Source organism: Equus asinus, chromosome 17 (genome assembly GCF_041296235.1).
Source record: "Equus asinus isolate D_3611 breed Donkey chromosome 17, EquAss-T2T_v2, whole genome shotgun sequence".
Taxonomy (NCBI): Eukaryota; Metazoa; Chordata; class Mammalia; order Perissodactyla; family Equidae; genus Equus; species Equus asinus.
This window is the reverse complement of record NC_091806.1, coordinates 18,676,001-18,949,582: the sequence shown is the minus strand read 5'-3', so window position 1 is coordinate 18,949,582 and position 273,582 is coordinate 18,676,001. Positions and strand designations below refer to the sequence as shown.

Below are 273,582 nucleotides of genomic sequence, written 5' to 3'. Positions count from 1 at the left end.
ACATCCAGAAATTGGCTCAGGTGCCTCAGTTCTCTTTGATTCTCCAGTGGCATAGATTGGGCTCTATCACACCAAGTTGGTTCAGGGCAGTGTTTGTTTCATGAAAGCTAGATCTTCAAGGCCTCTCAAGCCACAATGCAGGAATTGTATATTACTTTTCACCACATTCTACTTATGTGGTTAAAAGGTTACATATGTCATGTGTCACAAGGTTAGCCCAGATAAAAGTATAGAGAGATAGATTCCACTTTTTGATGGAAGAATTTGCAAAGTAGTTGTGACCATTGTGTACACTGGATTGTACAGGATACTTTCTAATTCTTCTCAACAGTCTGTTTAGCATAATGGTATCAATATAGTGGCTCATTTTTGCACAATGTTCACAAGATTATATTCCCTGGGATTCTAATATGAAAAAAAAGACAAGAGATAACATGGTTCTCAGGCAAGAGTCTATCATCCTTGTCATGTGAGGTGAGTTCATTTTATTCTACTATCTCATTTGGTTGGAGAAGAGCTACAAATCAAGTGCTGGAGGCTCTGATACTTTAATAAAGTTAACATGGCGCACTGAATCTTCAACTGGGTATACCACCTAAGTGATATCACAGTAGTACATAGTCAGATGAGTCATATGCTGCAATCCATCAGCTTTTTGCATGCATCATATCAATTAATTAAATGGTGATATTATAGGGAACTTGAATTTTTCAAATCTTTTGCGGTTAATTTTATCTCTGAAATTCCTTCCATCATAAGGTTTTGCTTCTGATTTTCTGCTTTGATTAGCGATTAGTGATGTTGACCGTCTGTTCAATATCAGTGGGCAATTTTCATGTGTTCGTTGGAGAAATGTCTATTCAACTATTTTGTCCATGTATTAATTGAGTTATTATTTGTTACTGAGGTGTAGGAATTCCTTGTATATTCTGGATATATCAAGTATATATTTGCAAGAATTTCTTCCTAACCAACGGGTTGCCTTTTCTCTCTGTTTATTGTGTCCTTTAATGCATAGAAATTTTTACTTTCAATGTAGCTCAATTGATCTATTTTTTCTTCTGTGGTCTGTGTTTTTGGTGTCATATGCTAAAAATTGTCACCTAAAGTAATATACTGAAGCTATTCTCTCTACTTTTTCTATAATTTCATACTTTTAGATCTTCTGTTTAGGTCTTTAACCTATTTTGAGTTTATTGTATATACTGTATAGGTTAAGGGTCTACCTTCATTCTTTTACATGCTGATATCTAGTTCTGCCAATATCATTTGTTGAAAAAACTGTCTTTTCTTCATTGAATGGTCCTGGTACCTTTGTAGAATGCCATTTGACCATTCATGTGATGGTTTCTTCCTGGACTCTATTCTATTCCATTGGTCTATGTGCCTGTCTTTTTGCCAGCACCACAATGTTTTCCCTACTGGAGCTTTACATTAAGCTTTGAAATCAGGGAGTTGGAGACCTCCGACTTTGTTTTTCTTTTCAAGAGTTTCTTTCCTTCGGGGTCCCTTAAGATTCTATATTAATTTTTCAGATATTTTTTCTATATCTGCAAAAATGTCATTGGAGTTTTGATAGCAATTGTATTGAATTGGTATAATTTTAAGTATTATTGACATATTCACAATATTAAGTTTTCCAATCCACAAAAATGTAATATCGTTCAGAATTAATACCACATATACATGCATGTACTGCATAATGATATTTTGGTCTATGAGGAACTACATATATGATGGTGGTCCCACAAGATTACTACTATATATCACAGTGGTGCCTAATGAGCAGGGCTAGATCCTCACCTGGGATCCGAACCTGCAAACCCTGGGTGGCTGAAGTGGAGTGAGTGAACTTAACCACTAACCTGCAGGGCTGACCACCTGCTGCAGCCTTTCTTAACTCCCCCAGTTACAACATTAAATGTGGAATCTCTGCTGCCTGAACCCATATCAATAAGTTCAGCCTGATCAAACTTTATGATTCTTCTGTAATTATCCCATACTTGTAATACCTATTCCCATATATATTTCCCAGATTTCTGTCTGAATAAATTAGAAAACTCAAGCAGTTATTTTGAAGTGTAGTGCACCTCCTCATGTGTCACACTTTGTACCTTAACTTTAGGGGCCTACTAGGACTTGTGTCTAGTTACAGGTCTGGAAACAAGGAGGGAGAAGAGGTGAGTCCTGAGAAAAATCAGCATTGTCTTTCACGGCAACTGCCTGAAGGGAAGCCATAACAGTTTCCTCAGGTAATGCAGGATTAATCCTTCAGAAATAGGGGGAGAAGCCAGTGTCACTGAAAGTGGAGAGGCCTCTTCCGTTAACAAAGAATATTTGTCTTCTTTCTGTTCCATCTTCATTGTTTCCTCATCCATCCAGTGATCTAAGCCAGAACCTGGGTTTTGTTTATTATTCGTCTTTGGAAAATCTTCATTCTATATCAAGTTCTTTTTTTTGTAACTCCTAAATGTTTCTTGAACCATTCTCTATCTCTCCATGTTAGTTTGAGTTTCCTAGATGCATACCCTGAGGTGGGGATTTTTATGAAAGTGATATATAAGGAGAAAGGTTGAGGGAAGCTCACTACGGTGGAAAAGAAAGGATGTGGTCTCAACTGGAATCTAGCTTCAAGCTGGATCCATGGGAGCTCTGGAGTATACATTGTACTACAGAAGTGATTCCACCCTGAGGCAAAGGGACCAACATTTGTTACCCTTGCTCCAGTCATCCATTGGCCATTTTTGGGCCCTGGGATGGTGGGCATAATCACACAGGTGAAACAGCTTCAATTTTCTCTGATGCCGTTGTTGAGAGACAATGAGGCTGTAAGCTATTAGCAGCCCAAACACATAGCAGCTGGGTCCTAGGAACACTGGCAGTGCTGGATGCAGCAGTGTCCAACACACACTGCATCCTCACGGCAACATCAGAGTTTAGGCATTCATCTTTTCACACCCAAATTATTGCAAAACATCCTAACTGCTCTCCTGCTGCCTCTCCTGACCCCTCCAATTCATTTCCCATACCATACCTAGAGCTGTCATTTTAAAATTCAAATCTAACTGCATCATTCACTAGCTTAAAAGACCTTAAAATATTTCCTCCGTGGTATTTAGCATTAAGCCTTCATTTGAGTATGAGACCCCTCTTGATCTTCCCTGTTCCTGTGTCTCCAGCTTCACATCTTGCTATTACCCATTATTAAGTTGGTCCCCAGCATGTTGCTTGGCACACACTGGGCATTCAAGAAATAATAGTTGAATGAATAGATGAACTAATGACCACAGCTATATTGAATGGATTAGGTTTCCTGAATACTCATTTTAACCTTCCGGGCTTTGTTATGTATTCTTTCTCCTAGGAAGGCTCTCACACTGACTGATGCCTATTCAGTCTGCTGACTCTTTTTCTTCCTTCAGATCCCATTTTTTTCTATGTCTTTTATTCTTGGAATCTTTCCTGAACCCCCAGGTCTTCATTGTGTGTTCCTCATGCATGCTTTCATACCACCCTGTGCTGTCACTATCTTAACATTTATAACAATATTGTAATTTTAAGCTCTCTTCTGGGTGTCTCTCAGTGGATCTTAGGCTCTGTGAAGGCAAGACTCGGTTTCCTCTTTAATCATCACTGAAGTATCAGCCAGTATCAGTGTGCCTGAAACAATCCTTGTGTTCAAAATATTTGTTGGTTAGTGAATGAAGGATGGAAGAAATAAATGGAATATATTTACCATGAAATTGTTTTTTATGTAGACAGAGCTACACATTTTTAAAAGGAGCTTTTCATAATGAAATGTTACCAGAAAGTATACCAATTTACAAAGAATTATAACAAAAACAGCCCACATTTATAAGATGATGAAATCTTGCTCAGCAGAGAGAATATCAAGGTGAAGCATTTCTTTATTCACTGAAAATTTCAGTTTCAATTTTTTCCCCATGACATAGTTGAAGTATGAGTAAAAAAAAATTTTGATGTCCCTCATAGATCTACCCTGAATTCTCCTATCAGGCTGAATCACATGAAGGTAGTAAAAAAAATTCCCTAGTTAGCAGTATCATGATTTGCTCTATATTTTGTTGACTTTATTCATCATCACTTATACTTCTACTTATTCATTCAATATTTATCATATACCAGATGTTATTCTTCTTATAGAAACTATTGTTAGTTAGCAGTAAAGTACTTACGGAGTACGACTGTATATTCAATAAATGGAAATTCTTCTCTGACATTAAGATATTCTTTTATTTGTCATCACTTTTTCTGATGGGACATAAGCATACGATGGTGACATGAGCAATACAAAATGATTCTGAACCCTACATGGAAATTTGGAAACATAATGTAATATTTGTCACTTAACTTTTAGAGGTTAAATGGCACATTGATTTTAGATTCCTAAAGTATTTATATGCCAAAATATTGCAGTAAGCGTATTACCATCAACTGTGATATATAAAAAAGCAGAGTTATTAATAAAAGTATTGCAGTTTGTTGTATGTGTTTAATGCATACTATATTATGTTATAATATATGCATATTATAATATTTATTATATATTATACATACATATATTGTGTCTATCAGCTCAGTCCCTAGGTCAATAGATGGTAACTGTTACAATTATCATACTTTTCTATCATCATTGCCCGGCAATGTATCATAGCAGTTAAGAGCATGTCTGAGAAATCAGTTAGATTCTGGTTAGTGGCTCTTCCATGTATCTTTTTCCATACTTCGTCTTTCTGGCTGTCTCCTCTCCTGTAAAATGGGGATAATAGCAGCACATACCTCTTTGGATTGTTATAGAGGTTACTGCTCAATATCAATATATTTTATTAAGTCTTTTATTTTATTTTTATTAGAATGAAAGATTATGAATCCATATACATGGATGAACTAGTAAAACTAAGCCTCATTTTGGTAGAATTTTCCAAATATGCAAAGAGCGGTGCTGGGTTAGATCTTTCTCCCTTTTCTTGCAATCTTTCTGCTCCTTTCATTGTAGAATCCATGATTCAAAGCAGTCCATTCTTTTTCTTTATCTCATAGATATTCTTTGCTGAGACCACCTAAGATATCCTTTTGACCATTACCTCAGTTGAATCAGTGTCAGGATCCAAAGATATTTATTTTTCACCTGAAAGAGCTTTCCTACTACACAATATCCCAATGGCATTTTTCATCTGGGTATTTCTTAAGGTATAGATTAAGCGATTTAACATGGGGGTTATCATTGTATAGAATACAACAACTGCTTTATCAATTGATAAAGTAGCTGAAGGTCTCATATACACAAATATGCAGGGCACAAAGAATAAGACAACCACTGTGATGTGGGAGACACAGGTGGAGAGGGCTTTGCACCTCGCCTCCATGCTGTGGGTTCTAAGAGAGCGCAGGATGACCACATAAGAGACCAACAAGAGGAGGAAGTTTAACACACAGATGAATCCACTGTTAGCAGCAATGAAGAGGCCTAGAGTGTGAGCATCCATGCAGGCAAGACTGAGCAAAGGATTCAGATCCCTCATAAAGTGATCTATGATATTAGGGCCACAGAAGGGCAATTGGAAGATGAATAGGATCTGCATGGTTGCATGAAGAAATCCTCCCACCCACACTACTACGATTAGCAGGCCACACACCCACCGATTCATGATGATTCTATAGTGCAAGGGCTTGCAGATGGCTACATAATGGTCATAGGCCATCACGGTAAGCAGGATGACATCGGCACCTCCAAAGAAATGTTCCCCAAAGATTTGGGTCATACATCCATTAAATAGGATGATTTTCTTTTTATGGAGTGAATCTATGATCAGTTTGGGGGTACTGACAGAAGAATAGCAGGCATCAATAAAGGAGAGATAAGCCAGAAAAAAGTACATGGGGGACTCCAGTAATGGGCTGACAATGATGGTGACTACAATGAGCACATTTCCAACGATAGAAATAATGTAGACAACAAAAAACACAAAAAATATGATTTTCTGCATCTTTGGATTCTCTATGAGCCCCAGTTGAACAAATTCTGTCACGTTCTTATTCTCCATGGGTTTTGTTTTGGGTAATCTTATTACCTGAAAAAGATCAGTTTTTATTATGCAATCTTGAATTTATTAAACCTCTCCATCTAATAAATAATAAATTCCTAGATTTTATTGAGTTGTGAATATTATGAGATTTTTTGACATAGAAAAATGTTCTGAGTTATTGAACCTTACTCAGATTATCTTCTGGATAAAGATTCTGTTAAGGGTATAGACGTGAGGAAATGTAGAAGCATAGAAGCAGGAGAATATCTATGTGTGCTTAATCAATCACCTGAGGTGACTAAGAGCTGAACCTGAAGTAGATTGCACACATAGCGGCAGCTAAGCTTGAAAATGGAGTTAGAACATGGATGTAACTGCTATGAATGCAAAGCTAAAGAATTTTCCCTTTAGTTTTAGGAAATGGGTAACCATGGAAGGCAATTGAGAATTGAGTGGAAGGATGAAAAAGAATTTGAGGAAAGAGGAATCGTGGATATAACTATAGGAAAGATCTTTGTGTGTCTTGGATGAAGTCGACTGAGGTTTAGTAAGAGGATGGAAGCCAGAGAGAGGAACCCGAATATCATGCTATTTGTAATAGTTAACATTAATTATAAGAGGGCATTGGTGAAAGAATGTCATGAAAAGATACAGGCGTTACTGTAAAATAATTGATAATGCATATTGTCTAAATTGAATAATAGCTAATAAATACATTTTTTAATTACAGATTGCTATGTGCATGCTATGGTAGCGACCTGTGTGGTTGGTATTATTTCATCCACATTGTAAATGCGGAAACAATCTTAGAAACTAATGTTAATAATAATACTACTGATAATATTATCTAAAATGTACTGAATGCCTTCTGTGCTCTAGGTATTTTTGCAAACATTTGGTTATTTAATCCTCACTATAAACCTATGAGAAGATTACTACTCTGGTTTTTATACTTATTTTACACATTAGGAAATAAAAGCATAGAGAAATTATGGATTCTGCCCAAGTTCGATCATATAATAAAGGACAAAGAGAGGATTAGTTCAGATTATACTTGTTAACTTTCCTTCCTCCAAATTCTTAATTCATGCCCTACATTACCATATTAGGATAAACAATGCTGAACTAGCGATCTCCTTTTGATATGACCCTAATAATTATAATTGAATTAATACTACTCAGAGACAAGTGTATATGAAGCAATTTCATCAACACATACAACGAGTAACATAATGGAATCCCCAAATATTAATAAAAATGTGATACTGATTTCAGTGAAGCTCCCTTTTAACTTTGCCTCTCCCTCAGCCTCATTTCCTTCCTTCCCAATCCCCCTTCACAGTGTGCACCCCCAGAATTTTCTGCAAAATGTTGAAAATAACTACCACACTGGTTAAGTGTGTTAGTTTTAGAATCAGAAAGACCAGGCTGGAGTTTTGTCTTTTCTGCTTGCTACTCCTTTTAACTGGGGAAGGTTACCTTGGCCCCTTCCATCCTTATTTCCTCATCCATAAAGTGAGAATAATGCTAACTACTTCACAGGTTGTTATGAGAGCTGATTGAAGAAATATATATGAACATACTCTCCACACTGCTATAGACACATAAGGATGTCCATCTATTATTGTGATTGTATATGCACCTAGGAAATGGGAAGAATTGACATTTTGAAGATAGTACAGAGAAACATTTAGCAATGCAATAAATTCAGGAAGATTCATCTCCAACTTTACTTTTTTTAAGTAAATTTATTGGAATTATAACAGTTTAAAAGATTATGTAATTTCAGGTGTACACTACTGTTCTCAATTCCTGAATATACTTCATCATGTTCACACCTAGTAGTCTAATTTTTATCCATCACCATACATAAGTTCCCCTTTGTCCCTTTCACCAACACTCAACACCCTTCCCCTCTGATAACTAGTAATCTGTTCTCTTTATCCATGTATTTGTTATCTTCCATATATGAGTGAAATCATGCAGTATTTGTCCTTCTGTCTCTGGCTTATTTTACTTAGCATCACACCATCAAGGTCCATCCATGTTGTTTCAAATGGGACAATTTTGTCCATTTTTATGGCTAAATAATATTCCATTATATATATGTGTGTGTGTTATATATATATATATATACACCACATCTTCTTTATCCATTCATCTGTAGAAGGGCACTTGGATTGTTTTGACATCCTGGCTATTGTGAATTGTGATGCAATGAACATAGGGGTTCATAAATCTCTTTGGATAATTGATTTCAAGTTATTTGGTTAAATACCTAGTAGCGGGATAGCTGGACCATATGATATTTCTATTTTTAAAAGGAAAGACAACCCCAAAACTAGGAAAAAATATTTGAAAATTATTTATCAGACAAAGGGTTGATATCCAAAATATATAAACAACTCAACAAAATAAAATGAAGCAACATAATAAAAAATGAGCAGAGGAAATGAACAGACATTTTTACAAGGAAGATATACAGATGGCCAACAGACACATGAAAAGAGGCTCAACATCCCTAATTATTAGGGAAATACAAATCAAAACTACAATGAGATATCACCTTACACCAGTCAGAATGCCTATAATTACCAAGAAAAAACAGCAACAAATTTTGGAGAGGATGTGGAGAAAAAAGAACACTCATACACTGCTGGTGGGAATGCAAACTGTACAGCCACTATGGAGATCAGTAGGAGATTTCTCAAAAAATTAAAAATAGAAATACCACATGATCCAGCTATTCCACTACTAAGTATTTATCTAAAGAATTTGAAATCAACTTTACTTTTAAAGAAGACACAGAGACTTATTTTATCCATAGCAATTTATCCCAGGATGGGTGCTACATGTTTGTGCTTGGATTAAATATCTTATGATTTATGTCATTTAAAATTCATGTTTATGTATTTTCCGTGTGTGAAGTGTAATTGAATTCTATTTAATTCTTATGATTAGTCTTGATTATTAAAGGAGGAGTCTCATGGCAAAAGTAAGCTGTCTGATGTCAGAGAGCTGGGCCCTACAATTCGCTTAATCTCTATGAGCCTCAAATTTTTCATCTGTAATATTAGGTAATGATATTTGCCAAGTAAATTTGAGGAATTGGGATGAGAATGAAATGCTCTATTGCTAAATTTGAAAAGTGTTGAAACATAATGATTACTATATATGAGAAGTTACAATCTTTAAGATGCATTAGCATTATTGAAAACTTACTTTACAGTCTTAGATGGTCTTGATGTTTCTGGATGTTCAGAAATAATTCCATCTTCAAACTGACCTCCTCTTGGGATAAGAAACTTTCAATATGAAAGACATGACACATGAGGAAAGAGACGTTTCAGGTACTTCAATATCAAATCAATAGTTGTTCAGAAAGTGTTTTTCTAAGTCTAAATCTTCCCTTCTAGACTAAAGCCTGAAAAAGTTTTCACAGAAAACCTGCATTTGAATTTAGAATGGATTCATTTGAAACTATGTAGAAAAGGTCTTCTATGGATGGCTCTCTTCCCATAGGTAAAAGGCAGAAATTGTGGAGGGAGCACCTTCAAATGGTTTATTACATCCATGATGTCTGAATCTTGCTCTGGAAATATAAACAACCAAAAGATATTTTCACCTTGCAATGCATGGATATTTAAAGAGGTTTCCATAAAGGCTGAAGGACCTAGTCTTGTAGTTGTTGCTTTGTGTCTCAGGAGTTAATTATCTGTCTTGATGGAAGGGCTTTGTCTTAGGAGCGGGTATTCTGGAGAGACACATTTGAGGAATACCCAATTTTGAATGGAGAATTGTATCCCCTGCAATTGGAACCTAAACATGTGAGAATCCCCTTTCTCTTTCTGAACCTGGTTTTCTAAGAAAGCTAAATGTTATGTGAATAGCAAGACAGCATTAATTTCAGTGTGGAGGCTTGTTATGTAGTTAACCTGAAGGCTCATGTCACAGAGAGAACTTGTTATCTCATTTCCCTGCTTACTCCTGTGTATACCAACCTGCAGGTTCCCTTATCTCACCATCCTCCTTTCTACAAGCAGCTTCACAAGGCCAAACACAGGCTAGTGGGGAAGCACCAACCAGCAAGGCCACAGTCTCCCCCTCCCTATAAGAAGCCACAACCCTTTCAACATTTAAAAACCCTTGCCTCTCATCTTTTGGGGAGATGATATGAATTTGAGGGTTCACTTTCGTTGCCTGGCTGACATCAACTGAAATAAAAACCCTTTCCTTGCCATAAGCCTGTCATCCCAGTTTTCATTTGGCCCCTCTTGTGTGGTTGATAAAGAGCCTGTGTTTGTGGCTGGAAAGAATTCGTTTACTGTAAAATGAGCTATAGTATGAATTGGATCCACTTCAAGGAAAATTGAACTAATGGCTGTTTTCTTCAACCCTCTTTTTGCAAGGCCCTTGGAATATATTATAGGAGAATGACAGGTTTTTCTTAACTTCATGCTCGCACATTTTAATCCAGCTCATGTATTAGGTCTGCAGAGATTAAATACATTCTCACATGTGGATATTCAAGTGGTCCTGACAGGATGTGATGGGCAAGGATGTGGTGTAGTAGCCAGGATTTTAAAGTCTGGAATCAGAAAAACCTATTAATGAGAGGATAGTTGTGTGACCTTGATTAATCCACATGAAGCACCTCACACAATTTTTGGCATGAGGTAAGTATTCCGTATGTGATTGTAGATGCTCATCTTGTGACTAGAGATGCATTTAGGATCTCAGAGGATTTACATCTTCTCCCCAGAGAAGTTAAATAGTGTGGCTAGTATGAGATTGTATCCAGGCTCTCTGACTTTGGATTTCAAGTTTTTAACTACAGTACAGATTACTTCCCCAGTATCATCAACAGTAGTTCTACTCATCAGAGAAATTAGTAAAAGATGCTCAAGTGTTTGGTTCCTTCAGCATCTCAAGCCATCTTTTGATGAGAAGAGGGAGATAAAGATGTTAGTGATTTTCAGCCTGACCTTACCTAGAACTGGACTGGAATTTCCTTCAGATGATGAAGGTGATGTTCTGACTTCATTTTTTCCTCAAAAGGAGGAAGAAGCTTGAAACATCTTTAAAGGTCCTGCCTAGTGGTCTGGCACTTTTCTCTAAATATCCCAGAGGTCTGTCAGTGGTACTGCTATTTTGGATACATACATCCTTTGTGATTGAAATCCCAAGCACTTATACCACTGTATTTCCCAAGCATTCTTAATATTTTTTAAAATTTTGTTTTCATTAGTTAGTTATTTTCACCATCCCCAATGTTGTAATGTTTTGATAACTTTGAGATAATAGATGCTTTCACTGTGCAATTACACTTAAGGCATAAGATTGTGCAGACACAGTTGTTTTACTAAAATTTATTTCTTCCTTCACATTGCAAAAGATTTGTTACTGTACTAAGACATTCATGAGGGCTCCTTTACATAGAACTTATTTTCTTCCCAGCTGCTCCTTTTCCCTGTGCAAATATACTTTCCTCATACTCTCCCTTCAGTTCTTTCAAATAATCAAGCTATAATTTAATTCAGGTCTGGATTTATTTTTTTGATTTTTGATTTTTTTGGTGAGGAAGATTGTCCCTGAGCTAACATCTGTGCCCATTTTCCTCCATTTTACATGTAGAATTCTGCCACAGCATGGCTTGGGAGCAGTGTGTAGGGCAATGCCCAGGATCCAAATCCATGAACCCCGGGCTGTGAAGCAGAGCACACAAACTCAACCATTGTGCCACCAGCCAGCCAGGGTCTGGATTTATTTTGAGAGATTTTCACATTAAAATCTTTAGGCCCATTGCAGATAGGATTCAGGACTTTCAGACTTTCTGTAATACTGAACTTGTCCAGTGTGCTGACATTTATCTTCCATGGATCTCATCCAAATGATTACATGTTGGTAGGAAGACTGGCCTTATAGTTTCTGGTTTCTGACACTGAAATGGGTATATAAGCTCACTAAAGTAGAAGGATAATTTATTTCTCCCTGTTTGAGCCTAATTTGCTCATCTGTTCTCTGAAATTTATGGCAAACAAGATCAGGTATTCAAGCTCATTCTACTTAATCTTCCTTCTAAGATCATATATGGTTCTGTATCTACCCTTCAAATTGATGACGTATTAGAGCGAATCACTCAAATATATGGAATGGTAGATAAAAACATAGAAATAAATTTTTAGGTCATAGGTCATGGCCACCTTAGTAGATATTGTCAAAAAGCGTTTTAAAGTGTTTGTACAAATTTACACTATTACCAGCACTATATAAGATTCCCATTTCTAATATTAGCAATCTGGTTTTTTTTCCCCTCTCTTTTCTCTTAATTGATCTTGCCAGAGTTCTTTGACTTTTATTAATCCTTTCAACAAAACTAATGGCTTTGGCACTGTTTTCTATTTAGGATTGTTAATTATGTCATTGATTCTTTTCTTTATATTTTTATATCTTTATTGTTTGGATTTATTTTGTTATTTTCTCAGGTTTTGATACATAAGATGCTCAGCTCATTTATAACCAAAATATTTTGTTTCTCATGATAGAAGTGATATTGCTACACTTTCTACAGATTTTAAAAGGACAATAAAAGAATATTATGAACATATTAAGGCCAATAAACTCAATAACTTATATAGAATACACAAATTTCTTGCACCATATATACTAACAAAACTCATTAAAAATAAGGAACATGGGCCAGCCCTGTAGTATAGCAGTTAAGTTCACATGCTCCACTTTGGTGGCCCAGGGTTCACTGGTTCAGATCCTGGGCTTGGACCTAAGCACCACTTATCAAGCCATGCTGTGGCAGGCGTCCCACATATAAAATAGAGGAAGATAGGCACAGATATTAGCTAGGGTCAATCTTCTTCAGCAAAAAGAAGAGAATTGGTGGCAGATGTTAGTTGAGGGCTAATCTTCCCCAATAAATAAATAAATAACAGATAATCTCAATAGTGCTATGTCTCAAAGAAATTGCACTTCTATCTAGAGGTGGGAAACTGGCTGCCATAAACTGCACTCTCCAATGCAGTGAGGACAACTCCTCCACTGGGCCTCTTTACTTGGCAACCATCCAGTTCACAACCAGCAAAACAATTTTCTTGCTCAGTGACGTCAGCAGCATGGCTGAGTAAGTTGTTCTCTTCATTTCTCTCATTTTGAACTACAACTAAATGGGCACTCACTGACTAGCAGTGGAAGCCCACAGAGCACAACAGGATGCCTGAGAGACACATGCAGCTATACATCTGAGGGTGAATGAACTGAGCCCCCAGGAAGTGGCAGAGATAGGTGAGCACACCTTGCTCTCCCCCTGTATCCCTGTGCTTGCACACAAACACTTTCCAACGTGTTACAAGTGCCCAGAAAGTGGGAACACACAATGGGGTGACTGTAAGAGGAACAGGTGGTTAACCTTAGGCTGACCTCTTCGTCATTCTCTTGGTGGAGAGAGGGAGCCCACCATGTCCCTGTGCCATAAAGGAGCAGCCATAGCCTGGGTTTAAGCAGGGAAGCCCCACCAGCCAAGCTCAGTGGCCCCATGGACTGCAGATAATAAACAGGGACCTCAGCAGATTTCCACGCTGAGACAAAAACTCCCCAGGCACGTGTGAATGCTCACAGTGCAGCTGCAATCACAAAGTGGGAACATGTCTGGGTAGCTGTGGGAATAGGTGCGGCAGTTTTGAACACATGTGCTCTTACTTTCCTGGCTGGGAAGGTGAGCCCACTGTGCCCCTGTGCCATAAAGGAGCAGTTATAGTTTGGGTCCTAGTAGAGAAGACCCACAGGGCAAGCTCAGCAGTCCCTGGACTGCAGATCATAAAAAGGGACCTCAGCAGATTTCTGCACTGGGGCAAACACTTCCCAAGCACATGCAAACACTCACAGTGCAGCTGCAGCCCCAAAGAAGGAACGTGTGTGGGCAGCTGTGGGAATAAGCGTGGCAGTTTTGAACACACTCATGCTTACTTTCCTGGCAGGGAGGGGGAGCCCATCATGCCCCTGTGCTGTAAAGGAGCAGCCATAGCTTGGGTCACAGCAGGGTAGCCCCACCAGCCAAGCTCAGTGGCCCCACATAATGTGGATCATAAACAGGGACTACAGCAGATTTCCGCACTGAGGCAAATGCTTCCCAGGTGAGCAGGAACACTCACAATGCAGCTGCACTACCAAAGAGGGAACATGTCCTGAGGGCAGCCTCAGGAACAGGCGTGGCAGCTTTGAGCCCACTAGTGATCACTTTCTGGCAGGGAGGCAGATCTCAGAGAACCCCTGAGGTGCCAAAGAGTGGCCCTAGCCTGGCGAGGAAGCCCCGCCAGACCAGGACAGTCCACACAAGTGCCTGAATGCATCCCACGCTGCGTCAATCACCCATAATATTCCCACAGCTTCCAGCAGATGGGGTGGGGCCTGAAACACTGCTCCTGCTCCCTCATAGTGGTAACAAGGGAAATCTGCATCCTAGGAATACTACAAATGCCCCAACAAAAGATTTGTTAATCAAACACCATGCAGTTAATCAAACACCGCAGCAGCAATTCAGACCAGAAGGAAAATGACAACTCTCCAGGAGCCAACACTGAAGACACAGAAATATAACAGCCTAAATGACAGGGAATTTAAAATAGGCCTCATGAGGAAACTCAATAACTTACAAGAAAACACAGAAAGACAATTCAAGGAGCTCGGCAATAAAATGAAACTCTTCACCAAAGAGATTGAAACTATATAAAAAATGAAGCAAAAATTCTAGATATGAAAAACGCAATGAAATAGATACTAATATAGAATCATTAAGAAGTAGAATTGATCTTATGGAGGAAAGAATTAGTCTTGTTAAGGATGCAAATGTAGAAATTTTACAGGTGGAGGAGAAGACAGATCTAAGATTTAAAAAAACAAAGGAATTCTTTGAGAAATATCCAACTCGATTAGGAAAAGCAGCATAAGGATTTTATAGGTATCACAGAGCGAGAAGAGATGGAGAAAGGAGCAGAGAGCCTGTTCAAAGAAATACTTGCTGCGAACTTCCCAAACATGGAGATGGTTTCAGATTTACAGGTAAACGAAGTTAATAAAACACCCAACATTATCGATGTGAGAAGACCCTCTCCAAGGCATATAATAGTAAAAAATGGCAAAAGTTTGGGGTAAAGAAAGCATATTAGGAGCAGCAAGGAAGAACAAAATAACCTACAAAGGAAATCCTATCAGGCTTTCAGCAGATGTCTGGGCAGAAACCCTACAGACTAGGAAAAAATGGAATGATATATTCAAAATACTGAAAGGCAAAATCTTTCAGCTAAGAATACTCTGTCCAGCAAAATTTTCCTTCAGATATGATGAAGAAGTAAAAGCTTTCCCAGATAAATAAATGCTGAGGGAGTTCATTGCCACTAGACCTCGTCTACAAGAAATAATTAAAGATGCCCTCACACCAGCAACAAAACGGCAAAGGTCTACAAAGCTGTGAGCAAGGAGATAGACAGACATGAGCAGAAACCTGTAGCTGTCTACAAGAAGAGGGAGGCAAAGGCTCAATTTCAACTTAAAAGAAAAAGGGGAAAAAGCATCAAAAGTAATGATAAACACTTAAACTTAGTCGTAATCTCACAAAATTAAAAACAGAAAAATATGTAACAGCAATTACTCAGAATGGGAGAGGAAAGGGAAGGAACCTGCGTTCCTTCCCTTATGGGGATAAGAGGCTATGAGGAAATGGTCTACTTCATTACCCATATCTTTCATACAATCCTCATGGTATCCACTAAACGAAAAATCAGAGCACAGCCACAATTCACAAAAAGAGAGAGAACTGAGAACTCCCTCTCAGAAAACCAGCAAAATGAAATGTCGGTCGCAAATACAAAGGAAGAGAAACAATGGAAACATAGAGCAACCAGAAAACAGGAGATAAAATAGCAGCATTAACCCCTCATATAAGAATAATCTTTGCAAGTGTAAATGGACTGAACTCTCTAATCAAAGGACACAGAGTAGCTGGATGGATTAAAAAACAAGAGTCAACAGTATACTGCCTCCAGGAAAGCCTCCTCAGCTGCAGAGACAAACATAGGCTTAGACTGAAGGGATGGAAGACAATGCTTTGCTTTGATTCATTCTCTTGATGAGTCACTTTTATAGGAAATTACAAGTTTTGATGTATTGAGTGATACTCAGTTTGAGTTATTTACAAACACACTTATGTAAGTTAATTTTAAATCAATTTGTTTAATGTAAAGAAATCTATCTGTAAAATAAGATGTACGCCATCTCCTATACAAGGAATGAGCATTAGCTATAAGGTAAGGAGAAAATCAATCAATAATCCAAAAGCTTATTACTCTCTATTTAAGTAGTGTGAGCTGTTGAACACTATGAGCCTGATAATTATAGCTTTGTTAACAAAATAAAATAGAAGTTAGGAAGCCTTATAGCAATACTAAAGTCATAGCAGGAACAAATTAAATTTTTCTCTTTGATGAAATTAGAGTTGAATGATCATTTGAATTGAATTGCTTTCTCACGATATAGACCATTTTTTAATGCTGTTCCAATTACTTATTCACGATTCAAAATGATCTTAAAGATACAGGCTTGAATTCAATATTTGCTGGATTTGATAGCTTTTAAATAACTTTGCTGCAAAAGTATTCTGTGTTTTTAAGTCTCCCAGAGAGCCCAGATATGGTGGCCACATTGACTCAGACTATGGTCGAAAGTGTGCCACAGTGTTTGCATCCCCTTTGGGTGTCAGTTAATTCCTTAACACTTAGAAAACAGCTCTCAGAGTTAATTTTCCCTATTCTACATTCTATTTCCTCTAAATTATGTCCCAAGATTGTACAAAGTTTGCAAATTTGTGAATTGCTCATCAATTCATTAATGCAACAGATTATCACTGAGTGCTAAAAGAAAATTCTCTTAGAGCTCCATTCTATATCATCTTCTTTTATTGACTTTTATTAGCTAGATTGCATATAAAAATGACATTTCTAGGAAAAGGCACAGAATATGAATAAATCAAATGTGCTTGAGAAGTTTCATTTTATCTTTCCTTTACCATTTGCGATCATACATTTAGTGTAGTTTTAAATAAAAAATTATGCTAGTGTGTAAAATGTAAGTAGGGGAAATTAACAAATTTATTGATTATTTTTCACAACTTCAGTCAGTTGACAGACTATGTTTTGCTGCATGCTTTTCAACCATTAATTCTTTCTTAATATGCCTAAAAACATTAGTTTTAAATGTCCAATTGCTGGTGTTAGTTCACGTGTCAAGGAAGATCATCCTTTACACAAATTAAGCAATTCAAATTGATGTGTTTTAAATAAATCGGCACTTCTGAGGATACCCTCCCAGATAATTCTGGGAATTTTTCTAGATCATCCTAGAAGTAAAGAAGTGAAAAAATAGAAGCAGTAAATTGACCCTATGGATAAGGCACAATTTTTTAAAATGTTAACAAAATGTGTTTTTCTTAATTATGTAAATTAAACTTTTATTGCTATCTAAATGATAATATTTTTAGAAAACACCTGATAATTGTAGACAGATTCATGAACTGGCTGTGCATTCTTAGCCTTCCTTTACTTAGAGAGTTAATTTTATCTAACATCCTTAATATGCCTGAGAGGGGATAGGAAGGTATTTCAGGAATTTTTAATCTCATATATATATAATTTTGTTTGAGAAAATTCAAAGGAACAAAAATTGTTTTAAGAATTATTCAGGCTTGTAGTATATATTCAACATTATAATTGTGTTCAAATTAAAAAGCCTTTCTTTCTTATTGGCAATTTATTACTGTAGTCTGATTTTGGGAATCTTCAGAAGCTACTTCTCAATAATTGGTCTGTAAATTAATTCAACTTTTTAAAATTCAACCATGGAAATGAATGCCTTTGTTTTAACATTCCAGCTCTATTACAATGTGATTATTTGTTGTGTGGGTGACAATGTTAACTTAATCAGTAATAGGGCAATTTGAAGAAGAAATTTAAGTAGGAATTCATGGAGAAGACAGGTATGTGGTTAGGGCAGAAATTGTATAATATGACAATTTAGACGTTTGGAAGACATCTGGTCTGGGTTTATCCTAAAAATTTTGACTTAAAATTTATAAAGAATTTTATGGAACACATTCTTAGTCATTCAGTGTCATCTTTTCAGAAGCATCAACACTCTAACAACTTAACACCTGGTTGTGTCACCATCTACTGCAATGGTTCTGATTTATTAATCAAATCCTGTTGGCTTGTTATCCTTTGTGATGATTTTGGAGGAGGTTCACACTATTTATACACATATACTTTCCCTTACCTTTAAGTTAAGAAATACATAGACCTGAAAAACAGAAGGGTAAAAGAAATTTGACTTGCCAAGTGTAATATACAGAGTTGAGGGCAAAACTTTAATATAGCACTGCCTTCTACTCAGCCTTTTAATGACTGTATCTGCAGGTTTATTTGGTGCCTCATTAAAGTGTGCTGTTTTCATTGAATTAATCATAAGACTAAACATCCTTATGTTTTAAAATATTGGCACATAAATTTCACTAAACCACTAAAAACAGATAAAGAAGAAAGGAAATAATATCAAAATATTTACACCAGCCTCTTGAAGAGGAAGCTCTCCATTTTAAAACATTTGTCTATAAATTCACTTACTTTTTATTTTTATGCCTCCTCATTCAGAAATGGATTTAATATAATGTATATTCCACTAATAAGAACAGCTTAAACTTCACATTTTCATGTACACGATTAAGCAATAATTTCACTATGTGACTTCTCTTGATTCTTTAATAACTTTGGAGTCAAAGAGAGTAAGAATGATATCCTTTGCAAGGAATTATTGCATATATTACATTAGCCTTTGCAAATAGGTATTACATGAATTTTCTTTTTTCTTTTTTTCTTTTGAAGATTGGCACCTGAGCTAACAACTGTTGCCAATCTTTTTTTTTTTCTGCTTTATCTCCCCAAATCCCCTCTGGTACATAGTTGTATATCTTAGTTGCAGGTTCTTCTGGTTGTGGCATGTGGGATGCCGCCTCAACGTTGCCTGATGAGTGGTGACATGTACTTGCCCAGGATCCGAACCAACAAAACCCTGGGCCGCCGCAGCGGAGCACATGAACTTCACTACTCTGCCATGGGGACAGCCCCGGAATTTTAATATTTAATATTGTTGATTAGTCAAAGGAATTCATGTCTACTGAGGCAGACATTGATCACAATTTGCTGGAGAGTTAATGTAAATCAGCTAGCAGAAGCATGTTCACACAGTCTTATTAGAGAGTCATTCTAATTGTTCATCTGATTTTTATTCTTTGAAACACTTGGATGAGGTCAATAAAACCTAGTTTCTTGAATAGAATCTGACCATCATTCTTCTCAGTAAACACTTTTAAATATGGGCTTATGAATTACATCAGTTCAGGTGATTGATGTATTCTATCTACACTGGACCACAGAAAAAAAGCAGTAATGTCTCTGCAATTATTCTCTTGGTACTTTCCCAAAACAACAGCATTGACATCCTCTGCTTTGCATTATTTTTATTTTGCCAAATTATTATTTGGATAAGAAACTTGTTCCTAATGATTTCTATCACATGCAGTCAGCTAATTGAGCAACTCATGTATTTCTTCCTTAAATCTGTCACTTGTTATTAAGTTGTATAGCTCTTCATAAATTTTCAATATTAACCCCCAATTAGATACATGATTTTCAAATATTTTCTCCCATTTCATAGTTTGACCTTTCATTTTGTTGATTATTTCTTTTGTAGTGCAGAAGCTTTCTTTTCATTTTTTAAAATAGATATAGATATATATTTATATATGAAATAGTTTCTTGTTGTAGAGAAGCTTTTAAAGTTGATGTAATCCCAATTGTCCTGAAGGGTTTTTTCTATGTTATCTTCTGGGAGTTTTAAAGTTTCAGGGCTTATGTTTAAGTCTTTAATCCGTTTTGAGTTCATCTTTTGTGTCTGGTGTGATAGAAGAGTCCAATTTCTTTCTTTTACGTGTGAATATTCAGTTTTCCTAACATCATATATTGGAAAGATTTACTTTCTCCATTATTTAATCTTAGCATCCTTGCCAACTTTCTATTCACTGCCTATGAGTGGGTTTATATCTAGTCTGTCTATTCTGTTCCATTGGTCTATGTCTGTTTTTATGCTACTACCATGTTTCTATGCTACTGTAATTAAACCAGTGGCTTTGTAATTTAGTTTGAAATCAGAAAACCTAATGCCTTTAGCTTTATTTTTCTTGCTCAAAATTGCCTTGTCTATTCATGGACTTTTGTGGTTCTATGTGAATTTTAGGATTGTTTCTTCTATTTCTGTGAAAAAATTCCTTTGGGATATTTATGGATATTTCATTGTATCTATCAACCACTTTGGGTAGCATAAACATTTTAACCATATTTAAGTATCCCAATTCGTGAATGCAGAATGTCTTTCCATTTGTTTGTGTGCCCTTTAATTTTTTTCATCAGTGTTTTACAGTTTAAGTGTACAAGTATTTCATCTCTTTGGTTAAGTTTACTCCTAAAAAGGTGTTTTATGTTACTATAAATGGGATTGTTTTCATCATTTCCTTTTCAGAAAATGCAATGTTACTATAAACAAAACCAACTGATTTTTGTATGTTGATTTTTTTTTAAAGATTTTATTGTTTTCCATTTTTCTCCCCAAAGACCCCCCGGTACATAGTTGTATTATATTCTTCATTATGGGTCCTTCTAGTTGTGGTGTGTGGGACGCTGCCTCAGCATGGTTTGATGAGCAGTGCCACGTCCGCGCCCAGGATTCAAACCAACAAAATACTGGGCCGCCTGCAGCAAAGTGCGCGAACTTAACCCCTCGGCCATGGAGCCAGCCCCTGTTGATTTCTTATCCTGCAAGTTTTCTGAATTAGTTGATTAGTTCTAACAGTATTTTTGTGGAGTCTGTGGGGTTTTCTAGACATAAGATTATGTCCTCTGTAAACACTGATACTTGTACTTCTTCTTATGTGGTTGGGTGCCATTTATTTATTTTTCTTGCCTAATTACTCTCGCTTGGACTTTGAGTACTATTTTGAACAGAAGTAGAGAGAGGGGGGTTCTTTGTCTTGTTCTGTTTTTTAGAGTAAAGCTTTCAATTTTTCACAACTGAATATGATGTTAGCTGTGGGCTTTTCATATATGATCTATATTATGGTGAAGTAAGGTTTTTTATAACTAATTTTTTGAGAGTTTTTATTATAAAAGGGTACTAAATTTTGGAAAAGTTTCCTGCATCTACTGAGATGACAATGTGCTTTTTATTCTTCACTCTGCTAATATAGTGTATCACATTGATTGATTTGCATATATTGAACCGATCATGCATCCCAGGGATTAGTCCCACTTTGTCATGGTGTATGATCCTTTTAATTTGCTATTGAATTCAATTTTCTAGTAATTTTTTTAGGATTTTGCATCTATGTTAACCAAGGATATTGGCCTTCTGTTTTCTTTTCTTGTGGGTCTTTGTCTGGTTTTGTCGTCAGAGTGATGAGGAAATATTGGAGGTGTTCATCTTCTATTTAAGAAAGATTGATGTTGTCTTTGTTTAAATATTTGATCGAATTCACTTGTAAAACTGTGTGGTCCTGGGCTTTTCTTTGGTGGAAGATTTAGGTTAGTGATTGTAAATACTGTCAGTTGTTGGTCTGTTAAGGATTTATATTTCTTCTTGATTCAGTCTTGGTAGGTTGTATGCTTCCAGGGATTTATAATTTCTTCTAGTTTAACTAATTTTTGACATATACTTATTCATAATATTCCCTTATGATATTTCTTATATGTGGCATTAGCTGCAATGTCTCATCTTCCAATTTTATTTAATCTTTTGAATCTTTTCTCTTTTTTTCTTTGTTAGTCTCCCTAACCATTTGCTGACTTTATTTATCTTTTAAAAGCACCAACTCTTATTTTCATCAATTTTTTATATTGTTTTACTATCCTCTACTTATTTCTTTCTGCTTTAATCTCTGTTATTTCCTTCCTTCTGTTAACTTCAAGGTAAGTTTGTTCTGTTTCTGATTCCTTGAGGTATAATGTTAGGTTGTTTACTTGAAATATTTCTTCTTCTTAAATTTAATGCTAATCACTATAAATTCCCTTGTTAATAATACTTTTTGCACATTCCATAATTCTTGGTATGCTGTGTTTTCATTTTCATTTCTTAGATATTTTCTAATTCCTTTAGACTGCTTCTTTTGCCTAATGGTAGCTCAAGAGTGTGTTATTTAATTTCCATGTATTTGTATTTTCTTTCTATTTCTTTTGCTATTTATTTCTAGTTTAACTACACTGTGTTCAGAAGTGATACTTGGAATAATATCAGTCTTCTTAAATTTGTTAAGGCTTGTTTTGTGCTATAACATATAGTTTATCCTGGAGAAAATTCGATGTGCCCTTGAAAAGAATATGTGTGTTACTCTTATTGGTGGAATGTTCTGGATGTGCCCGTTAGGAACATTTCACCAACAGTGTTGCTCTAGTCTGTTCTTCCCTTATTGATTTTCTTTCTAGATGATCTGTCTGCTCTTGTAGGTGAGAGGTCAATATCTATGACTAATATTGTATTCCCATATATTCATTCCTTCAGATCCATCAATATAGACTTTTTGTATTTTGATGCCCTGATGTTGAATGCATATATATTTGTTATGATTTCCTATGGAAATGACCCTTTGTCATTTGTAATGACCTTGTTTGTCTCTTTTGTCTATTTTTTGCCTGACATTAGTTCAGCCATCTTGCCCTCTATGGGTTACATTTTGCATGGAATGTCTTTTTCCTTCCCTTCACTTTCAGTCTAAGTGTGGTTTACACTTAAAATGGGCCTCATTTAGACAGTGTATAGTTAGACTTTTTAAAATATTTTTTACAGCCATAGTTTCTTCAAAAACTTAAAAATAGAACTACCATATGATCCAGCCATTCCACTTCTGGTATTCATCCAAAAGACCCAAAAATACTAATTGAAAAGATATATGCACTCCCATGTTCATTGCAGCATTACTTACAATAGCCAAGATACAGAAACAGCCTAAGTGAATGAGTGCAGAAAGAAGATATGCCGTATATATATATATATACACACACACACACAAAGGAATACTATTTTGCAATAAAAAGAATGAAATCTTGCCACTTGCAACAATATGGATGGACCTTGAGGGCATTATGCTAAATAAAATAAGTCAGACAGAGAAATACTTGTATTATATGATCTCACTTATATGTGGAATTTAACACAAATAAAACAAAACAAGCAAAGCTCATAGATACACAGAATATACTGGTGGTTGCCAGAGGTGAGGAGAGGCAGAGTGGGCAAAATGGCTGAAGGGGTTCAGAAAAAAATCATGTATTTTGCTATTACTGGAGAAAAACTATTTAAAAAAATCATTTTCACTTAGATGTGTATAGATATGAGTGTGTCCATGAAAGTTGTATGTTAAAAAGAGAAATAAAATAATAAAGTAGGAGAAAAACACATTTTAAATATGTAAATATGCAGTATTAAAGACTATCATGTGGAATATAGCTAAAGTCTTTTAAAGAAATTTTTCATGATTGATAACATCATTTAAATTAATGCTTGCAAGTTTATAATAATATCTAAATTGAAAATCCTTTTCAGACAGAAAAAGACAATCTTCTTTTTTCATTAATGATACCAGTATAGCTACAAGAGTAAACTTGAAGATATCAATATGTGGCTTACTAATAGATATACTTGTATTATATAATGAATTAGTATAAAAATAGAATATTTTTAACCATGGTAGTAAGACAATAAGCTTTCTCTTGTGAATATAACTTTTAAAAATAAACTTTATTTTTCAGAATGGTTTTAGGTTTACAGAAAAATTATGGAAAAAGTAAGGTGAGTTACCACATATCTGCTCTGTCCCTCCGCAGTTTCCCCATTTACTGACATATTGCATTAATTTCGTTCATTCATTACACTGATGAACCAAAATTATTACATTTGCATTAAAGTCCATTATGTTACATTAAAGTTTACATTATGGCATGCACTGGGTATTGTAGTTTTATGGATTTTGGCTTATGCATTATGTCATGTATCTATCATTGCAGTATCATAAATAATATTTCCTTTCCCTAAAAATGACCTGTATTCTGCATATTCGTCTATTCTTTTCTCTCCCTGAACCCCTGGCAACCGCTGAATTTTTACTGTTTCCACAGTTTTGCTTTTCCAGAAAGGAAATTTGTAATTCATAACAGTTATATAAATATTGCTGTTTTAAAACCTAAATATCCTCCTCAGTTTATCTCATTCATTGTTTTATTCTATTAGTATTTTAAAATTCAGTAACATTGATGGATTACTCTCTCTACTTCTTGACTACATAAATATACCACCCCTCATTTGGGCCTTCTATGGTAGAATTAATGTATATGATTCAAAAGAATCTTTAATACCACTCCCCTCAAGTTAGAAGGATTCAAGTTAGGAGCATAAAGTAGATTTTGCCAAAAGAATACAATTCTGAGAATAAACCCAATAGACAAAGTCTTCTTACGATCAAAGACTTAGCTCAGAATGGTGAATTTCCTCATTGTTTTTACTGTTTGAGAAAGATCTAGGTAAACACATGGTTTATATTTGGAGCAAATGCTCAAGAATAGGAAGGGAGATTACTAGATTTTTTATTAGCCCTTACCAAATGAACTTTCTACAATTATTTTAATGTGGTATATTCTGCCAAGTCAGGAGGACAAGTAAGTTGAAGATCCATGATCAAACATGATGAGACAGAAGTGTCTAATAAATGAAAAACTTTGGAAGAGGTAAAAACAGCTAGGCTGTGGATATAAGCATAAGGGGAGGAGGTAAATCTAGAAGTAGGAAAAAACATAATTCAACATGATGAAGAGCAGGAAAAACATTAACTCAAAACTGGAAGTGATACTACTGAGGCCAGAGGCAGAGACACAACGGTGAGTGGTAAATAAGGCAATGGTCCTCACATACCAGTTAGTACATAGTGCTGTCTCTTCCTCTTCATAAATTTGACTCAAAACTGGCCAATTTCTGTGTTTACTTATTTTCCTGAAGGAACTAATTCTCATGCCCCAAGTTAGGATTGTAATAATTCCATTGTGGGAAGTTCTTATCCTCTATGAATTTCTAGGTCAATCCAAACTGTTAAGAAAAATTTGAAACTTCCATTCACCTTTTGTCATCTGAAATCAACTTCTTGCTCGATAACTTCCTCATGGCATTTTTTACTTCTGCATTCCTCAGTGTATAAATCAGAGGGTTTAACAAAGGTATTCCAATTGTATGAAACACAGCTATCATCTTATCCATGGGGAAGGTGATTGCAGGACGTGTGTATATAAATATGCAAGGACCAAAGAACAAGATGACCACGGTGATGTGGGAAATGCAGGTGGAGAGGGCTTTTCTCCTCCCTTCAGCACTGTGGTTTCTCAGAGAATGCAAGATGATAACATAGGAGAACATCAGCATGACAAAACTCACCATAAAAATGGCCCCACTATTGGACACCAAGAGTAGATTGACCACATAGGTGTCTGTACAGGCAAGTTTCAATAGAGGCTGCAAGTCACAGAAATAGTGATCAATCACATTGGGACCACAGAAAGTTAAACTCAAGGTCAGATAAATTTGAGCAGAAGAATGCACACAGGACCCCATCCAGGCCACACCCACTGATGCACCACAGACCTGTCTGCTCATGATGGTCATGTAGTGCAGGGGCTTACAGATGGCCACATAGCGGTCAACAGCCATAAGAATTAGGATAAAGACCTCTAGGCTACCAAAGTAATGCAATGAAAAGACTTGTATTATGCACTCACTGAAAGAGATAGTGCTCTTCGTAGAAAGAGCATCCATAATCATTCTAGGGGCTGTAGAAGTAGAGAAGCAGGTATCAGATAAGGATAAGTAAAAAAGGAAGAAGTACATTGGACTCCCAAGTGCCTGGTTGGTCTTGATGGTAATAATAATCAACAGGTTACCCAGCAATGTCCCCAAATAGAAAATCAAGAATGTGACAAACACTATTTTCTTCCTAACAGGATCCTGGGTCAACCCAAGCAGAATGAACTCAGTCACATTATTGTTCAGCAGCATGATTTCATGAATGAGGAGAAGGGATCAGTGTGAAATATATTATCTGCAAAAAAAAGATCGAATTAATTCACAATGTGTTATGAGATATTATAGAATATTTTAAGCAAATTAATTTATGATACCATGTGGTATTATGGAATATTTTAAGCAAATACTCTTCATCAGGTGCATTCTAACTGTGATTTCTCTTTCTTTTGAAATTTTTTTTGGGGAAGATTAGCCCTGAGCTAACATGTGCCACCAATCCTCCTCTTTTTGCTGGGGAAGGGTGCCCCTGATCTAACATCTGTGTCCATCTCCCTCTATTTTATATGTGGGATGCCTGCCCCAGCGTGGCTTGTTAAGTGGTGCCTATGCCTGAGCCCGGGATCTGAACCCGTGTACCCCAGCCCGCTGAGGCACAGCATGTATACTTAACATATACACCACTGGGGCAGCCCCTGATTGTGATTTCTTAATGTCTCTTCATTATCTTATTCCTCAGATTTTATTGACTCATTCGTTGGGTGTATTGAGCCTCAAATAAACTTGTGAATGTGATATTTTCCTACATCTCCCTTCAAATACAACCCTTTGTTAACATTGATATCATTCTAATTAATATTGTCAATTCAATAACTACAAAATTGAGATATTTCTTGTTTTCTTATTTCCTTAATTTTGTTCATTTTAATAAATCTTGAAGCCCACATATTGCATGATGTATTACTTGGCATTTAGGATATACATGACTGCCCTTGTATATCATGTATAATATTGAACAACTCACATACCACTCCCAACAAGATAAATAATGTATTCTTTATACATTATCCATTCATATATTACATATCGTTATACACATTTATATGAATATATATTATTTAGAAATATACTCTGCACTTTCTCTCCCAGATATTCCATTTTGAAAGGACAGGAAGCTCTGATGGCCTTTAAATAATCTGCTGCAAACTTCAAGCAAGGTTGTGATATTAGTTCTTGACAAGTACTGATGAGCAGAAATGAATGCTGTTTGATAGTTGCTAATATCTTAAGTACAACATTTCTATTTGAGTTTCTTCAATTTCTGAAAAACACCCTTTAGAGATCCTAAAATTACATATACAATTTAAAGGGGATATATTACCTATAGTTCGTTTTCATAATTCAAGTTTTTAGCTTAAGCATTATAGCTCCAAAGTGGTTGTCTGTTGGGGTGGCACCAGGCAGATGGTGTAACCAGATCATGATTGCGATCCCCCAACCCCATGTTCATGAAACAGAGCAGACGAGCATGTGGTTTTAGAAAGAGGCATAACGGATAGTCAGTAACTGACTTCTTTATTATTTTTCCTTTCTGTCTTAGTAAATTCAATGATCATTGAACTTTGGAATGTAAACTCTTTCAGTGAAGATTTCCTTTTTCAAATTCAAAAAGAAATATTGTGACCCTTATTTCCAAGAGAAAAATATTTTCTATAGATATTTATTGCCAAGTTGATGTTGGAAGTGACACTACGTGCGAGCAAAAATCTAAACTGAAATCTAATATATTTAAATAAAATCTGGAAGACTTACTTATCATATTGTCTTCCTCCCCAAACTTTGCCATACCTCCAACACATTGTCTTGGAAGTTGTGAGTTGACCAAAGCTCAGTCGAGGATGGACTAAATAAACACAGAATTACCCTTAGATAATTTTTGCCTCCTTTAGTAGATTTTCCTCTCAATACACTTGAAATTTACTTAGTCTTTCTTCAAATCAAAAACAACTCTTGGGAAAATATCTGATGAAGTTATTAACTTTGGAGTGCCAAGGATAAAAAAATCTTTTTGAGCTTTGTGATCAAGGACAAAGATCTGAAAATATAAGATAAGTGAGTCTTGGTATCTCAAGCATTACAATTAGGTTATCCTTTCCTTTATTCACTTAAGTGAGTGCTGTATCATATAATGTTAGCATTTTAAAATATGGAAGGCAGTGGAAGCAAGGTGATGGGGAAGTCTCGGTCTATTTAGTCAATGACTTTGATCACTGTCTTGAGTGTGTAGTTTTTGATTTGGATATTACTGATTCTATTAGCCTGTTCAATTCTAGGGCAAATATTTCTGTTTTACATTTGGATGTATATATATATACTTAAAAATTAATAATAATACGTATATAGTTTAGTTAACAATAATAGCTGTGGGTCTTCATCAAATATTTAATCAATAGTTTCATAATGACATTAAAAGTCTGTACTGCAATCTGCATTTGTAAAACTCATTTCTATCCATTTATGTTTCAAACAATCCAGACTACTTTAGTCATATGTTTATTAATTTCTTTGAAAAATAGTCTCTGTGGCCTCAAGTACATTACAAGGATCTCTTTCTGTGGAAACAAAAAGATTTTTAACCTATTTTATAATCTAATAACCTATGATCTAGAAAAGGGAGAATAGAATTCTCAAATAAGCACATATTTATTGAAATCTGTGTATAAACAGGGTATGTTCACAATGTAATTGAAACATACAAAGACTAGTAAATATATCAGGTGGAATTTCTGTAATGGAAGTAATGTATTAGCCAAGGATTAAAAAAAAAATAGTTGTAGCAGATCCAAACTCCTCGTACCTTCTCTTTTCTTACTGTAATGCCTTTCCACTTCTAGCTGCTTGAATCTCTGTGAGAAGGGAGATTCATTCTCCTGCCCCTTAAAGGCTTTCTTTACAGTGTTTCTTGGAATATTAGATATTGTTGCTTATAACACAAGAATAAATGTGCTTATTTTAGCTTCCTTCCAGGATTTAGAATATTGGAAAACTATTCATCCTTAGGATTTTATTCTCCACAATTCCAACCTGATGTCTTCTGCTTTGGAGGTACTCAGTGAGACCTCTTAAATTGAATATTATCCACTACCCCTTAAAATATTTTTCTTCTTGTTGTTGTACTATACTGATTACAAAACAGATTCGTGACATAAATTTACTACAACCTTCCATCTATCGTGTATGGTAGAGAGACAAATAAGCCTCCAATTTATAAAGCCATAAAAAGGAAAAAAAGAACTGACATCAATTATAACTAACTTTTGAATTGCTGTACAACATGGAGTAGAAGATGTACTACAAACAGCATCGCATGGTATGTAAGACATTGAATCTCTGAAACCCATAAAAATGATCATTTTAAAGCATTTTTTGAAAGAATCCTAGGACCTTAGGGGTACAAAGACAAGACATTATTCATAGTCTCATAATATGGATTTCTGCTTTTGAGTGTAGTATGTTTATGTCCACATGTCCATTTTTTTATTCTCTGGAGTAGTGTTAACACACTCTGAGTGTTAACACACTCAAAAGCAGTTTATAATGATCCATCGACAAAACAGCATCAGTAGCATAGCACATCTTCTTACAACTACTATACTCATTTCAACTCTTCAAACATGATAAGCAAACTTTAAAGTGGCTAAATTTAGCAAACCAATAATAAGAAAACTTATTGGTTTGAAAATGGGTGGGTAACAAAGAACTACTGAAAGAAAATCAAACAGGAAAAGGTGGAATATACAGTGTGAGGTGGCTTCTTCTGTGTTTCTTTGTTTTATTGCAGATGCTACAGTGAAAAGCATTGCTTTCCTTAGGCACTGTCTCTTAAACTACCCACATCAGCCTAATCAAGTTACATTAGACTTCTATCTTGGGAAGAATACTACACTCACCTTTTTCTTCACAGAATTTACCTCTTTCTGTCAGAATATTAACAAGTTGCCCTGAGATTCTTTACCTCTCAATGTTCAAATAGAAGCATAATACAATCTACTTTCCTTGAACTCCTCACTCTGTGTAACTGAATCAAATAAATCCTGCTTATCTGTTCAGAAGATGCCCTGGAAAACAGCATATCTGAAAAGCAAAAAATTGTCATGAAACTTAATACCCATTATTCTTTGTTGCTATATCTGGTGGCCCAAAATGACATGATATTAATATTTCATCTTTTCCTCTTTCCAAATCCTACTAAAGACAGCAGAAGCCTTAGAGAGGGGCAAAGGTAGGTAAGATCACATGTGCAAGAACATTGGACAGGGACAAAGATTGCTGAAAAGGGTAGATATTTACTCAAAATATTTTCAGGAATTCCCTTCCCATACATAAGACATGTTATCTTTTACCTTCACATATGGTATGCTATCTTTCAGTTTTTAGCCTCTTCACTGTCATGTTTCCTCTGAGCTCTCTCTGAGAAGTAGTTATTTTACTTTTATTTTTTTAATTTTTATTTTTTTCGTATGTGCATCATATTTCGAATTCTGTATACATTACACCATGTTCACCACCCGAACACTAATTATAGTGCATCCCCTCACATGTGAGCCTTATCAATTACATCTCAGAAGTGTGTCAATTGAAAATTATAGATTTATGATATTTTAGAAGCATACATGGAGTAATGACTTTATAATTTGATATAGAAATTCTATTCATGGATGTCTCTTGGAGAGGGAAAAGCTGTCATTCTCCAGAAGCTGTATGAAAGTCACTACCTCCACTGAGGTTGTGTGTAACTTCTAACCAGATGCAATTATTTTTAACTTTCTGGAACCCATAGGTCTTAGTGAGGGCTTATCACATCACACTACCTTACATCAAAATCTTTTGTGAACACTTCTACACTCTGCCATCTCTAGAAAATTTAATAAACCTTAATAGATGTAATACCTTCCACTATTTCTACACGGCAATGATGGCTTTTCAGGTACCTGATGCTTATAAAATATTTATTGTGTTCAAAAGATGTTTGCTCCCCAACATTTGTATGTTTTCTATTTATTTATTACATTAACATTAAGGCTCAAAAAACGTTGGATTGTTCTTTTTTATTGCTTTATCAGAATATGTGGAAATACTATAATCAAAATTAATCTGGTAATATGTTAGAAAATTATTTTGGATTATTTTGTAATTAATGATGTCTCTCTGCATAAAAAGATGGAGATAATCTGTCACTTACCTGTCAGGAGACTCTCTGAATTAGTGTCAAGTCTGACCATCCTTTTTTTGTGGGCAGCCTTATTACAGAAAACTTAAAAAAATGTTCTTGTCTGCATTCCAGGGGGAATATTTTAAGAAATAATGATGTAAGTTCTTAGCATCCTAGAGAGTATTATTCCCTAAAGGTTTCCTCACTTTGCTAGTCAGAACCATCTTACCTGTAATAAATTTAACTTTTGATTTGTCTATTCAGCCTCCAAGTATAGCAAGTTAATCCTTCGTATGCTCATTACACACATAAAAACAAGGATTCAGAGCTGTTAGGTGCTTCAAACTGATGAATAGTATGAGGGAAAAATAAAAATCAAACAAATGAATGCTGGAGAGAGTGGTAAAGAGCAGACAGAAAAAAAATAGTGTCATTCCTAAGAAAGAAATGGATCACCCAGAAACAATTCTTCTCCCAATCAGATTCCTAGCTTAGCTTTTCCCTGCATTTATCAGTAAAACCCTTGCAGAAGAGAAGAGTGTGAGATAATATATTCAATGTGTTGAATGAAAAAAAATTGTCAACCAAGAATTCACTACCCAGAAAAGTGTCTTTGAAAATACAAATGACATATATTTCCACACAAACAAAAGCTTAGGGAGTTCAACGTCACCAGACTTGTCTTGCAATAGAGGCTACAGGAGCTATTCCACTAAAACAAAGGGCAGTAAACAACAACCAGAACATATATGAAAGTATAAACCTCATTTTATGTAGCTATTTATGAAGACAAATACAGAGTACTTTACTGCTTTAATGGTGTTATATAAATATCTCTTAATTTTAGTGTAAACAAAAAGGACAAAAGTTTTATGAATAACTATAACTACAAAAGTCATTTAATGAAGACATAGTATAAACAAATATATGTTGTAGTATCCATAACATAAAGTTATTATAAAGTGTGAGGGAAGAAGTATAAGTGTAGATATGATTGATGTTAAGATGTTATCACTGAAATGCACAATTATCACAATGAGATGCTTTATGTAAGTATTACGGTAGCCACACATAAAAATATTTATAGATGACATAAAAGAGAAAAGTGGTGGCCAGCCTGGTGGCATAATGGTTGAGGTCACGTGCTCTGCTTCAGTGGCCTGGGGTTCATGGCTTCAGTTCCCTGGCATGGACCTACACACCCCTCATCAAGACCTGCTTTGGTGGCATCCCATATACAAGATTGAGGAAGATTGGCACAGATGTTAGCTCAGGGACAATCTACCTCACCAAAAAATTTTTAAAAAGTGAAAAATGGAAAGAATCAAAGAATATAACTGCAAAAAATCAACAAAATACAGAGGAAAACTGCAAGAGAGAAACAGAGATACAAATAATAATACAAGACACACAGAAAATAAGTTATAAAATGGCAATAAAAAGTCATTCTCTGTTGATAATTAGTTTTAAATGTATTTAGATTAATCTCTCCAATCAGAAGGTATAAAGCAGCTGAACGGATTAAAAACAAAAAGCAAGACTCTATTATATGTTGTCTATAATAAAACCAACTTTAGTTTAGGGACATGCATAGTTTGAAAATGAAGCTATGGGAAAAGTTATCCCATGCTGATAATAAGTAAAAGGGAGCAAATGTGGCTATGCTTATGTCAGACTAAATATTCTTTAGTCAAAAATGGTCAGAAGAGACAAAGGATATTATGTAATGATAAAAGGATCGATTCAAGAGAGCATAAAATTATAAGTATATGCGTACCCAATATCAGAGCCATGGGTCAAAGTGGAATTCTCTAGGGAAATTGTAAAAACAATTATTTAACACTAAATGAACATGCATCATATTAAAATTAGTGGGATGCAGTTAAAGCAGTGCTTAGAGAAAATTTAAGTACTAGAAGTAAGCATTTAAAAAAATCTAAAGTCAATAGCCTAAGTTTCCATCTTAGAAAATTAGAAAAAGAAAAGCAAATAAATCCCAAACCTTGCTGATGGAAGAGAATAATAAATATTAAAAAGGAAATCAGCTAAATTGTAAACAAAAAAGTAATACAGAAAATCAACAAAGTCAAAACCTGGTTCTTTGAAAATAACAATAAAATTGACAAACCTCTCCCCAGGCTAATCAAGAAAAAAGAGAGATGACACATTGCCAACATCAAGAATGAGAGAGGGGGACATCAGCTCTCATCCTACAGACATGAGAAGCATATTTGAACAACTTCATGACATACACTTGACAACTTATTGAAACAGACAAATTCCTTGAAAGACATACACTACTAAAACTCACTAAAGAAGAAATATATAACCTGAGTAGCTTTACATCTATTAAAGAAATTGAATTTGTAGTTAAAACCTCCATCCAAAAAAGGAAACTCCTGGCCCAGATGGCTTCAGTGTTGAATTCTACTAAACATTTAAAGAAGCAAAACTTCTGATTCTACACATTCTGTTTAAGTGAAAAAGGAAATTTCTCAACACGTTTTATGAGATCAGCATTCTGCCAGTAGCAAAACCAGACAAAAATGCTGCAAGAAATGAGCACTGAAGATCATTATTGTCATGAACATAGACGTAAAAATCTTTAACAAAACATTAGTAAATCAAACCCAGCAATAAAAACCAATATATCACAACAAAATAAAGCTCTGATTGTCTTTTATTCCCAAATTCTTTCTTCCCACCCTAATACTATTAAAATGAGAATGTCTACTCCTCGTGTATTAATTTAATTCAAGACAATTTTGAGCGTTTATTTAACTCTCTTTCTCCATTAATGAGAATAGCACACATGCTCAAGCATACCCAGGAAGAGTCAATTCTTCCACCAGGGAACATTCTCCTTTTCCTCAGTATCTCTGGGCGCTTCTCTCCTGAAAGGCATCTCAACCTGCCCTGTATCATGGTTTTTAGGGGTAGTGCTAGCTTTGTTTTTGTCATTTTACTGAGCTTCTGGAGGGCAGGGCCTTTTGTTTTTGGCTTTGTTTTCTCAGAAGCTCTTAGCATGGAGTCTCGCCCATAGACAGACCTCAGTAAATGGCTATTGCCTTGAACTGGCCCATCTCTGATTTTGCTTTGCATTTCCTTTCCAGCTAGTGGTCTTATCACTTCAAAACAGCTTGGCAACAATTATTTTTAATAAAAAAAATTTACACCTTGGTGGATTTTCATTTTTGCTCATATTTCCTGCTTATTGCCAGCCTGGTTCATCTTGTGACTCCTCAGTCCTTTTCTCCAATTTATCTGTTTTATTTCAGTCACTCATTATATATCATCTACCTTTCCCTCCACTAGCTTTCACTCGTCTTTCAAATATCTGTGTCCTCCAGAGCCAGCTTACACTTTTCTTAAAGAGATTTGGAATTCATCTAATCTCTCTAACTCTTTGATTGTGTATTCACCTTCCTTAGCCTAAGTGTTTATGCATTCTTTTCTTGTCCTGCCCGTTTGCTTACTTAGGGAAGACACTATGTTGTAATTACTTCTTGATTAATAATTGCCACATTAGGAAAGTTTGAACAGTTTTTATCATCTCTGCTGGCAGAAATAGCTTAATAGATGTTCACAATATATCTATAAGCCTAGGCATAAATGAGTTCATCTCAGGTTGTGAAAAACAGTTTACTAACGTCAGAAACAAATCAAAACAGATATAAGGTTTAGAGGTCATTAATTTTCATTAAACTTCCAAGGACACCTGTAAACAAGCTAAAAATACCTTCAGGGAATTATATGAAATGCCATCTTCAGTGATGTGCAATGTGGTAGTGGGAACGTATGAAGCTAAATACTAACTTATTTTTCCTAATCTGCTGGCCTCTCTGAATGAAAATGTAGATAATGCATTGCTTGGAATTATTAATAGAGGAGACACAAGAAGTTTTCTGCATAAATTCTACCTTAATATCTTGTCAAGGTCCACTTATGGTAGAGCCAAACAGAGCCTCGATTAAATAACTATCATTAGATATATTTTGAAAAATAATATAATACTGTTGGAGGTTTACTATGATATTGGTTTTTACATGAGAATGAAAAAGGCGAATTAGGGGAAATATAAAACTATTTGATGAGAGAAGCAGGATGTATAAGACATTAAAAACAGAGATTAGATTTTCTTCTCAAAGTTGATGTTTATCCATAAGACATTCCTTGAGCAAATGTGTCTTGTGTGCTTAACGCCAAGCACTGGTGTCAGCATCATGAAACTCATTCTCTTGGAAGATGAGCATTCTTGCAGAAGAAAGACTGATGCACAAAATCAGATGGAAATCTCATAAAGGTGGTACAAGAATATCTGTAATAATTGAAAGAAAATATTATTTTGGCTAAGAGGTATGGAAAGTCCTGGTGGAGGGAGAATGTTTGAGATCAGCTTTGAAAATGGGGTACATTTTAAATAGAAGAGCATTCCTAGTGGAGAGAAGCCACAGACAAGGATGAAAAGAGAAGAACTACGAAACTTGAATAGTAAACAGTGAGTTCAGTTTGGTTGGGGTTCAGGGAACAATGCTGGGAGACAGGCTAAAAACACAGCTGTGACTGCATATGGGGTTTGAATAATATTGGGGATAGCAACAATAATATAATAATAATAACTTCCTTCCAGGGTCATTGTAAGCATTGGGAATAAGAAGGAAATGTCCTTGTACAGTACTTGTTACTGAGTATGCACTCTGTAATATTTACTATGACTGGTCTTAGGAGGGCAGTAGGTTGTTCCCTGTGTTTGAGAAGAGATGTGACACAGTCATGATCCTTGGAAGGTTGGAGCATGTGCCTGATGGAATGGAGTGGGGAGACACTTGAGGCAACTGGGAAATAATGAGAGAAAACAGGGTATGATCTGTGCCTGACTTCTATAACCCATTTCTGTATATAGCCTCTCTCTTGGTTGGAAGTCAGAGACAGATGATGATAAGAGAGGAGATGAGAGGATTTACTGTAGAGGGAAGAAGTAATGAAGGATAGAAGAGGCAGGAAACCTCACACGTCTTTACCTTTTATGAGAAATTCGGTTATTTTCTCATTATGTTCTATCCACATTTTACACATTCCACTTCAGAATCTAAAAATGCCCTGCACAGTGCCAGAACAAGTGATGATGAATCTGAGCCATTGAGATAAATAAGCAGCCCATTTACCTAGTGGAAGAATGAAGAGAACCCAGGTATCTTGGATGAGTCTTCTCTCCGTAAATGGTTGCTTCAGCGTTTTTTCCTCATATTTGTGTAAATTTATCAAGGTTATGCAAACCTTGATAAGTGAAATAACTGGAATCTGTATCAAGAACTTTGTTCAGCAATTTACAAGAATATCTCATCCTTATTTGAAAGATAAGAAGACTGATTTTGGGAGATCAAGAAATTAAGACAACAGCTACTCACCAGTATGCAATGAAGCTAAGATTCATTCAAGTCTCATCATTAGTCAGCTAGAACTCTTAACTGTGATGCTATATTACCTCTATTCATTCAATAATAATAATAAAAGAGGAAAGTTTGCTATGATAGGATGCTTAATAAAATGTTATTTCTTTCGTAAATGAAGAAAAGAGTATTGGTCAGGTGTCTATTATGGTTAGCCTAGCAGATATTGGTGGCTTGCTCTAGTGCTACATACTGTGTAATGCATGTGATAATTTTTTCTTGTTGTGCCCTCTTGGCAACTTTAAGACGTAGGTATAATTATCTCCATTTTACAGAGTTAAAATCTGACAGTGACTTCCTCAGGTTCACCCATACTTTGTGGCAGAGGTGGGCTGTGTACCTAGGTCTTACTCATCTCTAGTCTTTCCACTGTACCATGCTGTGAAGAAGTAGCAGGTTAATAAAAACAGCACTCAGTGTTCAACTTTTTCATTAAAAAATACAAACAGAATGTGTAATATATCCCCTTGTTAAAAGCGTGGCTCATTACTTATGAAAATATTACAAGAAAATAAAATGAAAGACAATTATTGCCCAGGAATATAAACATGATAATCTTTAACAATTAGTAAATCTGATCCAGTAATAAAAACCAATAAATCACACCCAAGCCGTGTTCAGCCAAGTAATAAAAGTCTTGTTCATTTGAAAAACAATCAATGTAACTCACTGCATTAATAGACTAATAAGAAAAAGTATATGATTGTATCAATAGACGCATAAATAGTTTTCAACAACGTTCAACAACCCTCAGAAATCTAGGAACAAAATCAATTTTCTTAGCCTAATAAAAATATCTATAATTAACCAATAGCAAACTTAATACTTAATGGTGAGAGACTAACTTACTTTCCTGCATGATCTAAAACAAGGCAAGGGTGTCCTTTTTCACCACTTATTATCCAACATTCTTCCAGACGTCCTAGCTAGTGTAAGAGGCAAGAAAAATAAATAAAAGGCATATAAAGTAGAAGGATAAATAAAACTCTTCTTATTTCTAGGCAACAAGGCTGCATATGTTAAAATCTCAAAGAATCTAAAAAATATATTGGAACTAATAAGTGAGTTTATCAAGTTCATAGGATACATTGTCCACATACAAAATCAATTTCATTCCTATATACCAGCAATGGAAAATAAAATGTAAAATTAAAAACATTTACAATAAAACCTATTTGCAAAGAACTTTCATGAAATATTTGCAAAATCAATTTGCAGAAAACTACAAAACAATAATGAAATATAGCAAAGAAAGTTTAAGTAAATTTAGAGCTACACATTGCCTTTCCATTAGAATATTCACTATTGTTAGGGTGTCAATTTTTGCAATCTGTTGTTTAGATGCAATACAATCACACTCAAATTCCACGCAAGCTTTTTTTGCAAATATCAACAAGCTGATTCTCAAACTCATCTGAAAAGGTAAAGCAACTAGAATAGCCAAAATCATTCTAAAAGAGAAAAACAATGTTGGAGGACTCTTATTATCCCATTTCAAGATTTACTATAAAGTTACAGCAATGACACTGTGGTATTGGTGGATAAGGTGTATACACTAGGATCAATGGAACAGAATAGAGAGCCCATAAATATACCCATCCAAATACAGTCAACTGATTTTTGACAAAAAGGAAAAGGTAATTTGATGGAGAAAATATAAAGTTTTAAAGAAACAGTGCAAGAACAACTAGACATGCATACGCAGAAAATAAACCTAGACCCATGACTCGCAATTTACAAAAAAATGTAGCTCAAAATGCATCATAGATATAAAAGTATTTTTTCAAGTTGATTTTAAAGGACCCAGGAGTATATATGTAGATCCTTTTTGCTAAGGGAGAAGGTAATCCACAGAGTAGAAGAGATTTTTGAGTAAACAAGTATAGGTAGAAAGAATGGGAAATTGATGCCAAAAGTATGTAGGAAAAGAGAACAGGAACATGGAGGATCCCCTGGAAAAAATTCAGACATCTAAAGGAAATGTAAAATCATGAATTAAATCAAGATTGAGGGAGACAGCTAACAGGCAAAGCACAAAAGATTAAAAAAATGTAAATGAATTGTAGGAAACAGATCATAAGTAGATCTCCCAGAAACCTTTGGCAATTTGCACTTTACAGGCAAAGTAAATATACAGTTTGTGTTAATTTTCAGTACCTTGGGCTATGACCTTTCGTTATTTTTATACTTTTATTATTTTAACCTTTTAACCATTAGATAAGATAACCAGGAAAATTTTAACGTACAGAATAATGGATGATTATAACGTAAGCTCTCATATAACTCTTAGGACAAGAAAACAGTGTCACTATCCCTTCACAGTAATACATTCTTTCCCCCTGTAAATGTGACCTCTATCTCATGACAATGACTTATTTGCACTGTAACTCTTCTATGCCCCAGTTTCTTCTGTGAAATGGGCTTCATAATAGTATGTATTGCATAAGATTTTTGTAAGGCAAAATAAGCTAAATTCCATCAGTCAGTTCATGTCTGACATAGAGTACATGTTCACTAAATAAAACTGCTATGATTAGTGGAGCTCAGAAAGCAAAGCGGAAGCAAGTGTTAGTTTTGAATATATATGTAAAAAGAGGAAAGGCTATTGAAAATGATGTAAAACTGGAGCAAAATCACAGAATATTCATCTCCACTATTGACAATTTATTTCAATGTGCATTTTGTAACTCCAAAAGACATGAAAGAAGGTCAATAAATCTGTAACTTTCCAGAAATTCACCTTAAATGGAAATACATTAAAGAACACATGCATCTCTTTTTTTTCCCCAGAGAAATGATGAAAACACTATGTAGGGATGGATGGAAATAATTTCTTAACATAAGGACCAGAATGAGAGGTTTCCCCTCAGATTTTAACAAAAGGAAAAAGAAACTCAAATTGCATAAAAAGCAGATCTCAGTCACCAAGGAGTTTTTAATAAATGGGAGTTACCATTTTTACTAAGCATTTATAATCCAGTTGCAGAGTTGCCCTGGAAACTTGGATCTAAAAGGGTGCTTACTAGTGAATTGATTACTTGGGGATGTAAAATAATTAACCTGAGCTAAGTAAGCAACACCTTGGGAGAAATCAAATGCACTTTTAGGATATAAACTTGACCTAAAATTTTACTTAGCATTTGAGCCTTAAAACCCTCAGGAATAATGTGATGATACACACGTAGAGTCTATGTAAACCATGATTTGACTTGTATGGAAAACAAAGTTACCTTCCTGTCTTCAAGCTTTTTTCTGTGGGGTGACTTGACATTATTTATTTGATTTGATAGTATGGAAGGTGACTGTAGTTACTGAAATGGTATAAATTTTGTAATTTTTATGTATAAATTGAGTGAAATTGGAAAGTGAAACTCATCAGTAGCACTCACTGTGCTGAGAAAAGTTCAAGTCTGAGAGTTGCAAAGAAATCATCTAAAAGTTAAAGGATGGCTGGAATTTCAATGAATAGAGAACAGAAAAGACTATGAAAGAAGAATAGATTCAAAATAAGTGCATAGAAAAATGTGAGTAAATTCTTTCTTTCTCCCTTACCATTATCTTGCATAAATGTGATATTTGTTGAAAATATATATTTTAACTACTAGGTTAAGACAACATTGATTAGCAGCTAGTTTAAAAAATGGGCTTTACTATTCTATAGTCTAAGACATTTTTCGATTAAGAAAGCACTAAATTCAAGGAGGATCTGGTGGTCCAATGAGGGGAGATGACATGTTCTGGAAAAATAAGATCAAAGTCATATAAGAATACTGCCTATTTTATTAGATGACTGCAGATAGAAAAGGACAGACTATTACAACTCCAAGGAGATGATCATTAAAACATTCACTAGGGGCTGGCCCCGTGGCCGAGTGGTTAAGTTCGCGCGCTCCGCTGCAGGCGGCCCAGTGTTTCGTCGGTTCAAATCCTGGGCGCGGACATGGCACTGCTCGTCAGACCACGCTGAGGCAGCGTCCCACATGCCACAACTAGAGGAACCCACAACGAAGAATACACAACTATGTACCGGGGGGCTTTGGGGAGAAAAAGGAAAAAATAAAATCTTTAAAAAAAAAAAACAAAACATTCACTAAGAAGAAAGTAATTTTAATTCTGAAAAAGACGTCATGATCAGAAGGAGTATTGAAAGTAATTGAGGCTTGTGCACTCATTCTACAGATCTGAGACTTTTGAGCCACAAGTATACAAGGTCACAAATATAAGAAGTGGTAATTTTAGGGTATGCACTCACATATTTTTCCTCCTACCTATTTTTCTTACCTGGTCAGTAGCTGGATGCAATATCACAACTCATGCTTGAGAGAATAAGAAATATATTGCTTCTTATTGAGAGAATAAGAAATATATAGAAGTATGAAAACTGTACATTTGTTACTTTCTAGAGTTGGCTTCAGAATCCTGAACTGACTCAGTTTGTGGTTTTTCACAGAGACTTTAGCCTAAATTATAGCTCTATGTTTCCACTTACACATTTCCATTTAAATTTGAATGGCTAAGATGAAACAATGATCTATTCGAAAGGTAGCCTGGTTTTTTCTATAAGGTTCAGAAATGAATGCCAACCTCAGAGTTGGGACAGCCAAAGTTAATGTTAAGTTTATCTTGTTTCTTCACTTTTTCCATTTTGAGAGGAAGTATAGTGGAATGGCTATAAACACAGGCACTAGAGTCAGAAAACTCAGTTTATAAATCCTAGTATGCTAAGCACTCGTTGTGTTACTATGTACAAGTTCCCTAACATCTATAAACCTAAAGTAATTTGAAGTTAATTTGTTTTGTGAGCATTAATTTTAATACAATAATACTGTCACATGTACAGAGTTTTTTTTAAAGGTCTTTCTCTGGCCAGTCGCAGTGGCCTAGTGTTAAAGTTTGGCACATTCTGCTTTGGTGGCCCAGGCTCAGTTTCCAGGCACAGACTTACACCACTTATCTGTTAGTGGCCGTGCTGTGGCAGCGGCTCACATACAAAAAGAAGAAGATTGACCGTGGATATTAGCTCAGGGCAAATCTTTTTCAGAAAAAAAAACCTCTCTCATCTATGATCAAAATTGAGTCTAAGAACCAATCTGAATTACATAGATAAAAATATATTTCCCTAGGTTTCAAATGAAGAAAAAACTTTTTGAAAGAAGTTAGTTAATTTTCAAAGATCATATCTGATGTTAGGGGCTGAATTAAGACATATAATCAATGATGGCCTCAAAACTACAATGAAAGATTAGCTTGGACTCAGAGTTTTTTAAAAATGTGAAAAGATGTGGCAGTTAATCATGATAGTCCTATGTCTGTGAGGAAGTTCAATCAAGGAGGATTGCCAGGTAGAAGATTAAGCATAACAGTGGCCTTCTGAACCAAGACAACTGGAGATTCAAATAAGAATTTTAGCAAGCTCTTAATAAATGCAGACATTTGATGAACTGGTTTTGCCTGAGAGCATTCCCGGCTTTCATGTACTTAGAGACTTAAAATATGTAAAAGCCTTAATACACTTGAGGGGGAATAAGGAATATATTTCAGGTATGTTTACTGAATAAGTCAAGCCCATGGTATATTCAGCATTATTATTTTATTCAAATTAAAATAAACAGCCTTTCTTATGCATTGACTAATATTACCGTAGTCGGATTTTGGAAATCATCAGAAGCTATTTCTCAATAATTTGTCTTTAAACTAATTTAAATTCCTAAAATTCCACTATGGAAATAAATGTATTCGTTTTAGAATTCTATCTCTACTATAATGTGATTATTCATTGTATGGGTGACAATACGAACTTAGTAATGAGGAGAGTTGAAGAGGAAATTTAAGTAAGAATTTATTGAGAAGCCAGATATGAGGTTAGGGCTGAAAATATATGCTATGAAAGTGTAGACATTATGAATACATCAGGTAAGGATTGATCCTAATTTCTTTTAATTTGAGATTATAAAAATATCTGATGGAACACATTGCTAGTCCATTAGTGTTGTCTTCTCAGCAGCATCCAAGACTCTACTGTGGATTGATCAAAAGCATTCATGTTGACTAAGGCGGACACTGATCACAATTTGCTGCAAGATTTAATGGAAATCATTAGTATATGTTCACAGTGAGAGTCATTAGAGTCATTGTAATTGAATACCTGATTACTGTTCTCTGAGAGACTTGAATGAGGCATACCAAACCAAGTTAGTTCCTTGAATATAATTTTTTGGTCACTCTTCTCAATAAACATTTCTAAATATAAGCTCATGAATTATATCATTTCAGGTTATTTATGTATCCTATATACACTGGACCATGGAAAAAAGCAGTAATGTCAATGTATTTATTTTCTCAGGACTTTCCAAAAACAGGAATATTGAAATCCTCTGCTTTGTATTATTTTTATTTTGCTACATTGCTATTTGGATAGGAAACTTGCTCATAATGATTTCTATCACATGCAGTCAACTAATTGGCCAACCCATGTATTTCTTCCTTAATTACCTCTCACTCTCTGACCTTTGCTACATGCCCACTGTGACACCCAAATTAATATTGACTTATTGGCAAAAAAGAAGACCATTTCTTATAGTAACTGCATGACACAGCTGTTTACCACCCATTTCTTTGGAGGCATTGAGATCTATGTCCTCACAAGGATGGCCTATGACCGCCATGCAACCATCTGCAAGCCCCTGCACTACACCATCATCATGAGCAGACAAAGGTGTAATGCCATCATCACAGCCTGTTTCACTGGGGGATTTATACACTCTGCCAGTCAATTTCTTCTCACCATCTTCTTACCATTCTGTGAGCCCAATGAGATAGATCACTACTTCTGCGATGTGTATCCTTTGCTGAAATTGGCCTGTTCTAACACACACATCATACGTCTCTTAGTCATCGCTAACTCTGGTCTAATTGCTTTGGTGAGCTTTGTTGTCTTGATGTTGTTTTATTTTTTTATATTGTACAACATCAGGGCATATTCTTTGGAAACTCGCAGCAAAGCTCTTTCTACTTGCAGTTCTCATGTAGCAGTTGTAGTCTTGTTTTTTGCACTAGCATTATTCATTCACATTAGACTAGCCACAACTTTCCCAAAAGATAAAGCATTGGCTCTTTTTTATACCATCATTGCCTCCATGTGAAACCCTCTGATCTATATGCTGAGAAACATGGAGATGAAGAATGCTTTGAGGAAAGTTTTGTGTCATCATAAACTCTTGGAAGAAAAGTAACTTTTCAGAGGATTTTCTGCATTTCATGCCATGGTTCCATGAAACCATGACTATAAATAAGATTCATCGTCACCATCTTCCTGGCCTTACTGCTTGGCGAGCTAAGGGAACAAAGAGGAAGCATATAACCTCTGGAGATGTATGCTTCTACACTGAAACCTCATGAACAAATTGAACATTATTTTTACTCATACTTTTCTCCCTCTGACTTATCATTAAGAATTGTGCTCACATAATATGAATTAACCAGAGGATATTATAAATATAAAAATTGTATCACCTATTTGTCATTGTATTGAAAAAATATAAAACAGATCATGTATTTTTCACATCTTAAAATGCTGAAAAGCTGAAAAAACCTTACTTTCAATTTTTAAACTTTTACTCAACTAAAAATACAGAAAATTGCACATAATCATGCATGTACAATTCATTAATTATCATAAACTGAGCAATATTCTACAATCAGTAACCATATTGAGTTAGAAATTAACAGTATACCTGAAGTCCTCCTCATTTATCTTTCTAATTAACACCTCCCAAAGGTAATTAATATCTTCATCTCTAAATTGCTTAGTTTTACACATTGTCATATTTGTAGAAAAATAACGATACAGATTGTACTCTTCAGTGTCTATCTTCTCTTTATTATGTTTATGAGATTCAATCCTTATGCTTTATGCATTTTCTGAGTGTTTTCAGTGATTTACAGTATCTCATGGTTACATTAATATGTAACAAATAATTTATCCATTCACTTGCTGCTAAACATTTTGTGGTTTCCCATTAAAGGCCATTATGAGTAGCACTGTTTTGAACATTTTGGAACATATCTTTTGGTGAATTATGTGTTCTATTATTTCCTTAACATGCTTTATATTGTAATTAAGACAAAATTTTAAGATAGCGGTCGTACAGTTGTGTTAATACTCTCCCCTAACATATTCCTGACATAAAGTATATTAAGTAAAAAATAATTATCAATAAAGAAACACTAGTGTGACTTCAATAGATGGTTTAGAAATATGTAAAACTTCTGGTGCTTCTACGATCCATATGATGGGCATGTTATGTAATGATTAATGCAAATCAACTTGTCAATAATAGATAAAAAGAAGAAAGCTCTGATAAAGTATATACAATGAAACTGAGAAAAAATCCCAGGAATACAGCGTTGTATTACGTTAGAAAGGTTAAGATATCAGTAATCAGAACTGGGAAATTTTAAAAATAGGATATTCAGTGGAACTTGTGAAGTTGATTGACACAATAAGCAAAACTGAGAAAATTCTTTATTTATGTCTCCAAAGGAAAAAAATATATTTTGGTGGGCTACAAAGAAGGACAGTGGTTCCAGATAAAGAAGGTATACTATAAGTAGATGCTAAGGCTGGATTGCCACACAAACACAAACACATGTACACATATATATGCACAAATGTAGTATAGAAAATAAGGTCTTCCAAAGGCTTCTATTTCTCTCATAATTGGAATAAGCATCCTTGAATAGAAAATGAAAAAAGATGGAGAAAATATTAAATTTTTGTGAAAAAGTATATGATCACACAGCAAAAATTGCTGACATAGGAGGAAATTATGTTGGAAACAACTGTTACAGAGTATGTCATTCAATGATTACCTTTATTGCAGTTAGAAGACAAAATACAATACGAATATATCTATTATATTAGAATAAAAATTAATTTTAAAAGCATGATTTAAGAAGATGAATCTCAAAATTGTCCATGGTGTTAAAAAATAAATAATTTAAGAAATAAAAAAGAATATTTTAATTAGAGATTCAATGGATAAAACAGAATAGCTATATCTTAAGAAAGATCCAGCAAGTGGAAATTATATAATAACAAATTAGCAGAACACAGAATTAGAGAGACAAGAACATGGAAACAATTAAAGATATATTAAGAGATTATAAATGAAGTAAAAGAGAGTGACATATGAATATCAGACTCCAGGATTTGGGTAATAGTGAGATAGAATACCTCAAGAAATAATAATGTATAATTTTCCAGAATTGAAGAAAATAAACCTTAGAAAATAATCACGGGAAAGAAAAAGAGTTGCTCTCAAAAAGAATCATAGATACGTGACTACTAATTAATAATAATTTGCTTTGGTAAGAGTAGAAGACAGAAGAAATAAATTACCACATTAAAATACTAAAAGAAAAAATGTCACCCCTGACATTCACGTTTTTTGAAAAACGAGAGTAAAACAAAGAGTTTTCAGTACAACAAAACAACAATAAAAAGCAGAGAGTTTACTACAAACCTGCTCTCACTAAAAGAATTGTATAGAATGTTTCATAACACAAGAAGATGGCTAAGAATGAAGATAGGACATTTCAGAAGAAATGGGGAATGAGGAAAATGGAAGTTTTATATGTAAATGTAGAAATTGTGTTAAAAGTAAAAATCTTGTCTAATTTGTGAGATAAAATACAGAAAAAAGAACAAAAATTCTGGTTTACAACATCATGCAAATTCGAAAAGAATGATCAGAAAAGAATGTTCCAAGAACCTTATAGTGTTCAGTAGCGGGGTAAATGTTGATCAAATTCAGACTTGTTAATGCTCATGTGCAGACATGATTTCTTATAGATAGAATAGTAGGAAAAAGATAGCAGGTAGAAAGGTGGATAGATGGATGAGATAGATAGATAGATCTATAGATGACAGATAAACAGATTAAATGTATTGAAGGAATGAAAGGAGATCAATCCATTTAAAAAGCAAGAAAAGAAGGAGGGAATAAACAAATTGGGGAAAGTAGAAAGCAAGAATAAAAAATCATAGAAGTCAATTCAAATATATAAGTTAAACACAATCAACACAATGGACTAAATCCTCTAGTGGGAAAACAAAGATCATCATTAATGATTAAAATACAATCAGATGCTTTTACAAAAGATGCATGTAAACTATGAGGCATGAAAAAAATAAACTTAAAGCATGAGAAAGAGCAGGCAAACGTGATAGCATTTGAAGCAGTGGTGCACATACAGATACACACACACGCACACAAGCAAACGTGACAAAGTAGGCAAGTCATTAGCAATTCTTAAAATTATTTAATATTGGTAGAATTTGCAACATGGAAACATTTACAAATCCTAAATTTGTATGGGTATAGAAGGGCATAGAGGATATGATCCAAAATAATATGTAGCATTGATGGTGAGTACATGTGGATTATCTAAAAAATTTGTCTTGTTTTTTGCCACATATTAATGCTCAACAAGTGTCAAAGAATCTGCACCACACAGACAGATGATCTAATGACAATTCAATTAAAGTAGAAATCAAGCACAGAAAGGTAACTGTTACTCATACATATATGGTAATTTTTAAACAATTTTTTATAAAACTACTAAGCCAAGAAAGAAATCATAATAGAAATCAGAATATGTTTAAAGATAAAATTAATAAAACTAGTATATATCAAAAAAGTATGTAATGCCTAGTGGGAAATTTCTAGCTTTAAAATTCTCAAAACTGTTAAAGGAGAAACATACTTTGCCATCTTAATAGATGATTTGTTATAATTTAACTGCAAATGGAATCCAAAAAATATTACCTATAAAATTTTACATCAAACATTGTGTTGAAGGGTGAAATACTAGAAGTTATTCCTTAGCATTCAGGAACAAGAAGTGAAGCTTATCGTCACCAGTTCCAATAAATACTACTCAGTATTGTACTGAAGGTCCTAGCCAACATAAGATAAGCAAACAAGAAAAAGAAAGTTTTAAGTATTGAACCAGAAATGAATGGGATACTATTTCTATAGATCTTGCAGATATTAGTAGTCGAAAGAGAATATTATGAACAACTCTGTGGCAAAATTGAAAGAGGCGAAGTTGTGGAGAAACTGGAACTCTCATACTCTGCTGGTGGAAATGCAGCATAACCACTTCTGAAAATATTTTGGCAGTTTCTTAAAAAGTTAACATACTCTTACTACATGACCCAGCAATTTCACTCTTAGGTATCTGGCCAAGAGAGATGAAAACATATGCCCACACCAAAACTTGTACTTGAATGTTTATAGTAGCAGTATTAATTATGACCATCAACTGGAAACAATTCAAATGCCCACCAACTGGGGAATGAATATACGAATGAACTGGTATATCCACATAATGGAATCCTATTCAGTAATAAATATGAGTAAACTACCAATAACGCAAAACAACATGAACTTATAAAACACTGTTGTGAAGGAAAAAGGTAGGCAAATTTATATTTGGCTCCTGCAAAGCAAATTTCCTCCAAGCATAGGCATAAAAGAGATGACTCCTAGGATTCATTTATGCACATGCCTTTACCAGCTGTTTAAAAATATTTCTTGTTTACTCTTGAGTCATATCAGGTAAAGAAATTGTACGTACAATCAAAAGACCAGACAACATCCCTGTGGAATGAATACATGCTTTTCTGTGAATTCAAGATAGATATCTAACTCTTGATTCCCCTTGCAAAACAATAGGATTTCTTCCAGAAAAGCAATCCTGAAGATAACTTCAGAGATTTCATCTGGCTTTATTTTGAATCACTGGTTTATAGTCTTTCATTCCATCTCAGATTTATATTCCAGAGAAGAGTTAGCACATGGAGCACCAAAGGTGGAAAATATGCAAAGCAGATATTTCCCTGACGAGCCGAAAACTAACCTGATGTCAACTCAGTGGGACTCACTTTGATAGTTTCTGTTTTAGGCTCATTACATACTGTTTGTCATTTGTTCTTTTTAATTCTTACTGTAAGTCTATAAATTTAACTGTGGTATAAAGATTTGAGTAAGAGTAGCATGTTTTAGTGATGTTTACTTATAATTACATGTTGCAAACTGAATTGGAGCAGGAAATAAAAATAGCATTAAAGTTTTGAAGTGTTCAAGTTACCAGTGACTTTTGAGCATCCAATCTATAGAAAACTTCTACCTGTCAAATGATAATCCTCCTAAATAAATTAGGTTTACCAGAATCAACCAAGGTAAGTTAATAGAATGGAAAGGAAACCTGTTTTGTGGTTATGTACCAGGTACCATTCTAAGGAACTTCACATCATTATCTCATGTATCCCTCATTATTTTCTCTAATAACATATCAATATCAGAGTGTTATATATGTAGATTCAGAGGTTTAGATAGATTAAACGTCTTTCCCGAAGGATTTTGGAGAAAGTAAAAACAGTTCACATTGTTCTTTATTAAAAGTTCTTACTAAAACTTTACAGAAAGTAAAATGTTTAAAACGATTATTTGGAGTAAAGTTTGGCAACTGTCTAAACTTATGCTGGATGATAGATTTTTATCTCCTACTAATCCAGAAAGAAATTTTTGACTTGATGGCAGCTTCTATGTAAACCCAAATATTAAAAATGCACCCTAAAAATTAGCCCGGCATAGGGATTTATTCTTCTACCTAATGGCAATTGTATGCAGGTTGGAAACATCTACGGACTGATGATCTGTCTTGTTGGATGTTCACTGTTATATGGACAGAGTTTGAATCAATGTAGTTTGTTCTCCGCTTTATTTTACACTACTCAGCTTCTCTAATTCTTTCTATATCGCCTTTATAAAAAAACGCTTACACATTCATTATATATGCCTTTAATGTTTTGAAAGTTTTCCATTAGTCAATGTAAGGTCAATTTCTTCCTTTACTATAATTCCACCTCTTCAGTTTACTCATGAGATTGATTACATTATTGTCAGTACCTGTCGCAACATCTAATTAGTAGTTAACCTTTAATTTTCTTAAGAATATTTAATTAATTAACAGTAAATAATTCCTCAACTGTACTGGCTGGGATAGTAAAAACTATTATGGTCAAATTGGAGGCAAAAATGCTCCAAAATAATTTGAAATCATAGAAGTGCTTATCTAAACCTTCGTGTTTATAAATGTGAAGGTAGATTTTCACAGTGATTTGGCAATATCATTTTTTGTGCTGTAAGTAATATGAAATATAGATTCAAATAATTCCAACCACTGCTGTCCCCCTGATTACTTGTCTCCTCTGCTTTCATCTAAAGGAGGCAGCGCTGGACTGGATAAAAATCAGACCCAGTTTCTATGAGCTACCATTTGTTAGTTCTCTGATTTGGGAAATTGACTCAGTTAATTTTGATCAAATTCTCTTCTATTATTTAAGTCTTTCTAATAACTATCCTCCTTATTTAATAATTCTCTTTAAATCAACTCACTTTTATACAAATTTGTTTAAATGGAAGTTACATATTTTATATGACAGATATGACTTTTAACTCTGTGACAATAGATTTTTAATTAGACAAAATTAATATATTTTATTTAGGTACCATTATCTGTGGATAATCTGAGAATGAGACTGTTGTCTTTTTGTTAAAAATGGAGATTAACAAGTCTTACATATTAAAGATATGGTATACCCAAATCAAAACCTTATCCCTCATGCAGTTATATATTCTAGTCATTTGGCTTTCACAATAAGATTAGTTCTCAGGTAGATAAGGTTGTTTCTTTCCCTTGTGGCAAAGGAATTTACCCAGTTTGCAAATTAATCATGCACTCAAGAAGTTCAAAAGTCAGGCAAATACATCATAAGTTTATTGGTATTCCTTGCTCGTGTGCACACAGAGAAAACAAGGAGGTATTTCCCTTTCTGTTTGAGAAAGAAACATGACCTAAAATGAAAACTTCACTATGAATAAAAAATACAAATTTAAAATAGCCATATATCACATACCCAGAAATAAGTAAATAAGTGATTATTTTCCTCTAAATGTTATGATTAATAGTAATAGAATTTTCTCAATTAGGAAATAGTAATATGTTAATCATTAAAATTTAAAACTGGAGAACACTGAATAAAATACACATTTCATTTCATCAATATAACAGAGCACTTGAGTAAAAATGAAAACTGTAAGGGAGATAAATTAGCAATAATTCCAAAGAAGAAATATAACCAATATTAACAATTGATGAATTAGTTTCCATGATTTGTTGATAGTTTTTATATGATTGTAATTTCACTGCAAATGTTTTCATCCAAATACATTTTTTTTCTTTCAGATAGTAAACTATTTGTGCATAACAACAATAAACTCACCATATAGGAAATCAAGAAAATATCAGTATTCATTCTTATAGGCCTTCCCTCTGACCAGAACATACAAATATTTTACTTTATACTCTTCTTGTTTTGTTATCTTGTCATCTGGTGGGAAACCTTGTAATCCTTATCCCTATTCGACACAGTGCCCTTTTTTTCACAAACCAGTGTACTATTTCCTCAGCCCCTTGTCCTCTATGGACATCTGCTATACCTTCTGTCTGACACCCAACTGATCAGTGACCTGTTACTGGGAAGAAAAAACATCTCCAATTATAATGGCATGTTTCAGGTTTTTCCACACACTTCTTTGGCATCATCGAGGTCTTCATCCTTACAGTCATGGCAGTTGATCCCTATGTGGCATCTGCAAACCTTTCCGTTACATGCTTATCATGAATAGCAAAAGATGCAATCTTCTAGTCTCAGCTACTAGGGCTGCTGGGGCTGTCTATTCCTTTTCTCGGTTTTCAATGATGATCCATTTGCCCTTCTGTGGCCCCAGCAAAATTGATCACTACTATTCTGAAATTTTCCCTTTGCTGAAAGTCATGTTTAATGATGCCTACACCACTGATGTCCTTGTGTTTGCCATTTCAGGAATGGTCACCTTGGAAACCTTTGTTCTCTTATTTGAGTCTTACACTATATTATTCACCTTAAGAAATCACTGAGCAGAGAGAAGGCACAAAGCCCTCTCTACCTCTGGATCTCATACCTCTGTGGTTGTTTTATTTTGAGGGATTTCAATTTTGCCTACCTCAGACTCCCTACCACTTACCCTGAGGCCAAAATATTTGCTGTAGTTTACACCATCATGGCTCTTTTTGTTCACTCCCTCATTCTTTACGTTGAGAAATACAGAGACGAAACAGGCCATGAGAAAAGTTTGGTGTGAAAAGATCTTTTCAGATGAGATACACAATTGAATTTTTTCCTATTCAATTATTAAGGAGTAAAAGTGGACTCGGAATCAGAGAGCCCTATTAGCTTTCAGATCACTGTTGTTCACTTTATAAAAATCAGAGATGATGAGCTGAAGAATTATAAGTAAAGTGACAATTTCACTAGTGGCTTTGAGATTGGGTAGGAGCATACATGCATCAAAAATATTTTAGACTAATGTAACGATGATAATGTCAAATAGAGTAGGCAATTCTGAGGCTGAACTTGAATTTTAATCATTTGCATATGAAATTTATACTTGGAGACTAGGCAACTTTTTGGCATTCTGTGGAAATGAAGTATATTGAAAGTGTGATTTGGAAATTTAAAAAAATAATATTTTTTTATTATTGGGCTTTATTTCCTCACAAGATGTTCAAATAAATCTTGATATGATGGCACTGTGAAATAAATTATGTAATGGAAAAGTTCACAGAAATCATTCAGTTTAAAGAGTGAAGGGAAAGGGGTGATCAGATCCATTCTCGGGGAGTTACAGCATCCTCTCCTCATCTCTCTTAAAGTGTCCTAGGCAGGCACAAAGGGAATGATGACAACTTATTTTTCTACTATAGTGTTTATTACATCACATATACTCAGAATGTGGAAAGACAGGTTGAGAAATTTAATAGATCTTATCCCTTTCCAGTAAAGTTCAATTATCTAAGTGACTACAAGACTGCATTTGGGAAGAAACTGCACATACCAGCTTGTCCTGATACATAGACATTAGAAATGAATTCAATCTCCATCCTCGTGGACAAGCAATATGCCCAAGTGAAATTCTTTAAAAATAAATTTTCTTTTACCATAATTCTTTTTGTATATATTTTAATTCCTCTTAAGATGAGAGAAAAATATAAACAGAAAAATACAACAGTTGTTGATATTAAAAAACATTCTACCCTTGTACATGGATAAAACAGTATTATTAAATGTTGTGAAGAGTTGATTTCTAAGACAGATTTCCCAAGGGAGCCAGAAAAAAGATAAGAAAATATTTTTGTGGATTTCTATGAAAAAGAACAGACAATCATAAGAAGGTGGATAACAGTTTAATATTAAAGATAGAGTTATTTGAAAAACATGAAAATTATTTGAAAACTTAAAATGCAATAGAATTTGAAAAAATAATTTCAATAATAATGCAAAATCAATGGGAAGGGAAATGAGAGAAAATTATATGACAGACAAATTGTAATGGATTTAAATTAGAGAAGATTATATAAATTACAATTCAGACAAGTTGCTAACACTTACGTTGTTATAATATTCCTTTCAGTAAGATTTTTGCTTAAAAACTTGATCGCAAAGAACATGTGGGCAGTAAGCCAAGCAAATGTGAAGGTGTCTTTCACTTTCCTGCAAGAGTGAAAGACAATAGAACTAAGAATAATGTTTATCATTCTCAATCTTTTTCTTTCAAGACCTGTAAACTGCCACATTGCTGTTTAATACTTGTTATAGGGAAGTGGTCTAATCCAGCACAATATTCATTTCTTTATTAGTAACTTATCCAAATTGTAACTCATATAACAGAGCCCCAAGGATGTCTGCAAGAACAGAGAAGGGGAAGCACAGAGAGAATATCATGAAAGTTCTATGTTAAGAATAGGATGAGGCCGGTCCAGTGGAGCAGTGGTTAAGTTCGCACATTCCACTTCGGCGGCCCGGGGTTCACCGGTTCGGATCCCAGGTGTGGACGTGGCACTGCTTGGCATGCCATGCTGTGGTAGGCGTCCCACTTATAAAGTAGAGGAAGATGGGCACGGATATTAGCTCAGGGCCAGTATTCCTCAGCAAAAAGAGGAGGATTGGCAGCGGGTAGCTCCGGGTTTGTCTTCCTAAAAAAAAAAAAAATAAAGAATAGGAATATGGTACAAATGTTCAGTTATAAGAAGAATAAACTTCTGACGATCTAATGTACAGCATGATGACTATAGTTAATGATACAGTTTTGTATACTTGAAAGTTACTGAGAGTGGATCTTAAGCATTCTCACCACACAAAACGAGTTAAATACGTGAGTGGTAGATGCGTTAATTATATTAGTCTTGGTAATTTTTCTAAAATGTTGTAATGTATATGTATGTAAAATCATCACATTGTGCACTTAAATTACTATAATTACATTTGTTAATTATTCCTCAATAAAGCTAAAATAAAAACCAGGTTTCCTTAGGAATGTAGGAAATGGATTATATAAAAATAAAGTACTTAGACTTCCTTTCAAATTAATTCTTTGGAGGCCAATCAAACTTCACTCTGTTCTAGGCAGTTTTGATGTATCTGATGTGGTTTTTAGGGTTATCTTACATGTTTTTCACATATTTAAATTTTGACACAGGATAGAAAAAGAAGTTTGCAAAACAGAGAGAAGGCTACATTGGAAAAATCCCTTTAATGTCCACATGAATCAAGACATAAAACACTGTCATCATCATCTCCAATGTCAATGATAGGTCACTTCCTCTCTTTACTCCTTCCATTCCTTTGGAATTAGCCATCCTACTGACTTTTGGTAATCACTTCCTTGCCTAGCAACTTTGGGCAAATCATATGTCTTATGTGTTATATCTTATCTGTTGACAGAGTTTTCTCCTGTGTAAGAAAGGACACTCATAGTGCCCATCTCACTGAGTCCTTTTGAAGATTAAATGAGAACCCTTAGCATATGATCCACAGTAAATCATCAATATGTACTTGTTATTTATTCTGCTCACAAAACACATTGGAAGTCAGCTCAATCTTTGTTTATAGATGTATTCATCAGCGACGTACTTATCTATCAATGATATGATGATCTGAGAAAAAATCAGCACATACCAAATATCATACAGATCAGGGAGATGTGGCTAAGACTCAAAATTAAATTTGTGCTAGCACTTCTTAATATTTCAAGGCAGAATGTAAGAGTCTCTCTGTCCTCAAGAAACTTAGGACCATGCAATTAAGCATGTATGCAGTTTACTTTGGCATAGATTAAAATTGAAATGTCAGAGTCAGTGAAACCCTCTGTTTTAAGAAATGATATTGTGAAATAATTACTGAGTATACTGTGTATCAGGAATTGTGCTAAGTGTATAACATTTTGCTAAGTATATGGCTAAGTGAATACATGTTGTTTTAGATTTTGATTCTATATTACTTATTAGGTTTATAATGAACCCAGAAGAGGAAACTGAGTCAGAGAGGAATTAAATAATTAATAATATTAATTAGTAAGTAAATTAATTAGTAAGTAAATATTAATAGTATTTAATAGAGTTATTGCGAGGATTAAACAAGATTATACCTATAAAGTGTTTAGAAGAATGTTAGGTACACGGGAATGCTAAAATTGGAAACTAATAAAAGAATGATTAGATCTATTGATCGCCAATGTGATTAAGCAACATACTGATGTCATATGCTTATTCATAGCAAAGCCACAGTATCAACCCAAGCAATTTCAATTCATCATGTTTAAGGTTTCCCAAACTTTAACTTTAACAATGGTAGAAAACCCAAAAGTTATGCAAAATCTTAACTGAAATGTATTTTATAAATCACTAAAACTTGATTCATCATTTTACAGATGGGGACCCTAGAACCATGAATACAAATTCCTAAATTGAGTGAAGAGCTATTCTGGAGAATGAATTAATCTCTTTTTTTCCTATCCATTGTTCCTGCATAGGCACTCTTTGTGGCTGTGATAGCATTGTTCATGTTTGAGAGAATGAAGAGATTTAGTGGATTTTCTCACATATATAGCTTTCTTACCCTTTATAAATGACCTACATATGTAGGAGGGAGGGACTGATTGAGCTTGTACTTTTTGTTTATCATCTATATTTTCATATATAGAGAGGGTTTGGCTTAATTTATTATCTCCTTTGGTATATGTATATCGAAATATTCTGATTCAAGAACAATAACTTTGAAGGTTTTGAGTTTTGCATAAAATAATTAGTTAACTGTGATAAAGTAGGGTTTTTAACACTACATTTATTATGTTGCTTTGACTCTACATCTTTTATGTGTTAACTCAGGCTCTAGACTTAGAAAACACTGATTGCAAGTTCTGGTTTGCTAAACACTAGTTAAGTGTTCTATGTATACTTTATCAGGAAAGCCTCAACTAATTTTTAACGTATCTAAGATATTATTACTCTTGTATCTGCATCAGACTGAACTGAAACTGCATTCAGTTGCATAATGTTTTATTTTTTTTCAAAGATCTTATTCATCTATTTTTAAATTTGAAACTCAAACTTTCCAATTTATTTAGGAGAGAAATGATGTTTCTACATTTTAGATAAGGAAAAGTCAGAAGGAAATGAACTTAGGAGTTTACACTTAAAATTGATGACTGAATCAAGATTAGAGACTAGAGCTCTTCTCCCACTCTAAAATTGAGAAAGCAGAAATATAGGAGGTGGTTTATATGTGGGAAACTGCAAGTGTATGGGGAAGTGGAAATGGAAAGAGATTACCAAGAAGGAAAATAAAACGTCATCTATGGCCTTGAAGAGTGGAGAAATTGAAGATTCAAATATGTATTTGGCAAAGTTATTTGGTTAGAAGTTGAGAGAACATTTAATTAGCAGGGAAATTAATTTTGTAACAAATGAAGACAGAATGATTGGCTTTGCTTGAATATTCTAACGGCCTTAGTTGCTTTGGAGGCTTAATTTTGTGTATAAATCAAAATTTTCTTGTTCAGCTTTGGGGAGGGTAAAAAACTTGTCTTTTTCTTTTATCTCCATGCATATGATTAAAATAATGTTATTGTTTATGTCCATTCAAATGAATAAGTGACTACATTAAGAGTTGATGAAACCAGTATTTTAAATATTATTTTAAAAATAGTCTTTATTTATTTACAGGTAAGGAAATCTTTTCATTATATAATTGGAAAAATAAAGTATTACTTTTCAAAGACTTCTCTATAAGCTATTTCTAAATCTTAAAATTGCAACATAGAAATAAGTTCATTTGTTTTAAAGCTCCATGACAAAGGAATTTTTTGTTTGGAAGGTGACACAATTAACTTGATCTGTAAAAGAGAGCTATGGGGAGAGCATTTGAAAATTAATTGACAAGAAAATGTAGCTACAAGATTAGAGGAGAAGATACATTACAAAATTGAAAGAAAAGTTTCAAATGTTAATGATGCATTTTGAAGTCAAAATTTGTAGTAAACACAATTAGTCCATGTGGTTATCAGTTCTATGTAATTTTTTCAATAGCGATGAGGTTCAAATTAAGTTAGCAGAAGCTATGATCAACCTAAGCTGAATTGTCTGTACTTTTGTATATCAAATTCTCTCGATTTAATATAATTGCTAAATGAGAAAGAGATTCAAACTACCGTTATTCATTCTATATATTTTCTATATACTTTTAATTACAATTATTCTATATAAAACTAGGCAATTTGATTAGTATCTCAACGTTTTCTACTTGTTCAAAATAATTTTATCACTTTAAAATATCATTTTCTATAATGGAGTCATATTTACTGGACTTTATTATTGTCAGCTTTAGATTACTGATTTGTAACAGTAACATTGAGAAAATAAAATTAGCAATTAATATTTCTATGTTAATGAAGCAATGACCATTTATCGATTTGAGGTTCACAACTGTTTTGTGACAAAGTGCAGAAAAAGGTTTCCTCGTTTTTCACATGAGATACCTTAAATTCAAAGAAATTAGCCAAATTCACACTCTGATAATTAATAGTAAAACTGGGTGCCAAATGTTTATCTTTACATAAATTTGTACTGTAAACTTTTCTAAGAATTATGCAGTATCAAGATTCTTTATGGGTTTGGGCAAAAGGCACAAATTGGACAAATAGAGAATATAAACTCATTCTCTCATTCAAACCACTGAGAAGAAATTAATTTGCAAAATATAACATACTGAGTCAAGAGCAAAACCATGAAGATAAAACTGCCTTCTCCCTCTCTTATTTAGTTTTAACTAATGCTTTATTTTCTGGTTCATTTATATACACGGTTTTTATTGATGTGCCTATAGAAATCAATATACTCCTAATATAAAATATCAGCATTTTACTGCCACAAATAACTAAGAAAAAGATAAAGAAGCTTTCAAAAGATTGTTCAAACCAATTGCAGAGACCTCTTGCAGAGTTTCTATTTTCCACTTTGCAAATATATATGTATCATCACAGAAATATTTTATTTTATTTTCTACCTCATTTTAAAATTATTATGAGGAGCATATATTGCAATAGTGACCACTGTTAAGCTTTACATTTGCTTGTATATTATTAAACAAAACTTTGTATGACTCATAATTGCATCTTTAACAAATTTGAATTTTTAAGGATCCAGAGTAATGTCCTTTCCAAGGACTTAGTTGTATAGTCCTTTAGAATAGGAAAATATTTAGCAACTTATAGTAATTTTTAGAGATTTTGTGTGTATTTGAGGAAGATGTCCCTGAGCTAACATCTGTGCCAATCTTCTTCTGTCTTATGTGGGATGCCACCACATCATGGCTTGAGGAGCGATGCTAGGTCCATGCCTGGGATCCCACTCTGTGAACCCCCAGCCACCGAAGTGGAGTATGTGAACCTAACCACTAAGCCACCATGCTGGCCCCTATACATTTATAAATACTTGATTGAATGTATTTTATTAATGTCAAGATTGAACATAGTGTCCTGAAAGATTGACCTAAGAAAATCATCATGAGAGTAACCAGAAAAAAATTATTAAATATCAGATTTTTATTTTCTGAAACACTGTGATCGTGTCCCTTAAACATAGTTTAATGAAGTTAGTTATTGTCAATTTTCTGCATGAGCATTTCTGATATTGACTTATGCATTATGTCTTTTCAGGGGACAGGTAGGCATTTTTACTGCACTGGACCACAGAAAATAGGCGTAATATCACTGTGTTTATTCTATTGGGACTATCTCAAAACAAGAACATTGAGATCCTCTGCTTTATATTATTTTTATTTTCCCACATTGTTATTTGGATGGGAAATTTGCTCATCATTTTTTCTATGACATACAGTCAGCTAACTGACTACCCTATATATTTCTCCCTTAATTGCCTCTCTCTCTCCAACCTTTGCTACACATCACAGTGACCCTCAAATTAATGACTGATTTACTGGCAGAAAGGAAGACTATTCCTATAATAACTGCATTATACAGCTCTTTATCCTTCACTTTTTGGGGGGCATTGAGATCTTTATCCTCTCAGGGCTGGCTTATGACAATTATGTAGCCATCTGCAAGCCCCTGCACTACACCATCGTGAGCAGACGAAGGTGTAATGGAATCACCGTAGCCTGTTGTCCTGAGGGATTTATACACTCTGCCAGTTAGTTTCTTCTCACCATCTTCTTACCATTCTGTGGGCCCAATGAGATAGATCACTATTTCTGTGATATGTCTCCTTTGTAGAAAATAGCTTGCACCAATATCTACAGAATTGGTCTCTTGGTAATTGTTAATTCAGGTCTCATTGCTTTGATGACTTTCATGATTTTGATGGTGTCTTATTTTCTGATATTATACATCATCAAGGCTTACCCTGCAGAGAGCCACACCAAAGCCCTTTCCACTTGTAGTTCCCACATCATAGTTGAGGTTCTGTTCTTTGTGCCTGTTTTCCTCATTTACATTGATCAGCCACAATTTTTCCAGAGGGCATGATGTTCGCTCTTTTCCACACCATCATTGCCCCAATATTCAACCCCCTCATCTACATGTTGAGAAACTTGGAGATGAAGAATGCCTTGAGGAAAATGTGGTATCATCCATTGTTTTTGGAAGAGAAGTAACTTACACAGTCATTGTAACTATAAATTTTTCGCACTTAGTAACAGCAGAGGCCAGATGAACCTTTGTGAAGGAAAGTACATATTGTTCAGACCTTGCAATAACCTTCATCTCTACCGCCATAGCTACTTTATATTTAGATCAATGAGTAAGAACTTGGGTGGCTGGGAAAAAAGGTTGACTGAGAGCTCCAAAACATATAATCTGGTCTACCATCATTGATAATTTCCTCTGCAGTGTACATCATATAGTGAGCATTTATAGGACTCAGATATTTTCATATTTTGTCCATGAAGTCTGTTCATATGTCTCTTTTTCACACCTTTCATCCTATGCTTTCTAAATCCCTAGGCCTCCAGTGAAAATATCAGCAATTACCATGAACTGGAATAGAGCTATACCTCTAGTTATCTCTTGGTCTATACCAAGGCAACAACTAACTGTACTGGTTGAGGTTTAGCTAACTGAGAAGATTTTCCTTAATCCATGTCTTTTTAGGGACATTTATATTTGGGGATGTAATGCTACCACATCCCATTTCCATTCGCCCCAAATTTTCATGTAAAACTAAATATAAACAGATACAATCATATTTCCTTCTCAGCCAACTGCTCATAAGGCCACAACTAGTGACAGAGGAAGGAAGACAATTTGGCAAGAGTCTCATGAACGTTTCTTGAGCCTACCAGACCTTAAGAAAATAAGCATAATTTTGCAGGAAAATAGCTCAGGTGAGGTTATTATATGATCTTCAGGCAATGAGAATCTGTTCTCCTCTGGAAACGAGGAGGGAGCTGATTTTGTTTGTCTAGAGGTTTCAGGGAATTTGGGCCATCAAAATTCTCATGTTCACCCCAAATGTCACTGTCTTAGATTGCTGAGTCCCATGTTTTTTCAGGCCTTGTTGTTAACATAAGAGATTGTAGAACCCGTCCTTTCAGTCTCACGTCCAGCAGTGCCATACTCACAGTCAAATCCTAGGCCTCATTTTCATTTTAAAGGTCTTTGTTTTGGCTTCTGGAGAGCAGAGCTGCACCACAAGATTTCATGTCTTACAGTACTCCTTAAGTTTCAGGGGGCCAAGTATAACTATCCTATTGTTTATATTAGGGTTCTGCTCCCAACATCGGAAGTCAGACCACTTCACAATCCTTATAATTATGTTATACTCATACACCATTCAAGCTCCACAGTCATTGCAGTACTCAGTACATCAACACTGTTTATGGGAAATAAGTAAAATGAAATTTTGTGGAAAAAATAAAAATTTCTTTATAAAAAATATGAGGCAGCCACTTGTGATTTGTTGTTCAGATCCTGGGTGCAGACCTACACACCGCTTGACAAACCACACTGTGGCAGGCGTCCCACATATGAAGTACAGGAAGACGGACATGGATTTTAGCTCAGAGCCAGTCTTCTTTAGCACAAAGAAGAGGATTGGTGGCAGATGTTAGCTCAGGGCTAATATTCCTCAATTTAAATAAATAAATAAATAAATAAATATAAGGTTAAAATTGTTATAGCAGAAGCACTATATAGTTTTCTCTCAAAATACTAACTTATATGTTCTTCTAATTAACAAATCATTATTTTTCCCACAGAAAAGAATGACCAACATGGTTTTCAAAGTTATTCCAACTATGGATGCCCTGAGACAACCAAATTCCTCACTTCTCTCCTAAATAAGTCACTTTACTCTCCTTATCCAGTCCCAACCATCACCTATGCATCATTTTGAGGTATGCTCAATTCTATCCCAATTCCTTGCTCATATTGTTCACCCCAGCAAGAAAGTCCCTAAGTTATATCTTGCATAATCACAGCCTGTGTGCAACTCAAGCTTCACTTCAGTTATGAAATACTTTCTAGATATTTTTAACCATCTGTTATCTATTGTATATCTTTTTTTAATTGATTTCCCAAATTACAAAAAAATCTTATTTCTTTTAGAGGAAAGTTTTCTAAATTTTACTTAACACAAATTCTTATCATACTATTTGTAAGAGGAAGGCCTATAAACATTCACCTGGTCTGAGAGTTAAATCTGTCAAAATTTTTATTTGCAGGTTGCTACTGCAGGGCCTGGAGGAAGGGGTGGGCCACTCAGATGTGAAGTGGCACAGGAGAAATATTCTACCCATTGTTCAGTCAGTTTATTCTGCAGTACAGCAAACTTCAAAACCTGATTCCCATCTCTCTGACCTTAGGCTTCTTTTTCATTTTCTAGTTTTACTTCTGTTCAGACCTTATTCCTTACTGTTTTCTCAGAATTTGTTTCAACATAAAGGAAATGGCCTATCAAGAATGAGTGTAGTTCTCGTCAAGATGGCACTGTGAGCAGACGTTGAACTCACCTCCTCCCATGATCACAATCAGGTTACAACAATTTTGGGAAGAATCACCCTGGATTGAAAACTGAAAACTGGATAAAAAGAACCCCCACGACAAGGGACAGTCCTGACAAAAGCAGAAGAGGCAGTAACTCCGGCCAGAGAGGAAAAAAGCCACCTTTGAGAGCAGCGGAGCTTCTCAGCTGGCCAGGCGGGAGACAACCTAAGGTACACAGCCCTCCCTGGAGGAGTGAGGTCCACAGCGGGGGCAATACTGCTATAATCATCCTTCAGAGTCAACCCAACTGAGAGGGGGGTCTTACTGTCTGGCTTTGCTGGCTATTAACTGCAGTGAGGACACTCCAGAAAAGCTATTGGCTGAAAGCCAAAATGATCCAGGTCTTAAAGGGCCCACACACAAACTCACTCATTGCAGCAACCTAAAATCACCAGAGAGAAGGCTGACTGTCCTTTGGTGAAACAAGACTCACCTGGTGGGCTCTGGGGGCATCTTGGTGAGAGGAGGATCCTCTCCTGAGACTGAGACATTGGTGGGGGCCATTGTTCTGAGCTAGTCCAGGCTTGCTGATAAGGACACTGGTAGGAGCCATTGAGGTGCCTCCCTTGGGCTGTTAGCCCAGGGGTCTGCCACACCAACTAGAGCACAGATTTAATCCAGTTCAGCCAGGGCAGGCAACGCACCCTAGGGACTGGCCCCACCTAACAGCAAGCCCTCAGGCTACTTTTCAGCCTGCATTGACTGAGTGCCTTGATCCTCTACAGGCAGGCAAGAGTGTCTGCCTCTGTGGGGCAGGGCCTGTGTGAGGACCAGGTGAACTGTGGGGGGCATTGGGGCAGAGGTGGGGGCCTCTGCAGTGTGGTGGCGGGGTATGCTCCAGGGGGTTGAGAAGAGTGCACAGACCAGGACTGTGTTGACAGTGTATGTGGTCCAGAGGGGGTGAGGCTTATCAGCCACAGAAGACTTGTGCTTCACAAATGGCCATAAAAACGAGCAGCCCCACCTTCCAAAGCCTGAAACAACTGAGTGCCTCCATGCCAAGGGCTAGCCCCACTCAGGTGCACTCCTAAAAGAACTGACATTAGCTTTGTTGGCCTCAGGCCTATCACAACTGTACGCCCCTGAGCCTAGCAACCAGCTACACTGGGTACCAACCCAATTAAGAGGACACTTGCAATAAGAGTGTGCTAATAGACTTTGTAGTCAACAGTGCTGAGGCCCGTCCAAACCAGATTTATAAACAGCTGGCCAGGGAAGGAAAGATCAGACTCCCTGTGTACCTGCAGTGGGAGAAAACCTGCCACAGCAGAAGAACACAAGTAGCCAACAAAGGGGTCACTCCTGGTTCTTATGGTCTGGTGACGAGAGGGAAGCACACTGTTGGGCCTCATAAGGCATCTCTTACATAAGGCCACTTCTCCAAGATCAGGAGACATAGCTGACTCACCTAGTACGAAGAAAATAGCACAGAGAAAGAGGCATAATGGGGAGGCAAAGGAATACTTTCCAAGCAAGGGAACACTACAAAACACCTGAAAAAGAACTAAGTGAAACAAAAACTAGCTACCTCCTTGATAAGGAATTCAAACACAATATAATGAGGATGCTCACAGATATGCAGAGAAGAATGGATGAACACAGTGAGCACATCAGCAAAGAATTGGAAGATATAAAAAAGAACCAATCAGAAATGAAGAATACAATACTTGAAATGAGAAATTCACTAGAGGGACTCAGTAGCAGAGTAGAGGAAGCAGAAGAACGGATCAGTGAGCTAGACAAAAGATTAGAGGAAATCACCCAAGCAGAACAGAAAAGAGAAAAAAGAATTAGAATGAGAACAGTGTAAGGGAACTCTGGGACAATATCAAGTGTGCTAACATTTGGATTATAGGGGTCCCAGAAGGAGAAGAGAGAGACAAAGAGGCAGAAAATTTATTTGTCAAAATAATAGAGGAAAATTTTCCTCACCTGAGGAAGGAAACAGACATCCAAGTTCAGGAAGCACAGAGAGCTCCAAACAAGAGAAGCCCAAAGAGGCCCACACCAAGATATATTATAATCAAAATGTCTAAAATAAAAGACAAAGACAGAATCCTAAAAGCAGCAAGAGAAAGGCCACAGGTGACATATAAAGGGAAGCCCATCAGGCTGTCAGTGGACTTCTCAGCCAAGACCCTACAGGCGAGAAGAGAATGGCATGACATATTTGAAGTGATAAAAGGAAAAAACCTACAACCAAGAATATTCTATCCATCAAGGCTGTCATTCAGAATAGAAGGAGAGATAAAGAGCTTCCCAGACAAGCAAAAATTAAAGGAGTTTATCACCAAGAAACCAGTTCCACAAGAAATGCTGAAGGGACTTATTTAAGTGGGACAGTAATGACCACAAATAGAGATAAAAGAAAAAAATTATTAAAAAAACCCAAAACAACAGCAAGAAAAAACAGGCAATAAAATCACTTGTAAGGTAAAAGTATAGTAAAGGCAGCAGATCAACTACCTGTGAAGGTAATATGAAGGTTAAAAGACAAATGTACTAAAATTACCTATTTCAATGATGAGAGGGTAATGGATATACACACACTAAACAAAAGACTATATATGATGTGAAAAACATATAATGTGGGAGGAGGGGAGTGAAAAAGTAAAGCTTTTAGAAAGATGTCAAGCTAAAGAGTCTATCTACTCAATATAGACTGTTACATGCATAGTATATTAAATAGGATCCTCATGGTAACCACAAACCAGAAACCTATAAGAAGCAGGAAAAAAAGTAAGACAAAAGAAATCAAACATATTACTAAAGATAGCCATCAAACCGCAAGTGAAGAGAGCAAGAGAAAAAGAAAGGAACTGAGAAGAACTACTAAAACTCTCAAGAAAAAGAAAAAGTGACAAAATGGCAATAAATACATATTTATCAATAGCTACTTTAAATGTCAATGGATTAAATGCTCCAATCAAATGCCATAGAGTGGCGAACTGGATTAAAAAAACAAGATCCATGTATATGCTGCATACAAGAGACACACATCAGACCTACAGACACTCACAAACTGAAAGTGAAAGGATGGAAAAAGATATTCCATGCAAATGGCAAAGAAAAGAAAGCAGGGGTAGCAATACTTATATCAGACAAAATAGACTTTAAATAAAAAACTGTAATAAGAGACAAAGATGGGCACTACATATGATAAAGGGAACAATCCAACAAGAAAATATAACACTTGTAAATATCTATGCACCCAACGTAGGAGCACCTAAATATATAAAGCAATTATTAACAGACATAAGGGGAGAAATAGACAGTAACACAATAATAGAAAGGGACTTTAACACTCCACTTACACCAGTAGATAGATCATCCAAACAGAAGATCAATAAGGAAACACTAGCCTTAAAGGACACATTAGACCAGGTGGACTTAGTGGATATATACAGAACATTCCATCCAAAAACCACAGAATACGCATTCTTTTCAAATTCCCATGGAACATTCTCCAGGACTGATCACGTATTAGGCCACAAAACAAGTGTCAATAAATTTAAGAAGATCGAAATAATACCATGCATCTTTTCTGACCACAAAGGTATGAAACTGGAAATCATCTACAGAAAGAAAACCAGAAAAGCCACAAAAATGTGGAGATTGAACAAAATGCTACTGAACAATGATTGGGTCAATGAAGAAATCAAAGAAGAAATCTAAAAATTCCTGGAGACAAATGAAAATGAAAACACGACATGCCAAAATCTGTGGGATACAGCAAAAGTGGTTCTATGAGGGAAGTTTATAGCAATTCAGGCCTACCTCAACAAAGAAGAAAAATCCCAAATAGACAATCTAAAAGTGCACCTAAAGGTACTGGAAAAAGAACAACAAACAAAGCCCAAAATCAGCAGAAGGAAGGAAATAATCAAAATCAGAGCAGAAATAAGCAAAATAAAAAAGCAATAGAAAAAATTAATGAAACCAAGAGCTGGTTCTTCAAAAAGATAAACAAAATTGACAAACCTTTAGCTAGACTCACCAAGAAAAAAAGAGAGAAGGCTCAAATAAATAAAATCAGATGAAAGAGGAGAGATTACAATGGACACCTCAGAAATACAAAAGATAATAAGAGAATATTATGAAAAGCTATACTCCAACAAATTGGGTAATCTAGAAGAAATGGATAAATTCTTAGAAACATACAACCTTCCAAAACTGGACCAAGAAGATGTAGAAAATTTGAACAGACCAATCACCAGTAAGGAGATCGAAACAGCAATTAAAAACCTCCCAAATAATAAAAGTCCAGGCCCAGATGGCTTCCCTGGTGAATTCTATCAAACATTCAAAGAAGACTTACTACCTATCCTTCTCAAACTCTCCCAAAAAATTGAAGAGGAGGGGAGGCTTCCTAACTCCTTCTACAAAGCAAACGTTATCCTGCTATCAAAACCAGACAAGGACAACACAAAAAAAGAAAATTACAGGCCAATATCACTGATGAACATCGATGCAAAAATCCTCAGCAAAATACTAGCAAATTGAATACAACAATACATTAAAAAGATCATACATCATGATCAAGTCGGTTTCATTCTGGGGATGCAGGGATGGTTCAACATCTGAAAATCTATCAACGTGATACACCACATTAACAAAATGAAGAATATAAATCAGATGATCATCTCAATAGATGCAGAGAAAGCATTTGACATGATACAGCATCCATTTATGATAAAAACTCTAAATAAATTGGGTATAGAAGGAAAATACCTCAACATAGTAAAGGCCGTATATGACAAACCCACAGCAAATCTCATTCCCAGTGGAGAAAAACTGAAATCTATCCCTCTAAGAACAGGAAACAAACAAGGATGCGCACTGTCACCACTCTTATTTAACATAGTATTGGAAGTCCTAGCCAGAGCTATCAGGCAAGAAAAAGAAATAAATGGGATCCACATTGGAAAAGAAGAAGTGAAACTGTCACTCTTTGGAGATGACACGATTTTATATCTAGAAAACGCTAAAGACTCCACTAAAAAACTTTTAGAAATAATAAAGGAATACAGTCAAGCTGCGGGATACAAAATCAATGTACAAAAATCCGTTGCGTCTCTATACACTAACAGCGAAGTAGCTGAAAGAGAAATCAAGAATACAATCCCATTTATAACTGCAACAAAAAGAAGAAAATACCTAGGAATAAACTTAACGGAAGAGGTGAAAGATCTGTACACTGAAAACAATAAAACATTGTTGAAAGAAATCGAAGAAGACACAAAGAAATGGAAAGATATTCCGTGCTCTTGCATTGGAAGAATTAACATTGTTAAAATGTCCATACTTCCTAAAGCAATCTATAGATTCAACGCAATCCCTATCAAAGTTCCAACAACATTTTTTACAGAAATAGAACAAAGAATCCTGAAATTTATATGGAACAACAAAAGACCCCGAATAGCATAAGGATTCCTGAGAAGAAAGAACAAAGCTGGAGGTATCACACTCCCCGAATTCAAATTATACTACAAAGCCATAGTAACCAAAACAGCATGGTACTGGCACAAAAACAGACACACAGATTAATGGAACAAAGTTGAGAGCCCAGAAGTAAACCCACACGTTTATGGACAGCTAATATTCGACAAGGGAGCCAAGAGAATACAATGGAGAAAGGAGAGTCTCTTCAATAAATGGTGTTGGGAAAACTGGACAGCCACATGCAAAAGAATGAAAGTAGACCATTCCCTTACACCATGCACAAAAATCAAGTCAAAATGGATTAAAGACTTGAATGTAAGACCTGAAACCATGAGACTTCTAGAAGAAAACATAGGCAGTACGCTCTTTGACATTGGTCTGAGCAGCATATTTTCAAGTCCCATGTCTGACCGGGCAAGGGAAACAAAAGAAAAAATGAACAAATGGGACTGCATCAAACTAAAAAGTTTCTGCACAGCAAAGGAAACCATCAACAAAATGAAAAGACAACCTAACAATTGGAATAAGATATTTGCAAACCACATATCAGATAAGGGGTTAATATCCAAAATATACAAAGAACTGATACAGCTCAACAACAAAAAAACCCAATAATCCAATTAGAAAATAGGCAAAAGATCTGAACAGAGATTTCTCCAAAGAAGATATACAGCGGGCCAACAGGCATATGAAAAGATGCTCAACATCATTAGCTATCAAGGAAATGCAAATCAAAACTACAATGAGGTATCACCTCACTCCTGTCAGAATGGCTATAATTAACAAGGCAGGAAACAACAAATGTTGGAGAGGGTATGGAGAGAAGGGAACCCTTGTTCACTGTTGGTGGCAGTGCAAACTGATGCAGCCACTATGGAAAGCAGTTTGGAGTCTCCTCAGAAAATTAAGGATAGATCTACCATATGATCCAGCTATTCCACTGCTGGGTATTTATCCAAAAAACTTCAAAACACAACGGCATAAAGATCCTTGCACCCCTATGTTCATTGCAGCATTATACACAGTAGCCAAGACTTGGAAGCAACCTAGGTGCCCATCAAGGGACGAATGGATAAAGAAGATGTGGTATTTATACACGATGAACTACTACTCAGCCATAAGAAATGACGAAATCCGGCCATTTGTGACAACATGGATGGACCTTGAGGGTTATTATGCTGAATGAAATAAGTCAGAGGGAGAAAGTCAAATGCCATATGATCTCACTCATAAGTAGAAGATAAAAACAACAACAGCAAAAAACCACATGGCATTGGAGATTGGACTGGTGATTACCATTGGGGAAGGGGAAGGGGGGAGTGCAAAAGGGGTGATTAGGGTCACATGTGAAGGGATGCACTATAATTAGCGTTCGGGTGGTGAACATGATGTAATGTATCCAGAATTTGAAATATGATGTACATCCAAAAAAAATAAAAATTATAAAAAAAAGTAAAGAATGTGTGAAAGTGGACTCTTGGTTTGTGATCAAATTCCTTGAAATATAAAGGATTATTAACCATGGCATAACTCTTTTTTAATGACTTGAGAGGAATGAAGCCACTTTCAGCTGTACATTGGACAACTTTTCTTTTGGGAATTGTCTCATCCCATAAACAAGTGAGAGGGAGGATTGGGGTTAGAAACTCTCAGGTCATCTATTTAAATGTCACTTGGATATTAAGTAGAAATTTTAATAGGTACATTTCCACTCCTGAAACCACAGTGGAGACACAACTTTTTTGTAGAAAAGAGCACTTTTCAACTTCAATGCTGGTGATGATTTTATTTACTTCTATTTTCAAAAATGTGGAAAGAATGCCTCTCTCTATAAAGAAAACAGGAAAATCCTACAACAAGGATTTGCATGGGCTGATTGCATGGTGAAATTCATTAATCTTTAGAAATGGAATTAAGCATTTATTCTGACTGCATTAAAAATACTGAATGCCACATTTACTCAGGGATATAGGAAGTCATCTAATGAGATAATCACCCGGTAAGTAAAAATTCAAAAACCTATAATAAATAAATATTAACTTTCAAATACATATATATAACACAACAATTTCATCTATTAAGAGACTTATTTTATTTGTGCATTTCTCTCTTTCCTTCAAGTTCTGCAGACATTTTGTATAGTAACTTTCCATTACTTAAGTACAATGCAAACAATGCAAAGAATAATTTGTGACACATGCCACAGCAGATGTCAAAATGAAGCAGACTTTATATAAAGATTTTTGGAAATCCATGAAAGAAATTAATGATAGCATTTGTGTCATATATGGATGTATGAGAGAAAAGTAAAAGTAATTGGCTAAATCAAGTGAGTGGCTCTCATTTTACAGAGAAGAGAAAAAAGTAAAGAGAAAAGAGGTACAAATTAAAAGAAGTTGAGAGAATGCAGTAGAGTGGAGATTCATCATTCTCCTTCTACCTCCTTTGCTAGTCTGTATAACAAGACACATGCAGTGAGTAATTATGAGCATGAAATGTTACAATTCAGAAAAAATTAATATCAGAGGACCCTGCACATCAATACGGAACAAGTTTGATGAAGAAGAATGAGAATAGTGTGAAAAGTAAGAAAGAACGGAGAAACAATTAGTTCAGCTAAGACTTGGTGCTGGTGATAGGATAAAACTTTGAAACTGTTGGCAAAAATTCAGTACAACCTAGACTTCTTAGGTGAGACCACTTGGTTGCAGAAATAAATAACAAAAACAGATAAAATATCCCTAGAATAATTCTAAAATTGGTTTGAACCTGACAACAAAATTATCAGTATCCAGATAGTGAGAAAATAATAAAAAACATGCCTAAAAATAGTCTTTAGAATCTATCAATATTTATCTAAACTGTATAGAATACTTGGTTTCCTTTTTCCAAAACAGATAATAAAAAGATCATTGGGCTTGTGTTAGTATTAATGATCCAATACATGTAAAATGTTTAGAACTGCATCTAGGTTATGGTAAGCATTAAATAAATATTAGATATTAATATTATTTATCTTTTGTATCTGTGCAAGACCTCTAATAATAACAATCAAGTTGACAGGAATTATTATAGCTTTCATTTTTCTCTTAACATTTTGGTGTACTTTTGTTTATGCTTTTTTCCATTATTGGGTACCCAATCTCTACATAATGATGTGAGGAAAAGCAAAGCGATAGAGAAGATAATTTGTGCCTATCATATGCTATGTACCTGGTAATTCAACCCACACAACCATGGAACATTCATATTACAAATGCCCAAATTAAAAAGGGAGAAAATGTTTATCAGACAGCTTAATTTTCTTACTCTAGATCCCATGACCAGATCTCTAGTCTGGTCTTTTTCCTGTATCCAAAGTTGATGCATTGACTGTGATGGCAAATTATCAAGGACAAGAATACAAAGCATTGTCACTGCCTGACTGTCTGAAGAACTACCTTGGAGGAATTAAATAAGAATTAATTTCTTGGACGTTCATTATTATTTCAATAATGGGATAAGTGGAAGTATTTTAAAGAGGGTTAAGGGGATAAAAATTTATATAGGTTTAAAGAGCCAAGGAAACTTTCCAGACATATATGAACAAGGAGTGGATTTTGAGCATGGATCTGAAGGGAGGAACCAAGATATTAGTGTATAATCTAGCATGATATGTCAAGTGAATTACAAGGAATAAGAAGCTATTAAAATAGAGGAAGAATACCTCTCTCATACTGAAGGAGGCTAGCCTGGGTGGTTATGTGATACGTCACCATCAGGAACAAGATGTGACTCAGAGCAGGAGGGAGCCTGAATTATAACCCCCAAAAGGTGCTTTAAATTATCTATTAGGTGCAAAAGGATGAGGAAAACAGTTTGTTAGTCCATACATCCTGAAAAATTATTATTATATTTTTAAATCAAGGAATGGATCTTTCACAGAACTTAAGCGCTCTTGAAAAAGATTGGTACAATCCTTACATTTTAAGAAATAGGAAACAGTGTCTGGGAAAGACTGGACTCCATGGCATATGACTTAATATAGCAAAGACAGTTTAAACAAAAAAAAAAATCTCAGCCTCTAATGTAGTTCTTTGACTAGATGTAAAATTAGGATCAAAATATCATTGCCCCATTTGAGATATTCTACTGGGGCTAATTCTTCCTACCATATGCATGTAAGCTGTACCTTCCAGGATTTTCACAGGTTTTGCAGAGTTAAGGAAGATGAGATGACTGAATCAATTAAGAAGTGCCAGTTTTAGTTTTTCTATTTCTGTTTCATATATTTATTGTATGAATGTTTGTAAAAGCAGAGCATGTTTATGCAATGTTTCCATCTTTGAAACTAAATCTAAATAATGAAGTTCCATTTTCTTTCTGAAATTTAGTTTGCTTTTCTAAATTTAATCACCATGAATGTCAAGTATTAAGTTGGAGGGCTGTCAACGGGAAACATTCAACTAAGGGAAAAAGGGAAGCAGCATATCATTTAATTATTTGCCCATTTTGTCAGTTTAGGATATAGTTAACATGAGAGAGAGATAGCTAGAGAGACAGAGTGAGACACAGGCAGAGACAGAGAGAGAGAGAGGGACAAAGAGAGTTTCAAACTATCATGCCAATTAATGAAATTTTTCTAATTGTATTTTTTTCCCAAAAGAATCATGTTTATCTTCAAGGACTGTATGAGCAAAGCATTAATGTCACCTTAAATCTTGGGAAAGGACTAAATGTATGCTTATAACTATAGAAGCATATTGGCAAATTAATTGGAAGTGAGCATACCCACAGTCTAAACTAAAGCTATTTTTACAAATAGATTTATATATTGTTTTCTGATTATGGGCATACTAAGAATATATGTAATATTATGAATAATATGTCTTGGGATGCACTATTAATGAAATTGTTATTTATAAAGGAAGTAATTCAGATACCTTTAAAAAATAAGAAGAGAAAGTAATGAAATAATTTATTTATCAACTCATGTAACCCTCAATTTATCCAAAATCAATTGAAGCCCAATGCATGTCAAGCAAGTGCTATTCTCACCTGTATGCATTACTCTAGCTTAACTTGTAGGCAGTCTTTATTTCTCAATTTTACACATTTAAGTAATATTATTTTTCCATCTATTTAAATCAGAGGAAATGTCACAGCCACTTAGGTTCCACCTAGTGTCACGTTTTCTTTACTGCTCTCTATAACGTTGGTAAATATATAATGGGTTCAACTCAGCATCAGGAGTATGATGAGGCAAATGAGATACTCACCTTGTGGGGAAACAACTCAATAATCCAGATAATAATATTTGAATGAAATATTTTAAAATGCAAATTACACAATAAAAATATCAAAATTTTAAATAAAGACAGGATACTATATGGGAATTGTACAATTCACCTCATTCACTTCACTTTAAGTCTGGCTGTTTCAACCTATCAAGCAAATCAGTTACTCCTGAAAAAGAAACGCATCCTCCCTAAGCTCAACCTTGCATCTCATACATAAGATGATTGTGCATCTTTGTTTATGACTTGAACAATTGTAACTATTAGTACTATTCCCTTTCAGTGTAGACAATAACCTACCTGTTAACTTATATGGTAAGCCTATCCATACAAAGTTCAGAATTAATTACTTTCAAACATAGTATAGAAAGCTGATTAAATAAATGAATTTATTTCTACAGCACTCTGAGTTACAGCATGCTTAGCCAATATTTTTCAGGCAGACCTGTTTAGTCTTAACTACATTAGACCATGGAAAATACCAACAATGTCACTGAATTTGTTCTTTTGGGTCTTTCCCAGAATAAGAAAATTAAAAGCTTGTGCTTTCTACTATTCTTACTTTGTTACATAGCTATTTGGATGGGAAACTTGATCATAATGATTTCTATTACATGTAGTCAGCTAATTGAACAACCCATGCATTTCTTCCTTAATTACTTTGCTGTCTCAGATCTATGTTACACCTCAACAGTGACACCTAAGCTAATCATTGACTTACTGACAGAAAGTAATGCGATTTCTTATTCTAGCTGCATGGCACAGCTTTGTGCCATGCACTTCTTTGGAGGCATTGAGGTCTTTATCCTCACAGTTATGGCCTTTGACCACTCTGTGACCATCTGCAAGCCCCGGCACTATACTCTTATCATGAGTAAGCATAGGTGCTATGCTATGGTCACGGCTTGCTGTAATGGAACATTCCTGCATTCCTGTGTCCAATTTGTCCTCACCGTCAACTTACCTTTCTGTGGCGCCAATGAAATAGATCACTATTTCTGTGATGTGTATCCTTGGCCTGCATGGACACATACAATGTTGGGATCCTGGTGGTTGCCAATTCGGGCATGATGGGTTTGGTGACATTTGTGGTCTTGATGCTGTCTTACTTTTTGATATTATATACCATCAGGGGTTACCCTGAAGAGAGCCACACCAAAGCTCTTTCCACTTGCGGTTCACACATCACAATTGTGGTTCTGTTCTTTGTGCCTGTTCTCTTCATTTACATTAGACCAGCCACAACTCTCCCAGAAGACAAAGTGTTTGCTCTTTTCTACACCATCATTGCTCCCACGTTCAACCCTCTGATCTACACACTGAGAAACACGGAGATGAAGAATTCCTTGAGGAAAGTGTGGTGCCAGAAATCATTTTTGAGTGGAAGGCAAATTGTCTGAAGGCATGTTCTCGCCTCACTACATTCCTTATTGAAGGGATATTTGGTTCCACTTAACTTTATTAAGCCATGAACTTTGCTCTAAAAAAAAACAAGCACAGATACAGGTGTCAGTTCATTAACACTATAATTCACTTTGAAGTACTTCTTTATTGATTTATGTTTCTTATTTATATCTTACCCTAGCTATTTGAGTCATCCTTTTCTTGTTCAAGATCTGTTACACTTATTTTTCATATATTTTTCCTGTAGATTTTATCTGTTAGTTACTACCTGGAGGACACTTTTCTAATCCTCCTATACTTCGGTTCCATGAATAACTCTCCAAATGTACCCAAGCTAACAAATATCGATCATCCCAGACCTAAAGGGTCCATATGACCTGGTTATTTCCATATCCTCCTTGCATTTCTAATCGAAAAGGAGCATTAGAAATTTAGAATCATATTTTCCACTTAGTTCATGACTTTCCATATTTGTTGGAACAATTTAAATAACAGAAAATATTTGTGTAGGTTTAAAGAATAAAAATATTATTTATGTAAGAAATAAGGGTTATAGAAAAGTTGGAAGAGTTTTTGTAAGATGATTTTAATGAGATCATATTAAAAAATCATAAAACATTAGTAGTTGCAGAAATATTTGCTATAAATATCCCATTTATATAGTAATGAGAAGATGGTATTGATAATAAGTAAGGTAGCTATGTAATTTATTATTCAAAATGAGCCACATTTGAGTGTAAAAGAGGGGTCTACTAATAATTATGCTGAAGTAATAGACATAAAATGAGATTGTGTCAGAAAAGTAGGATGTCTGGCTACTTTTAAATGTCTGAGAAGTATGGACAGCCTAGTGAAAAGGTTTGTGGCAGTGATATTATGGAATGTCCATATAATATTACTTGGAGCCAATGGAACTGTGAAAACAAATGTAAATGCTCGTACTGAAACTACTTTATCTAGATTATGCTGCAATTTGGTTTTTTCCATGACCATCAAAATGAAAACTACAATTTCCAATTTCTACAGAAATTCTGTACACATGTATATGCACAGATACCTATGGAATTTAAAAAGTTTTTCAAATACTTGAATTAAATAATTACATTTCCTTTAACTATTCAGTAAAATAGGGACTCGTTGAATATCATGAAAATAACTTTATGGAGTGGAGTAAGGCATTATATTGCTTTGGTTAGGGAGAATATAACAAACATAGATTGAATATATAAAAAGAAAGGCAAAATAATGCCATAGCACGGTGGATGATGAAAACTTTGAGAGCAGTGCAAATGGATAAATTAGAGAGTTGTCCTTAAAAGGGGCACAATTGTACAGGTATTAAAAAATGAAGAGAATTGTTACTAGGGCAATTGATAACCTTATTCAATCTTCAATGAAATTACTATGCTGTCTACATCATGATATATGCCAGTTTGTCCTAGTTGATTAAAGTAACTCTTGAAGCAATGAGAAAATTATTAACAAATGTTTTGGTTTTAATACTTTATTTTGGATTAAACTCAAATTTATTGTCTAAAAAATGATTTTTGATTATAAATTATTGAGTTATTGAAAAGATAAACTTATAACCGAGATTATAATTATGATTCAAGTAATTTCTTATCATGCTCAAAATAAAAAATATGAAGTTAGGAGCAGCTGACAACTAAGCATGCAGATGAATAATATCTTCCTAGTTAAGGGACCCTGGAGAGGTAATTATACTTTCCTTCTTTTCCTTCTTCTTCCATAAAATAGAGATAATAGTATCTATCTCATGAAGTATTTGTGAGGATGAAAGTAAATGAGTATTGTTCTTAGAAAAGAAACTGCTCAAAAGTACTTTGTTACTGTTGGTATTATCTCTAATATCTCTAAATTAATTGTGAAACATTTGAATTGCGGTTTATCATAGACATTTCATTTTATACTTTAAAAATTTTCATAATATTAGAATTATAAGCATAAGGATTTTGTGTCTTATGTCCATACTTGTTTCAGCAGCATTATAATAAAATTTCATTTCAATGAACACAAGGTATATGTGAGAATTTTTTTCTTAAATAGTTCTATAAACTTTAGTTTTGAAATAATGATCTAATTATCTGCTTTATTTTACACATCAGTAAAATGAATCTCAGAGGATTAAAATTTTTCTAAGCATCATATTGAAACGTAGAGAGGCAGTTAAATAGTCAGGTAAAGAAAAAATCTCATATAAATTGATAGCAACTGTCAACATTTTGTCAAGCTTGTCAGCAAGGGGAAAGTCTTCATAAAAGCCAGATCAAGATTTCAGCGGTGGTCCTGACATGTATAGGAGAAAAAGTAGAAGATAGAGTTGGATGAGATTTTTAGACTAGATATAATGAAGGAATGTCTGGTTAAAATTTTTAAGCAAAATATATAGCTGGATGAGTGAATTCAACTTCTCCAAAGATGCTTTTAATTGCACTAAATTTCATCAGAGAATTATTCAAATATTTTCCTCCCCAGAAGTTCTCTGAAGATTGTCAGATATCCTTCCCGAAATATGAGAAAATGTTTCTTCTTTGGAAACTTCTTTGATTGATGCAATCTTGAAAGATTTTTCACCAAGAAAACAGTTTTCTCATATTGTGATTTTGTAGTAAATCATTATTTGGATATGCTACTTAGACATTTTTAGATTTGCAGTTGGATCTTTTAGGTTTGCACTTGAGCTTGATATATATTCCAAACGCAAGCCCTGGGAGTAATATCACTATTCTACTCTCTCTCTCTATCTCCCTTTATACATATATATATACGGATGTATTCCAAAGTATGTTAGGGATGATATTTTGCAAACAGATCCCATAGTAACTTGCTTTTCAGAGCAAGATGCCATATAGACTGTGGGACTAGGATTTACAGATATATGATGTTCAGATTAGATCTGTGTGTTCTTTTTAATTGGGTACAATAATAGAGGCTCACAAATAGACAAAGACCCTCTAATATTTGGTGAAACATCTAGAGCTATAGGATACAAGGCCAGGTAATTCATTTCAGAGTAGAGTTTACAAATGTTATTGTTTCTATTTTCCTATGATCATTTTTTAATGACATTATTATCATTTATAACTTGAGGCCAAGTAATGAGGGCTTGGTGACTCTACCTGGTTTAGCCTTTCAGTACCTGCTGGATCACTCTTCTTTCAACACTTTTCAATGTGTTAAAGTTATTGACTTGCTGTTGAAGAAGTAAAATTCTTGACTACCTCAGGCTGGTACTCAGTGAACTCTAATTTTCCTGAAAGGATTTGTAGACATTCTTTTCATAAGTGAAGTGTTGTCTTTAATCTTCAGTCTTAGGCTTGTCATATCTAATTAAGTAAAATTTACCTTTAAATGAGGGGGCACTGACATAGTCAAAAATAAAAGCTTGATTTCTCCAATTATGTCCTGGCAGGAAGGACAGTGACTGACTTTGAGCCTACACAAATACCTATTTTGCCATCCAAACTAAGTGAACTTATCATATTACCTATAGAATCAAGACAGATTCAATCATTAATCCTACTACTTTCAAATATGATTTCATTGTTTACAGATGCATTGCATTTAAATGGAAAATTTAATGCAAATTCACTTATCAAAAGGTAGTTGTGACTTTTTAAACCTTAACCTATTGTAAAAATATTCCTCCTAGTTCTTCTATTTAAAGAATGTTCTTAAAGCTCCCTTAATGATTAAAAAATTGGCTTGGGTTACCTAGAAAACAAAATCGGAGGCAAAATTTGTGTGCTAACTCTCTATTCAGAAACATAATTCAGAGAAATAGATGTGAGGGAAAATGACAGTGAAACAGATGGAAGGAGATCCAATACAAAGGAAGGTGTTATAGAGCTAGTTACAAGTTCACATCAACCACAGCTTGTTGATTGGGTCTCAAAAGGTAGGTAAAAACAATTCTGCACATTGAAACCATTTATGGCAGCATTAAAGTGAAATGGAATTTATCTGCCTGTGTTTCTCCTGCATCTTGGAATTCCTTACTCAATATTCACCCCACACAGATAACTCCCATGGGTTTCTGGGTTGCATCATTTGGTTCTTTGAATGAGTCTCAGACTGAAGACCTCAGATCCCATAGCCTCATGGATTACCCAACTTTAGAAGTGGTGGGAGGACCCCTCAAAACTCCAGGCATGATCAGCTTTGCATACAGTGCCAAGTTTGTATTCTTGGAATTTCACCAGCAGACAGTGCACAGATTTGTGGAACAATGGCTCATAGTCAGTGGACTGATATGTGCTAGCTGGACATGCTAAAGTAGGTACTGTTACACCTTCTCGGGGCAAGAGCAAAACTCAATTACATGTTAATAAAATGCTGATTTTTCAAAGACAATCATAGATTTCCCAGGAAGCTTGAATGAAAAAGGGACATCATGAAATAAGCCAAAAAAACAATGTGGTAATGAAAGAGTTTCTTACATTCGGAGAGGGAAGAGGTGATTCATTGGCAAGGGAATAAACTAGTTTTAAGAGAGAAAAAAGAGACAAACATTATAAGAACATAAAACACTTTGACAATGAAGAAAGCTACTCATTAAAGCCAGTAAGAAGTACAGGAGGAAGATTTCCAGAAGATAATGAAACCCTATGTTTCTTAGTGGCTAACCTTTAAAAAATGTATGGGATTCAGCTGCTGTAAAATATATAGTGTAAAACAGCAATTGCATTGGCAAAAAAACTGATAAATTTACAATTTGTTAATAAAAGTTATGATCATCAACGTTGATGAAAATTAATTAATATAACATTATAATAATCCCCTTTGTAAAAGAACAGCTTTTTTTGAGGACATGGACAGGGCTAATCAAGCCACAGCATGGCTTGATAAGCAATGCATAGGTCCACGCCTAGTATCCAAACCTGTGAACCCTGGGCAGCCAAAGCAGAGTGCACAAACATAACTGCTATGCCACCAGGCTGGCCCCAAGAATACGTTCTTAGTTGTTAAATCTTCTCAATTTCCTCTCTATGAGAATGTGTAACTCAGAGACTTCCATCACTAAACCTATGTTTTCTGTCAAATATTATTTTAGGATTATTTTAAACCTGAATTTAAATAGTAAGTGAAAAATATATTTGACTTTGAAAAAAGTAATTTATTTTGAGAGATTTATATTTTCATTAATTTTGTAGCAAAGCTAGTCGTGGTTTACTCCTTGATCATATATAGCTAATGTGAAACAAGTTACACTATAATAAGTCCAGCCTCCATTACTTATCAAGTAGGACAATAGAGTCATCTCAGAGGCATGTTGAACTTGTGAGGAATCAAATATATATCTTGAGGAAAATAGTGGATAAAGAAGATAAAGGAAGAAATAATTTAAAACTTAGGGAAGGTTGTGCACTGACCAACATTACAACCAATATTAGAGTGTGCATAGGATGTGAGATGCTATTTTCTTACCTTTTTATGATGAGATACCTCTAATGGTACATGTATCTTGCAGAGATGAGTGGTTGAATATGACCTTTATTATTTACTAGTTGTGTGATATTGGATAACTTTAACCACACTCAATGTTCATCTCATATATTGACTTTGGAACCCAATGCATATAAGACGCAACTTTACATTTTAATAATGACAATATATGAAAAATACACAAATATATATAAAGATAAATATCTGAAAGTTCCTAGATTTTCTACATACTAAGTGTAACTAGTCAGGATGAGAAAACATAATGGAAACATACATTCTGAATAACAAAATAAATGAAATATCTAGGAATAGCAAGCTATACAAGAAGATTTCAATAAATTGATCCATAACATGCTTTTGGATGAGAGAACTGTTATAAAGATGTCAATTCCTACCAAATTAATTTACATGTATTACTGCAATCAAAATCCCAATAGAGTTATTTTTGGAATATGAATAAAACATTCTAAAGTACATCTGGAAAACAAACAAGCAATCATAAGTAATATATTTTTAGGGGGAAAAAAGAGTGGATTAGCTTTGCCAGAAAGTAAAACACAACAGAAAATAACAATAATATTGTTAATTTGTTTCTACTGCTAGTGTAGTTTAGTAGAAAAAATAGATATGCCAGAGATAACATAGAGAATATAAAATATGATGCTGATAAAGATGGCATTACAAAACCAGAAAGAATGGAAAAATTTTCCAATAATTGGTGCTAGATATTGGTGTTGGGTAGGAGAGGACTGAAGGAGGGAATAGAGAGAAACTGTTTTCCCGAGTGTATTTTTCTACATACAGGGGCTGCAATTAGAGTCACAGTATGGGCTTCTCTCTCAAGCCCTCAGATTCTCCCTCCCAGAGTAGGAGAAAGGAGATACTTGATCAACTAGTTTAGAAGAAATAAAGTGCAGGTGGCTCAGGGGTCTCCTCCCCGTTTTGGATGTGCCTGCCTGCAGAGAGGCTGAGTGCAGTTTTGCTCTCTGTTCTGTGGTCCTTTAAAGAGGCAGTTCTTAGGGGATGCCCTTAGGGGATTCAGTGAGGGTCCAGCATGGCCCAAAATTGTGTATGTGAGACAGCTAAACCTAGGGGTGAAATATACTAGCAGAAAATTTGGCTGTTTATCTAAAATTACATGTTCTAATCAGCTTGAGTTAGAAATAAAGAAGACAATACCTGCTCGCCTCTCAAACAAGTTACTTTACTATAAAAACTATCTGTATTGTAAAAATAATGCTAAATAAAAAATAGATATAGTTACAAAATGTTGACCAATTTCAAGTTCCTAGAGCTATAAAGAGAAATCCTGGAGTTAGGAAAAAATCACTGGTCTATAATTCACAAATAAAAAAATGAGTTCCTTTTATTACCTGCTATCCAATATTTTTGAATACCTTTGTTTTATATAAAATAATTTAAAGATTTATGTTATGAAATAATTATAAAATGGGTTGACATAGGAGGTTTTAAAATAAAGATTTTAAAGTACAAAGGCATATACACTGTCAGTGTCTTTTGCCAACATACAACCTTTTTCAGCACTACAAAAACCAAGGGAAAAAAAGAGAATTTCAATAAGACATCTTAATTCGGAGAGCTTGTTTGTGATTTGAATATTTTTATATAAATCAGCTATTTATTTATAAGAACAGACTTTATGAATAACAAATTTAGCACATATTGAAGCTCTGTTAGAAAATTGGAAAATGAGTATGTGAATAAGCCTAAAATAATTGACCCAGTACTGTACTATGTTTTGTGATTTCTGGGTGTCTCAGCTGGCTAATTGGACCCAGAGTGGAATTTATTCTTGTCCACAGTCATAGCTATATTAAGGCAAAATATATTGAAGTAGAGAAATAATTTAAAAGTAATATGTATCAGCAAAATGGTAGCATTTAACGTTCAAGTGGGTCACTCAACCATGAGAGTGACTCCTATAAGTGATGAGAAGCAAAGCTATATTAAAAGATATTCATATATTAATTCATTAAATATTTATTGAGCTGCTAATACATGCTTTTGGATGAGAGATCACTTTGCCTATTACTAGGAAATTAGCAGTGAAATAAATATGACAAGACACCTACTTCCTTGGAACTTAAAATTTACTGAGGAATGAGAACAAGGCAAACACATAAGGAAAGTAGTATGAAAGAGGAAAACCGTTAAATGGAAGCTGTTAGGCTTGGCTTTTACAAGTTCTGACTGATTCTCCCATTGGCAGGAGGGAATCAAAGAAAGGAAGTGTGATGTAAAGATGTCAATTCACATCAAAAGATGAATAGCCTTCAAATCATTGATTTTCCTTTTCATTGCACCAAACTTTCCTTATTATATTTTTCATCTCCATGTTTCTAAGGGTGTAGATAAGAAAATTGAGCATGGGGACGATAACTGTGTAGAAGAGTGTAAACACTTTATCTTCTGGTAAGGTTGTGGCAAGTCTAATGTAAATAAAGATGTTGGGTGCAAAAAACTGGATTACAGCTGTGACATGGGAACTGCAAGTGTAAAGTGCTTTGTGGAGAGTTTCTGCAGAAGATTATTTCACATTATATAAGATCATAAAGTAGGAGGCCATCAAAACCGAGAAGATCAGCCACATCAGACTGGAAATGGCAATGACTAAGAAACCGATCTTGTGTGTATCAGTGCAAGACAGTTTTGATAAAGGATATATGTCACAGAAATAGTGATCTATTTCATTGTGGCCACAGAAAGGTAAAAAAATACTAAGAAGAAACAAGCCAAGGAAATCCAGTAACCTCCCCACAAATGATGCAATGAGATTGAGATACACCTTTGCCTATTTATGATGATGGCATAGTCAAGTGGTTTTCAGATGGCGGTATAATGGTCATAGGCCATTCCTGTCATAATGATGACCTCGACCCACCCCCCCAAAGAATTGTGTGGTAAAAAACTGTTATGCAATTTTTGTAGGATATGACGTTCCTTTCTGCCAGTAAATTGGTCATGATTTGGGTGTCAAAGTGGAGATGTAGAAGAGGTCTGAGAGTGCAAGGTAATTAAGAAAGAAGTACACGGGTTCATTAATTAGCTGACTGCATGTAATATAAATTGTGATGACCAAATTTATGAGCCAAATCACTAGGTAACAAAGCCAGAAAAATAGAAAGCAGAGGATCCATACTTTCTTTTCTTACATAGACCCAAGAGAATAAAATCAGTAACATTATTCCTAATTTCCGTGGTCTGATGCTCAAGAAAGTTATCTAAAATTACAAAAGTAAAGAAAAAAATCATTGATGAGAAAATGAAAATCTAATATGTAAAGTGACACTGATGCATTTTTTTAAGACCTCAGCCATTTTGAGATCCATTGACTCACTCATTCATTTAACAAAATACTTTTGAATATCTAGTCCCAATATTCTTCTAAGAACTGAGGATACAGTGATAAATTAGACAAAGTTCCAACTTTTGTGTAATTTAAATTCTTTTATGAGAAAGCAATAAAGTATACTCATCAAGAATAAAACATTGTAATTCAATTAGTGTTAAGTAGGGTGAACACACAATGTGTCATTTTAGGGTATAAAATGGAGATTACCATAGACATTACCTGAGGGATTGGGTCAAAGTGGTAGCACAGGCAAATGCTGAACTCACCTCCTCCTACAAACACAACCAAGTTACAACTCTTTTTGGAATAATTACCCCTGAGAGAGAACTGAAAAGTGGATAAAAAAACCCTCACAACCAGGAACAGTTCTGACTGAGGGAGAAATTCCTTTCTTGAGAGAAAAAAGTCACCTTTGTGAGCCATGGTGCTTCACAGTTGGCTGACCAGGAGCAATCCTAAGATATGCAGTCTTCCCAAGGAGGAGTGGGGGACCTGAGCAGGTGAGTATTTCCACTATGAAGCACTCAACACAACTGAGGCAAATCTCATAATATCTGGCTTTTCTGGCTATTACCTACAACAGGGAATAGCCCCAGAAAACCTATCAGACATAAGCAGAAAAAAGCAAGGTCTTAAATGGCCCATGCACAAATACACGCATTTCAGAAAACAATGGAAAATCACCATAAAGAAAGGTGGACAGTCCTTTGCTGAAAAGAGCCTCACCTGATAGGCTCTAGTTGCATCTTGGTGAGAGGCAAGACTTCTCCAGGGACTGAGACATTGGTGGCAGCCATTGTTGTAACCTAGTACACGTGGACTGACACACATCCTGACAGATGCCATTAGATTTCGTCCCCCAGCATGTTAGCCCAGGGTCTGCCACACCCACTAGAGTGCTGATATAATCCAGCTCAACCAGGGAAGGCAGCCCACACTAGGGACTGGCCCCACCCAACAGCAAGCCCTTGGGAAAATTTCTGGCCTGCATAGACTGAGTGCCTGGATCCTCTGCAGGCAGGTGAAGAATTCTGTCTCTGTGTGGCAGGGCATGTGTGAGAAGCAAGTGGAGATTGTGGGGCATCGGTGGAGTGTGTGGGTGTCTCTTCAGTAGGGTGATTGGGTCTGCTCCAGGGGGTTAGGAAATGTGCATGGGCTTGGATTATGTTGAAGATGAGTGTGGACCTGCAGGTCATGGGGCTTATCAGTGACAGAAGATCCGCGTTTCTAAAACAGCCACATAGGGGATCAGTTCCACCTTCCAAAGACTGAAACAATTGGGTACCCCCCTGCCTGAGGCCAGTCCCCTTCAACTACAATCCTGAGAGCTGACAATCATCTTGCAGACTTGAGGTCTACAGAAATTAAAAGCCCATGAGCCTTGCAACCAGCCCAGCTGGGGGCCTGTTCATTTAACAACAACAAAAAAAAAAAAACTGCAACAGGAATGTGCTATTAGACCTCACAGCTAATAGTGCTGGGGCTCCCCCCCAAACCTGACAAACTGATTCAAGTTTTCATAGAAGCCACATAGACCTGAGCCTACAACCAGCCAGTCAGGGGGACAGGCTAGACTCCATGGGCACCTGCATTAAGTGCAACCCTTCCACAACAGAAAGACACATGTAGCCCACACAGGGACCACTCATGAAACATTTGGAACTGGTGACAAGAGGGAAGCACACTACTGGGCCTCAAAAAGTGTCTCCTACATAAGGTCACTTCTGCAAGATCAAGAAATGTAGTGGAACCACATAATACATAGATATAATCACAGAGAAAGAAGCAAAATTAGGAAGCACAGGAATACATTCCGAACAAGGCAACAGGACAAAACTCCAGAAAAATAATTAAATGAAAGAGAAATAAACAATCTCTCTGGCAAAGAGTTAAAAAAAAGTGATAAGGATGCTCCCTGATCTTGGGAGAAGAATGGGTGAGCACAGTGAGAACATGAACAAAGTATTGGAAAATATAAAAAAAAAAAAATCAGAAGTAAAGAATGCAATACTGGAAATGAAAAATTCACTAGAGGGACTCAATAGCAGAGTAGATGATACAGGATAAGGGACCAGTGAGCTTGAAGAAAGATTAGAGGAAATCATCCAAGTTGAACAGATAAAATTAAAAAAGAATTCAAAAGAATGAGAAGACTCTAAGGGAACTCTGCGACAACATCAGGCACACTAACATTCATATTATAGGTGTCCCAAAAGGAGAAGAGAGAGAAAAATGGTCAGAGAATCTATTTGAAGAAATAATAGTTGACAATTTTCTTAACCTAAGGAAGGACAGAGACATCCAAGTAAAGGAAGCACAGAGAGCACCAAAGAAGATAAAACCAAAGAGGTCCAAATCAATAAAGATTATGATTAAAATATCCAAAATTAAAATCAAGAGAGAATCCTAAATGCTACATGAGAAAGGCAACAATTGACATACAAAGAAAACCCCATAAGAATATCAGCTGACTTCTTCACAGAAAATTTGTAGACTAGAGGAAGTGGCACAATATATTTAAAGTGCTGAAGGGAAAAAGCCTGCAGACATGAACAATCTACCAAGCAAGGTTATCATTCAGAATGGAAGTTGAGATAAACAGTTTGCCAGACAAGCAAAAATTAAAGGAGTTCATCACCAGGAAACAAGTTTTACCAGAAACTAAAGGGATATATTTAAGTGGGAAAGAGAACACCACAAATAGGAACAAGGAAATCATCAAAAAAGGGAATAAAAATCACTGGTAAAGGCAAAAAATCCCCAGTAAGTTAGAAGATAAACCACCTATGAAGATACTACAAAGCTCAAAAGACAAAAGTACATAAAATTACCTATTGTCAATGATAAGAGGGTAATGGATACACACACAAAATAAGAGGTTAGATATGATATAAAAACATAACATCCGGGAGGAGGGGACTTATAGTGTAGAACTTTTACAAAAGAGCTCAAACTAAAGAGATCATCAACTCAATATAGATTGCTATATAGGTAGATTATTTATATATGAAACCCATGGTGATCACAAACCAGAAACCTATAATATATGCACAAATAATTAAGAGAAAGGAAGCCAAATACAATACTAAAGAAAACCATCAAACACCTAGGGAAGAGAGTAAGACAATAAGAAAGGAACAGAGAAGAACTAGTAAAACACACAGAAGAATGTACCAAAATGGCAATAAGTTCATATTTATCAATAGCTACTTTAAATGTCAATGAACTAAGGGCTCCAATCAAAAGGCATAGGGTGAACAATTGGATAAAAAAAACAAGGCCCACATCTATGCTTCATGCAAGAGACACGCTTTGGACCTAAAGACACTCACAAACTGAAAGTGTAGGGATAGAAAAAGATACTCCATGCAAATAGCAAAGAAAATAAAGCTGAAGTAGCAATAGGTATATCAGAAAAAATGGGCTTTAAAACAAAAACTATAACAAGAGAAAAAGAGGGGCACTACATAATGGTGAAGGAAACAATCCAAAAAAGAGGATATAACACTTGTAAATATCTATAAACCTAACATAGGAGCAACTAAATATATAAAGCAGTTATTTTTTTATTTATTCTTTTGAGGAAGATTAGCCCTGAGCTAACACCTGCTGCCCATTCTCTTTTTTGCTGAGGAAGACTGGCCCTGAGCTAACATCTGTGCCCCTCTTCCTCTACGTTATACATGAGACACTACTACAACATGAATTGACAAGTGGTGCATAGGCCTGCACTCAGATAATGAACAGGCAAATCCTGGGCTGCTGAAGTGTAATGTGTAAACTGCTGTACCACCAGGCTGGGCCCTAGAGCAATTATTAAAAGACATAAAAGAAAAATAGACAGTAGCACAATAATAGTAGGGTACATTATCACTAGACTTACACCAAGGGATAGAACACTCAAACAAAAATCAATAAAGAAACATTGGCTTTAAATGACACATTAGACCAGATGAGCATAGTAGATATATATAGAACATTCCTAAAACCACAGAATACACATTCTTTTCAAATGCACATGGAACATTTTCTGGTATTGTTCAATATTGGGCCACAAAAAATGTCTCAATAAATTTAAGACTGAAAAGACACCAACCATCTTCTCTGACCACAAACGTATGAAACTAGAATCATCTACAGGAAGAAAATCAGAAAAGCCACAAATATGTGGAGATTAAACAAAATGATATTTAACAATGATTGCCTCAATGAAGAAATCAAAGGAGAAATCAAAAGATGCCTAGACACAAATGAAATTACAACATGACAAAATCTATGGGATATGGCAAGAGGAGTTCTAAGAGAAATGTTTATAGCAAGACAGGCCGACTTCAACAGACAAAAAAAATTCCAAGTAAACAATCTAACAGTGCACCCAAAGGAACTGGAAAAAGAAGAAGAAATAAAGCCCAAAATCAATAGAAGGAAGGAAATAAAAATCAGAGCAGAAATAAATGAAATAATGACTAAAAAAAAAAGAAAAAACCCAGGAAAACAATCAATGAAACCAAGAGCTGGTTCTTTGAAAGATAAACAAAATTGACAAATCTTTAACTAGACTCAGCATGAAAAAAAGAGAGAAGGATCAAATAAATAAAATCAGAAAAGGAAGAGGAGAAATTAAAACAGACATGTCAGAAATACAAAAGATTATGAGAATACTTTAAAAAGCTATATGCCAACAAATTGGATAATCTAGATGAAATGTATACGTTCTTAGAATCATAAAATCTTCCAAAACTGAAACAAGAAGAAATAGAGAATTTGAATAGATCAACTACCAGTAAGGAGATTGAAACAATGCTCAAAAACTTTGCCAAAACTAAAAGTGCATGACCATCAGCTTCCCTGGTGAATTCTACCAAACATTCAAAGAAGATGCAATACCTATCTTTCTCAAACTCTTCCAAAAAACAGAAGAGGAGGAGAGGCTTTCTACCTCATTCTATGAAGGCAACATTACCCTGATACCAAAAGCAGACAAGGACAACACACACACACAAAAACTACAGGCCAATATCACTGATGAATATTGATGCAAAAATCTTCAAGAAAATACTAGCAAATTGAATACAACAATACATTAAAAGGACCAAACAGCATGACCAAGTGGGATTTATTCCAGGGATGCAAGGATGATTCAGCACCTGCAAATCAATCAATGTGATACACCATATTAAAAAATGAGGAATAAAAATCACATGATCTTCTCAATAGACACTGAAAAAGAAGTGACAAGATACAGCATCCATTTAAGATAAAACTCTCAATAAAATAGGTGTAGAAGGAGTGTGCCTCAACATAATAAAGGCCATATATAAAAAACTCACAGCTAATAGCATTCTCAATGGAGAAAAATTGAAATCTATCCCTCTATGAACAGGAGGCAGACAAGGAGGCCCCTTTTCACCATTTTCATTTAACAAAGCATTGGAAGTCCTAGCCAGAGCAATCGGGAAAGAAAAAAAAAATAAGAGGGATCTAAATTGGAAAGGAAGAAGATAAACTGTTACTGTTTGCAGAGAGCATGATTTTATATATAGAAAACCCTAACGAATCCACTAAAAAACTTCCAGAAATAATAAATGAATATGGTCAAGTTGCAGGATACAACATCAACATACAAAAATCAGTTGTGTTTATATACACTAACAACAAAGTAGCAAAAAGAGAAATTAAGAATATAATCCCATTTACAATTGCAACAAAAAAATAAAATACCTAGGAAAAAACTTAAGCAAAGAGGTAAAGGATCTGTACAGCGAAAACTATAAAATGTTGTCAAAAGAAATTGAAGCATACACAAAGAAATGGAAAGATATTCCATGCTCTTGGATTGGAAGTATTAACACAGTTAAAATGTCCATACTTCCTAAAGCAATCTATAGATTCAACACAATCTCTATCAAAGTTCTGACAATCTTTTTCAGAGAAATAGAATAACAAATCTTAAAATGTATATGGAACAAGAAAAGACCCGGATTAGCCAAAGGAATCCTCAGACAAAAGAACAAAGCTGGAGGTTTCACACTCTCTGGTTTCAAAAATATGCTATAGTAAGTAAAGCTATAGGAAACAAAACAGCATGCTACTGGCAGAAAAACAAGCACTGATCGATGGGACAGAATCAAGAACCCAGAAATAAGGCCAAACATCTATGGACAGCCAAATTTTGACAAGGTATACAAGAACATACAATGGAGAAGGAAAGTCATCAATAAATAGTGTTGGGAAAACTGGACAGCCACATGCAGAAGAATGAGTGAAGACCACCATCTTATCCCATACACAAAAATTAACTTAAAATGGATTAAAGATTTGAATGTAAGACCTGAAACTATTAAAATTCTAAGAGAATACATATGAAGTCTGTTCTTTCACATTGGTCTTAGCAGCATACTTTTAAGTATTATGTCTCACCGTGCAAGGGAAAAATAGAATAAATAAACAAATGGGGCTACACCAAACTAAAAAGATTCTGCACAGCAAAGGAAACCATCAACAAATCAAAACGACAACCTAACAATTGGGAGAAGATATTTGCAAATCTTATATCTGATAATCATATATCATACGAGAGATGATACATTTGGCATATGAGATCATACATCTCAATGCCAAAAATCCAACAACCCAGTTAAAAAATGGGCAAAAGACCTGAACAGACATTTCTCCAAAGAAGATATACAGATGGCCAACAGGCACATGAAAAGATGCCTGTTAATGATGTTGACATCATTAACCATCGAGGAAATGCAAATCAAAACTACAATGAGATATCACCTCACTCCCATCAGAATGACTATAATTAACAATACAGGAAACAATAAGCGTTGGAGAGGATGTGGAGAGAAGGGAACACTCATACACTGCTGGTAGGAGTACAAACGGGTGCCGTCACTATGGAAAACTGTGTGGAGATTCCTCAGAAAATTAAAAATAGATCTACCATGCTATCCAGGTATTCCACTGCTGGGTATTTATCCAAAGAACCTGAAAACACAAATGCATAAATACATATGCACCCCTATGTTCATTGCAGCATTATTCACAATAGCCAAGACTTGGAAGCAACATAAGTGCCCATCAATGGATGAATGGATAAAGAAGATGTGGTACATATACACAATGGTATACTACTCAGCCATAAGAAATGAAGAAATCCTGCTATTTTTGACAACATGGATGGACCTTGAAGGTATTACGCTAAGTGAAATAAGTCAGAGGGAGAAAGTCAAATACCACATGATCTCACTCATAAGTAGAAAATATAAACAACAACAAACAAACACATAGAAAGAGAGATTGGATTGGTGCTTACCAGAGAGTAAGGGCGGAGGCATGAGAATGAAAGGGGTGATTAGGCACATGTGTTTGGTGATGGGTTCTAATCAGTCTTTGGATTGTGAACATGTTGTAATCTACACAGAAACGGAAATATATAACAATGCACACCTGAAATGTATATAACGTTATAAACCACCATTACTATAGTAAAAAGAATTTTAAAAAAGAATACGTTTAGCCTGAGATGACACAAAAATATAACAGAAAATGTTTTAAATTAGAAGGGAGTTCATCAATCTTATGCAACAAGAAGTCAGGGGGCAGGCAGTCCAAAGTAGGTATGACGGCTCAGTGATACCATGGCCAACCCAGATTCTTTCCTTTTGCTCCGCCCTGTCATTATCCACAGGTGGCTTTTGAATTCATGTTTACTAGCTCATGGTAAAATGGCTGCTCCGCCTCTAGCCTCATGACTGTGTGACAGGCAGTAAGAAAGGTTAAGGGTAAAGGGACGCAATGGTCAGCCCCTCCAAAGACTTTCATTTACATCTCAGTAGAAATATGTCATCCCATTCCTAGCTACAGAGTAGGCTGAGGAATTTTGAGTATTTTACGTTTCCTGCCTCTCTGATAAACAAAGCTAAGGGAAAGTAGCCAGTTCACAGTGTCTGTCATAGATCTATTGATGGCTTTGGAGTAGAGGAATGATAGAATCGAATCTGTGCTTCTTGACAATTAATTTGGCCACGATATATAACTGGACTTGGAGATAATGGGTGGAAAAGAAAGATGAGAATTCTAAGTCACAGAGAGATTAAGTGATGGATTCATAATCATATATTAGTAAATGGTAGAACTGGAATTTGTACCCAGGCTTGTGGCTACAAAGCTCTTTCAAGCCATCTCCTAAAGCCGACTCTAAGGATTTTATCTTCATGATTGAGAAGGGCCCTTAACAGAACTCTCTCTTACGTAGAGTCATGTGCACAAGCACCAAAATTAATAAGCTAATCATTCATTTATTCATCCAAACCTGGTTTAATTACAACTATTGGTGTTTCACAAAGAATCCTGAGAGAGTCTTTAATGAAGTGGAAATGATTAGAGTTCAGAGAAAGATGGAGATGGGTTCAAAGCCCAAGTGTTCCTCTTTCCAGTGCTATGATTTTGGGTTCACCATATAAATTCTTTGACCTTGATTATCCTTAAATATAAAATGAGAAGGATAATAACAATGACAGAGACATGTAAAAGAAGATAATGTGGGTATGGCAAAAATACAGCCTCATGGGTTACTTGGCCCAACCAACCTGTATTCTCAAATTTCTTCTCCAAGAAATTCCAACCAGGGTTGTTGTATGTTACCATTCTGGCTAATCAGACACAAGTGAAGTTGTCTATATTTTTAAGAACGTTTTTACATTTCTTATACAGATTCCCTCCTGTTTTCTTTCTTCCTGATGGTGGGTATGATAGTTGGAGCTGATGAAGCCATCCTGCCACAACTAGGAAAATGCCATAAGAATATTAGAGCTTCATCATGGATAACAATGAACAATTGGACCAGTATTAGCAGTTGTCAAGCCCTAGACCTCTCATTATGTGACAAAAATAAACTCCCTGACAAAAAAAAAAAAAACTTACTAAAGTAGAGGGTTCCTAATGACAGCAGAAAAGGGGTGGTGGGTGTGTGGGTGATTTATACAGTGCTCAGCATATAGTCAATGTGAAATAAATATTAACTAAAGAAAAATTTGAGAAGTAAACAATGTGCTATAATCTTGAAGGAATAATATGTCACTAGAAGAAACCTATCATCCATTATGCAAGTAGTTCATGAAGAATCTGAACAAAAAATAATTTTTCTGAATTGACGTGTAGTCTTTCTGGACTTCTAAGAAGAAATTATATAGAAATTATTCCATGAAAAGTTATATTTATTAAAATGTCTGCTCTGATTTTTGTTACTTCTGTCCTTCTGCTGATTTTCCAATTTGTTTGTTCTTCTTTTTAGAGTACCTTTAGATGCACTGTTAGATTGTTTATTTGGGATTTTATGTCTTTTTGGGGGTAAGCCTGAATTGCTATAAATTTCCCTCTTAGAACTGCTTTTGCTGTATCCCATAGATTTTGGCATGGCATATTTTCATTTTCACTTGTCTCCAGGAATTTTTTATTTCTCCTTTGATTTCTTCATTGACCCCATCATTATTCAGTAGCATTTTGTTTAATCTCCACATTTTTTGGCTTTTCTGGTTTTCTTCCTGTAGTTGATTTCTAGTTTCATACCTTTGTGATCAGAAAAGATGCATGTATTGTTTTGATCTTCTTCAGTTTGTAGACACTTGTTTTGTGGCCTAATATGTGATCAATCCTGCAGAATGTCCCATGTTCATTTGAAAAGAATGTGCATTCTGTGTTTTTTCAATGGAATATTCTATATATATCAACTAAGTCCATCTGGTCAAATGTGTCATTTAAGGCCAGTGTTTCATTATTGATTTTCTGTTTGGATGATGTATCCATTGGTGTAAGTGGAGTGTTAAAACCCCTACTATTATTGTGTCACTGTCTATTTCTCCCCTTATGTCTGTTAATAATTGGTTTATATATTTAGGTGCTCCTATGTTGGGTGCATAGATATTTACAAGTGTTATATTTTCTTGTTGAATTGTTCTCTTTATCATTGTGTACTGTCCTTCTTTGTCTCTTGTTACAGTGTTTGTTTTAGTCTATTATGTCTGATATATGTATTTCTACTGCCACTTTCTTTTTTTGCCATTTGTATAGAATATCTTTTTCCATCCTTCCACTTTCAGTTTGCGAGTGTCTTTAGGTCTGAAGTGTGTCTCTTGTAGGCAGCATATAAATGGGTCTTGGTTTTTTATCCAATCAGCCATCTTATGCCTTTTAATTGGAGCATTTAGTTCATTGACATTTAATGTAGCTATTGATAAATATGTATTTATTGCCATTTTGTTACTTTGTTTTTTTCTCGGTGTTCTGTAGTTCTTCTCTGTTCCTTCCTTGTTTTCTTGCTCTCTTCCCTTGTGGTTTGATGGCTTTCTTTAATAATATGTTTGATTTCTTTTGTCTTACTTATTTTTTACTTATTACAGTTTCCTGATTTGTGATTATCATGAAGATCCTATATAATATTCTGTGTATATCAGTCTATGTCATGTTGATAGACTCTTTTGCTTGATCTCTTTCTAAAAGCTCTACTATTCACTCCCTTCCTCCCACATTTTATGTTTTTGAAATCATATCTAATCTTTTCTTTTGTGTGTCTATCCATTACCCTCTTCTCCTTGAAATAAGTAATTTTAGTACTTTTGTATTTTAACCTTCATCTAATCTTCACAGGTGGTTGATCTGCTACCTTTACTATATTTTTACCTTTACCAATGATTTTATTGTCAGTTTTTTTAGGGTTTTTTTGGATAATATTTTATCACTATTTGTGGTCATTACTTTCCTGCTTAAATAAGTCCCTTCAGCATTCCTTGTAGAACCTGTTTCTTCGTGATAAATTCCTGTAATTTTTGCTTGTCTTGGAAGCTCCTTATCTCTCCTTCAATTCTGAATGACAACCTTGATGGATAGAGTATTCTCGGCTGTATATTTTTTTCCTTTTAGCCTTTAATTACATAATGCCATTCTCTTCTTGCCTCTAGGGTCTCAGCTGAGAAATCAGCCGATAGTCTTATGGACTTTCCTTTGTATGCCACTTGCTGCTTTTCTCTTGCTGCTTTTAGGATTCTTTACATTTAATTTTGGAAATTTTAATTATAATGTGTCTTGCTGTGGGCCTCTTTGGGCTTATCTTGTTTGGAGCTCTCTGTGCTTCCTGTGCTTTGATGTCTGTTTCCTTCCATAGGTTAGGAAAATTTTTATCTATTATTTCTTCAAATAAATTTTCTGCCCCTTTGTCTCTCTCTTCTCCTTCCAGGAAACCTATTATACAAATGTTAGTGCACTTGCTATTGTCCCAGAATTCCTTTAGACTTTTCTCATTCTGTCTAATTCTTTTTTTTTTTTTCTCTTCAGCTTGGATGATTTCCTCTAGTCTTTCATCTAGCTCATTAATCCTTTATTCTGTATCCTCTACTCTGCTATTGAGTCCATCTAGTGACTTTTTCATTTCCAGTATTGTATTCTTCATTTCTGATTGGTTCTTTTTTTATATTTTCCAGTTCTTTGTTGGTGAGTTCACTGTGTTCATCCAGTCTTCTCCCAATATCTGTGAGCACCCTTATGAGATTTTGTTTGAACTCTTTGTCAGGTAGATTGCTAATTTCTGTTTCATTTAGTCCTTTTTCTGGGATTTTGCCCTGTTCCCTTGTTTGGAATGTATTCCTTTGTCTCTTCATTATGCCTCTATCTCTGTGCTTATTTCTATGTATTAGGTGAGTTGGCTACGTCTCCTGATCTTCGAGAAGTGGCCTTATGTAACAGATGCATTACCCCTCATCACCAGTCCAAAAGACCCAGGAGTGACCCCTTTGTGGGCTACTTGTGTCCTTCTGCTGTGGCAACATTGCCTTTAAGGCAGATACCCAGGGAGTCTAGTCTTTGCTTCCATGGCCAGCTGTTTGTAAATCTAGTTTGGGGAGCCTCAGTACTGTTGGCTACAAGGTCTAAAAACACACTCCTGCTGCAGTTATCCTACTAATTGGGTAGGTACCCAGTGTAGCTGGTTGGTTGGCTCAGGGGTTTACACTTGCTATAGGCCTCAGGCCTATTAGGCTGTTTTCAGATCTCTCAGGAGTGCAGTTGAGTGGGGCTGGTCCTAGGCATAGGAGCACTTAATTTGTTCAGGCTTTAGATGGTGGGACTGATCCTTTTTATGGCTATTTGTGAAGCACAGGTCTTTGGCCACTGATAAGCCTCACCCATCATAGGACTTCACACACCATCAATACTGTCCTGGTCTGTGCACACTTTCCAATACCCTGGAGTGTACTCTGGTGCCCCACTGCAGAGGCCACTACCTCTCCACCAATGCCCCCCACAGTTTACCTGGTCGTCATACAGGCCCTGCCCCACAGAAGCAGACACATTGCCTGCCTGTAGAGGATCAAGGAACCCCATCAATGCAGGCTGACAAGTAGCCAAAGGGCTTACTTTTGGGCAGGGCCTGTCCCTAGGGCCGGCTGACTGCCCTGGCTAAACTGGATTAAATCTGATCTCTAGTGGGTTTGGCAGACCCCTGGGCTAACATGCCAGGGGAAGAACCTCAATGGCATCCACTGGTGTCTGTGTGAGCACAGCTGGACCAGGTCAGAACAATGACCCCCACCAATGTCTCAGTCTCCAGAGAGGTTCCTCCTCTCACCAAGATGCCCACACAGCCCACCAGGTGATTCTATTTTCACCAAAGGACTGTCAGCCCTCTCTCTGGTGATTTTAGGTTGCCAAGATGGGTGAGTTTGTGCATGGGCCCTTTAAGACTTGGCTCATTTTGGCTTTCATCAAATAGCTTTTCTGCGAGTAACCCCACTGCAGTTAATAGCCAGTGACAGCAGATGGTAAGGCTGTCATCTCAGTTGTGCTGAGTCTGAAGGATGCTTATAGCAGTATCAAACCCTGGTCTGGAATTCACTCCTCCAGGCAGGACTGTAGACCTTAGGGTGGCTCCCAACTGGATAGCTGAAAACAACGCTGCTCCCAAAGGTGGCTTTATTTCTCTCCAGCAGGAAATTCTGCCTCTCCCACCTTAGTCAAGACTGTCACTTGTGGGGAATCTTTTTATCCAGTTTTTCAGTTTTCTATCCATGGTAATTTTTCCAAAAATAGTTGTAACCTGGTCATGCTCATGGGAGGAAATGAGTTCACAGTCTGCTTACACTGACATCTTGATGAGATCTGATTACTCTAGCTTTATACTAAGTTTTGAACTTAAGTGTGAGTCCTCAAACTTTGATTTATTTTTCAGGAAGGTTAACTCTGAGGTAACATCTGTGCATGTTGATAGCTTTTTAAATTTTTTTGTTTCTGTTTTTTACTTCTCAGGTATTACAAATACTGGCATTATGAAGAATTTTGCTATATTGTTTGGTGAACATAAATACTTCTGTGAGGTATAGACCTGGGTAAATTTCGGGGTAGTAAGTTATGCTTGTGCTCATCTATTTTAAATATTACAAAACTAGGTACAAATCTAAATATCTTTAAAGAAAGTTCATTCAGCTATAATAATATGACAGTATATTTTAGTAAAATAAAATTACTAAAGATAAAGATGATTATTTCATAATGATATAGAATGCTACTAAGAAGAGATTACAATTCAAATATCCATACACTTGATAATAGACATTCAAAGTAGGTAAAGGAAAAATCCAGAGCTATAAGAAACAATAGATAAGTTCTTTATCACCATGTAAGACTTTGACATACTTCTCCAATTGATTAATAAGCAAGTATTGTAATGTCTAAGGACATAGAAGTCCTGAATGACATGATTGACGTATTTGACCTAATTAACTTTTACAGAAAATTAGCAACAAAAACAGCATGTACATGTTTTTTAGTACACATAAAAAATTTACCACAATTGATCATTTGCTGAATCATAAAGCAAATCACAGCAAAGGTCAAAGGATTCAAATCATTCAGAATATTTTCTGTGACAATGGAATTAATTTAGGAATCACTAACTTATTCTTTGACTTGACTGAATCTCTTTGCTTATGAATTCCTCATGTATATAGAACCGTGTTGAATTTAGCTTTTTCATTAAATCTGCTAATATAATCAATATGTTCTGTTTCGGTTCTGCAATATTTGATCATGTATATGATATTTTAAAGCATACATGTGTGCATATGCATGTGAATATGTGATACTCACATGTCTATATATAACTAGATAAATGACGTTTCACCATTTAGTTTGTCTTCTTGCTCTGCTTTTAGGAAGGTTTGTATTTTTGTAAGGATGTTCATCTTTATACTAATATCTGTATATATTATTAATCCCCTTTTTATTTGTGTATTTACTTATTATAAACGTATTGAAATGAACTGTTAATGCTCTTTATTACTCAAACTGTGTGATCATGTAAGTTACCAAGGGCCAACACAGTACTCTCAGTTTAACACTAATAAATGGGAAAACAAGATAAAAATAAAAGAGTTGATGCTTGAACTGGGTCAATAATTTGTCACCTTTGCAGATGTATTACGTTATCCCTGGAGGGAATGGGGGAGGAATAAATGATCTTCAATGTATATTCACACTATGAACATCTTACTTTCTATTTCTTTCTCTGTTACTGTCTGCAAAGCAATTAAGACTGAAATTCTACTGTCTTGATTTAAAATATGATGTCAGTCTGCCATCTAGTGGTTACCCTATTTGTATCACTTGTAAGGGAAAGACAACTTCATGCTCTGCTACCATTTTCCAGAGGGTTTTGTACTACTGAAACTTATGAAAAAAATTCTACCAATTCCTATGTAATTTGGTTGAGAGTGAGACCACAAATAGATGAGAGCTGAATTGGAAGTGTTGGGGGCAGGTAAAACCAATATGTCTTTTGCGTTATGTCAAATTAGAATAAACTTGAAAAAAATTGCCTCTTATGTAATAAGAAATAATACTAAAATGAGATGTAAGAGATTTATTATCAGGTTTACATTAACTCTTTAATATTTTCTGAAATACGTGCCAGATTTGAGACTCAGCTTACATCAAAGAAATATGAAGACAGTTGCCTATAATCACCTTAATTGTGAGTTATCCCAGACACAGAGCACTGCTCACGGGCATATACTTTATACTTTGCATTCTCAAAGGTATATATATATATATCTATATATCTATCTACATCTATACCCATATCTATATCTATATCTATATCTATAACTATATATCTCTTTCTCCAGCTATATATGTATGTATCATACTGGATTTTGGAGGCTATTTAGAATTGAATTTCTCACTTCTTATTGTATGGTATCCTTATGTACTTATATATGCTTGCATGAACGGTCTTCTCAGTTACAGGCAAGAATTAATAAATCTTACATTGAACCAAATGCTTATTAGTTAGGAAGGTTAGAGTATGCTACTTAATCACTATAATAGTTTTCATTGAGAGGGTAGTTAAACCAATCTGTTAGATAGGTATAACTTCTCAGATTTGAGAAAGATAGAAATAATTTAAAAACAAGGGGTATTTTGAGAACATGAAAAATGAAGTGATCTTAGAGCTCTCTACTAATATAAGGATTAGTCGCAGAATATGGGAAATGCAGAGAGACATCGTGGAGTTTTAGTGTTTTGTCTACATTTCTCCTCAAGAGCCACCTCTTTCCTTTTACTTACATCAAAGTTTTTATCTTTATAGCCCCTTCTTATATCCTATAAGTGAAATTGAGCAACACAGGGATGCTAAAAGTCATTCATACTATTCTATTTTTGGACACTATGGAGAGAAAGTTTTGTTTTTAATTCTGAAATTGGTTTTCCTTTGGATTTTAATCTAGTGGAATTAATTCTCTCAAGAAGACACAGAAAACAAGGCCAGCCATTCTTTCACATTTTAGCTTTGAAATATTTGAAGACATTGGTCAGAGTCTCCTTTGTTGTTGTTATGTATTCCAGATATCTTCAGGACCTTAAGTGACTAATTAGATGCTCTAGTTACATATATACTTCTTGCTGTTAATTACTTGATATTGCAGGGTACCTATACAACTATTAATAGTTATTGGGAACCACTGGCTTACACAATGAGATGCTGTCCAAAACATAATGTTCCCTTCCAAAATAAATGAAAGTGGGACTTACCTCTTTCTGTTTACATAATCTATTTATGCAGTCAAATTGACTTCCTTGATTATAATATTAAAACTGAATCAATTTCTTTCACAATACCTATGGCTTTCTATACCCACAAACTCTTCATTATTCCATCCTTGTCCTGTTGCCAAAAGCCCTATTACAGTGTTCAACAACATACACTGATCCCAACTACCTTTTGTACACAATTTGGCTCCTTGATCTTCCAGGCTTATCTCATACTACTACCTGCATAAACTCTACTTCTAATTGATAGGAACATAAACATCCAAATTTCTACAATGGCGCAGACTATCTTCTGCTTAAAAAGTCTTTTGTTTTTCTTTCTTGTCCCTACAATCCCATCTTAATTTATAGTTCAGCCCAAAGTTCAAAACCTTATTGTGATTCTGCCAATCAGAAAAAATCTTGGATGTTATTCAATTGTCTGAAGAGCAACCTTAATATACCTGACAAAAGTTTAAAGTAAAAAAAAAAGTTAGTAAAACAAAGACCCTTTGTGCATAAGGCCCATGCAAAAAGTGCAGTATATTTCAAAACAAATTATTACTTTTTACACTATAGTATAATTACCTTAAAATAATCACATTACTATAAATCACAATTTGGAAAGAGGCCAGGTCCATGTATCACTACTCAGAGGGCATCTTCCCACTAATCTGGAAATAATTTTGGACCTTGCACAATCAAGAAATAAATTTCTATTGCATGGGATGAGAAACTATGGCTCACAAACCAAATCTGGCCCACTGCCTTTTTATAAATAAAATATACAAAATATAAATATAAAATATATATTTTATTGGAACAAGCCTATTGATTTATGTATTCCTATGGCTGCATCTGTGCTACAACATGTAGAACTGAATAGTTGGGATTGAGACTATATGACCCATAAAGCCTAAGACACTTACTATGTGGCTCTTTACAGAAAAAGTTTGCTGACATATGTTCTATTAAATCAAGTCACTGAGATTGAGATGTTTAAATCTTAAGATGTGGCAGCTTCTTAAATAATGCATTATCCTTCCTATAAATGCATTTTATAAACTGAAAAATAAAATATCCACTTTTTAAAAATTCTAACAGTTAATATAAGAATTGAATAGCATTTTTATCATATTTGGAAGAGTAATGCAAATTGTATTATCTTAAGAAAATTAATGGTTTTTATAGAAAATTAAGCTTATAACACAACGTTAAAGAAATGATAATACATAATTTATCTATAATATGATACTTAGAATATGTTTTACATCCAGATACACACTGATAAATATATATCAATATATAGAGAGAAAACCAGAAATGCAAAAATGATTAAGAATAGTTGTCCCTGGACTGTTGCTCAATAGCTGATTTTTCTTCTGTGCATTTATGTACTTTATTGGTGTTTAAAGACAAAATATTTTTTTCTAGTTCAACATTTTTAATAGATCAATGGATTAAAGTTCATAATGAAATTGTTCCCTGAGATTTAGAAGTAATTATATGCAAAGAAAATATGACATGGTTCACTACCTCATCTAATTGCTGTATCTCTGGTCTCCAAGGCAAGATTTCAGTGAGGTTCTCCAGGGTTAACATCCCTAAGGTCCTGGTGGCGTACATGTGTGACACAGTTTGATGTTAAGATTCAGCTTTCTGGTCTCCTTTTCACTCTGAGATCTCTGAATTTATTTGGGATAGATTAGAGGAAAATTCATTTCCCTGAAACATTCATTGTAATATACTGTCGACTTCTGTTACTAGTTTTTTCATGTTTGTTATTCTATTAAATAAAATTGAATTCTCATCCAGAACATTCCTGGATACCATTAATCTTAGTAAAGATGCATTACTAAATGAATAAGTCAAATTATTTGGTATACTTGTGAGTTAATTCAATTCTTATTTTATTTAGCTTTAAAGGAAAATAATGTGTTCAAATAACATTTGGAGGAGGCAAACATATGTGTAAATCTAACTTCCATGATAGCCTGTTAGTTCAGCCACCTAGAAGTAGTATCTGATTCCTTGAGTCTTTGCAGGACTCAAGATGTATCTCAGTGCATTGTGAGTTTACAGTGTGATGCTGATATTACAGGAAAGTCTAACTTCCTTAGTACTATTATGAACTTTTGCTACAATACATGTATGTTATATGCCTAGAGTTCACTCATTGATGTACTCATATATTCATTTCATAAATGTTACAGAGTACTTACTCTGTTCTAGTGGCCCATCTTTTCTTTCATGAACTTTATTTTACTGTGGAACACACAACGTTAAAATATTAAATGATAAAAAATAAGTACAATAGGTATCATGTTACAGATGTGGATAAAATTGGCATTTTTGATGTTTTATAATTATTGATAAAGGATAGTTAAAAGTATGACCATGGTAAATGAGACAAGTGGAGGTAAAATTATTGGAAGGTCAAGGAACTAAGAAAACAGTGCATTGAAAGGATTACCTTTATGTCTATTGAAACCAATTCAGTGAAAGAAAATCCCTAACCAAATAAAAACAAAATATTATAACTCAGAAGCAGCGGCCATCTTTGGAGGTGGTGACATACACTACAATCACCTTCGAGTGATGATAGTATAGAAAAAGCCTCCAAGGTAATAAAAATAGTCTGGACATATTATAATTAAGCTTATTTCTACCACAAATCTCTCTAAACACCTGATATTACAATACACCAAGAAAGGATAACAGATTTTTACAATTTTTAATAACTAGGTAAATGTGGTTGATCAAGTGCTTTATTCTTCCACAGAAAATACTTAAAACATAGGGGGAGAAATGTGTGACTGAGTATTGGGAGGTTACTGGAAAGGGAAACACAGAAATACTTATAGCTACAATAGTAGAAAAAGTTGTAATGACTATTTTGCTGGGACATTACTTATTTTTTGAATTCTCAGTTCTCATAGTTAAACGAGTTAGGGAGGGAAAAAAATTGCAGAAACTTATGATATGTATTTCTCCCAAGAGAAGAATTTTAACTAAACTCAGATTCATGCAAAAACTAGACCAGTCTTCTCATGAAGACACTGAGTCCGATCACTTGAAATATAACAAGGCCAACTCTATTCTTGTTCTTCCTCTCTCAGCTTCATTCTTTTATTATTGCATTTGCACAGATTTAATAACCACTCTATAATTGTGATATTACTAAATTCTAGCTTTTGAAATAATGTAACAGTTAAAACTAAGTATTTTCAAGAACCTTATTTACAGATAATCACTAAGTCTCTCAACATTTCCTCATTTTACCCTGCCATATCCAAATTTTGTTTCTCATTTCTGTGAATCAACTTTCCTATTTTGTCCAAGGAACCCAGAAAACTACAGTGCAAAAGTCACTTTCATTCTCTCAGTTTCTTTAGAATATCCAGAACTCCACGTGCCCTGTTCCTGTTATTCTTAACCATCCAAAGTCACTGTGCTGGGGAACCTGGGCATGATCATGGTTATCAAGACCAATCCCAAACTCCACAACCCCACGTACCTTTTTCTCAGCCACTTATCCTTTGTTGATTTCTGTTACTCCACCATGGTTACACCCAAACTACTAGAAAACTTGGTTGTGGAAGACAGAACCATCTCCTTCACAGGATGCATCATGCAGTTCTTCTTTGCATGCATATTGTGGTAACAGAAACATTCGTGTTGGCAGTGATGGCATACGACCGATTTGTGGCAGTTTGTAACCCTCTTCTCTACACAGTTGTAATGTCCCAGGAACTTTCTTTTTTGTTGGTGGCTGCATCATATTCTTGAGGTACAGTCTTTTCCCTGATCCTTACCAGCTTTCTATCAGAATTATCATTCATAGCAACTAATACCATAAATAACTTTGTGAGTATGCTGCCTTTGCCTCTGAGTCTTACTCTGACCCTTACATTAGTCAAAAGATTATTTAGTCTCTAACATATTTAACGAAATAAGCAGCCTGATGATCATTCTTTCTTCCTAAGTGTTAATTTTTATCACTGTCAGGAAGATGTCTTCAACTTAGGGCCACCACAAAGCCTTCTCCACATGTGCCTCCTACCTGACTGCTATTACTTTTTTCCATGGGAACATCCTATTCTCTACTATGTTCCTAATTCCAAAAGTTCACAGCTCATGGTCAAGGTGCCTTCTGTCTTTTACATGGCATTCACCATCATGCTGAATCCACTGATCTACTGCCTCAGGAAAAAATACATGAAGGAGATTGTCAGGAGGTTAATTAATACCAAATTATAATGGCATTAATATAAGATGGTAACATTTACTTCTTCATTTTCAAGAGTGTTGTGGAAAATTGTCCAAGTGGTGTCACGTTTTCCTACTTCAAGTTCCTTTTTTTCAAAAAGCAAAGCAAAAGGGTGTGCTGTCAGCATCATGGCAGAGTGAGTTCGCCAGGGACTCTCTCCCCTCCAAAATACAACCAAAAGGAACAACCACATTCTAACAAAAAATCCTAATAGCACAGAAATCGACAGAGACCCATAGCAGCCAAATGACAGAGGGCAGAAAGGCTGGAGCTCCCCTTGGAGGAGCTGGAATGGAGTAAGAGAGATCTTCACTCCAACCCCTAGAGACTGCGATGGCTGCTGCAGTAGGCTCCGTGAGGGAACGAGTGGGGGAGGGGCCGTGTGTCTGGCAGATTGTCCAGGACTCCCACAGGTCTGTGCAGCCCAGACAGAAAGCCTCTAATGGGGGAAAGCTTTCACCTGAGGGGAATCCATCAAACTAAGGCCCCAGGAAACCAGAGAGCGAGAGCTGATTGGAATCCTGGTAGTGTGCAAGAGAAAGTGCCCCTCCTACCCCAACCCACACTGTGCACTGCCATCTTGGATGAAGGAGGAGATGTCAGAACACATAGCTCTCGACCCCCATCTAGTGGCAACAGGCTGTAACTGCAACCAAATAATAGCATTATGTGTAAAAACTGTTCCTCTAACATCCAGCAATTTATAAAAGCTCCAGACAAGAAGGAAAACAACAAAAACACAGAATTATGTCCAGTAGACTTGGAAAGAGGCAAACTAAGAGAAAATGAATTCAGAATAGCTATCATTAATAAACTGAATGAGGTAAAGGGAAATATAGAGAAACAAGTCAAGTTCCAGAGTTACTTCACAAAAGAGATTGAAACTATAAAGAATCAATCAGAAATACTAGAGGTGAAAATACAATGGATCAGATAAAACAGAATACAGATTCCCTGAATGCCCATGTAGACACCATAGAGGAGCAAATTAGCATAATTGAAGATAGTCAGGTTGAATGGCTCCAGACAGTGGAAGAAAGAGAACTAAGAACAAAGAAAACTGAAAAAAATCTCTAAGAAATAGCCAACTCAATGAGAAAGGCAAATTAAGAATCATCAGAATTTCTGAGGGCGTGGAAAAGGAAAATGGAGCAGAAAGTTGCTCAATGAAATAATAGCAGAGAAATTCCCAAATCCACAGATTGAAAGAGAAATGCATGTGGAGGAAGCTTTCAGAGCTCCTAGATTTGTCAGTGTAAAAAGACCTACTGCAAGGCATATAGTAGTAAAAATGGCAAAAGCGAAGGACAAAGAAAGAATACTCAGGGTAGCAAGGCAGAAGAACATAACCTACAAAGGAACCCCTATCAGACTTTCAGCAGATTTCTCTACAGAAACTTTACAAGCTAGGAGAGATTGGAATAACACATTCAAAACTTTAAACGATAGAAATCTTCAGCCAAGAATACTCTATCCATCAAAAATAGCCTTCAGATATGAGGGAGTAATTACATCTTTTCCAGACAAACAAAACCTAAGGGACATCATAGCCACGAGACTCCCCCAAATGAAATCCTCAAGAAGGCCCTCATATTAGAAAAAAGAAAAAAAGGGAGAAAGGATTCACAAAACTCACAGTAGGGAGCCAAATATATAGAATCAGGATAGGATAGCAAATATTCAACTATAGCATTAGGATAAAGGGAAGGAAATCACCAAAAACAAAGACAGTCTTATCAATCTAAACACAAACTCACAACACAAGAGATGAAAATAATAACTTAGGAAGGGAGGAGGAAATGGACTGAATCAGTTTAGGCTAAGGAAGTAAGAAGCCACCAGAAAATGGACTATGTTATGCATGAGAATCTGAATACAAACTTCAGGGTAGCCACTAAACTAAAAAACAGAACAGAGCCACAAAATATAAATAAGGAAAAAGCTAAGAAACCCAGCATAAGAAATTGCAGAAATCAATGGGTAGACTAAAACACACAGGACGAGAAACAAAGGTAACACAGGAAAACCGGATAACAAGTGACAGAATGACAGGATTAAGCCCTCATGCATCAATAATCACCCTCCATGTAAATGGATTAGACTCTCCAATAAAAAGACACAGATTGGCAAGATGGATTAAAGAGCAAGATCCAAAAATTTGTTGCCTCCTGTAAACACACCTCAGCTCCAGGGACAAACACAGGCTAGAGTGAAGGGGTGGAAGACAATACTCCAAGCTAATTGCAAACAAAAGAAAGTAGGTGTTGCAATGCTTATATCACACAAAACAGATTTCAAGATAAGGCAGGTAAAGAGAGACATAGAGGGGCAATATATAATGATCAAAGTGACACTTCATCAAGAAGCAATAACACTTATAAATATCTATGCACCCAACAGAGGAGCACCAAAGTTCATAAAGCAACTATTAAAAAAAACTAAAAGAAGATATCAAAAATAATACAATAATAGTAGGCAGCCTCAACACCCCACTCCTATCATTGGACAGATCATCCAGACAGAAAATAAACAAGGAAACAGTGGAAGTAAATGAAAAGCTAAAACAGTTGGACTTAATAGACATATATAGAACACTCCATACCAAAACAGCAGAATACACATTCTTCTCAAGCATTCATGGAACATTCTCAAGGATAGACTATATGTTAGGAAACAAGGCAAGTCTCTACAAATTTAAAAAAATTGAAATAATAACAAGCATCTTCTCTAATCATAGTGTTATAAAGCTAGAAATTAATTACGAGAAAAAAGCTGAGAAAGGCACAAAGACGTGGAGACTAAACAATATGCTATTGAGAAAGCAATGGATCATTGATCAAATTAAAGAAGAATTTAAAATATATCTTGAGAAAAATTAAAAGGATAACATGCCATACCAACCCATATGGGATACAGCAAAAGCTGTATTGAGAGGGAAATTCATTGCAATATAGGCATATGTTAACAAACAAGAAAAATCCCAAAAAAGCAATCTTAAACTACACCTAACTGAATTAGAGAAAGAAGAACAAACAAAGCCCAAAGTCAGCAGAAGGAGAGAAATAATAAAAATCAGAGCATAACTAAATGCTATTGAAACAAAAAAAGGCAGTAGAAAGGATCAATGAAACAAAGAGCTGGTTTTTTGAGAAGATAAATAAAATTGACAAACCCCCAGCCAGTCTTAAAATGAAAAAAAGAGAGAAATCTCAAATAAACAAAATCAGAAATGAAAGAGGAGAAATAACAAGACTCTCCAGAAATACAATGGATTATAAGAGAATACGACGAAGAATTATATGCCAACCAAATGGATAACCTAGAGGAAATGGATAAATTCTTGGACTCCTACAACCTTCCAAAGCTCATTCAAGAAGAAGCAGACAATTTGAACAGACCAATCACAAGGAAAGAGGTTGAAACAGCAATCAAAAGCATCCCAAAGAATAAAACCCCAGGACCAGATGGCTTTCCTGGGGAATTCTACCAAACTTTCAGAGAGGATTTAATGCCTATCCTTTCCAGCTATTCCAAAAAATTAGAAAGGATGGAACACTTCCTAACACATTCTATGAGGCCAATATCCCACTGATACCAAAGCCTGACAAGGAAAACACGAAAAAGGAGAACTAAAGGCCAATATCGCTGATGAACATAGATGCAAAAATTCTCAACAAAATTTGGGCAACCCGAATTCAACAATTCATCAAAAGGATCCTACATCATGATCAAGTGGGATTCATACCAGGGACACAGGGATGGTTCAACAGCCACAAATTAATCAACATGATACACCACATCAACAAATTGCAGTATAAAAACCACATGATCATCTCAATAGATGTAGAGAAAGCATTTGACAAGATCCAACAGCCATTTATTATAAAAACTCTGAACAAAATGGGGATAGAAGGGAACTACCTCAACATAATAAAGGCCATATATTACAAATCCACAGCCAACATCACACTCAACTAGCAAAAACTGAGTGCCTTCCCCCTGAAAACAGGAGCAAGACAACGATGCCCTCTATTGTCACTCTTATTTAACATAGTACTGGAGGTTTTGGCCAGAGCAATTATGCAATAAAAAGGCATAAAAGGAATCCAAATAGGGAGGCAAGAAATGAAACTCTGTTTCCAGGCAACATGTTCTTGTATATAGACAACCCCAAAGAATCCATTGGAAAACTTTTAGAAACAATCAACAACTACAGCGAAGTTCCAGGGTATAGAATCAATTTACATAAATCAGTAGCATTTCTATACTCTAATAATGAACTAACAGAAAAAGAACTCAAGAACACAATACCCTTCACAATGGAAACAAAAAGAATAAAATACCTTGGGGTGAATTTAACTAAGGAAGTGAAAGACCTATACACGAAAACTACAAGTCTTTTCTAAAAGAAGTAGATGATGACATAAAGAGATATAAAGACATTCCATATACATGGAGTGGAAGAATAAATATAGTTAAAATGCCCATTCCATCTAACGCAATCTACAAATTCAACGCAATCCCAATTAGAATCCCAATGATATTCTTTACAAAGAATCCTAAACTTCCTATGGGGCAACAAAAGACCCCGAATTGCTAAAGCAATCCTGAGGAACAAAAATAAAGCTGGAAGCGTCACAATCCCTGACTTCAAAATATACTACAAAGCTACAGTAATCAAAACAGCATGGTACCAGTACAAAAACAGGTGCACAGATCAATGGAAGAGAATTAAAACCCAGAAATAAAAACACACATCTATGGACAGCTAATCTTCAACAAAGGAGCTGAGGGCCTACAATGGAGAAAAGAAAGTCTTTTCAACAAATGGTTCTGGGGAAACTGCAAAGCCACATGTAAAAGAATTGAAATTGACCATTCTTTTTCACCATTCATGAAAATAAACTCTAAATGGGTCAAAGACCTAAAGGTAAGACCTGAAACCATAAGGCTTCTAGAAGACAACGTAGGCAGTACCCTCTTTGACATCAGTATTAAAAGAATCTTTTCGGACACCATGTGTTCTCAGACAAGGGAAACAATAGAAAGAATAAATAAATGGGACTTCATCAGACTAAAGAGCTTCTTCAAGGCAAATGAAAACAGGATTGAAACAAAAAAACTACCCACTAACTGGGAACAAAATATTTGCAAGTCAAACATCCGACAAATGGTTAATAGCCATAATATATAAAGAACTCACACCACTCAACAACAAAATAAATCAAACAACCTGATCAAAATATGGGCAGGAGACATGAACAGACATTTCTCCAAAGAAGATATACAGATGGCCAATAGGCACATGAAAAGATGTTCATCATCACTGATCGTCAGGGAAATGCAAATCAAAACTACACTAACATATCACCTTACACCCATTAGAATGACAAAAATAACCAAAACAACTAGCAACAAATGTTGGCGAGGTTGTGGAGAAAAAGGAACCCTCATATGCTTCTGGTGGGAAAGCAAACAATAAGGAGATTCTTCAAAAAATTAAAAATAGAAATACCATATGACCCAGCCATCCCGCTACTGGGTATCTATCCAAAGAGCTTGAAGTCAGCAATTCCAAAAGTCCCATGAATCCCAATGTTCACTGCAGCATTATTTACAATAACCAAGACTTGGAAGCAGCCTAAGTATGCATCAACTGATGGTTGGATAAAGAGGATATGGTATATATATACAATGGAATACTACTCAGCTGTAAAAAAGAATAAAATTGTCCCATTTGCAGCATCATGGATGGACCTTGAGGGAATTATGTTAAGTGAAAATAAGCCAGATAGAGAAGGACAATCTCTGTATGAATCAACTCACATGGGGAATTTAAAAATGTAGACAAAGAGAACAGATTAACGGCAACCAGGGGAAAGGTGGGGTGTGCGATGGGCAGAAAGGGTTAAGGGGTGCAGCTACAATGCAACTGACAAACAATAACGTACAACCGAAATTTCACAAGATTGTAAAGTATCATTAACTCAATAAAAATTAACTTAATTTAAAAAAGCAAAGCAAAACATATGTTTAATGTAACTTCTTGGGAGACAGATCATTCAACCTCTGTTCAATTTAAACTTTAGTAAATTAGCCATAAAATGATAAGTAAAGTTCTGAGAACTTAAATGAAGTCTCTACACACGGAGTTTGTCATGTAAAGATTTCTGAGTTAGTACACATTACCATTTGGCTGCCCACTAAATCTTTCGTTCTTTTTCTAAGTCATCACAGAATGGGTTTATAAAGTTGTTCTAAAAATTTATAGCTTACCATCAGGGAGGATACATCAAATGCAATACAGTAAACTAAGAGTTATTCCACACTCAGACATTAAATTTAAAAGAAATATATATATATATATATATATATTTAAATCCACATATGAAGCATTGGTACATTACAAGTACAAAGAAAGCATATCTCTGCCCTGACACCATCCAGAATATTGTTTGCTTAAACTGTATTTGTTAACATAAATTTTATTTGCGCTTTGTATACAAAACATCAAAAACTAAAAATTAAAAACCGCACACTTCAGAAGTAGTTATTGCTTAATCTAAAATTGTCAGTCTTGCCAATCTTGAGTTGTGTATAATATAATTATTGATGCATTATAATGAACGAAGTTAATTGATATGTAACATTAGGCAATTTTTATTTTTTATTGGGGGATTTATTGGAGCAGCCCTGCTAATATCAGCTACAGCATCTTGGTTAACCTGTTAAAGTCTTTCCTAACTAGCAAAGTCACCTCTATCCTGTAGATCTGTGTGGTGATTGAATAGCTCTGCTCTGTGTACCAATGGGCTAGAGTATTTTCTTGCATTGTCAATGGCTGAGTCACAAGACAAAATGTGCTATAACAAAAGCTAGTTCAAGCTCCCATTTGTGTCGTCTTTTAACATTCTATTAGCCAATGCAAATCATATAGCTGAACACAAAGCCAATGGGTGAGAAAGTATATCTTCCTTGTAGAACTGCAAACTTATAGGACAATGAGCTTAGATACAGAGAGGAATGAAGAACTGGGCCCGATATTTCAATATACCTAAAGTTTATGCTCAATTTTACTGAATGGAAAATATTCTTCTTGTATATTTCAGATAAAAACTGTGCTGTAGTTTGACAGAATTTTCCATAAATTGATGGGCCATTAGATTAGCTTCACTAGGTGACTATCTTTGCTAATTGTTTCTGATCATGTTTGACATCTCTCAGGACAGACAAAGTTTTGGTAACTTTCCAGGTATCATGGTTTCAGTCCAACTGCAGACTATGAATGATGTTACTGGCTTAACCCAAATCATGAGTATTTTATCTCCAAATAAGAAATTCCAGGGGCTGGCCTGGTGGTGTAGTGGTTAAGTTTGCACACTCTCCTTCAGTGGCCCCAGGTTCGTGGTTTCAGATACCAGGTGTGTATGTACGCACTGCTCATCAATCCATGCTGTAGCAATGTCCCACATACAAAATAGGGGAAGATTTGCACAGATTTTAGCTCAGGGCCAGTATTCCTCACACACACACACACACACACACACACACACAAAATTCTAATTTCTATTACAATGAAGATTGCTGTCAAACTTTGTAACCTAACCTATTTGCTTGATTGTTTAGCAATACATAATATTTTCAACAATTTGTGATATACAATTATAGAGTTGCATAATTTAACTTCTAATTCTCTGTCAACCAGATGTCATACACACTCAACTAAGTCAACAAGTCTTTTAATAGTCTGTGTGTATGTTAATAAAAATACGCATATTTTTGATTTGTACCTCAGCTAACATCCATTGCTAATCGACTTTTTTTTGTCCTTCTTCTCCCCAGAGCCCCCTAGTACATAGTTGTATGCACTCCTAGTTGTACCATGTGAGATGCTACCCCAGCATGGCTCCATGAGTGGTGCCACGTCTGCGCAGAAGATCCGAACCAGGGAAACTCCAGGCCACTGAAGCGGAGTGTATAAACCGATGCACTTGGCCATGGGGTCAACCCCTAATAAAAATATTTTAATGAATAAAAAAGTATTTATAGGGTGTGAACACAGTGTAGAGTGAACTATATTTGACATATACTATAGACACATGCATTTAAGAAGCTAACCTTTAAAAGAAAACATAGATTATATAAATTAGGTAAATTATAATTTTGAAACTATGATTAGGTTTCTGTTTTATAGGCGAAAACAAAACAAATTATATATTTTAAAAAACTTCTAAATAGCTGCAAACTCCTTTAGAATATATTGTTAGTTACTGTGTAAAATGCTTTTGAATAGATATTTATGTACACAAATATAATTCAGATATTCTCCAGAATTTCAAAATTATAATTTCAATCTGAATGCACACATTTTAAATGATGAAATGAGTGTATGTCTGTTAATAGAAATGATTTCATTAAGTGTTCTACAAAGTACTCATGATGGGATTTTCATTTCTCAGTATGAATTTTACTCTTCTTACTTTAAATTCTTAGTGGTTTGGATAGGTGCAGCTCTTTTGTTTCATTTCTGAAGAGCTGTGTGAAGTTTTTTGATGAAGGTGTTCACAAGATTATAGGAAGAATTTACAGAATTAATAGTCACTTAATGGTGAAAATGTTCTAAGTTGAATGTAGACTACAGTGTGTAAATATTAATTTTCATATAAGATTTAGTAATAATCAAGACTTAAGGAAATTTGCAATGCTGGAACATTTTCCTATGAGCATTCCAGGGGTAGTTCTTAGGTGATATTCTTGCTGCATGGCTGATCTTCCCTACTATTCGTCATTTTAGAAAAAGATTGACCCTGAAAGAGGAAAAGGAAATTTAGATGGACAGCTAGGGGAAGGATTGTGGAACACCTAGATAAATGCTCTTTCTTGAATATTACTGCCTAAACACATAGTTGATTCTAGTTCAAGGACAACCTTATTGATGAAAAAAGTTGCGTTCTAAGCACAAAGATAAAACCCAATAGAAAGTATATGAAACTAGTTATGAACTTGTGCATCTGAGAAAAGCAATACATAGGAGTGATTTTCTAGTTATAATTGGTGTTTATTTCCCTACTACTATCATCAAAATTCCAGGAAAGCCTTATAAAAAGTTATAGCCTTATCCCCATGGCTGGCCTGGCAGTGCAGTGGTTAAGTGTGCACGTTCCACTTCTTGGTGTCCCGGGGTTCACCGGTTCAAATCCTGGGTATGGACACGGCACCACTTGGCACGCCATGCTGTGGTAGGCGTCCCACATATAAAAGTAGAGGAAGATGGGCATGGATGTTAGCTCAGGGCTAGGCTTCCTCAGCTAAAAGAGGGGGACTGACAGTAGTTAGCTCAGGGCTGAACTTCCTAAAAAAAAAAGTTATAGCCTTATCCCCAATGTAGATGGCACATTAGAGAAGATGTAATTCCAATCTTACATAAACTTACACAAAAAACAGAATAAGTAGAGAACACTTTCCCATTCATTTTATGATGCCAGCATCACTAGATAGGTAAGTTACAGAACAACATATCATAAATATATACTGACAAATAGTTAAAATATCAAATCAATTCATCAAGATATAAAATAGATAGTCCATCACATTCAAGAGGGATTTAATCTAACATTTCAAGTTTGGTATATCATTTCTAATCCATCAATGTGATTCATCACATTAACAAAATAAAATAGAAGAACATATAGTCACCTCAACATGTGTGAAGAATAGTTAATAAAATTAAGCAACTATTCATGATAAAATACTCAGCAAACTAGGAACACAAGGGACAGAGTGTTATAACAAAAAATTCATTTACTTCCTTCTTTCTGGAAAATAAATTATCAATAGTATGGAAAATTGAAGCAATGGAATTCCAGTTAAGGGAAGGACAAGATTTTTGCCTTTGACAAATTTGACTCAATTACTGCAGAGACTGAGGCTGAGGAAAAATATAGGATCAAATCTCATTCCCTTTTCATAGCTGTCTTTTTTATTGAAATGAAATTCTCACAATATTAATAATTTTAAAGTAAAAAAAAATTAATCACGTTAAAATACCCACCATATTGTGCAACCACACCTCTAACTAGTTCCAAAATATTTTCATCATCGCAAAAAATATCATACCCATTAAACATTTTTTCCCAATTTTCCCCTCCTCCCAGGTCCTAATAATGAGCAATCTACTTTCTGTCGCTATGTATTTGCCCATCCTATTCATTTCATATAAAGAGGATCATGCAATATGTGATCTTTGTGCCTGGCTTATTTCGTTTGGCATGCTGTTTCAATATACATCCACATTATCATATCTATCAGCACTTTATTTCTTTTTATGGTTAAATAATATTCCATCACCTATAAATACTACATTTAGGGTATCCATCAATTTATTGAAGGACATTTGGTCTGCTTGACCTTTCGTCTAATGTGAATAGTGCTGTGGGGAACATTCATGTGTGAGTGTTTGTGTGCCTGTTGTCAATTCTATTTGATATATAGCTAAGAATGGAATTGCTGGGTACCTAGAGTTAGCCAAACTGTGAGGTTTGAGGGCACAATGTCCAGTAGTGCACTCAATTCTGACACAAAATGAAACCCTGAGGAATTCCCAAAACCACTCTTAGGTATGCTAATTTCCAAGATATTTCAAACAACTAACTGAAAACTATGCTCAGAGTTATAGTTTATCACAAGCTATGGATACAGATCAATAACACATGGGGAGAGACATATTGGACAGAGTCTAGGAAGAGTCCACAAGAGAAATTCCCATAGTGCTCAGGATATGTTATCATCCCAGCATTAACATTGTACAATAAACATGAGTTATTCCCAACCAGGGAGGTTCACATGAGCCTCAGTGTTCGGTTTTTATTAGGACTCTATCACATGGGCTTGATGGGTTGATTGTCCAAATGGTTGATCTCAGCCTCCAGGTTGATTGATAACCCATATCTAAAGGCCTCTGCCCTAAATTATGTGGTTAATCTTTCTGGTATGAGCAATCTCTACCTTAAGATTGTCTAATATGACCAGCTCCACCCTGATATCAGGGGTGGCCAGATGCCCTCCCTAAACAGACACTACTATTAGGTAAGAGATAGATTTCCTCCCAGAAATTGAGGGCAAAGGCCAACTTCTCTTTGTCCAAGGCAAAAATTTTTACTATGCATTGGATTTAATAGTAATTCTATGTTTGTCTATGTGAGGAACCAGCAGACTGAATTCCACAGTGTCTGAGCCGTTTTGGATTCCCATGAACATTGTATGACAGTTCAAGTTGCTCCAAATCCTTGCCAACACTTGCTAATATATGTTTGTTTTTTAGTCATCCCAGTGGATGTGAAGTGCCATCTCATTATAATATTGATTTGCATTTTCCTAAAACCTAAAGATCTTGAGCATCTTTTCATGTGCTATTTTGACATTTGTAAACCTTGTTATATATCTTATTTGACTTTTTGTTACTGAGTTGTAAGAGTGCTATAGAAATTCTGGATACTAGACTGCTATCAGATATTTGATTTGTAAAGCTTTTGTCTTATTTTGTAGGCTTTTTATTCACCTTATTAATAATTTATCTGAAGAAGGAGATTATCCCTGAGCTAATATCCATGCCCATCTTTTTATAATTTATATGTGGGACACTGCCACAGCATGACTTAATAAGTGGTGTGTAGGCCCCTACCCAGGATTTGAAGTAGCTAACCCCAGGCCACCAAAGCAGAGCGTTGAACTTATTAACTGCTGTGCCACTGAGCAGGCCGCTTGATAATGTTTTGTGATGTGTAAATATTTTAAATTTCAAGGAGTCCAATTTATCTATTTTTTCCTTGTGTGGCTTATACTTTTGTTCTCATATCTAGGAATCCATTACCAAATCCAAGGCCATGAAAATGTACCCCTGTTTTTCTTCTAAGTGTTTTATAGTTTTTGCTCTTGCATGTAGGGATTTGTTCCGTCAATGTAGTTTAGCAATTACCATTGTAAAGATAGAAGAGATAACTTGAGATTTTCTTTGAGCCAAGCTGATGATTATAACCTGGGAAGGCAGTTTCCACACAGGAAGAAAGTATTCCAGAGAAGCATTGTTTTCAGTACAGTTTTATACCTTTTTAGAACTAAGAACACACATTAAACATGCCCAGGATACATATTCATCAAAGTTTCAAGGAGGTATTCAGTTGCAAATTAGCAGGACAACATGACCTTGATGTACAGGAAAAGGAATATATCCTGAGTAGTACTGATACAGGTGTTACCCATACTGGTGTTGTAGGAGGGGAAGCATGTATTCTTATCTTCAAAGAGTGCATTCTTTTACTTTCATTATTAAAGCAGATGTACAATGTGTATTTGATAGGTCATAAGTCAAGCTTCTATACTTCAAGCTGAATCAGTTTTAAATGAGAATAACTACCTCATATACTTCAATACGTGAAAATTTCTGGTCCATTCAATTTTGAGTCAATTGTTCTGTGTGGTATGTAGGTGTACAACCTCATTATTATTATTTTTTTTTTGAGGAAGATTAACCCTGAGCTAACATCTGCCACCAATCCTCCTCTTTTTGCTGAGAAAGATTGGCCCTGAGCTATAAAATCCATTCCCGTCTTCCTCTGTTTTATACGTGGGACACCTGCCATAGCATGGTTTGATAAGCAGCATGTAGGTCCACACCTGAGATCCGAACCAGTGAACTCTGGGTTGCCAATGCTGAACATGCAAACTTAACTGCTGCGCCACTGGGCTGGACCCCAACCTCATTATCTTACATGTGAATTTCCAGTTGTCTTGGCACCGCTTATTAAAGAAACTATTCTTTCCCCATTGAATGTCCTAGGAAGCCTGTTGAAAATCAATGTTCCATAGATATGTGGGTTTATTTCTGGATTCTCAATCCTATTCCTGTACTTTGAATATTTATCCTTTTCCTCGTACTATGCTGTAGTTTTGTGGTTAAGTTGTAAAATCAGGAATTGTGAATCCCCCAAATTTGTTGTCTTTCAAGTTTGCTTTAGCTATTCAGTCCCTTAGATTTCCTTATGAATTTGCGGATCAGTTTCTATTTCCACAAAATTCCCTTGGGAATTTTGATAAGGATTGCATACCACAAATTGTGGTAGTATTTCCAGTTTAACAATATTAAGTCTTCCAAGCTATTGTAGAGGACGGAAACTTTACCTCTACCCATTTTAATTTTTCAGTTTGAGCTTTTTAACAAAAAGACATGTTAACGAGAAAAACAGTTAATTAATGCATACAATGCACATCACATAGGAGAAAACTCAACATAGAGAAACTCAAAGGGACACATTAGAACTGTGGCTTAGGTAGCATCTTCAAGAAGGAACAATAAATTTAGAGAGAAATGACAAGACAAAGGAAAGCTGTTTTTGGCTTTGTAAGGCAGCAAAATCTTGGAAGGTAAGTAAATGGATGGAAAGCGATTGAGTAAGGTTTGTTTACAAATGCCTTTGGTGCCTTTGAGCTGGTAAGAGTCTGTCTCCAGTAAAAGAAGAATTAATATCTTGCCTTTTAGGAGAAAAAGGGAGACTAGAGAGAGCTTTTCCTGCATTTGCTGCCTCCTACTTGCCTCCATCTCAAAATAATTTTTATGTAAAAGGCATATTTTAGGATAATATAATCTGGTTTCCTTCACTATGAACACACAATACCTTTTCATTTATTTAGCTGTTCTTTCATTTGTTTCAGTAGTGGTTTTTAGTTTTCAGTGTACAAGTCTTTCACCTCCTTGTTAAGTTTTCTAGGTATTTCATTCTGTTAGGTGCTACTTAAGTGGAATTATTTTCTTAATTTCTGTGAAGATTGCTCATCTCTGCCTTATAGAAGCACAACTGATTTTTTCCCGCTTATTTTGTACCATGTAACTTTGCTGAATTTGTTTATTGGTTCTATTAGTTTTTTGTTGTCATTAATTCTTTGGGAGATATAAATATATATATATAGATATAGATGTATCCTATGAATAGACATAGTTTAACTTGTTTCAAACTTGGATGCCTTTCGTTTCTATTTTTAGCCTAAGTACACTGGCTAGAACTTCCAGTACAAAAAGGCCAGGAGTGGTGAAAGTTGCATCCTTGTCTTCTTCCTCATCTTAGTAGAAAGCTTTCAGTCTTCAACCATTTCTTATGCTACTGGTGGAATTTCATGAACAGCTTTTATTAGTTTCGTAATAGGCTTTATTAGCTTGATAAAGTTCCCTACTAGTCATAGTTTTCTGAGCGCTTTTATCGTGAGAGAGTGCCTGAATATGTCTAATGCTTTCCCTGTGTCAATTGAGGTGATCACGTGGTTTTATTCCTCTGTTCTCTTAATGTTACAGTGCACTGATTGGTTGTTTATGTTGAACCAGACTTAACTTCCTGGAACAATCTCACCAGATCATGTTATATAATCCTTTCAGTATGCTATTGGATTCAGTTTGCTAGTCTTTTGTTGAGGATTCTACCAAACATTTAAGGAATCATTGATATCAGTCCTTCTTAAAGTCTTCCAAAAAGTAGAGGGAAAACTTCCAAACTAATTTTCTGAGCCCAACATTACACTGATACCAAAGCTATACAAAGATACCACAATAAAAGCATAGGCCAATATCTCTGATGAACATAGATAAATATTTATAGATGCAGTTCCTCAGGTGTAGTGTTTCTGAGACTGCTGAGTGTCGCTTGTCCTTGATTTTCCTCTGTGCTGTGTGAGGTCAGCTTCAATGAGATCAAGCTTTTCTAAAGAAGTATTTACAGGGTTGTTCTATGATTGCCTCTTCTTCATTTACAAAAGAGAACCATAACCTCAGAAGCACCATAATGATGGTGAGCCACAGATAGGGAGAAACCTGAGCCCCTATAATATTATAAGGAGCAGAGCCATGAATGTTCAGGAATGCATTTTTGGTCTTGCTTTAGTGAGAAATAATCATCTACTTCATCAAGTCACTGGTAAATTTGATTTGTCTTTAAAAGCACTGTTGAAAGTGTTACCAAAATTAGTGATCATCTTTTTCATAAACTGATATTTTTAGAAAACATATGATCCAAAATTTTTTTCAAGGTTCAATAGTAAATATGAACATCTGAGAGCACTCTACTTACATTTAAAAGGCCAATGCAAATTGTTTTCTATTAATAAAATCAATAGAAATGAATAGTGTGAATAGAAAATCACTTTTACAATATATTACTAATTAACAAAGAAAAAATAAACAATGTGGCTTATTGTGTAGGCAGCTCTATATTTAGAAACACGGGAAGATAAAAATACCTTCATAAGAAAATAGAAAAATAAATTAAACATGAATTAATAATTGCTCTCTCTAGCTATTGTTTTATAGACACTTTTTCCCTTGCCCATTTCTGTTTTCTACATCCATGTAAAGTTAAGATATATAAAATCTTGTTTATTTTTCTTAAGATTAATTGAGCAAACTTGATAATACAAATGCCCCAGGAGAACTTTGGGAAAATAATATACATCGAAGATGTCACACCGGACAATGTTATGTCTAATTACTAGAATTGCAGTCTTCAACACAATCCTTCAATGATATTCTCTAGTCTTTACATCCCTAAGGTCTTGATTTATATATTTGCAACACAGTTTGCTGCTAGAATTTAGTTTTCAGATGTGATCTTATATCTGATATCTCTGAGTTTTCCTAATATGTTGGAAAAAACGTAACTTATAGGAAACATTTAATGAAATATTCTTGGGACTCCTACTACTGTTTTCAGATCTGTTTCTATTAATCAAATACCAAGCAGGAACAGTCCTGGATTTCCTTAACATTAGCAGAGAATTCTTCAGTAAATGACTCACTCAAGTGCTTCTGTATTTAGGTGAGTTGATTTAGTCTTCTTTTATTTACTTTAGAAGGGATATAGAGGCTCCCAGGAATCATTGCAGTAGATAAATACATGTTTGGAACAGTGTCCACAAATCCACTTAGTTTGACTAGGAGAGGGCTTATGGTGTTATATTCTGATTCCTTTTTTCTTTCAAATGATATTCATCCTGGTTTTCTCATTGGGGGGCCACAATGTAGCCTGCAATGAAATAAACATTTTGGAAAATAGACAATAATAAAAAAAAAATGGGCCTTGTATTCACGCTTCTTATGATCTCTAAGGAAAAAAAGTGACAATAACCATGTTTGGAAATGACAAGATACAGCATATGGAATTGTGAGTTATAAATATTAAGTATGTATGTGTACAAAACAGAAGAAACAATGAGAATGTTTATAATAGTAGGTTATAAAATAAAACATTATAAGTGTGAGAATAAAATGGGACAATAAACTATAAACAAATGAGCATGTGCTATGTAGCTGAACTTGCCAAATCCGCCATGACTAAAAAAGAATGTGTTAAATGTTAATGAGGTTGAATTTATAGATACAAGAATTTTTGGAAAAGCAAGGATGAACAATGTAAATTTCATGTATTAATTAATAAAAAGTATTTGGCATCTTAAAATTCATTGGTTCTCAGCTAAATTAATCATGGAAAATTGTTCTGGCAATGTTGCATAGAACATTTTAAATTGAAGGAATGTGATAGGGAAATATGTCCATAATCTATCTTTCCAGTGGCTAGATTTATATTAAGCATTTTTAGAGAGGAAGGATCTGCCATGGGAGTGATTTTTGGAAAATAACTTTCCTATGGGCCAAAGCATGTGGGAATCAGAGAAAACTATAGTGTAATGAAAAAATCTGTAGGAGAATGGGGAATACTTATTATGCATCTTAGATGAAGTGCCCAAAGAAATCCTACATTGTTTGTGTTGTGTGGATTCTCTAGGAAAGAATTTCTACATTGTATTCCCAAATGACCCCACCTGTTGACAGGTGTCCATGCTTGGGCCTGATTTTCACAACCAAGTAAGGTTTTTGAAATCATATCAACTACGCATAAATCCAATAAATAAGAAAGCTGGATATCTGCTGTGAATCACATCACATCTTACAGCTTTTAATTTCATTATCAAAATACCTATTTCCTTTCTAGTAACTTAGATTTTGTATTATTACCATGCTCATTTTACTGTTGAATAAATACCTACTGGCATCAGGTAATATTCAAGAAATATTATGGTGCACTATTTGAGGTGGGTCTGTATCCTGACACTGGTCCTTGGAAAAGATTTAAACTTAATTTTTCCTGCAACTTGAAACTTACATGCATCATCCAGTATTTTCATAGTTCTATTATTTGTCACTTACCCAACTTACAAAATTTACCACATTGGAAAATGAAGATCTTTTTGTTCAATATTGTTTCAACTATTATCACTGAAGACACAGCACATATTTTGTTGTGAACACCTCCTGAAGAATAATGCAATACGCCATCAATAATAACATTTAACTATTTTAAAAATTAGTTCAACATGAGTGAAAAGATTAGAATACTTCTACAGCACAGGACCAGAATGTATTGAGACCATTGTGTTACTAAGAGTCAGAAGGGCACTGAAAAGAACGTAGTACAAGTAAGAAAGTATTAAATTGATCATTTTGTAAGAATGTTACCATTTTAAAAAATTTTTAAGAGATGTAAGTTAATTATCTCACAGCTTAAGAGGTGAGGCAGGGAAGAAATTGTAGAAACTCATAATATACATTTCCTCCAATACAACTATTTTTACTAAGCCGAGATTGAACCACATTAGATTGCCCCTTCTCATTATGTCAGCTGCCTATGATGAAAAAGTATTGTTATTTGAAATATATTGGGATCTACTCTCATTTTTATTCTTCCTGTCTTAACTTTGTTTTTGATTATTCCACTCACACAAAATCCTTATTCACTGTGTAATAATCACATAAGAAAAGACGACCTTTTGAAATAATGTAACAGTGGAATGTAGCATTTTTAGCATCACCCTTAATAGAGATCCATTGAGCCTCTCAACTTCTTCTATTCTTCTTTTCTCTTTTCTTCTATTCTCTTCTATTCTCTTACCAATTTCAAATTTTGGTTCTTACTTCTCTGGGTCAACTTTCATCTTTTATCCACAGGAACCAAGAAAATCAGAGTGGTGGAGTCACCTTTGTTCTTTTGGGCTTCTCAGAATACCCAAAACTCCAGTTGCCTCTGTTTCTGGTATTCCTGACCATCTACACAGTCACTGTGCTGGGAAACCTGGGCATGATTGTGATTATCAAGATCAATCCCAAACTCCACACCCCCATGTACTTTTTCCTCAGCCACTTATCCTTTGTTGATTTCTGTTACTCTACCATAGTCACACCCAAACTATTAGAAAACTTGGTTGTGGAAGACAGAACCATCTCCTTCACAGGATGCATCATGCAATTCTTCTTTGGATGTATTTTTGTGGTGACAGAAACATTCATGTTGGCAGCAATGGCATATGACCGATTTGTGGCAGTTTGTAACCCTCTTCTCTACACAGTTGTAATGTCTCAGAAGCTTTGTTTTTTGTTGGTGTCTGCATCCTACTCTTGGGGTATAGCCTGTTCTTTAATATTCACATGCTTTTTGTTGACCTTATCCTTTTGTGGTAATAACTTCATAAATAACTTTGGCTGTGAGCATGCTGCCATAGTTGCTGTCTCCTGCTCAGATCCATACATTAACCAGAAGATCATGATAGTCTCTGCCACATTCAATGAAATAAGCAGCTTAATAATCATCCTTACTTCATATGTTTTCATTTTTATCACTGTCATGAAGATGCCTTCAACTGAGGGACGCCAAAAAGCCTTCTCCACATGTGCCTCCCACCTGACCACCATTACCATTTTCCATGGGAGCATCCTTTTTCTCTACTGTGTTCCTAACTCCAGAAGTTCATGGCTCATGGTCAAAGTAGCCTCTGTCTTTTACACAGTGGTCATCCCAATGCTGAATCCCCTGATCTACAGCCTCAGGAACAAAGATGTGAAAGATACAGCCCACAAGTTAGTCAATACTAAATTGTTGTGTGATGAATTATAAAAATAGAAATGTTCTTTGTTTCTTTTGAGAGTAGTGGATAGAGTTGTTCTATAGCAAAGCAGTACACAAATCTACGATAACCTTGTAGTTGACGGTCCAATATCTATTTGTTCTAATGTTTAGTAAAATAACATTACAAATAATACTAGGTATAAAACCATAGACTACTTAAACTAAGTCTTTGATTCAAAAATTGGAATATAAAGGGTTCTGTATGGTGTGTATCACAGTATGATTGCTCAGGACAGATTTCAGTTCAATTTAAGTCATTTGGGATTTTTGAGAAGATATGAGGGATTATTGGCTACAATGAGGAAGTATACTTCTTAATATAAAAGTGGTACATTAAGAGCTGTTCAATGTAAAACCCTAAATATCTAAAAAAATTATATTTAGTTCCATAAGAAACATCTTAGCACTGGAAGAGTCACAGACAAGCATAAATAAATAAGGAATATATTACCCTATAAAAAGTTCCAAATATGATGTAAATTATAATTGGTAGTATAATCAAATATATAATATTTTATTTCCATGCACTAGCACAAGAAAATGGTACATGTGTTGGAAATATGGCCCATCACTCTAGTTTTTCCATTTATGTCAAGGTGGTTGTATATTTCATTGATTGATTTATTTGTTTATTGAAATTTTATTGAGGTAATTTTAATTTATTTGTTACAATAAATAATATAGAGAGATCTTGATGTGCTTTACCCAGTTTCTCTGATGACAGTACAATACAGCAACCAGGATATTGATAATAAAATGCATCAATCTTATTCAGGGACCAGTGATTTACTTACAAAAACCAAACAGTCTTGAACTCCATTGGGATGCAGCAATAACAATCCTTTTGAATCAGTGACTTGACAGAGGTCGCTCTGCTGATACCAACTGGGTCACTTTAGTGTCAACACTGAGCTCACCAGATGAACTAACCTTCAATCTACAGGCCTGCTTGTATACCATCTTTATTGGACCATTTAGCTACTGGTCTGTGTTGAATGCTGAATCACAGTAATGTATGCCCAACAAAAGAACATATTTCAAGCTCCTGTTTGAGTCTCACCTGCTATTATTTTATGAATCAAAGGAAAACACATGGCTAGGCCCGAAGTCAAAGTGTGAGAATGTTACCTACCTCTTGGAGAACTGTAAAGTTACAAGTCAATGGTCAGGGTTATATGGAGAAGTGTAGAGTTTGGTTCAAACTCTAGCAAAGACTGATTAAAACATTTATCTCAAGGAACACATTCTTTCTCGATAAGGCCAGATAACTCTATGGCAGATAACACATAACTCATGACTTGGACATATTTTACCAAAGCTTTCTAATAATTGATAGGTCATTGGGTTGCTTTAAGCAAATGACTGGTTTAGATCAAATATAAGAACTTGCCTTTTCTACTTGTGTCTTGCTAATCATGATTAAACTTTACAAGCAGAGAATAGAGTGATATCCATGTGTTGTGGTTCTAATTCAACCCATTAAATGTTACTTGTTTCTCTCCATGATTTAGAGTTTTATATTCATATAGAAATTGAATGCTCTTTTCCAGAATGCTTTACATCAAATCATGTGTCTTATGTAACTTACTCTTTACGGATATACTGCAACATTCTCGATACTCAGTGAATTGCAATGGTAACAAAGAATTTACTGTAATTTTTAATTCTTTTTCAACCAGGGGATGTAAGTAAATGTTCATATCAGGTACTACGAAAACCTGTGTGTGTGTGTGTGTGTGTATCTGTGTGTTTGTATGAGTGTGCATAGTTTAGTAAATATCTTTAAAAAAGCAAAAAGTATTTAGGAGGTTTGAGCATGCATCATGGAATATTTGGTATATTCAGTAAGGTTTATAGGGTAAATATTAGAATATATTATTCTTAAATATTGATTTTGAAGTTATACTTGTAATTGTATACTTGTAATTTGAAGTTATAACTTGTAATTGGGTACTCCGGTTTTCTGTCTTGTAATGGAAAGTAAAACAAAAGCATGAAGCTGGCGCCCCACAATGTAGTGGTTAATTTCGGTGTGCTCCATTTTGGCTGCCTGGGTTCACAGACGGATCCGGGGCATGGACCTATGCTATTCGTCAGCCATGCTGTGAAGGTGACCCATATATAAAATAGAGGAAGGTTGTCACGGATGTTAGCTCAGGGTGACTCTTGCTCAGCAAAACAAAAACAAAAAAATAGTAAACAGTTGCAAAATCCTTTTAGAACAGGATGTTCTTTTATTTTTGTAAACACTCTTGAATGAGAAGTTAATTTACACAAATGTAATGTAAAATTCTTTTCAAAAACTCTTAGGTTATGCTTTCAGCCTAAAAGTAGACATTTTAAGTCTACAGCTAAATGTATGTTACATAATGTGTTAGTTCACTAATGGTTCTAGTAAATGTTGGTTTTAGTTTACTATTTTTCCTACTAATGAATTTATATGATGCTCTTCTTTTGAAATTTTGGATGTAGTATGTATGAATGTGGCTGTTTTTCCTTGAAGTCCTGTGTCAAGACAGGTCAATAATTAGGACTATTTTCTTTCCTAACTAATTTGTGTCCTAGAGGAATAGGTACAAGAATCACATAGATGGATTTAAAACATCAGGACTATGGTCTCTATGGCTGAACTGAAGAATACAGCTAGATCTATAGACAAGATGGGGGTAAATAGCATATAGCCCCTCTCCCAACTCCCAGCTGAAGAAATGCATATTCAGGCTATAACAAACAATAAGCCTAAATGGTTGAATGTAAAAATATGTACAATAATGTTAAATGTGTTTCCATAAAAATACATGTGCCAAAACTTAAGCAAAATAAAGAGATTAAAGAGCATATCATATCAACTATAATGAAGTTGGAGTCATTGGAGTAGATGTGACTGTCATTTTTTCATGATTTTAAGAAGTATCGCCTCTATACAAAGGTAAATTATTTTTAAGACATAAAGATCCACATGTTAATGATTGAGAAGAAATTATATTCTAAGTTGCAGAAGAGGAAGTTTCTTCTAATTATTTTGTTTGTAGTTCATGACAAAAGACTCTGTCAGGATTCTCCAAGGCCTATGTCCCCAAGGTCAGGTACTTAGACATAAAACAAACACCCTGATCATGGAGTATAGGATCCAGGTCTGTCTATTCCTCAAGGACATGTCTATGCTTCCTCCAAAATTTCTTGACAGTTGCAAAAATTATGTTTCTTGGTATCTTTATTAAGTAATGTTTTGCAAGAACCATCAACTGTCTAACTAAACGATTGGGAAAATCTAGAAAAAATCAATTTTGAGTCAATATTTTATTCAGTTTATTAACACTAGCAAGGAAGCCTTCAAGAAAAAAAAAAGATACATCAGGAATATCTGACTTTTGGTGAGTTGATTCTACCTAGGATCCTCTTTTCATTCTGAAGTGAGGGATACAGGAATCTAGCAAATTTTTGACAAGAGAAACCTACATGAGCTAAGAGCAATATCTACTTAGTTCATGGTTATAATCAACAGGTTAAATTCTACATTCATTGTTCCCAGGACCATTGTCCTGAACTCGAAATATGTCTATTTTAAGCACATTCAGTGTCATGGAAGAAATGTTAATAAGTCTTATTCTAAAGAAATTATATTCTTCAGGGAAAAGGCTAACACACAGACATACACACACACCCACATGCACACAAACACATACCCGTAAAAATAGCAAAATATGTGAGCCATTGTACAAACGTTGTGATGATATGAGTGGGAAAATAATAGAGTAAGAGAAAAGACATGTAGATTACCCAGCGATGTTTTCTTGGGAGAGTTACGTAGTAACTCATGAATGATGGCACAGTGTAAAAGGACAAGTGTAGAAGTGCCATTTCAGAAGCATAGACAGTGGAAGATTAGAAGATACAAATGGCTTGTTTTTGTACAATAAAGTTTTTAAATACTGTTGTGAATGAAGCAGTATGGTAGTGACAAAGGGATGTGATTATATATATATATTCCTGGAGATACTATAGAAATCCAGGCTGAAGATTTTCAATTTGATTTGTTTAGTATAAAATATCTTCACAAACCCCTACCCTATTGCATTCCAGGCTGAGTGAGAGTAAACAGAACTTAATCTTACAGATTGGACAGTAGTTTAGCAGCATAGTTGGGAATCTTATATCCAGATGAGTGGATAGTTGGTAACAGTGGAAATGAAGAGGAAGGACATTTTGACTATTTCTCTTTTTTTCATTTTTCCAAGATTGCCTTTTCCACAGTCAAAGACATAAGCTGGCACAAAGAAAGTCAGGGAGGACAAGATGGGATTAGGAAAGCAAGGGAAAAATGAAGATTATATATAAGTGGATTAAAAATGGATACAATTGTGAGTCCCAGATTGAGTGAAATATCTGAAATTAGAAGGAGTCCAGGATATGAGAGTCTTTTAAAAATAGCTTCCCAAATTTGCTCTGCAAACTTTTTCAAGACTTGGAACTGATGCTGTTTTCTTGGAGATCAACAGCATTAAAGAATCAAGATGGAAGGGACCTGATATTTGTGGAGGCTTTAGCTAAGTGTGGGATTTATTCTCAGATATTTTAAAGTCAAACCTCATTTAAGATGTTCACTCTAAATATTAAATGATCTAGCATGGTTTTGTTACCCACATTTTGTAGATGATAAAATTGAGGCTCATAAAATTAAACAACTTGTTAAAACTACATAAGTAATGAATGACAGAGGGTGAATCTGAACTAATGGGATCTGCTTCCAAAGTCCATGTTCTTTACAAAATGGCATGATGTGATGGCGCTTTTTCTCCATCCATTCAAATCTCATCTCTGAATGAGGAGAAAAAAATGGTTGATATTAGAATTTTATAAGAAAGTTTCAGATAAGAAAAAATAAATGGGATGCTTATTTTCTTTTTTCTGTGCTGTTAACAAAGAAGTAGTTTATTCATTCAAACTCAATTATACCCTCAGGTACCAAGCTAAGTTAGTTAAACACAATACTCTAACTACTTTGATAAAATTATCGCCATAACATTATCTTAACAATTATTATCTTATTAATTCATTTTTAGTACCTGTTTTACTTGTAAACTAATAAATAAACAACGTGAGCCTGGCTCTCAAATGATTGTGAGATGGGTGAGGAAGTGTTACATTCATTATCAGTGATCTTTAACTCTTCCGGATTGTTAAGACTCCTTGTGATTATTCGACTTAAAGTTGGTGTTGAGTACAACATGTTGAACAGAACCTGCATAGTGTTTAAAAGTGGAGGTAAAAGAACATTTAACAAAAATTTAACAAATAGCCCAAATAGCAAGGAGAATGGAATGGGCAATGATAATTGGTAATACTGAAGGAAGCTGAAGAAATGGCAAAGGCAATTGAGGTAGACAGAGCGGCCTGAGTAAAAACAAGAAACAACGTGGTCAGCAGTCAAGCTGCCTAGAATGGAAGATCATGCAAGGAGCAAGAGGAGAATAAAAGAATGAAACAATGCATGAGATTTAATAATAAATGCACAATCCTCAACTTTGTCTGAAAACTTCAATTGCATATGCATGGGATTTGTTACTGGTAAATCATAGACAAAGTTTGGCGAGGCAGTAAATTGACCTAACACTGTTCAAATATTTGACTGCAAATGCTCAGTTAGACATTAATATTAGAAAGGTAGTGAATAACAGCAGATTGCTGAGTTCCATGTTGCTTGGCCTGAAAGGAAATTCCTGAGAAGATATGTTTAGTTCTAGTTTCAGTATCAGCTCAGAAGGGTCAGCGCTATACCCAAAACATTGAGTAGATCCTCTGGAATATTTAGAAACCAGTGTGAGGAAGAAAATGGAAAACACACACATACATGAAACCAACAGTAAAAATATTTACCTAGAAAGAAAGAGCAAGAGATTAATTTTAAGTATCTTCAAATATTTGAATGTCTATAACATAAAAGGGTGTTAGATTTAATTTCTGTGAACTCCAGAGATAGATTTAGACCCATTTGGATCTGGAAAGCACCAGAAAATACATTAAGAAGAATACTGGTTAACAGAAATTTTCAACATAGAATTGACTATGATGGTCTCTGCTTTGCTAAGTTTCACTTACAGTTTGAAAAAGGATCATTAGCTGGAAGGATGGAGCCTTAATGTAAGGAGGAGCAGCAGAAGTATTGCTAATGAAGACTGAACACAAGGTGAATGAGAATATTCAGGAATGATATGCTTTTTAACTGTGCCAAGTCTTGTCTTAATCTTGGTTTAGAATCTTTCAAGAAGATCTTAGTTTCTAACATGATCTAACAATTCCAGGGATTCTTTCCAATCTAAGTTCCAGAATCTTTGCTGATAGAATGCATTCATCTAGTTTTCTTTCTTTCCTACTTTCTGGTAGCAGATTGTAGCTCAAAATTTTTAACTTGCAGAGATGTGATCCAATGAAAGCAATCTAAGTTACCAAAATAGAGAAGCCTTTTTTATCTACACATGTGACTAAATACATGCAGTTCACAAAAGGTCAACCCACTCTTCCATGTAATGGAAAATGTGGTTGCACAGCTGATGGTTTTTGCCTGGGGTTAGTGGTAGATTTGATTGCAGGCTGTTGCTTGTTGCAAACAAAGCCAAAATCGGTGCCACTTCATAGATGGGTTTAAGACAGCACTGTTATACTTGTTACAGCTCCACATTCATTTCCAGAGTCAGGGTTTCTTAGGTTTAATCATGTGAAATTCCTAATATTTAAATTCTTTTTGGTTTACAAAAGTGAAATATTTATATTTTTGAAGCTTACACATTTTTTCATTCCTCATTGGCCACCACACCTAAGTTTGTCACTTCAAAAAAGATTTTTGTGTATTGTTGTAAGAGATATTGTTTTAGTACTACTTGTTTGTTTTATAATCGCTAACAAATAAGCATATTTTTTTCTTTTTAATACAGTATGCAATATAAACAGACTGCATAACCAACAAAAGATATTCAATGTGAAACTTTCAAGAAGATCTCTAAAACTCTTCCTCAGAAGACAGTTTTAAATCATTGAGCATTTTGAGCCTTTAGTGAACATACAGTGGGTATGTAATTGAGAAAACTTAATTATCAGTGGAACTTTTGTCCAGACTACTTAAAGATCATTCCAAGTAGATATTCTATGAGTCCTTGATAATGGGATATACCTGGAATACACAAACATTCAATCTATCAATACAGAATTGTGAATGTCTGATGATACATTTTTCCCCAAAGAAATTTACTATTTTTTTAATGTAAAAGTGTTTCATTTCCCAAGGCCACTTCTGCCATGATCATATGACTACTATGATCTATTTGACATTTTTCTGATTTCACTCCATGTTTACTTTGTTCTCGTATAGTTATATTTTATCATAGGATATTCAATGCTCTAAATAGCACACACATTTATAGATCGCTTATAAAATAATACTATTGATGAGTACTAGTTTTTTCTTGTTTTCCAGATGAGGAAACTAAAGTACTGAAGGACAAAGCTAACTGTCCATAATCAAAAACTAAGTTTTCAAGCAAGACTCCAAAGTAGAGCAGAACACTCACAAATGCACAGTGACTGCATTGCATTCAACAGTTTACGTGGAACTTTGCTGAGTTCCTCTTACCCTACCTTCTCAAGTTAAGCTGATCAGGTTTTTTTTTTTTCCCCTTTCTTTTTTCCTTTTTTTTTAAATCGGAGCCATGGTACTAGATGAGGGAAATCAGATCTCTGTGGCCATTTTCGTCCTCCTGTGCTTCTCAGAATACCTACACCTTTGATCACCCCTCTTCCTAGTGTTCTTGACCATCTACACAGTCACTCTGGTGGGGAACCTGGGCATAATTGTGTTCATAAGGATCAATCCCTAACTCCACACACTCATGTACTTTTTTCTTAGCCATTTATCTTTTTAGGGAATTTGTTATTCCAGTGTATTCATACTCAAACTGCTAGAAATCTTGGTCGTGGAAGACAGAACTATCTCCTTCAAAGGATGCATAGTGCAACTTTTCATTGGCTGCACATCTGTGATTACAGAAATGTTCATGTTGGCAGTGATGACCTATGACCAGTTTGTGAATGTTACTAATCCTCTTCTCTACACAGTCACTGTGTCTTAGAAACTCTGTACTCTCTAGGTAGCTGGGACCTACACATGTGGTGGAATATATTCCATGATAATCACATATTCTCTTTTGGAATTATCCTTTGTGGTTCTAATACCATAAGTCACTTCAGCTGTGAGTATTCTGCCATCCTCTCTTTATCCTGTTATGACCCCTACTTTAGTCAGACGACATGTTTAGTTATTTCTATATTCAGTGAGGCTTGTAGCCACCTGATTATCTTCTTCTCCTATCTTGTCATGATTGTCACAATCATCCAGATGCCTTCTACTGGTGGACTCCGAAAACCCTTCTCCACCTGTGCTTCCCAGCGGGCTTCCATCATCATTGTCCATGAGATCATCCTTCTTCTCTACTGTGTGCCCAACGCCAAAAGCTCCTGGCTCCTGGTCAAAGTGGGCATTGTGTTTTTTACACTCATCATCCCCATGCTGGACCCCCTTATCTACAGCCTTAGAAATGAAAATGTGAGAGTGATGGCCAGGAGTTTAATCAACTCCAAACTGCTTTCTCATTCAATATAACTCACGTGAATATATTTATTTATGTTGTACTTACATCCAACAATTTTTCATATATATTTTTGATGCTTTATTTTAAGTAAGTATACGATTATGTTTTAAATCAATTAAATATTGCACTTTCCGTGTTTTTGGTGGTCAGGACACTCTGAATTAATGTAGAAATAATCCATTCTAACACACTTAATCTCAGCTGGTTTCAGAAAAGAAAACGTATTTCAAAATCTTCCGGTTAGACATTATGAGAGTCAGAATGACAAAGAAGGGATATATATTTAGAGACTCATTACTTATGCTATAGTTTAAGTTGTGCTTTATAAAAGTGCTGCAAAAACACAGACAATAACTGCCTTTACTGGATCTGCACTCAGGTTCTCATAACCAATTCTTTTGACCCAGAAAGTTCTATAAAACAGAACTTTTTGTTCCTCTTACTACTTTACTGCATTCCAAGTGAAGTGAGGACCTGGGAGTTTGCATTATGAGAAATATTATCTGACTTTGAGCACATTCTGAAAATATTAACTACTGTCCATATGTACCACTTATTTTTGAGTATCAATGTAATATTTTATTCATTAGAACGTTTTGAAAATAATACTGAATAATAAGGAAAAGTTTAACTTATTTCTAAGAAGACATATCCATTTCTCAGAGATAAAAAGACTGATATTAATAAAATATAATTTTCAATCATCCATTCTCAACAGTAAACTCTTCCCACCTATAATTTTCTTTGTATCAGTACATGACATCCACAACTACTCAGTTGCTTAAACAAGAAAAGGAGAAGGCATTATTTATTTTGATTTACTATTCTGTAGACTCTCTCAAGGTTCTGTCAGTCTGTTGTATTGTTTCTGTCCCCAAAATGGAAATATGTGTTCATGTTTTCTGAGTTATCATTGTCATTAAGGGAGTTTTTAGTAGTTAATACCAAATTAATATACTTCCCACATTTCTTAACCTTATATAAGGCAGGAATCTCAGATAATCTGTAGTGATTTTTTAAAAATATAAAACCATTTATTTTACTTATCAGCTTAGAATTGTACAATAGTTTTTATTACATTTATTATTTTAATCTAACTCTTTGCAAAATGTAGGATCTGCTTAATTCTCTGGCTTCATCATTTTAGATTTAAACCTTCTGAAACATATTTTTCAAACAAACATCCATGTAACTCTCAAGTAGATCAATACATAGAACACGAGTATCCCAGAGTCAATTATTGGCCCTTTCCTCCCTCTCTCAGCAAGTCAAAGGGATGGATTTTATCCAAATGATGCAGTGGCTTTTCTATATAGATTTGATATCTACCTACGCCTCTCAAAACTACAAATTAATATTCCTTCTTTGCAAACTTTATGTAAAGGAAATCATGCGTTCTGTATCTTGTGTATCTGACTTTTATGAATGAATGTTATGTTTTATAAATCATGTTGCATGTATTTATAGTTTATTCAATTTTGCTTCTATTATATATTTTATATTATAAATATTTCTGATTTTTCTTTATTCCATTTGGGGTGTTTCAATTTGGGGGCATGTATACCACTACACTGCACATAATTACTCTTTAGAATGAGATTTATACCCAGAAGTATTATGTATTTATTTAGATCTTAATTATTCAATATGATTTTATCAATTTAGACTCCTAAAAGGAATGTTTGAAAGTTCTAAAGTTATAATTCACTTCCTTGGCAGTGTTTAGTATTATTAGATGTTATGATTTTTACCCATTTATTTGATTTAGAATATTTCATGTGTGGTTTTAATTTGAATATTTATGATCATTGAAGTAAGGCACATTTTAACATATTTGTGGATTTTTTTTCTTTTCACAGTGACTTCTTAGGGCGGTTACCAGTTTTCATTTAAATTATTATGCCATTGTTATTATTTATTCAAAAATTTATTTCATATTATGAAAATAATCTTGGCCATTAAGTACCTTGAAAGTATTTTTGCATTTTGGCTTTACTTTTCACTCAGCTAACGTCCTCAAATAAAGAGCAAGTTTTAATTTTAACTTAGTCAAATGTATTACTTTGTAATGTTTTTCTAATTGTTGAAGATTATATTTATCTACCCTTGAGGTGTAGGAGACATTTGTCTATATCATATTCAAGGATATTTGTTGTTCTTCATATTGCTCTAGGAGTCTCCTGAAATTCACTTTTGTGGTGGTATGAGGTTTGGGTATATAGTAGATTGTTTTACTTGTTCAACATTGTTTGTTCTTTCTTCGTCTTCGTCATGCTTTTCTGTAGGCAAAGAGAGAACAATTCTAATGTGGCTTGCTTGGGACAATGGAAAGTGAATGTGTCATAAGTTCCATAATAGAAGAAGCTTTAAATGCCCCTACATGGTTTGAATCTTTCCTCCTTGAGCTTATGCATTCAACTTTGAGAAGAGCATACCACAAAATAGTGCATGTTCCTTCAGCCTGGTCCTGGAATGAGAAAACAAGGGAATTGAGCCAAACTTAACCAAACACAGCATAGCAGAGCTATGGTCAATCACCACCATTCATGGTACTACTTCGTTTTTAAGCAGATGGATATATCATTGCCACATGCTGTTTACTGAAAAAAATCCATTCTCTCCTTGTTACTCTGTAATACAATCTTGTCATAAATGAAGTGCCCATATGTGTGTTTATCAGTATAATTGTTAGCTGTTGCCACAATAACTCTGATAAAAAAAAAACAGCAAGCAACCAATAGCTTAAAAGTACAATTATTTATTTTCAAACATCAGGAGGTCATCTGAAGTCGCTCTACCCTAGGCTATGAGACTAGGAATGTTTTGCTTCGCACCGCAGTTCTGTGAATGTAGATTGCTCCATATGTCTTTTATCATTTTTAGAATATTTGGCTATTTGTCTTGTGGAAATGTCAGAAAAGCAGTAGAACAAGTGAAAACATTCTAGATCTCTTAAAGCCTAGGCTTAGAACTGCCATACTTTCTTCTCTGCCAGCAGATCATTAAACATGTCACAGGACTGGACTCATAATCCAAAGATGAAGAAATACACTCCATCGATAATAAAGTATGTAGACTTTACAGATGCAAGGAGATGGTGGGTAACTGGACCCAATCATTCAATCTACTTCAGGCAGCTTTTTAACTCTCTATTGCATTTCATTGAAGTATTTGTCATTACTACATATTCTTAATTATTTTAGTTTGAAATAAATCAATTAGAAAATTTTTTTCATCATTTGCACTTTCATACAAACTTCAAGATTTACTTTGGTCATTTATTACATACTTTTGAAGCCTGAGCCCGCTGTGGGCTCTAACTATTATACTTATTCTTTAGATCTCCACTTTAATGCATTCTTAGCTGTAGCTATGCCTTCTCTGCTTCATTAATCTATACTCCTCCATCCTCTTTACGTCTTTCTGAAATATGAGCTGGTTTTTATTTTAAACGCTGTCTTTATTAGTGTGACTTTGTTATTTGATTTATTCCTTCATTATCATTACTCTCTTTGATCAAGTTTATGATGGAGGGGAGAGGCAACAAAGATATATAGATTTTAATATATTAAAAAATCCACACTTTCTTTATCACTTCATAGGTGGATGATGGATAGATAGATAAACCTATAAGTTTATTTACTGGTAGACATGCACAAAGTTTGAAAAGTTTAAAAAATAAAAATTAATATTATCTTTGTTGTTGGCTTATCAATTCTTTTGTTATTTCTCACTATAATATCAGCTCAGTACTGAAAAGGCAACAACAGAATGGGAGAAAATATTTGCAAACTATATATCTGATAAAAGATTTATATCCAATACCTATATAAAGAACTCATACAACTCAATAGCAAAAAAAATCATAATCCAATTAAAAAGTTGACTAAGCACTTGATTTAGACATTTCTTCTAAGAAAATGTGCCGATGGCCATAGACATATGAAAAAAATGTGTGATACCACACCAATCATAAGGGAATAACAAATGACATTCATAATTAAATATCATCCCACAAATGTCTGGGTGACTACTATTAAAAAATCAAAAGACAAGTGTCGGCTAGGATATGGAGGAATTGGAAGACTTGTGCATTGTTGGTGGGAATGCAAAATGGTGCAGATGCTATGGAAAACTGTATGGAGGTTCTTCACAAAATTAAAAATTGAAATACTATATAAAATAGTAATCCAGCTTCTGGGCATTTATGCAAAATAATTGAAGTCAAGATTTCAAAAAGATATTAACATCCCCACATTCACTGTAGAATTGTACAAAATATTCAAGATGTAGAAACAGCCTAAGTGTCCATGGATAGATAAATGGATAAAGAAAATGGGGTAAATATATACAATAGAATAAAATTTAGCCTTAAAAAAGAAGGGAATTCTGCAATATGTGACCACTTGGATGAAGTTTGAGGACATTATGCTAAGCGAAATAAGTCAGTCACAGAAAGATAAATACTGCATGACTCCACTTACATGAGGCATCCAAAATAATCAAATTCATAGAATTAAAGAGTGAAATGATAGTGGCAGGGGGCTGGGAGAGGGAGAAATAGAGAATTACAAAACAAGGGACATACATAAAATTTCAATTAAGCAAGATGAATGAGCTCTGGAGATCTGCTGTACAAAATTGTGTCTGTAGTCAACAATATCGTATTGTATAATTAAGGATCTCTTAAGAGGATAGTGCTCATGTTAAGTGTTCTTACCACAAGAAAATGAAATTAAAGAAAGAAACATTAGTACATTATGATCACTAAAATCCAAACTTTATTTGGGTTCCATCAGTTTTTCCCATTATTTCACTTTTCTCTTCTGGGATCCAACCCAGGGTATTACTTTCCATTTAGTTGTCATGTCTCCCAAGTCTCCTCTGGTGTGTGACAATTTCTCATTCTTTTCTTGTTTTTCTCGACTTTGACAGGCCTCAGGCATACTGGCTAGTTAGCCTGTAGGAGGCTTCCAAATTTGGATTTGTCTGATGTCTTTCTGATATTAAACTGGGATTACGGATTTTAGGGGAAGAATATCACGGATGTGAAGTCTTTTGCATCACATCATATCAGGGCATAAATGATATCCACACTGTATCACTGATGAAGGCCACATTTATTCTTTGTTTAAGGTAGCATTGGACAAGTTTCTCCACTCTAAACTTGAATGTGGAATTTGAAGCTCAGTTGAGTTAATAGCAGCTATTTCTGAATTTTCCTTTTTTTTCTCATTTAAAACTCAACAGTTTACATTATCTTTAATCAATATGTATTATTTCAATAATTTAATATCTACAAGAAATTAATGGAATAGACTCGGTGATGTAATTATTCCTAATGATTCAGAAGAAAATGCATCTACCACAATGACACAAGGGATATTGTTTCTACTAATTGTATGTTTCATCACCCACTGAGTAATACTTCAATTATGATTCTCTGTAGTTTATATCTCCACAGTCATACAGGCAGATATAAGATGCAGAGCTTTGCAGAGTTTAGACTGTGGTTTCAGCTTTTAGCTTTTTCCTTATATTCTCTGATATTTCTTACGTCTTGGAAGTATAACGCCATTTTACTGGTATACACATTGAAATATATTGCCACTTGTGTTACAAACGTCAAGCCTTGCTGTCTTAAAGAATGTTTGACTACAGAGAAGGAATATGCCTGAAGTTCATTAACTGTCAAAAGAAATGCTCAGTAAAATAATCAAGATCTTCTGGCTTCAGGTCATTTCATGTCTCTTTTGTTAAATTTCTCTTTAGGCGGAAAACATGGAGCTACAGCTCATATAGATTATTCCAAAAATTATAGATGATCCTTTTTATGGTGAGAGACTTTTTGTGTGTGAGGAAGATTGGTTCTGAGCTAACATCTGTTGAGAATCTTCCTCTTTTTGCCTGAGGAAGATTGCCTCTGAGTTAACATGTGTGCCAATCTTCCTCTATGTTGTATGTGGGATGCCACCACAGCATGCCTTAATGAGTGGTGTGTAGGTCTACACCCAGGATCTGAACCCACAAACCCTGGGCCACCCAAGGAGAGTGTGCAAACCTAATCACTACATCAGTGGACTGGCCTTATGGTCAGAGATATTTTAATTGTCACTAACAGGCACGAAGTGTTTCTGACAGTTAAATTTTGTATTACAGAAACTAGCAGAAGTTAGCAATGGGTAAGTCATAGAAAATTTATGTGATATATGGTGATTTTTGAAATTTTATAGGCCTAGTTTAAATTTGGGTACAAAACTAATCCTAATCTTTGATTTTCATGAAAACTATTTGAAATCATTTCAGGGATAAAATTCTGTAACGAATTCTCAAGCATTAGGTGAAAGGCACAAACTAGTTACATTTTAAGATTCATTCCAACAGATAAATTCTGTGGGCATTTAATTCTGCATTATGTCTAGAAATGGTCAAAATATAAAATAATTAATACTAAAATTTATGTGGCACCACTTGCAATGCCAAGTTATCTCCTTGATAGTGTGATTCTTAGAACCGTAACAACGTACCCTGTGCTTCTATTCTGGCTCTTCTGTGTTTTTACAGTTTCTTTCATTCTGGAAATTCATGTTTCAGTACTACATTAAAAATCCTAACAAGAGCTGAATTTTAAACAATAGGCTCATTACTACATATTTTCTATATCAGTGGTTCTCATAATTTAGCATGCAACAAAATCACCTGGAGGTCTGGTTAAATCACAAATTGTGGGCCCCATACCAGAGTTTTTGATTCGGGAAATTTTTGATGTGACTAGAGAATTTGCACCCCTAACAAATTTTCAGGTGCTTCTGCTGCTGCTGCTTGGGAAGCATACTTTGAGAATCACTGTTCTATACCAACTTCAGAGAGAAATATGAAGCCTCTTTCTTTTCTGTTTCTCCTTTCTATTCATTTATATTTTTAGGAATAACTATTAGTTCTTTATTCAATAGGAATCATGATGTTATCTAAAGGAAATCAAAGTACCATACCTATTTTTATTATCCATTGTTTTTCAGACTATCCAGAACTCCAGGGGCTGGCCTGGTGGCGCAGCGGTTAAGTTTGCACGTTCCGCTTCTTGGTGGTCTGGGGTTTGCCAGTTCAGATCCCGGGTGCGGACATGGCACCGCTTGGCACACCATGCTGTGGTAGGCGTCCCACACATAAAAAGTAGAGGAAAATGGGCATGGATGTTAGCTCAGGGCCAGGCTTCCTCAGCAAAGAAGGGAAGGACTGGCAGTAGTTAGCTCATGGCTAATCTTCCTCAAAAAAAAAAGAACATCCAGAATTCCAGATTCCACTCTTCCTGGTTTTCTTGTCTACCTACACAGTCACTATAGTGGGAATTTAGGCATGATAATAATCATCAAGATCAATACAAATCTCCATACGATCATACACTTTTTTCTTAGTCACTTATTCTTTATAGACTTCTGTTATTCTATTGTAGTTACACCTAAACTGTTGGAGAACTCAATTGTGGAAGACAGAACCATCTCTTTCTCTGGTTGCATTCTACAATTTTGTTTTGCTTGCATATTTGTAGTAACAGAAACTTTCATGTTAGCAGCGATGGCCTATCACCCATCTTCTGGCAGTTTATAACTCCTTGCTCTATCCCACTACTATGTCTCAGAAGCTTTGTGTGCTGCTGATGTCCGAGTCTTACTCATGGGATATAGTGTGTTCCCTGACACTCACATATTTTCTTCTTGTACTATCCTATTGTAGGTCTAGCATCGTATATAATTTTATCTGTTACCACTCTGTAATTGTTTCTTTCTCCTGCTCATACCCTTATATCAGCCAGATGCTGTGTTTTATCATTGCCATATTCAGTGGGTTGAGCAGCCGGATGATTATTCTGCTGTCCTATATACTAAATTTTATCACTGCTATGAGGATGCCACCAGTAAGTGGGCGCCAGAAAACTTTCTCTGCCTGTGCCTCCCACTTCACAGTCATCACCATTTTGGGATCCATTCTTTTCCTTTACTGTATCCCTAATCCTAAAACATCTTTGCTCATAGTTAAAATAGGTTCTGTGTTTTACACAGCAGTGATTCTCATGCTGAATCCCTTCATCTCCAGTCTTAGGAACAAAGATGTGAAAGACACATTCAGAAAATTAGTTGTCACAACATTGCTTTCTAACTCAATATAATATTGTTAGATTCATTATTTTGTTTCTGAAAAAATCAGATTTATTATGCTACAGATTATTCAACTCTTGTAGTGTAATTGATAATTCCAATCATTTTATCAATAGGCCATTAGTTAATATATCTGTGGCAGCACATTTTATGATTATGTATTTTTTCATACATTAATTTTCAGTGAAATAGCTCTAAACCACATGTAAACTAAAAATTTAGAAAATAAAATTCTTGGACTATATTTTACAATATTTGGAAATTGTCTTTGGATGCTTTATCATATAGTTAATTATATATGTGTGTTTCCAAAGTAAAACTAATTCGTTGTTCATCCCTAAATTCATATATTATTTTATTCCCAAAATATTGTGTAATAAAAGCAGTATGATATTACAGTAGTAAGTCCCAAAATGGGTTCAGGCATATGCATTCATCTAAATTTAAATAAACATGCCATTATAATTTAATGAAGAGATGATTTTCAGCAAATAATGCTGAGATAACTGGATATTCATACGGATAAATGAGCCTTAATTTTTTCCTCACACAATACACAACTATTAGCTTGAATTAAATGAAATGAATCATAAATCTAACATAAAAATTAAAACTAGAAATTTTAGTATTTAAAATTTGAAATTTTTGGCAGCAATTTTTTTCAGATAAAATGTGAAAAGTATAGATCACCAAAAAATTGAGAAAAGAAACTTCCATCAACATTCGTATCTTGTGGTAAGAGTTTCCTATTGATGAAAGACACGATTAAGAAAAGAAAAATGTAAGTCACAGGCCAGGAGTAAATATTTGCAATATAGATGTTTGACAAATTGTTTGTACGTGGAAGATATAGAGAACTTTTTACACTCAAAACAAGACAAACAATCTGCTTAAAGAATTGGAGAAATATTTTAGCGCTTGAAAAATCAAGATATACAAATCATCTATAAACACATGAAAAAATACTAAACATCATTAGTTATCAATGAAATTTGTGTTAAATCCACAATGAGACACCACTGCATACTAGTTAGAATGGCTGAAATGAATAAGACTGAAATACTAAGTATTGATGAAAATGTGGAGCAAGTGGAATGCTCATACATTTCAGATGGGAGTAAAGGGTAAAATTAATTTTAAAATAGTTTACAATATCGTAAGAGGTTGTGCAAAAACTTTCAACACAGCTCAACAATTCCTTTCCTAGGTATTCACCCATGAGAAATGAAATCCAATATTTTAGCTTAGGAGAAAATTGATTTCTAGAGTATATGACATAGGGAAGGGAAAAGAGTAAGGAGAGTGATGTTTGTGGATATTTTTGTGTTTTTATGAACTTTTTTTGGCTTTTTGATTTTAAATACATGATTTTGGGGGCCGGCCTGGTGGTGCAATGATTAAGTTCACACGTTTTGCTTTGGCGGTCCAGGGTTCACCAGTTCAGATCCCAGATGCGGGCCTATGCACCGCTTGTCAAGCCACGCTGTGACAAGCATCCCACATATAAATTAGAGGAAGATGGGTATGTATGTTAACTCAGGGTCAGGCTTCCTCAGCAAAAAGAAGAGGAGTGGAAGCAGAAGTTAGCTCAGAGCTAACCCTCCTCAAAAAATAAGCAAAAAATAGTGATTTTCCTAGAAAATGTGGATTTTCTATCCATGAAGACGTGTTTCCATAGACCTATCAAGGTTAAACAGGAAATGACTGAAGAGATATGGAAAGATCTTGGCTCTTAACATAGAGAAATATGTGTGTATATATATATATATATATATATATATGCACAAACACATCCATAAATTTATACACACCTAAATAAATTATGGTACTATATACATATACTTGTTAGCATATGTAAATCTTGTCCTACGTTGTGACTATGATTGCCTTCTTATAATATCTATGTTACCAAGCCTTTCAGAACCCTACTGATGAGGTATAATTGCCCTCTCATGTAATTGTCCTTTTGAGGTTCATGAGAGTTTAGTTTGTACATAAAAGAACAATTTTCAAATTGCTATTAATACTGAGAACAATCAGATCCTGTTTATATGAGTCAATGTCTAGTCAAGACATAAAACAACTATTCTTGGTTTTTAAGGAGAGGGAAATTAGAACAGTGATTTGTCTTAAATGTACTGGAAGGACTGCTGGAAGAAAAAGGGGGAAAGAGATCTTCCAGAGATTAGTAAAGAAGCCATCAAACTCAGCAGGCTGGAGGCAAAAATTTTTCTCAAGACTCAGCCCTCCTATTGCCTTCGCTGCTCTTTGAGTTGGCTGGGGTTTTGATTGAGACCTGACAGATATGTAGCTCCCTCAGTTATGAAAGGCTCATAATGGTTGAGCTCTACCTTCTGATATTTGAGTTCACCACTCTCTCTTGCTACCCCATGCAGCTTAATAGCCAGACAAATATTGTGAGGGGGAGATGGTAAAGGTTTTGTGAAAGGTCTCAATTCTCTAGTCAGATTCTTTTCTCCTAAGTACCATGACATTTATGTAGAACGTTTCAGTCTGCCTTTCTGATTCAGGTCCCCAGCCCCCCATGCCCCCTAGAATATAACACATGCCCTGTGGGAAATATTGGTCATGACTTTTGGATTTCTTTAGTTTTTGGTTCATGAATAAATTATTGTGTGTCCACAAAGCATTGCTGTATTCTTTGTTTTCTCAGTAGTATCCCTCTGCAAGCCCCAAATGTGAAACTCAGCATTTTTTCAGAATCAGAAAAAGTTGGCAGTAAAGGAAACAGCTGGTGATAGCAGGTTCACCAAGGAGGATCTCTTTCCTCTATGAAATTTTGATTTGTTTGTCCTAGTTTTTTTAATTTTTCTCTTTAAAATAATTTTTGCAATTTCTCTTTTTAAAAATGTTATTTCTTCTAAGTTCTTAGTTATTGCATTTACATTTTTGTGAGTAAACCTGCATTTTAAAAAATATACTATAAATAAAACTTTCATTAATACAGAAAAAAAAAATGTTATTTCAGGGGAAATGTGGATCTGCAGTATCTTCTCATCCTACCTGAATTAGAAGACAAGGACTGACTCTCCAATGAACAATGGAAGGTAGAAGACAATGAGTGACATTGTTAAACTGGTGAAGAAAATAACTGTAAAACTATGATCCTACGCCTAAGAAATATTCTTTAAAAATATAGATGGAACAAAGCCTTTTCAGAAAAAAAAAAGCTAAAGAAATGTCTTCAGTGGGTTTACAGTAAAAGAAATCATAAGAAGAGTTCTTCAAGCAGAATGAAACCTGATAGATCTTGGAGCATGACTGTTGACTATGGAAAACTCAACCAAATAGTTGCCCTTGAGCAGATGAATGTGGCTTATAGAACATAGTATTCAATCACTGATTTGGCAAATGCATTATTTTCATTTTTAATTTTAAAAGAAAAGCAGAAACAATTCACATTTCCATGGATGGATAAAAGTATTTCTGTAAAGTTTCACTCAGGGCCATGTTAATTCTCCAGCTACCCCAAGAGGTAGTTAGTGTGCTGAAGGTCTTAGTAAGACACAAAGGAATGAAAAGATTCAGAGAACTGCAACATCAATGATGTGTTTAGGGTTTAAGTAAAGAGAAATAGTCCAACATATCCTCCCCAAAATAAAAGACGAATTATTGCATTTTCTGTTCCCCACCAGAAGTGAGAAAGCACAACTCTTAGAAGAACTCTTTTAAGATTTAGAGGCAATACTTTCCTGTAAATACTGCTCTTACTCTTATACCGGGTCTGATAAACAACCCTTAAGGTAATTGATTACCACTTTCTGGAGTATATAACTTTGTATAATCTCCTCCCATTGTGTGCAGGTGAGACCTGTGACTTGCTTCTAAACAATACAATATGGCAAATGTAATAGGATGTCATCACCTTGGTTAAGTTATGTTATATAGCAAGAAGAAGAATACTGCATGTGCAATTAAACTCCAAAAGCTCTTCCTTTTCAGTTAATTACATGGGGGTTTATCCTGGGGGGGCTTGGTTTAATTAGTGAAAGCCATTGAAAGAAATACTAGGTCCTTCCTGAAGTTAGAAAGACTCTTTTCATTGCTGACTTTGAAGACCATGCTGTGAGAGGGCCTACAGAGAGGACCATGTAACAAGGAACTGCAGGTGGCTTCTAGGATCGGATCAACAGCCTGCAAGAAAATGGGTACCTTAGCCCTATATCTGCAAGATTAAATATACCAACAACTTGAAGAGCTTTAAGGGGATCTTTCCCCTGTTGAGCTTCTTATCAAACCACAACTCTGACTGACATCTGAATTGCAGCCTGATAACACCCTGCAGAGTCCAGAAAACCCAGGTAAGTGGTGCCTGGACTGCTCCCCTGTAGAAACTGTGATATAAAAATGTGTATTACTTGGGGCTGGCCCCGTGACCGAATGGTTAAGTTCGCACGCTCCGCTGCAGGCAGCCCAGTGTTTCGTTGGTTCAGATTCTGGGCGCAGACATAGCACTGCTCATCAAGCCACGCTGAGGCAGCGTCCCACATGCCGCAACTAGAAGGAGCCACAACGAAGAATATACAACTATGTACAGGGGGCTTTGGGGAGAAAAAGGAAAAAATAAAATCTTTAAAAAAAATGTGTATTACTTTAAGCCAATCAGTAGGCAGTAATTTATTCTGCATCATGGAATCATCATATCATCATACTCATATATCAGGTGACACAAAAGTTTCCATCTTTGACTGGCTCTAGGTCAGAAATCGGCTTCAGAGCTGGTCCAGGGTGCAGAGGTTAGTGGTGGGAACAACATGCAGTGTGGAACACATGTCTATCCCAGTGGGAAAATAACAATGCAGATCCCTCGGATTCTGAAGCAAGGCCATTTCATCTACAATAAATAATTCTATGCCTTGTGATAAGTAGCCACAGTTGTGTTATGGCTTTCTGAAAGAGTCTGGAAAGGGTTAGTCAGATTGTCAGGGGCCAAGAGAAAGCATAAGTGGATCTAATTGGGTGATATTTGAGTGTGGTGGAACCAATAGATTGGTTGACACCCAGTGGTTTTAGATAGTTAAATATGCTTCTAGTATACATTTGTCATTTTTAAGAAGGTATAGATTAATTGTATTAATTGTATTAATAGAAGCTTGGAAGAGTAGATTGCCCATATTTGGAAGAAATGCAAATTAGTTCCAATGAAGTGAATCAATGATTCCAAGAAAAATAATGATTATTTTATGTTAAATGAAAAAGATAGAATCCAACTTATGTTGCTTATGGATTTCAAGACCCACGTATTATGCATAGAAAAATCCAGAAAAATAATACAGCAAATATTAACAGCAATTATCTCTGAATGGTTGCATTTCAGCTGATTTAGCTTTCCCCTTGCTGTTTGCTGTGGTCACCAGGTATTCTAAGTCAATTTGTATTTTGTCCATAATTAATATTCTATTTTATTTATTTATTTTGAGGAAGATCAGCCTTGAGCTAACATCTGCCACAAATCCTCCCCTTTTTGCTGAGGAAGATTGGCCCTGAGTTAACATCCATGCCCATCTTCCTCTGTTTTATATGTGGGATGCCTGTTGCAGCATGGCTTGATGAGTAGTGCATAGGTCTGTGCCTGGGATCTGAACTAGTGAACCCCGGGCCACTGAAGTGGAGCATGAGAACGTAACCGCCATGGCACTGGACTGGCGCTTTTAATTAATATTTTAAAACATATTCATGAAGTGGGCTTGAGGAAGCATTCTCTCCAGCAATTTACAAGGAATTACATTCTTGTAAAATCCAACATAGGAGAGCATTCAATCTAATTTCTAAGTTTGTGATATAAGACGAAACAATTCAGCAAAGATTCTCTAGAGTCTAAATCCCTGATGTCATGGAGGCGTACATAAGCCCTACAGTTTGACTCCTAGGAGTCAGATTCAGCTTCCAAATCTCTCTCCCTTCCTCTCTGTCTCTTCCTGACTTTTTTGGGATGTTAAGGGAAATATTCTCATCACATTAATTAAAATTTATTGTTGACTCCTGCTATATTTGCAAACTTCTTAATGTTTTAAATGATGTTTGAATTCTGAGTGGTAACTACTTCATGACTATTAATACTAGGAACAGGATCTTAAGGTGAGGTAGTTTCAGTTTGGGTGATTTATCTTGTGTTATCTTTCTCTTACGTGGAGACTGAAGCTCTGCAACCTTTGAGGTGGGGAACACTCTTGCTTAGTCTAAATGCCATAATGTCTCCTGAGTCTATTTTCCCAAAGTCTCACATTGCTGAGCTTTGATCTCTCCCTACCTTCACACATTATGTAAATATGTGTAAAGTATATATGCAAAGTAATAATGAACAGAATATATCATGAAATTTCAATTTCCTGAGTAATGTCTGTAGGTATACCAGGAATGTGGAAAATATTGCTGGAGTGAAAAGGGAAAGTCTCTTTGTGATGGTGATTTTCGTTTAAAGCTTTGGATATTGTAAGTGCTGCATCAGTACACTGGGAAAAGAGGAAGTTAAAGATAAAAAAAGAGAAAAGTAAAATAACCCAAGGAATAAATGAGCAAGGGTTGTTCATTATATGCTGAGAATATCGGCGTGATTGAAGAAGATTGAGCAGTAGGGAACAGCTGGAGTAAGGCTTTAGGTAAAACTGAGAAGAGACATTTAGAATTAGCTAATAGGGAGAAATCAAAGCTTTCAGAGCCAAAGACTGTCATAATAACCACAGTAATCAAGGGAAGAAGAAGCTGATGTTCTCACACAGGAAAGCTGGCTGTACCTCAGCTACAGTAATCCACCTGAGTCACGATTGCAGCCTGCTAAGTTTCCCACAAGCACCAACCTGAGATTAGAAAGAGAGGACAAGACAGTCATTATAATAATGAGAAAGCAAGGGAAAAAAATGACAATTTATTGAAGGACAGTAAGGGGTGAATTAAGAAAAATAGAGTGAAGAGAAGATCCAAGAAAGAGCTGAGATACCCTTTGACATCCCAAATTGTACCCACATGTTCATTACTGCCCACTTTGGTTCTTGATCTGTTTCTTAGATTTTTAAAAATAATATAAGAATTCTAAAATAATACCAATCTGTTATAGTACTAAGAATTAAAGGGGGAAGTGTGGACAAACTTACATATCCTGGACTCCACAACTGTTAGACTTTGTGGTAGGTATGTTAACATCATTTCCTAATTTAATACTTACACACGTGTGAAATATGTATCATCATGTCTTTATTACCGATAAAAAAGTTGAGGCTGAGAAAATTTCATTAATTCACCAAAGATAACACAGTAAATGACAAAGCCTGGAACTGAATTTAAATCTATGTTTCCAAGCCCATGCTTCTTTCATTATGCTGGTGTGTCATTAGCTCTTTGTTACTTTCCTTCCCATTCTTTTTCTACATGTGGGAAATACATTCTTTTGAGTGTCACCAGTAGCATTTAGCTGTGAAGGAGATGATAGATTCTTTCTATCTTGACCTGGTCAGACAAAACTAAAATGGTGTCTTCATCTATGGGAATAATGCTAATAGTATTTTGTTAACCTGAACATGTCAGACGTTGCTTGTTACTGACACATGACACATGTTATAAACTTACTTTTACAAACATTGTTAAATGATTAAAAATACTTTTGATCTTTTGAACTGCTTGAGAATACAAATGCTTTTGTTTTCTCAAAATAACATATACAAATATAACAAAGATCGCATGCCTCAAAACAAGATAATCGCATATGTAGCTTTATTCAAAACCAACGTTTACATCACCAGAAATTTGGAGGGTTATTATGTAATCATTGGTGTTTATTACCATATTACCTTAAAAATACAGAAAATACATATTAGAGAATATAGAAGGCTCTGGAGAATATAGAAGGCTCTAGAGAATATAGAAGCCTTGAGCAAACCACAGTATAGGTTACTCCCCACCAAATTTTCTTGATCAAGCAAGTCACGATTCCCATTTAACGGATCCATCACTCTGTTCCCTAGTAGAAGCATCACTACTCTAAACTACTAGAGTTCATAGTTTCACTTATGAGAAACAGAGATTTAGCTGGCTGTCACTAAGGATAATATGCAGAAGACCCACTCCTATTTTCACTCTGGACCCATAAATTCTGGGTCCCATAAATTATCAGAGAAACAGCAATGTATAGTGGTTTCCAATTTCAAGCATATAACATATTCGGAGGGCATTTGTTCTATCCCTCTAAACTATTGTGAACAGAGCTTTTCCCATAATTAAATTTAAAAAATCTTATTCCAATTTTCCCAGTATACTTTTTGAATTTTTGAATACTAGATGAATTTTCCTTTGCCACTGTCTTTCAGGAACACTGAACGGCAGGAATGTAGTGCTACAAATGTTCACTTTTGTGTGGTGCCCGCATATTATGCAGAATCATCTGAAAATAAGACCCCAATGCTTCCTTCCATATTCAGGTTGTCATAGGGAATACCTTATGAGGCTACAAGTTGAGGCTGTGAAAGAGAAAGCAATGTAACCAAAGTATTGACTGCAAACATTGTGGCCACTTGCTCAGGAACAGGAGTGCTGTTGGCTGCTGTGCATGCCTAATGTTACAGATTGGTGAGGTAGACAACAGCCGGTTCCTGATGGAAAGTGTAGGCTCCATAGTAACTTAGTAGCCTATTGTCAATCACTGAGTCTCTGTTAAGGTGCATTAAAAAGTCAGAAGCTGTTTCTCAAAAGGTGACTAGTTAACTGCAGAGGCACTTATTGCTTTGCTTTAAAATCCTAAAGGTCTGATCTGTAATTCAAAGTTTATCCAAAGTTCTGAACAATGCTCATCTGCAAATACACTTCAAGAACAACCATCTATGCCGGGTCATATGGCCCAAATACAACAGCAGCTTGCTGGGAGACTGGACTCGTGAGAGTTTTCTCTTGTTTAGGAATCCACTCAAAATGTACACCATTTGGGTGACTTCATAAATGGGTTGCAATAACTTGTCTAAAATTGGTATATGCTGCCTATAAAATCAAAAGAGGCCCACTGAATTTTGTTGTAGATCAGGGGGGCTTTGAGTAATACTGCCTTACCTTAGTCTTACTAATTCAAGAGGGCATTTTAATTATGTGCAAACAAAGCCTAGTAGTCAGTTTCAAGATGCCATTTTTCTGTGTAGTTTGAAGGAAATTCCAGTCATTGAAAATGGCACAAGGGAGCTGTCATTTGCCTTAATTACTTGTTTTGATGCTTGTAAGAAATAAGCTGTCAGTGATTATCCAGAGTTTGAGTCTCCAGGGCTACAAAATTAGATGTAAGAGGCTTGGGCTCCCAGTTATACCCATGTTGTGGAGAAACTGGAGGGTGGTGGCCTCTTTCTCGACAGCAGGTAAGTGCATTTAGGTTTTCTATGAAACAGTTAAAGTATTATTTTCTTCATATAGTAACCGGGGTCTTCTTTTATTTTCATTTTTATATTAAGTCACTATAAATGCTATCCAATTGCGAATCCAATAATGTTAAAGAAAAGTTAACACTCATGGAAATAATTGGCTTCAAGTCCATTGACACTCATTTCAAAAAGAATAGAATGAAACTTTCCACCTGGAAGTTGTTATTTATCCGCCTCTGTGTATATACACTGCTGGTGGGAAGGCAAACTGGTGCAGCCACTATGGAAAACAGTATGGAGATTCCTCAAAAAACTAAAAATAGAACTACCATTCAATCCAGCCATCCCACTACTGGGTATTTATCCAAAGAGCCTGAAGTCAGCAATCCCAAAAGTCCTGTGCACCCCAATGTTTATTGCAGCACTGTTTACAATAGCCAAGACGTGGAAGCAACCTAAGTGCCCAGCAACAGACAAATGGATAAAGAAGATGTGGCACATATATACAATGGAATACTACTCAGCTGCAAAACAGAACAAAATCATTCCATTTGCAATAACATGGATGGACCTTGAGAGAATTATGTTAAGTGAAATAAGCCAGCCAGAGAAAGATAATCTGTGTATGACTCCACTCATATGAGGAATTTAAAACTATGGACCAAGAACAGTTTAGTGGATACCAGGGGAAAGGTGGGGTGGGGGGTGGGCACAAAGGGTGAAGTGCTGCACCTACAACATGACTGACAAACGTTAATGTACAATTGAAATTTCACAAGATTGTAACCTATCAATAACTCAATAAAAAAAATTGGAAAAAAAAAAGTGCCATGGATGGTGCACAGATTGAGGGAATCAGGTGAGACTAGAAATAGGTTACTGGAGGAAGGTTTATGTACAAAAGGATTATTTACAAAAGTGTAGGTATAGGAGAACTTCAAGGCATGATGCATGGTGACGTAGAGAGAATAATGGTCCCAATGATGTCCACCTTCCAATCCCCAGAACCTATGAGCGTGTTACCTTCCCACGGCAAAGGGGACTTTGCAGGGGTTATTAAGGCAAGGATCTTGGGATGTGGAGAGTTCCCTGGGTGATCCATGTGGCACCAATGGCATCACGAGGGGCCTAATAAGTGAAAGAGGCCGGTGGTAGGGTCATAGAGGGAGATGTGGTGACGGATAGAAACAGATATCACAGATGAGAGAAGGTGCTGGGTGGCTGGACATGAAGATGCAGGAAGGGGCCACAAGTCAAGGACTGTAGGTGGCATCCAGATGCTGGGAAGTCAAAAGGAGACTCCAGAAGGCACTAGCCATACAGACATCTTAAATTTAGCTCAGTGAGACTGATTTGGTGATAGAGGGCATCCTTGTCTCGTTCCTGTTTTCAGGGGGATGGCGTTCAGTTTTTGCCCATTGAGCATGATGTTCGCTATGGGTTTGTCGTATATGGCCTTTATTATGTTGAGGTAGTTTCCTTCTATGCCCATTTTGTTCAGAGTTTTTATCATAAATGGCTGTTGGATCTTGTCAAATGCCTTCTCTGCATCTATTGAGATGATCATGTGGTTTTTATTCCTCAGTTTGTTGATGTGGTGTATCACGTTGATTGATTTGTGGATGTTGAACCATCCCTGTGTCCCTGGTATGAATCCCACCTGATCCTGATGTATGATTCTTTTGATGAATTGCTGAATTCTGGTTGCCAAAATTTTGTTTAGAATTTTTGCATCTATGTTCATCAGTGATATTGGCCTGTAGTTCTCTTTTTTCGTGGTGTCCTTGTCAGGTTTTGGGATCAGCATGATGTTGGCCTCACAGAATGTGTTAGGAAGTGTTCCATCTTCCCTAATTTTTTGGAGTAGCTTGAAAAGGATGGGTATTAAATCCTCTCTGAAAGTTTGGTAGAATTCCCCAGGAAAGCCATCTGGTCCTGGGGTTTTATTCTTTGGGATGCTTTTGATTGCTGTTTCAATCTCTTTCCTTGTGATTGGTCTGTTCAAATTGTCTGCCTCTTCTTGAGTGAGCTTTGGGAGACTGTAGGAGTCCAAGAATTTATCCATTTCCTCTAGGTTATCCATTCTGTTGGCATATAGTTTTTTGTAGTATTCTCTTATAATCTGTTGTATTTCTGCAGAGTCTGTTGTTATTTCTCCTCGCTCATTGCTGATTTTGTTTATTTGAGCTTTCTCCCTTTTTTTCTCTGGAAGTCTGGCTAGTGGTTTGTCAATTTTATTTATCTTCTCAAAAAACCAGCTCTTTGTCTCATTGATCCTTTCTACTGCCTTTTTCAATAGTATTTATTTCTGCTCTGATTTTTATTATTTCTCTCCTTCTGCTGACTTTGGGCTTCCTTTGTTCTTTTTTCTCTAGTTCAGTTAGGTGTGCTTTAAGGTTGCTTATTTGGGATTTCTCTTGTTTGTCAAGATGCGCCTGTATTGCGATGAATTTTCCTCTTAATACAGCTTTTGCTGTATCCCATATGAGTTGGTATGGCATGCTATCATTTTCATTTGTTTCCAGGTATTTTATTATTTCTTCTTTAATTTCTTCAATGATCCATTGCTTGTTCAGTAGTGTGTTTAGTCTCCACATCTTTGTGCCTTTCTCAGCTTTTTTCTTGTAATTAATTTCTAGCCTTATAGCACTATGATCTGAGAAGATGCTTGTTATTATTTCAATTTTTTTAAATTTGTAGAGGTTTGTCTTGTTTCCCAACATATGGTCTATCCTAGAGAATGTTCCATGTGCACTTGAGAAGAATGTGTATTCAGCTCCTTCAGGGTGGAGTGATCTATATATGTCTATTAAGTCCAATTGTTTTAGTTTTTCATTCAGCTCCACTATTTCCTTGTTGATTTTCTGTCTGGATGATCTGTCCATTGATGTGAGAGGGGTGGTGAGGTCCCCTACTATGATTGTGTTGTTTTTAACATCTTCCTTTAGGTCTGTTAATAGTTGCTTTATGAATCTTGGTGCTCCTGTGTTGGGTGCATAGATATTTATAAGCGTTATTTCTTCTTGATGAAGTGTCCCTTTGATCATTATATATTGTCCCTCTGTGTCTCTCTTTACCTGTGTTATTTTGAAACCCACTTGGTCTGATATGAGAATTGCAACATCTGCCTTTTTTTCCTTGCTATTTGCTTGAAGTATTGTCCTCCACCCCTTCACCCTGAGTCTGTGTTTGTCCTTGGGGCTGAGGAGTGTTTCCTGGAGGCAAGAAATTGTTGGATCTTGTTCTTTAATCCATTTTGCCACTCTGTGTCTTTTTATTGGACAGTTCAACCCGTTCACATTGAGAGTGATTATTGATGCATGTGGACTTAATGCTGTCAATCTTTCGCTCATTATCTTGTTTTCCTGTGTTTCTTTTCCTGTGTGCTTTAGACTATCCATTTAATACTGCAATTTCTTATGCTGGGTTTCTTAGATTTTTCCTTATCTATGATTTGTGACTCTGTTCTGTACTTTATTTTAGTGTCTACCTTGAAGTTTGTATTTAGAATCTCGTGTATAATATAGTCTATTCTCTGGTGGTCTCTTACTTACTCGACCAATACTGATTTAGACCCTTTGCTCTTCCCCTCCTAAATAATTATTTTCATTTTTTATTCCAACTTGTCTTATTAACTGGTAGTTAGAGTGCTAAGATCGTCCTTGTTTTGGTAGTTTCCTTATTTTTACCCTAAAGCTATAGTTGAATATTTGCTATCCTGTTCTGGTTCTATCCATCGGTCTCCCTAGTCTGTGGCTTGTGTCCCCTTTCTCCCTTTTTTTCTTTTTTCAAGTATGAGAGCCTTCTTGAGGATTTCTTGTAATGGAGGGCTTTTAGTTACAAATTCCCTTAACTTTTGCTTGTCTGGAAAAGATTTAATTTCTCCCTCATATCTGAAGGAAATTCTTGCTGAATAGAGTATTCTTGGCTGAAGGTTTTTATCCTTTAAAGCTTTGAATATATCACTCCATTCTCTCCTAGCTTGTAGGGTTTCTGTAGAGAAATCAGCTGACAGTCTGATAGGGGCTCCTTTATAGGTTATTCTCTTTTTTTTCCTTACTTCCCTGAGTATTCTTTCCTTATCATTCCTATGTGCCAACTTTACTATTATGTGCCTTGCGGAGGGTCTTTTTACACTGACAAATCTAGGAGATCTAAAACCCTCCTCTACACACATTTCCCCGTTGATCCCTAGATTTGGGAAGTTCTCTTCAATAATTTCGTTAAGCACACTTTCTGCTCCATTTTCCTTTTCCATATTCTCGGGAATTCCTATGATCCTTATGTTCTTACTCCTCATTGAATCCATTATCTCTCTGAGATTTTCCTCATTTTTTTAAATTCTTAGTTCTCTTTCTTCCTCTGTCTGGCGCCATTCAGCCTGTCTGTCCTCGATTATGCTGATTTGCTCCTCTAGGTTGCCTACACGGGCATTCAGGAAATCCGTATTCTGTTTTATCTGGTCCATTGTGTTTTTCATCTCAAGTAATTCTGTTTGATTCTTCTTTATGATTTCAATCTCTTTTGTGAAGTAACTCCAGAACTCGGCTTGTTTCTCTATCTTTCTCTCTACCTCATTGAGTTTTTTGATTATAGCTGCTCTGAATTCATTATCATTTAGTTTACCTAATTCCAAGTCCTCAGGACTTAATTCTGTGTTTTTATTGTTTTCCTTCTGGTCTGGGGCTTTTATAAATTGCTGGATGGTAGAGGAGCGGTTTTTTCTCATGGTGGTAGAATTCAGTTGCAGTTACAGCCTGTCGCCACTAAATGGGGGTCGGGAGTGGCGTTAGCTCTCCGCCTTGGGGCAAGATGGCTGCGCCCACTGGCTTTGCTGGGGGGGAGTGGCTGTTACGTGCTGGTCTGGGTTCAGATCAGTTCTGTTCTCTGGTCTCCCAAGGCCCTTGATTTATACGGTCCCCACGGACGGAAGCTTTCCCCCCCATCAGCGGGTCTCCACTGAATCAGCAGCAGGAGTCCTGGATGATCCCCTGGTCACGCGGCCCCTCCCCTGCACCTGCCCGACCCGCGCCGCAGCATCGCAGACTCTAGGGGAGGGAGCGATGTTCTCTCCTACCGTTCCAGCGCCTCCGAGGGTGTAAGCAAGGTTATGATCTCCGCCTTCTTGGTAGTGTAGGTCTCTAACGAGCTGGCATTATGTTTATTCTCTGAAATTCAGTTCTTCCAATCTTTTGTTGTATTTTGGAGGGGAGAGAATCCCGGGTCAGCTCACCCCGCCATTTTGCTCCGACCCTCTCTATCTGATACATGTTTTGAGAATATTTTCTCCCAGTCTGTGGCTTCTCTTTTTATTTTGTATGAATTTTTCAAAGATTAAAAGTTTTTAATTTTGATGAAGTCCATTTTATCACTTTTTTCTTTTATGATTTGTGCCTTCTTAATGTCCTACTTAAGAAATCTTTTCTTAACTCAGGACACTAAAATTTTCTCTTGTGTTTTCTTTAAGAATTCCTATGGTTTTCTTCCTTTTGGGTTTATACCCTATTATGAATTTCTTTTCCCATATATAGTGTCCTGTAAGAGTTGAGAATTATTTTTCTGCCTATGACACCATTAGTTTAAAAGATTTTCCCTTTGCCCATTGAATTGTTTTGGCAACTTTGACTCAAATCAATTCACCCTGTACATGTAGGTCTATTTCAGGACTCTCTATTCTGTTCTATTGAGCTATATGACTATCTTTTCACCAATAACAAAGTGTCTTGATCACTGTAGCCTGAGAATTAATTCTTCCAACATTGTCTTTCTTTTTTAAATTGCTATGGCTATTCTATATCCTTTGATTTTCGATATAAATTTTAGAATCAGTATGTCAATTCCGATAAAAAAGCCTGCTGTGATTATGACTGGGATTGCATTGAATCTATAGATTGAATTGAGGACAATTCATGTCTTAACAATATTGAATCCCCTGATCCATGAACATAATATATCACTTTATTTCTTTAACCTCTCTCAACAATATCTTGCTGTTTTCATATATATCTTTTGTCCACTTTAGCCCTAATATTCCATATTTTATGCTATTGTATATAAGTATTTTTTTAATTTAAATTTCCAATTGTGTGCGGCTGGTATTTAGAAATACAACTGATCTTTGTGTGTTCGCCTGTATCATATAACATTGCTGAATTCATTTCTTGGTTCTAGCATCTTTTTGTAGGTGGAGAGTACTTAGGATGTTGTAGATAGACAGTCAAGTCATATACATAAGAAGACAGCTTTCTGTCTTCCTTTCCAACATGCATGTTATTTCTTTTTCTTGCTAATAAAACTGGTTGAGAACTCCAGTCTAATGCTTAATAGAAGTAGTGAGGGCCGACATCCTTGCTGGCTCCTGACCTTTGGAGAAAAGCATTCAGCCTTTCCAACATTAAATATTATATAAGTTGTAGATTTTTCATAAATGAGCTTTTGTCAGGATAAGAAAGTTTCTTGCTATTCCTAGCTTCTGAGAGATTTTGTCATGAATAGATGCTAGCTTTTGTCAAATCCTTTTTTCTTCATCTACTGAGAAAATCATATGGTTTTTTTTCTTCAGTCTGTTAAAACGGTGAATTACACTGAACTCTAAACACTAAACCAATCTTGCAGTCCTACAAAAATCCCACTTGCAACTGAGATATTATCCTTTATATATACTGAGGATTCAGTTTGCCAAAAATCTGCTACAACTGAGAAATTAAAACTCTGTAAAGCCCTAAAATTCCGGAACATAAAAAAAAGGTCAATATGCATATGAATACCTAACCAGAAGTAATAATTCTAAATAATGTCACATAAATTATAAATATAATTCAACTGAGACATCAGAAGAAAGAACCACTGATAATAACAAACTGCAATAACAGGAAGCAATAGGTCCAAAAAGTTTCATGTACAAACTGTAATGATTGAAGGAGTTTTTCTTAATTTCTCTGGAGGTATGAGGGGTTGTCAGGTGATCTGAGTTCCCTTTTAAAAACGGCTTGTTTATCAGCCTGACATTTTATAGCCCGATTATAGCTTAAAAAGCTAGTTATAAATCAAATTATATTCCCACTGGCTTGTATTATAAATGTTTCCTATGTTTACAGTAAAAGTAGTTTTCAAAATTATACACTAAAAGAAAACTATAGTTTAATAATGTATCATTACTACTAACAATAGGTCACACAAAGTTCAAGACTTTACTGAAACCTAAAATTTTAACTTCTATATCTTTGAGACTAGTTCCCTACAGGGCTACAAATTCTTTAATGACAAGACCAGAAAAGCCCTATACTCAAGCATACTGTCTCCATAAGCAATTTTTTTCCACTAAGTATGAATTTCTGCATGCAAATCAAGTCTTATCTTTTTAAAAGCTAATATAAACAATATAATAACAGACAAGAGTTGACATCTGGTACTTACTATGTACCAGGCCCTTCTATGCCCTTTATGTGTTTTATCTCATCTGATTCTCACAGTAACTCTATAAAATAACTGCTGTTGTTACTTACACTTTTCAGATAAGCAAACTGAACAAAGACAGATCACGTAACTTGCTCTAGCTTCACAGCCAGAACCTAGACAATCTGGCCCTGTGTCTGAGCTCTCACATTATATTGCCTAACAACATTAACTTACAAAATATAAGTTATACATTTGTACTGCAAAGACAGCCAGTGCAAAACTAATCTTCTCAAGGGCTTATCTACAGAAACAATAGAAAAACTTTTTGATTTCTACATAAGTTTTCAGCAGACAATTGAGGAAAGACCTTGAAGTGTAAATTGTAACCTATAAAGTTTACTGAAATTTGACAACTCAAAAGGAAGGAAAAAAGCAATTACTAAAGTGAGATTAATGGGTTGACCTTCAAGTTTGACACTGTTTCACACTTGACGGGGCAAGTGCTCCTAAAACAAGCACAGATAATACAGGAAGACCATATCATACATGCTCTGCTTAAAAATCTTTTTGTATTTTACCTTTTGGTTTCGGGGTAAATCTTGAGCATGCGATGGAGGCTTATAATTCAGGACTAATCTTCTAAAGTCCAAAAGATTGAATAATGACTGAAAAAGAACAATAATTTAAGATAACTAAGGGAAAATTCTATTAACAAAACCATAAAAATATGACGGGTCTTAGAGATTTGTTTTTGACAATTATACTGCTTATACACAGAACAGATGCAATTAGCATAAGACTATTTTCTCCCCAAGAAAAAGTCAAATTTCTTATACCTTAACATACTATTCTTGATCATTAACAATATTTATTGTGTTGCAAAGCAGAAAAGTATACATGGACAATGCAAAAATAAAACCCCACACACCATATTATATTACTAAAGCTTTCTTTATATTACTACGTGCTTAACAGTTTCCTCAAAATAGAAGATAAACAAATGTAAAGTCTACAACTTTTCAGACACGTTATGTTCACTATGAGTTATCTAGACGTATCAATTCTACAAGGATATAGCACAAATAAACTTATAATAATTTAAATTTATTTAATAATAATATATTGTATATTATATTATAATATATTATTATATTATTTATTATATTATCTGTTATAATATAATGATAAATAATTTATTTTGTAAATAATTCTAATTCATTTAAAACAAATTTATTTATAAATAAATAAATCAGATGCTCAGTGATAGCAGAGCAAAGAAATTACATATTATCTCTGTGCTCAAGGAGACACACAACCTAGAAGGAGACACACATATAATTATAACAATAGAAATATGATTCCAAGATACTCTAATTCAGATCATACAGAGCATAATGAGAGCATATGAAAGACGTCCGTGGGAAGGTTTCCTGGAGCTGTTTTTTAAACTATAACTTATAATCCATTAATGTTATCACGATGAACATGTTTAAAACATGAAGTAAAATGCAATGGAAAACATCAGAACATATCATACACTGTAAATTCACCACAGGATACTGTTTGTAAAATTTTTCTTGTATAGATTTTATATACATGTGTACATGTAAAGTGTTTTACAACGTAGACTGTCTTCCTTTCTGAGAATCACAGTTGATAAAGTTTGAAAATCACTGGACAGGAGGCAATGATGTATTAAATCTTAGTAAAGATGGGTTAGCCAACTTGACTAACACATAGATAAAGGTGGCACTACAAATAAAAACAAAGTTTTGTTTAGTAGGTGGGTGTTTGGAAAATTGACCTAGTATATATAAGAAATAGAGTCAGATATAGATATATAGATATAGATGTGGATTAAAGGCCTAAATATGAAAGGTAAAACCATAAAGCTGATAACAGGAACTGTAGGAAAATATTTTGGTTATCTTGCGATCTGGAAGTATTTCTTAATGCAACAATATGAACATGAGATAATTCATTTATTTATTCATTTAGCAAATATTTATGGAGCACTCACTACATGGCCAGACACAAGGAAGACAGGCAAAAGAGAATAAAATATATTAAGTCTCTGCCCTGATCACAATCTTGTGATTACAAGTTAAAACAATGAGTATAGACGTTATAAATCAGAAAAAATGTGAATACAATAATAGTAGACCAAGCTCAGAACCCTAGGGAAAAAGAATCATTTAAAAGCCAGAGGAACGATGAGAAAGACAAAATAAGAATAGTAAGGGAAATGGAGAGTATGAGATCACAGAAGAAAAAGGAGTAGAGAAACCAAGGGCTTTCACATATAGCTGTGTATCAGAATAACAGTGGAGCTTTAAAAGGAACCTGTGCCAGGGGCCTCTCAACAAAGACACAAAGTACCACAGAAGATTCTGAAGCACATCAAAGAATACCGGCAAATTTTAAGAAGGACAAGATGAGCATTACTCTCAAAGGTTGCCACATTCCAGTAAAGTAAGGGCAGGAAAAACAACCTTTGGATTTGTCAATTAGAAAACCATCTTTTCAGTAGAATGGGAGAAGAACAGCAGTAATAAGTACTGAAGAAATGAGATATAAGTAAGGGGGGCAACGTATGGGCTGTTCTTATGAGGAATTTAAATTGGAAAGAGAATATGGACAAATGAGGAGAATCCCAGTCCTATTTCTGTGCTCTGAGTTCCCGCTGGAGAACATTTTCCCGCTTCCTGAACACCCAGTAGAATTTCATCTGGTGTAGGTCTGCTGGTGGTGAATTATTTCACCATCTGCTAAAATCAAAATTGTTCTTACTTCATTTTTGTAATATTTTTGCTAGTTCTAGAATTCTATATGGCCAGTTAGTATTTCCAGCACTTTAAAGATCGCATTTCTGTTGGGAAGTCAGCTGTTAGATTTATTTTTGCTCCTTCATAGAGGTGATATATATCTTTTCCAACTGGCTACTTTTAGGATTTTCTCTTTGTCTATAGTTTTTTCCGTTTTATTATGATATGCCTTGTCACAGTATTCTTTATGTCCATACTACTTGATTCCTATTCCTTCCTGAATCTGTAGCTCAATCTCTTTCATTAGGTTTTGAACACTCTCAGTCATTTCTTCAAATATTACTTTTGCCCTATTCTCTTTTTACTCTCCCTTGAACCACAAATACACTATGTTAGTACTATTCACCATGTTCAAAATCTCTTATATGCTCTTATCTGCATTTCATGGCTTTAATCTGAAAATGTTCTTCAGACCAACTGTCTAGCTGACTAATTCTCTCTTCAGCTGTTTCTAATATGCTGCTATAATTCATCCATTGATTTTGTGACTTTGTTATATTTTTCAGTTCTAAAATTTTTATTTTTTTAATAGTTTTTAGTTTTCTATCAAAATTCTCAATCTGAAACAAACACACACATAGATAAGGAGAACAGATTAGCAGTTACCAGAGGAAAAGCGGATAGGGGGCAGGCAAAATGGGTAAAGGGGCACATGTGAATGGTGATGGATAAAAACTAGACTATTGGTGGTGAGCACAATGCAATCTATACAAAAACTGAAATATAATAATGGAAAACCGGAAATTTACACAATGTTAAAAGCCAGTTAGACCTCAATAAAATAAAAAAAAAAATCAAGAAAAAAATCCTCATTCTGGTTTTTAATTCCTTGAGCATATTAATAGTTATTATATCAATTCAATTTTCAGGTTTTCCTGTAGGCAAATTTCTATTGCCCATTATTTTCTATTAATTTTTAGACACATCTTATTTGCTGATATGACTGATTACAGCTGATGTGAGTGCTAGACATTATACACGACAAACTGGAGAAAATTCAATGATGATATTATCTTCCAAAAGAATTTACATTTGCTTCTGGCAGAAAGCAAGAGTGAGGCCATTTGCAATCCAAGATCAATTTCATCCAATCAATTCTGAGATGAAGGTGGAATTCAGAAACCATAAAGCACGCTTTATTTTCGGGTCTCAGTTAATCCTAGGTTCCAGCCCTTTATAATTCTAACTGAAAGTCTGAGGTGTTTACTAGGGCTCTAAATCTGTGCAAAACTTTGCTTAGTTTCCCAGCCATTCAGCAACTATTTCTGGAATTGCCTCGAGAATAAAATCAGCCCAAAATGTGAAGCTTACTCTCTGAACCTCTTGTTTTCTCAAAGCTTAGCCTCAAAATTACTCACTGCTTTAGGGTTATGCGATGTCTTCAAAAAGCTGTTTTTGTTTTCGTTTTGTTTTGTTTTGCAGTCCAGGAAAATATCATCAAGAAGCTGGTCTAGAACAACCTAACAAGTTATCACCCGAAGTAGAACTTGTGACCATCACACAAATCATAGAGATTAACTTTTTTAAGTCCAAAACACTCTGTACTCTAAATCACAGTCATAATAGTAGTGGTCAACATATTCCTCCAAAAGGGGTGGGAAAGGGTAAATATCACTACTGCCTAAATTGTGTTTATGATTGATGCACACTGAAAACAAGTATCCTTTCATTCAGTCTAAAGCTAAAATGTGAATTCTGAAGAGCACTTGCCGAAATGGACTTTGGCTAAACTCCTGCTAACAGCAGAGAGCTATGAGAGATGAGAATTCAAACAATTTGTGGAAAACAAAAAGAATAATGACAAGAGAGCAAAGGAAGACATCAACTGTCTGTAATGGAGGATACCAAGGAGAAGCAAGATAAATTCTCCTTGGTAGATTTAAAAAAAAATGAAATGGTACCACGTAAGTTTCAAGGTAAGGTAGGGACTAAACGTAGATGGCCTGATTACAAGATGAAAGTCTGGATACAGAGCAATTAAGTCCCTCTGTCCTTCCCAGACCCAGAAGATCAGACAACTACTCCCTCCGTGCGTGGGATACAGAAAGTTTAGTCTTTGGATATAACTGAACTTAAGTGACTGAGGTTCAGGAAAATCAGTCGCAGTGTGTGCCATGGTAGGAGAGGGCATGAGATTCTGGGCTACACACAGGAGGATTAAGTAAAAACTCGCCAACTGAGCCCCAATCGACCCTTCCCGGATCCCCTTTCTCTAGACCTGCTTCTGGAAAGCCAGCAACAGTGCTTAAAACAAAAAGAATCACAATCCAGTCTGGATTTGAGGCAGGGCAATCTTCTGTGGGAAAGTACTCCCCCAACCCCCCTAAAAATGGATCTAATATGTTCGAGCAAATAAAACATATTATTGATAAGACCGTAACAGAGATGTTGGAGCATATAGAAAGTTTTAAGAACAAGTATATAGAAAACAGAAAGGAAAAATAATGGCAATTGACAATTCCAGGAAAACAAAAGATTTCAAAGGGGTAGTCGTAGTAAATCAGTGTAATATGTAAAGTCACAGAAAACATCAACACTACTGACTATTTTTAACTTGTAATATAAGTTATGTTGGGAGATGAAAGGAAAGGCAATTCTAGGTAGCTGAAATGAAAGAGCTAAATCCTCATTCTTCTCAGCAGGAAGGCATGTCATTTAGAAAAATGAGACAGGAGAAACAGCTAGAAGTGGCTGTAGTTGCCTTTAAGGAGTATGATATAGGGAGGATTGAGGCTGATTACTGTTGTTTTTCACTGTAAGCCTTTTATTGCTATGGGGTTTTGGTTTTCTGTTTGAACTATGTACTTACGTTCTTTGATGAAGATTAAAGAGATAAGAGCAAGTAATGTGAATAAACATGTTAAATGATATCTTGAGATTTTTTGAAAACTTGCCACATCTTTTCAATCCCATACAGCATTAGGGTGATAGAAGCAATTAAAGTCTTCAATTCCACCATAAATAATATATGGTCCTTTTTGGTTCATTCACTCACTCATTCAATAATTACTTAAAAGGCTCCTCCAATGTGTCAGACACTGTACTGTATACTGGTATAGAACAATAACCTAGAAGATATGTTCTCTGCCCTCAGGATGCTTGTATTTTAGTCAACCTGTAGTTACATGATTTATGAGTAGGGTGACCATATCCTTCATTATCCAAGGATGAAAGAGGGCTTTATGACTAATTAATAGGCACTAGTGGATCTACAAGAGGAATAAACTGGACTGTACCAGGCAAACTGAGAAGCATGAGCACCTTACTTCTGAGCATCTCAGAAGCATCCAAATAGGAGAGGTGCTAAGGATCATCCTGAGAATCTACGGATTACACTCCAAACTAGAGAGAGAGGAGAATACATACCTCTAAATAACTACCTCACTCACGGATACCCTAGTGGAGAAAGTAGCCCCAGTTAGTACTTTTTACATAAAAATTCATTTGAACAGGATTAAAACAGTCCTGACTAGGTAAGGGGTCGATGCTCAATCTAAAGACAGTCAGGCTAATATTGCTAGCATCCAAAAGACTATTTAAGCTATTCTCTGTAAAATCTTCTCTTTGCCTCTTATAATCCCTTTCTGATACTCTACCACTTTTCTCCCAAATTATCGGTCCCAATAGCTAAAAGAACAAGTACAATAAAGCTCTACCTTTTGTAGCCTACTCCCACTACCTACTCCAAAGTTAGCAGTTTATAATCTCAGTAACCTTCTATAATTGGTAGATATACTTAGAAGGAAAAGAATCCCAGTTGCTTCCTGCAAGTCCTGCCAACTAAGTAAATTCCATCCCTGAGAAATTTTGTAATTGAAACTTTACAGTACATTTACGTCACAGTTTGAACAAGCTCCAACTCACTTTGGAAAATATAATAAAACACTTCCAACACTAATACAGACTTCCTGCCCAACTTTTCTTTCATAAGTGAGAAGTTCCAATTATGATGATAAACTGTTATATCTCAGATTATGTCTATGGAATTAAGGAATAATGTCAGAAAATGAAAAAACAAAAAGTTTTTATTACTAGAGATGAAAATAAAAAACTACTTAGAATAATTATAGTAAGGAAAAAAAAAAAAACCACGAAGTGATCTTCAGACAAATTTTTTCCCGTCCACAATTTTCCAAAATTTGACGCTTAACATTTTTTTCCAAATCCCCAAGTCAATATCTTAATAATTCACTATAACTCAAATTTTTTAAGGTTAGAGGTTACTTCTCCTAGGTGTCTAAATCTCTCCAAAAGAAAAAATAAGTAATTCCGAAAACCTTATACTTGCCTATGTTAGGAGTGTGGTAAAGCCATGCTACCAGTTAAGTAGCCACTAATCTAAGATAAAACTTAAAAATTAGTAAAATTACTTCAAATTTTGAAAACAAGCGATTTTTCTAGTTCATTCTGCTCTCTACCAAAAAACACCAAAAATTTGAAATGTAAAGCAAAATCTAAGGTCAGCAAATAACACTTAAGATAGAAATAGATAAACAACTGATTCAAATTTGAATTAAGATATGAGAGGAGTTTAACCTATGAAAATGATAGGTTATGATCCCCATACCTATTATTAGTAATTTAGTTATTTCAAACAGGCCTCTTACAATACGCTGTGGAAAAATAAAGAACTCCTCTTCTAACAAACAAATATTGATTATTTCCAAGTACTTTCTTTCTTCTTAAAGTTTTCTAAGAGAAGCGTCTAATCAATGAGCCTCACTTATTGGCCATAATAGCGCAGAGATAGCATCCACTTGTCCAAATAGAGGCAGCGAAGCATATTCATGAACACTCAGATCACAGCCTTCATAGTGAGCTTCATATTTTAAAATGATGTCTAAATTATAAAATTTAGATTGGACAGTGAAATGTAAAACCCCTTACTAATAGTGCAAGTAAAGTAAAGCAAGATAGCCTATCAGGAAGATCGAAGAGACTCTAAGATAGCAAAGAAAATGTTAGATATTGTTGGGATGTAAGTGAATAATTCATGTGTAATCAAGGCTAGGAACAAAGCTATTATTACAGATTTAGGTTAATCCAGGTATTCCTTAATATTTCAATAGCTTGGAAAAGAAATATACATACATACTACATGCTAACTAGTGTTTACCATAGTATATTGAAGAGTGAGGCATAAATCCAGAAAGCTAAAGGAATTCAAATTGCATGGTATCATGTGCCAGAAGCAAAAAAAGTGGGGGAAAAAGTTGAAATTTATTACACTGAAGTGGAAAAAATGGTAAAATTACAAATTAATATCCTACAGAACACAATTAACCTTATAGAAAATGAACTACATAACCAAGTTAGCTGCTTTAATATCACATGAAAATTTACACTGTCATACATACAGGTTTGGAAAACTACAAATGAAGAGATATTTTTAATATAAAAAGAAGTGGCACAGACATCCAATGATTTTATTATTTATTGATTGATTGATTGATTGATTTTGAGGAAGGTTAGCCCTGAGCTAACTACTGCCAATCCTTCTCTTTTTGCTGAGGAAGGCTGACATCCATGCCCATCTTCTTCTACTTTACATGTGGGACGCCTACCACAGCATGGCTTTTGCCAAGTGGTGCCATGTCTGCACCCGGGATCCAAACCGGCGAAGCCTGGGCCGCCGAGAAGCAGAACATGCGCACTTAACCATTGTGCCACTGGGCCGGCCCCTACATCTAATGATTTAAAAAGTACTCATCAGGAACACTAATTAATAAGCTACAATTCTACTGTATTAGCAAAATAAACAAAAATATTAATTTTCCTAAAGGGTTATTATTCATAGATTAAGGAGATTGTTAAGGTTTTGCAATCTAATAACATTATTAATGTCTAACTGAGAATGGTAAAGAATTATGACAATAGTCATCACATAAAAGAGTAAGAAAAAAAAGAAAAGAAAATTAGTTAAAATTGAGAAGAGGACAGATGTCTATGCATACAAAGATTTTTCATTTTAGAATAAGGGGCTCAAAAAACATTCCATTAAGGGCTTCCCAAGTTAGAAGGAACATGTGTTATTCTTGATTCATCAATATTTATTCTTTACATCATTTTCACCTATACATTGAGAATTATCTGCCAATCTATACCCTCCTCAAATGAAATGCTTCCTTGTATTAAAAATAGTATTTAAATGACTATAATTCTATGAATAACACTTTCCATTATATACAAATAAATCTAATCACAAAAAAAGCAGTTCTAATTTCACATCTTGGTTACATCCTTCCCTTAATTTGCAAGACATACAAAAATATTTTCTTTACATTCTGACAATTCTTAGCCGGGAAGGAGGAGAAATTAATTCAAAATAATTTCAAATAAAGCACAGATAGTACTCTAGTGTTAAAACTCCATACCGGGAGAAGGAACAGAGTGGGGTGGGGAATACTGCAATCCCCAAACTAGTTTATTAGATAGAAAGGCATATTAAAACTTAGCCTGCAGTTCTGTTTCAAGTATACAACTTAAAAGAAACACAACCCCAAGCCAGTTTCTATTGCTATCGTGCCCACCAAATCAGATCTGCAAAAAGACCCTTACCTGAATAACAGCACTAAACCAGCAAGTATTACCCACATTCTTTAGTCCAACAGGAGCTTTGTCCTGCCTTTTTCTATCGTAAGGGTTTCGAGAATCCCTCCAAACCTCCGTAGGTGTCCTCTTCAAACAGGCTTTATTTTCCGCTATGCTGGCTTCAAGAACTCTTAAGCCATGGGGAGAAAATGATGAAAAAAAAAATAAAGTATTAATCTAGTGCCGTACCGTAGGAAATAGCATATCACAAACTAACTATTTTAATTACTTAAGCTCTGGATAACGTATTTGAGGAAGTAATATTTAATGCCAACTTTACTCAAGTAGAGGTTAGCTTTCTTTAAGAATATAGCAGCGGCAATGCCAACAGATCAAGAGACATGCAGTTTTCCTCAGAAAAATGAAATTTCAAACACAAAAAGACAATGTTACATAATATAGAAAGTATGTTAAATTATGTCAACCAATTACAAGTTTAGTACCAGGAATATAGCACCTAGACAAGTTTTCTGAGTAATCACTTTATTAAAGTATATATTTAAAATATAACATAATGACTCGTTTTTATAACAATTACTTTGAGTCATCAAGAAAACATCAAAAACTGGACAAACTATACTTTTACTCCTCTGACCATTAATTTCCTTGCCTATAAAAAATGTTAAATAACGTAAACTCTGGGATTCTTTTCAGTTCTAGATATCTATGACTCTATGACAGTTAAATAAAGGCAGAGAATACTTAGTGTTCACTTCTTCACCCAAAAGTTTGCCTAGCGAAAAATCTAGTGAAACAAATATCTACACGTCAGAATAATAAAAGGCTAACCTCCTGAAAATAAACTCAGCCTACAGAATATCTTAAATATATCTAAACGCAGCAAGAGTAATGCTACTTTGCTCAATGACGTTTTTCTTGCTCTTAAGCAAGAAATTACATGCTGGAAAACTGCCTGCTCAAGACATGTGTTACTTAGTGTTCTAAATAAGCCTTAAGTAATATTCAGGTGTCTTAACCCACTTTATGTTAATTACAAAAACCTCAGCAAGAATGAGTTTTTTCCAATTTTTTGGCTTCCTGAGATAATCTCATTCATGCTACATCATCTTTATGCTCAAGATTTTGCCCGACTAGATCAATGTCAAAATAATATAGCTATGTTTCTTAATGATGGGGAAAAAGTGAATTGTTGTATTAGCTCTCACTGCAGTATTTGCAACATGACATTAGACACAATGTAATAGGACTCCAAATCATCATTACTTAAAATAACTTATGTGAAAATAGAATAAAGTCTTTCTTTGGGACACAACGAAACCACATACTAAAAGAAAGTAAGTAACAACAACAGTTGTTAAAATGTAAAGGTCAAAGTAACCTTATATACTTAAAAATAAACAGGTTACACCTCTGTCACTTTTAAGTGTGATCCATCATTAGCAGCAGTATTCTCTGCCCCAAAACTAACTCTCACATGCGCCCTCCACCCCTGGGCTTTTTCTCTTAAACTATTTACTACTAAAGTATACCAGAATTTCTTGGAAGGTATTTAGGTAGATAAATTGGGTCAGAAGAAAATCAGAATTTATCTAGAACATCCCACTGTGGCCAGAAAGCAAGTTTTCAAGAACCTAAGGGAAGATAAAAAGTCAGAGCCAACTTGAGAGGCTTCCTACTGTTCAACTGCACAGTTCAGGATAATACAAAACAATAGCAATAATACAGTGGATTATGTACAAAGCAACTAGGTTATGCTCAAAAGAGAAAAGTTAACAGTATGCAAAACGTATATGTAACACAAAGACTGCTGTATATAGAAAGGTATATTTAATTTCTTATTGACTTTCACAAACGGGAGTGTTTTCATTTGAAAGTTTTGTTCCTTTTGTAATGCACATGTACATTTAGAAGTTTAAATAAAGGGATCTTATTTGTATCTTGGCAATTCAAGATGAATGAACAAAAACAAGCAATGAGTTCTGGGGGAAGAAGCAACAATACCACAAACAGGAAAGAAGAATTAGTGCCAGAGGTCATACACAAGAGAGAGAAGAGGCATCCGGCAATTGACCAGCACCTGCGGGCATGTACAATCACCATTTAAAAGGAGGATTCTACAACATACTGTAAAAGTATAAACTGGTCAAAAGTCTAGGAAAACTACACTCAATCCTGAATCTCCTGGTGGATAAACCTCTACCATTACATATTTTTAACCTACTATTATAATAAAATACCACTAAGAAATGAACCCTCAATAATGTCAACAGACCAGATCACATCCATCATAACGACCAGGCAATGGGTCACATAGACATTTGTTATGAAAAACATGAGAATACCTAATTTCTACAAAATACACCCAATCTGCAAAAATTAAAATGCATATATGAGTCACACGAAGTAATAACAAAAGGAAATTCAGCCTCAAGACCAGATTGACTTAAACTAGGTCTCATATTGCCCACAAATGTCAACGACCCAACCCAAATCTACAATCCAGACTGCCCTGAGATAATGATATTCTTCTTATTCTAGATCTGGTTAAGATTACTAAAATCCAGGAAGGTTTTTTTTAATGTTTTGATGCAATCAATTCCCTCACCCTCCTTTTCTGCCCCCTCCTACACAGAAAATACACCTCTTGATTTGTATGTTTACACACAAATTTGTACGTTAAACATTACATTAATGGAATGAGCTAACTTACGTCAACTTTTTGGTTCCCTTGCCTAATCTCTCCCCGTAGGACTGGGAGAATGTATGGCCTCAAATGTACTTCCTAGGACCAAGTAGCTTGCCTGTACTGTTTGTTATACTATTCCTCAAAGCAAGTGGGAAGGGAAAGAAGGTCAAGGATATAAATTGAAGATACCATCTCCCCAGCATTCCTATGTACCCTTTTTTACAGAGGTAAAATTAGGTACAAACTGTAATAACTGTTTGATTAGGACTCAAGAGATACATGCTCATTGCTGCTCAAAGTTACCTAAGATACAAAAATAAAAGAATATCCATTTCCTAAATTATATTTTGTGTGTATTATGTGTACATATATATAATTATTCATATAACTCAATTCTGTCATATGGTAAATATCATTCATTATCACAAAAGTATAGGTGTTCAAGAAATAGGTTTATTATAAATTCCTTAGCCACACCATATGGTGAAATTATGGTACTAAACGACGGTGGATGAAAGAATGCCATGACTTTGTGATCTCCTTGATTTAGAGCTTACAACTCATTCAGTTTTGTATCACCGGGGACTTACAACATGCTTCAGTGGGTTTCCTCCTACCGCCTCCTCCAGGATCATGAAGGACTTTACAAACACATCTATTACACTGCACCAAAAATATTTATTAATTACTCAGTCTCTCCCATTAGCATGTGGAGGGTAGAAACACACATCTGTTTCTTCGCTAGAGCTTACATGATAAATATAGGGGCTAAACGAGTGTTTAAAGTAAATGGATGATTAAGATGTTAGATGATGCTATACCTCTCTCATTTTTTAGCTAAAGCCCATCTCCAGCTAAATATTACTCTATTCCCAAGCCATTGACCCCTTCTATAGTCCAGTACTGGTTTAATGAACATAAACTTTCTATAACGCCAATTTCTACATAAGGGTCCCTTCCCTGGACTCACCAGACTAAAGCCAGTGATACCAGCCAGGCTTTAAACTAGTAAAGAGTATGCAAGAACTATATTATAGGCATTAAAGCTGCCAGGAGAGAGAGAGAAAAAAAGGAAAAACAAAAAACAATGCAAATCTCAGAGAGCTCAGAAACAGCTTATAACAAAATGCCCAGAGAGGCAACCCCAAAAGCCACAATCAAAAACCAAACCCCCTACACATCACCTGCTTTCTTATCTTCCCAACACTGGTCATGGCCATGGCATTCAGCAATAGAAAAAGACGACAAAATGTTTTGTGTCTCTTTTTCTCCCATACTGAATGTTCAGAGAACTTAGGGTAAATGTTCACCTTCCCAGTGAAATTTTATTGCAGTGATTGCGGGGGGGGGGGGGGGGTTTGCTTGTTTTACTTTGTTTTGTACTGTTATTTAAACCGAATTATAGCAGTAATCTTGAAAACATTCCACTTTAGATTATCTAAGTCCATTTTGGGGAAGCAGCATACTCACTGGAAAACAAGCATTATCATTTAAGCTGTATAGATCATCCAAAAAGAAAAGAAAAAAGCAGGAAGTGAGGGAGAGAAGGAGAGAAAGAGAGTGGAGGGAATCATCTTGTTGACTGCCTTCAAAAAAACCTATTGCGGGACCTGGCCTGGGGCTGAGCGGTTAAGTTCCCGCACTCCACTTTAGCAGCCCAGGGTTTCGCCAGTTCGGATCCTGGGCAAGGACACGGCACCACTCATCAGGCCATGCTGAGACGGTGTCCCACGTGCCACAACTAGAATATACAACCATGCACTAGAGGTTTTGGGGGAAGGAAAAAAAAGATTGGCAACAGATGTTGGCACAGGTGCCAGTCTTAAAAGAAAAAAAAAAACCTATTGGTATTTTGATTAGATCACACTAAACTGTAAGTCAATTTAAGGAGAACTGATCAGTTTTACAACGTTCGGTCCTCCAATTTGTGAAATAGACTATATTTCCAATCATTACATATTCACTAATGTGTCTCAATGATATTTAACAATTTTCTTGGAGTATTTGCACATTTCTTATTAGATTTATTCCTGGTCTTTAATAGTTTTATGTGTTTTAAATGGTAGCTTTTAAAATTTCACTTTCTCATTCTTTCTTATGCATAGAAATATAATCTTTTTATATTGATTATTAATCAACATAGCTAAATATTCTTTTTTTCTTGGTAGGAGTACTTTAGGGATAATTTACATATAATAAGATATAGAAATCTTAAATGGACAGTTCAGTGAAATTTTTCTAGATATGTATACACCCATGTGACCACCACAGACGAAAATATAGAAAATTTCCATTATTCCAGCAAAGCCTCTCATGCCCTTTTTCAGCCAACAGTGCCGTCTTCTCCATCCCTCAATAATCACCATCCTGACTTCTATCACCATAAATTAGTTCTGCCTGTCCTTAAACATCACGTAAACGGAATCACACAGCAGTTACTCTTTTATGTCAAGTTTCTTTCACTCAGCATTTTGCTTTGAGGATTCCTCCACATTTTTGCCAGTACCAGGAAAATGTTTTCCATTATATTGCTTACTATTCCATTGTGTGAATATACCACCCATTGTTTACTATTCTGTTCTTATATTTGGTCGCTCAGTTTTTAGTTATTATGAATAAAGCTACTCTACACTCCTTTCTCAAGGGTCCACACCTAGGAGTGGAAATGCTAAGTCCTAGCACAGTATGTGTTGAAATTCATTAGAAATTCCCAGTTTCCCAAAGTGGTTATGCCATTATTCATTCCTACCAACAGTCTATGACAGTTCCAGTTGCTCTACATGCTCAACACTTGGTATTGTCAGTCTTTTTAACTTTAGCCATTGTGATGGATATACAGCGGTGCCTGTTCTCTAATGAGATGACTTTCGAGCTTGCACTACCCAGATCGCCACCATTGCTTCAATCTATCATCACATCCACCACAGCAACATGTCCACAATCATATACTAAGTACCATTTAAGGGACTCTCTGTTTCTAACATAGAAGCTACCACTGCATGTCAGACATGTGACTCCTGCCAAAAGTTGACCTGTTTCTCTCATGGTGAAGGAGGCCACATTGCATGGGGTGTGGCTGCCCACTCCTGGCAGACTGACTATATCAAACCTTTGAACAGCCCCCTCCTGCCCCAATCCTTCTTAGGACTATCAGTGGTACTTCAGTGTTGTTGACACTTTTTCAAGTGACACTCGTGCTGTTCCAGTCTGATCAGGCAACTCTGGCCCTTAGAACTAATATGCTTCATATTTTCAACCATTCCAGACCACTTGTAATCTGACACTGGTGTACCTCTTACCATAAAAAACACTCAAAAAGGAATGATAGTCAAAGCAGTCAATGGACCTCCTATGCTCCCTATCATCCAGACAACTGGTATTGTTGAGCATTAGAATTCTCCTCATAAATCAACTGTAAAAAGGCTGTAATTGCCTCCCTCACTTACTCCTGTTCCACACATATTCTTAAGGCAGCTCCCCCTCACAGCTGCTTCCCAGGTAATGATCAGAATGAAAATGAGAGGAGTTATGGAGACCAACTTAAAAATTCAGAATTCTACCCTAACCATTCCTGGATATGATGCTCTTTTCTTTCTCCAAAGGGCAACTCTAGGCCGTCCTGGTTGGTAAACCCTCCAGGAGGCTCCCAGACTTAACTCCAGTTCAGATACCTGGATTTCTGTGTCGAACTGAGTGGTCTTAGAATGCGAAGATAACCACTATTTGGTTGAGTACACTGCTCACCTAGTTCCCCTACAGTGGCAAAGTGGGAGGCACAACGAGTCCGTGTTAATTTTATAAAAATGTCTTTGTTCCTCTTGTACCTGCCCTTCTGGAGGAAAAGTCAGGTACAAGTAGGAAATTACTGGGAAAAAAGGTAAAATTACTGGGACACACAGATTTTGTGGCAGGGGAGGCAATAGAAGCACCCCACGTCTAGGGGTGTAGGAAACATGGAAACAGGAGGGATAGTAATAATCTTTGTCTTTCAGAACTGCCCTTGAAACCTTAGTCACAAAGAAAAGTGCCTTGGTGAGACTACCCCACACAGTTTCAGAGTATAAAATTCTGGCAGTTATTTTCTTTCCATTCATTTTTGAAAATCATTTTATTATTTTCATGCGTCTTATTGCTGCGTCAATTTGTTTCATTTGTCACTAACTTTAGGATAATTCCACCTTTCTTCTCTGAAAACTTTTAAGATTTTCTTAGTCTTTTCCTTTTTTCCTTCTTTTCTGCTGTGGAAGATTCACCCTGGGCTAAAGTCTGTCGCCAATCTTCTTCTTTTTGTATGTAAGCCTCCACCACAGCATGGCCACTGACAGAGGAGTGATGTAGGTTCACAGCTGGGAATTGAACTCAGGCCGCCACAGAGAAGCACACCAAAATTAGCCCCTAGGCCACCAGGGCTGGCCCAAGATTTTCTCAGTCTTAAGTGCTCTGGACTAACACTATAATGAATCTGCGTAACGGTTTCTTTAAATTTTCCTGACTGCGATTTGTTGGGCCTCATGAAATTACAGGTTATCTTTTCACTTCTGAAAAATTCTCAGTGATTCTCTCTTTAAATTTTGCCTAACCCACTCTCTCCTCTCCGCGTGTGTAACACCAATTAATGTGTGTTAGACCTACTCACTTTCTTCTCCATATTTTCCATCTTTTTAGCTGTCTTAGAAGTTGGATAATTTCTCCTCACATATCTTCCAGTCTACTAATATGTCCTTTAACTACATCCAATCTGCTATTAAACCTAGGTCCTATACATTTTTTTTACTACAGTAATTCTGGTTTTCATTTTCAGAATATATTTTCAGTTCTTTTTCAAATTCGTCAGGGCATATTTTCAAGCATTTCTTGTCTCCTTTAAAAGCTAAAGTATAGTTCTATCGATCACCATATCTAAATACATGAGTGCATTTTTGCTGCCTATTATTTTTGCTGATTCTCACAGTGACTTTTTTCCAATTATGCTTGGTAATTTTGACTAGTGGAACTTGCAGAACTTCTAAAGTTACTGCAGGGGATTCTTTGAGGCCAAGGATAAAGACAACTTCCTAGAGAGAGAACGCATTTTTGATTCTGCCAGGACCTATGGACAACACAAATCCAACACCATTTAAAACTAAATTCCCAAGTCGGTATTTATTGGACCATTGAAGTGACACAAATTAGCTGCAAAACATGGTACAACTTCTCAGGGGCAAGTCTCATCACCTCCAACAGCACCCTTCAGAGCCAAGGTAACCATCTTTGTAGTGCTCTAGGAGTTCTGAAAGAGGGGGATACTTCTGATTTACCCTTATTGTGAATATGTCACCCTTTGACAAACAACTTAATAAGGGGCAAGATCTCCTATTAAAGTTCCTTACCATACACAATGTTCTTTGACTTATTTCTTCCACGTTCAACAAGGATATCATAACTGAAGTTTATACACATAAGCCAATTTATATACAAGCAAATATTATCATGTCAAAAACTGACTTTCAGTGTGCTGAACTTACTTCTTTGGGTTCCTGCTTTCACCCTGATTTCAGTAAAATTTTACAATATTTTATATCCAACAGAAACAACACAAAATTCTGGTTGTTTCCACTAGAAAATGTGTCTTAGTCTACTATATTTCTTGAAATAGTTGGAGATGTGTTTTTTGTAACGGTTTTAACTAGAACCTAGCCCTACCTTCTATCCAGCTAGTTCAAAGTCATTTCACGAGGCAAGCCATTTTCACAAGAAATATGCCAGAGACACAAACCAGTCCCAATGTAGCTCATTAGTAAATTTCAACTAACCATACTCTACTTGTTCTCTATCTAAGCAATGACAACCAAGAGATAACTATAATATAATACATCCAATGCAGACATTAAGGAGTAATTATATTAAGAATTACACTTCCAAGATGTTCAACATAAAAAATTTTACCATGAAATTTATGAATGCCTAAACACAGGATTGTAAGATATAAAAAGATAGGCTTTATCTCATCTAATTATACATAATAATGTAGTATTCCAATTGTGTGAATTCATATTAAAGTATATCTATTGAAATATAACCACAGTCAGATGATTCTAGGATTTTCTTTTGGCAAGATTTTGTCATATGAACTTGGGTAACGAACAAGTAGTTAAATTTACTTTTAAGCATGACATATAATTTGCATCATTTTCCCTTTCGAATTTAGACTTCCAAGCCTTAATAAAACCCATAGAAACAAACACATCTTTGCTAAATGTTTAGCTAGAATCCTGACATTTCCTTTTTACTGATACAATGTGATTTACATATGTGCTTATTAACTGCCTATTTTGCATTTGACACTGTTAACTATAAATTATAAAACTTACACATAACAAAAAAATAACATTTAGCAACAGTAAATTAATATGACTTTTTACTTCTACAGAGTATAATTTTATGTAAAATTTTACAGCATATTACACTATGCCAAATCTCTGTAATGTTATCTACAATAAAAGTATTTATAAAATATATACTATTTTAAAAGTACATTAAAATGTAAAAGACCAAGAATAAAAAAGAGCAGTATCTTATTTTCTTTTCCATTTGGACAAAAATAAGTATCTAAAACAATATATAACATATACATTGAACTTAGTAACAGATTAGGAATAGTTTTAATCCCTTAACTTTTAAGTTATTTCTACTGTTTATTATCTAATTAATTAGTACATGTTCTTTTAATGAGAAAACACATAATAGAAAACTACTGATACCATTTGGTATATAAGCTTCCAGAGTTTTTAAAATTTATATACTACTATAAATTCATAAAAAGTACACTCTTTAAAATAATATTTGTAACACAGTATATATTCTGTTTTATAACCTCTTTTTTACATAATAGATCATTCCCCTTAAATATGAAATCCAACTCATGGATTTCATGATTCAAATATTTCTCAACAAAGCTGAAGTACTGTCAAGTTTTATAATATTCAAGATAATTATTTCATTCCAATCTATTTCTTTAAGACAAAACCTAATTTTATAATTTCTCCAAATCCTTTACAAAATAAGCCTAACTAAAATGTCTAAAGATAGTTTATGTATTTTTGGCTTTCATTTAAAATTACTGGTGTTAAATACTATTAACTGCAATGAAAGAGAATAATGAATTTTAATTGTCTTTCCATCTTAAAATAACGTCTTAAAAAGTACTTTCCGAAGTATCATTTAAAAACATTAAAAAGTATTACTAATAAAAATTATGTGCCTTTGCTAAACATAGCATTTTGAGACAACTCCTACAATACAGTAATCTCAGATTACTTAGAAAGACATATACTATTGATACTGTGCCAAGGGAAATTATGTGAGGAAGCTGGCACATTCTGCTACCAAACAACTCTGCTACAGAGAAAAGAACACTGGAGTCATAAGACCCATCTTAGCTGTGTACCTTTGGAAAATCATTTAACCTCTTAAAAGATACAGTTCTTCTTCAGTAAGACAGAGTTATCACTGCTTGCAAAGAGTTGTTTAGAAGATTACACAGTCATGCGTCACTTAACGACAGGGATACATTCTGAAAAATGCATCATTAGGTGATTTCGCCATCGTGTGAGCATCCTAGACAGTACTTACACAAACCTAGATGGTATAGCCTCCTACACACCTAGGGTATATGGTACTAATCTGATGGGACCACCATCATATATGCGGTCCATCACTGACCACAATTTCATTATGCAGCACATGACTGCAGCTAGTTATAATTTAAAGTTTTTTTTAGTCAACATTCTTTTGTGATAAAATCAAATTTATTTATTTGATCCTTCAGTAGATCAAATTGCTTTAAACTAAAAAGTTTTCCTTATTAAATCAAAAGATGCATTTTATCACATCTCTTAGAATCTTGCCTAATTCTTTAAAAAAAAAAAAAACCCCTATAAACATACTACCATATTATAGATCAGAGGTTGGTAAACTGCAGCCCATGGACCAAATCCAGCTGGCAGCCTATTTTTGTAAATCAGGATTTACTGGACCACAGCCACACTCATTAAATAATGTATTATCTATAACTGCTTTTATACTACAACACCAGACTGAGTAACTGCAACAGAAACCATATGGTCAACAAAGCCTAAAATATTTACCATTGGCCTTTTACAGGAAAATGTTTGCAGACGCCTTCTATAAACGACTATAAATTGAATTGGACGATGTATCCAAAACGGATTAGGAGGAAAAAAAAAATCAGAGAAACATTGAAACATACACCTAAATTTAGTGCCCATAATGCCACTCCAAAGTCCTAAAAATCTAAGCTTCAAACGCAATTGGAACTAGAAAATGAAAATTTTGGTTACATAAAATATAAAAAAAATACTGAAATATATTCATAATTTATTTAGAATAACAAAGTATATTTTGTGCCTCTTGAAATTAATTAAAGCCAATTATTATTTCTATTATAAACAGAACTTATATCCACTTTATATAAATTAGGTTTTTACCTGCTAATGGCTTGCTCCTCATCAGTCATTCCAGTCTCCCTGAACGCCCTGTTTGATTCCGCCAAACTCAAGGCAATTGCTCTCTGAAGATCATCTTTATCATCTCCAGTGAGATCAATCACATCTGAAAAGCAAAACTAACTTTCTCAAAATGAAAAGTCAAACAGAATGAAAGGTAATTCTTATCATGGAGATTTTACACCCACTATACCCTTTCAAACCAAAGTCAGCACCAACATAATTCTCTATAAGATCCTTTCTGAAGAGAATACAAACATTTTAAATGGAACATACTTCGAAACAATGTTACTCTCTCTAAAATATAGCTAAAAGCAATAAGGGCATAAATATTTTTCATTACAGAGGAAACAATATTTACTATGAAGTCCCTGATTAAAAGTATATAATAAGCAGGAAGACTGCTAAAAAATTTCTTTACCAAACAAATTTGAAATTAACATAATTAAACATTTACATTTACGCTTTTGGAAGTTAATCCAAATATACACACGTTACAGTTCATCCACAATACCACCTAGACGTTGTCTATCAAAGTATAATAATTAACAACTGAGCTCTCAAAAATTATGTTTCAGAAACTAACTGACCGTAGATATATATACGTTTACATACACATTGTTTTAAAGTCTGGAAGAATGTGCCAAATTGTCAACAGTGGTTAAGTTTGATGAAGAGGGTTATGGAGGAGGAAGTGTAAGGATCTCTCACTTTCTATTTCAAACACTTCTCTACCATCTGAATTATTTAATAATCATTCAGTTTACTAAATAATTTTAATTTAAAAATGTTTGCATTTCACAAAAAGAAATACACTAAGCAAAGAAAATAGTTTTGATGCTATAAGTATTCTTTTTCCAAAGAATAAAGGCTACAACTATTACCACCTACAGAAAAAACACTTTTTAACCAATTTCCCAGTAGATATTCATCAATTTCCTTAACCCAAAAGATGCCGATAATACTCACATTATTGTTTAAACAATGGTAAGAACCATAATATGTTGCCAAGTAGGGGATTATAAAACAATATGATGAGAAAGAAAAAACCATATCTGTTATTACCTTATCTTTGTGTGGTTGGGATTTTGCTTCTGGGTATTTTGGACAAGTTTTGTATTCCTTTCATTTATTTGTATTTGAGACATGTTAAAAACTAATTTTTTTTCATTGTAATCCTAGAATTTTATAAAAGGGAGACAAACAAAAAGGAGTAGGTGATGGGAGATAAGATGCTTGCATTTTACCATCTAGCTATAGGGTTACATACAGAGGCTAGAAAAGAATATTCCACACTTAATAAGAAATAAATAATATATATTGGCCTATTTCTATTGTTATCCACACTTTTTCTCCAAAGGGTAGCTTACAAGGATATTAAAAATATTAGAAATAATAACTGGCCATGGAAGATTTTTTTTTAATGTTCTTAGAAAGTATAATAAAACCTCACAAAAATGTAGTAAGTAGGGTCCAAAAAAATTCAGTCAAGTAAAATGTAGAACACATAGCAAGGTAACTAAAACGATGGAGCATGCCTAGATCTATCAGCAGGCCAAAGGCTTTCTGAGTCCGGCTTACAAGACCTAAGTACAGGTCGACCACGGCTGAACATGGGTGTCACCGGGGTATAACAACTTAAATATTGATGAAGCAGAAGTCAGGACTAGAGAGGGATGAAATGGCCTTATGAAAATGAGAACTACCTTGGTCATTAAATAATGACTAGAATAGAGGTGAGTAAAGAGAGAATAATGGAAGTAAGGGAAACAATTTGAAAATCACCAAGCAGCAGAAAAACAGGTTTTGGGGATATGATCAATTAGCCCTCAGACTCCATTCTCTCATCCTCCAAGTATGCTTTATTCAACTATAGAAGCTGGAAAGATTAAAAGATACAAACAAATCTATTTTCCCAATTCATGGGCAGTTAAGGTTCTGGATAAAATTTAGGTTCCACCAACTGGATGCACTAACATGAGCTTTGGAAGGCAGAGTGAGGGGGAAGCCCTACTCCTGCTGCTTTTGGCTGTTCTCTCCAGCATGACTGAAGAGATGTGGGTTGTTCCACAGTGGCATTCCAGTGTCCAATTTCCAGCTTCAGGGATGTCAAGAGATAAGAGTAGAAGCGGCAACTAGACTCTGCATTCCAATGTCCGGGCAGAGCTCAGCGGCAGTTACCTAATCTTGGATGCTTATTCTTCTCTGGGCTGCAGCTACAGAAGCATGTTCTTGAACCCAGGAGTCCCAGAGGCAGCCTCCTGATTCACTCACTCACTACCCTCCTGATTGTGGCAGAGGGAGAGCTTCCCTGGCTGGCGAGTCCCACAAGAATCCAGGAGTCATTTCTGAAAGCTGAGCTAGAGATCCTCTCTCCAGTGCTTCCAGTGATTTCTTTAAGAACCTAATCCTCTGGATTAAATTTCTTCTATGAAACTATCTAGAGTGTTTACTGTTTCGTGACTGACAAGTAAACCAAACCAGCTAAGGCAGAAACTCACTCAGAAATAGCAACAACTTAAACTTAGAGCTTTTTCATAATTTATCAATTGTAACTCAAGCAACACAAAAGCAAAACACAAGGCAAGATATTTTTAACTCTATCTGATACAAGAGACAGATAACTGACATTGTGAGAAATGAAGTATATCATCATAAGAATAAAAAATGGCGGCGAGACTTCAAATTTAAGTCTTCTATTAAATCCAGTGGGCTTTCCTCCATAGTAGCAGTTCTCCAAGTGGAGTCCATGGATCCTCAGGGATCCCCTATGGCCCTATGAGGGAAAGGAGGTCTTTAAGTAAAATATATTCTCATAATAATATTAAGGTGTTATCTGCCTTTTCTACCGTGGTCATATTGGCACTGATGATACGAAACAACAATGCATTAAACTGCTGCATCTTAGCACACAAATCAAGGCAGTGGCACCAAGTTGTGTGAGCAATTCATTGTTATTACTCACAAACAGGCACACTCGTTACTCAAAAAAGAAAAAGCCAGTTTCTCTTAAGTCCTTGATAAAAAGGGAAAAATCAATTTTATTAAATCTCAAATACTGATTTAAATTTTCTTTTAATTCTACATGACAAATAAGTATGCACAGTACTTCTGCTGTATATCCAAAGCACACTGTTGCTAAAGAAAAAACACAAGTGCAACGCTTGAGTTGCAAACTGAACTGATTTTTTTTCATGGAACACTTTTTACTTGAAAGAACAACTGACAAACCACAAACTATGATTATGCAGACTTGAGTATTTGACAGATGTTTTCTCGAAAATAAAGTGAACCTGTCACATGAGGGAGAATGAATGACAGCATTTGTTGACAATGATTAACACAGAATTTTCAAGCAAAAATCAGAATTTTGGAAAACTTGTTTCTACCATTATGAGCTTGATATTTCCCCAATACTTAAAGGATTTCTGGTGAAATCAGGTGATATTGACAATTTTAATTTGTTTTATGATGCAGACGTTCTTCCAAGATTTGGAAGGAAATCTTTTCCAAATTACCAATGCACAGTATTACAAAATCATGCATAGGTAAACAATCCATTCAAAGAGCAAGGTAAGCCATAAAGACGCTTCTAGCATCTTCGGTCTTTGACCCTGGATCCTGACACAGAGCTTCTAAATCACTTGGAACTTCCTGGGTGATAGGAGCATCTTTTGTTCTCATGAGACGACTCTTGGTGGCCTCCTGTATAGCTTCAGGGTGGGCACTGATCACCAGAAAAACCAAACCATGATTAGAAGCTTGGAACTTTGAGCCTCATCTCCCATCCTCTGGGAAGGAGAGAGAGGCTGGAAATTAAATTAATAATCAATCAAGCCCACCTGATGAAGTCTCCATAGAAATCCCTGAAGTACAGGGCTCCGAGAGCTCCTGGGTTAGTGACATATCCACATGGTGGGAGGGTGGCGTACCCCAAATCCATGAGACAGAGGCTCCTGCACTCAGGACCCTTCCAGACCTTGCCCTATGCATCTCTTCATCTGGCTATCCATCTGTATCCGTTATCATATTCTTTACTATATAATAAACGGGTAAATGTGTTTCCCTGAGTTCTGTGAGCGACTGTAACAAATTATCAAACTTGAGGAGGGGGTCATGGGAACCCTCAATTTGTAGCCCAGCCAGAGAGAAGTGTGAGTAACCTGGGAACCCATTACTTGTAACTGGCATCTTAGGTGGAGGCAGTTGTGTGCAACTGAGCCCTTAACCTGTGGGATCCGATACCAACTCCAGGTAGTGTCAGAATTGAACTGAATTGCAGGACACTCAGCTGGTATCAGAAAATTGGTCAGGTGTGGGGTAAAAACTCACATATCTGGTGTCAGAAGTATTGAGTGAGGGCAGAGGAAGAAACAAGCAATAGTAGCCTTTGATGCTAGAAAGGTTGGTTGGCGAGAAGTTATCGGTCCTTAACTGAAAAGCTGAGACGTTTTCCTTTAAGCAGTGGAGAAAGTTTATTTATTATTTGTAGCTTCACTATAATTATCATAATTTTTTCCAGGATGTTCCCATTACTACATAAATCCTCTTCTTTCCAGAAGATATTTTAGAATACAGCAATCGTGAAAGACTATTATAACTTACTCGCATACTAAATACAGATAAGATTTTAAAACCAGATATTAAGAAAATAAAATGTTATTTTACTAGAATGGTAAAACCTGAATTTCTTCTTCTTCTGGAGTTAGGGGAATGACTTCCAAAAACACGTAATGAACTATCAATTTCACAATGAAAACTAGCCCTCTGTGATTTTCTTATACGCTCACACTCAAAAAGGAACATAGAATAAACTTGGCGGAAACAATTTCTAATTGGCCAAACTAAATAAAAGTTGAGCCTATGTAAAAATCCCATCCAAATACCAAAGTATTATAAATATTTTTATATCTGTACCAAGCGAGGACCTTGGCAAAACACTCAAACTTTGTTTTAACCAACCCTCCCTCTAGTATTAGTGTGAACACAACTCAAGGGCACAAGCATGTTAGTGTTAGTTGGATACCAGTGTAGAAAATCACACATTACAAAAGCCTATGAACAGGAATCTTCAACATGTTCAAGACTGCTCAAATTAAAACATTTTTTCTGTAAGGTCACAAGTATATATACCAAAACATAACACTCAACCTAAAAAAATCTTGTACATTCCAAAGAGTTAGCATTTGAGTAAAACTTAAATACCAACTACCAAACATTTTTCTGCTAAATCCGAAATACAGGCAATCATCAACTGGTCAATGAAGCAGACTTTAACTGTATGCATTGTTTACAACTCATAACTCATTTTCCCATGAAGACAGTGTATGAAATGACAAAAGCCTTCCAAGTTAGTTCAAAAGAAATCCACTTAGCCCATAATCTAATTGAACTACAATATATGCAGAGATTTTGACTTTAGAAGAAAGTGATTTTCCTTGCTTTCCTTATTTACATAAGCCCAGGCATAGGTGAAACACTTTTTTATATAACCACATTTATATTTACCACCAGCGAAGATCTCTAGGCAGGGGAATGATATGAGCAGAAAGAACTCTGTTTGGGGAGTTAGGAGGTTAAGTGTTGAACAACAGTTAGAGAAGAGTTGTAGTAAGAATATGTATCAGGGCAGGAGCAACTAAAGGAAAAGTACGCAGACAAAAACTCATAGAACTGCAGACTAAATGGCTGTCTTGGGAGATTAGGAAGAGCAGTAAAAAAACTAAACCTTTAATACAAAATAAAATCACTGGGTCCCCAGAAGGATGGGGATGCCCTTAAGAGAGAAAGGCAAATACGAACATAGGGATGGTCAGCAGGAGCTGAGAAGGGAGAATACTACCATTCTCGCCCTCACTCATTCTGCTTCAGCCACAGTGACGTCCTCCCTATTCATCTCCTGAGCCAAATATACTCCTGCCTGGAGGCCCCAGCCTGGGATGCATTTCCCTCAGACATCCACGAGCTTCCCTCCCTCACTTCACTCAGGTATCTGTATAAATGTGACCTCATCCAAGAAACATTCCCTGACGGATCCTCTATCTAAAATAGCATATCCCATGCCTGACCTACAACCGCACCCCTGTCACCATCTGTCCCTTGACCTTGCTCTCTTGTTCTTCATGAACTTACCACTGCCTGACATTATTTATTTATTGCTTACTGTCTGTCTTCGCCCTATGTAAACTGACACTTTGTGTTTTTTCTAATGGCCTAAAAACCTATCTAATACATATTAGGCAATCAATAAATATTAAGCAAATAAAGGTTGATATCTAGACTATGGAATAGACATAAAAATTAGTGAGTCATCTTCATAGTGGCACTAACTAGAAGACTTAAGAACATAGGCTTTATCCATATAAAATTTTTTCTAGTAAGTCAAAGGACAAATAGAATAAGGTATCACGCTAAAAGAATACTTAAAATCAAGAAGACATAAATAATGTAAATTGTGTTTCCTACCTGACTCTCCCATTCTCCTCTGCCCTCAGTCAGCTCTCTTAAGATGTTCCTACTTTTCTAATCTTCTTACTGCGGAGCTCAGATTCTCTAAAACAGTGCTCTCCACTAGAACTTTCTATGATGATGGAAATGTACTATTATCTGCGCTGTCCAGTAGGGTGACCACTAGCCACATCTGCCTACTACTGAGCATTTAAAATGTGTCTAGTGCAACATAGAAACTGAATTTCAATATTATTTAATTTTAATTTATATTTAAATCTAAGTTGTCACATGTGCCCGTTGGCAACTATGTTGAACAGCTCAGCTCCAAATGGTCTTGTTCTGTTTTTAATAATTCCTGCTAAAATTATAATGGCAGCATTGGTAAGAAGGCAAAGTGAATAGCAAAGGAGCCATTTGGGAATTCTGTCATCAACTTTACTATGTTTTCAAACTAAAATTGTGAAAAAAAATTAAAGTTAACATTCTATATGAGTCAACAAAAAGTACAAAGGTCCATGGCTACCATTCTTCCCTAAAATTAAAGAAAACTCACAAAGTTATACAAGTCATTCTACAGAACATTGTAATAGAATGTAAGCCTAATTGCATGCAATCATTTACAAGTAACTTTCAGAGCATTGTAGAATCTCATTTTTAAGCTTAACCTTAACTTTCAGTGAATCATCAAAACAGTTTTCTACATTAGAAATCTCTACGGAAAAAGAGATTTAACTTTCATGGCATTAATTTTTTTCTATCTGAAGTTACTTGTTTAACAAATGTGGGGGGTGGGAAAAATACCAGGGTTCAGTTAATAAACTCCTAAACTGCTGAACATACGTGATCTGCCCTCAGCAGAGATGAGAGCACTAGACCTGGATCTGTCACTTGTCCTTTAGATCACTTTGAGGCTGGCCAAGCAACATAACTACGAGCAGAGTTCTAGGACAGAACTTCAACATTTTTCTCACTTTCTATGCAATCCTTACCAAATAAACTGATTCTAAATTGGTAACACTTAACACTTACTCCAATGTGTTATATTAACTTCTCTAAAACTTAAGCCAATATGTGGCATTATTTTCTGTGCTAAAATTACCTACCCAAATCCCTCTTATCTTTTGATCCATTCTTTGATTGCTCAATTGTAGCACATCTCGTTCTGGTGGGCATATACTGTTTTTTTCCTGTTTTAAAAAAGTTCAAAAGAATTTAATGATCATGAAAGAAAGAATATTACTATTTAATTTCAAGTGGGCAAAAGCCTGGTATGGTCATGTCTATGACAGAGTTTGCCATCACACAAAAACTTCGAAGAATCTCTCCTCTGACTATTAAGTTCACCTATGATATCTTAGTATCCTGCATTGCTGCCTCCTTGCATTTACATTTTTTACTGCCAAACTCCAACACAATTTTATTTCCAATTTAAGCTGGAGGTGGGAGGCACTCATCTGACAATTCACAATATCCAATCTGGACAGGAAATCCAAGTAATGAAAAAAATTACCTAAAAGTGTTGTTAATACTCTAAATGATTTGGGCTTTTTCCCAGAATTCAACAGAGTATTAAATTACAGTATAGAATGTTACCAAAACAATATCAAACACCAGGTACACCACTTCTTAATTCTCTATGATACAGAATACAAGCTTTCCTTGAAATGTTTCTTTTTCTTCTCTCAAAAATGGAAGGTGAAAATGCACTAAAGGCCAATCATTGTCCCACTAACTAGTGAAAATGTAACAACTTCTTGAATATTAAGTGAAGGTTCAAAAATATATGTTCTTCAAATCAAGTGACATAATTTACTTTATCTTCTGATGTACTCAGGTATGAGTAAATGAAAATTTCCCCACAAGCCCCAAATGTAACTTCTATGGGATATTTTAGTTTAAAAGCTAAATTTTTCTAGTCATTAAAAAAACATGTATTTTATTCCTTCTAAAAGAGACGCCCAGTCATAAACAGTTATATTCTAGCTTATACAAGTAATCATATGTATTTAGCATTAGAGACTTTCACGTCAAAACACAGATGTTTTGTCAGTACTACAACCAATAGATGACACACTTAAAATTAGCCAGGCTCTGTCTATGCTATAGTCCTGTCAGTAATAGACTTTTTACTTAAAAAAGAAAACAAGCAATTAAAAAAAATAAAAACTCCTGCCATATTTGAAGAATTAGTTAAGCCATGGTCAACTTTCAAATAAAAATATATTTCACATAAAGTTAAGAAAATGTTCAAAAAGAGTTTTTGTATCTAGAACATTGCCTTGAAAACTTCCTCAGACTCTGATCACTCCAATACTCCACATTCCTTCAGCGCGCAGGTAGTGTTTTCAAAGGAGGCCTGTGTCTGAATATACATCTTTCCTTCCCACGTTTTACCACTCCTTTCAAGAATTAAAAATACATGAAAGATTTCATTTCTTATCAGCAATACAGCATAATAATTTAAAGAATCTGCTAAATGCATGACATCGCCTTACTTTCTCAGTTTTAAACTATGAAACACTATTATGACACTGCTCAATTTAAATGCTGGACCAAGACTATCTCCAAAAGGCAGCTGTACTTCTTAGAACTTGATAAAATATGGCACAAATTTGTTAACTGGAAAAGAATTATTGTTATTCATTGGCTACTTTTTCCCAGTTTGATACTAATATTATTATAATGAAATCACCACATTATATTTCTACAACAGTTTTCCTCAATAATCTCAAAGCAACTTTATGGACACACTATCCAAATTATTGAATTCTTCTTTTTCTTTTTTTTTTAAATTTTTATTTTTTTCGGATGTACATCATATTTCAAATTCTGGATACATTACATCATGTTCACCACCCGAACACTAATTATAGTGCATCTCCTCACATGTGAGCCTAATCACCCCTTTTGCCCTCCCCCTTCCCCGCTTCCCCAATGGGAACCACCAGTCCAATCTCCAATGCTATGTGGTTTTTTTTTTTTGTCATTTTTATCTTCTACTTATGAGTGAGATCATATGGTATTTGACTTTCTCCCTCTGACTTATTTCACTCAGCATAATACCCTCAAGGTCCACTCATGTTGTCACAAATGGCTGGATTTCGCCATTTCTTATGGCTGAGTAGTATTCCATCGTGTATAAATACCACGTCTTCTTTATCCATTCGTCCCTTGATGGGCACCTAGGTTGCTTCCAAGCCTTGGTTATTGTGTATAATGCCGCAATGAACACAGGGGTGCAAGTATCTTTATGCCTTTGTGTTTTCAAGTTCTTTGGATAAATACCCAGCAGTGGAATAGCTGGATCATATGGTAGATCTATCCTTAATTTTCTAAGGATACTCCATACTGCTTTCCATAGTGGCTGCACCAGTTTGCACTCCCATCAGCAGTGTAGGAGGGTTCCCATCTCTTCACATCCTCTCCAACATTTGTTGTTTCCTGTCTTGTTAATGATAGCCATTCTGACGGGAGTGAGGTGATACCTCATTGTAGTTTTGATTTGCATTTCCCTGATAGCTAATGATGTTGAGCATCTTTTCATTGTGGGTGTGTATGTGTGTGTAGCTCTTGAAAAATATCCACTAAGTAATTTTATATTCCACTTGAAAGAAATGGTAGAGAAATGGAGTTTCTGGTTTATCGCAATTAATTGTCATATTGAGCAGATTGCTTGCTGTTGTGGTTTCTTTATCAATAAAATGTGCTGTGCTTCTAACCAGGATACTAATTCATATTTAATATATTTAAAATACAGATGTCTGGGCCCCACCCAAGAGCCACTGAATCAGAGCCTGGCAGGGAGGAGCCCCAGCACAAGGAGATCACTACTGTGCTGTCTTTCTCTTTGTGTTGTCTTTCTAGGAGCCCTTTTCTGGGTATAGCAACTTCATGTCTTTACCTTCTACCTTGTGACTCAATCTCTTACTTCCCCACAAAACGTGCTTGTAACTGAGTCGAACAAACATAGGCGTTATTTATCTATAATTCACAAGATGATTTCAATCTTTGAAATCTACATTACTTGGACTCTTGCAAAAAGATTTTCAAGAGCAGTCCCTTCTGGTTCCTCAATAAGTTGGAAAGGCCTTGACTTGAATCCAACATATTTGGTGTTATGTTATCCCTGATATCATTCAGTTCTTACTGTGAGCTTCTCAAAACAAAGATGGCTTCTATTTGGCCTGGAAGAAGGAATGTGAAATCATCTGAACCAAAAACGTGATGTCCTCACTCTGGCTAAATTGACAAAATAGTGATGATTCTTCAACTGTCCGAGGCTGCATTTAGATTTGGATTGAAATCATGTCGTCTGTTTTTCTCATGAGCTTATATATTTTTTAAAATGTTGCACTACTATTTGGAAAAGTTTGAACTCGTGCAAGGTATTAGTTTTGTGACTATCTAATTTCTTGTCGTAACTGGAGCCATTTTATGAGTGTAAAGGGGAGCTATCCATAACATGCCAGGGACAAAACAAGCACCAACAGAGCTGTCCAGACAGCAGTGGGATGTGAGCCCACCCTTGCCATCTGTGACCCAGAGGCAGGAGACATGGGGGTGAGAGCAGGAGTCAGCCCCACCTTGGTCAGACACGTCCAAGCCAGGCTTTGTTCTGGCCCTGCCCAGGTCATGGGTTAAAGAGTCTGCTGTGTCTGCCGAGAGGAGGTCGATGGGAGGAAGCACGGTGACCTGGGCCCAGTAGGAAGGACGGTCAGCAGAGTGACAGTGACCCAGGGAAGAGAGAGAGTGGTGGTTTATACTGGAGGGTGGTGGCAGAGATGGAGAGAAGAGAACAGAGGGAGTTTGAGGGAAATATCTATGGACTGCCTGATGCATTGGATGTAGACGGTGAGGAACAAGGACGGGTCAAGAGGGGTTTCCAGGTCTGGGCTGAAAGCAAGGGGATGTGGGGCTGTGGACTGACTAGAGCATTCTGAAGCTAAAGCAAGTCTTCCGTGGCTGGCTTCCCCAAGAGCGACCCCAAGTCTGTGGTTCCTCATGCTCCTCTGAAACAGGTCGTGTACTTGGGACAGGATCCGTCCATGTAGTTAGCAGCGTTTGAGAGGATAATTGGGAGCAGATTTCCGGCAGAAGTTGTACATCTGCTCTGCCAGGCTGTCTGTACCTTCCTGTCTGTGTCTGCGCAGAACCCTGACCAGAAATGGCACTGTCCTCTTTATCTTCCCGACACTTTTCCTCTCATTCATCTCAAGATCCTTGTTATTCTATGTGGATTCCCAGCATGGACATCACTTGGGAGCAGTGCAGGGACTCAGGCCCACCCAGGACCTTATGAATTTCAATCTGCTTTGTAACGAGATCTTCAAGTGATTCATATGCCCCTGAAAGTGTGTAAAGCACCGTGGATAACTCCTCTTTCTCCTTCAGCATTCAGCTCAGGACCACGTCCTCCAGAGACCCTCCCTGACCTCCCACCCAACACCCAACCTGTTGCAGGGACAGTTCGAGAGCCGGGCACAGCGCCAGCAGCGGGTGCACACGCCACCTCCATGAGCATTTATAGTCCGTGAGTCTTTCTCTTCCACTGGCTCTGCACTCTGCTGCAGTCCATTGAGTGTTCATCTTGGCATCTCCACGAGTAGCATCATATCGGCTCCACTAAGGCAGTAGAGGCATCAACCTTGGGAACTCTCACCCTGCCCTCGAGCCCCTCCTGGAGCTGCCCTGGGAGGCCCTGTTGTAAGAGCGCCTAAGAGGTGAGACCCTCTGATCCCCAGGGCCTTCATGGATGGTCGAAACCTCATGGACGTCCAAATGGACATGACTACTCCCCTCTCTATTCCTTCGAAAAAAGCTTTTCACTCAGTGTACTACATCCACACACAGCTGATTTTTTTTCCGGATTTCCCTGCAAAGATTTTACTATGATTTTCTTAAAGTACCGCAGATAATATACGTGTGATCATAAAAGTTCTGAGTCCTCCTTCATTCCTCTTCTCAGACCCCACAACAGTCAAACACAGCCCCATCAGTCCTGCTCCTCCACCTCTGTGATGACCACCCCAGTGCCAGCCCCAGGGCTCCCTGCAGACCCCTGTGAGGCCCCTCACCAAAACTCTGCCCCGTCTTCCCCCACCCCACATTCCACTGTCTCGAAGCCACAGAGATCTATGTAGATAGCACATCACAGGATACCCCCATCCACCCTCTGTCTCCTCCCCAGGTCTACACCCTTCCCTGGTGTCACTCCCCTGCACTACAGAGACATCTATGCAGTGGGCCCTGGTCCCTGCCCACCTTCCCTCCCCCTCATCTCAGTCCTATTTCCGCTGCCCCAGAAGCCACCTCTCAGGTCTCTATACTTCCTGTTCTGTCTGCCTGGAACATTCTGCCCATGACCTCCCAGGCTAATTCCTATTACCTTTCATCTCAGCATACATGTCACCCACTGAGTGTTAGCCTGTCACCGCCCTTACCATCCCCCTATAGGAATCGTCTGTAGAGCACGTATTTCCCTCCTTCGTCTCTTGCTCTTTATGATCTAACCTTGCCCCTCAGTAGAATGTAAGCTCTGGGGCCCCCAGTCCTCATCGGGCTGTTTTCTTTCATGCATTGCTGCATCCCCAACACCTGGAACAGCGCAGAACACATCACAGAAGCTCCAAGTGTAACAATGAATGGATGGGAAGGAAGGCAATAACACCCTCGCACTTTGGATTCAGCAGAGTCCAGTGTGCTGGTCACTCTCCAGATTCCTTCGGGGCCCCTCTCTGGCCGGCTCTGTGCCAGGGCTGACTCCTCTGCCTGCACTGCCCACGCCTCTGGGAGGCTCCTAGGCTCCAGCAGGAGGTGGGACGACAGGAGGACAGAGGGCAGGGGCAGTTTTCCCTGTTCCCCTGACAGCCCCTCATGGGCCCAGAGGACACCACTTCCCCTCCTCCCTCCAGCCCAGGGCTGGGAACAGCTTCTCTCTCGCTGGCCCAGGGGAGCCCCGCATCCTCAGCCCTTCCCTCCTCCCTGTCTCAGCTCCAGAAACTGCTCCATCTCAGTCTCTTCATCTGCACCATTGGGATGAAGGGTTTCTAACGGGAATCTTGTTGGATACATCAGGCACCTCTCCTTTTCTGTGTACAGGATTTAGGATGCTTGTGTGTACATCGAGGTGGATTGCATGATCTTTTTCTTTTGTTTATTCAAAAAAACTTTCAAACTGGAATTTTGTAATTTTACATTTTCCTTAGGTACTAAAATAACAAACTATTCTATATCTGTACTGTGTTTTGTGTGTGTGTGTGTCTGAAAACATGTGATTGCCACCAAGGGAAAACCTTTATTTTGACTGCATGAAATGGAGATAACTTTCAACAACAAACAGTATCTTAAGCAATACAACATAAGTTAAAAAAAATTACAAAACAAAAAATAACTGAAAATTAGCCTCTAAATTAATCTATGAATTTAGGAGTAAATAAAAAGATTATGAAATATGAGCGATGGTATGTTGAGGTCTTTTTTCTCTTATTTTTCCATGGTTTTTAATACAAATCTAATTTACTCAGGCAAATATTCAGTTACTTAGGAGATTTCTAATAAGAGCTCAGAGCACATAGAAATGGTCTTTATTGTATTCTGCATCTCTATGACCAACTTCAGTGATGGCTTATGTAATAGTGACCTTTCATTTAAATCTAAATTCAACCATCCTACTGTCTCATTCTAGAGGGTCTGAGGACAGAGAAAGCAATTATTGATAAGAAAGGTATTAAATGAAACTTTATTTGAAAAAATATCTTACACATTAGAATGCTTTATCTACTTGAATAAGAATAATCAATTAAGTAATAATAGTTAAACTAAAAAGAGAAAAATCAAAATTCCTTTGAAAAGAGACCACCCGTGCAGATGTCCTGCCGTGGCTGGGGTGCTAAGGGCCCAGCTGCTGTGGATGCTGAGTCAAATCTGCAGGTGACCCCAGACCCCTGAGGCCTCGTGGCAGGGCCATCTTCCTTCCTGGGAGGGTCCCACCGGCCCAGGGGATCCCCCACACTTCTGGGCCTCTGGGGACCATGGGAGGAGCAGCTGGAGGAAAATTGCCTCTTGGCAAAGGCTGGAACGAGGCCTCCAACATGGCCAGCCTTTGCCTGTTGTGCTCATTTTCTCTTCTTAGCTCCTCGAGCTTTCTCTCCGCCAACACGGCTGCCCTCTTGCTTTCTTCGGCTCTTTGCATTTGGAAGAGGTTCTCCTTGTGATAGTAGGAAGTGCACATCTTCACTTCTTGGGCCAGGTCTTCAGCCATCTTCTTGTAGAGGTTGCGAAGCTGGTACATGGAGTTCATCTCCCAGCACACGTTGAGGAGCTTCTTGTCCAACTCGGAGCAGACCCTTTCCTCCTCAAAGAATTTTCCATAAAGTGGCCCAACTTCTTCATCATGTAGCTCATGCAGAATTTGAAGTTTGAGCTTCAGCTTCTGAATCTCACTTTCAAGCTTGGCGTTTTCGTGCTGCAAAGTTGCTTCCTCGGTTTGGAAGGAGGGGATTTGTCTTGGAAGCTCTTCCTTCATTTGCTTTTCTTGCCACAACTGTCTGGCTCCTTCTTGATGTTCCTCTTCGGGACTTTGAAGGGGCGCACTGAGGTCAGCATCATCAGTGACCCCCTTCAGACCAACTTCTGACTTAGGGATGGGGGTTCCCCCTTTCCTGCTTCCCTCTTTTGCTGGACTTCCGCATTCCCGTCATCCATTTGCTGGGCAAGGAGGTCAGGCAAAGGGATGGTGTGCAGCGGGACTGCGACCGCTGGCAGGATTTGGCCGACTTGATCTTTCAGGATGTACAGTGTTTGTGTGTTCGACTGCTCCAGCCCTCCATTCTTCTCCTCCTTTTCCTGTGCCGTCTTCTCCCATCTGGGCATGTCTTGGCGGAGCACTAATGGACTTGCTGGAAAAGGAGTGTTTTCATTCAAATCATTCATTGTGTTCTTCTGAAGTTGTTCTCCATCCTTCTCTGATGATTTTGAGATGGGGTTTGCATCAGTTGCTTTGGAGACTTTAACAGGCAGGCTCTTCAAAGCCTTTTCCAGAAGGTCGACAGTGTCCTGAATTGCTGATGTGCTCAGGATTGTATTCATCGCTGCCAAGCACAAGGTTCCTAACAGGAGAGGACTGGCCTCCACCCGAGGGCAGAGAAGGGCTTCCTCGGCTCGGTTCTCAGGCCCTGTATTCTCCCCACATTCTCCACTGACTTCACCGCAGGCAGAACACCTTTCGCCTGGAGACTTCCCTCTTCTGAAAATATGTCCTGTCTTTACTATCAAAGCCACCACCACAGTACATACCAGGATCTCCCAGGGGAACGCAGGGAGACCTGGCCTCTGGCTCAAGCTTTCCGAAATCACCAGCAGAGCACACCACAGGTGCCCCAGGATCCGCTGGAAAGCGGATGCGATGGCAGGCAGCAGGCCCTCCATGGCTGGGGAGAGCTCCGCAGCTGTGCCTCTGAGTGCCAGTGCCCTGTGGGCCACAACTGACCGCTCGGAACCCTGAGGAGTGTTCCATCTCCAAAGTAAACAGGTGGCCAGAACCAGGGTGTGTCAGTTGGTTGGGGGAGGGGAGGCCAGTTAGGGTCTAGGAAACAGACCCCTAAGTGAGCTCTGAAAGTAGAAGGGGTCTCACTTCTCCAGGCACTGGGGGAGGTGGACAGGGCTAATGGCAGCCTGGCTCTGCCAGTCTAGGCCCACCTGGCCCTACAGCACACCTAGGGGACAAAGCAGGGCCAGGCCATGTCCCTTTCTGTGCACAAGAGCAAGTGGTGGGGGCCATCCCTGGATGAGGCCCACTCTCCTCCTGTTTTCCTTCTGTGCAGGGACGCCTGGGACTGCCCACACAGCTCCCCAATCTTCCTAGTCTGAGGCTCCCTCTGTCCTTCTGGTTGGTCACTGGGGACAAGCAAGGGCAAAGACTGAAGGGTGTCCCTAAAGGTATGAACTAAGAGACCAGGATTCCAATCCAAACAACTCAAGAGTCATCAATATGAACTGGCAACCTTAACATTTTATGGATTTTGGTTGAGACAATATGTCCTCATTCAATCCAAGTGTTCCTGGGTGGAAGTGACTCTCCTGGGGTGACACAGTAACCAGGGCTCCTTTCCTCATGTGGCCCTGCCATCTTCAGTATAAGCTTCCCAAGGTGGCCCTGAGGAGGGTCCAGTCCACCAAATTGTCTTCAGAGGTGGGCCTCTGGGGATGGCGTTTTTACACATATTATCAAAAATAACTCAACAAACACTTTTTGAGAAACTATGACATTCTAATATGATGATGGGAACATCAATAGTCTCTTGCCCTGTTAGGCTTCATGTTTGGTAAGCAAGAAAGGCACAAGCAAATAATTTTAAAATAACACAGTACTCATTAAGACACTGGTATGCTCTGGGTGCTGGAAAAGCACTTGGTCCAAACTAGAGGCCAGGGGAAACATTCTAGAGCCATTAGCTCCTGAGCTAAATCCTACAACGCCAGAAGAAATTAGGCTGGGGGTAAAGGCTAGAAGGGATTCCTTCGAAGGAAAAGCAAGCATAAAGACAAAAGAAATTAAATAGCACTGGGTGGATGAGAACTTCAAGCCATTCTGCGTCATCACAGTGTAAAGAGAAAAGAACAAAACAGTAGAAAACGAAGTCAGAGATGCAGACAGGAGTCAAGCCACAGTGTGTCTTCAACTTGGACACAGCAAGTGGGTCTGTCTTACACACATAAAACTTCTCCCGATTATCACCTATTATCTGTGTGAAGTAGGAGTATTCCAGGCTTAGCCGACATAAGATCATTTGTAGAGCAAAAATACTAAGATTATCCTGAAAACTTGACATCAACCAACATTAAACAGTATTTAATGCCAATTAATAGCTATAAACATCTATGTGAATGAGTTCTTCCTGGTTATTTCCTAACTTTGAGAAAGTCTATAAACAAAATCAGAAATTCTCTTCCAATACAAGTTACTAATCAAACTTCTCTAATTGAGAATGCATAAAAATAAATACCTACATTTTATAGAATACAGTTACACCACAATGAGATATGGAGGTAACTGAATGTATTTTGAAAAACTCAGTGCTATATAAGCACAAAGTATTCATGTTATGAATAAAAATTAGTCCATAAAATTTTCCATATGGACCTGTGTGTGCGCATGTATGTGTGCTTATTTTGTTACATGGTAATAAACCTTTCTCCAAAATCTTTATTTTGGGGAGGGGCAGGGATTGAAAGAAGGGAAATTCTACTAAATGGTAAAGCTATCAGTAATTAAAAATACTACTTTATCTTCAAAAATAATACTAAGCCTCTACCAACACTTAAAATCCATAAAACAAATGATTTTGCCCATTTAAAATTCTAGAAATTTTTGTTTCTTTAATGAGTAACACTGTAGCTGTTCCATATTTCAAAACAATGAATACTCCATGAGGTGCTCTATGAAAGGATATACCAATGAAATACAATCTGGAAAAAATATAATGCAGCTAATTAAAACATGCTCCTTTCAAATACACTAAGAAGAACCCCAAAGTAGTCTTTTCTTTTGTCCTTTCCCTCTGCTTCAACAAAATTAATATATCCCCAAGGAAAATTTTTCACTACATTCCTGTCAAAATATTAAGAAAGAAGTAAACTTACTCACATCTGCTTGGCTTCCCACACTGATGTATCTATCATGGCCAGGAAGCGCGGTTTGGTAGTAAGTTGTCTCCTCCTGCTGAGGGGTCTTTGCATTCTTCGCAGTGAGGAAAGCCACTGCCAACTCCAAGTTTCCATTGCTATCTTTCAAAGATCAAGAACAGAACATCAAACATTTTGGAATAACTCTGTACATTCTCACATGATTTATGTAAGCTTTTCCATAACAACTAATTCTCAAAGCAAAAATCATTTTCAGATTCAAAATCATTCTGTGTGATTCTGATTTTATAGTATAAATTCATCATAAACAAAGAACACTATATCAATGGTAATTCATTCTCTATTAATTAAAACTACTAATATAACGTAAAAATCAACTCTATAACTAATTTCTCAGTTTTCCATTACTTTCATATCTGCTTAACAAAAGCCAATCACAAACTTGTACTTCTAAACAAATGAACAAACTAAAACATGTTTTCTGGAACTTGCCATATACAAGGATGAAAAATGAATATTTAAAACAGTGCTTCTGCAAATAAGAACAAAAAAAGGTATTCCCTTTAAAATGGGTGCTGAACACATACCTAAAGGCAAACTTAACAAGGAAATGTCAAAGACTTATAGGAAGAAAAGAGCAAAATGTTCTGAAGCTTGACAGTATGGAGAAACACAAAGAACTCCTAGACAGAAATACTCAATACTGTCAAGATAACAATCCTGCCCAAATTAAATATAAATTTTATGTAGTTCTCATCAAAAGCATACCTGGACAAAATTCTAAAGTTAATTTAGAAGGAAGTAGCTGCTAAAAAACTAAGAATTTTTGAAACAGTAAAATAATAAGAGACCTGCCCAGTTATATCTCTATATTTTCTGTCCAGTTAACAATAAATATAACACTAACTCTATGACAGCTAGTTGAAACACTAGGAAATCCAGGTATTAATAATGGAGTTATCTCTGTGACACAAGGCCAGAACACATTAAGATTGTGTAGGCCTTAAGAATTTTAGGATACGGGAGGAGTGTAATAGGAAGCCAGTCGAGGGTTCTGCCTAGAAATGACCTGGTATGACTTACATTTTAAAAGGATCATCCTGGCTGTGTGTTGAGACTATAGGAGAGAAAGGGCAGAGAATCTATTATTTGCTATCATATTAAATGTAGGGGGTGATAGAAGGAGAAAGATTAGAATGATTCCAAGATTTGAGGAGTGAACAACTAGAAGAATGAAGTCCCCAACCCACCTCGACTCCAACTCTAGGAGCTGCTGAAGAGATAAAGTAAGAGTACAGTTGGAAAAGCACCACTGCTTTCACCTTTGTTATCTGTCACAACCACTGTAAGATTCTCAAATGACTCATCCAAAATACAGGTATAACATATCCCATAGTTAGATAAGTAAACTATAGTAAAACAACTGGCAATAACAATGGCTAAGATTTACTGAGCAGTAATATGTGCCAAAACATGTGCCAAGTACTCTTCACAGACTACCTCATATAATAATTAGCTGACTACAATAGGGACTTACACAACGTGAAGCTCACTTACTTTGCGAAGCTAAAAATAGATGCTCAAAATAAATAAAAGTGCTGAAATCAATCAACGACATGTGGTTCCCAAAAGTAGACTCCATATCAGTATTTTACTGAGAGACTCAACTCATTAATAAACCTCTTACAAATTTATACCGGGCAACAGTTAAGGTTTAAGTACACTGTTTTCACTTCCAGCTACTGAGAACTGAAATGAAAGTTAAAAAAAAACTAAGGTCACACAGCTTACCTCAAAGGAAATGTGGAGAAGAATTAATTGGATTAATTCTTTACATTTATTTAATTAAACATATTCTACATGTTTCCCAAGTCAAGAAAAAGAAAAGTGCCCTGACAAGGTACCGACTGTAGTGTCACACTCACTGACACAGAATGGAAAAAGTACATTCTGAAAATAGACATGATTTAGTCATATTTATCACAATAAAGAAAGGACTAGTGGGGCTGGTCGAGTGGTTGAGTTCGCGTGCTCCACTTTGGCAGCCCAGGGTTTTGCTGGTTCGGATCCTGGGCGCAGACATGGCACCGCTCATCAAGCCATGCTGAGGCAGCATCCCACATGCCACAACTAGATGGACCCACAACTAAAAATACACAACTATGTACCGGGGGGCTTTGGGGAGAAAAAGGAAAAATAAAATCTTCAAAAAAAAAAAAAAGAAAGGACTGGCAATCATCTAAACATCATCATATAAACTGACATACGACACTTTTGTTTCCTCCCTAAATGCTTACAGTGGCTTCATAAACCCTGCATTAATGCTCTAAACAGTACTGCTTCATCACTGTCCTGATGAGGCCAAAACGAAGCAAAGCCTCTAGTGAAAGCAGAAATTAAGTGTGATGCTCTGGGATCAGGCCGCTTGGTTTCTATTTCAAACTCCTCCACATACTAGCTGTGTGATCTTGATCAAGTCACTTTAACCTCTGTTTCCTTATCTTTTAAAAAGGGATGAAAATAATACCCCATGGAGTTATTAGGAATAGCACCTAGTACTGTAAGTGCTTACTAAGTGCTTGTTGTTATCACTACTATTATGAGGATTATGATTACACTCACCTAAAAGATAAATTGCTTCCAGACACAAATGAAGAACTTTTGTGTCAACATCAAAAATTACATAATTTTGTCTCATGGAGCAAATTCCAAAGGATTGAAGCTGTGTGTATGCCTACAGTGGCAAAAAGGCTCTCACTGCTAGCCTTTGTAGCTATATATATATATATATATATATATATATATATATATATATATATATAGTTCTTGAACATCTTTCACTCGCTTGATCTTTTCCATGTGCATACCCATGTGATTTAACTCATGTGAGTGCCTCTGTGTGGAAATGAGGGTACTTCATAAGATACAACAAAATGATGCATCTTATCTGTTGCATATACTCAAAAGTTTGATGTTGAATGTTCTTAAGGTAAATTACTTGAATGTTAGCCAGTTTCTATTTCTCCTTCTTGGAAGGAAAAAATGTAAGCTTTTGACTCTCTATTAATTTTATATTTCTCCCTCCTCCTCCTCTCTCTACTCTCCCGCACCCTCTGCCCCTATTTAAACTCTAAAATCACGGTTCTTGAGTAAAACCAGCCATTAGCATTTGGATTCACATCCCCCTATTTTGCATGAAAAGTGTTTCCTATGGAGAGAAGTCATCTGTCACTCCAAGGTATGCTGAAAGCTAACATGCTCAAAATTGCAGTATATGTTAGCTAAGGCTCTTACTTTATACAAGTTCTTTCCTATATCTCTACTACTACCACACAGTATAACTAAAAAACTCAACTTTCAAATATGGCAGGCAGTAGAGATGAGGGTGTAACACAACTGTAGGTCATAAAACAGAGGCCATACCTTCCAAGCTTGCTGTAGTATCTGGGCATCGTTGATCCCAGTAATTTCTCTCAGCTGATTCAAAAATGTCTGCTGGTGCTAGAAGAGAGGAAAAACCAAAATCATTACACTCTGAAATCTGAAAATATACAAGGACAAGAAAATAAATGACCTTTGGGCAAACAAACAGAAAACAAAATAAACTAGAGTAAAAAAGAAAAACAAAAACAGGGGCAGGCCTGGTGGCACAGCAGTTCAGTTCCTACACTCTGCTTTGGCGGCCCGGGGTTTACTGGCTTGGATCCCATGTGCAGACATAGCACTACTTGTCAAGCCATGCTGTGGTAGGCGTCCCGCATATAAAGTGGAGGAAGATGGGCACAGATGTTAGCTCAGGGCCAGTCTTCCTCAGCAAAAAGAGGATTGGGAGCAGATGTCAGCTCAGGGCTAATCTTCTTCAAAAAGAAAAAACAAACAAACAAACTTGAGAGAGACTGAACAAATTTCATTCTTTTAGGAAGAAGGAACCATGCTGTGGGGAGCCCTTATTCCATTTTCATGTTTCCAAAAGGGAACTTCTACATTACTTCCCAAGAAGAAGTCTTACTGAATTAACAATTTCTGGTCCATTCTTCACCACCTCATTTATGCCACCCAACAAGAAAAGGAGTGGTTAGCATGAGGCTAAGCCTGAGAAACTAAGGAAAACAAGTATCCATTGGGTTACTTTAACTAGGGCATGGGACCAGTGATGGAGATCGAGGCAGCTCTGGTAATCTCTCCCTGTCCCTATGGACAGCCAGCATCCAGGCCCCTGGGATATGTGAAAAAGACACGCTTTTGGCAGGCCATGCACTAGGTGAGTATATTATATCACTGGCATCCTACGATCTGTCTGAGGAAAAAGAGGACCATCTCATCCTCCCATCCGTCATAAAAGATCCTAAACAGAATTGATCATTTGCCCCCATTTGCTTCAGATCTGTTTACAGTCTACTGGTCTATGTACCATATAATCTATTACACTCTATTGGGGGGATAGCATCCCACTACCAAACCCTTCCCTGAACTTCTCTAATTAAGAACCATGCTCCTCCCTACATCTCTGTATTTCTCAAAACAAGTTCCCAAAAACTGTAAGACAGCACCACGACATAATGCAAGCTCAAGGGATATGATCTGGAAGACAAGTCGTCACTAGAATGAAAGGATCTGCAGAAATCTTTCTTGAAAATGTTTTACAGTCATCTCAGTAAGAATTTTATGGGGTGAAAGTTTAATGAGAAACAGTATAGTTACACAGTTTCAAATTCTTCCTACAAATTATAAAGGGAGAAAAAGTAAATTTATACTGAAGAAATCTAACAGATACCAACTCAACCAAGTGATCAGAGCTAATATTACCAATAATGGGACTGACAGCGTGTGCCTCTTGATATGATATGATACAATACACCAAGAAGACAATATCACCTGTGGTTTTCCTGCCAAAAACCATAACCTGAATCGAATCTGGAGGAAGTATCAGACATCCAAACTGAGGAACATTTCGCAAAATAATTATTGTGTTATCTTCAAAATGTCTATATCATGAAGACAAAGGACAAGTTTCCAGATTAAAGGGGACCAAAAAGGCATGGTAACCAAATGTACTGCAGGAGACCACAGTACATCTCAAACTAAACGCAATACAGGATATTATTCGGACAACTGGAGAAAGACGAATGCGGACTGCTTAGTAATGATATTTTATTAATATTAAATTCCTGAATTTGATAATGCACTATAGTTATTTAAGAAAATATCTTTTTTCTTAGGAAATACACCCTGAAGTATTTCAGGGGGTAAAGGGACATGATGTCTGCAACTTACTCTCAAATGGTTCAGGAAAAAAGTTATGGGAAGTTCTCTGTACTAATTTCGCAACTTTAAATTTGAAATTACTTCAAAATATAAAGTTTTAAAATGTTATGCATACAGATTTGTTGATGTCAGGATTGTAAAATGTGCGTTTCAAAACATGCTTGACAATTTAAACATGCATAATGTATATACATTCAGAAGTGAAGGGTCCTAAAGAAATTACAAAATGAAATGAAAAAAATAAATAAAAGCAATTTGAAAGTCAGGTTTGAGAGAACGTAGTCGAGATATCTTTTACAAAAGCCACACATATAAGTTACAAATTATATTCAGCTACATGTAACAGAGTCCCATCTAAATAGTAGCTTCAACATACTGCAGTGTCTTTTCCTAATATAATTAGACTGGAGGTGGGCAATCCAGATCTGATAAGGACAGCCCACAAGATATCAAAGATCTAAGCTCCTTCTGTCTTCCCACTAAACATTCCTATATATGACATTCAGCAAGTGTCTGTCACTCCATGTCTCCTCCTCCAGCATCCTGTCCAAGTTCTAGGTAGGGGGAAGGGCAAAGGACAAAAGGTGTCTGCCAAATGATTCTGCCTTCTTTATCAAGCCCTTTCTGGCGACTTCCACTTAAAGCCTCACTGAACAGAACAAAGCCTCCTGGCCACTCATAAGTGCAAAAGCGGTTGGGAAATGTATTTTTCAGCAACGCAAAAAGCCACTCTGAAGATGAAATCAAGGCTCTGTTTGTTAGGGAAAAGAAAGAACGTATATTGCATAGGCATTGGCACTATCTGCCATGCCATCAATGAATTTTCATTTCCATAAAAATCTTATTAAAGAGTTGAGATAACCAAGACTATCTAACAATAAAATAGATAATAAAGTACATAAACAAGGTCATATAAATGCCAAGAAGAATCAAAATAGTTGAATAAAAGAACCAAATTGCCAAATTTCCAGGGCTGAAATACAAGAAAAATAAAATTCTTTTTAAACTTGTCAACTTTTCTACTTTCTTTTAAAAAGTTAACAATAACTAAGCAACAGAACCATGACTAAGTTACATAATACCCAACATTACAAATTAAAGATGTATAAAAATTTTACAGAAATTCTCCTTATCTAATTCAAGGCTTTTATTTTAGTGAACATAAAATACTTGAAAGATTTTATAAGCCTGTTTGCAATTTCACCACCACCAGCACTCCAAACTCCATCCTTTACACAGACCATTATTTTCCTCAACTGTGAATTATTCAATCGTGCATCGGGAAAGACTATTGAATACCCCAAAGAAACTACTCATTTGTACAAACGTCGCTGGCTATTATTTATAAGGCTAGAAAAATGAAAAAAGATGCAAATGTCCTTCCACTAAGGAAGACATTCTAAACTTTAATGTACAGAAGAATGACCTGATGAGTTTTCTAATAATGATGATTCCCCGGCCCCACCCCAGAGACTGTGATTCCAGGAGGGTGTGAGTTAAGGCTAATAAATCTGTATTTTTAATAAGCATCTCAAAAGATTTTGATACAGATGGACAAATCCAAACAACTGTATATTTTTAAGTAGTGAATCTATATAGAAGGTTATCTTTACAAAATCGCATTAAGCTGAAGTGGTAGGATACAAAATAGTATACATATACATTAATGACAAGATGAAATGTAAATACAAATGTAAAACCCAGAAAACATTACAGCGCCTGTGTTAGACTCCCAATTCTCCCATCTCTGCTCTCACACCTTTTGCAACTTTTCCCTTTCTCTCACTAGAGATACCATATATTTCCTTGCTGCATTGAGGAGCTTGACCATGTGACACACTTTGACCAATGACATAATAGCAGACAGCATGCAAGCAAACATGAAATGTGCTTACATGGTTGGGCTTGCCCTCTTCATCTTCTTCCTTAAGAAGAACATGACCTGGGAAGCCCACTCGCCCCAGAAGAATGAGGCACTTGTAGAGAAGAGCCACTCCAATCAACCCACAAATCTGTGAACGTGATGATAATATTTTGGTATGTCACCAACTTTTGGAGTGAGCTCTTATGATGTTAGTTGACCGATACGGAGTGCAATAAGAACACTGAGTATTTTATCAAGAAAAGCAACATCTTTGAAATTTTGTTATGGTTTGGTAGTTTACCATCTTTCACGATTAAGTCAGCTAAAACCTAGGAAAAAAAATAATCCAGATGTATCTCTAGCATAGTTTTATGACCGCATGAATTTTGACTGAAAATGAAACAAGGAAGAGAAAAGGATTAAGGTGCCAAAGAAGGCTGAGCAGGAAGGAGAGAAGGTGAAAGAACTTTCTCAGCTAAGTTACCAAGAAATGGGAGAGAAATCGAAAGAGGTGACCTAAGAGAAAAATTCTCAGTTTATGGCAGAAAAACCACCTCATTTGTAAGGTTTTCCCCTTTGTTATTGGCATCTTACAGCTGTGCTTTTCCTGTCTTTGAAAACCTGCACCTTCATTTCCCGTAATCATATGTTTTTATTGCTGTTATTTCTGTTGTGATTAAGACCCTGGTCTGTCTCTCAAGGTTTGCACTTTCCTATTTACCAAACTTCTGGTCTGTGATACACCCTGATCCTCAACTGAAAATGTCCTGCATATGATTCTCTCCTCCTTGACTAGCAATTTGGGATCCAAGGTGGATCCAACCCACTTGCATGTCTAGAGCTCCTCTTCTGAGCTCTGAGGTCTTCCTTGTACAGATTTCATATCTAATAAGCATAAGGAGGTGGGTGCAACATATTCACACTTGTTAAAAAGAAGGCAGCAGGGGCCAGCCTTGTGGCCGAATGGTTAATTTCACTCGCTCTGCTTCAGCGGCCTCGGGTTCGCAGCTTCAGATTCTGGGCACGGACTTAGCATGGCTCATCAAGCCATGTTGTGGCAGCAACTCACACAGAAGAGCTCGAGTCACTTACAACTAGGATATACAACTGTGTACTACTGGGGCTTTGGGGAGAAAATGAAAGTTGGCAACAGATGTCAGCTCAGGGCCAATCTTCCTAAATAAATAAATAAGGAGACAGCAGGCCCAAAATGGAGTCACTAATGTTAAGGCCCCACAGTCAGAAAACCAAGACTTAATACCTAACCTAATTTGCAGTTTCAACTCCCCAGGAATGTAACCTTGGACCAGTCAACACAGAATTTCCTGGTCAGCCCTAGTGGGTTATCCACTGACAGACCACTTCCATTCCCCTTAGGAGGGCAACCTTGCCTAAAACAATGCATTCTTTGGTAATAATTGCCTTTTGTCCCCTCCCTCTCTGCCTTTAAAATCATTTCTTTTCTGCAACTCTATGGAGCTCCTTTCTATTTGGTAGACAGGATGCTGCCTGATTCATCAATCGTTCAATAAAGCCAATTTGCTCTTTCAAATTTACTCAGTTGAATTTTTTGTTGTTTAGAAGATTTGGTGGCAGCAGCAGAACTAAAGGAGACTTCCAGTGGCATGCAGGGACAACAAGAAACACAGGCATGGTAGTTGCAAACCCGTTTTTGAGTTCACTGTCTTTCTCACCATTTCCAGGGCTGTGGGTAAGTTCCCTCTGGGTTCTGAGCTCGGCTCTCTTTGCACTGAGCTCCCAATCTAACTGGCTTTCCAGTTAGTTCCCCATTTGTCTACAATCACTAGTTCCACGTTGGGAGCTGCTAGCAGTTTGGACCACAATTCCCTATTTGATTGGAAACTCTAGCCCTTGGTTATGTTTCCAGATTCCGTGTTGGGAACTGCTGGTGGTTTAGTCTGCAGTTCCCCATTTGGTTGGGATCCTTCCCCAGATTCCACGGTGGGAACTGCTAGCAGCAAGTGCACTTCCCCATTTTTTTGGAATCAGTCCACAGTCCCCATTTGTTGAGGTCTGTTGGTTCAGTCGTTCCCCAGTCTCAGGTTCCAATGTTGGGAACTGCTGGTTTTGCACACAGGGCCTTTTCTTGGCCAGGAACAGTAACATCTCTTGGTTACTGCTGATACATTAAGGTGCACCTGTCTGTCTTGTTTCATGTAGACAAAGGCTAACGGGAATCTCTGAAGTCAAAAAATCACAAAAATCATGGGCACAGATCAAGTATTTAAAGGCTGTTAGAGAGTTCATCACCTAACTCAAAGACTCCTGTCAGGAGAAGGTGGTCACGGAACAGGTTAGATTGACACCAGGCCACCTGCCAACCTCAAGAAAACGTCCATGCAACGAGGTATACTGTAAAACACACACAATCCTCAACCCAGCAGCACACTCTTTTTACACATTAATTTGGCTCCAAAAAACCCAAAGTCTTAGCTAACGGGATCTTTAAATTCTAAAGAGTCAAGCATGCCACCTTCTGGCACACCTATTTATTTTATGGCTAAGAACTATGGCCCAATAATAAATTGCTCAATAAAGTCAATTTGACTTTTTAAATCGACTGAGCTGAATTTCTTTTCCTTGTTTTCTTTTTTGAGGAAGATTAGCCCTGAGCTAACATCTACCACCAATCCTCCTGTTTTTTGCTGAGGAAGACTGGCCCTGAGCTAACACCTGCGTCCATCTTCCTCTACTTTATATGTGGGATGCCTGCCACAGCACGGTTTGATGAGCAAGCGGTGTGTAGGTCTGTGCCCAGGATCCAAACCAGCAAACCCCAGGCCGCCGAAGCCGAGCACGTGAACTTAACTGCTGCACCACCAGGCCAGCCCCCTGAGCTGAATTTTTTGTTGTTTAACACACTGCTCAACCAAGAAGGGCAAGGCACAATGTTCAAAGAGATTCAGTGGCTTGCAAATACCACAAAAATCAATAAGGAACAAGCCAAGACTACCTACAGACCTTCAGATTCCTTCTTCAAAGTAATTTTTACTACATGATGACAGCCTTAAGTGCCTACTCTGTGGAAAAGACAGTAGTATACACTCCAGGGAGAAGGAGACATCAGTAATTTCAATATAAATTAAAGATCAGAGGGTTTCATTGAAATTCTTTCCTCCCTCAGTTGACCCTACTTAATGTTGGGTCTGTTTTAAATCTGTTTCAGTAAAGACTGCAGAATATTTAACATCGGTATAACTTTTTGAGGATCAAAAAAAGGGGATCACTGGTTTAGGCCAAGGAAAAAGATAAGCAATTATGCTCTTGCTGTATGCCAGACTCTGCTTTAAGTGTTCCCAGCATATAATCTCATTTGACACATGCAAATGTGCACATGCACACACCCCCTCTAGGAAGTTCCTCTCATTTTATAGCTAACGGGCTTCAAGAGATGAACAAGTGCAGAGACAGCAATGAAAACAGGGTTTTCAAATCCCACAGCCCATGTCCTTTCCATATTTTCTGTCCTCTACGGTACCTGATTTTGAAGATTAAAGATGCAGTAAAAAATGTAAGCGGTGGAAAAATCCCCTACCATGTTGATGTAAAACACTTAGATAGCAGTACGAGAAGACTGGAGCACTGCTGACTAGAAGGCAGGAAAGCTTTCTGTGTTAAGAGGTGAATGCCTCATAAGTCAGTCATTGGTTCCTTTAACTGCATTTCCAAATATAAATAAAACTTGGTTTAGCGCAAAAGAAACAAAGTCAAAGTCTCCCTCTTCAGGGGAAAAAAAGGCAACTCTTAGAATGACCTCTAAAAAAACTTCCAAATTCTCTTAGAAAAAAGGAAAAAACCCCAATGAGATAGACAATCCCAAGGCATTCTTAAACTTCGAATCATATGCACTAAAGACTAAAGTATTTCCGGCACTGAGTGGTAAGCAGGTCAAAGTTACCTATCAATGAAAGGATTAATAACACCACTGCCTTTAAAGTACATGACCATACGCACATCTGTTTCCACAAATACCTTCTGCGTCTACCTGATAACACTAAACTGCCCTAGTTGGTATTATCTCACCATAACAAGAAATCCCCAAACTTCGTTGACAGATAATTCCTAGTACACGTGTCCTTCGAATAGCTCTTCGTAAGCCCCAAACCTGCCCCTGGCCAGCTAAAAGCTATAAGCAAAAAACAAAAACAAAAAACTTTTATTTCCCGAGGCTTGTCTTTTATTTTTATCTCTCATTTTAAGGAGGACAACGTGATCTTTCATTTCCCTTCACATGTAATATTCCGTGAACTCTCTGAGAATTTTCCTGCAGTACAATCCTTATCATGGCCTAACGGGCTGTCTGCAGGCTGCGGCTCTCTCTAGCCTCACCTTGCACTACTTTCCCATCTTCCTCTTCCCTCTAACTTTTATTCAGGGTCTACAAAATACCACTCTGCTTCCTAATTCAAAGATCTGTGTATATTCAGTTGCCTTCTGTTAAGGTTAGAGGTTCTCCTGGCACTCACCACATTATAATAATATACTACGGTTAATCACCAAAAGGAGCACAGTCTGTCTATTTCACTCATCACTGTAGTCCTGGCAACTAGTACCAGTGCTGGCACGTGGTAGGCACTCAATAAATATTGACTGAATAAATGAACATAGCAGAGTTTACAGAGGGTAAGTGGACTAAGTCAGATCACAGGGCTTGAACTCATCCACAAGAAAGAGGTACTAATTACTGGAGACAGGAACAAGAGGCATACCTAAATCAGGCCCACTTACTAAACAAACTTTCTACACTCTCCTACAGTCTATCTAGAATTTCCCAGAAGGCTTCCTTTCTTAGTTCTGGTCCTGTCAATCCTGCTTGAAGGTGAGTGTACAGGACAATATTATTGAAATTCTCCACTGCAAATACCCCAAAGAGCTATCTCATGAATGGCTGGGGTACCTTGTACTTCCTACTGACACAGAGCCAAGGTTTATCTCAACCTTTTTGGGTTAACAGCACGTCAGTGTTAAAGTAAATTAATCATATATCCCTCTGGGTGTAAAAGATCTGAAGATGTGCTCTTTTTTTTATATAAATGAAGCAGGTAGTTTTTGTTTTTTTTTTTAAGATTGGCACCTGAGCTAACAACTGTTGCCAATCTTCTTTTTTTTTTTTTCTGCTTTGCTTTATCTTCCCAAACCCCCCGTACATAGTTGTATATCTTAGTTGCATGTCCTTCTAGTTGTGGGATGTGGGACGGCGCCTCAACGTGGCCTGACGAGCGGTGCCATGTCCGCGCCCAGGATCTGAACCCTGGGCTGCCGCAGCGGAGCACCCAAACTTAACCACTCGGCCACAGAGACAGCCCCAAGATGTGCTTTTTTATACTTCACTATTTACATTTAGACTTAGAAATGCCAGAATTTCTGAATTTAAAAAACCTTTTCCTACCTTTTTACAGAATCCCAGAGCTACAAACAATCTTTAAGCATTCACATAATCCAAAAAAAAGAAAAAGGAAGAAAAGTAAAGAAATCAGATGCTTTACGGGAAACAGGCAGCAAAGAGCAATGGACATAGTTGGTCCTCAGTAAATGTTTGTTTCCATCCTTCCTCATCTCAGAGTTCATACCCCACCTGCCACCTCAACCCTTCAACCAATCTAACATCCACATAATGTCCATGCCCCTAAGAGAATCCCCCATCCCTATTAACTAGTAGACAAAAGAATGCATCATAAGTAGAAACTCTACATGCAAAAAATATTGTTTCACTGCACTATAAGCTAAGTCCATACAGAGGAAAAAAGTTAACCATACATGCAAAGTTCTATCCTAGAACTCTCATTTACTATGTACTTATTAAAAGTATATAAAGCACCAGAGATTTCATTATGTAGGCACAATTGATTGAAATTATTGGCCACTGGTGACTGAACTCACTCTCCAGCCCCTCTCCCCTCCCTGGACTGGGGAACTGGCTGAAAGTTCTAACCCTCTAATCACAGTGGTTGGTTTTTCTGAGGTCCGGCCCCTCTCCTGAAGCTATCTTGTCCTCCAACCAGAAGTTTTCTCGTTAGCATACAAAAGACAGTAAATTTCAAGAGTTACAGGAGCCTTGTAACAGTGACCAGAAAAAAGGACTAAATGGTACACATTAGTGTACAGTTGGGCAAAATCCTCTAACACAAATCCTGTTTAATAACAAAGTGTTGAATATCTCCTGTAATTTATTGAGTATCGTACTGAAAGTGAAACACATAATGGTTTATGGGTTCAGGACTGTTGTAAGTGTTATCAGCCTCGTGATCGCGTGGCTGACTGGGAGCTGTGGCTCGCTGCCGCTGCCCAACGTCACAACAGAGGAGTGTACCACATACCGCTAGCCTGGGAAAAGATCAAAATTCAAAATTCAAAGTACAGTTTCTACTGAATGCATTATCAATTTCACACCAATGAAAGTCGAAAAATCCTAAGTAGAAACATAGTAAGTTGAGGATCATCTGTATCCCACTCTACACTAAACCACACAACCTGTTCAGTTCAACATTCTGCTTGAGAGATACAGCAATAATTACAGCACATTTACAGTAGTCTCCCCTTATCTGTGAGATATACATTCCAAGACCCCCAGTGGATGCCTGAAACCACAGAGAGTAGCAAATCATATATATACTGGTTTTTTTCTATACATACATACCTATAATAAAGCTTAATTTATAAATTAGGCACAGTAAGAGATTAACAATAATAATAAAATAGAACAATTGTAACAATATGGCATAATAAAAGTCACCCAAGATCTTAACAACCTCAGCATAAGATTTTTTTCTTTTCTTGATTAAGTTGAGAACTTTTACCTTTTCACTTAAAGCTTCCCTTTGGCATATCTGAATTGCATCATCACTACTCTTGCGCTTTGGGGCCATTATTAAGTAAAATCATGGTTACTTGAAAACAAGCACTGTGATACCACAACCATCAATCTGATAACCTACAGCTACTAAGTGACTAGAGGTGGGTAGCATATACGGTGTGGATACGCTGGACAAAGGAATGACTCACATCTCAGGTGAAATGGAGTGAGACTTCATCAGGCTATTCAGAATGATGAACAATTTAAAACATGAATTGTCTATTTCTGGAATTTTCCACTTAATACTTTTGGACCACGGTTGACCGTGGATAACTGAAACAATGGAAAGCAAAACTGCGGAGAAAATGGGACTACTATACTGAGGTATAGCAAAAAATTAAAAAAAGTTTTAAACTATGATCAAACCTGAAGGCACATCTGTGAAAACTACAACAAAAAGGCTGAGAACCCCACTTTAAGACAATGGCTGTCAACTGAGTACCAGGGTCAAAGACGTAAAGTGGATGACAATGGCAATAAAATCTACTCCCAAACTTTAACAATAACTATTACAAGAATATCCTGATGCACATATATTAATTTCCTTGGCTGAAGTTGGAAGTGCCAAATTAGCTTCTGTAAAACACTACCATTCTGTTAAAATTAAGTTAACCTTATTCTTCCAAATTTTACTAATTTTTTAGTTTTGGTTATATCTAAGTTATTAGTTGGGTTTTGGTCTTGGTGCATAAGAGCTATATAATAAAACATAATAAATTTATGCCTCATTTACGTTTACGCACACTTCAGTAAAACTATAATGAAAAATACTTTAATTCAAGGGAGAGTCCCTGAGACCTATTTTAAAAAGTCCCAATTCAAGGATAAAAAATATTGTCATCAGGTGGAGCATTAATGAGGAGGAGGAGAAATTTTTCAATACAGTTGCTGGTTCTCCAATCATGAATTTGGACACCTATGCAAACAATATGCCCAAACTTCAAATCCAAGTGGAATAAGACAAATACTGAAGGCAAAACAAGAAAAAGACTAGAGGACAATAAAAGAGAGTATCTTGGGGCCACCAGGTGGCATAGTGGTTAAGTTCAGCACTCTGCTTTGGTGGCCTGCAGTTCAGTGGTTCGAATCCCAAGCAGGGACCTACACCCCATTCATCAAGCCAGGCTGTGGCAGCATTCCACAGACAAAACAGAAGATTGGCACAGACGTTAGCTCAGCAACAATCTTCCTCAAGCAAAAAGAGGAAGATTGGCAACATATGTTAGCTCAGGGCCAATCTTCCTCACCAAAAAAAAAAAAAAAAGAGAGAGAGAGAGACCATCTTAATGAAAGAGTATGGAAGTTCAAAGAATAAAGAAAACTAATCACATATGAGACTAAATTGAAATGAACTTCTATTCATGAAAGAATAGCATAAAGGGAGTAAAAAGACAACCTGAAAATGGGAAAAGATATTTTCAAAATAGCTAAGTAGAAAATAAAAATTATCTGTAGACTAAAGAACTCCTTCAAATCAAAAAGGAAAAGGTAAAACCACCCAAAAGAAAAAACAAACAAGAGAAACAAACGTAAATTTCACACAAAAAATCTCAAAGGGCCATGAACACATAAAAAGATAACCAAATGGTTTACCAACAGTAGGATGGTTAAGTTCTGGTGCATCCAGAAGTAAAGATGAACTATAACACAAGGGTCATTTATTTCATATAAACCTGAACTCTTCCAACCTCAGAGCACACACAAAAACAGACTCCACATAAATTACAGACGTAAATGTAAAAACTAAAATGATAAAACATTTTAGAAGAAAACACAGGAAAAAAGTTTTTGCAAATTAACTTTCAAAAATTTGTGAAAGCATTAACCGTAAAAAAAAAAAAGTGGTACAATGAACTTCACCAATGTTAAAAAACTTGACTTCATAGAAACTAATAAGAAAATGAAAAGAACCTACATGCTGAGAAAAAATATATTTATAATTTATAACGACATATTCAGAATATATAAATCCCTGCAACTCAATAACAAGATATATCTATAGAAGATATAACAACGGTCAGTAAGGAAAAGACAAAGGCAGCAGGTTCCCAGTACCTCCCGGCCACACTCCCTGACCACCTCCCACCCTCGCTCCCCCTCGCCCCCACAGAAAGCCCCCTGAGGCCCTAAGACAGGCGGAAGAGGAGGAACAGAGGCACTGTTAGTCAGCCCCTCCCTTCGCACGTTAAACCCAGAGAGCTCTACCCTCTCTTCCAGCAGTGCAAGGGGTATGAAGGGTCCCTGAGCACCACAGGCACAGCCAAGAATGCACAGAAGGGCATTCACTTCCATCCAAAAACTGCAGACCCTGAGTTTAGAATTTGCCTGAGGCAACCCCCAAGATGGCCAAGTAAGCTAATGGCAACATCAATGTTCACAGGGCCCTAGCACCACACCTCCTCGCACGGGACCCCAGCCCTTGGCGGGCTACTCTGATCCCCACGTCCCCAGAAGCCTGGGCCCCTAGCCAGCAAACATCACAGAAACCACAAAGCTGACTCCAGCCTGAGCTACGCCACCTTCATCTATCCAGCCACAGCCCCACAGCTCAGATGCAGGGAGCCTTCCCTCTGACACCATCAGCAAGGACGGAAATACTGTCAGTTCTGTTAGTTCTGCAGTTTTATCACCGACTGGAAGTCCCTGCTCTACTGGGGAAGAAGCCCAAAAGTCAGTTCTGAGAACCTGAATGATGTGACCAGAATAGGCACAAAGAGTGTCCACTGACCCCAGGAGGCCTGTGCAGAGAGCTGTTCCGTCCTCCAAAAACTGGGAATTTTAAACCTGAGGCAGTGGACTGGGCCGAAGCTGGGTACCTGAGGGTCACTGTAGATATGAAACCAATTTGCTGTTTCCTGTTTAACTTGAGGGGGTGACTCAGGGGTCTCGAAGATTTGTGAGTTTGTTTTGTAGAAGAAGGAGAATGCACTTCAGCAGCCATGGAATTGCGGAAGTCAGATTGTCCAGGGGCTTTCCCACCTTCTCATTTTGGCCAATTCGAATAAAATCTGTCTCCATCTACAAACACCAATGTCTCAGTGTTTGGCTTGCTGTGCATCGGACACGCGAACTTGAGATTAAGAGGTGTGCTATCACTTCTGGTTTCCTTTCAATCCTCTTCCTTGGCCTTGTTCTGCCCCAGAGGCTTTCTGTAAGGCCTAATGAGAAGAGTGGGGCCTACTTGATGAGACACGCAGACCAGCTCAGATGCTTCAGTGGAGGACACAGCAAGCCCCACACCTCCAGCCCAAACTCGCTTCTGTAGCTCCACCTCAAAGAAATCAAACATTTGATCTTGCATGTATTCTGGTATGAATTATAACACACCAACTTGTGTATATGTGAGTGGTTCTCACGTTACTGTTACCATAGTAACAGATCCTGGCCACTAATGGTTCTTCATTCCTGGTCCCTCTCTCCCTACTCCTCTACATCCTTCCTGCTTCTCTGAGGACTTAGCTCTCAGCTCGAAGTCAATCCTGCCCTCAGGCCTAGCGTAGCTCGCCCATCCCACCCACTTCCAGGCTGAACAGCACCAATAAAAACCCAGCAAACAGGAAGTGTTTTCCTTTCCAGTTCAAAACGAGCTCCTCTTCTTTCTGATTCTCACATGGACCAGAAACTGTAAGAAAAGTCTTTCTTTGCCCAATTGCTTACCTCTCCACAGTTCCTCCCACCTGCCATTGGTCCTCCAGGCCCTTTCCAAACTTCCAAACCAACTACAGTGTGAAAGTATTTTATACCCTGTGAACAAAGTATACATCATAGAGATTTCTCTTATGCGCACAATTAACTATCTAAGAAATTAACTCAATGCTAGTTTGAGGTATGAAGAAGAGAAAGGCCTTCCTTCTTCAGCAGTGAGCCTTTTTATCATGTATTAGTTTAAAAAAAATAAAATGAAGAAAAAACTGTGCAATTTCATTTTGTTTCGAGAGCATATCAGTACTTGCTCCTAAAATGTTTTAACTCTAGCAATATCTTCAACTTTTTTGCCATTTTCAGACTTGGAAGAACAACTAGCTATTGTTATTGCTAATCCTTTAAGAACATAAAACTGGAAAATGTATGAGAAGCAATATTTAAAAATCATCCAAAAATGGTCAATAAGCACCTGAAAAGACTTTAAAACCATGAGCCATTAAAGAAATACAAATTAATATCACAATGAGGTACCACTATATACTCGCTAAGATGGCTAAAACATAAAAGTTGACAATATCAAGTGCTGCCAAAAATGTTGACCAACCAGAACTCTCATACATTGCTGATGGGAATGGACAGTGATACCACCACTTTAAGTAACCATTTAGCAATATTTTACAACAATTCCACTGCTATGTATTTGCCCAAGAGAAATGCAAATATGTCTACTCAAGACTTGCTTACACACATACACGTGGCAATATTATTCATAAAAGCCACAAACTGGAAACAACTCAAAAGTTCACCAATAGGTGCATATTTACACAAGTTTCAAAATATTCAAACAATAAAATATTACTCAGCAATAAACAGGAACAAACTACTAACATGCAATAACATGGCTGAATCTCAAAAACAGTTTCCTGAGCAGAAATGTCAAATGCAAAAAAAAAAAAAAGGAATTTTTATGATTCCGTTTATGTGAAGACCTAAAACAGCCAAAAGCGATCTACTGTGATAGAAATCCAATAAGTGGTTATCTGGAAAGGGAGGGTGGGGATACTAAATGGGAAAAGTGATGCAAGAAAATCTTCTGGAGTGTCAAAAATGTTCCATATGTCAAAATTCATCTAATTAAAACAGTTTAAATGGGTGTTTTCATTTTATATTTTCTAAATTACACTATGGTAACATCAACCCGGAAAAGTCAAGATAGCAGCTAGAGGGATGTGGAAGGAAGGGACAGTTCGGATGAGGCACAAAGAAAACTTCTGTAGTAATAAGATGTTCTATTTCACATCTAAGGTGGTACAAAGGGCAGTAATCTTATTACGTATCTCTGAGGTATACATAAGTTCTCATATGCTATGTTTCTCACACACAAAAAAATCTTTCAAAAATGATTCACACACACACAGACCCCAAAAAGAAAAGAAACAGGGAGACTGCAACCTTAGCATGTACAATAGCTTCCCAACTCCCTGACATATGATTCAATGAATAAAAAGACAACTAACTTTGCCCTATTTGGGTTCAGGGTTCCAGTGTCCCCTGGGCACCTGAAGCTTTGGGTTTCCAAGAGATGGTGGCCATGATAGCCTGATGGAGGCGGCATTTCCCTCACAACAGAAAAGCAGGTCAGTGTAAGTACACTGATGGGGACAAACACTCGAAATGTAAGAAAGCCAATGTGTTCAAAGAGACTCTGCTTGCGTGTTCAATTGGGTGTACTGTAATAATTCAACCTCTGCAATCAATTCATACAAGTGCTAAGGCACTCTCATCTTCAAGAATACTTTCAACTAGTGCTCCTCAAACTTTAAGTGCAGAAGAATCACTGATTCTTGTTAAGAAAGTAGTCCAACCATCAGAGTCTTGAAACAACAGGTCTGGGGTGAGGCACAGAATTCTACAGTTTTAGCAAGCACTAGAGGAAATGAAGATAGTCCACAAATCACACTGTAAGAATAAGCTCTGATCTACACCTGTTTGAACAAGGCTAAGGAAACAAGGAAAACGTACATTTTAAAATATTCAGTGGCTCGAAAGACCAAGACTATAAACAAAGCAGATAAACTGTATTAAAATAGTTAGTCAAGGAGGAAAAAAGAGAGAGAAAACTTAGAAAAATTACTTACACAAGTTTGCCAAAATAAACGCAAGAGGTCATTTCATAAATTCAACTTTCACATCATCTACTTACCCACACTGCATAGTGACATTCCAAAACTGGCTTTCAGAGGCCAGATTTGGTCTTTCATAAACAGGCATACCTCGAAGATATTGTGGGTCTGGATCCAGACCACTGCAACAAGCAAATACTGCAATAAAGCAAGTCACACGAACTTTTTGGTTTCCCAGTGAATATCAAAGTTATGTTTACAGTATACTGTAGTCTATTAAGTGTACAAGAGCATTATGTCTAAAAACACAATGTACATATCTTAATTAAAAAATATTTTATTGCTAAAAATGCTAACCATTATCTGAGCCTTCAATGAGTCATAATATTTTTGCTGGTTGAGGGTCTTGTAAAAAATACAGTACTTGAGGGCCAACCCAGTGGCATAGTGGTTAAGTACGCACACTCTGCTCTGCGGCCCAGGGTTCAGGGGTTCGGATCCCAAGCACAGACCTGCACATCGCTCATCAAGCCATGCTGTGGTGGCATCCCACATACAAAACAGAGGAAGACTGGCAGAGATGTTAGCTCAGCGACAATCTTCCTCAAGCAAAAAGAGAAGACTGGCAACAGATGTTAGTTCAGGGCCAATCTTCCTGACCAAAAAAAAAAAAGAAAAAGAAAAAGAAAAAACCCCCTGCAATATTTGTGAGGTACAATAAGGCAGAGCACAGTGAAATGAGGTATGCCTGTATAATACAAATCAACAATTATTATGAGCTATGTCACCATACTCATCACTTATATTTGCAGGAAAAAGGCAGGCCACTGCTGCAAGTCAGTGCTCATGGTGTCAGGGACTCACTGCTCCAAGGAACTCAAGGGTGGGGTCAGAAGCATTTAACTGTTAAGAGATGCAATCACCAACCAACCTGAAGCAGACTGAGCCCCAGCACAAGGGCGAGGCCTATGACCTTTGCCTCATTTTTAATGCTAAAATATCCGCTCTGGGAGGAGCTTAGGCCTTACTGCCTTAACCTGCAGTGTATGTGGAAGCATGTTTTCCAACTGAGCCTGCGCAAGCGAATACCCACCTCTCTGTTTTGAATATTCATTCCCATCCAAAATAAAAGGCCCCTGCTTCCCTTTGTTGGGGATGCCATGACTTTGGAAATGATTCTGCGTGGCCTCCTCTTTGCTGCAAACATGCCCTACTTTGTGTGACAACTGCTTCTGGTGGGGGTCTGATTCAACTCGCCAGGAAGGAACCCACTTTGGTTTCAGTAAAAATGGTAGTTCTGTGACATTAGAGAGTAAGTGTGTGTGTAGTGTCAGGGGAAAGACTCTTGTAACCACTCTTACACTAAGCATATCAGGGCAGAAATGAACGATTGTGAAGTGGTCACTGGGAAAAGAGAGAAAGGACTGCCCATGATAAAAAAGAAATGCAATGCCTGACTTTAGAGGCCCTAGGATGACAGAGAAATGGCTGACAAACCAGCTATTTCCACACCAGGATGCCTAGAGCGAAAATTTTCACAAGAGTCACCAGCACTCAAAGGAAAAAGTACGTGCAAGCATCAGAATTTAAAATACTATAATATCTTTTAGTTCTTTAGAAATAGAACCCTCTTTATAACATACGAGTTTGTACAACTAACACGTGTAAATACTTTAGAAATGCCTTAGGTACCAAAGTAAGGAACTGTCCTTTAAAATCAGCAATAAGACAATATCTACTATTACTGCTTCTAGTCAGTATTATTACTTCTTAGACGTCTCATCTAGCACAACAAGAAAAAAATGAAATTACAAGCATAAAAATTGGAAATAAATAAAACTCTCATGATTTACTCACAGTATGATCTTTTACAGAGAAAATCCAAAATCATCTCTGGAAAAGTGTTAAAATAGAAAAATTTAGCAAGGTGGCTTGATATAAGAGCAACATACAAAAGCCAGTTGCATCTGTACACACCAGTAACCAATAACAAATATTTTAAAACGCTACATATAATTGTTATAAGAAATTAGCAACTATCTAGGACAAATGATGTGTTAGAATTCTACAGTTAAAATTAAAACTGAATAACAGAAATGAAGAAAGATCTAAATAAAGGAAAAAGTATACTCTGTTCACAAATAGGAAGACTCAATATTGTAGAGATGTTAATGATCCCAAATTGGTCTAAGATTCAATGGAATTAATAAAAAACTCCAACAAGAGTTTTTCAGAGAACTTGGTAAGATTATTCTAAAATTTCCAAGGAAGAATGAAGTGCCATGAAACCTTGGAAGAGGAGGAGCCCACTTACTTTTCCAGTAGTAGAGATCATTATGAAGCTACAGCAATGAAGACAGGATGCTATTCACAAAATGGATGATGAAACAAAACTGAGACAACAGGGGGAAAAAAGAACACTTTACATAAAGCTTCTGTATATGACAGAGATGGCACGTCAGTTCATTGAGGGAGAGCATTAACTTTTCCATAAGCTACGACTAACAACAATAAATCATATATATAATAAAAATTAAACTGGATCCCTATCTCACACCAAGTACAAAAAATAAGTAAAGATGGAATAAGGTTTAAGTGTTGCAAACATATCTTTAAACTTCTTAGTAGAAAACAGAGGTGAATCTCTTTTAGATATAGAGGTAGAAAAACATTCCTAAAGTTAAAACAACTAAAATTAAAAATATATACCTTCAAGAACTCATATAGAGATGCAGTAAAAAGAAACCAAAGGGAGAATGAACGCAGGATTCAAGATGATTAAAATCTCAAATTAAAAGAGAGGGATGGGATAAGGGGACTATGATTAGATATAGATTACCTTCAAAGTTGCAGCTTTTGTTTTAAGTAGAGGGTTCATGTGTGTTTATTATTAAAAATTGATAAGAAATTTCATAAATAAACATTTTCATGGACAGCTATTATGAACCAATGTTTATAATTCTATTATTATTATTATGCACTTTAGAACCAACTAAAAATGTATACTATTAAAACAAACCCCCAAAAGATCTGACCACCTATGGAGGCAGTAAATATAGAACTAGCATAGATGATCAAACTGAAAAGTTATCTGAGCATATAGGACAAAAAGGGAGAGAAAGAAATCATAAAATAAAATTTGAAGCAAGGAAAAGACATGAATGGTATCTAATCAAATAATGCAGTTATAGAAGGAAAAAAAAGAATACAGTAGAAGCAATAATTTTACTGAGAAGAACACTAACATTTTCAGACCAAAAATCCTAGGCAGAACTGTTAAAAAGATAAACACACCACACACACACACACACACAGTGAAATTTCTGGATTCCAAAACCAAAGGGGAAATGATACAAGCTTCCACAAAGAGTCAACAATAAAAACAAAGAGTAACATGAAACAGTATTATACTATACAGAAAAACATATAGTTAAAATAAAATAATTTTTAAAAACTAACTGCTAATGTGTAACACAATTAAGTAATATTTTTGACACAAGGTACACCCTAAGAAATTTAAAATGTCATCATTTAGAGAACAGATGAGTGGTTACCAGAGGAGAAGGGGGTGGGAGGAGGGCCAAAGGGGGAAAGGGACATGTACACATGGTGATGGATAAAAACTGGACTGTTGGCAGTGAACACAATGCAGTCTATACAGAAACAGAAACAGAGTGATGTGTACCTGAAATTTACACTATGTTGTAAGCCAATATGACCTCAACAAAAGAATTGTTTTTTTAAGAAGTCACCATTCAGAATCACATTCAATATTATCCCAACAAAATCAGGAATGCTGTAAATAAAAATAAGCTAAAAAGTTTTATCTTATTGAGAGCAGAGGGAAGGAGGGAAAGCTAATTATCAATTTTTGACTCTACCAGAAAAATACGTTTAGATATATTTGTTTAAAATTAAAAGAGCAGAAATGAGAAAGCGATTTCCAAATCATGACAGGCTGTAAAAAAGAAAGGGTAAGGGAGGTGACACAAGGAAAATCTGATCAATCCATGAAAACTGAGCAGGCTGGTTCAGACCCTGGGCACAGACATGGCATCGCTCGTCAGGCCATGCTGAGGCGGTGTCCCACATGCCACAACTAGAAGGACCCATAACTAAAATAGACAACTATGTACTGGGGGGATTTGGGGAGAAAAAGCAGGGGGGAAAAAAAAGAAGACTGGCAACAGTTGTTAGCTCAGGTGCCAATCTTTAAAAAAAAAAAAAACTGAGTAGGGAAAACAAGACTAATAAACAGAAACTCAGATGACAATAAAAAAATTTATCAATTATCACCATATATGTAAATGATGAAATTCTACTAAAACACCAGCAAAGACACACAAGTTTGGATTAGATCCATTAGAAATACAAAGAGAATTTGATGAAATTATATTAAAAGTAGAGATATCACATCCCTCAGAATTTAAGAGATAAAGGAAAAAAACATGAAATATTCAAATCACACTGTGTTCATTTAATATACAAATAAAGAACTCTATAACTTTTTCTTTTAAGATTTTACTTTTATTTTTCCTTTTTCTCCCAAAGTCCCCCAGTACATAGTTGTGTATTTGTAGTTTTGGGTCTTTCTAGTTGTGACATGTGGGATGCCACCCCAGCAAGGCTCGACAAGCAATGCCATGTCCGCACCTAGGATTCAAACTGGCAAAACCCTGGGCTGCTGAAGCAGAGCTCTCGAACTCAGCCACTAGGCCACGGGGCTGGCCCCAAACTCTACAACTTTCAAAGAATACCCATCCTTTTCATATGCTCCTTAAAACCTCATGTACATAAGAAAATCTTTTTCTGTGTGTGTGAGGAAGATTGGCCCTGAGCTAACATCTGTGCCGATCTTTCTCTATTTTGTATGTGGGACACTGCCACAGGCTGGCTTGATGAGCAGTGTGCAGGTCCATGCCCAGGATCCAAACCCACGAACGGTGGGCCACCAAAGCAGAGCGCACAAACTTACCACTACGCCCCCGGTGCTGGCCCCAAGAAAATCTGAATAAATTTCTAAAACTATTATAAATCATGTTCTCTAAACACAGTATATGGAAACTAAAAGTTAACAATTTTAAAAATGCAACATCTTGGAAAGTAAACCAAAAAAAATCTTTTAAAGAGTGAACAAAAAATAAATTCAAATTCAAAACAAAACTGATGAAAATCCACAGCCCAAAATGTTTTTCATTAAACATGATTGGAAATTCACTAAACGTTGAATATAAGTATAAAAAGAATAATAACCATCAAAAAGAGTAGAAAGGTGGAATTACTAAAGAAAAATAAAAGTAAATTAGAAGACAAAAGTTACAAATGAAACAAAGAGCTGAATTTTGCAAAGACCAATAAAATAGATCAACTTCTGGCAAACACCACTGAGAAGAGAACAAAACTAACAGGAATGAGAAAGAGATCTATCTATATACCCACAGATTTAAGAGAAAACATCAGATCCATATACATACCTATATGGAGAGAAAGCTAAATGAAATAAAATCCACATCTAAAAAACAATTTTAAAATTGACACTGGAAGAGGTAGAAAACCTAAAAAAAAGATAAAATTTGGAAAGTTCATCTAAAATTTGCTCTAAAAAGTCAGCCTGATATAGTCATATTCATCAACCTTTCAAAGTAGCAAGTACTTAGATTGAATGACAAAAAATGCTTAAATGTCCCCAATTTTGAATGGTTTAACCCAATCCTACATTAAACAATTCCAAAAACATAGGAAAACACAAAAAGCTTTCTAATAATTTTATGAGTTAATTTTACCTTGTTACCCACTTACACAAAAGCAAACCGTGTAACCAATCTCATTTAAGAATACAGATATTAAATTCCAGATTAAAATTTAGTATATTGAATTTGGAGGCATCACGACTACATGAGATTTTACCAGAATGCAATCCATCATAATGGGGGGCTCGAGAGTTTCACAGCCCTGAGTTAAATCCCACCCTTCACACACACCAGCAGTGAAATGTTGCTTTAGTTCTTAGCTTCTCTAGTACTGTTTCCTCAATCACAATATGAAGGGAAAAAGTAGTGCTCACCTAATAAGGCAGTTAGGAAGATGAAATGAAAAACAGTCTAAAAAACACTCAGCACAATTCCTTAACATCGTACACAGTCAATATCCCATAAACGTTATCTATTACAATTGTTGCTCTTATTACAATTCCTTAACATAGTACATAGTAAATATCCCATAAATGCTATCTATTACAATTGTTGTTCTTATTGACACATAAAACACCACATCAGTCGTTGCAACAGCAAAAGAAGACATTTGATAAAGAGTCAACATCTAAATCTGATTTCAAAATATTTTTAAAACTTAGGACTATAGGGAAATTTCCATATCATAATGAAACAATACATACAGACACTAACATCAACCCTAGTAGTATTCTGCAATCTTAGCTAAAGCAATAAAATAGTAAATGAAAAAATAAATCTGAATATTGACAAGGAAGAGGTCAGAACGATAATTATTCACAAATGATATGGACTGTATACACAGAAAAGTAAAGAAAACTCACAGAATATTTATCAGATCTGATAAGAATTCATTAAGGCAGCTGCATACAATGTTAGTATACAAATCAAAATGAGGTGAGAAAGGGAAGGAATAGGTGGGAATAAGCAGCTGGCTCCCCATCTCTCTGCCCAAACGAAGGCATATGCTGATAACAAGATAACCAACTATTTAGTACTACGGAATGTCAGTTGTATATAATGTTTACAGCAATTTACAAAATGTTAACTGTCCCTTGAAAGGCTCTACTTTATTTCTATAACTTTAGATGATAACCTCAATTAGAAAATACTCCATTATTTTAACTAAGAAATTTACTCTGAATCCAGTTTGTATTATTTTTCAAGTTTTGTTTTAAACTCTTAATTTGGTTAATCTGTGATTGGTTAATCCTGCCCACCTAACCCCTCCCTCCCCCCCACCCGTAATTAACTGAAAATTGTTGATCCATAAAATTCCTTCTGCTGCCATCCCCTACTATTTTTTTTTAAAGTCCCTGTCTGGAATAAATGCATGCTTAGCTCCACCGAACACGCAGATCTAAAAAAGTTGCTAATGTCTAATCACACTAACTTTAAGGCTTTAAAAGAAGATTCAGAGGCATTTAATGACTTGTCCAAGGTCACAGAAAGGTGATACAGATCCAACCATCTTTTCACTACACTGCCTAAATTCCAACAGTTGTCCGCAGTCTTGAGCTTTCACTGTTTCTCAATAATCTTAAATCTGAGATTCAGTTAGGGAACTAAAATAACTACTGCACTTCTCATTCTTCTTAGAAAACATTCACACACTGCTTCACTCATCAAATATTTACTGAAACGTACTATGTGCAAGGAACCAGGGTGAAACAAAACAGGCAAAATACCTGCCCTTAGGAACTTTATATTTTATTCAACTCAGAAAGATACATTTAATGTAAATGGTATCCAGCTCACTTCACGCTATAAATTAATTTGGTCCCTGGGACGAAGCCATCTATTGCTGCCCTCAAGAATCCTCTTTGGGACCTGAATCTAGGTATCAAATTTCTGAGATCTAAAGATCCTGCACTTAGGTAAATATCAAGCTCAAAGGCTGAAGACATGTTCAAGACCAAAATTCTGACAGGATTTAACTGCAGCTAATCTCCCCCCAACTCCACCTCACTTGTCTCCTTTAAACCTCAGAAAAGCAGCTCTCTGCAGTTTTATTACGTGTCACAACGCCCGGCCACAGCCAAACTTCAGCCATCACGCAAAGAACACATCAGAGGAAAAGACAGCCCCTCTCCTTACAAATATACTGTGACAAGCTACCTTGCAGGTGAAAAGGGATCTATGAAAGTTCTGCGGCACGCTTTTTTTAAATAAAGGATTATTATATTATTTTATGAAAGAGTCATCCTTCTGGAAGGAAAAAAAAAGAATCTTGAAAATATAGGGAAGCGTTCCAATCCCCAGAACACAGCTATTCACATGAAACTAATGTTGTACACATACATACACACACACAAGTATTTTGAGGAGAGCAGAAAATAGGCTCAATTTTGGTTATGCAATATGCACTAGTTACCTCATTTGACTGACAATTCATAAAGTTTCTAAGTGAAAACAGAGAGTTTCACTTTTGTTTCTTCTAAAGTTTGAAGTTTACTTCCTAGTTACTAGCTTAAGTCCACTTCCTAGTTACTAGCTTGGTGGATTTAAATCTACCAACTTATTTGAAGTAGATGGCTTAAAGTATTTATACCCATACAAATATTTTTTACATAGTTCCAATATGAGTAAAAATATAATACTATGTTAATATGGAAAGCAAACAAATATATTGTTTCTTTTTAAAAACACATAAATACCTTGATGGAAGTATAAAAATACACCCATTATACTGCTCCAAAAATATTTCCCCCCTCGGGCTGGCACCATGGGGTAGTGGTTAAGTTCCGGCTCCACTTCCTTCTGTGGCCAGGCGTTTGCAGGTTCCTATGTGGTCGGCGACCTAGCACCGGTGGTCAGGCACACTGTGGTGGCATCTCACATGACAGAGAAAGACTGGCACAGATGTTAGCTCAGCGACAATCTTCCTCAAGCAAAAGAAGGAAGACTGGCAACAGATGTTAGCTTGGGGCCAATCTTCCTCACCAAAAAAATTTCCCCAATACCAGTGAGACGATCTGACACACACACTGAAAACAGCAGCACAATGGTAATACTTTGGATTAACAACTACTGCCTTTGTGTAAGGAGGAGTTCATTAAACTTGATGGCCAAGACCACTTTCAGTAATTTGATTCTCGATCCTACAATTTTATGCCTAAACTTCTGAAGCAGGCAGATCTGCATTATCTGATTCTATGTTAAAGAAGTACTCTAGTGAAAACCAATTTAAAAAACTCACAAACTTCTTTCCACTGTTCACATTTAAGAGATGTGAAAAATATGAGCTACTTTTCCCACTTTGAAACAAATTGGCTGTGTGGAATAAATACTCAACACTGAAGACAACTATAAACAAAAATGATAACCAAATCTATTAAATATTGCTTAGTATACATATGACCACGAGATCCTGCTTTAAGTATTAACACTTTATCACATACTCAACATCAAAAACTAAAGTTTAAGGTATTCAAAGTAGAATAGAGGGGATTAGCAGATAAACTGTTCTAACTCCCAATATTAAATCCAAAATTATTTCCCTGTAAATAAACTGCAGCCTGCAATAATCTTCTAAATTTAACCAGTAACAGTTAACTAACACACAAGAGCTCCAAAATCAACTTTCCCAAAGTGCCTAAAATAACAATGCACTATCCTTGCTTTCCAAAATTCTTGAGCATCTTCAATTACCTCAAGTACTACCATAAAATTCTAAAAATAATCTCAAAACAGAAAGTTAGCAGGCTGTGAGTATATACACAGTCCATTTTAGGACAGCAGACCCTATTCGAAAACCAAGCACAGGTAGGAGATAACTATGCCAAAACTACAACAGGGTGGGGCGTTCGCTACTCACCCTGATAAACCAACACAGCTTCGGGAGCTGCTCACAATAGACTCCAGTTACCCCCGTAACCCCAACACGACTAAAGCAATGTTATCCTTTTGCCCAAAATGCTTTTCACCCAAAAGACAAATAAGTCATAGCCAACTACTCTTCAGGATATGGTGCAAGCCATGATAGTGCACTTGACATCCTGAAAGCAAAATCCAGAACAAAATGAGCATTTCTCATTACTCACTATAAAAGATTTGAAGCTTCAAAAACAGATTTTTTTTTTTTTAACTTAGGTGAGTGACCATTTGAATGAGTGGCTGAGTCAAGAGCAAAGGGTAAACGATGGAACAAGGTCAAACTCAGGGGACAAAAGATTCCTGGAGTAAACATGGCCAGAAAGGTTTCCCTTCTTAAGGACAGTTTCTATACTCAAGGGGGGGAAAACGGGAAAAAGAAACAGAAAGAGGAAAAGGAACCAACCGAACCCTCTACTTCCAGAGAGTCACCTGGTAAACGGACCTGCCCCGCCAGGCAGGCAATTCGGTCCTGCTGGAGACCCTTTTGCAAAGAGCAGGCCCAGAAGGCTCCCACCTTCAAAACACAAACCGTGCTCATCAGGGATGACCAGTGGCTATTCTATTTTTTTAAAAAGGAAGGAGGAGGAGAAGGTTTAACTAAGCAGCCAGATAGAGGAGTGTAGGAATGTAAGGGTCGCTCCCAATAAAGACCTGGCACCGTCTGCTCCAGGAAAACAATCGGCCAGAAGGGAGCGGATGGAAGCCCGCTAAGTGCACCCCGCTTCCTACACGCAGCCCGCCCTGGGAACGACGCCCCAAAGGCGGCGGGGCGGGGGGCGCGGGGAGGAGGCCCTGGCGGCGGGGCCGGGGCCGGGGCCGCCTCACCTTCTGCGCCGCGCTCTGCTGCAGCACGTTCTGCTCCACGGTCATGGCCCCCGCGGCGCCGGCGGCCGGCTTCTCGCGCCTCCGCCGGCCCTGGCTGCCGCGCTCCGCCGAGCTCCAATGCGCGGCGCGGACGGCCGGGCAGGACAGCGCCCCCGCCAGCCAGGCGCGAAGACGATGGCGGCCGGCGTGCGCGGGCGCCGCGGGCGGGCGGCGAGGCGCCGACAGCGAGGGCCACGGCGGCGGCCCCACGACTCCGCGCGGCCCGCCTCAGAGCGGCTCGCTGGCCGCGGCCCGGGCCAGGAGCGGACGGACGGCGGACGCCGGCGGGGAGCGAGCAGGGCGGGCCGCGTCAGGCGCGCGCTCCTTCGCCGGCGGCTCGCGGGCCACTGCGGGGCAGGGAGAGGGGACGCAGGGAGCGGCCGGCCGGAACGGCGCTGTCCTCCTGCCGCCGCGACTCCTCCTCCCTCCCAACCGCCGGCTCGGCCCCCGCCGAGCCGCGCCGAGCCGCGCCCCGCCCCGCCCCGCCGAGCCCCGCCGAGCCCCGCCGAGCCCCGCCGAGCCCGCCCGCCGGCCGCCCTAACCCTACATTGTGACCCGCGGGGCGGGGAGGCGGGGCGGGGCCGCCTCGGAGCCCCGCCCCCCGCTCGCGGCTCCGGCGCTCCAGCGGTGGGGCGAGGGCGATCCCCGCGGGTCCGGCCTCGGACCCCCCCTGCGGCAGGTTGCGCGACGCCTGCGCTTGACTCGGCGAAGCTCCAACCCGAGGCTGGAGGGCGGCTTCTTCCCCGTGCCCAGGACTTGTGGGATCGCTGGCTTTCCGAACTCCTCCGCGACAAAATGTTTCCCTTCAGGCCCAGTAAGGTCCCCAGACCGCGCTGGGTCCGGAACGCCGGCTCGTCTCTGAGTCCTCTCCCCTCGCTTTTCTAGGAATTTCACAAGCCATCAACTTGCCTGACAGGAAAAGTCAAGTGCGATTTATGCAAAGGGCTGTCCGAAGTTCTTATGCTGAAACGTACTTTTTTCCTTAACTAATTATTACATAAATGAATATTGACATTCTCCGTCTACTTCATTCATTCAAACATGTGCCAGTCACTAGTAGGCTCTGGGGAAATAAGATTTATTTCCCGGAGATTTGATACAAGTGAAATATGGTCTATACAACAGGCAACATTACAAAGTTTCACTGCCTAGATGGTACAGAATTCTAATTCCCAGTTGCCAATTATCAGTTAACCACCCCGCATGGAATATTTGACTCTATATGGAATTATAGAGAAAACCTAACCTTAAGAAACCAATCTCCGGCCTCAAAAATATCTCGAGTTTCACAGCTAGTCCGGGGATAGGAGGTGAGGGTGCGGCTGTGGGAGGGGCGGAATAATCAGTGCACATTGTTACAAATACAATATCACATATGCTAATCCAGGTATATTTTTTAATCTGATGACAAGAAAACCAAGCTAAGAAAATGATCATTGAAATATTGTCTGGCTTTATTTAGTCTTCATGGGTCATTGTAACTCAAGGCTTTGTAACAAATCTGTGCGCTTTACGGACGTCTTTGCTGTGTACCCTAGATATCTTCAACCACCTTTTAAGACCTTTTTCATTTGATTTTAACAAATTGCAAATTTTATTTTATCGATACCTTATGCCTTTGCTAGAAGAATTTGTAAAGTTGTGAAATGGTTGGAAACCCAGAATTTTAGGAATAATGCAACACTCGTGATAGAATGCACAAATTTTTATGAGAGCACTGAGACCCAAAGAGGGCGACTTGTCAAAGGGAGCATACCAGAGTCCAGTTTTTCTCATTTATAGCCCAAAGTTCTTTCCAACATATCGCTTCACGTTTCTCTGTATTTTAGGTTTAACAAAAAGATCTATCCAGTTCATGACATTTGAATTTAAGAAAGTTAAATGTAACGTAAAAATCTAGTAGTGTGGTTTAAAAAAATATTGCCAGATGCTAAAGTTTAGTTTCAAGAATTTGGCAATAAATGTTCCTCTGAGTTAAATTTTTTAGTTCCATGAAAAAAACTACCTATCAACGCTCACTACATAATCATCAAATAAAGCTCTTTATCGTGTAGTCATACTTGCCCGCAGTGATATACCTTCCCAGGTTGCTTCTAATGATTTTCTACTTATTTTTATTTTTTAATATTAACTGTTCTTTTGTAAAACTTCGAGGAGAAAACTTCAAGTTTCCTTGTAGACAATATTTTTTAGAACGTGTACAATTGGAATGAATTGAGGATGGGAATTTAAGATAAAATTGTACATAAGACCCATTGCCAGATATCCTAATTGCCAGACAGCAATGTCAGTTTTGCTGCTCATGAGTCAGTCTTAATATGTATGGCTGTTGGAATCACTTATTCTCAGGACATTACTTAATAATTCCTAAACTGTTGCATTATTCTAGGTTGTTGACACTCAAGTAAACAGGTAAAGTGATAGATCTCATATAAAATTAAAAATATAGTTCTTAACACCAAGTCTATTTTTCTATTTTGGATCAAAGTGATGTTTCTAAGAATATTCAGTGTGTGCCTTGTATGTGAACCAAGGAAACTGGTATTCTTCTATCTTGGCTATTCATTTCTTTTTATTTAGAAAGTTTTGAAAAATCCATTTCTGGACACCAAAAGTCTAACATGTTGCTAAAGCACATTTGTGAGACATAAATAAAAGAGAAACATTCAATTCATGGTGTAGATTGGAACAATTTCCATGACAAAAGAGTGGTTTTTAAATCTACTTTGAGGAGGACCAGAATTATTTTCCTTCTTTATGTATATTGACATTCTGGGATAATTTTATTTCCACCAATAAGGGAACCATAAGCAATCATTCAAAGAGGAAGTTGCTGTGATGTCACCATTGTGATAGAGATGTCATTCAGTGACAAGGTGTTCATAGATTAGAACCTGTAAGAGAACTATCTGCCTAATACATGCACAGTACAATGCATATTGAATTAAATGGGCAGCCATGAAGGAGAGAAAACAAGTTTATTTATGCTTTTACAGTGCATGTCTAACTCTAGCTTTTCATTCCAACTGGAACAGCTTTGTGGTCCTGGCAGCCATATTGTTTTATATGATAAAGGATATCATTATTAGCATCTCCAGTCATCAGTGGTGCCTCACACACTGAGTCTCCAGATGTCGCTTCTTCGGTCAGTTGATTAGCTTACTAGCGCAGGCTAGGTGGTGTTGACAACAGAAATGTAATTTCTCATGGGTCTGGAGGCTGGAAGTCAAAGACCAAGGTACCAGCAGGGTTGTTTTCTCCCGTGTCCTCTCTCCTAGGCTTGCAGATGCCACCCTCTTGCTGCCCCTTCATAGATGTTTGACTGTCTGTACACACTGGCCTGGGGTCTCTTCTTCTTACGAGGACACCAGGCAGATTGCATTAGTGCCCACTCTAACAGCTTCATTTTAACTTACCTTTTTAAAGACCTTCTCTCCAAATACGGTTATATCCTGAGGTTCTAGGCATTGAGATTTCAACATAGGAATTTTGAGGGGAAACAATTCAGCCCACGACAGTGATGTTCAGTCTGCTTTACTTAATCCTCCACTTCATACCTAAATGCCATCAACTGTCTTTTTTCCTGCCCCGTCCCATAACCTCTTAGGTTCGTAAGAGATGCATTAACGTGTTAAAGGATAGTATCTCCACATTTTCTGCTAATATTGACACTTTCAATTGGAATAGTTTGGGGGAAAGAGTTCTGTGAATCGAAAAAGGAATCTAGTCTAATGTGAACTATTTCTTTATAAGGATTTCTTTGAAAGCAAGGGCTACATAGAGAAAAAGCTACACTTTGTCAAGCAAGAGCACAAAAGAAGAGATTTCTTGGATCGTTTGCTCCCCTCACCTTGAACGTGCCCCAAGGCATACTCTGACACTGAAAATGGTTTAAAGTCCCCAGACCCTTCCTCATTTCTTACCTTTCTTCCCCTTCTATAGTGGTAAGCACATGTTTCCCTGAAATTACCCTAAGACATACATGGACAGAGAAACCCACACATCAGAAACTGACTATCCCTGCATGTCACATGCTCTCAGATCAGCTGGCTTCAGAATGGATTTGGCCAATGAGAGGCATAGGTTGGGGATTGGGGGATTAGACAAAGGGAGGTGCCAGGCTATTTGCTTTCTCCTTCTCCTCCTCCCCTTGAGTGGCATCTCCTTGGGCTATACAGATGGTCCCTGACTTACAATGGTTTGATTTACCATCTTTTAGAAGAAGACTTCATTTTACTTTTTCCTTTTTCTCCCCAAAGGCCCCCAGTACATGGGTGTATATTCTTAGTTGTAGGTCCCTCTAATGTGGGATGTCGCCTCAGCATGGCCTGATGAGCGGTGCCATATCCGTGCCCCGGATTCGAACCAGCGAAACCCTGGCCGCTGCAGCAGAGCACGCAAACTTAACCACTCGGCCACAGGGCACATCCCTGATTTACCATTTTTTGACTTCATGATCATGTGAAAGTGATATGCATTCAGTAGAAATCGTACTTCAAATTTTGAATTTTGATCTTTTCCCAAGCTAGCGATTTGCCGTATGATACTCTCTCATGATGCTGGGCAGTGGCAGCGAGCCACAGCTCCCAGGCAGCCCCGCGATCACGAGAGTGAACAACCAATCCACTTGCAACCATCCTGCACCCAGACAACCGTTCTATTTTTCACTTTCAGTACAATATTCAATAAATTACACGAGATATTCAACACTTCATTATAAAATAGGCTTTGTGTTAGATGGCTTTGCCCAACCGTAGGCTAATGTAAGTGTGCTGAGCATGTTTAAGCTAGGCTAGGCTAAACTATGATGTTCAGTAGGTTAGGTGTATTAAATGCATTTTCGACTTATGATACTTTGAACTTAACGATGGGTTTATTGGGATGTAATCACATTGTGAATCGAGGATCCATATGTATCTCTTTGGTGGTTCCAGCTCTCACCAGACTGGCCTATCCTGGTTCAGGGTCCTCTCAGTGAGGTAGTTCCCTGAGCTCTGGAAATCTTGCCTCCTTCCATCACCCCTCCAAATTAAGAGTCACAAAAATTTCTTGCTATTGCTAAACCCTAGTTTAACTCACTGCCCCTTTTGACGCCTTCCATTACCTGTAAAACCAATTCTTCGGTATCCTTTGATTTAAATATTTACAGAGCATTCTATTTTTCTGACATGAGCATTATTGACTTATGCTCTCTGGGTCAGTTCTCTCATCTATAAAACGAGAATAATAATATAGGGTTATTTTGAAGATTAAATGATTAAGTACATGTAAGATATTTAGAACTCTGTAAGGCACAAAGTAAGTATGTAATAAATGTGAGCAAGTTCATGCTATTATTATTATTAGGGCTTCCTTTTGACCTATAAATTGAGAAATTAAAACCATTAAATGACCATGAAGAAGAATTAGGTTGGACTGAATATTCTGAGTCCAGGAAAACAAGGCAAGAAGCTGAGTTAAGTGAGGTCAGTTTACAAAATCTGCCAGTCTAAGAAGGGGCTGTCCCACTGACATTTCTGTGATAGTTTCATATATCAAATCATGTACAAAAGAACTTGTTTAGTTATTCCTAGGCTTTATGGCTAGCTTCAGACCCTTGGTGATTATTGGTGTTCTCTCTTGGATAGTAGAAAAGATGCAAAGTTCAGAAGTACATGTCTTTACATTTAAAAAATACATACTAGAGATATGGCAAGCCTGAAATTGATTTTTTGATAAATGAAGCTATTAGCAAGTAGAAACAAACCAAAAATGCACATATTAGGCAGAAATGCTATTCATTTTGGATTCTGCATAGAATCCAAATCTTTATACTGAATGGTTGCTTAGTAAGTGTAATTAAAATTAATTTATAAACAAAAATAAAAGCAAATTTTAAAAACCTCCTTTCCTACTTTCTAGGCTTTCAGAAACTGTTTTTAGTATATTCAGTATATCTACTATCACCTTATAAAATTAAATATACAGTAATCGACTATTGTCTCAGCATATTAGTTTGGTCTGTTTCTCATTGAGAACAATACAGGGAATTTTTTTATGTGAAGATTATTAAACGATTCTGTTCAAATCTACCACAGCTTTAAGTTTGGGCTATCGTGTTATAAACACCCATAACTGTATGGGAGTACTGACTGGGAATAAATCCTGTATAAGTGAAAATAGGATAGCCTATTTTAAAATTAGATCCTACTGGTTTCAATTTCAGGACCTTCCCTCTAAGACTGGCCTTATGTCAGGTGAGTTGGGATGGCTCTTGTAGGCCTTCTATTTTGAGAGGCGTACGGGAAACAGTCTGTGATACATCAGAGCCAGCCACTATTTCGTGTACACTTACTATGTCCCAGGACGTGTGCCAAGCACTCTACACTTCAAGAAATTTGATCTTTACCACAACCCCATGAAGCTGGAGTTATTAGACTCTTTTCACAGAGGAAGAAGCTATGGCTTATTGTTTAAGTAATTACCCAAGGACACACAACCCAAACATATTAAACCCGTTTGAACCCAGAAAGGAAGTCTGTCTGACTTCAAAGCTTCTGAATTTAAACCCCCTGCACTGTAGACAACCCATTTTCTAAGTGTGATTGATGGATTTCTAGGGGTCCCCAGAACTCTCTCAGGGGTTGGCAAGATGCTCCCTTTTCTGTCTATATGTCTATGTAAGACTAAATTTTCCTTGTATACTTCGACCCAAACAATGTATGATAACAGATAGAATACAGAAGATTAGAGAATTCCATCGTCTTCTGTCAAACCAAATATTAGAGATTTGCAAAAATGTAAAACAATGTCATTCTTCTCCCTAATCTTTTCTGTTTTGGGAAGTATGGTTATTTTTCATAAAAGTAATATTTATGTTAAAACATAATGGGTTTCTTATTTTTAAATGAAATAATAAACATTTTTGAAATTTCTCCATTTTAACTTTGTATACAAAAAAGAGTAATAGATGTAACCTACAGACATAAAATCTCATGGGGGTCCTCAATAATTTTTAAGAGTATAAAGCAGTCCTAGGACCAAAAATGTTGAGACCCACTGCTGTAGACTTCCACTGTCATCAGGCATTTTGCAAGAACCAGAAATAAAACTGATCTGACAGCTCTTTATGTTTCTCAGGTGTCATGCATCACTATTGTGATCCTTCGAGAAAGTGAGGTAGAAATAAACTGAATCAAAATTTCTTCCTTCTCCAAGTGCCATTTAAAAGCCAGTTTAGCTCTAGGTTTAGAAATTATCATGTAGAAAAGTAGAACCCTAAAACTGTGTGGATGAAAATGTGTGAAACCACCTTCTTTGTTGTTGAAAGATGAATTATTTGAAAGTACTCTGAAAATGGTTAAAGGCAATTCAAATGTATGATATTGTTATAATTTATTATAATATTTTTGTAATTATGAAATTATGGGAGTAAGGAATTGGCTTTGAGAGATAACCTTAGTGCTAGTTAATAAATATAACTTTATTGTGCTAATATAATTTATAGCTATATTATATATGTGTTATAACTAACATAATAAATACCATAACTTTATATTTATTTAAATGCTTTGCCATATATAAATCACTTTAATATACAGAGTGTCTCATTTGAATCTCACTAACTATGCTATGAGACAAGGCAGGACATACTCTATATCCGTTCTACAAATGTGGCAACCTAGTCTCAGAGTAGTTGAATGACTTGCCAACAGTACACAGCAAATATATGATTGTTTTAAAACTTGTAGCTAGCATAATACCTCAGCAAATATTTATCAAATAAAAAAATTAAGTCAGGTCTTCTGACTCCTGGTTCAGTGTCTTAGCTCTGGCATATGCTGATTTAAAAGGGTAATGGATTTTGCAACATGCCTCATTTGCCAAGAGTATTCAAAATGAAGTCAAAAAGGCACATGGTGGTATTCAGTTAGCTCTCACTTATGCAGATCTTTGTCAGGAGAGCAGTAACAGATGAAGATGATATGCATTCTTATATCAAAGGCTTATATTCAATCCTCAAATTTATGTTTTCCCATCTTCAAAGAGTAAGTGATGTAATGCTAACTCTTTTTCATCTGGCGTGTTAGGATTAACTTCCAAAAAACAGAAACACACACACACACACACACACATGAGTTTCATTGGAACTTTAAAAGTATGATAATTTTACCAAATAAATGGAATTTAGCATACATCTTGTTTATGACAAGTCCACTGAAAACAAACCAATGATCCCACCCTATTGGCTCTTTCAAATTTCAGTACCATGGACAAAGTCGGAAATAAAACAAATGCTCTGCTACCCCCTGGAAGCATACAGCCTGGTGGGGAGTCAGCTATAGAAACAACGTCCTAGCGTACAAGAAAATGAGGACACCAGGAATAGGGTGTCTCTAACCCTGCCTAAAGAAAACATTTTTGCTCTGACAGTTCACAATCTGGTATGAGAATCAGGAATATCAACAACAGAATAGGAGCTGTTAATAAGCAAATTTATTTGCAAATTACTGGAAGTCAGAGGGAGAAATGGACTCAGTCTGAGAAAATGAAGCAAGATTTCACAGAGAAGGTGGCATTTGGAGAACGAATGAAGTAGAAGTAATTGACAGCACAGGCCTCAGGTCCCAGCCTACTGAATGAAGGCACTAAAAACGACCTTATCTTTCCCTTTGCATCGTAGAAAGTTGAAGTAAAAGATCACGAACCTATTGTGTTTGTTTTGAACCAATTATCTGCATGTGATGAGTAGGAAGTCCCATAGGCAGAGTCTCTATAACAGTGAGACTAGTGAGTAGGAGACATTGGTGGGGAAAAACACCCTTGAGAATGGCAATCACACTTCTTGAACATTGCAGAATCTTCATTCCACTTAAATGGAATTATCCACAGCTGTGCATATAAATGGCAACTTCTGGGAAGATGAGACGTCTCCAGAACCATTTTGTGTTATCTCCTTCTTTGTGTAACTATTGCCAAGTACGGCCGTACACTTGGCCATTAAATAATCTTACTTGCATGTTCTAGATTTCTCTGCCCTTATTTCAAGTCTTTCTTGAAACTCATATCTGCTGCATATTTTCTTTCAATAATGTTGTCAAACAAAGCCAATTTCTAGAAAAAAACACTTTGTACTGTATGTATTAGGGGTTGTATTCTTGGGTGGGTGCAGCCCACTATCTGAACCCTATGTTTGGGCAGTTGGCACTTGTGTCTTGGTGAAAGGTAGGGCCACATCTACTGCCCCCAAAACCAAAAATTCCAGATACTTGCTTTCTCAGAGCCATAGAATGAACTCTGCCAATCAGATGCTTCCCCAGGCCCACTGAATCTTTAACTAATGAGGCAAAGAAAGAAATGATTTAGAATTCTTTCTGATGGAAGGAGTGGTGAGGGGGTAGAAGGGTGGTGGTGGTGAGGGCTTCATGAGTGGTGCCCAGTGTCAAGGCAAGGATGTAGCAACACACTGCACTGCTTACTTAAAGATCATCTCTTTAGCTGGAGTTCTAACCTCTGCCTTCCCCAGGTTCCTACCCATTTTCTGAGCCAAATTGTCTATCCTTCTTTTTGTTCTATCAACAAAATGAAAAGACAACCTAACAATTGGGAGAAGATGTTTGCAAATCATATATCTGATAAGGGGTTAATATCTAAAATATACAAAGAATTCACACATTTCAAGAACAAAAAAACCTACCAACCCAATTAAAAAATGAGCAAAAGATCTCAACAGACATTTCTCCAAAGAAGATATATAGATGGCCAACAGGCATATGAAAAGATGTTACACATAATTAACTACCAGGGAAATGCAAATCAAAACTACAATGTCAGGACGTCTATAATTAACAGGACAGGAAACAAGTGTTGGAGATGATTTGGAGAAGGGAATTCTCATACACTGCTGGTGGGAGTGCAAATCGGTGCAGCCACTATGGAAAACAGTATGGAGACTCCTCAAAAAATTAAGAATAAAACTACCTACGATCCAGCTAGTCCACTGCTGGGTATTTATCCAAAGAAGATGAAAACACGAATTTATAAAGATGCGTGCACCCCTATGTTCATTACAGCATTATTTACAATAGCCAAGACTTGGAAGCAACCTAGGTGCCCATCAAGGGACGAATGGATAAAGAAGATGTGGTATATATACACAATGGAATATTACTCAGCCATAAGAAATGAGGAAATCCAGCCATTTGTGACAGCATGGATGGACCTTGAGGGTATTATGCTAAGTGAAATAAGTCAGAGGGAGACGGTCAAATACCGTATGATCTCATTCATAAGTAGAGGATAAAAACAACGACAAACAAAAGCACAGAAACAGATCGGATTGGTGGTTACTAGAGGGAATGGGAGGAGGCAGGAGGGCAAAAGGGGTGACTAGGCACATGTGTGTGGTGATGGATTGTAATCGATCTTTGGGTGGTGAACATGATGTAAACTACACAAAAATCGAAATATAATGATATACCCCTGAAATTTATATAATCTTATTAACCAATGTTACTGCAATAAAAAAAGTAAATAAAGAAGGTGGTCCCATAAGATGATAATGGAGTTCAAAAACTCCTATCACTTAGTGATGTTGCAGCCATTGTGACATCATTGTGACATCATTGTGTATTGCATTACTCACATGTTTGTTGTGATGCTGCTGTAACCAAACCTACTGCACTGCCAATCGTCTAAGAGTATAGCACATAGAGTTATGTACAATTCACAATATTTCATAATGATAATAAATGACTATGTTACTGGTTTACATATTTGCTATACTATACTTTAATCTAGTGTTGTTTTGTTCATCATGGCCCCTAAGCATACAAAATCCACTGCTAATGTTGCGAGTAAGAAGCCACATTGAGTGACTAGCCTGGAAACAAAATTCAGTGACTAAGTACTACAAAGACTGAAACTCAGTCAAGGTTGTTGCTCACCAGTCAGGCATGTCCCTTTCCTCCATAGCTATGTGAAGAACAAGAACAAAGTGAGAGAAGCTGTTAAAGCGTCTGCATCATGAAGGCAAAGAGACTAAAACAACTTTGAGAAGGGCCCACATCAGACACAGAGAAACTTCTGATGCCCTGGATTAAAGACCAGACAGAGAAGCAAGTCTCTGTCAGCACCATGACCATCATAGCCAAAGCAAAAAGTTTGTTTTTGATGTAGAAAGAAAAGACTGGACCTGACTACAATGTTGAATTTACTGCCAGCTCTGAGAGGCTTAAACAATTCAAGAATCCTTATTCATCACATAATGTGAAAGTGAGCGGTGAGTCTGTGAGCGCTGATGTGAAGGCAGCTGAGGAATTTTTGGAAACTCTAGATGAGCTGATTGAGGAGGAAAATTACTTGTCAGAGCAGATATTCAATATGGATGAAAACGCCCTATTCTGGAAACAAATGCCTGAAAGGACTTTCATCCATAAGGAGGGCAAGTTTGCCAGGTTTCAAAGCTTTTAAGGACAGGATAACAGTCTTGCTTATTGCAGGCTACAAATTGAAACCCTTTGTGATCTGGCACAGTGAGAACCCCAGGGCCTTCTAGCATATCAATAAGGACACATGGCCAGTGTACTACAGGAGCAATGAGAAGTCATGGATGACCCAGCTGCTCTTCTAAGAGGCCCTCTTCAATTACTATGAGAGTAAAATGGAGAAGTACCATTTGGAGAATAACATCCCTTTCAAGATTTTGCTTATTGCTGATAATGTTCCTGGACATCCTCCTTTTCTTGGTGATCTTTATCCTGATATTAAAGCAGTGTTTCTCCCTCCAAACACCACCTCTTTGACTCAAACAATGGATCGGGGAGTTATAAGGCCTACAATCTGACAAAGACCTTTGCCCAGGCTATTACTGCAACTAAGGAAGATGCTGTGAAGACACTGATGCAATTCTGGGAGAATTACCGCTATGTAATTCTATGGCTGCATCAGGAACCTTGTTTGGGCTTGGAGTAATGTCACCAAGGAGTGTATGATTGGCATCTGAAAGAAGATGCTGAAGACATTCAGTCGTAATTTCAAGGGATTGCCAAGTATTAGGAGGTTGCAAAAATCAATGAGGCTGAGGTGGAGACGGCAAACAACTTTAACCTGGGTGTGGAGGAGGATGACATTGAGGAGCTCCTAGAGGTGGTTCCTGAGGGATTGATGAATGAGGAGTTCTTGGACCTGAAACAGGAATGCATGGCTGAAGAAGAAGCAAGAGAACCTTTTCTCTACACTACCAGAGAAGAAAAAGAAGAACCTCCAAGAAAATTTGCAGGGTAGGGTTTCGCAGACACTTTTGCAGACCTCAATAGGCTCCTTAAACATTTGATAACATGGGCCCCAACACTCAAAGGTTTTTATTAATAGAGAGGAATGTTTATGGTGGAGTATCTGCTTACACGCAATTCTACGATGTGAAAAAAAAAAAAAACAAATCAAGCAAAGCATCGTGGACATATTTCCGAAAAGGGTGACACCTTCTCAAGAAGAGCCTCAGACAGATCATTCAGGAGGTGTTCCAGAAGAAGGCCTTATTATCACAGGAGATGACAGCTCCATGCGTGTTATTGCCCCTGAAGACCTTCCAGTGGGACAAGATGTGGAGATGGACGACAGTGATATTGATGATCCTGACCCTGTGTGGGCCTAGGCTAATGAGTGTGTTTGTGTCTTAATTTTTCTTTTTTTGAGGAAGATTAGCCCTGAGCTAACATCTTTGTACGTCTTCCTTTACTGTATTTGTGGGACGCCTGCCACAGCACAGCCTGACAAGCAGTGTGTATGTCTGCACCCGGGATCCGAACTGGGGAACCCCAGGCCCCTGAAGTGGAATGTGAGAACTTAACTGCTGCGTCATCAGCCCCGGCCCCTGTTTCTTAAGTTTTAATAAAAAAAGTTTTTTAAACCTTGTAATAAAAATTTTTTTAAGTAAAAGAAACCTTATAAAATAAGGATCTAAAGGGGCTGGCCCCGTGACCGAGTGGTTAAGTTTGCGCGCTCCGCTGCAGGCGGCCCAGTGTTTCGTTGGTTCGAATCCATGGCACTGCTCATCAAACCATGCTGAGGCAGCGTCTCACATGCCAAAACTGGGTGGACCCACAACCAAGAATATACAACTATGTAATGGGGGGCTTTGGGGAGAAAAAGGAAAAAAATAAAATCTTTAAAAGTAAGGATCTAAAGAAAGAAAATATTTTTTACATCCCTCCAGTGTATTTGTGTTTTAAGGGTTATTACAAAAGAGGCAAAAAGTTAAAGAAATTTAAGTTTATAAAGTAAAAAAGTTATGGTACGCTAAGGTTAATTTATTATTGAAGAAAGAAAATTTTTTTATAAATTTAGTGTAGCCTAAGTGTACAGAGTTCATAAGGTCTACAGTGGTGTCCAGTAATGTCCTAGCCTTCACAGCCACTAGCCACTCACTCACTGACTCACCCAGAGCAACTTCCGGTCCTGTGAGCTCCATCCATGGTCAGTGCCCTACACAGGTGCACCATTTTTTATCTTTTATATGTTTAGATGTGCAAATACTTAATGATTATGTTACGATTCCTTCCAGTATTCAGTCCAGTAACGTGCTGTGCAAGTTTGAGCCCAGGAGCGATAGGCTGTACCATAGAGCTTACGTGTAGTGGGCGATACCATCCAGGTTTGTGTAAGTGCACTCTGTGATTTTTGCACAAAAATGAAATCCCCTAATGACGTACGTACCCCTGCCATTAAGCTATGCGTGAGTGTAATTTGCTACAGCAGGGATAGGAAAGGAATGCAGCTTTCTCATATTCCTCCAAAGTGCCACCTTGTCACCCCCTAAAAACATAAACATGCCTTTTTCCATGTTCCCAGTATAGGGGATTGTGGATGGGCTATGCCTCCAGAATTTTTTCTGCAATCCTATGTCCACATGTTATTTTGCATCTTCCTGTTTGACGTCATAACATATCCTGGACCTCTTTATAAGAACTGTTTTAAGTCCATTTCACTCTCTTTGGGACTGGCACGGCCTTTGGGAGAATATTATCATTTCTTTGACCCATTTTTGATCCTTTATAAAGACCAACCACTTGCAGTAGCAGAGTTGGCTCCTGTTGCCCTGAAAGGAGTCTGACATCCCCTGGGAAGGGCCACTGTCCCCAAGCCCACTCTGTGTCCCATGGAGCTCTTGAGCCCTGATACCCTCAACACCTTTAAATAGGACTCAGATGACAATTCTCTCACTTCCCTTTGACTAATGAGAGTACGGAGCAGCCCCTCACGGCAGAATCCCAGGGATGGACTAGAGGGTCTGAGCCTGGCCCGGTGAGGCGGTGTGATGAAATAAAAGATGGCAAGAGAGCCAGAAGAGGACCCGGGCCCTCCCCAGAGGCCCACTTCTGAAGACCATGTGGCAGACGGGACCCTCCTTAGGGCCACCTTGGGAGGCTTGTGGTGAAAATGGCAAGGTCACACGAGAAAAGGAGCCCTAATCACTGTGTCACCCCAAGAGAGTCACTCATACCCAGGAACACTTGGACTGAACCAATCCATCAAATGTTAAGACTGCCACTTCCCATTAATGACTCTTGAGTTGTTTGGAGTGGAATCCTAGTCTCTTAGTTCATACCCTTGGGGACACCCTTCAGTCGTGGGCCCCAGTGACCAAGCACGAGTAGAAAGGGAGCCTCAGACTAGGAAGATCCTGGGAGGTTTGCGGGCAGTTCAAGGTGCGCCTGTGCAGAAAGGAACTTTAACACGGGAGACCGGTTCTGGTTCAGGGATGGCCCCCACCACTCTGCCCTGACTTGCTCTCGTGCAAGAAAGGGACATGGCCTGGCCCTGCTTTGCCCCCTGAGGGGTGTGGTAGGGCCAGGTGGGCCTCGACTGGCAGAGCCAGGCTGCCATCAGCCCTGTCCACCTCCCCCAGTGCCTGGAGAAGTAAGACCCCTTCCACTTTCAGAGCCCACTTAGGAGTCTGTTTCCTAGACCCTGGCTGGCCTCCCCTCCCCCAACCAACTGACACACCCTGGTTCCAGCCACCTGTTTACTTTGGAGATGGAACACTCCTCAGGGTTCCGAGCGGTCAGTTGTGGCCCACAGGGCACTGGCACTCAGAGGCACAGCTGCGGAGCTCTCCCCAGCCATGGAGGGCCTGCTGCCTGCCATCGCGTCCGCTTTCCAGCTGATCCTGGGGCACCTGTGGTGTGCTCTGCTGGTGATTTCGGAAAGCTTGAGCCAGAGGCCAGGTCTCCCTGCGTTCCCCTGGGAGGTCCTGGTATGTACTGTGGTGGTGGCTTTGATAGTCAAGACAGGACATATTTTCAGAAGAGGGAAGTCTCCAGGCGAAAGGTGTTCTGCCTGCGGTGAAGTCAGTGGAAAATGTGGGGAGAATACCGGACCTGAGAACCGAGCCGTGGAAGCCCTTCAGTGCCCTCGGGTGGAGGCCAGTCCTCTCCCGTTACGAACCTTGTGCTTGGCAGCGATGAATACAATCCTGAGCACATCAGCACTTCAGGACACTGTCGACCTTCTGGAAAAGGCTTTGAAGAGCCTGCCTGTTAAAGTCTCCAAAGCAACTGATGAAGAGGAACATCAGGAAAGAGCCAGATGGTTGCAGCAACAAAAGCAAATTGAGGAAGAGCTTCCAGGAGAAATCCTCTCCCTCCAAACCGAGGAAGCAACTTTGCAGCACGAAAACACCAAGCTTGAAGGTGAGATTCAGCAGCTGAAGCTCAAATTTCAAAATCTGCATGAGCTACATGATGAAGAAGTTGGGCCACTTTACAGAAAATTCTTTGAGGAGGAAAGGGTCTGCTCCGAGTTGAACAAGAAGCTCCTCAACGTGTGCTGGGAGATGAACTCCACGTACCAGCTTCGCAACCTCTACAAGAAGATGGCTGAAGACCTGGCCCAAGAAGTGAAGATGTGCACTTCCTACTATCACGAGGAGAACCTCTTCCAGATGCAAAGAGCCAAAGAAAGCTGGAGGGCAGCCGTGTTGGCGGAGAGAAAGCTCGAGGAGCTAAGAAGAGAAAACGAGCACAACAGGCAAAGGCTGGCCATGTTGGAGGCCTCGTTCCAGCCTTTGCCAAGAGGCAGTTTTCCTCCAGCTGCTCCTCCCACGGTCCCCAGAGGCCCAGAAGTGTGGGGGATCCCCTGGGCCGGTAGGACCCCCCCAGGAAGGAGGGTGGCCCTGCCATGAGGCCTCAGGGGCCTGGGGTCACCTGCAGATTTGACTCAGCATCCACAGCAGCTGGGCCTTCAGCACCCCAGCCACAGCAGGACATCTGCACGGGTGTTCTCTTTTCAAAGGAATTTTGATTTTTTCTGTTTTTAGTTTAGCTCCTATTACTTACTTAATTATTCTTATTCAAGTAGATAAAGCATTCTACTGTGTAAGATATTTTTTCAAATAAAGTTTCATTTAATACATTTCTTATCAATTGCATTCTCTGTCCTTGGACCCTCTAGAATAAGACAGTATAAGGATTGAGTTTAGATTTAAATGAAAGGTCACTATTCATTAAGCCATCCTTAGAGTAGGACATAGAGATGTAGAAAACAATAAAGACTGTTTCTGTGTGCTCTGAGCCCTTATTAGGAATCTGCGAAGTGACAATATTTGCCTGAATGGATTAGATTGTTAGTAAAAACCAATGGAAAAGCAGGAAAAAAAAAAAGACTTCAACATACTCCCGTTCACATTTCATAATGTTTTGATTTATTCCTAAATTTATAGATTAATTTAGAGGGTAATTTTAGATAATTTGCACTCTGTTTTTTGTTCTGTAATTTTTTAAATCTTTGTTGTATTGTTTAAGATAGTGTTTCTTGCCAAAACATTTTTCAATGTTTTGTAGTCCATTTTATGCAGTTTTCCCTTGGTGGCAATCACATATGCACCCACACCCACACACACAGACATGCACAAACTACAGTACAGATGTAGAATACTTTGCTATTTCAGTACCTAAGGAAAATGTAAAATTAAGAGATTCAATTTTGAAAAATTATTTAAAATAAATAAAAGAAAAAGATCATGCAATCTACCGCGATGTACACACAAGAATCCTAAGTCCTGCACACAGAAAAGGAGAGGTGCCTGATGTAGCCGACAAAATTCCCACTACAAACACTTCACCCCAATGGTGCAGATGAAGAGACTGAGATGCAGCCGTTTCCGGAGCTGAGACAGGGAGGAGGGAAGGGCCAGGGATGCGGGGCTCCCAGGGGCCAGCGAGAGGGAAGCTGTTCCCAGCCCTGGGCTGGAGGGAGGAGGGGAAGTGGTGTCCTCTGGGCCCATGAGGGGCTGTCAGGGAACAGGGAAGACTGCCCCCACCCTCTGCCCTCCTGTCGTCCCACCTCCTGCTGGAGCCTGGGAGCCCCCCAGAGGCCCGGGCAGCGCAGGCAGAGGAGTCAGCCTGGGCACAGAGCCGGCCAGAGAGGGGCCCCAAAGGAATCTGGAGAGTGACCAGCACACTGGACTCTGCTGAATCTGAAGTGCGAGGGTTTCATTGCCTTCCTTCCCATCCATTGTTTTGTTACATGTGGAGCTTCTGTGATGTCTTCTGCGCTGTTCCAGGTGTTTAAGATGCAGTGATGGACAAAACGGTCTAATGAGGCCTGGGGACCCGCAGCTTACATTCTAGCAAGGGACAAGATCACATAATAAAGAAAAAGAGATGAAGGAGGGAAATACGTGCTCTACAGACGATTCCTATAGGGGGATGGTAAGGGCGGTGACAGGCTAACACTCAGTGGGTGACATTTATGCTGAGATGAAAGGTAAGAGGAGTTAGTCTGGGAGGTCATGGGCAGAATGTTCCAGGCAGACAGAACAGGAAGTACAGAGGCCTGAGAGGTGGCTTCTGGGGCAGCGGAAATGGGACTAAGATGAGGGGGAGGGGAGGTGGGCAGGGAGCAGGGCCCACAGCAGAGATGTCTCTGTAGTTCAGGGGAGTGACACCAGGGAAGGGTGTAGACCTGGAGGGGAGACAGGGTGGCTGGGGACATAGTGTGATGTGCTTTCTACACAGATGTCTGTGGCTGTGGAGACAGTGGAATGTGGGTCAGGGGAGAGGCGCAGCGTTTTGGTGAGGGGTCTCACAGCAGTCTGCAGGGAGCCCTGGGGCTGGCACTGGGGTGTTTGTCATTCAGATGAGGAGTGTGTGTGACTGTTGTGGGGTCTGAGAAGAGGAACGAAGGAAGACTGAGAACGCTTCTGATAACCTGTGTATTGCCTGCGCTACTTTAAGGACACCTTTGTACAATCTCTGCAGGGGAATCCGAAAAGAAGGCAGCTGGGCACAGATGAAGTACACCCAGTGAGAAGCCTATTTTTCGAAGGAATAGAGTAGGGAGTAGCCATGCCCATTTGGACATCCATGGGGTTTCGACCATCCCTGAAGGCCCTGGGGATCAGAGGGTCTCACCCCTCAGGCGCTCCCACAACAGGGGCTCCAAGGGCAGCTCCGGAAGGGGCTCGAGGGCACGGTGAGGATTCCCAAGGGTGATGCATCCGCTCCCTGAGTGGAGCCGATACGATGCTGCTCGTGGAGATGCCAAGAGGAACACTCAGTGGACCCCAGCAGAGCGCAGAGCCAGTGGAAGAGGAAGACACACTGACCAGAAGTGCTCGTGGAGGTGGCGTGTGCACCCACTGCAGGCGCTGTGCCCGGCTCTCTAACTGTCCCTGCAGCAGGCTGGGCGGTGGGTGGGAGGTCAGGGAGGGGTCTCTGGAGGAGGTGGCCCTGAGCTGAATGCTGAGGGAAAAGGAGTTAGCCACAGTGCTTTACACACTTTCCGGGGCACAGGAATCACTTGGAGATCTGGTTACAGGGCAGATCCCAGTTCATCAGGTCCTGAGTGGGTCTGAGACTGCCCTGCTCCCCAGTGATATCCATGCTTGGACTGGACATAGAATAGCAAGGATCTTGAGATGATTGTGGGGAAAAGTGTGGGAAAGATAAAGGGGGAAGCACCATTTCTGGCCACATTTCAGCCCAGGCACAGACGCGAAGCTCCAAACAGCCTGGGAGAGCAGAGGTAGAACTTATGCAAGTGACCTGCCCCCAATTACCCTCTGAAACACTCCTATCTCCCATGGATGGGTCCTGTCCCAAGTTCATGTCCTGTTTCAGAGGAGCATGAGGAACCAAACACTTGGGGTCACTCTTGGGGAAGCCAGCCATGGAGGACCTGCTTTACCTCCAGAATGCCCTCGTCAGTCGGTAGCTCCACCTTCCCGGTTCGCACAGCCCAGGCACCTGGGAACCCCTCCTGACCTGTTCCTCGTCCTCACCCTCTCCATGCAATGCATCGGGCAGTCCACAGATTATTCCTTCAAACTCCCTCTGTTCTCTCCATCTCTGCCAACACCCTCCTGTACAGACCACCACTCTGTCTCCTGCCTGGGTCACTGTCGCTCTGCTGACTGTCCTGCCTATGGGGCCCAGGTCACCATGCATCCTCCCATCGACCTCCTCTCGGCAGACACAGCAGACTCTTTAACCCATGACCCAGGCAGGGCCAGAACAAAGCCAGGCTTGGACGTGCGTGTGATGAAGGTGCTGCTGACCCCTGCCCTGAGCCCCCTGTCTCCTGCCTCTGGGTCATGGATGGCAAGGGTGAGCACACATCCCAGTGCAGCCTGGACAGCTCAGGCGGTGCTTGGTGGCTGCCTGGCATGTTATGGATAGCTCCCCTTTTCACTCATAAAATGGCTCCAGTTCTGACAAGAAATTTGATGGCCACAAAACTAATACCTTGCATGAGTTCAAGCTTTTCCAACCAGTAGTGCAAAATTTAAAAAAAAAAAATACAAGCTCATGAGAAAATAGACAGCATGATTTCAACCTAAATCCAAATGTAACCCTGGACAGTCATGAAGTTCTATGCCCAAAACAGGGTTCCTAGAAAGACTGCACAAGGAGGAAGATAGGGAGGTAGTGACCTTCTCCTTTGGGGCCCCTCCTTGCCAGGCTCTGATTCGGTGGCTCTTGGGTGGGACCCCAAAATTTGTATTTTGTCCAAGTCTCTCTCAGGGTTCTGATGCATGGCAAAGATGAACTACATTGTCGTAAGCCATCAACTCTAGGCCTATGTTGAAAGGGCCTGTGCCTTCCTCTGATCCAGCACTTGGGTCCCTCGCTTCCGACAGCTCATGACCTCCTGTTCTAAGATGTCATCAGTATGTCCTTTCATATCCACTCTCTGTCCTTCTCCACCTGCTGTCTGCTGCCGACCTGTAGGGTGCTGGCCACAAGCAGATTCATATCCTTCCAGCTCCCTTTGGAGTCACCAATGGGGAAGCCCAAGAACAGACTGGAGGGAGGCAGGAGTGTGAGCCCAAGCATTGAACCTCCTGGCTACTTCCTGAAAAGATGGCCTTGCGCTGGCTCCGTCTGTGGCTAGAGGCCCAGCTCCTCTCAAGGGCTGACTCAGCATGGTTCTCTTCCTCGGGCTCTCTTCTCTTGATTCCTTGAGGCCTGTAGGTGGTGACAACTGGGCTGTAAGGACCCCTTGTTACTACCTATTGGTTTTTATTGCCGCTGTAAGAAATTTCCACAGACCTGGTGGCTTGAAACAACACAAATTTATTATTTTGCAATTCTGGAGGACAAACGTCCCAAATCAGTCTCACTGAGCTAAATTTAAGATGTCTGTATGGCTAGTGCCTTCTGGAGTCTCCTTTTGACTTCCCAGCATCTGGATGCCACCTACAATCCTTGACTTGTGGCCCCTTCCTGCATCTTCATGTCCAGCCACCCAGCACCTTCTCTCATCTGTGATATCTGTTTCTATCCGTCACCACATCTCCCTCTATGACCCTACCACCAGCTTCTTTCACTTATTAGGCCCCTCGTGATGCCATTGGTGCCACATGGATCACCCAGGGAACTCTCCACATCCCAAGATCCTTGCCTTAATCACCCCTGCAAAGTCCCCTTTGCCGTGGGAAGGTAGCACGCTCATAGGTTCTGGGGATTGGAAGGTGGACATCATTGGGACCATTATTCTCTCTCCGTCACCATGCATCATGCCTTGAAGTTCTCCTATACCTACACTTTTGTAGATAATCCTTTTGTACATAAACCTTCCTCCAGTAACCTGTTTCTAGTCTCACCTGATTCCCTCAATCTGTGCACCGTCCATGGCACTTTTTTTTTCCAATTTTTTTTAATTGAGTTATTGATAGGTTACAATCTTGTGAAATTTCAATTGTACATTAATGTTTGTCAGTCATGTTGTAGGAGCACCGCTTCACCCTTGTGCCCACCCCCCACCCCACCTTTCCCCTGGTATCCACTAAACTGTTCTTGGTCCATAGTTTTAAATTCCTCATATGAGTGGAGTCATACACAGATTATCTTTCTCTTGCTGGCTTATTTCACTTAACATAATTCTCTCAAGGTCCATCCATGTTATTGCAAATGGAATGATTTTGTTCTGTTTTGCAGCTGAGTAGTATTCCATTGTATATATGTGCCACATCTTCTTTATCCATTCGTCTGTTGATGGGCACTTAGGTTGCTTCCACGTCTTAGCTATTGTAAACAGTGCTGCAATAAACATTGGGGTGCACAGGACTTTTGGGATTTCTGACTTCAGGCTCTTTGGATAAATACCCAGTAGTGGGATGGCTGGATCGTATGGTAGTTCTATTTTTAGTTTTTTGAGGAATCTCCATACTGTTTTCCATAGTGGCTGCACCAGTTTGCCTTCCCACCAGCAGTGTATGAGGGTTCCTTTTTCTCCGCAACCTCTCCAACATTTGTTGCTATTAGTTTTAGATATTTTTGTCATTCTAACGGGTGTAAGGTGATATCTTAGTGTAGTTTTGATTTGCATTTCCCTGATGATCAGCGATGATGAGCATCTTTTCATGTGCCTATTGGCCATCAGTATATCTTCTTTGGAGAAATGTCTGTTCATGTCTCCAGCCCATTTTTTGATTGGGTTGTTTGATGTTTTGTGGTTGAGTTGCGAGAGTTCTTTATATATTAAGGATATTAAGCCTCTGTCAGATATATGACTTGCAAATATTTTTCCCAGTTAGTGGGTTGTTTTTTTGTTTCAATCCTGTTTTCATTTGCCTTGAAGAAGCTCTTTAATCTGATGAAGTCCCATTTATTTATTCTTTCTATTGTTTCCCTTCTCTGAGAAGGCATGGTGTCCGAAAAGATCCTTTTAATACTGACGTCAAAGAGTGTACTGCCTACGTTTTCTTCCAGAAGCCTTATGGTTTCAGGTCTCACCTTTAGGTCTTTGATCCATTTTGAGTTTATTTTGGTGAATGGTGAAAAAGAATGGTCAATTTTCATTCTTTTACATGTGGCTTTCCAGTTTTCCCAGCACCATTTGTTAAAAAGACTTTCTTTTCTCCATTGTATGCCCTCAGCTCCTTTGTCAAAGATAAGCTGTCCATAGATGTGTGGTTTTATTTCTGGGCTTTTAATTCTGTTCCATTGATCTGTGCACCTGTTTTTGTACCAGTACCATGCTGTTTTGATTACTGTAGCTTTGTAGTATGTTTTGAAGTCAGGGATTGTGATGCCTCCCGTTTTGTTCTTTTTACTCAGGACTGCTTTAGAAATTTGGGGTCTTCTGTTGCCTCATATGAATTTTAGGATTCTTTGTTCTAATTCTGTAAAGAATGTCATTGGGATTCTGATTGGGATGGCGTTGAATCTGTAGATTGCTTTAGGTGGAATGGACATTTTAACTATGTTTATTCTTCCAATCCACATACATGGAATGTCTTTCCATCTCCTTATGTCGTCATCCAATTCTCTCAGAAAGGCCTTGTAATTTTCATTATATAGGTCCTTCACTTCCTTAGTTAAATTTACCCCAAGGTATTTTATTCTTTTTGTTGCATTTGTGAATGGTCTTGTATTCTTGAGTTCTTTTTCTGTGGGTTCATTACTGGAGTATAGAAATGTTACTCATTTATGCAAATTGATTTCATACCCTGCAACTTTGCTGTAGTTGTTGATTACTTCTAACAGTTTCCCAATGGATTCTTTGGGGTTTTCTATATATAAGATCATGTCGTCTGCAAACAGCGAGAGTTTCACTTCTTCCCTCCCTATTTGGATTCCTTTTATTCCTTTTTCTTGCCTGATTGCTCTGGCCAGGACCTCCAGTACTATGTTAAATAAGAGTGGTGATAGAGGGCATCCTTGTCTCGTTCCTGTTTTCAGGGGGATGGCGTTCAGTTTTTGCCCATTGAGTATGATGTTGGCTATGGGTTTGTCGTATATGGCCTTTATTATGTTGAGGTAGTTTCCTTCTATGCCCATTTTGTTCAGAGTTTTTATCATAAATGGCTGTTGGATCTTGTCAAATGCCTTCTCTGCATCTATTGAGATGATCATGTGGTTTTTATTCCTCAGTTTGTTGATGTGGTGTATCACGTTGATTGATTTGTGGATGTTGAACCATCCCTGTGTCCCTGGTATGAATCCCACCTGATCCTGATGTATGATTCTTTTGATGAATTGCTGAATTCTGGTTGCCAAAATTTTGTTTAGAATTTTTGCATCTATGTTCATCAGTGATATTGGCCTGTAGTTCTCTTTTTTCGTGGTGTCCTTGTCAGGTTTTGGGATCAGCATGATGTTGGCCTCATAGAATGTGTTAGGAAGTGTTCCATCTTCCCTAATTTTTTGGAATAGCTTGAAAAGGATAGGTATTAAATCCTCTCTGAAAGTTTGGTAGAATTCCCCAGGGAAGCCATCTGGTGCTGGGGTTTTATTCTTTGGGATGTTTTTGATTGCTGTTTCAATCTCTTTCCTTGTGATTGGTCTGTTCAAATTGTCTGCCTCTTCTTGAGTGAGCTTTGGGAGACTGTAGGAGTCCAAGAATTTATCCATTTCCTCTAGGTTATCCATTCTGTTGGCATATAGTTTTTTGTAGTATTCTCTTATAATCTGTTGTATTTCTGCAGAGTCTGTTGTTATTTCTCCTCGCTCATTTCTGATTTTGTTTATTTGAGCTTTCTCCCTTTTTTTCTTTGTAGGTCTGGCTAGTGGTTTGTCAATTTTATTTATCTTCTCAAAAAACCAGCTCTTTGTCTCATTGATCCTTTCTACTGCCTTATTCGTTTCAATAGTATTTATTTCTGCTCTGATTTTTATTATTTCTCTCCTTCTGCTGACTTTGGACTTCATTTGTTCTTTTTTCTCTAGTTCAGTTAGGTGTGCTTTAAGGTTGCTTATTTGGGATTTTTCTTGTTTGTTAAGATGTGCCTGTATTGCCATGAATTTTCCTCTTAATACAGCTTTTGCTGTATCCCATATGAGTTGGTATGACATGCTATCATTTTCATTTGTTTCCAGGTAATTTTTTATTTCTTCTTTAATTTCTTCAATGATCCATTGCTTGTTCAGTAGTGTGTTTAGTCTCCACATCTTTGTGCCTTTCTCAGCTTTTTTCTTGTAATTAATTTCTAGCCTTATAGCACTATGATCTGAGAAGATGCTTGTTATTATTTCAATTTTTGTAAATATGTGGAGCTTGTCTTGTTTCCCAACATATGGTCTATCCTAGAGAATGTTCCATGTGCACTTGAGAAGAATGTGTATTCAGCTCCTTGAGGGTGGAGTGATCTATATATGTCTATTAAGTCCAATTGTTTTCGTTTTTCATTCAGCTCCACTATTTCCTTGTTGATTTTCTGTCTGGATGATCTGTCCATTGATGTGAGTGGGGTGTTGAGGTCCCCTACTATGATTGTGTTGTTTTTAACATCTTCCTTTAGGTCTGTTAATAGTTGCTTTATGAATCTTGGTGCTCCTGTGTTGGGTGCATAGATATTTATAAGCGTTATTTCTTCTTGATGAAGTGTCCCTTTGATCATTATATATTGTCCCTCTGTGTCTCTCTTTACCTGTCTTATTTTGAAATCCACTTGGTCTGATATGAGAATTGCAACTCCTGCCTTTTTCTCCTTGCTATTTGCTTGAAGTATTGTCCTCCACCCCTTCACCCTGAGTCTGTGTTTGTCCTTGGGGCTGAGGTGTGTTTCCTGGAGGCAAGAAATTGTTGGATCTTGTTCTTTAATCCATTTTGCCACTCTGTATCTTTTTATTGGAGAGTTCAATCCATTCACATTGAGAGTGATTATTGATGCATGTGGACTTAATGCTGTCAATCTGTCGCTCATTATCTTGTTTTCCTGTGTTTCTTTTCCTGTGTGCTTTAGACTACCCATTTAATACTGCAATTTCTTATGCTGGGTTTCTTAGATTTTTCCTTATCTATGATTTGTGACTCTGTTCTGTACTTTATTTTAGTGTCTACCTTGAAGTTTGTATTTAGAATCTCGTGTATAATATAGTCTAGTCTCTGTTGGTCTCTTACTTACTCGACCAATACTGATTTAGACCCTTTGCTCTTCCCCTCCTAAATAATTATTTTCATTTTTTATTCCAACTCGTCTTATTAATTGGTAGTTAGAGTGCTAAGATCGTCCTTGTTTTGGTAGTTTCCTTATTTTTACCCTAATGCTATAGTTGAATATTTGCTATCCTGTTCTGGTTCTATCCATCGGCCTCCCTAGTCTTTGGATTGTGTCCCCTTTCTCCCTTTTTTCTTTTTTCAAGTATGAGAGCCTTCTTGAGGATTTCTTGTAATGGAGGGCTTTTAGTTACAAATTCCCTTAACTTTTGTTTGTCTGGAAAAGATTTAATTTCTCCCTCATATCTGAAGGAAATTCTTGCTGGATAGAGTATTCTTGGCTGAAGGTTTTTATCCTTTAAAGCTTTGAATATATCACTCCATTCTCTCCTAGCTTGTAGGGTTTCTGTAGAGAAATCGGCTGACAGTCTGATAGGGGCTCCTTTATAGGTTATTCTCTTTTTTTTCTTACTTCCCTGAGTATTCTTTCCGTATCATTCCTATGTGCCAACTTTACTATTATGTGCCTTGCGGTGGGTCTTTTTACATTGACAAATCTAGGAGATCTAAAACCCTCCTCTACACACATTTCTCCATTGATCCCTAGATTTGGGAAGTTCTCTTCAATAATTTCGTTAAGCACACTTTCTGCTCCATTTTCCTTTTCCATATTCTCGGGAATTCCTATGATCCTTATGTTCTTACTCCTCATTGAATCCATTATCTCTCTGAGATTTTCCTCATTTTTTAAAATTCTTAGTTCTCTTTCTTCCTCTGTCTGGCGCCATTCAGCCTGTCTGTCCTCGATTATGCTGATTTGCTCCTCCAGGTTGTCTACACGGGCATTCAGGGAATCCGTATTCTGTTTTATCTGGTCCATTGTGTTTTTCATCTCAAGTAATTCTGTTTGATTCTTCTTTATGATTTCAATCTCTTTTGTGAAGTAACTCCAGAACTCGGCTTGTTTCTCTATCTTTCTTGCTACCTCATTGAGTTTTTTGATTATAGCTGCTCTGAATTCATTATCACTTACTTTACCTAATTCCAAGTGCTCAGGACTTAATTCTGTGTTTTTGTTGTTTTCCTTCTGGTCTGGGGCTTTTATAAATTGCTGGATGGTAGAGGAGCGGTTTTTTCTCATGGTGGTAGAATTCAGTTGCAGTTACAGCCTGTTGCCACTAGATGGGGGTCGAGAGTGGCATTAGCTCTCCGCCTTGGGGCAAGATGGCTGCGCCCACTGGCTTTGCTGGGGGGGAGGGGCTGTTACTCACACGCGCTGGTCTGGGTTCAGATCAGTTCTGTTCTCTGGTCTCCCAAGGCCCTTGATTTATAGGGTCCCCATGGACGGAAGCTTTCCCCCTTGTCAGCGGGTCTCCACTGAATCAGCGGCAGGAGTCCTGGATATCCCCCCATCGCGTGGCCCCTCCCCCGCACCTTCCCGACCCGCGCCGCAGCGATCGCAGACTCTAGGGGAGGGAGCGATGTTCTCTCCTACCGTTCCAGCGCCTCTGAGGGTGTAAGCAAGGTTATGATCTCAGCCTTCTTGGTATTGTAGGTCTCTAACGAGCTGGCATTATGTTTATTCTCTGAAATTCAGTTCTTCCAATCTTTTGTTGTATTTTGGAGGGGAGAGAATCCCGGGTCAGCTCACCCCGCCATTTTGCTCCCTGTAAGAAAGTTTTTAATATTTTTCCTGATTACAGATTAATAGGTTGAGTTTTCAAATTTCAACTTTTTAAATTTCTCATTCTAATGTCTTTTGAAATCCATTATTTATGATGAGAAATTAGCTGTCATTTTTATGTTTGTTTCATTTGATGGTTGTTTGGGTTGTTTTGTCTATTTTATAGTTGTTGATTTTGGTTGATTTTCTTTTATTGAACTATTGTATGCATAGATGTGATTTGCTTTGCATTCATTATGCTTTATATTCACTAAGAAATCTACATCTGAGTGTTGGTGCAATTTTCCTGTGTTTTTATGTCACTAACTGCTTTATTTTCTTTATTAGGGATCACATTTTCCTGCTTCTACATATATGTCATGATTTTTTCTTTCATTTTACCCTGGACATTTTGCAAAAAAGAACAGCAGAGACTCAGGTTGATAGGATTTGCCCTCAGAATCATGAGCTCTCCTCTGGTGAGGGACTGAGTCAATCAAACCTGCAGTTGTGCTTGCTCTAGGCTTCATTGCAGCTTTAATTACATTCATTTTCCCATTGATAAATATTTCTATTTTTTATGCATAGTAAAGTGATGAAGATTTGTCCTTCTCTAGTGCTTGGTCTGGTGAAAATGGAATTTCTTGTCAGTTCTTTGATGCTTTTGTGTAGATTTAAAATAGGTTTATTCAGCCCTGGCCTCATGGCCAAGTGGTTAAAGTTCTGTGTGCTCTGCTTTGCCCACCCAGGTTCGTGGGGTTGGATCCTGGGCATGGACCTACTTCACTCACCTGCCGCACTGTGGAGGTGTCCCACAAACAAAAAAGTAGAGGAAGATTGGCATGGATGTAAACTCAAGGCTAATCTTTCTCAAGCAAAAGAAAAAAAAAAAGACAGAAGAGGATGTTAGCCCAGAGCAAATCTTCCTCAAAAATAAGGAAAAAAATTACAAACAGAAAAAATAAAATAAAATAGCTTTATTCAACATTTACTTTGTTTCTGGTAAGAGAGTTGTTCTGAATTTCTCAGCCTGTCATATTCCAAAAGAAGAGTCTCCCCTTTTGCAAGATGTTTGCTAGTTCATGTAAATTACATTTTCCCCCAGCTTTGACATTTTCTCTAGGATGAATTTATGGTTAAATTAACATTAGCCTTTGCTAGTTTGATACTTGTTCTAGAGCATGAGTTCAATTTTAATTCAGTTGTTTTTTAACTGATATGCCATAAAATTAATCCAACCTACTGGAGTATTGAAACCAGGGGTGGGGAAGTATAGAGTCAGGGCTTTTTGTTTGATGTGGATTTACTGGAATCTGAGAGTCAGGATATCATGTGCAGAGAGGAAAGTGATATCAACTTACTAAAGTAACAGAAGAGTTTCTTAAAAGAACATAAATAAATCTTGGAAACATATATACAGAGTGAGAAACTGAATATTGTTCAGCCTAATGAGAGATCCTGACTGCAGCAAAGATTTCTAGGAAGGCTGAAAGATTAAGGAATTCTCTAGTATTTAGAGACTCACTTACTAAGTAGGTGATTACATAACTGTCTTTGGTGCCATCTAGTGTGTGGAAGATGTAAGACTTCTGCAGGTTCCCTGGCAAAAAGGAAACACTTTGAATTCATTCATTCCTAAGCAGTCTGAAGGAGCACTTGCTGGGAAAGTCCAGTTTAAGGCTGGTTCAAGGTGGACATTCTAGGTATTTGGGTGACAACAGCACATATTTTTCTGATGACTTTCTATACCACATTAGTTGCAAGTTCCAAGCACAAAGATCCCTAAAATAAACCCTCCTGACCCTTGTCACTTTCCACTCAATTCCCTGTTTTCTGATATTCAATATGCCATTAAATCTATTCAATAATTTGCTCATTCTTGATATTGTATTTTTCAATTCCATTTGAATTGGATTTCCTATGGGTTTTCTATGGATTCTAATTCTTTGGGGGAATTTCTTCATTCTTGTCATTTTCAAATGTTTTAGATATTTTAAAAGATATTATTACAGTTGTTTTGAAGTCTTTGCTTGCTAGCTCCAATTTGTGCTTCAATGTGCATTCGCTTTTAGCATTTTTTTCTGTTGTTAATTAATCATAAGGTCCTGCCTTATGTTTTTGTTCTCACGCTTAGTAATTTATTACATGCCACGTAGTGTCTATAAAGAAAGATGTTCCAGATGATTTCTCTCACCAAAGAGAGTTCAATCATTCCTCTGACAAAGTTAAGGATGATCAGCTCAAATCAATTAGAAACTGATCTGGGTTGGATCTTCCTTATGGTTTTGGCAAGATGCAGTGTACCTCCAGTTCATCGCTATTTCTGGGGCATGGCAATCTAGGGCTTCCACTTACGGGCTGGGGCTCCCTTTATCTCTTTAGCAAGAAGACAATATGAGAGTTTCCACTCTTGTGTTTTGGTGGTTTCTGGCTTATATTTTAAATCTCTTACCCCAGGCAACTTTAGAATTTTCAAATGTCGCAAAAGGGAGTTCACTGTGTGTTTGAGGCCCCATGAGTCTCCAATTTTGGTACCCTAATCCTGTTCAATCACCAAACGTTCTGGAAATTTTCCTGAGCCCAGCTGAAGTCTTCTTCTTTTATTCTTAGAGGGTATATGTGCCTAGTTTCTCAGAAAAATGTGGTTTATGATTGTCAGTGGCATATGACAGATCTCTCCACAGTTTTATACATTTTATTTTCAAAACCTAAATTCACAGCAGACCTTTGTATCTTAAGCACTAAAAAATTGGGGGAAATTCCATGTTGCTTTTCCAAAAATTTTAGTGCTTTCCATTTATTGCATGATAAAGCTTTGAATTTAGAAAATGTCTGGAATAGGATACCTACCATTTGTTTGAGGTTCCTCACATGTCCAATTTTGACATTCCTGTACTGTAATGGCCAGAAACTCTGTAAAAGCCCATATTCTCAGTCTCTTGCCCATATTCCTAATTGGCGAATTCCTTCAGGGACATTTGGAGGTCTTTAGCTCACCTCTAAATAGTTACAACCTTTCTTGAATTATACTCACTCTAGTCAATATTGATGAGTTTATATATATGATGCAAAAAGTGATTCCCCAAATATAACCAACATTACCAATGAAAAGACAAAGCTGAGTTTATTGCTTACCTTAGTAAGGGAGACTACCACCTGACAGAGCTTTGGCTGTTTCTGGGGGAAGAGGAATAAGGAGAGAATTTATTAAGAATGAGAAGTTTGGTTTAAGGTGGGTCTTTCAAAGCAAGAGTTTGATTAGGTTTGGCTAGAGATCAAGAGACAACAGTCCAGGTTAGTGGAAACAAGGTAAGACCTTTATGGCAAGAGATTCAAAGAATTTAGGAAATAAACTGTCTGTTGTTGCTTTCCATTGAAGAACCCACAGATTATTCAGGACATTTCTATAATGAGCAATCAAAACATTTGCCTGAGCAAAAAACTCCTGGAAATATTAAATGATGCTAATGAAAACAGGAATAGCAAAGTGACGTTCATGTAGACATTAAAGTATGGTTTTGATTCTTAGTGTCCAGGTCTAGTATTGAGGCAGTAGACAGTTTCTCTTCTATATACTTGTAATTTATCTTTCTTTCTCCCTAGAAGTTCTCAATGGGAGCAAAAACCTACTATGAATTGTCACCTACTACCTCAAGTGGAAGGCTTATACATGTTTAAATTTTTCAATGAAAATAGAGGTTATTGAATTATGTATATACTATATCTCTTTCTTCTGTAAGTAATTCATACATGGTAGATATCTGATCAGTTGCCTACAAAGTCTTGTGCAATTTTCTGATATCAGATAATTTAAAATCAGGTATAGCAAAGTGATACCATCTGTGGTGCCTTCCTTGTATACTCAAATCTAAAACTAACATCCCGTATCATCCTTGTGATATACAGGTTGATCAGAAATTAAAAAGGTAAATTTTACCTCTATCTATATGCCTAACAGCTGTGATTTCTAGGGCACTCAAATAATAAGTACAATTAGCTTACTGTTATAAGAAAGTTTCCCTCCATCCCATTTTGCCCTTTATCTCTTATGTCAGGGACATTTAGAATCACAATGGAGTGGTGCAGAGTCGCAGGAATTGTTCAGCAATTGCAAGTATTGTTTTACAAAGGCAAATAGAATGGTCTCTTTCTACAACAAGCCTAAAGGCTTGGACCTCTGCGCACAGGTTCTAATAGATCACTCGGTTAGTGATAGGTTATCACTCTCCTCCCTCAAGAGTAGGAATAGAGAAAGTGGGTATTTTTATCCTTTAATGTACAAAATTCCAAACAGTTGCATTTTGTAAAATGTAAATTTGTTAAGAAAGCATATTTGGAAAATTAGTTTTATGTAGTAAATTTTTAAAACATTTCTCAAATTATCTCATTACTATCCTTATTATCACAGTAAATAAAAATTTTGTTAAATTCCCAATATGGCCATATTCTGCTAAAATAACTAACTTTCATTTTTGTTTAAAGAGTCTACTTGCACTTTACCAACCCTGTCACTAAACTGTCCCAAATCATAAAATAAGTTCAATATTGTGCACATGTAGGTAGAAGCATCACACTGCAAATGAAGAGGAAAAATTAAATTCTTATTTGAGCTCACCATAATGGAAATTTTTTCAACTTGTAGAACTTCCATAGTGGATTGAAGTTGTGAAATTCTTGCCCTTACAAATGAGTAAACCAAAGTAGTCTGACCAGTTTTCATTTTGATTTAGAAGTGGATTTGTTTGGGATATGCATTTTAACAAGATCACCTCTAAGATTCTGCAGATATGACATTCACTAAACCCATTTTATGCTGTTCAAAAAAATGTAGAGCCTATAATGTAATTAGTGTAGTTCCACTAACTACAACTAGCCTTTAAATATTGCACAAGGTATGTAAGACTAATTAAGTTGATGATGAGATCCTGTATTTACTAACTAGGTGGCTTTGCCATCACTTTGATGATCTCTGGCATAAGATACTTATCTATAAGTTCTTCCATCTTCTCAGAAAGCACTTTCTGATACCAAGATCTACAGAGGCCTCCACTGGGCTCACTCTTCAATGTCACTAAAAAAAAAAAAAAAAATCAATTTTTAGTACTGAAAATAATAGGTAATTTTGTGAGCTTCCATGTGGTTTTGGAAATAATTTAAATGGCAATAATTATATTTTTAATTATTTGAACTATTTGCAAAACTCCTCCACAATAAAGGGGATCCTTTCTAGGATCCAAGTGTCATTAATAAAAACCCCAATACTACTGAGAGTGAAAATTTCCTATTTAAATTAACAATAGCAGTATTTCTATTATAATTACCAATGTGTTTTTAGAAAAAAAATCACAATGGCAGTAACCCTACTAATTATTCCCCAGGTGTCCCTTGGAAATGAACATGTTTGGAATCCTTCAGTTCTTGGGTCCCTGCTGACATAGGAATTCGTATAAAAGTTCCTGGTTCTATTGGTGAAACTATTCACCTGGGTAATTGGAAAATAACTTCTTCCTTGCTAAGTAGCTTCTGTAGTTACTAGACTGGTTTTAATGGCGCAAAAATGAGTTTTTGTGGGTTTGAGAGGAAGAACCACTGATTTGTGTCCCAAGAGTTGGGAAACCACACATCAGTTAATATTGTACCCACAAAGTCATCTACCTTGCACAACTCTTTCTTTTATAGCTTCTACAGGGATCTGAAACACTTTGTTTAAATAAGCTTTTTTGTTAAAGAAAAGAGAACTGAAGCATGGCTGGCTACTGATAGTTTGAATTAATTTCTTTTCTATGCTTAGATTGTTCTTGTTATATATTTGGGAAGAATTTAGTAAACCATAGTATTTTGAATGGATCTTTTTGTTCTTTCCCTTTTAAAGCAGGGATCCAGGATTCTCTACCTTCTCTTGCCTTTACTCTCATGGCTTTTTCTCTTTCCTCTCACATTTCTCTAAATGGAATTCTTAGACTATCAGAAAGGATGATCAATGTGAAGTTCTCAAGAACACGTGCCCTGCTTTTTCAGTAAATACATGAGTCATTCCTTTCTCCCTTCACCAATACTATGCAACTTAGCGTGTCTCACAGGGGACACACTATTAATATTCTAATGACCCTCATGTCTGTTCTCACAAGATTTGGCAGTGGATATACCTGAATTTGAATTATACCTGTCAACTACTATCTGAATGACTTGTGACGTTACTCTAAGCCTCAAAGTTCTTATCCAAAATATGGAATTAATAGCAAGAATTTAGCTTATAGAGAGCCAGTGTATCACAAAGCGTGGAATCAGGACCTTGAGTTAGATCCTCTTTTTATCACATCTTAGCTCTAAAACTCTCTGTGCCAGAGTTCTCTCATCTGTAAAAGAAAGGTGATAATGATAGTAACTGCATTGAAATTCCAATGTTAGTTTTTTTATGTGACAGTTAAATGAACTATATGTAAAGTGTTTAGAATATTACATTGCATGTAATAATCATTGTATAGATTATAGTCATTATTAACATAAGCTTGCCACATAGCACTAGTCATAAGCTGGTCTTAATGGATATAGTAAATGCCTCAGAAAAGTGTGTGTGTGTGTGTTCATATGTAGAATATCTCATTTACAAGGTAGATTACTGGATGAGGGAAGAAGCCAGATTCTCTTGGTTCATATGCCAGCTCTGCACCCAGCTAGTCAGTGGCACTTTGACTAAGTTATTTAATTTTTCTATGCCTCAGTTAACTTATCTGTAAAATGGGGAAAATATAGTATCTATGTCATTGATTGTTGATGGTTAACTGAATAAATGCTGAGAATAAGGCCTGTACCATTTTGAGTACTTGATATTAATTATATATATTTTATGATATCTAATATTAATTAAAATGTATAATCTACCATAAGATGATGAGAGTCAGAAATGTTAGGAAAGCAACAATACAAAATCAAATACATTTTCTTTCTTTTTTTTTTTAAAGATTGGCACCTGAGCTAACAACTGTTGCCAATCTTTTTTTTTTTTTTTTTTCTGCTTTATCTCCCCAAACCCCCCAGTACATAGTTGTATACCTTAGTTTCAGGTCCTTCTAGTTGTGGGATTTGGGACGCCGCCTCAGTGTGGCCGGACAAGCAGTGCCATGTCCGCACCCAGAATCTGAACCCTGGGCCCCTGCAGCGGAGCACATGAACTTAACCACTTGGCCACAGAGCCGGCCCCCAAATACATTTTCTGAAGTGCAGTTTAATAATGTGTTGATAACCTTCTACAACCTCTCTACTCCAAAGTAATTTGGAATCTTTTTCTAAGTATCAGCTTGAATAATATAGGTTAATTGCAAGGCAAAATATTTATTTTCCTTTCTATCTTTTATTTTTCATACACTAAAGTACTACTGAGAGTGTAGAACATTCTCTGGCATCTCAGAAACAGAATCAGTTACCTAATGTATCACCTGAGTCCTCGTGGAGAGATCATCCCACATGCCATGGTGGAATACCACACAGGAAATGTGCATTTGAAGACTGAAATTGGAGGACGTGTATCATTGCAAAAAGTATTTCAGTAACTGATATTTTTGCTGCACGTTATTTATTATTATTATTAATTTGACTCTATGATACTATATATTTACAAGCTTTGACCCAGAAAAATCAAAGTCTAGAAGCAAGTATAAATCCATGCACTTTTTTGTTGTAAAAATCCACAAGATACAGCCCCAGTTGCTGTCAGTTTTAAATTCACTTAAGAATTCTCTCTTTGGATTTCTGACCAAAAATGCTTCCCCTGAGCATTTCCGTTGTTCCATTTTGTAAGAAGAGAACACAGTCACTCATGGCTACAGCACTCTGTAATATGATATTGTTTCATATTTCCTTAGCTAAGGTTTACTTGATTAAGCTTATGAAGAATCACACAGAGCAATATCAAATGCAACATATCTCAACGTAGCTTTTCATGCCCCCTAAGTTCTCATCACATGCCAACATCTATCTATTAGTGAGTTTCTACATTGTAATTTTACATATCCAGCTGCAAATGAAAATCTTATTTTTGCTACACCATGGCCTTTTGATACTCAATGATAATTAAATCACAAAATATTATGTCACTTATGAGAAAATATAGCTGTTTCCAAGCGAGAGAATAGCTAGAAATAGAGGATATCAGTATTTTTTCAAGGTCCACTGGTGATTCCAATGTTCAATCTGGAGAAGCACTTAGGTGAAACCTTAACTCAGGTGTTCCTGCTTAGTAAAGGTTCTGGAGACTGCTGTCATCTGCTGAGCTTTCTAGATGGTCTATACTGCTCATTCTACAAGTAGCACCTAGATTTCATCATCCTGAGGCCTCCAAAGGTTGCTAAATTCCCAACACTGTGTGCTAGCTAGCAAGGCCTGAATTTCCTGATCTAGCATAGTCAGGATTTCTGAGGACACCCTTTCACCTATAGTTTGAGTAAGGCCTTCCCTGTGCTTTTTGCTGAAGCCTGTATGGTTCCTGTGCAATTATTGAAGCCACCTAATGCTCATTTCAGTAAAAGTAGCAGAACCGAACCACCATAAATATTGTGGGAACAGGAGATTTATGTTCAGATCTCATGAAAATTCCTCTTTTTACTAATTTTACTAATTCAATAATTCTGAAACCAAACTGGGAAGAAGATTTGGGCAATGTAGTTCCCAGCCATAACCAAGTTAACAAAAAGATCCCAAACACTTCAACCCTTTTCAACTTGCCACTCATACACATCTCATTTTATCATATTTAACTTTCAAAAAAGACAGCAGAAAAGTATGCTTATTTTTTCAACAGATGTATACAACTTAAAGAAAAAGAGCATACTCAAAGTTTCCTATGTCATTTTATTCATATGGGTGACTTAGGATTCTTACAGCCAAGTCACATGCAACCTTTGATATCCTACAGCTTGCTAAAATGTTGAGATAGAAGGTGAACCCTTCTTACTATATCTTGTGTTAGGAAGTAGGCAAATGGGAGAGGAGGGGAATATTGGTTAATATGTTTACAAATATATTCACATCAAAGCAAAAGAAAAAAATACTCATAAGTCCTGCAGCTTTAGTTTCAGCTACTGGTCACACGATCATACCTGGCACATATAACTGCCTTTTTTCCACAACCTACTCCATGTTCTCTTTAACTTCAGCAAACATCTAGGTTGTTTTGATTTCTTGTCTTATGAAGTGGCCAAAAACTTTATCTTCAAGTATGAATATCATTAGTAGTTCTTTCTATTTGACACTGTTATAGAATTTTATTAAATTTTAAATAATGGATATGAGACTTCTAAAAAGTGCCCCAGAGTCTCTCCTGCATTCCAGGAACACTCCCCACTACACTCATTGTGTAGCAGCAATCAAATGTTTCCTTCATATTCAAGAAAAATCATGCAAACAGTAGAGAAATCCTTTTTTGCTTATTGATTAAGTAGCATGAAGTTCTCAAAGTGAACAGGTAGCAGTCTTGGCATCTGGTTGAATGGAATCATTTTTGTGTTCCTTGTAGGAAGAATTACCTCCATCTGTCTGTCTATCTATCTATCTATCTATCCATCTCTGTTTCTCTCTCTTTCTTTCTTTAGGAACAAAGACCAGCAAACCTTAAATTGTGAGGATGGGAAGCAAAATTTTTGTTAGTGAACCATTAAGAAGAATAGTGAGAAATGCTACTCCTTTTCCACGTTTTGATTCCCAGACTCAAAATCCTGGCTATTGGGGAAAAAAGCATCATAGATAAAACAGCAGTTTAGAGCACATGCTGCACTCTGGAGAACATGATCCGAGCCCCAGAAAGCGTTGGCTTAACTGGTGGCAAAATGAAGCCTTCAACAAACCTGTAAAGTTTTCAACAAAGTCATGTGCTTTAGGATGATGGGGAATGTTGTAAGACTAAAGAGTTTTTAAGCATAAGCAAATTGTCACGTTTCCTTTGCTGTAAAATGAGCCACTCGGTTTGAAGCAATGTTATGTGACAGAATATGATGATGAATAAAGAATTCTATAAATCCAAAGACAGTAGTTTTGACAAAAGAATTTTGGTCAAAAATGATAAATCCATATTGAGAGTAACTCATATTCTAGTAAGAATAAAGTACTGATTCTTCCAGATGAATGAAATCAAATGTAATCAATTTGTGAGATGCTGGCTGGACCCTCAGGGAACGTGCCATGTATGTCTGATGATTGTATTCACTATTGGCACATTTGGCGCTGGAGAGTGGCTGTGGCCACGTCAGCCTTGGTGAGTAAAAGCCCTTGTTATTAGCTCTATGCTCCTTCTCCACACCTGATGCCATTATCATTTTAGCCTCATTGAAAAATCTGGAAATGTGTTCCTCATTTTTAGTTCTCTGAAGGGTTTAGGCAAGGTTGATGTTACTCATGTATCAATTGTGTGAATTGTCTAATAAAACTTGAAGCTATCTGAATCTAGGGTTTTCTTAATGGGCAGTTTTTTTTTTAAAATAACTGCTTAATGGTGGTAGTAATAGAGCTAGAAAGATGGGGAGAGGCAAAGGAAAGCTTTTATAAGGTAAGAATGAGTTGAAGGAAATCATGCAAATACATGAAACTACATAACATAATTGGAGAATAATGAATGGCCTTTCTTCTGACTGGTACATAGGGTACATAGACGAGATTAGTAAGAAAAAGAAAGCACTGTCCTGATAATTTTCAAAGGTATATATAATATATATTTGTATATTTCAAATATACACATACATATACACATTTCTAAAAAGGAAACATAAGCCTTCTGTTATCAAAATTTTCACCTTTCGTAGGCACAATTGATTTCAGATGTTTATTTCTGAATCTGTTAGACCATCATACACTGCTTTTGTGATTCTTTCCCAGCTTTTCAGTACTAGGAATATTCATGTGAATCATCTAGACCAAGTATTTCTGGTAAGGAAACTAAGGAACGGAGAATTTGGATGAATCAAACACTTAGAGATAGTTGGATAAAGAATTGAGTCTAGAAATAGGCTTTCTTTCTTTCTACATGGTCCATTTATAGAACAATGTGGGATAATTTGATGAATATGTAGCTATTAATAGAAGGTACTATTTTTTTCTCTTTCTGCCAAATATCCTTGGTTGTACCATCACCACCCTGAAAACAGTGAAAATATCCATCACCCCTTGAAATTTCCTTGTGCTCCTTTTTCATCCCTCGTTTTCACTCCACATCAAGCAACCACTGATATGGATTTTGTCACTATAGATTAGTTTACATTTTATATAATTTTGTGTAAGTAGAATCACACAGTATATACTGTCTCTTAGGTGCCTCCTTCCATTCACCATAATTATTTTGAGATTCATTTCTATTGTTTCATGTTAGTATTCCAATGAATGAATATATCACCATTTGTGTAGCCATTCACCTATTGAGGGATATTTGAATTGTGTTCCTAGTTTTGTGGCTATTAAAAATAAAACTGCTATCACATTCATGTACAAGTCATTATACGAACAAATGATTTACATTCTCTTGGGTAAATACTCAAGAATGAAATAGTTGGATGATAGTGCAACTATATGTATAACATCCTTTGAAATTGTCAAATTGGTTTTCAAATGATATAGTATATTACATACCTGATGGCAGTGCATGTGAGTTTAGGTTCCACAACTTCTTCCTTAATATTTGGTATAAGAAGTATTTTTAATTTTAGCCCATCTAATAGGTATATCATGGTTTCTCACTGTTGCTTTGACTCATATTTACCTAATAACATGATGCTAAGCACATTCTTAAGTGTTAATTGACATTTATATATCTTCTTTGGTGAGGTATCTTTTCAAATAATTCCATTTTTTTATTGAGTTGTGTGTTTTCTTATTTTTGACGAGATTCGTTATGTATTCTGGCTACGCATTCTTTATCAGAAGTAAGAGTTGCAAGTATTTTCTTCAGTCTATCTATCTATCTATCTGTCATCTATTGATCTAACATCTGTCTCTAACAGTCTACTTACCTATCTATCAGCTATCTATCTTACATAATAGTACATAACAGTAATATCAAATTATCCCAAAAAAGCGTCTGATAATAATAATAAATGTTTCCTGGAAAAAATTATCTCATTACATTCTGTTATCTTTTCTTATATAAACACTATCCCAGAAATACATGGTTTAAAATAGCAACCACTGGGCTATACTCTCTGTTTCCTCATGTTGACTGCGGTCACATGGTGACCTAGATGTTGGTCTAGGCTGTAGGGTCTTTCATAACTGTCTCCAGGATGAGAATGGCTAGAAAGATTGACTCAAGTGCTCCCCTTCCCACTGCATGTAACCTCAGAGTGTGTCAAGTGGTTTTCTAGAAGGTTAGCTGGACTTCCTATGTGGCATCTCATGGCTTTCAGAGACTATCTTCTTAAAGGCTAGATTCAGAAGTGACACACAATATTTCTTCCAATTTCTGTTAGTCAAAGCATTTAAAAGACAAGAAAAATTCAAAAGGGTAATAAATAGACACTCTGTCTCTAAGGAAAGTGTGTAAAGATGTGTACAGTCATCTTTAATGTGCCAAAACTATCATGAGCCCCTTGTAAGACTCTAAAATTCATATTCCAGATTCTTTTATGAATAGCTTTTAACATTTTAATTAAATTCATGAGTGTGTAGCATGTGATCTCTTTTTGCTGTGCATGTACTTAGCAAAGCCATTGAATGTAGCAATACTTGAATAGCACACATATAGAAAGAAGAGTGACAGATATTTTAATCTCAGGTCATTGTGAAAGCAACATTAGCTCTGGGATCTTTGGAGGTAGTCATATCATATCAGATATCAAGATGGTAGACCAAGGTTCAAGAAGTATGGGGAATAACAATGCTATCTCTTGGGAAGTATTTAGGGAGGATGTAAAAGAGAAAATTCCAGTATTTCTCAATTTGCAAAGAACTAGTATGGAAAATCACATACTAAAATTATTTTTAGAAAAACAGTGTAACGCTGCTTTTTTTAGAAAAAGTGTTATCCATGCAAACATGTTTAAGTGAATCATTCTTGTACACATGAGCTTTATTAATGGAAAAAAATCCCCCAATCCATTGTATTTTTATTCTTTGTTCATCATCTTCCATTTTTAGTAGTCTGAAGTACTTAACAATAAATATGTAGAAAGCATTTACCTTGAAAAATCCTTGTTTTAGCGACTTCAGGGAATATAAAAAATAACATTGATCTTATTCCTGAAACCTTAAGTGTAATAGAGAAATTCTTATATGAATAAATTAAATATAATTCAAGAAAGAGAGTATTAAGTGTGGAGAATGTGATGGAATCATAAGATGAATGAAATGCATGTAAGTGACATGTGACGAGGGGATGGGGGTAAGAAAATACTTGGAGATGAGAGTGGTCTTGAAAGGTAGCATTAACAGAACGTTCATAGCATCATTATGCATAACAGCCAAAATGTATAAACAAACTAAATCTTCATCAACTGATAAATAAATCAATAAAATGTGTCATATCTATGAAGAAAATATTATTCAGCCATAAAATGCTACAAAATTATGACACTTGCAAAGACGTAGATGAGCTTTGAAAACAAGATGCTGAGTGAAAGAAGCCTGATGCACAAGAAAACCCATATTGTATGATTCTGTTTACATGAGAAGTATAGAATATGGAAACATATAGAATCAGAAAGTAGATTAGTGATTGCCAGAAGCTGAGGAGAGGGGATAAAGAGAAGTGACAGCTAATAGTTACGGGTTCCTTATTGGAATGATGAAAAATGTTCTGGAATTAGATAGGGGTAATGGCGGTACAACCTTGTGAATATACTGAAACCCAAAGAAGTATACACGTTAAAGGATGGACTTATAGTATATGAGTAATATTTAGAAAAAAATAAAAAATATCATTGAAGATTAGTAATATTCATAAACATGGTCATAGATGAGAACGTTTCAAAAATGGAAGAAACAAAATGAACAATAGAAAGGAGGTGGAAAGGATTAAGTAGGGTACTATTTGAATTTCATTGGAGTCTGCTTTGAATACAGAAGGAGGTAGCTGTGAAGCAATCATAAATATCATTTGCAGTTTTTTTCCTAACATAGACCAATTAAGTGACAGTAAGTGAAGCATTAAGACTCAGTCTTTACTGAAATTGTCACTATATTCATGGGGGAATATACAGAACCAGAAATATAATTAATGACATATTTACATAACATCAAAGCCTAAGGGCAACAGCTTCAGAGATTTAAGTCCCAAATGTTACCTGGTAAAATAAAATGTCATCTGCCTATTGTTTAGCTACTGAAGACCTGCTCATCTCAGGTAGGTTCTCAAGTCTCCAAATTTAAAGACTATATGGGGAAAAAGCTTAATTTTTTGGAAAAAAATGAGAGATTTGTAAATGAATCATTTTATGCCTGTTTACTCAGTTTAATAAACTGAAATTTAAGGGCCACAGATGATCTTTTCTTCTCAGGACTGACAGAATTTGACTGAAATTATTAATATTCACTAAATAACATTTTAATCATTTTCTTTTTATCTAGGTTTACTGGAAAGCCTTTTAGCCTTTTATCACTGAGCAAGTACATACATGAATTTAGCTGGGTTTTTTAAATTTTAAAAGTAATTGAGGTACCACATTACAAAAAACAACATGTATGAATAACACCATGTGGACCATATGCCATATTTAGTTAAGTCTAAAAAAAAGTATCCATCACCCACATTCCAATTCTTATATATCAACAAAGACATACACATATGCAAACAGATGACATGACATGCACACATAAATACATGCGTACACAAGGAAGAGAAGCCTATATATCTGAGAAGCATTTATTGTCCCTAGTACTCCTTCCATTTTTTAATATAAAATACTATTTGAAATTCAAAGAGATGCAAATGCATATGTTAAATTCTATTGTTTCAAATTCTTTTTAGCACTCTTCTTTGTTTGGTCAAGAGACTCCTCCTTTCGCACCAGATCACTCCACAAATAGGTAACGAATATTGTGACAAAACAATACCACACTTCTAGAGAAAAGGTCAGTAATGTTTATTTCCTGTCTCACCAAATACTAAAGACAACATAGACCAAGACCAGTAACGTAATTTTTTCATTATTATCAGTTAGAGATGCTCATTGCATCTAGAATTAACACAAAATCATTTAAACCAATACAGTTTCTGAAGAACATAACCATGGTAATCATTTTTTTGTGTCCATGTGATTATTTTCGAGCATAGAAAATGGTTCGCCCTGTATCCTAAAATATGGTCTCTCTAACCTTGATGTTTCTTCCGTATCATTTTGGAGATGTAATGAGACCTAAAATCATCCAAATCTCTTCCTTGAGATAAAGAAGGTAATGCTCAGAGAAATTAAAGAGCTTGTACGAAGTCGCATACTTCAGGAATGGCATCTAGGCTTAGATCAAAGTTTCTCAACTCCTTATTCCAGGTATTTTTTATTATTATTTTACAGACTGCAATGCCTTTTTAAAGAATGACACATGACCAGGTAATTTTCTGAGTATAAAAAAGACAATTGCAGAAAGAAATTATGGTCTGCCTCATGGATATTTGTGGATGTCCAGAAGAGTTAAACATGCATCTATCCTTTTCTTGATCATTTTCTCAAAAATTTAGACAAGAAAAAGAAGAATGAATAGAGGAAATTGCTCCTCCATGACTGAATTCATTTTTCTTGGAATCACCAACAACACTAGGATGAAAGTAACCCTATTTACCGTGTTTCTGGTTGTTTATCTCGTTAATCTTCTGGCAAATCTTGGAATGCTCATTTTAATTAGAATAAATTCCCAGCTGCACACACCAATGTACTTCTTCCTCAGCCACCTCTCTTTCTGTGACCTCTGCTATTCCACAGCAGTTGGGCCCAAGATGCTGGTGGACTTGTTTGCCAAGAACAGATCAATCCCTTTCTTCGGCTGTGCTCTGCAATTCTTGATCTTCTGTATCTTTGCAGATTCTGAGTGTCTACTGCTGGCAGTGATGGCCTTTGATCGGTACAAGGCCATTAGCAACCCCTTGCTCTATAGAGTCAACATGTCCAGCAGGGTGTGCTCCCTGCTCATGGCCGGGGTTTATCTGGTGGGAACGGCAGATGCTTTGATACACACAACATTAACGTTCCGCTTATGTTTCTGTGGGTCAAATGAGATTAATCATTTCTTCTGTGATTTACCACCACTTTTCATCCTTTCCTGCTCTGATATACAGGTCAATGAGTTGGTGTTATTCACCATTTTTGGCTTCATTGAACTGAGTACCATTTCGGGAGTTCTTATCTCTTATTGCTATATTATCCTGTCAGTCTTGAAGATCCACTCTGCTGAGGGGAGGTTCAAAGCTTTCTCCACCTGCATCTCCCACCTAATCACTGTGGCAATTTTCCAGGGAACTATGCTCTTCATGTATTTCAGGCCAAGCTCTTCCTACTCCCTAGATCAAGACAAAATGTCCTCGTTGTTTTACACCCTTGTGATTCCTATGTTAAATCCTATAATTTATAGCCTGCGGAACAAGGATGTGAAAAAGGCCCTGGAAAGAATGGAAACTAATAGATGGTTTTAAATACGTAATTTAAATACACACGCACAAACTCATATTGTGGTTGTTGCTTTTGTAAAATTGTATGGCATGATACAAGAGAAGCAAAGGTATCTCAAATACTTTGATTTAATAAAATTAGTATTTGTTTTTCTTTTTTTTTTTGAGGAAGATTAGCTCTGAGCTAACTACTGCCAGTCCGCCTCTTTTTGCTGAGGAAGCCTGGCCCTGAGCTAACATCCATGCCCATCTTTATCTACTTTATATGTGGGATGCCTACCACAGCATGGCTTGCCAAGTGGTACCATGTCCGCACCGGGATTCGAACCGGCGAACTACGGGCCCCCGAGAAGTGGAACATGTGAACTTAACCATTGTGCCACCGGGCCAGTCCCTAGTATTTGTTTTAAAGCTCACAGATAATATTCAGTTCCTCAAACATGTCATAGTTCGTGATGTGTCTAGAATTTACATATGATACTCTTTCCTTGTTGAAATCTTTCCTGACTTCCAATTTTGGCAGATATTTATTGATTTGTTTTTTGTTCAAATACTAATTTATTACACTAAAATTAATTGTGTATTTACTAAGTGAACTTTTAACTTTTAAGTGCTTTGTATTCCGTGGTACATCCAGTAGTTTCTATACCAATGAATCCTATAATCTAGTGGGAGTAATTGACATTAATTGACTAAGCACTCAAATAATTAATAAGCCTCAAAATAATATGAGTTAAAAACTGAGGGCTTTATATCTAAAGCAAAATGTTTCATATAAGATAATGTCTTTGTTGGATGGACACATTGAGTCTCAAATCTAAAAAGATGCAAGATGAGAGAGGAAAAGGTGGTAGGCAGAGGATCTGACAATTAGAGAAGTCTTAACTTGGACAAGTTCATGACTCTTTAGAGATAAAGAAGTCGTGGTTGCTACAACATGGATGAATCTTGAGGGCATAATGCTAAGTTAAATAAGTCAGACAAAGAAAGACAAATACTGTATGATCTCATTTATATGTGGAATATAAAAACGGTGAACTCAGAAACAGAGAGTATATTGGTGGTTGCCAGGGGCTGAAGTTTGGGGGAAATGTGTAGATGTTGGTCAGATGGTACAAATTTTCTGTTATAAAATGAAGTTCTGGGGATCTAATGTACAGCACGGTGACTATAGTTAAAAATATTGTATTGCATATATGAAATTTTCTAAGAAGGTAGATCTTAAATGTTCTCAACACAACAAAAAAATGGTAACTATGCGAGGTGACGGATTTGCTTATTAACCTATAGTGGAAATCGATCACAAATTATACATATATGAAAACATACATTGTACACCTTAAACATACCCAGTGTTCTTTGCTGATTTTATCTCAATAAAACTGGAAAAAAGAAGAAAATAATTCCAGTTGGTTTGGTTATAAAGAGCAGTGAAAAGGGCCCTGGTAAAGTACATCATTGTGCTGTAATTATCAACAATCAACTGCTCCAACAACCCTCCAGGAAAATTTCCTTCCCTGCTTTCCCCTTTTCATCTCTGGCTAAATGTCCTGTTTTGTAGTTCACACACAACAACCTCCTTTAAGCATTGTTTTAATATCTCCATGTTTATCAAATCACTGCCTTCAGTATGAGATTTAAAGCATTATTTACTCAAGAACTGAAGTTTCTATCCATTATCCAAAGCACTGCACAGTGGGACACAAAATGGGAAAACAAATAAATAATAAATTAGAAACCAGATAACATTTAAAAAAAATTTTTTTAAAGATTGGCACCTGAGCTAACAACTGTTGCCAATCTTTTTTTTTCTCTGCTTTTTCTCCCCAAGTGCCCCCAGTACATAGTTGCATATTTTGAGACACCACCTCAGCATGGCCTGATCAGAGGTACTATGTCCGCATCCAGGATCCGAACTGGCGAAATCCTGCGCCACTGAAGCAGAGTGCGCGAACTTAACCACTCGGCCACAGGGCCAGCCACAAGATAACATTTTTGAGTGCCTCTTAGAAGTTAGTAACACAATTAAATGAGAATATGGCATATATATATAAATAAAATAACTTTTAAGAAAGTACAGAGATGGTTGTGGATACTAAGATCTATAAAGACCTACATATTAATCACACTAGAAGAAAATAGCATTTGCCTTTGTACATTCCTAATGTTTGTCTACTTTATCTGTCTCTGCTGTAGTTTCTGATGGTTAAAGCACTGAATCAGCTTGTTGAGACAACATGGATGTGGCCACATATTAGAAGAACCACATAAAACTCAAGGGCCCTCTCAATTATCCATTACAATTGTTGAAGTTAAAAGCCACTGAATGTCTTAGATTTTCTAGCTTCTATTTTAAAATGCCTTTGTGAGAAAATATTTCAGAAGGGAAGTAAAACTGAAGAAGAACTCCTGCTTTTCAAGATGGCATTTGTGACACACTGTGACTTCTTACTAGTTATGAAGCTGGAAAAAAACCTATGAACAATATATTTTTTTGGTGAGTCTTTAAGTGTTTCCATCTATACCATATTTTCCCAATTAACACGTATTCTTTTGAAAATGTTAGTTATGAACACCAACATGTTAGAAAACATGTTTGAAATATATTGTCCAAGAAAAATGGAGTGTCAGTGGATTGCTGCTAGTTAGAGGATGCAAACGTGTAATCTGATTAACCCATCTCCCTCCTTTATGGCAGCTATATATTACAGCATCTAAAGACTGATTTGATCTATCTATTGACTGTTTTATCAGATCTTGTGGGTGTGAAGTAAAGAGAATGGAATTTTAAGGTCTATGAATGGAATTCAAAGAATAGAATTTACTGATTCAATTAACTGTGGGCCTCCTTTCTTTAAAGTTGTGAGGTTGAATAACACATTATGGGAAATATTTTCTTAGGGAATCATGACTCAAATAGAAGGTTGGATGATGGCCTATAATGACTCCTTATCTTGGTATTCTACAGAAATTTGGAGCACTGCATCAAAAGGCTTTATGTATTCCAGCCTATCTACTTCAACCTTCATCATTCCCTTGCCTTCTTAGTCACTCTACATAACATCCTTCTTACGTATGCCCAATGACTGATGGAAAATATTATTGTTCAAATACAGTATTATCAGAACCATGGGTGGTCTTTAAATATGGTGACAGAGAAGGCTCCTGAATGCTTCTTCTCCCATGACACAACAAATGAACAGCTACACGTGGTCCACTTCTCTCCAAAAGAAATCAAGAAACTACCTGAGTGACTCCTACACATTGAGCAATGAGAAAATATCCACACTGAAACAGGTAAAAAAAACCCCTCAGATACACTCTAGCCATAAGCACCACCCTCAGCAAAGGGACATACAATTGGGGAGAAACACCTAGCTCCCAGCTTCTCACAGAGGAGTAAAGTATTTGGACCCCACACATTGTGCCCCAACTTTTAACACTCCCACCAGAGGAAGAGGCTTCCAAATCTCTTAGCTCTGAAAGCCAATGGAGCTTGCATTATATATATATATACACACACTTAATTTTGAGAGACTGAATGCTCTTCCCCATAACTGGGAAGAATACAAGCATATCTCATAACTTTTATTCAGTACCGCATTAAGGGTTCAGTGCAATCGGGGAAGAAATTGAAATAAATGGCTTCCAGACTAAAAAGAAAGAAGTAAGTGTCCTATTTATATATGACATGGTCCTGTATGAACCTAATCAAAGAAATCCACGAAGAAACTACTAGAACAAATATAGGAACCACAGGACTAAACAAACAAAACAGCAGTTATTAAGGGAAGACGGCACTAGCTGCAGCTATTACACCAGGGCTTAGAGCAGAGAAAGAAGGCAAAAAACCCCTCTCCTAGTCATTCTCTGATTGGTTTATATTGCATATTTTAAAAGCTGCTGCCTGAGAGTCAGGTTTCAAATTTAACATGCAACTCGAGGCTGATTGAGATCCTCCCTGGAGAACAGGAAAGCTGCAGAGTCCTCCCACACTCTCTCACTCCTAGCCACCCTAAGTCACCCTTATCTTCCTGGGAGGAGCTTGTTCATATGTCTGCACCCCAGATTTTGTGGGTACCATCTGAGTGATGTGTCCCCACATCACTTGATTCTGATGGCCAACAGGGCTTTCATTCAGAAATGCCACAGAAGACTGAAATCATGTCAAGCATCTTCTCCAATCACAGTAGTATGAAACCAGAAATCAATTAGAAGAAGAAAACTGGAAAATTCACAAATATGTGGAAATTAAATAAAATGTTCCTGAACAACCAATGGGTTAGAGAAGAAATTAAAAGAGAATTCAAAAAAATATCTTGAGACAAATAAAAATAGACAACATACCAAAAGTCAAGGGATGCAGCATAAGCAGTTCTGAGGAAAGTCTATAGTGAGAAATGCTACATTAAGAAAAAAAGACATAACTTCATAACTCAAGGAAACAGAAAAAGAGGAATAAACTAAGCCAACCTCTAGAAGAAGGAAGGAAATAACAAAGATCAGAACTGAAATAAAAGAAATGGAGACAAAAATGACAGTGCAAAAAATCAATCAAATTGCGTTGATTTTTTGAAAAGATAAACAAAATAGACAAACATTTAGCTAGATTCAACCAAGAAAAAAAGAGAAAGGTATCAAATAATATTTTAAATGAAAGAAGGGACATTACACTTGATACAAATACAAAGGAACATAAGACAATACTATGGACAATTGTATGCAAAAAATTGGACCACTTAGAAGAAATTGATAAATTCCTAGAATATGCAAGCTAACAAGACTGAATTATGAAAAAGTAGAAAATCTGAATAGACCAATCTAGTAAGAAGGTTGAATCAGTAATTCGTTGGTGAATTCTATCAAGCATTTAAAGAATTAATACTGATCCTTCTCAAACTCTTACAAGAAATAGAATAGTAGGAAGCAACCCCAAACTCATTTTATGAGGCCATCAATATCCAGATACCAAAAGAAAACTAAAAGCCAATATTCCTGATGAATATGGAAACAAAAATCCTCAACAAAGCAGTAGCAAACCAAATTCAATAATGCATTACAAAGATCA

General features: G+C 36.8%; 6 protein-coding genes and 2 pseudogenes across 7 annotated transcripts; 5 read left to right on the top strand and 3 right to left on the bottom strand.

The window, feature by feature from the left end:
• Positions 1–5,138: 5,138 nt before the first annotated feature.
• LOC139040493 (olfactory receptor 4C46-like) lies at positions 5,139–6,065 on the bottom strand. Its single transcript, XM_070487271.1, has one exon. It carries the CDS (start codon positions 6,063–6,065, stop codon positions 5,139–5,141), a length of 927 nt encoding a protein of 308 aa, XP_070343372.1.
• An 18,641-nt stretch (positions 6,066–24,706) lies between these two features.
• LOC139040434 (olfactory receptor 4C16-like) lies at positions 24,707–26,360 on the bottom strand. The gene has a single exon (XM_070487206.1). It carries the CDS (start codon positions 26,241–26,243, stop codon positions 25,311–25,313), a length of 933 nt encoding a protein of 310 aa, XP_070343307.1. The 5' UTR covers positions 26,244–26,360; the 3' UTR covers positions 24,707–25,310.
• Positions 26,361–42,953: 16,593 nt separating this feature from the next.
• Positions 42,954–43,882, top strand: LOC106825922 (olfactory receptor 4P4-like). Its single transcript, XM_014832961.2, is given in 2 exon segments — positions 42,954–43,188; positions 43,191–43,882. Coding segments are annotated over 2 exon segments (927 nt in total).
• A 5,823-nt stretch (positions 43,883–49,705) lies between these two features.
• On the bottom strand, positions 49,706–184,234 carry LOC123277809 (ubiquitin carboxyl-terminal hydrolase 25-like). 2 transcript variants are annotated; one of them, XM_070487737.1, is made up of 5 exons: positions 184,137–184,234; positions 176,566–176,689; positions 165,400–165,562; positions 156,595–156,681; positions 49,706–53,795 (listed from the first exon to the last, which is right to left on the bottom strand). In XM_070487737.1, the coding sequence occupies exons 1-5, from the start codon at positions 184,204–184,206 to the stop codon at positions 53,748–53,750; spliced, it is 492 nt and encodes a 163-aa protein (XP_070343838.1). In that variant the 5' UTR covers positions 184,207–184,234; the 3' UTR covers positions 49,706–53,747. The 2 variants fall into 2 exon arrangements, with proteins under 2 accessions (XP_070343838.1, XP_070343837.1); XM_070487736.1 differs by lacking the exon at positions 49,706–53,795 and having other exon boundaries at positions 154,094–156,681.
• LOC139040843 (olfactory receptor 4P4-like) lies at positions 57,553–60,174 on the top strand (annotated as a pseudogene).
• On the top strand, positions 72,034–74,377 carry LOC139040760 (olfactory receptor 4P4-like; annotated as a pseudogene).
• LOC139040842 (olfactory receptor 5D13-like) lies at positions 115,605–123,045 on the top strand. Its single transcript, XM_070488577.1, has 2 exons — positions 115,605–115,755; positions 121,398–123,045. Exons 1-2 carry the CDS (start codon positions 115,605–115,607, stop codon positions 122,453–122,455), a joined length of 1,209 nt encoding a protein of 402 aa, XP_070344678.1. The 3' UTR covers positions 122,456–123,045.
• An 83,371-nt stretch (positions 184,235–267,605) lies between the features above and the next one.
• LOC139040433 (olfactory receptor 5W2-like) lies at positions 267,606–268,557 on the top strand. Its single transcript, XM_070487205.1, has one exon. The coding sequence runs from the start codon at positions 267,606–267,608 to the stop codon at positions 268,536–268,538; it is 933 nt and encodes a 310-aa protein (XP_070343306.1). The 3' UTR covers positions 268,539–268,557.
• The last annotated feature ends 5,025 nt before the right edge of the window (positions 268,558–273,582 follow it).

Excerpts from the sequence above, each read along its gene's own strand:
- LOC139040433 (XM_070487205.1), top strand. The coding sequence starts at position 267,606 with ATGAATAGAGGAAATTGCTCCTCCATGACTGAATTCATTTTTCTTGGA.
- LOC123277809 (XM_070487736.1), bottom strand. The coding sequence starts at position 184,206 with ATGCCCACCAGAACGAGATGTGCTACAATTGAGCAATCAAAGAATGGA. Across the intron at positions 176,690-184,136 it reads AAAAGATAAGAGGGATTTGG|ATGTGATTGATCTCACTGGA; the intron begins GTAGGTAATTTT and ends TTTGCTTTTCAG. Across the intron at positions 165,563-176,565 it reads GAGGAGCAAGCCATTAGCAG|AGTTCTTGAAGCCAGCATAG; the intron begins GTAAAAACCTAA and ends CCATGGCTTAAG.
- LOC139040493 (XM_070487271.1), bottom strand. The coding sequence starts at position 6,065 with ATGGAGAATAAGAACGTGACAGAATTTGTTCAACTGGGGCTCATAGAG.
- LOC139040842 (XM_070488577.1), top strand. The coding sequence starts at position 115,605 with ATGCCCAGGATACATATTCATCAAAGTTTCAAGGAGGTATTCAGTTGC. Across the intron at positions 115,756-121,397 it reads TGTTGTAGGAGGGGAAGCAT|CCTCTCAACTTCTTCTATTC; the intron begins GTATTCTTATCT and ends AGATCCATTGAG.
- LOC139040434 (XM_070487206.1), bottom strand. The coding sequence starts at position 26,243 with ATGCTGCTGAACAATAATGTGACTGAGTTCATTCTGCTTGGGTTGACC.